Here is a 288358-nt window from a genome sequence, read left to right as displayed (position 1 = left end):
TTCAATAGCCATAGAGTCTAACCCCACCCCCATTTTATAAATGAGAGAAATGAGGCCCTGAGAGCCTAAGAGACCTGCCTGGCATCAAATAGTACCATATTTCCCCATGTATAAGAGGCACCCTTTTTCAAAAAATTTAGGGTCTAAAAACTGGGTGCGTCTTATACAGTGGTTATAGATTTTTTTTAACTTGCATTTCCTGCTTTTTTGCGCTTGTTTTTGCACTCATTGTTGTAGATTTTATTACTTGCATTTCCCACTGTTTCACACTTGTTGTCTTTGCACTCTTTGTTTCGCATTTGTTACTGATATATTAGGTTATGTTTTGCCACATTCTGCCCAGAAATAGCTCAGAAAAGATTTTTGTACAGTGCTGAATTCAAGTTAAAAGTGATCCAGTTTGCAAAAGTGAGTGGAAATCGTGCTGCTGAATGTAAGGTTTGGTCCTCCTCCAACCGAGAAAACAATCCAAGACTGGCTACGGGAAGAAGAAACCCTATTGAAAATGCCACGGCAGAAGAAGGCCATGAGAGGCAAGTCAGCAAGATGGCCTGATTTAGAGAGTGAATTGAAGATATGGATTGAAGAGCAAAGGGCAATTGGAATTCCTGTGTCCACAAAGATGGCTCAGCATGAGGCAAGAAGAATTGTTGATGAAAAAGAAGTTACCGATTTCAAAGGAAGACACAATTGGTGCTTCAGGTTCATGAAACGGAATGGACTAAGCATGCGTACATGCACCAGACTTCCCCAAAAGATGACTGAAAGCTATGAGCAGATGAATAAAACTTGAGTTCAATAACTTATGCAATACATTTCAAAACTTGAGTTCAATAACTTTATGCAATACATTTCAGACCCCAAAATTAAAGTACGTCTTATACATGGGGAAATACGGTAAGTGTCTAAGGTAGTAAGTGCCTCCAAGTCCAGTACTCTGACCATTATACTATTCTGCCTCTGCGGTAACTACTTGGAAGATGAGTGACTGAGAGTAAAGACAGGAGTCAGAGAGAACAACTAAGATACTATTGTAACTGTTCAAGTGATAAGGGCCAGGACTACATCCACCCATAGCATGAATGAAGGGAAGGGGGTAAATGGGAGAGACATTGAGATAGTAGAATATACAAGATTTTGCAACTAGTTGGATCGGTGGGATGAATGAGAATGAAGAGTTTCTGAAGCTTCTGAATAATACATGAAGCAACTACTTCATAGTTATTCTAAGTATCAAAAGACATAATGGATGTAAAAAAATTTTAATGACTTTAAACAGTAATGGAAAATTCCAGGTATTGTTATCACACTGTCTAGCATATAGTAGACACATAGTAAATACTTGCTGAATTGAAATACTGTATTTGACACTTAATTTTAGGGAATGATTCTTAGTTTTACAGATTTCTGTCTATATTCTTTAGATTTCAGGTGTCATAATTTTGTGTCCTAAATGTGTAGCATGGGGTAGTGTCTTGTGTGGCTCAAGGGAGGCAAAAATAGATATCTCTAGAATTTCCTCCCCATCCCCTTCTCCAAGGGAAACTTTGATTCTTACCAGGAGGGGAAGGAAATGGTTGACACCAGAGGCTCCCCATTCTACACTCCTCAGAAAAGGGGTTACCAAGTTAGAACTATACCTATATGTTCCCTTAAATATTGTTGGTCTAGGAGATGTGATTTTTAGGTTCAAGCTGAAGTCTTAATCACATTTCTTAATGGGGAAAGGGATCTCCAAGATTTATATCCAAGGCTTGACTCCCCACCAAATTCAAATTGCACAATGCATACACATGACAAAAAGCAAAGAAATTCATTTATCCAACTTGACAACAAAACAGAAATTAGAGAAAGTATACATAGATGAATTTCTACCAGACAATAGAGAATGAAGAAGCTCTCCCATGAGAGCAAGGTAATTCTGCTCAACTAAATGGGAGAGTCCCAGATCTTACCCAAGGGGAAAATTCCTCAGTCTCTAGTGTAGCAAACTGTGGCTAATGGAGACTGCCAGCTCTTCTCGTTTTTGGCTTCTTCCCAGAATCTTTTTCTCCCTTCAGCAGCCTAAAGAGAAGGTGGCATTATGCTTCTGTCTCAAAGCGGAAACCAGAAGAGACTGAAGAAACTCAATGTCTCTTCTTTCCCATGTGTTAACTCCATTCTTTCCCTTACCAAGTAAAAGGTATTGATCTTCACCAATGAAGATAGAGTCCCATACCAATGGGTTTTATGGCTCAGGTTAAACTTTTATCAGAGATGTTTGATGAAAATTTTTCCTAGTGAGTAACTTTTGTTATTTTTATATTTTATTGTCCCCCATTACATATTAAAAACAATTTTTAACATTTTTTAAAGTTCTGAGTTCCAAATTCTATTCCTCCTTCCTTCTCGCCTTCCTTCTCCCTCCACCCCCCCCCCCGACAGTAAGCAATGTGATATGTGAAGCAATGCAAAGCATTTTCATATTAGTCATTAGCCAAGGGAGAAAAAGAAAGAAAGAAAGAAAGAAAGAAAGAAAGAAAGAAAGAAAGAAAGAAAGAAAGAAAGAAAGAAAGAAAGAAAGAAAGAAAGAAGGAAGGAAGGAAGGAAGGAAGGAAGGAAGGCAGGAAGGAAGGAAAGAAAGAAAGAAAGAAAGAAAGAAAGAAAGAAAGAAAGAAAGAAAGAAAGAAAGAAAGAAAGAAAAAAGGAAGGAAGGAAGGAAGGAAGGAAAGAAAGAAAGAAAGAAAGAAAGAAAGAAAGAAAGAAAGAAAGAAAGAAAGAAAGAAAGAAAGAAAGAAAGAAAGGAGGGAGGGAGGAAGGAAGGAAGAAAGAAAGAAAGGAGGAAAGAAGGAAGGAAGGAAGGAAGGAAAGAAGGAAGGAAGGAAAAGAAAAATAGCATGCTGTATTCAGATAATACCAGTTCTTTCTCTGGAGGTGAATGTGGGAATCTGTACAAAAGTTTGAAATCACACGTACAGAACAAAAAAATTGTATTACATGTGAATCTAAACCTATTTTTGACCAAATACTTTCCAATTTTCTGAATAGCACTTGTTGAATGTGGCAGTTTGTGTTCTCAGGTTTACCAAGCACTGGGCTCTATAGTTTCTTCCCCTTACTTCCCTTTCTGTTTTTTCAGACAGTAACAAATAGTTTCGATAGTTACCGCTTTATAACACTGTTTGAACCCTAGCCCCTTTATTTTTTATTGCTGTTTCTCTTGCTGCTGCTGCTGCTGCCACCGTTGTTCTTCATTTTTACTTTGGAATTCTTGACCTTTCATTTTTCCATATGCTTTTTGTTCTTCCACAGAGTTCTGATATGACTCCTTATTATGATCTAGAGATAACCCTGGGGTCTTGCCAATTGAGCATGAGCTCTGGCAGATTCTACCACATTGGAAAGACTACACATTAGAAAGGTTGCAGGCTCTTGCAAACAGACTGACTTACTTTTCCAGGACCATCTTAGCTAAATACCAGGAGGATGAGTAGCTGGCGATGAATTCTTTGGCTGTGTCAACCTAATTTTTAAAAAATGCAAAATGACTCTTAGTCCCATGTATCCACGTTGTGCTTCTACTGTGGCAGTGGCAGAAAAGGGAGCAAAGTATGCTAACAATCACACACTTTCAGACTATCTATAAACATTAACATGTCTTCTCACATACTCTATATGTGAGATTCTTATCTGCTGATGAATAGGAATACAATGCTAGAGGAACTAAATCATGTCCAGCGCAACATTTTTGCTATAAATGAAACCATAAGGAAGTTACACCTAAGTGGAGGGAGGACTCTGAAGTCCTCTCTAGAGAGGCAAATAAAGGAACTGACAGAAGTGGTTTTGTTTCTACTCAAAGGTAACAAGGAATATCATTTCATTTGACCATATCACATTGCAGTGCTCAGGATAAGCACTTTCCAAAATACCACATGAAAATAATTGGAGCTTACCAACCCAGGTCTGTTGCAGAAGATGAAGATGCAGAGAAATTCTATAGAGAATACAAGATAACTCTCCGAATTAAGCCATGTGTTTTGATACTCAGTAGCATCAATGAAAAGTTAGGAATAGCTGAGAAGAATTTTGGAAAACATGGGATGGAAATATGGAGTGAGATGGGAATAGTGAATGGGAGAGGTCAAAGACCTGCAGAATACACACAAGCTTCATGTCTTTACCCCATGAATACTATCTTTGAGAAGAGAATCATTAAGCACTGGACATTGTTTTGAAGAAAAAAAAAATCAATGTCACACTGTACATTTTAGAAACAGGTGTGCCAGAAGCAATTTTTATTAATTTGATATTATTTCAAATCTAAGCTTTTCTAGGTTGGAGAGAAATGCCAAACTGACATGGAGGCTCCCCTTCCCTCTCCCCATGCCTTTGGACAGTGCTTCACCTCAAGACAATTTGAGATAATATTTACAGGAAGAGACAATAAGTAGTGCAGCGGATGGAGCACTGGGTCTGAGGTCAGGAACACCTGAGTTCAAATCCAACTTCAGATACTAACTAGCAGTAACAACCACTGGCTCATTACTTTCTTTATCTGTGAAATGGGGATAATAGCAGCACTTACCTCACAGGGTTGATTTGGGGATAAAAAAAATATTTGTAAAGCAGAGATAATCTTGTTTGGCAATTCCCTGATCCATAGGCATTAGGTGAGGCATAAAACAGGGAGATGGATGTTCACCAAAGGTTTCCACTGCTGTGATGAAGATTAAGCACACAGCTCAATGTGAAGAAAGATGTTGTATGGATAATGAGGGACTCCAGGTGCTCCTCTTTGTGGGTGTCAACCTGCTGGTTTCATCGAGACTTGGAACATTGCAGCGCCCCCAGCATATTTGGAGGAGAAAACCATTTCCTTTCATTATAATTACTAGCCTAAACTCATTCTGGGCTTTAGTGTTACTGTCAAAATTCTTAGAGGACTCTTCTGATCATTAACCATAAGATACTTCTCTGTACATCTTTTAAAAATCTAAGTTGATGGAGGAATTTTTGGTACATTTATTTCATTCACATATGATAACTCCCCTTTTTTCTACTCAGTTCTGTTTGAGCCTTCAGAATTTCAATCTTAAGAGTTTTGTATCATTCTAAAGCTGATTTTTCTTTGAAAATAATGGATCCTACTTATCCTTTCTCTGAATTCTTTGAAATGTTCTCAGTTGAATTCTAGGGTACATGTTAAACTATGATAGCCCTTCCCTCAACTAAGCCACTTGCCCTACTCACATTGAACCAGTAAATTGAATCCTCAGAAAGCAGATGAGTACTACTCCCCTCAAGGTGCTAGGGGTAGCCCTGAGAGGTTCTAGCTTCTTGAGCCCATATCTAGTGTGCTCCCTAATATCAGTCAATTGGGTGATATCAATAAAGGACATTTACTGAAATAAAAGGATATTCATTGAAAAGATATAGCAAGGACAGAAGCTTCAAAAATATTTCTCCCAACCTACAGGCACATTTCTCCCATATCCCACAATCCTACCCCACTCCCACACAGAATTCACTGCAAGGGAAGGATGACCGTGAACTTAATATCATGAAGCCACTCTCTTCAAAGTTGTGAATAATTTCTTAATTGCCAATCCTGAAGGTCTTTTCTCATTTTTAATCCTTTGTGATCTATCTACTCCCCGGTACACTATGGACTACCTTTTCCTTCTGTTTACCCTTTCCCCTCTGGGTTTTCATGATACTACTCCCTCCTGGTTTGCTTCTTACCTCTCTGACCACTCCTCAGACTCTTTTAATAACTCATTATCCATGTCAGAGGTATCAAACTCAGCCCATGGGTTGCATACCATCTTGCAAATCTCCAGAGTTTAACAAAACAAATAAAAATACAACATAGATAAAATTAATTTACAGTCTTCCAAGCCAATATGCTGCCAGCAGGAATTTGTTTCTATTTGAATTTGACACCAAAGATGCATATCATGCCCCCTAATTGTGATTATTCCCCAAAGCTCCATCCTACTCCTGCTTTGTTTCTTGATTGGTTCTATCAGTTCCTATGGATTTAGCTATCAGCTTTATGTAACCACGTCTTAACTTTACAAATCTAGACCTAATCTTCCCCCTGAGTTCCAGTCCTGTATCATCAATTTTTATTAGACATTCCATACCGGGTGTCCAGAGTAATCTTAAATTCAACATCTCTAAAACTGAACTGAGTATCTTTCCCCACTTTCTTCTTCCAAACTTTCCAATTTTTCTCAAAGGCACTACCATCCTTCCAGTGTCTTATGTTCCTAACCTCACCATTACCCTCTATTCTTCACCGTTCTTTACTCCACACATGCCAGTTGTCAAATCTTGAAGATTTACCACAAACATCTCTCTTGCTTTGTACTTTTTCTCTCCACCAACATAGCTCCAACCCAAATTCAGGTCCTCATCACTTCTTGCTTAGAGTATTGCAATAGCCCCTAATTCAAGGGTGGGAAACCTGCAGCCTCAAGGCCACATGTGGCCCTTTAAGTCCTCAAGTGTGAACTGAATCCAAACTTCATAGAACACTTGAATTGGTCTCCCTTCCTCAAGTTTCTCACAAGTCCAGTCCAGTTTACACACTGCTGCCAAAATCATTTTTCTTAAGTACACATTTACCATGTAGTTTTCCTACCCAATTTACTCAGGTGGCTTCTTTTTCCTCTGAAATAAAATACAAAACTTCTCTATTTAACTTTTAAACCTAGTCTCAATCTACTTTTCTAGGCTCATTGAAAACTGGCCTTCTCTCTGTTCCTTACTCATGGCACTCTATGTCCCATTTCTGTACTTTTGCTTTGGCCTTTCCCAATAACTAGAAAACACTGTTTCTTACCTTTGCCTCATGGAGTCCTTCTTTTCCACTAATATCTAGCACAGGAGCCATATTCCATCCAAAGCTGTTGCTGAACTCTTCAATTATTGGTGCCTTCCATCCCAGACTACCTGGTATTTAACTACTTTGTGTGTAGGTGTGGGTATACATGTGTGTAAATACCTATGTTTACATTGCATACATATATACATATATTTATATGTATAAATATCTCTGCATATATAATTTCAATTCACTTGCAAGTCATGGCATCACCTTCCTGACTTCATGGTTCTCATTGGGAATGAAAGACAAACAACAAATGATATAAGTACAAAAGTACATACCATATATACATATATATGTGTGTGTGTGTTCCATCCACTACCTTCTTTCCACTCACACTACCACCACTCTAATGCAAACTCTCGTCACTTCTTACTTCTCATCTGGACTACTGCAATATCTCTCTTATTGGTTTCCCTGACTATCATCTCTCCCCATTCTGATCAATCATCCACAAAGGCACCATGTTGCTGTTTCTAAAATACAAATCTGGCCATGTCACAACCCTGCTCAAGAAGCATAAGTGATTCCCTATTGTTTTCAGGATAAAATACTATGAGGACTGGCCTATTGCCAGGCCCTCACTTACATATTTAAACAGTTTGATCTGGCTATGTATCCAGAAGTTCCTATATGTGCAATTAACTATCTTGGTCAGCTAATTTAGCATTGAGAATTCAATGTTAGTAAACTATCAACTTAGAAAACTTCATCTAACATAGGTATGAAAGGTTAGCAAACTTTCCTAATCATAACGTCCTTGTGGTTAATAAGGAAAGTTGCAGTCCATTTAACCCATTGAAGACTACTCCTAAGGTCACTCTCACATTTAATCCCTGTGAATCTGTCTACTAATAACAATCAGATATAAGGACAAAGATCCAGGAGATCTGAGCTTTCCACTGGGGCACACATCTCACTGTATACCCAAGCCATCATCGTGTGCCCTCAGAGTCATAGGACAAGAGAGTTACGCGATGCCTGCGAGTAATAAGCTGCCTGATCTGTGATCCTTTGCTTTACTTCTCAGTACCTCCTCACCCATGATCTCCTTACAAATTCCAACTCCTTTTTTAACAGATCAAATATTACTCCCCTTCATAAACACTATGTTACACATGCAAAAATATTCATGCTTAGCATGTGGCTTCACGTGTTCATCAGTTCTTTTTATCCCTCTTTATATCACATTCTTCCACAACACAGGTAAGAATTTCTCTCTGCTTCTTTAGATCCTTTTTCTTTGTTTCCTTCTTGAAGTACTTTTTTCCTAGCGTGTGGGTGTTTACTGGCACCATGCAGTCATCTGCATCCTAGGAATAATAGCCAGAGGCTGATGGGATGTGCTTAAGATCCATTTGACAAAAAATTTACTGTGCATGACCATTGCATACTATCCATGATGTGCTACCTGATACTGTATTTTTTATGAATGTTCTCTATGGTGAGAGACATTGTGTAACAGTCTATAGAGGGCTGACCTTGGAATCAGGAATCAGTAAGACATGGGCCCAAGTCCAGCCTCAAACACAAAATAACTATGTGGCTATTGACAAGTCACTTAAGCTGTCAATGCCTTTAAGCAACTCACCAAGTCTATTAGTTACAGGTGAGTTTTGGAGGGGAAAGTTCCTAAACTAGGAGTTCCTATACTAATGGAATGACAGATCCAGTCCCCAAAATAGATAACGACATCTAATGTAATTTGCAGGGACTGCAAATGTTTTAACTGGGAGAACAATATAATTGGTGCCTGCAACTTTTCTCTACATTTTTCTCCCAGAGGCTAATGAGAATGGATGGTGTCCAGTCTGAGGAAGTGAATGAAGTCAAGACTTGTAACTGGTAGAGACTGGAGAATAAAAAGTGGGGAAAGAAGTCTTAACAAGCTCTTGTGTGACCAGAAAATGATAGAAGTGGCTGCAAAGCCTCAATATTAGAAAGACATATTTACAGTCATAAAATGTTAGACCTGGAAGGGACCTTGGAGATCATCTGGTCCAGGCTCTACATTAAGAAAAGGAAAGAAAACTGATGACCACAGAATCAAGTCAGTTTCCCAATGTCACAAATTGAATCAATGGCAGAACTAGAACTAGAACCCAAGTATCCTGACTCTTCAAAGTGCTCTTTCTACTACACCATGAGGTTAACTATCCCAATAACTACTTAAGAAAAAAGTATCTCATATGTATATGAGACAGCTCAAAAAAAGATTGATCTAAAAATCCAGACAACAAAAAAACAAATAGATGAAGAATACTTGTTGTCAACAAGCATTTAATAAACACTTACTATGTGCCAGACACTAATATGCAGTTAGATGGGCGACTCACTGGGCTAGTCCATCAGCGCACTTATCGTGGACTAGTGTCAAATATAAACAATGAACTGGGTTGAGTTCATCTGATCCTATCACTCTACTGAAACTGCTTTCTTAAAGTTTACTGAAAATAACCGCTAAATCCAATGATCTTATACAATAATAGTAATTAAAAATAGCATTTATATGTGCTCTGTTTTCAGAATGCTTTGTAAACATTATCTAATTTGGTCCTCAAAACAATCCCTGGAGGTGGGTGCTATTATTATTCCCGTTTTATAGATAAGTGAACTGAGGCAAATAAGTAAACTGAGGAATAAATGACTTGCCCAGGGTCACAAAGCTAATAGGGTGAATTTGAACTAAGGTCTCATTGACTCCAAGTATCATAGTCTATCCATTGAGCCACCTGGGTTCTTTTTCTTGGTCTTCATCTTCCTTAATCTCAGTTCTGCTTTCGATGCTGATCAATTTCCTTTGATGGATCATCATTCATTTGGATATCCCTCAAGTTTTGGACCCTCCTCTCACTCTACTTTCTCTCTCAGGAATCTCATTAGCTTCCATTTCTTTGATGACAATTTCCTAATCTTTATAGCCACTCCAACCCTTCTCCTAAACTCTAGTCTCCTATTACCTATGGCTTGCTGGACATCTCTATTTGCCTAAACCATCAGCATGGCAAATTTAGCATGTGCAAAATGAAATTCATTATCTTCTCTTATAAACTTTCCCCTCCTCTCAGCTTTCCTACTTCTATCAAAGGTACCATTATCCTTCCAGTCTTCAAAGTTCAGCACTACAGAGTCATCCCTGATTCTTCCTCTCCCACAGCACTTGCATCACCATCTTTAGGTTTTCCTCTGTGATGATGAAGATCTTACCTAAAACAGGCCAGGTTATAACCTTCTGAGCTTTGAAAGCTCAAAAGAGTCACCAGAAGTCCAGTGACTGGAAACCCATTGTAGAGTCGGCCTATAGCAGCCACTGCCAAACTAGGTGTGGGGTCAGCCTTGAGGAGTGAACTGTTTCACTGAGGCCAGAAGAGGCTCAACCTGACAACCTAGACACCGTGTCTCAAAAGCAAGAGAGCAACTGGTCCTTCCACTCTTCCATGCCTGGAAGTGTTAGAGGGAGGCAGGAGAAAGAAGGGGACAGTGTTGGTTGAGATCACTTTAAGTTCACTCTCTCCAAGGACTGAGGTGGGTAGAGGAGCATGGGATTCTTGTGGCAAAAGGTTTTGTACTTTGGGTCTTGCTATATCTTCTCAGTAAATATCCATTTGTAAAAGGTAGTTGATATTAATTGGTTCATTGATATGGAGGCAATATTGATGGGTTAACTAATATTGGGAGATATTAATCAGCCATTGATATGGGGGCATATTACATGGAGGGCTCATAAGAGATAAGTTTAAAGAAGACTAGCCCCCAAAACTCTGAACTATTCCAGAGCCCTGAGGGGAGATGTAGCCTTATTCTGGAGACAAGGCTTGTTAATGCTAGTGATGATTGACAGAGTAACTCTAGAGCTTATATAGCCTCTACCTATGACATATATACACACACACAAACACACACACACACATAAACATACACACACAGAGATATGTATATGTGTATATGTGATATATACTTCTATCTCCTCTATTAGAATGTAAACTCATAGATAACAGGGACTGCTTCATTTTTTGCCTTTCCATGCCTGGTATTTAACGCAGTGCCTGGTATATAGTGTGGCTTTAATAAATACACACACACACACACACACACAGAGAGATATGTATATGTGTGTATGTGATATATACTTCTATCTCCTCTATTAGAATGTAAACTCCTTGATAACAGGGACTGCTTCATTTTTTGCCTTTCCATGCCCGGTATTTAATGCAGTGCCTGGCACATAGCGTGGCTTTAATAAATGCTTTTTGATTGATCCACTGATTGAAAATAATAAGATAAAGATACATTTGAATAATAAACCCAAAAGTCTTACTCAGAGACCATGATAATTCTTTTTTTTTTTAATCGTTGTGGACCAAAGACAATAGTTTAGACAAGTGAGAAAGAGCCATGCTAGATTCTTTCCCTGGCTGGGAGCAGCAAAAGAAGCCTAAACAGAAGAGATATTATAACAACACCTGGGGACACCACCTGGATTTTGAGAAACTCCAGGAGCCATAGCGTAGAGCCATCTGCTGACACCTGCTGGGAATCCCTAGGAACTGCTGAAGGAGCTAAAAAACAGGACAATCTCTAGCAAACTTGCAGCAACAGGGAACTACAAAAAGAGGGAAAATAAGTGCCTGGGAATTCACGAACAACTTTCAGGGTGGTTGCTGATTGAAACTTTGAAGAGAAAGAAAGAGAAGAGAAAGAAAGAGAAGAGAAATGAGAACAGAGTCTACACTAATGAAGCTGGAGAAGGTGACGGACTAACAGAGAATCCCTGGAAAAGGAGGTGAGACAATTAAAACAAAAACAAGAAGATAGCAGTGTCCAGAAAACTAAGGGAGGAGAGAGTATCCAAGAGAAGAGAGTAGCCAATGATGTCAAAGGATGTTAAGGAGTCAAAGGAAGATGAAGACTGAGACTGAGAACAGACCGTTGAATCCATTAGGTCCTTGGTGGCCCAGATTTTCAGTATGGGGGCCTATAAGCCAAAAAATGAGAAATCCCCCCAGAGTGTAGGATCATAAGATTTAGAGGGGGGAGGGATTTCATGTCATCTAGTTCAATCTCCTCATAATGGAGGCCCACACAGGCTAAATGATTTGCCCAAGGTCCCGTGGGCAGAACCAGACTCAAATCAGCATCTAGGCCCTTTGTAGTATGAATTACATGGCAACCATTCATTTTGTGCCCCATACTATGCCAGGCACTCATGAAGCTAATCTGGTTTAGGACTCTCAAGGAACAGGAACACAGCTCCATACTCTATTACTATCAAGTTCATTATCATTATTATTAATAATAACAACTGCTGCCATTTATATGGCACTTTTTGTTTGCAAAGAGCTTTACGTACATGAGTTCGCTGAAGCCTCACAACAACCCTATGTGGTGTCCCAAAATGAAGCAGTGCATTTGGTAGTTCCAGGAAAACAGCCTAGCCCCAAAGTGCCAGCTGGTTCTAAGTAATCACAGAGACTGGGGGCAGCACTTTTATACTCAAGAACTAAAGGGAGCTGGAGCCTTTTTCAAGTTCATTAACCTAGGGTAAGCAAACACCATTTTGAATTAACCAATCATGAATGAGTGAGATAATTATGCAGGGGTGCAGGGAGAGCAGGGATAGAATTCCTTTGGTATTGGAAGCTGCACTTAGTCCTTCTAGATGTTTCTGTCTAAATAAAAGATCTAATTGGTCAGGACTGCATCGCTCATACCCATACCTTCCACACAGAAGTGGACTTATATGTGTGCAGTTCAATTAGATTCAATTGCTCCTTACATGGTCCTGAAAATACAGAAGGATATAATCTAGACCTAAAGGATTTTATAACCTAATAGGAAGGAACTGACTAGTATAGGACAGAATAGGATAAGGGCACATCCAAGGCAGAATGTGATAAGAGCAAAGGGGAAGTTGAGAAAATGTATTATATGAAAATTTAAGAAGGAAAATGTCAGCTATTATTTTCAGGGATCGGGCTTCTTAGAAGAAGTAGTAGTACCTGAGCTGGACTTGAAGGAAGAGGATATTTTAATAGGCAGAGATGAGGAAGAAGTAGATTCCAGGCATTAAGGCTGACCTGTGAAAATCCATAAAGGAGTAGTTCTATGAGAATAAAGGATGGCTAATTCACCTGGGTCTGACTAGTGTATAGAGTATAGAAGGAGAGGAGTGTGAAATGAGGCTGGAAAGGTAGCCTGGAGGTAGATTTGGCAGTTGTTCCACTAAATGATAAAGCCTTTGTATGGCATTTAAGCAAAAACTCAAGTGAAAGGGAACCATTTAGGGTTCTTGGGCAGGGGAGTGACATGGACAGATTTATAAACTAGAAAGGTTGTATTGGCAATTGTATGAAAAATGGAATGGGGGTGGAGTATGGATCAGATATCAGGAAGTGGAGACCAATTAGGAGGCCATTATGATCATACAGACAAGAGGTGGTGAGGGTCTGGACCAGGATTGTAGCTGTGTGGATATGGAGAAAAGAATCGCTGTGAGAGATGTTATAATGGTAGAATTTATTTGTTGTTGTTCAGTTGTTTCAGTCATGGTCGACTCTTCGTGATCCCATTTGGGATTTTCTTGGCAAAAATACTGGAGTGGTTTGTCATTCCCCTCTCAAGCTCATTTTACAGATGAGGAAACTGAGGCAAATAGGGTGAAGTGACTTGCCTAGGGTCACACAGCTAGTAAATGACTAGGGCTGGATTTGAACTCAGGCCTTCCAGACTCCCAGCCCAGCTTTCTATCCACTGCACCACCTAGTTGCCGCTATTGATAAGGCATTGATAGGATAGAATTAATAGGACTTGGCAACTAATTAAAGATGTGGAGTGAGATTAAGGGAAGAATCAAAAATGATTCCAAGGTTTTAAGTCTAAGACAAAGACGGTATTACCCTTGACAGAAATAGGAAGGTTGAGAAAAAGTTCAGGTTTATGTGAGAAGAAAAGTTTTAAGATATTTAAGTTTGAGATGACAAATGGACAACTAAGATGATATATCCAGGAAGCAGTTAGAAATGAACATTGGCCAGGAGAAAGATAAGAGATGAGAGAGAGAGAGAGACAGAGACAGAGACAGAGACAGAGACAGAGAGACAGAAAGAAAGAGAGAGATGCATATATATATATATCATACATACATACACACATAGATACATAGTTGTGTAGATACATAAATACATACAGAGACAAATACTTAGAGATATAGATATACAGAGAGATACTTAGAGGTATAGAAACATGGAGTCATAAATACACACATGCATAGGTGGATAGATACATAAGTACATTGGTGTATGGATACTTAGATACATAAATAGACACAGTCTGTCAGTCAATAAGGATTTACCAGATATGTCAGGCACTGTGCTAAGTGCTAAAGATATAAAATGAAGAAAAGACATTCCCTGCCCTCAAGGAGCTCACAGTCTAATAAGGGAGAAAACAAGCAAACACATATGTACAAACAAGCTATATACAAGATAAATAGGAAATAATTAAAAGAGGAAAGACACTAGAATTTAGAGGGTTTTGGAGATGGAGATGTCAGGAGGTGGAGTGTCATGTGCAGGGAACAGGAAGGAGGCCAGCGTCTCTGGGTCACAGAGTTTGTGAAGGAGAGTAAGGGTTAAAAAGACTGAAAAGGTAAGGAAGAGTCCAGGTTATGAAGGGCTTTGAAAGCCAAATAGAAGATTTTACATTTTGTCTTAGAGACAATAGGGAACAACAAGAGTTTATTGAATAGGAGGGTTATATTGTCATACCTGCCCTTTAGTAAGATAAGTTTTGACAGCTGGAGGATTGACTGCAGTGGGGAGAGGCTTGTGGCAAGGAGACCAACCAGCAGGCTATTATGATAGTGCTAGAAGTGTCAGAGATGAGAAGGAGTATACAAGAGATGTTATGAAGAGAAAACAGAAACAGTAAGACTTGAAAACTGATTGGATATGGAAGAGAGGGCAAGAGAGAATGAGACATCAAGGATGACACCTGGATTTTGAGCTTGGGTGGCTAGGAGGACGGTGATACCTTTAACAACAACAGGGGAGCTAGGAAGAGGAAAGGGATTGGTGAGGGGTAGATAATTAATATAATTTTTTGGACAGGGGAAGGCAGGACAATTGGGGTTAAGTGACTTGCCCAAGGTCACACAGTTAGTAAATGTGTCAAGTGTCTGAGGCCAGATTTGAACTGAGGTCCTTCCAACTCCAGGGCCAGTGCTCTACTCACTGCGCCACCTAGTACTACCAACCAATGAGTGTAATTTTTGAAATACTGACCTTAAGAAGTCTATAGGACATCCAGTTGGAGATGTCTAATAGGTGGCTGGAGATGCCAGACTGGAGGTTGGGAAAGAGGTTAGGACTGGACAAGTAGATCGGAAAGTTATCAGCATAGAGATGATAACTGAGCCATGGGAGCTGATGAAATCACCAATTGAAATAGTATAGAAGGAGAAGTAAAAAGGGACCAAAACAGAAACTTGGGGGATACCTGTGGTTATTGAAAGTGACTTGGAGAAATATCCAACAAAGGAGACAGAAAGACTGGTCAAAGAAGTAAGAGAACCAAGAGAGTACTGCACTAAAAACCTAGGAAGAAGAAAACATCAAGGAGAAGATGACTGGCGATGTCAAAGCCTGCAAAGAGGTCAAGAAGGATGAGGATTAAGAAAAAGTCATTAGATTTGGCAAGTAAGAGACCATTAGTGACTTTGAAGAAAGCAGCTTCAGCTGAATGATGAGGACAGAAGATAGACTTCACAGACTTGTTTTTGTTCATTTTTTGCTCTCAAAGAGAACCAATGACATCAGGAGGGTGATGTCCTGACTTGCAAGTGAACTGGATTTAAGTGAGGCAGGGCTGGGCAAAGTCATCAGCCTCGCTCTCTCCTCCAGGGTCATTCAGAGTCCAGTGGCAAGACATAGGTCAGGACGACTGGTGATGGCCCCAGATGTAATGGAAGACCGTGACCTTTTTCACTGCAAAGACTCAATCACAGAGTGAAAGGAACAGGAAAGGTGGAGGCACCTATTGTAGAAAGCCTTCTCAAGAAGTTTAGTCACAAAAAAGTAGGAGAAATTTAAGATGGCAGCTAGCAGGGATGGGCAGATCAAATAAGGGTTGGGTTTGTTGTTGCGGTGGGGGTGTTGGAATGGAGACTTGGGCATGTTTGTAGGCCGTAGAAAAGCACTAAGTTGATAAGAAATGATTGAAGATTGCTTTGAGAATAGAGATAACAGAGGAGACAATCTGCTGGAGAGGGTGTGATGGAATGGGATGCTATGGGCATGTAGAGGTGTTTGCTTTGGCAGGAAGGGCCACTTACTCATGTAAAACAGTGGTAAAGGAGGAAATAATGGCAGAAGGTATCTGAGTGATGTAAGATAAGGAACAGAGGACAAAAGGAACCTCTCAGCAAATAGCCTCCATTTTTTCAACAAAATGTGAGGCAAGGTTTTCAGTTGAGACAGCGTGTAGAGGGGGAACTATGGAAGGTTTGAAGAGGGATGGAAAAGCCACTGTGGTGAGTGGGATAGTGAATAGATTAAGGAGGTATAAAAGCTTTGCCCTGCCACACTGAGGGTCCAGTCGAGATTACACAACATAAGCTTGTAGTGGACCCAGTTGGCATGGTATCATGATTTTCCCCATGATTTTCATTAAGCAGCATGTGAGTAGAAGTGAAGGTAGTGGTTGGTAGGAGTAATACGAGGCTGGGGTTTAGCAGGGCAAGATCTTTGAAAAAATAAAGGTACGGGGCAGCTAGGTGGCACAGTGAGTAGAGTACTGATCCTGGAGTCAGCCAGATTTGAGTTCAAATTTGACCTCAGACACTTGACATTCTTATTAGCTGTGTGACCTGGGGCAAGTCACATAACCTCAATTGCCCTGCCTTCTCCCCTCCCCCCAAAAAAAGAAAAGAAAGAGACAAGGGACTTAAAAGAAAGAGAATAGTTTAGGATTTAACTGGTTCACCAAGGAGTCAAGATAAAGAAGGGAGGAGAGTGTAGCCAGTGCAGAATTGGTTGATGTTCCAGAGGCCTGACACTTTTATTCTATAAGTCATGTATTCTTAACCTGGGGTGCATGAACTTATACACACACACATACATCTGGATAACTATTTCAATATAATTATCTTCCCTTGTATTACTACGTATTTATTTCATGCATTTAAAAGCTAATCTGAGAAGGGGCCCATGGCCTTTGCCAGATTGCCAAAGGAATCCATGACACAACAGAGGTTAAAAACCTCTGCTCTAAGATTCGGAGGCTTCCTGAGTAAATCTCAGGCTCATTCTTAATTTGCACAATCAACAAGCTTTTATTAAGCACTTGCTGTATGCCAGACACTATACTTGTATCCTGGGGATACAAAGACAAAAATGAAACCGCCTCTACCCTCAAGGAGTGTACATCCCATAGAAGCCACAAGAGACAGACTTGAAATCTCTTTATCAAAGCAGTTATGCTGTGCAAGCTAGGACCACAGTGTGGGTAGAAAGAGATGATGATCCACCAAGTTCCACCCTGCCCCCTTTCTCTTCCCTCTCTTTGCCTTGGATTGAGAGAATGCTTTCAGTGAACCGTGAAATAAGGTAGGTGGCTTTTCAAGCAGGGTTATAAAAAGGTCTTCCACCAAAAAGATTTTCTTCTAAGTATTGGCTTTTTTTTCATCTCTCTGGGAGACCCACAAGGGATGTAGAAAAAGAAACAAAGGCAGAGAAAAACACAGGATAAACTAGGTATCAGAATGATTTTAAGAAAGAGGCAGGATTTACTATCCTACAAAAGAGCCACTCTCCCATCCAAGCAATTCTAATGAAGCCCTGATCCCCCCCAGGGCATACTGTTGGGACCTGTCTGCTGCCAGACACATGAAAGAGAACAATGCAATTGTCTTCTACCATGCTAAATACATTACCAAGAGAAACAAAACATCCTTTTTCTTTTCCTTCTTTTTTTTTGTCTTTTCCTTTTGGTTGAAGCAACCTCAGAAGCCCAGGCCTCCAAAGCCAAGGTAGTCCTCAAGCATAAAGAAGATCTCTCCTTCTTCAGGACTCCTCTACATCTTTTTTGAACATTATCTTCTATTGTTTTCCTAAGTCCTTATTTAACCCTTATAGTACTACTCACCTATTTCAAATGATGCAAGGAAGTTCTGCATTGTGAATAGGGTGGTTGCCTTGGAGTCAGGTAGACCTGACTTCAGATGTGCTTTCAGACACTTATTAACTCTATGGCTCTGGGCAGGTCACTTAATCTCTATCTACCTCAGATAGAGGGGCGATAATGGGGAGAAGAGATTGGCAAGGACATATTGAGAAGAAAAGGGGAGCCAATCACATGGGAAGAGTGAGGTGATGGATGGTTAGCTCAAAAGGTGCACTCATTCATATACATGACATATTCAAACAATGGAAGGCCTCCAGTCTATAGAAGATTTACACGAAGACAAGCAGGGGAATTTCATGGGACAAGAAGGCATGGAATGGTTGTGATCACCAGTGGAAGAAGGAAGACCCTGCCAATGAGATCAGCAATCCACTAAAGTTTTATTATTTAAATCTTCACATGGGGATCTTGTCTCCCAACCAACGCTTCAAAATCCTTGAGGGTAGGAACTCAGCCTTAGGTCTCTGTATCCTCCCCAATGCCTTGCATATAGTAGAGTAGGGTTAGAGACTAGACTATAGATTTCATTGGTACAAGGAACTTCTAGATGAAAAAAACAAATTCCTTCTACCAATGCATGTTGGCACTTTCTCTGCATCTCACACTCTTAGTGAATTGGCTAAAGCTTTGAGGAGTTAAGTGACTTACCCAAGGTCACATAGCCAGTGTAGGACAGGTATTATTGTCAGGTCTTCCTGGCTTGGAGGTGGGTTCTCTATCTATTCTACCGCACTGCCTTAGAATATAATAGGAGCCCCACAAATGTTTGCTGGATTCATCAATGATGCACAGTTTCAGACAGCTTCTTTTCTATGAGATTTTTTGATAGCTTTTGTTTTTGCATCACCTAGATTTCTCCAACCCTCTCTACCTCCTCTTTCCCTAAGAGCCATCCTTCTCACAGAAAAATTTTAAGAAGAGAGAGAGATTGCAACAAAACTTGTCAACATATTTAAACATATTATATACAATGTTCCATACCCATGGGACCCCACACACACACACACACACACACACACACACTTCAGCAAAAGAGGGTGGGGAAATGTCTTCTCAGGGGACTTAAACTCCAATAGGAAGTGAACAGGCAGGCCCAGATGCCAAAGAGCAACCCTAGAAAACAGATGAAAATGGGTTACTGTTGTTGGTGGTGGTCCTTGGTGTGGAGAGAGTGAAGGAGTTCAGTGAGGAGCACTATCTGCCTTTCTGGAAGGTGATACCTGCCACACCTTTCTCATCTGTCAACCCACAGCAAGTGCTAGAAGATACATTCATCCACTTCTGCTCTTTCCCCACCGCATTGTGAGGCAAGCCAGGGATTGAGATTGTTGCTGAGAGTAGAAGAGAGCAGGGCAGGGAGTAACAAACAGGTCAAGCCATTTGGCCTCATTCTCCATTGTCAAAAACATTTGTTTGGTTTTAAGTTTGGTGAAGCTCCAGAATACTAGAGATCAGAGTACATTATATGTACTGCCCTCAATTACTGGCAGATCCTTCCCAGAAGGCTTTAATGAGACCAGAGGAAAGGTGGGGGCGAGGGGTACAGTTGCTTAACAATGGTCCCCTGGGTGGCTTATGGGTTCAGACATATGGATCTCAGAAATGGCCCCTGCAGGTCCTCTTCACTCTGGAAAAAAGACTAAGACCACCTGGGGGAAGCAAGGAAGAGGTAGGATGAGCCCTCCATGCTGGTTTAGTGCCCTGAGGTTATTTTCCAGGTCTCCCCAGCCCCCCAGAAAGGGGGCATTCTGATACTTTCTCCATCACCGCCTCCCTTCCCCATCACTACCCCACCCCACCAGCCCCATCTCACAACCCTGTTTTCAATTTTCTTCCTTTTTATTCCTCTCATGTGTGTGAAGAACCAGGCCTGAGGCACTGTTGTTTTAAATAGGACTTCTGTACTCAGAGCTCTGGGCTGCATTTTGGACAATTATGTGGCTTTTGGAGAGGGTTTTCTTCTTCTTTTTAGTCTTAATATTATTTTTATTATTTTTAAAGAGGGAACATGAAACCCCTTAATGAACTGTGGGAAGAGGCTCAGCAGCGGTACAAGGAAGAGACAGCAGATTCCTTGGGGCCCTCCCTCCACTTTACAAGGGTGTCTTGGACCTTTGATTACAATATGTCCCTCTTAAGAACATCAGGGCATGAAAGGGAGGATATTTTCAATTACCCTACCTCTCACCCCCACCCCAGTGGTCACCAAGATGATGGCAACCAAAGCTTAGGGAACAAGTACTCCTTTTCTCTCAACCTCCATCTCTCACCCACAATGACAGCAAAATCTAGAAAGGTGGTGTCTTGTGCACAGGTATACCCTTACTCTCACTGTGTGCAGAACCCCAGACTTCATTCCCAAGGCAGTGTGTGTGCTAGAGGGGCCCCGCAGGAGGCATAAGGACCGTATGGGATCCTCCCTCATTAGAGAACAATTAAGTGTTTCAATGATGATCTGCTGATTAAAACTGCAATCATCATTCAGAGAAGAGAGAGACCAGTGGAGGCCAAAGTAATCAGGCAAGGTTTCTTGGAAAATGTAGACACTTAAGGAACATTGGGATTTGGAGAGGAAGAAAACTGAAGAGTAGCATTCCAGTGGGGAAACAGCATGAGTAAGGATGCAAATATAGAAAAAATCCTGGTGTTGGAGAGGCCATTCTTGTGGGAGAGGAGAAGGAGAAGATGTTGGGTGCTCTGGGTGCACCCTTGTCAGAGGCATATCACCTCTGCTACTACCTCGACCACCACCACCCAGGGCACACTGTTCACTTGCTAGGTGCCAGGTACTGGAGGACAGGAAATAGGGCTCTCCAATGTCCCCATGACAGCTCCATCGCCCCTCTCTCAGGTGAGTCTCTTCATCTGTAAGATGGGCCCATTACAACAGAATTCTATATGCTGGATGAATAGATGTTAATGAAAAGGAGGAAACAAGTGCCAGCTTGGAAGGTCAAGGGCATGCTGGACAGACCCAATGGCTGAATCTCCCTTGGGAACAGGATCTGAGATATTTGGAACAGAAGGGTAAGATACCAAATTACCATGGTGACAGAGGAGGGGAGAGGTGGGGTGGGAAGACAGATAAATAGAAAATAGAGCTCTTTTTCACTTCTTTGGCCATCATGCACAGAGCACCAGGCCTGGAGTCAGGAAGACTTGAATTCAAATATGATCTCAGTCACTTACTAGCTGTGTGACCGTGAGCAAGTCATTTAACCTCTGTTTGCCTCAGTTTCTCCATCTATAAAATGGGGATAAGAACACTTCCTGGGGTTGTTGTAAGGATCAAGTGAGATAAAAAATTGTGCACTTAGCATAGTGCCTGGCACATAGTAAGCACTATATACATGTTAGTTATTATCACTATAGTACATATTAGTTTATTAAATTTATGTTGAATTGAAAGAAATTGAACTGAGTTATCTAGAGGCATAGCTAGGACAAGAAATAAAAGAAAAAGCTGCTACTGGCCCTACTGAACCATCCCACATTTATTTACTTATTTTTACTTCCCCTAAAGTGGGAAGTAAACTCTCTCACACTTAAACCCTCTCAATACCTTCTTAGTGGACAGTTGGGTGGCACAGTGGAAAGGAGTATCAGGCGTGGAGTCAGGAAGACCTGAGTTCAAATCTGGCCTCAGATACTTACTAGCTGTGTGACCCTGAGCAAGTCACTTAACCCTGTTTGCCTCAGTTTCCTCATCTGTAAAATGAGCTGGAGAAAGAAATGGCAAACCGCCCCAGTATCTTTGCCAAGAAAATTCCAAATAGGATCACGAAGAGTCAGACACAACTGAACAACAGCAACCTCCTTAGCTCTCCCCTTATGAACTTTCATACTGTACCTTATATTAGAATTATTGATATGTTATGGGAAAATGCCCAATGAGAGAATGCAGCGTGCTCTGCCTGATGCTATCTCCCATGTTATTTTTAGAAAATGTGCAGGTTCCCTGTGATTGTTTCCTGTTTGTTTGTTGCCTGGCAAAGAAAAGGTCCTTTTTGATTAGCCTCTAGGTCAGAACAGGGAGTACATGCAAAAGACTCCCACAGGGACGACTTGAACTCTTTCTTTGCTGGTGGTGATTGAGCCAGTGACTTCTGTAAGCCTCTAGGAGGGAAAGAGAGGTAATGAGTGACAGCAGTGACTCCTGCCAGCTACCTACTTCCTAACCCATCCGACAGATTGCTATGGATTTGGTACCTTTGCTTCTTTGCCTCTTTGCGTTGGTTCTTTCCTGCTCTTAGGTTGAGTATGAGAAAAAAGCAGAGACCTTGTAAGCTTTGTTGACAAGAACTGACATTTATATAAGCACCTACTATGTGCCAGGCACTATGCTAAGTGCTTTATAAGTGTTATCTTATTTGATCCCCACAACAACCCTGGGAGGTAGGTGCTATTGGGATCCCATCGGGTCTTCCTGGATCTAGGCCTAGTGCTCCATCTACTACACCACCTAGCTGCTTGAAAGGTCGCAATTATGAGCTGCCATGAAAGAGAAGGACCAAGGTACCCCAGTAGGAGTCTTTTGTGTGTTTACTCAGTTCTAGCTCAGTAGCCAATCAGAAAGATCTTTTTCCTTCACTATGTGGTGAGCAGACAGGAAATAATCACAGAACACTTGCACACATTCCCAAATTATCAGTCAGAACATGCTGTACACGTTCATAAGGACTGGGCTCTCATTAGACAGTTTCCCATTACAAATAGAGAGAACTTCTCTCTTCTACTGGCCTGTGAACTCTGTGAGGGTCAAGATTATGTCTTACTTATCTTTGGATTCTCCTGAGGGCCTAGTAAAGGGCCTCATACATAGTAGGAGCTCATTAATGAGAAAGGGGAGAAAAAAAGAAAGGGTGGAGAGGTGAAGGAAGAACTGAGAAGGGAGGGCTGATTGTGATTCCTTTTTCCAACTCTTTTTTTTTTTATTCTCTCTCCTCTTCTCCAGTGCTTGCATGCTGCCTCTGGCTGCCCAGCCTCCTTTATTCCAGCTACCCCATGTTCTAGACCTTTCTAGAACCCATAAATATTTATGGGCCCAGGGTCCCAGTCTCTTGTGTCTCTCTTTTTTTTCCTAACATGATAAAAAGTTAAACCGATCCATGCTGACCTTCTAGTGAGCGTCAATGCTATAAAGTAGCCTTTGCCAGGGATCATTTGCATTTCATCTTTAAAAATAAATTTTGTTGATCTGTTAAGTTTTCACATCAAGTGATATTAAAACTCAATGTGTCCCCTCCCCTCTCCTCCCAAACAGCAATCCTTTATAACACGATAAAAAAGAGAAAATAGTTCAACAGAACTAAACTAACTGAAATATTTTCATTTTAGCAAGAGCCTTCTTAAGGTACCACATATAACCTCAAAGAGAAACCAATGGAGAGATATTTCAGGACAAGGTTCGGTTGTTCCAGGTAGGCTCCCATATTGTTCAGAACCAACATTGCACTCCAGGGATATTGTTTGCCTAGGGCCTTCCACTCCCAACCCCCTGAAATGAGTATGTGCTTATGAGATTTCCTACCTAAAGCCAATGTCTTAAGCAACAAATTTACCAAAAGCCAATGATTCAATGGGGCCTTAGGCTTTCTGTATTTAGAACAGCATTCATTTGTAAGTTCCTCATTCTGAAATGGAACTCAACCATTCTTTCTAATAACTTTTAGGAATCTTTCTTTTCTCTCCTCTTTTTTTTGGAGGGGTGAAGGCAGGGCAATTGGGGTTAAGTGACTCGCCCAAGGTCACACAGCTAGTACATGTGTCAAGTGTCTGAGGCCAGATTTTAACTCAGGTCCTCCTGACTCCAGAGCCAGCGCTCTACTCACTGCACCACCTACTGCCCCTAGGAAGCTTTGTCTTCAGTGAAATGAGGGGTGGGCTCATGGATTTAACCCCGTAGATTAGAGCTGACAGGAAACTTGGAGGTTGCCTACTCTAACTCCCTCATTTAACAGATAAGGAAACTGAGGCCCAGGGCATTTGGGTGACTTACCTGTGCTCCAACAGGTAGTAAGTGGGCACTACTATGATTCAAACCTTGGACTCCTGACTCCAAATCCATCCCCCCACCTTTTTTTAAACCACATTGCTATGTCACCTCTAGAATGAGGTGAACTCTAGGTTCCCTTTCAGCTTGATTACCCCATGCTTCTGTGATAATGAATATTCCAGCCTTCCAGGATTATTAGGGATTAGAGTTCCTGGCATAAAATGCTTTGAGCTTTTAGCTAAAAAGGTTTAGTGTATATCAAGGTAGTTTATTTTACCCACAACACCTCACACTCTTGCTCTAGAGATCAAGAAAATTTTTTTTTTAATTTGGTACCTATTAAGCTTTAGTATATATCAAGGTAGTTCACATCTGAAGCACCATCATGATGACTCTTCCCCATAGAGAATTATGGAAAAAAAGGGTCATAGGGAGGTGTGCTTCTTGAGGAATGTAATTTAAGAAAGGGAAAAATTGCCTTCTTTCTCTCCTTCAGATTCCACTAGAATCTTTAGAATAGCAGAGAATTATCGGTGTCCTAGCAAGGAACATGATTCTAGTCTTTAACTAAGAAAAATGAGGAAAATTGCCAGGAGGCAAAAGACCAGAGTTTCATTAATTTACAAACGGTGTGACCTTAACCCAATCACTTTCCTTTTCTGAGTCTTAATCTCCCAATCTGTAAAATGAGTGAACTAGATTACGTGATCTTTAAAGTTGCTTCCCACTCTAAATTACATGATCCTAAGATAATTGACCATATGCATATAGAGTCTCCAGATGACCAATCCGAATGCCTACAGGGAACTTGAAAAGGTTCATAACCCAGGTTTGCTCCTTTCCTTTAACCCTTACCACAGTGCCTGTCACATAGTATGCTTATTAAATGCTGGATTTCTGCCTGCATCATCTTGAGTAATTAATTTAATTCCTCTGGGCCTTGACTTCCTCACCTGCAAAATGAGGGGGTAAACTAGCTGGCCTTTCCGGTCCCTTCCAGCTCTAAACCTACGACTCTTTATAACAAATCTACGCTTCAAAACTCACCGAGGACCAAAACATTCAAAAGGCCTGGTACATGCATTGGCCACTCACAATTCCAAAGGACTCATGACAAAATGTGTTACTTCCCTTCTGACAGCTAATGGGTTCAGGGTACAGACTGAGATATATTTTTTGGACATGGCCAGTGCAGGAATACGTTTTTCATAACTATGCGTATTTGTAGCAAGCGTTTTTTTTTCTTTCTTTTTCAGTAATGGGGAGGAGGAGGGAAGAAGAGAGAAGATGTTGCTTTTCCTTCAGTGAAAAAAATTAATTTAGCTTTAAAAATAAATAAATTTGAGGTCCTAAAAACACAAATGGACTTGTACATGGATTGTAAATTGTTATCTCACAAAATTAGATAATCTAACATTTGTTCTTGTGAATTTTCTGAAAGACAAAGTCTTTGGAAGTGAGGGCTGTGAAATGTAGTAAAATTCTCTTTTCTGGGTAGCTTCAGAAACCAGGGAACATCGCATTCCTCCAGGGAGGTTTGTATTTATATATAGGCCTGCATAGAGACAAAGGTCAGGACAAAAAGACTACTAAAGCTGTTTTTGCAGTTCCTGTGAATTTGGGGGCGTTGCTTTACATAGTAAAAGCTTCTAAGGGGCTAGATCTCCTCTCTACCAGCAGAGGTCAGCAAGTACATCTCCAATGGAACAAAGCTTTGTGCCAAGCCGAGAAGGAATAGGGAAGGCTGCTTTAGGTGAAGGAAGGGTAGAAGAATTAGCTCCAATTGCCTACCCAAAGCACAATCTTAAATTCTCTCTCCCCATAGAAAACAGATTCTGTTCACCATGGAGGGCAACACTGTTCCAGCTCCTAAAGCCTTCCAGGAGGCCAGAAGGCCTGCCTGAATTGGAGAAAAGATGAGCCCACTTGACATGCTAAAATATAGCAGGACTTTCCCATTGTTACTAGTAACACATCCCCTAAAGTCCTCTAAGGCTTCATTGCGGTATGGAGGTGATTCTGGAAGATCCAAGGCTTTGCTCATGAAGCCCAAGTCCAGGGCTTGGGAAAGGCTTTTAATACAGAACCAGTGACTATCTGAGGAGTACTCAATGCAGAGGGGCTCATTGCCAAAAGGCTGCCTAAATTATGTTGGCCACAGCCACTCACGAAGATCATCTACAAAAGTGTGGAGGAGCTGCCGTATTCTTTGATGGAAGGATCATCCACAATGGTGAAACGGGAATCTGGAGTGTATGGAATTATTAATAACAATCACTGCAACAATAGACTTATGAAAGCAATGAACACCATTATCTGTAGTTAAGTCAAGTCGGGTCAAGTCAACAAGTGTTTATTTAAGCACCTGTGATGGGGCCAGCACTGCCTTAAGTGCTAATCGCCTAACCTGGCTTCAAATCCTGGCTCTAGTCAGTGTCCGAGGCCAGATCTGAACTCGGTAAGATGAGTCTTCCCGACTCAGGCCTGCTGCTCTATCCACAGTGCCACCTATCAGCCCCAAAGAGTATTGGATTAGAAAGCTAATGCTTAAGATTCAAATGCCAGGTCTACCACCTGTGCGACCTTGGGCATGTTAGTTTGCTTCTCTGGGTTTTGTTTTCCTCTCCAGTAAACTGAAGGGACTGAAGTGGGTGATTTCTAAGAGCCCTTCTCATTCTAAGTCCTATGATCCCTGAGCTGGATTCTAGCCCCAACTCTACCTTTAACTACCTTGCATGAGTCATGACTTCTTTCTGGGCCTGAGTTTCTCGAGGTGTTCCCAGCTCAGACTGGCCTGCAGATTGTTAAATTTTCAGTGTGAGCATTTGTACCTAGGACATCAGCAAACATTGCAAACCAGTGCTTGATATATTGCTTTGTTGATTGTTACTCTCGACTTAAGGGAATGATAGAGAAAATTGTAATAATGTAAATTACTTTTTTGGGGGGGTGGGAGAGTCAGTCGTTACACATTTACCACTAAGGTCCCTTTTGGTTTTGAAACTCTGAGTCTGTGAACTATATTCCACTCTTCAATGGAGGGAACAGATAGAAAGGCTCCAGGGATAGTGAACAGACATTTAATGGATTCATTCCCTGTTAATCCTCCTGGGAAAGCAAGGCCCCTCCTTTCTAGTGACCTTAACCAAGGGAAGAGAAGAACAGAAAGGATTCAGGCAAACATCTCAGACCAATTTTCTTTCTCTTTAAATTTCCTCCAAAATGGTCATTTGAGTAGAAACATAACAGGCTGTCTCTCCTCCAGGATCCCACAGGTCACTGGCAATGGGGGTGAGATTCTCAACCTTTCCCTCCTGCATCTTTCCCTGAAGGAACAGCCTCTGCATGGTGGGAATGCAACTTGGACATTTAGCCTGGAATTCTTCCCGATTAGGGCACTCTGGGTTCCCTTAGCTAGGCTTGTAACACAGCCTCCCTCCCTCTCACCCCCAGCCCCCAAGGCAGACAGTGTCTGGTTCCCATGAGGGCCAACCCAGGACTGGGGAAGTCTGAAGGTTACATTGTGACTTGCTGCCAACTTCCCCCCACCCCCTCTCCCACCCCATGCACAAGGAAGACTCTGGAAATGTTTGCCTCTCCCAGAGGCTCTGAAGCAGCCAGGGTCTGCCCAGGGACATCGTGATGAAACGTCTGGAGAAACAGAAAACATACATTATTATAAACACCCAGGCCACTGAGCCAGAGCCCTTCCCTTCCCATACTGCACACGAGAGGGAGTGGAGAAACATCTACGATGTCCTAAGGGATAGATACCAGGGAAATGCCAGGCAGAGTCACCCCTTGGGTTTTCTGCACCCTCACAAAGGCACCTTTGGCTCCCTCTTTTTCCTTTTCACTCTCTTCTGAGAGTACCAGGTATAGAACGAGGTCTGGCCTGGAAATCAAGAAACTCAGCATAGAACAGAAGCACAAAGGGGAGAGGAAAGAAAAGGGGAAAGGGAAGGAGATGAGGTAGATCTCACAGGAACACAGAACAGGAGCTGGATTTTGCAACAGAGGACCCAGGTTTGAGACCCAACAGAGACACTAACTCACTCCAGGACCCCAGGCAAGTTTCGTCCTGTCTCCAGGCCTCATTTCCTCTTCTTTAAAATGCAGAGTGGTGATGATCTCTAAGGGCTCCCCTAGCTTAGCAGCTATTTATGTTTTGAATTGTTAATAAAATTTAGAACTAAAAGGGGTCTTGTTGCCCAAGCCCCTCATTTGGTCTGAGAGGCCAGACCTGTAAGGAGGAAACAGGCCCAGGGAAGGGGCACAACTTGCCTAAGATCCTACGGTTAATGAAAATAAGATGACTAGAGCTAGGTTCAAATCCAAGGCCTCTGATGCCAAATCCAGCACTCAATGCCATGACGTCCTGCTTTCTTGCGACAGACCTCTTCCCTTCTCTCACTCTCTGCTCCTTGTGCCCATTTCCTTCCTGCTCTATGCTTTTGGCCTGTTAGAAGCCCAAGATCCCCAATCTCCGGGGTGATTTAGTCCCAGAGCCATGCTGGAGCCAATTCAAGCCAATTATTAAATTTCCAGTGTGAGCATTTACACCTAAAAATGAGCAAAAGCTAAAAATCAGGGCTTGATTTATGTTTTGTTGACTGTTTAATCTTAAGAAAGTGATGGGAAAAGTGATAATAATGCAGATTAAACTTAGTTTTGTGGGGAGGAGAGCCAGTTGCTAAACTTTTACCAACACACCCCTCTCCAGGCATTCAGGCCTACAAGGTGCTGCTGACCCCTGACCCACCTATTGCTTGAAGGAGAAAGGAAAGATCAAGATGTTGTCCTCCTGGGGGTCAGACTTCCAGGGTCTTAGAAACCTGCCTTACAAGTCTGGCCTCTCAAAACAAAAGGGAGGTCTCAGAGCACCATGCACAGTTTTCAAGCCCTGCTATTAAAGGACACAGGCTATTTATTGAACCAATCGATTTCCTGCATAGGCAAGATCCCTGCTCATATTCAACAAACATCCATGCAGCACGGCATAGCAGAGAAAGATTCAATTTCTGAATCAGAAAGACCTAGCTTAAAGCCCTGCATCTGACACATATGGGCTATTTGACCCTGCGCAAGTCAGGTAACTGACTTGATTAAATGAACTCTGATGTTCCTGCTATCATGATGTTAAGAATTAGGAACTATAGGACTATAAGGCTTAGGTCCTTGCCTGCCGGAGACTCAATGTCTAGTCAAGAAATCTAACATACATTTAATAAATGGTTATCCACTCATTCACTCATTCAAAGAAACTTTTATCAATTCCTAGGCCTTCTGGTAGCTCTGATATTCTATTGTATAATCCTTGTGTCAGAAGAACAAAATGGTGTGGGTACATTTTGGGGACTTCTCATTTCTTTAGTTTGTTTCCTGCACTTAAATATCTGGGTATTTGAGCATTTGGCATTCCCACCCCCACTCCCACAAAGTTCCCCTTATAAGCACACCAGCTCACAAGGCTCAAAACATGAACAGTTTTATTTACAACTTAATGGAAAACAAGAGAACTCAGATCCAAGACCATAAAAATAGTGATAATGACCAGTGAATAATCACTCCCGCCCCCTCAAAAACCTGCACATTCCTAGTTACTTACCTACCTTTCATCTGGGACCAGTCGGAGTTTGCTCCATCTACCACATCAATGCTCCCTTCAGTCATCTCTCTGTCTCAGCAGTATTTAATTTTCCCTGTTCCCTGCATCCTAGGGCTCCTGCTCCTTCGAGCATGTATTCATAGCATTACTCCCTGTCATTATCCTCCCCTAAAGATCTCAAGCAATTGCAAGCCCCTTCTGCTATTCTATGTAGTTTGTAATTCATATAACTCTCCTTAGCTCCTAGCAGGTGGCCATTTAATCACCCCACCCCCTCACCCAGTTGCTGTAATCTGCCACTTTGCCATACTCCTATGTCTCCAGCAGATGGTGGTCATTCATTGTACTCCCAGAAGTCCAACTCATTCAAAAGAGAAGAACCTCCAGGTATGTTAATGGACCCCAAACTCACCTCTTTTGCACATGGTCTCCATAGCCCCAGGTTTCACACACACAGGGAACTTCTTAGAACCCTATGAACACTCACTTTTAATCTTACCAAGGAAGTCTCTAGCACGATGTCATCTGCAAATAGAAACATCTAGAGGATCTCACCATCTCTAGCCACACAGCTCTGCCTTACTCAAATCCATTTCACTAGCAGGTCAAGACATCACTCTTGTGATGTCATTGGTCCTCTTTGAGAATGAAAGACCAATCACCACAACAACAACCATCTATAGGGAATCCCTCTTCTATCTGGACCCCAGTGGTGGTTGATTAATCTCATCATTCTTGAAAGATGATATCTAGGCTCTTTTTTTTGATCATGGCTTTCAGGTAGTCCAATAATTTTTAAATTATCTCTCCTGGATCTATTTTCCAGGTCAGTGGTTTTTCCAAGGAGATATTTGACATTGTCTTCCATTTTTTCATTCCTTTGGTTCTGTTTTATAATATCTTGATTTCTCATCAAGTCACTAGCTTCCACTTGCTCCAATCTAATTTTTAAAGTAGTATTTTCTTCAGTGGTCTTTTGGACCTCCTTTTCCATTTGGGTAATTCTGCCTTTCAAGGCATTCTTCTCCTCATTGGCTTTTTGGAGCTCTTTTGCCATTTGAGTTGGTCTGTTTTTTAAGGTGTTGTTTTCTTCAGTGTATTTTTCAGTATTTTTTTGGGTCTCCTTTAGCAAGTCATTGACTTGTTTCTCATGGTTTTCTCGCATCCTTCTCATTTCTCTTCCCAATTTTTCCTCTACTTCTCTAACTTGCTTTTCCAACTCCTTTTTGAGCTCTTCCATGGCCTGGGACCAGTTCATGTTTTTCTTGGAGGCTTTTGGTGTAGGCTCTTGCACTTTATTGACTTCTTTAGGTTGTACGTTTTGGTCTTCTTTGTCAGCAAAGAAAGAATGCAAAGTCTGAGACTGAATCTCGGTGCGTTTTCGCTGCCTGGCCATATTCCCAGCCAACTAACTTGACCTTTGAGTTTTTCAGTGGGGTATGACTGCTTGTAGACTAGAGAGTTCTATGTTCCACGTTTGGGGGGGAGGTGCCAGCTCTGCCACACCAGCACTGCTCCTTCCCCAAGAACCCCCAACCCGAACTGGGCTTAGATCTTTAGCAGGCTGTGCTCTCCTGCTCTGATCCGCCACTTAATTCCTCCCACCAGGTGGGCCTGGAGCCAGAAGTGACAACAGCCGTAGCTGCCCCACCTCCGCTGCCCCTGGGGCTGGAAGCTGAACCGCGAACTCCTTCCACTCCCGCAGCTTTTCCCACTAACCTTCTCCGCAGTCTTTGGTGTTTGTGGGTTGAGAAGTCTCGTAACTGACGCAGCTCACTGATTCAGGGCACTAGGGCATGCTCTGCCCGGTTGCTGGTCTTGTTGGTCCACGTCGCTCAGGCTGAGCTCTGCTCCACTCTGTTCCCAGCTCCCAGCTCCCAGCTCCCAGCTCCGTGTGGGATAGACCTCACCCAGAGACCATCCAGGCTGTCCTGGGCTGGAGCCCTGCTTCCCTCTGCTGTTTTGTGGGTTCTGCCGTTCTAGAATTGGTTCAGAGCCATTTTTATAGGTTTTTGGAGGGACTCAGTACGGAGCTCAAGCTAGTCCCTGCTTACCAGCCGCCATCTTGGCTCCGCCCCTAATCTCATCATTCTTGACCTCTCTGCAACACTAGATGCTGTTGACCTCCCTCTCCTCCTTGATATTCACTCCTCTTTAGGTTTAGTTAAACTATTCCCTCTTAGTTCTATGCCTACCTATATTTCTGCTCCTCAGCTTCTTTTCTGGATCATCCTTCAGGTCACGTCCTTCTGTGTGGGGCCCCTAAGATTCTGCACTGAGATCTCCTTTCATTCCACACAAACTTTCTCTGTGATATAATCAGTCCCCATGAGTTCTGTTTTACACCTATGTAGACAGCTCCCATGTGTATATATGAAGTTCTTGTCTTTCTCCAGAGCTCTAGTCCATGATTCCCTACCAACTGACTGCCAATCAGCCATTTCCAAGTGCACATCCCATAGGCATGTCAAACTCAGTATGTCCAAAACAGAACTTATATATTTTTTTCTAATAGCCACCCTTCATCCAGATTTCTCTTTCTGTCATGCTTATAGTCACCCAAGTTCAAAACCTTAGAGTCTCTCTTGACTTTTCACTCTCCCTCACTCCCATGCCCAGTCAGTTGCCAAGTCTTATTCATTTATACTCTTAACTATATCTTTGAAGTCCATCCCCTTCTCTCTACTCACACCACAACTACCATAGATCAAGCCTACATCACCTCTCACCAGGACTACTTCAACAACTTCCTAATTGGTCTGTCTGCATTCAGTGTCTCGCCTCACTAATCCATCCTCTATACAGATGCCACAGTTATATTTCTAATGAAAATCTGATTATATTACTCTTTTACTCAACAAGATCCTGTGGCTCCCTATTGCTTCCAGGACAAAGTGAAACTCATCTGTTTGGCATTTAAAGCCCTCTTCAATCTGATTCCAGCCCGCCTTCCTAGAATTATTGTACATCTTAACCCTTTAGACACTCTAGGATTCAGCCAAATGGGCCTGCTCACTGTTCTCCAGACAGGACATTACATCTCTCACATGTACACCTTTATAGGAGCTAGAGAACACCCCAAACCTAGAAAATACCTCTTAGAAACCCTACCTTTCTTTAAGGCTCAGCTCAAGTATCACTTCCTACATGAGGCCTTTCTTGATTTCCAACCTCACCCCTATAGTTGTTAGAGCCCCTAATAGCATGCAGAATGTCCCGAAAGTCTTAGTGCGGTTTTAATGTCTTAAGGCTTAAAACTGCACTAAGACTTTTGGGATATCCCAAATTTCCATAGTAGTCACTCTGGCATTACTCTTCCAGAACTAGGCCAGCTACATCTCCCTTTCAGAATTCTAGGGGCCCTGTGGGGCAACAGAGTCATTTTTCTCTAATGCTATCTGCTTGAATTCCCTTTCTAGTGCGTTGTCCCAAAGATCTGTGACACTCCCCAACAAATACATGTGGACTCCAGGGGAAAGTGGGTTCAAACTTAGAGAGCATATGTGGCAAAGGGGTACCACACATTTTCTGGTTGTGGGAAGTCCTATTCTCTTGTTTGTGAAGAGCTCAAAAAGTTCCCCTTAAGCATGGTAAACCTGCATCAGTCTTTGGCCTGGTGGTTGCTACCATCAGCTGACCCAGGAACAACATGTATTAGAGAACTGGGAAGTCCAACAGCCTCCAGAACCTTGGGAGCTCGAAGGTCCTCTTCAGATGGAGGAGCGGGGGAGAGTTTGGAGGAGGAGCTGGAGACTTGGCCAAAGCTTTTCCTTCCTCCTGAGGGAATTCCTCCTCAGGAATGCACTGGAAAGCCACACGCTCCAATTTCTGGAAATACCTCTCCCTTCTCAATTTGCTTGATATTTATAAGTGATCCCAGGAGGCATAAGTTTCCCAGACTATTGGAACACACTGCCTGTCTGACACCATTTCATTTAATCTAATGGTTTTCAGATTCTTCTTGAACTTAGTCTAAGGATTTCTTATAAATTGGTTGAGACATCTTCTCACCTAATTAAGATATGAGGCTGAAATTGGGAGGGGGGTGGTTTCACCCTTATGCTCTCCCCTCCCCCCAGGCTTAATATTTTCTCAGTTGAGTGACTTTATGTGTTGAATGCCCAGGAATGTATTGAATACCCAGGGAATACCCAGGATGGTTTGGTTTCTGACCCAAAGAGTGAAGCTGACTTTCACTCAGTCTCAGGCTCCTAATCTCTGTGGAAAGAGCTCCATGTGATCTGGGAAACTCTATAGAGCAGGGGTGGAGAACTTGCAGCCTTCAGGCCACATATGGCCTTCTAGGTCCACAGGTGTGGCCTTTTGACTGAGTCCAAGTTTTACAGAACAAATCCTTTTATTCCTTTTTAATTTTAATTTTTATTCCTTTTTTAATCCTTTTATTTATTAAATAGCACATTTACTGGTGTATATTTGGCAAAGTATAACCTGAATAACTCATTAGTGATTTGGGGAGGGTCTTCATTTCTGTTTTGACTGTCATCTCTAGTGTTTTCTACTACAGAGTTTCAGGAAAAGTCTACATGGCACAGGTCATAATCAGACTCAGTAATTCACACTTTCAAATACTGGTGGTACAATTTAAGAAACAAATATAATTTTCACAAAATTCTAATAGGTTATCACCAGTCTTGTTGCTTGTAAAAATGGCCTTTCTCAACCTCAAAACAATAAAGAACAAGAAGAGAAAAAGAAAAAAAAATCAGGCCTCTCTTCTGGGAAGGAATGCCTTTTCACTTAAAGAATTCTCTGAGCACATGGATTTGGGACCTGGGGTGAGTTAGAAGTCAGCCCCTCACCCTTCAGACAAAAAACCAAGTCAATTTGGATTGGTGTTCAAGTAACAACACTGGTCCACTGGCTCTATGGAGCTAGGGTCTTTGCTCTCTCCCTGTATTCTGGGCCCAGTTGAGTACCAAGTACTACAATACAACTGGCCCTGGGTTCAGAGGGGAGTGGGGTACTTCACCATCTCCTTTTCCTCTTAAAGAGATCCCTCTATTCTGGACACACATTTATGATGATTAGGTCAATCACTGAATAACCTAAAAAGGAAAAGGATGTCAAGCTTCCTATCTCAAAAGGAAAGCTCTATAGCAGAGGAGGGGAACCTGCTGCCTCAAGGCCACATGTGGCCTTCTAGGTTCTCAAGTGCAGCCCTTCCACTGAAGACAAACTTCACAAAACAAATCCCCTCAATAAAAGGATTTGTTTTGTAAAACTTGGACTTAGTCAAAAGGCCACACCCGAGGACCTGGAAGGCCACATGTAGCCTTAAGGCTACAGGTTCCCCACCCCTGCTCTGTAGAGTTTCCCAGGTCACATGGAACTCTTTCCACAGAGATCAGAGGCCTGAGGTTGAATGAAAATCAGCTTCACTCTTCAGGTCAAAAACCAAACCATCCTGGGTATTCCCTGGGTATTCAATACATTCCTGGGTATTCAACGCATAAAGTCACTCAACGAGGTCTGGACAAAATTTTGTGTGTCCCTTTCTACATAAGGCACATGAAAATTTTCTCTAAGAGTCCCTGCAAATTTCATTCATACTTTCCCCCACTGCATCCCTGCCACTACAAGGTCACTCCTACTGCCTGAGTTAAAGATAATGGAGAACAAGATCACATATGTCCAGAACGAGGGCAAGTCTCCAAAGAAAAGAAATTAAATTCTTAGGGTTGATTGAATTCTGAAGGTTTTAGGACAACAGGCAAACCTCATCCCATCAATTTATAACCCAAAATAATCTCAGACAAGCTATCTGCCCTCTTGTCACAAATAAAATAAGTATTCTGTCTGTTTGAAAGAAAAAAAATGAACATTTATGAATTATAATATACCCTAGCATTCTTAGAAGTATCAGTATCTTAATGATGTAAACTCCATTTGCATATTAGCTTTAATACCCATACCTGCAATGGATTTAGTAACACAGCAAATACCAGTATTTAAACATTCTATGAATCAACAAATGTAAAGGTCTGCAAAAATCATCACAGAAAAAATTGGTTTAACTTTTAGGGAAATATACCGGAAAACCTGACTTGCTGGACAACTGCATTTTAAAGTAAGACAGAGGGAGAGAGAAATTGCCAATTTTTTTTTAATGGAACTAGGGTATTCAATAATGAAAGTCCCAGGTGGAGAATCTGTCTAATGGGTCCCTGCCAAGTTTAATAGCCCAATGTTTATTCTGGATGAACCCTCACAAGTAACCAACCTAGCTCTGGGAACCTGATTTGTGGCTGAGAGTGGGAGGTGGAATAAGGATCTTCAGAACTTCCATGGGCTACTGTTCTTGATATTATCTGGCTTAACTAAATCTCAGGCCAAGCTATCTGCAAACTTGTCCATTCTCCCCACCCCAACACCCCCACTCACCCTTTCTTACTCTGCTAGCAAGTGATTCTACTCATAATCTTCCACTGTGCCCCTCTATAAAGTTTGGCAACTTCATTTTAATTCCAAACAAGTGTTGTCTTTGGTTGCCATATCCCCATGCTGATAAGGAGATCAAGTATCTCTTCTGATAACTAAATAAAAATTCCTTACTCTAGCTCCAATCTCTTTTTTTCTAGCCTTAGAGCATGCTACTCAGTTTTGCATCATGCCCCCATTCTAGCCAAACTAGACTATTCACCATTTCTTGAGCTCATCCTACTCTACATTTCTCTGCTTTTTCATATGCTGGTCAAAAAGTTTGGAATGCTTACCCCAGTGGTATTCCAGCAAATATTTTACAACTGGCTCTTCTAAAAAAAAAAGTACATAAAACATACTTTTAAATTTAACCCATATTATTCACATTTTCTTCACTGCTTTCTTAAATCTAGACAATCAAGAAAACAATAAATGAAGCCTTAATTTGTAGTGTTTGCCAAATTCTGAGGCATAAATGCTCACACTGAAAATTTAACGATCTTCTCTCAAGAGCTGGTACAAGCTGGCTTCAACACACTGCTAGGTCACCTCCAAACTTCTGCCTGCAGAAATCCTTTCTTTCCTTTAAAGCACAACACAAGCATAATTTCTTCAAAAGAGTATTCCCTAAAATCCCTCTGATAAATGATCTGCTTCCTCTTGAATCTCTTCTAGCATCTTATTTGGACCTGTCCACGTGCTTAGCATATTAAGTTATTTGAATATTTGTCTTATTCCAATGACTCTAATATAAACTCTTTGAGGGCAGAAACCACATATTGTTCCTTCTTTATGTCCTTGACACCTTTATAAGTGATTTATTCCCTCCCAACCTGCCAAATCCTCCCCTCTCCTTGCAGAAAGGGTAGATGAGAACAATGGCCATGAAGAAGGCTAAAGCAGGCAACTGTGGAGCACTTAGAGCCTGTTTAGACATTTAAGACACCAAGGTCACCCACTGCATCCCATGCCACTGGACTTCAATGACTGGAATAGAGAGTGAGGCTGAAGACTTTCTGCAAATCTGCCTTACTTAAATCTAATTCTCATATGAGTCATCACCCCACGATGTCATTGGTCCTTTTCAGAAATGAAGGCCAAAACATTTCCTTAACATTCTCATAGAATGTAAGCCCCTTAATAGCAGGGACTCTAATCTTTTTATGTTTTTGTTCCCCCCCCCCCCCCCGCCCTGCCGCGTGTTGGTAAGCAAAATGGGCTCTTAGCACTCAGTTCAACCAAGTGCCCTTGAAGAGTTTGGCCTTTGTTTCCTTGATTAGATTTGGGTGTCCTTGGTGCCTCCTTGCCTCAGGGGAGGGCCTAGTTTACACATGTGTTTGAGTGATATGTCTGGGACAGCAGAGGTTTTTAGACCACGTGGGTTTAAGTCGCCTCTTTGTGACGATTCTAGGTCATGTGGGTAAGTGTGTGACTCACCCCTGACCCTGAAAAAGATATAAAACCAGGGTTTGGCTTTTTCTTCTTTGCAGCTTTTACCCACAGCAGTGGTGGCGAGAGTGACTCTGGGCCAGCCCACGTTATGAGCTCCTGGGCTGAACCTAGATGTTGGTAACTATGAATCTGTATTTGGTCTGTCTATTGATGTTTGTAATTTGTTTAGGGCTCTCACTCGCAGTGGTGCTGATGCAGAGACTCCTGGAAGCTGTAGTTAAGAGCCCTCCAGCTTGTAACCTGGATGCTGGGACTTTGTTAAACTCTGGGATTTGAATCAGACAAGGTCTGTCTGTTGATGTGTGTACTTCATTTGTATTTTGCTCTGAAATTCAGGGTGCTGGTTTTTTCTCCTGAACTAAGTGAATGATATTTGTATGCTGAATTAAAGTAAGCTTGTCAACCCCTTAATGTTGCTTTCCTTAGAAAAGCAGATCAAAAGAACCTGTGCTTTTGCAGTGTGTTGGCAGCTTTCTGGGTGCTGGTTGTTGGTGGATCTTACACCCCCACAGAAGCTGCTAGCTGGATTGTTGAAACACCCTGTCCTATCAGTGCTATTATTTAACAAATGTTTATTAATTGAATTAGTGTGAAGTTGTGATGAAAGTGCTGGATTTAGGATTAGATACCTCAAACCCGGGTTCTGATACATACAACTTTGCTTTTGGGCAAAACCAATCAGCATTCCAGTGGAATGTAAATTTCTTGAAAACAAGGCTTCTCTTTTTTCTTTATATATACAAAGCTTAGTATGATACCTTGTAGATGTTGGGGGCTTAATAAGAAATTAGATATCTGGGATTCATTTCCTCATTCAAAAAATGGGAAGGTTGGACCAGAAGTCCTCTGAGATTTCTTCCAGTTCTAATCCACAATCTATGAACTGAATACACAGTTCATAATTCATACACTTCAGGAAAATAGGGACATAGTAGATAGTCAAGGATAATCACCATAATCGTTATATTTTTATTATTTATGCTAAGCTGGCATTAACACTTAGCAATCAATGCAAGTCTGATTAACCAAAAAGAGCAAATTATAATAATCTATTGCTAGAAAAGAAGTATTTTGATGATAGGACAGGTATCTAGAAATATCCCTTTCAGAACTTACAGCAGGTCATGAGATGCCTCAATATTTAAGATTGTCATATTAATAAATATGAAACCACCTCAGATACTGAGATAATTCTTGGCTTTCTTTTGATGTTTCTAAGACCCTTCCATTATTTAAGCAGGTATTTCAGAGCCACATGCACACTATGCTTTCTAGCATAAGCTTTGGTGATTAAATCTATCGTTTGTTGTTATTATTGGTAAGTTCTCATTGATGTCTTCTGTTTCTTACATTATCATAGATAGCCCATGTATTCCACCTGCTCCCCTTCCCAGAGAACCATCCCAGATGACAAATAGCATTTTTAGAGAAGAAAAAAATCAGCACAACTGATCGATATATTGAAAAAGTCTGAAAACATGCAATGCGTAACACTTGCGGACCTCCTACCTCCAAGAAGGAGTGAGTTGGGGTGTCCTCTCTATCTCATTTGAGTCCTGCTTGATATTTGTAATTTTGTTACATTCACTTTTGATTTTTGGTATGATATGTTTTTCTTAGCTATGCTTACTTCACTTTGCATCAGTTCATAGAGATCTTTCTACACTTCTCTGTATTCATTACATATATCACTTGTTACCACTCAGTAATATTATACTGCATTCATACACCAAAATTTGTTAATGTCTAGGTCAGAAGTATCAAATAGAAGTGTCCTCATTGCTGCCCACAATGTTCCAGAGTGTCACCGGGAACCAGATCAAAATATAATTGGGAAAAAACTTAACAAAAGAAATAAAAATACAATAGAGCATAGATAATGTTGATATGTGATTTTTCTAAGTCAATATGCAGCCTGCAGAGATCTTTATGTATAGTTGAATGGCCCCATTCCTATTTAAGTTTGACACCACTGGTCTACTTCATAGAATCCCTATTAAATGTCTATATCTGGGTTTCCAAGAAGCAACCTAATCAGTCCCCAAACTATCTTCTCCAGTTCCTTTCAAGGCTGCCCATAATTATATCCCTACTTTTCTCTTACCCAACTGTCCTTTACCATCCTAGGCCAGAGGGTTTTCTCAGTAAAGAGAAGTTAATTATTTCTCATAAATAAAAATGCATAACATATCTGAGGATCAAAGCACCTTAAAAAAAACCTTATATAGATTCAATTACAAAGTGCTCCTTAAAGAAATAAGGAACAACTTAAATAGCTGGAGGAATATTCAGTCTTTATAGCTGGGCTGTGCCGATATATTTAAAAATGATAATACTGCCAAAATTAACTCATACTTTTAATGCTATACCAATTAAATTACAAAGGGGATATTTTCTAGAACTCGATAAAATGATAACATAATTCATTTGGAACAACAGAAGTTCTAGCATATCAAGGGAAATGCTAAAAAGACGTAGGGATGAAGATGGAAAAAGCACTTCCAGACCTTAAAATATATCATACCTTCTGGTATTGTTTAAGGAATAGAGGGATACATCAATGGAACAAGTTAGACAAGAAAGATTCAGAAACAAAACACAATAACCCAGTGTTTGATAAAGTGGAAAATTACTTTGGTCAGTAATCTTCTTAATAAGACCTTCTCTACCATATTTTCTTGCCTCAGAGGCTTCTGTTTAGACATCCCATATGGCATGGGGGATAGGGGAGAGAATCCAATAGTCCATAAACAAGCATTTATTAAACACCTACTATGTTCCAGCCACCATGCTAGACATTCAGGATACAAACGGGCAGAGAAGTCCCTGCAGGTGGCCAGCCTTTACCATCCCAGTAAAACTGGCATCTTCTCTGCCTGTTTCCCTTTTCTAGCTGCGATAGGGACACAGTGGGCTGCCCTAATACGATCCTCAAACATGACTTCAAGTATCCACAATCATGAAGCAAAGGAGCTGTTATTATTGATAACTGTTCATTGACTAAGAAAACCCCAGAGTACCACCTTCTACAAGAAGTCTTTCCTAATCCTCCTTAATTCTAGTGCATTGTCTCTGTTGATTATTTCTAATTTAAATATGTTTGTGTGTGTGTGTGTGTGTGTGTGTGTGTTTTGTCCATAGTTGTTTGCACATTCTTTTGCCCTTTAAGACTATGAGCTCCTTGAGAGCAAGAACTATCTTTTGCCTTTCTTTGTATCTCCAGTGCCTAGCACAGTGCCTGGTAATTCATAAATTTTTATCAACTAACTGACTGACCCAAAGGGTTGCAATAGATCTCTCTTCTGACTATTGAGAGAGGGAAACATTGGACAGGTTCCTCCCACCATCAGCCAACACCAATGGAAAGATAATTTTTAACCTTATTTGAATACAAAGAGGAACAGGGTGGAAAAGAATGATTCTACTATTTAATTCTCCCTTGTCATTTACAATTTAGGTTGCATTAAGAGAGGCAGAGTGTGTTAAGATTAGAGGTAACAGTCCCACTGAACTCTGCCTGGGCCAGGTCACAACCAAAAGATCATGTTCTGCAAAGTACTGCAGCGGTGAATGCTAGGGCCATGATTCGCAAAATTGACTAGTCAAAAAAAACCCCAATATACCTGGAAAAATAGCCAAGGATTCCAGAATCAGAGTTGTGGCAGCTTTTAAGGACCCAGTGTTACATAACAAAAAATATGGCCCCTTTCTCCCTCATGAGGATCCATGGGAAGTTGCTTGAGATAAGCAAATAATTCAAAAATATTTAGCCAGTATAGAGTATGTACTCAACTCTGTGATAGACGAAAAAAAAAAAAAAGAAAATACAAGATAGTGTCTACTAGATAGAGAAGACTAACACATATGAAAAGATGACCATACAGGAAGTGATTAATAAGTGCCAAAGTTATAGAATTTCAGAGAAGGAAAGATCATTTCATACTGCAAGCATGTGTATGTGTGGTGTGTGTGTGTGTGTGTGTGTGTGTGTGTGTGTGTATAGGGGGAGGGGGAGGAATCTCATAGCACTAGACTGGGATCTAGAAGGCCTGGGTTATATTCTTATATTTGCCAATAAATAAACTATGGGACCTTGGGTAAATCAATGGATGATAGGATCATAGATAGAGAGCTGGAAGGGACCTTAGAGGACATTTAGTCCAAACTTCTCATTTTACAGATGAGGAAACCGAGGCCCAGTAAGGTTACATGACTTGCCTAAGATCACACATGAATTATGTATGAAAGACACTCAAACCATTTGCCCCTGAAAAAGATGGGGAGAACAAGATGGTAATGATAACGAGCATTTATATGGTGTTTTATATACATTTTCTCAAGCGGCAGCAAGGTGGCTCAGGGCAATATTCTATCCAAGGGCTGGGTCTGGAGTCAGGAAAACCTGAGTTCAAACCCATCCTCAGATACTTGCTAGCTGTGTGACCCTGGACAAGTCCCTTAACCTCTGTTTGCCTCAGTTTCCCCATCTGTAAAATGGGAGTGATAATAGTACTATCTCCCAGGGTAGTGGCGAGGATCAAATGAGATAATTATAAAGAACTTAGCACAGTTCCTGGCACACAGTAAATGCTATATAAATATTCTTAGTGTTAAAGTTTCTCAAGAACTCTGTGAAATAAGTAGTATGAATATAATTATCCCCATTTTTCAAGATGAAGAAGCTATGGTTCAGAGAGCTGATTGATCCATCCACACGGTCACACAGCTAGTAAATGCCTGAAGTGACATTGAAAGCCAGCTCTTCCTAACTTCAAACCCAGTGCTCCATCCACTATGACAGGCTGCCTCTCTGGGATACCACTTGAAAAGGAAAAGCAATTCATCTTCTGACTTAGTCTAAAAACATTTAAGTCACTGACCTAGACTTTATGGAAAAGGTCTATAGATAATAGATAATTATTAAATGAATGATTGCCAAAATCAGTCCAAAGACAACCACTAGTCACTTATTGTTTGGTGTGTTATAGAAGAAATGGTGTTCTTGAATTTTTTACCTCTCAATAAGCAAAGCTTCTGGGTCCTATGTTCTATGCGCTTGGAAGAGTATTTGACATGGTCCCTCTCATCTGAGGGCAAGGATAGTTCACTTTCTGTCTTTTTACCCTCAGAGCCTAGCACAGTGTTTTGCCTACAATAAGTTTGTCAAATTGAAGTGATCTGGATATCAGAGCTGGAAGGAACTTTAGAATTTAGAATATTTAAACTGAAAAGGACCTCAGAGGTTACCTCATTCAACTCTTCCCTCCCCTCCCCCCATTTTACAGGGGAAGAAACTGAGGCCCAGATGACATGTCCTTCCACAAACATATAAAAACTGACTCAAGTTGGGCAAATGAAGGGAGGTGGGGGAGGTCAGGAGGGGGAGGAGTTGGAATCAGGGGATTGTAAAAGAACACACTAGAGTTTGTTGGAAGTAGAAATGCTGCCAGTAAAAGCCTATGATTCCCTCATATTCCGTTTCATGAGCCACTGGGCAGGGCTCAAGCAGACTGCAGGCCCCAGCATCAAAGGCGACGGCACTAGCTATGCCATGGCCCCCTCTACTTCTCCCAAGCTCAAGTCCAGGAGGGTGGTCAGGAAGAGAGAGACACTGGGGGCTGGGAGCTGGCTTCCCAGGCACTGTTCAAGGGTATACATTTCCTCACGGCTAACAAACCTAATCTGCAGAAGGCGGTGAGTGACAACTTGATAGGACAAACTCTTAGCATCCAACAAACTCCAGTGCATGGTTTTACAATCTCCTGATTCCATTAGTATAAAGACCAAGTCTTCCAGTTCCCTCCTTCTTTTATCTGGGGAAATCAGAGGAAGCAAACAAGTCAGGCTGAAACACCAGGAGAGCTGCTAACCTTTAACATATTCAAACAGTCCCAAACTCTATCTATTGACCTTTGTCAACACACTGCAGGCATCTCTGTAGTCATTTCCTCACTGCCCCTTCCCTCCCCTTTTCACTTTAACTATTAGCCCATTTTATAAGTTGGAGTTAGGCTCAGCTTAGATTTCCACCCTCTCTGTAGAATGGACTCTGGATTCTCCACAGTCTACAGAGCAGCAGAATTTACTGAGATATACCCACAATGCCCAAACATTCATTTCACATGATAGTTTCAGCCTCTCTCCCCTACTACCACCTTCTATTCCCAGACTACTAATGTGGCGAGATCAACATACTGAACCACTTGGGTTTTCTCTCCTATTCCCGTCCTTTCAGCCTCCAGCAGAGGTACCAACAAGCTGGATCCTAGCCCAAAGATCACAGGGGAAGCAAGGGGCCTGTATAATTTACCAAGTGAAGCATCAGCCTCTGGATTAAGAAGTATCGGGCCAAAGTCTGAGACATACATATATTATACACACACACACACACACACACATATACACATACATATATGTATATTTATATATGCATGTGTATATGTATGTATGTGTATATGTATTATTGGTATATATATGTGTGTATATACATATATATGTATATGTATGTATATATATGTGTGTGTGTATATATATGTGTATATATATATATGTATATGTATAGACTGTCTAGGCTCTGAGGGTAAAAAGACAGAAATTGAACTATCCCTGCCCTCAAATGAGAGGGGCCATGTCAAATACTCATACGAGTGCACAGAATACAGGACCCAGAAGCTGTTTATTTTGAGGTAAAAAATTCAATAAGCTGACTATTTCTTCTATAACACACCAAACAATAAGTGACTGGTGGTTGTTTTTGGACCGATTTGGCAATCATTCATTTAATACTTATCTATTATCCATAGACCTCTTCCATAAAGTCTAGGTCAGTGATTTAAACGTTTTTAGACTAAGTCAGAAGATAATTGCTTTTCCTTTTCAAGTGGTATCCTAGAGAGGCAGCCTGTCATGGTGGATGGAGCTTTGGGATTGAAGTTAGGAAGATCTGGCTTTAAATGTCACTTCAGGCATTTACTAGCTATATGACCACACGGATGGGTCACGTAGCTCTTTGAACCATAGCTTCTTCATCTTGAAAATTTGGGATAATTCTGTATATAGATATAGATACACACATACATATACATATATATTATATATAATTAGCAATTCTAGTAATAATAGAGACAAGCTGGAGATAACAATGTGCCCAATGATTAAGGAACGTCTAAACACACTGCTGTGTTACATTTATTACATTTCTATTTCATTTTGTATTTTTCATAGGTGTGCTTGCTGTGTCCCTCATTTGAACATATAATGTTTATTGAATGTATAATGGCTTATAGATATAATGGAATTTTGTTAAACTGTGAGGGATGACCAGTACAAAGAATCAGAGAAACTGGAAGGCTTGCAGGAGATACTAAACAGTAAAAGAAGTAGACCTACGTCGGCTGACACACAGAAATCACTTCAGGGTTTGTTAAGAATGCATTATCTCTCTCATTTGTTCCTCACAACAACCCTGTGAAATAAGTGCTATTATTACACACACTTTATATATGAGAAGTTAAGTGACTTGCTCAGGGTCATACAGCCTGTGTCTGAGGCAGGATCCGAACTCGGGTCATCTTGGCTCAAGGTCCAGGCTCCATCCTATCCGCCGTGCCACCAACTGCTTCTGTCTAAATTCTAGAGCAATATTCACAACACCTGTAACAAAGTAAATGAAAACAACATTTTAAGGCAACAAAAAATATCTGAATCCGATACAATGGACTAGGTGGTGTAGGAGATAGAATACTGGTCTTGGAGTCAGGAAGAACCAAGTTCAAATCCAGGTTCAGACACTTAGTATCTGTGTGACTCTGGGCAAGTCACTTAACCTCTCTTTGCCTCAGTTTCTGAAACTCTAAAACGGGAGTAATGTTAGCACCCACTTCACAGGGTTGTCACAAAGATGAAATGAGATCATTGTGAAGCACCTGGCAGACAGTTAACAAGTGCTTGTTCCCTTTCTTTTTATTCAATAATAATTACGAAAGTAGAAAATAGTATCAGTTATGCTATTAAATTAAATAAGCTTATTTAACTATTTTTAGGGAATGTACTTGGGGGGAATGTGTTTGATATTTGTTGAGAAATTTTTGCCATGTTGAAAGAAAATATATAATTGATGAGTCAAAGGTTAGCTGATACTTCTATAGCACTTTTCTGAACTGGAAATAAAATGGATGCCCATTGAGTGGGAGGCCATGTGATAGAGTGAAAAGAATGCTGGATTTGGAGTTAAGGAAGCCATCTGTCACTTACTCCCTGTATGTCCCCAGGGTAAGTCTCATGGCCTTTCTGAGCCTCGGTATCCTCATCTGGAAAATGAGGAGCTGGCCTACATGACCTTCCAGATATAAATCTATGATGTGTTTTGATTCTCCAGCTGAAGAGTGACAGAACAAACTGCAGCATATGAATGGAATGAAATGTTATTTTGTGGTAAGAAATGAGGAATTTTTAAAATAGGAAGATTTGTATGAACTGATGCAGAATGAAAAAGCAAAACTAGGACTTTACATCAATCCATCAATCAAGAAACATTAATTAAGCTCCTACTATGTGCCGGACGTTGTTCTAAGTGCTAGGTATACAAAAAGAGGCAGAAGAGAATTCCTGCCCCCAAGGAGCTTACAATCTAATGGGGGAAACCACATGTAAGCAAGTACAGACTAAGCAAGCTCTATACAGGATGAATAAGAATAATTAACAGAGGAAAGGCACTGGAATTAAGAAGGGTTGGGATAGGCTTCCTGTAGAAGATGTGATTTTAATCAGGACTTAAAGGAAGCCAGGGAAGTAAGTGGTTGAAACATAGCATGAAAAAATAGCTAAAAGGAAGCCCAATTCTGAGTAAGTGAAAAAGCAGTCTTGGAAAAATAGATAATTAAAAGCAAGACATGGTGGTGCACACTGTAATCCCATAATCCCTGCTACTGGGAAGGCTGAGACTGGCTAGACCTCTTGAGCCCAGGAGTTCTGAGTGACAGGGGGATAAGCCAATGAGGGATCCTCTCTAAGTCTGCCATCAATATGGTGAGCCTCTGGAAGCAGAAGGCCACCTGGCTACCCAATGAGGAGGAAAACTGCCCCAGGTCTGAAATGGGGCAGATCAAAGCTCTGGAGCTAATCAGTAACGGAATCCAGCTCCCTGCATTTCCAGCCTGTCAAGATAGGGAAACCCAGTTTAAAAAAAGAAAGATAATAGATAATGAAACATATCTCTATGCCCCACCCTCTAGAAAGAAAAGTAGAGGACTATTGCAGGCAAAAACGTGCCTTCTTACAATGTCAGATGCAATCATTATGTTGGTCATTTTTTTCCTTAACTGTTTTTCTTTGTTATAAGAGACAGTTTGATTAGGGATAGGAACAGAAATCAATGTAATACAACAAATTAAAAGCAACAATAAAACTTTTTTCTTTTTCTTTTGATGCTTCTTCATCGTAGAATATTAGTATGACAAATGACGAATGGAAAACACAAGGATTTTTAGTTGTACCTATTTCAACTGAGATCCCCAATATATACTTTTAAGCCTAGTTCCCCACCCCCTTCCTTCTTTGTATTCATATCCTTGTGATTGAGTACACAAATACTTAACTGGATTTCCAGTGGGGGGTTGAGGGGAGTGGCAAAAAAAACTAAGAAAATAGATAGCAAGTGAATATGCTTGTTCCTAATCAAACAGTATCAGAATACTTATTCCCTCTCACCCTTGGAAACTGTTTTAAAGCTATGCCAAATCAGGCTGACAGAATTTTATACCCTGGTATGAAATAATTGAAATCACTACACAGTCCTGCCCTAAATTTAGGCCTTTACTCACTGATAAGTTCTTTTCTTCAGGCCTGGTTGATCTACTAAACCTGAAACAAGTGGAAACTTTATGACTTCCAATCTTACTTTCATATTTCATGGGATCAATCCCAAAGATCGCCAATTAATAAGAACAATTAGATTTTTTCAAAAATCCCTTCAAAGTGCTAACATTCACTTGCCAACTTTTTTTTTTTTTAATCACCACCACTGGGAGTAGTTTGAAGGCCTTGAATAGTGAGATGCAATAGTCATCTCATTTCAAACAAACGAAATTCGTTACTAAGACTCAAGGGACGTGGAATTTAATCCTAGCTCTTCTACAAACTATCCATGAGAACTCTCCTCTGGGCCACGGTTCCCCCATCTGTAAAATGAAGGACATGGACAAGCTTCCATAGCTAGCATCCTATGAATAGAAGTCCTTATCAATTGGTAGTTTCTTCTATTGTTTTTAAGGGCAAATGTGATAAACATGATGACATTTCTGCTTGTTCCAACTTCAGGGTTCACCCAGTTTTTGGTAGGATAAGGCCCAGTCACTGTGCATGTAGCTGAAGGTAACAGAAGGGCAGAAAACCAGATTTAAGGCATGATCCCAAACTACCAGATTGTCCTGGCATCAGAAAACTGGCTTAATAGAATTTTTTAAAAAAATTTTAACTGAAATTTTACTTTTTTTAAATAAAGTTCCATCTCCCACCATCACTGAGAAAGCAAGGAATACAAATTTCTTGTTACAAGCATATATACTAAAGCAAAACAAATTCCTGCATCAGCCATATCCAAAAAATAGGCTTCAATTTGCACTCTATAACCATCACCTCACTTTCAGGAGGTGGATAAACTGTTTCACCATAAGTCCTAGTGGTGGGTCATTGTATTGATCAAATTAACAGAGCTCAGAGCTGGAAGGTACCTTACAAATAGGCCTTTTTGTTTTTCAGATGAAAAAACTGGGGTTAAGTGACTTTCCCAAATTCATGTGGAGAGTAGGTAGCAGCATCAGAATTCGAATGCAGATTTTCTAAGTCCAAATTTGCTATACTACATTGCCTCTCCGGTCCAGATCCTAGCTCTATCAATAACTAAAATGACCTTGGCCAAGTCATTAACACTTTCTAGTGTTTAATTTCTTCACTTATAACATGAAGGGAGAGGCATCAAATTTGCTGGCTGGGACACCCACAAATCTCCTGAACCAGATTAACATGTGATGGTGAAATGTTTAACAAAATAGATAAAAATACAATTTGTTCAGCCATTTTTCAATCATTTCCAAATCTTCATGACCCCATTTGGGGTTTTCTTGGCAAAGATACCAGAATGGTTTGCCATTTCCTTCTTTAGTTCATTTTACAGATGAGGAAACTGAGGCAAACAGGGTCAAGTGATTGCCCAGGGTTGCACAACTAGTAAGTGTCTGAGATGAGTCTTCTTGACTCCAAGCCCTGTACTCTATTTAATGCACCACTTAGTTGCTCCAAAATATAATGCAACATAGGTAGTATCGATCTGAGGTTTTCTAAGTCAATATGTTGCCCATAGGGTTCTGTTTTTATTTGAATTTGTCACCACTGCCTTAGGGTCTCTTCCAGAATGCCAAGAGCCAGTTGGGAGAACTTTTCAGCACTAGGGTTTTTGGATACCAGATTTCCTTCTGTCTAATAAAAGGATTCGTAAACATAGTGGAGGCATTAGGAGATTGGAAGCAGCTGATTTGGAACCTGTCTATGGAACCTCTCCAAAGGAAGATTAAGTCCTGCCATCTGGTTTAAACTGGATTGGGAGGTGGGGTGGGTGTGGGGGGGGGGGCAGTCCATGACTTCTGAACATTCTTTCCAAGCTGAAATTCCATAGCACTTGTTCTTGATCCACATTTTGGTCTTTAGGAGTTCTCTTCTTAATCTTACAGCAGGGATTGCAATCTGCTGACATGTTATTAATGGGGGAAAAAATGATTATGTCGAATGCCAAGGGGGAAGGCACTCCGATGGCCCAGCTTGAGCTTTACAAAGGATCATCTTCCTCCTGGATAAAATGATAGGGGTGGATTTGTAGGTGATTTGTAAGGCCCCTTCTAACTCTTCATCCTATGATCCACATAGTAATTCCATTGTTGGAAATCTACCCCGAGACTATTGTCAAAATAGGGAAAAGAAGGCATATTAGTTGTGTGTCCATGGGCTTCACCTTTCACAACACACACACACACACACACACACACGCATGCACATGCACACGGGCACGCTCTCCAGACTATAAATTATAGAGAGCTGCTAATCTCAATCAAGCAGGGATCCCCTACTACCATTAACTCAGATTGAGACAAAAAAGAAAGGATATAAAGCAAGTTTAACAGGATTTATGAATAGTTAATACTAATTGTATAATAAATCATTAAAAATTGTATGAGCAGATGTAATTTTTTATCCCATAATCTACTCTAGCTCTCTATTCTCCTCAGCCTGTCTTCTCCCCCTGCACCTGGCTTCAGGAATGGATGCAAATAGGGAGCTGGCTTTCCTTTCTACTCACCCTACACCCCCCCCCTTCTAATTCCCCAATTGTTCCTTTGAATACTTGCCCAACAAATGTGCCATATGACAAAGGACTTCCCTTGCATGGGGTAAGGGTGGGGGAGGAAACTCAGCTTTTAGCACAGACCCTTAATGAGCGCTGGAAATACCAGTCAAAATTGGCAAAGAGCATTCTAGTTTCCTGCCAATGTTGTTCAATGAAGTTTTTTAGTTTCAAACAAAGCTCAGCCTTTCAGGATTAGCTGCCAACAGGCAGCTCTTTGTTTTCAGTAAAATTTAAGATTATTGCTGAACTATAAAAGGGAAGAAAGGTGATACTGCTCTGATTGGGCCGTGGTAAATCCAGGATTATACAGGGCATTACTTTTTTCCCCCTCTCTCTTTAAGTTGTTGGCAAATATTGAAGGCCTATCTCACTGACACCTCAGAAAGCCGTGCTTAATGATTTCTGGAAAACCCCTCATGTTTCAGGGTTATCCTTTTAAAGATAACTATCCATCTATATATGGATGTATAGGTGGATATCTATACATGTGTAGACGCACACATATAGAACCCACAGGAATACAAGCTTGTTTCCCATTGTCCTGTCTAGGATGGAGGGAACCAAATCCCCAAGACTCTGCCCTTGTTTTATTTCCAGGGTTGGAGAGTTGCCGACTAGTGAAGGAAATACAGAGCCCGACAACATCGTGATAAAGCCCCTGCTCACAAACAAGGCCCTGTGGTGATCTCCCTTGGGCCACTTATCACACTCTTTCAAGCTTCTTAAATTCTCCAAACATCATTTCCCAGCCTCTGTAATCTCCTGTTCTGCCAGGAAGGGGGCTGGGGTGGGGGTGGGGAGGGAGGCCTGATAGGAGGGGAGATAGGCTTGGATGGACTCCCACTTGTTTGAAGGTCTTGGGCACCAGTGTGTGAGAAGTGTGCCTGCAAGTTTCCTATATAGCAAAAAGGAATTCACCTCTTTTCCTAGGTTCCTGGTAGTTTTTATGCAAAAATAGAGTTGTGTGTAGTTTCAGTGGTTATAGTTCTAAATTTCTTACCCTTAAGTTTAATTCAACTTTATTCAAGAAGTTACTTATTTAGCCCCTACCCCAAGAGAGGCAAAGTGATATGGTAGATGACACACTGAATCTGGAGTCAGAAAGATCTGAGTTCAAATCCCAATTTGGCTGGTTATAGATGAGCTTGAGCGGATCACTAATCCTCCTTGGGCCTCAATTTCCTCATCTGTCAAATGATACAGGCTGAGTAGATGTTTTCTATGATCCTTTCTAGATCTTAGCAGTCACTCGGGTCAGCCTCGATCGTTCAACACTAATAAATGGGAGACGGGATGCAAACAATCCAAAGCCTAGAATATTTGAGAATGCTGGGGAAGGTGGACAGAGTATGGTGGATATACCCTCCTTATCAAGGTTTACTAGAAAAGCATTGGATTGATTGGCAGGAGTCCTAGGACTAAATTATCTCTGAAATCCCTTCCAACTCTGACGCTCTGTGATTGTGAATGGAAGAGGAAGAGGAAGGAGAAGAAAGGAAGAGGAGGAAGAAGGGAAGAAGAGAGAGGAAGAAGATAAGGGAGAGGAGGAGAAGGAAAAGGAGGAGGAGGGAGAGGAAAAGGAGGAGGAGGGAGAGGAAAAGGAGGAGGAAGGAGAGAAAGAGATCTAATCCAATCATTCCAGTTCCTATTTTTCCCCCTAACTCCATTCCTATCACCTCCCTCATCTACCCATTTTAAATGTTTGACAACACTGGAAAATTCTTCCATGGAAGGAATATAAGTTATTTCATTCTTCAGCCTTTTCCTCTGACACTTTTTTAGGTGGTGAAGGCCTAAGCCTATGATTTTATTGGTGTGGGGAACTTCACTGATGCAGCTCAGCAACTCAAGAGTAACTTATATCCGGAATTGCCTGGGGCACTGAAAGTTTACCTTCCCACAGGGTGCATGCTCAGTGCTGAGACCTCAGCTCAGGAATCAGAGGCAGGACTCCAACCCACCTTCCCAACTCCAAGGCCAGTTGCCTCTTCGCTGTCACTCAGGACCTAAGGATCTCCATCTCATCAACAATTCCCACTCTAGGGAGCCGAGTCAGAAGCTCATGGCCATGGACGGCCATGCTTCATTCTAAGGGCAGGAAGCTTTCCAACCCGCTGGTGCCAACGAGTCACCAACTTCAAAGGCAGAACTGGAAACTCATCAGCTTGATCTGTTCAGTTTTATTTTTTTCAACCACTCAGTAATAAAAGATCCTATGGAAACAGTCGGTCAAGCCTAATGTGCCATTTCATAGGTTTGGTTTCTGGGTTGATTTGTCCAGAGAAGATCTTTAAAGATTTGCAGTAAAACCTGACCTTGAGTTCAACCCCAGCTTAATGACTACACGGACTAACAAAGACCCTAGCTAGCTTCCCCCAGCTGCTTTAGGGTACCTACCCTCTAACCACGTGTCCAAGCTTCCCAGCAAGAAAACCTCCCTACCCTGCATAAAATGACTGGACCTCCCTACCTAGAAAGCAAATCCTTCCCTCCAAAGAGACAAGCTCCACTTGGGAATACTTGCAAGGTTTAATGAAGACCTTTAATTGAGCTGCGATGAGGGCAGGGGAGAGAGAGTGAAATAAACTCAATTACATGCAAATGAGTTACACAAGAATGGTGTACTAGTGGCTGGAGCACCAATCTTAAAAATTGAGAGAGTTGGTTTCTGCTATTACCTCTGTCACTAACTGGCTGTGGGACTTTGGGCAAGCTGCTTTACTTCCTCAGGATCTGTGTCCTCGAGACAAAGTCAGGGAAGGCAGGGGAAGTGCATGAACTAAACTACATGGTCACTAAGGGTCACTCCAGCTGAAATACTCAATGAGAAGTATGAAAAGCAAAGGCTTTGGATTCAAATCCCACCTCCCGATACCTGTGGGATCTTGACCAAGTCTATTAACCTCAGTTTCCCCATCTGTAAAACCAGGGCAAGGGAGGTTAGCCAATACGGCCTTTGTGGTCCCTTCCAGATTTGGATCTATGATACTATGAACTGGGAAGCCGAGTTTTTTTAGAAAACCAAAGGACCAAGATGTGTTGACCTCTGGCCTTTGGGGCTCCTAATAGAAACCTATTTCCTAGAAGATCGTTTGGAAGACAAACTGCTGTGGTAGTGGGTAGAAGCACTCCTCCTAGACAAAGACAATCGTGAGGGGAAAGGAGGTTCCTCTTAATACTGAAATGGCCTCCAACTGACAAAAAATTGAATTTTCCTAAAGCTGTCTGTGAGAAGTCCATATATCCTGTTGTTAGAAACACATTTAGTCTAGGAATAAACAATACTCATCGGAAAGCCAGGAAAGCTATCATTATATTTTACATTTATTCATTCTGAATAAATGGGCCTGTGCCCTGAAGAAAGTACAGGAGAGTACAAGGATTCAGACAACTGCCAGTCCTTTTGTTGGCTCCTAATTCGAATCTCCCACCTAGCTCTCTACTGGCCAGATGTAACCCCCTGAACTGTACACGTCATGTCCCCCTCAAATAGCTCATTAAGCATGTGTACAAGCTTCTAACCCCTCACCAATCAGAAGCCAGGTTCTGCTAGATCACAGCTCTGATTGGAACCAGTCACCTCAGGCTTACAATCTGCTATCACAGTCTTGTGGAAACAAAACTCCTCTCACCATTTCTCACAATGTCATCTCTAGATCTTTTCTCTTCTTTCTCATTGAGTGCATCCATCTTTTAAAGTCTAACTAAAGTGCTTCCTCCCCCAGGAAGCCTTCCCTGACTCCCAAGGACTTTCCCTCTCAGACCTCATGGTGCAATTTGTATCTCTGGGAATGCACTTATCTTGTAATAGTGTGTATTATAGTTATCTAGGCTCATTTCCTTTCCTCCTACCGGGTATAAATGCTACAAGCGCAAGGACCGTGCTTTATCTCAACTGTGCATTTCTTCCAGTACTAAGTGTAGTGTTCTGTGCAGTGGGTACTTCATTAACATTAGTTGTACTGAATTATGTGGCATTTTCCAATTAGGATGTTTCCTTAGAGACTACTAATTATACAAAAGACTGAGCTGTTCGACCCAACCCAGTGTGGGAGCATTCTTCTGTGAGGGACACATCCTAACAGAAAGGTACACTTTTTCTTGATGTGTCTGGATATGCAAAGGAGAAACAAGCAAGGAGACTATGTGGGGACTCACAATGGGGAGGCCGTCTACAACATTTATGTGCTGAAGTCATAGCTACTACTTCTAATAAATCAAGGACAGGACATAAATTGGACCAAAAATAGGGTTCATCAGGAATCAAGAAATGGGCTCTTGTTCTGACTCTAACGTCGTCTTGCTATGTGGCATAAGTAAGTCATTTAAACTCTCTAGGTTTCAATTTATCCTTTGTAATAGGGACAAAATACCTCCTCTACAATGTGGTATTGTGGAAAGAACACTCATCTTAAAGTCAGAAGACATGGGTTCTAGGCCTAAGTCTGGCACTTCCTAGCTGTGTGACATTAGGCAAATTACAACCTCTCTGAGCCTGTTTCCTCTTTTATAAATGGACTTAGACTAATTCTTTCTAATTCCAATTTTCTATGAATTCCTCAAATAAGATACTACATGTGAAAAGTACATTTTGAAAAGTATAAAATGTTAGGGAAATGTAAAGATATTTTTAAAGCATCCTGTGTTCCAGTATGACACCCCTGTAAGACGAGGCTGTGTTCTTTGGCTTGTTCAAGATTTTTTGAATGAACTTCTTGTTTCTGCAACAAGGGGGAAGTTTTCATTTCTTGACCCTTTGTCCATCAGCTCATATATCACAGCATGACCAGTCTCAGCCTTCCACTGACAGTGTCATCCATGTTGGCTCTCAGTAGCCCATACTTCATTATGTAGCTGATGGAGAACTTTACCAAGTGTGAAGAGAAGGGCAGTTCCTCCGAGCTGTGAAGGTTAAATGCAGAGTCTCCTGAGTTTATGGGGTAATTTGTCCTCTCCTCCAGGCCTTTGGTTGCTGCTATATAAATATGTCGGGGTGGGGGAGGCCCTATGGGAAGCTGCCCATGCAGAACCTTCTATGTGTCTTCACTAGTTTTCCTCCCTCCACCTTCAAGTTTTCTCCCTTTCACCCCAGGTTCAGGGGATCATCATTTATTGTTTTCAGGCCCTGGGACAAAAATGGGATGTGAGAATGAAGTTATAGGAGGTGAATGTGGAAGGAGGGGCTGTCCTGGCTCCCAGATTCCCTCGGCTACAGCTGGTATCTCTCTGTTCTCCTCCCCGGGCTAGGGGTGATCATAGCTTGAAATGGAGAGTGAACAACCAGGAATGTTTCCCACACTCCCTCCCCACAAAATCCCTGACCCGGTTCTGTCCTACTAATTTTTCACAAGAATAGGGAGGGGAAGATAAGGGAAAGAAGAAGATAGAAGACCTTTTAGCAAATCACTTAGTATATCTGAGCCTGTTTCCTTATCTGTAAAACAAGGTGGACCATTTTTACCTCACCTTCCCATTGTAGGCTGTCTGGAAGACCTGAATTCAAATTCTGCTTTAAACACTTATTAGTTGTGTAACCCTGGGCAACTGATTTAACCTGTCAGCCTTAGGTTTTTCATCTGTAAAATGGGGATAATAATACCTCCTGGGGCTATTGTAAGGATAAAGTGAAATAATATATGTAAAATGTTTTACAAGCGCTATAGAAATATTTTGTTGTTCAGTCATATCTGACTCTTCATGACCCCATTTGGGGTTTTCTTGGCAAAGATACTGGAGCAGCTTGCCCTTTCCCTCTCCAGCTCACTTTACAGATGAGGAAACTGAGGCCAACGGAGGTTAAGTGACTTGCCCAGGGTCACACAGCTAACAAGTGTCTGGGGCCAGATTTGAACTCAGGAAGATGAATCTTCCTGACTCCAGGCCCAGCGCTCCATCCACTGTTCCACCTGGCTGGCCCTTATAGTCAGCATTTATTTTTGTTGTTATTTCAGTTGTATCTGGCTCTTTGTGACCCCATTTGGGATTTCCTTGGCAAATCTACTGAAGCGGTTTGTCATTTCCTTCTCCAGATAATTTTATAGATGAGGAAACTGAGGCAAACAGGGTTAAGTGACTTGCCCAGGGCCACATAGCTAAGAAGTGACTGAGGCTGGATTTGAACCCAGGTCCTCAGACTCCAAGGCTAGTACTCTATCTGCTGTGCCACCCAGCTGCTCTATGTAAATATTAGCTATTATTATTTTCTACCTAATACAGTCTGGCCAGACTATATTCCTTCTCTAAAAGAGTAGAGAGGGAACCAATGAAATGATCTATGTAAAGTACTTCACAAATTTTAAAGACAGTTTATAAATGTTTGTGATTATTGTCAATATTATATAGATTCAGTTAGAATCAGTGATATCTCCTTAAATACAACCCCGAAAACTAAATAAATTCTTTTTTTTTTTTTGCAGAGGGGAAGGCAGGGCAATTGGGGTTAAGTGACTTGCCCGAGGTCACACAGCTAGTGCGACAAGTGTCTGAGGTCAGATTTGAACTCAGGTCTTCCTGACTCCAGGGCCAGTGCTCTACTCACTGTGCCACCTAACTGCCCCAACACTAAATAAATTCTACCATCCCCAATGTGCACTCCTATTGAGCTAACTCCTAAAGATGCTTGGCGTCTGTTTCCCCTAGATGGGTGCATTTAAAGATAGCTCCCATTCCCTCTGCCCTACTGATCACGTGATTATACTATCTACCCCCAAGCCCTGTGCACACTCTGGCTGGGCCTGTAGTTCTGGATGAGGCCAGTTTTCCTGGAACTTTCAAGAAGGCCCAGAAGCTGATTGGCAAATGAATCCTTCTATCTGTTTTTGTATGTATCCCAGGGGTTCTGTATGTCACCAATAAACCCTGTAGTTAGACAATGAGTGCAGAAGAAGTATTTGTATTCCTTGAGATCTGGAACTGGATCAAACCACTTGGTCAAGTGGTTGTAAGGATCAAATGAGATAATGAACATAAAGCCTTCTGTAAATAGTCAAGCACTCCATGTGTCCGATATTACTTTTTTTGTAGTATTTTAAAATTTTTAGTGGAAACTCTTTGTTTTAGGTCATCTTCATTTCTAAATATATACTTCCTTTTCCTTTCCCCATCAAGTCAAACCTGGTAACAAAATATAAGCAAGAGAATTAGTGGGAGTGGGAAATAATTCATCCAAATTAACCAAAACATCATCTAAGTCTGTGTGTAGGCAGTACTGTATAACCATAGCCCCCACTTCACTAAAGCACATTTTCTCATTTCTTCTGAGGACAAGCTTGGTCATTATAACTATGGAGTGTTCAGTTTCAGCTATCATTATTGTTATTATTGGTGGTAGTGGTGGTAGTGGTGGTGGTATTAGTGGAAAGAACTGGCCCAAGCTTGGGCATCTTCACTTAGAGAGAAGCAGGAAACTCCTGCTTTTAGGGACAAGTAGGGGAATCTTGCCAGAGAATCCTGACAGGAATTTCGGGTGGGAAATTTGGAGTCTCTGGTCTATATCCAGCACAAAGAGGGAATCAGAGGCTCTTGTAGACATTTAATACTCTCTTCCCTCATGAGAATCATGTAACTCGCCTTAATGTTTTGGATGTATTTCTTAGGCAAATCATTTCCTTCTTGGTTCCAGCAGATTGGCCCACAAGGATCTCTCTCTATCTGGTCTGTCCAAACAGCCTAGAAGTTACTTGGAGAGGAGGATAAGCATTCATAGACCACTGGGCAAGCTGGCGCAACAGGAGGGAGGAGGAGCATTCCCTTTGGCCTTTTCCCTCCCAGCCACTCTCTATACATAGCTATGGGCAGAATAGAGAAGGTCTTAAGAGTGAGAGTAGAAAGGGAATGAAGAGATCAATTCTTCCAACTCCCTTGTTTTCCACTGAAATCCAGAGAGGAGAAGTCTTTCCTAACACAGTATCTTCTCTTTGGACCTAGCATTCAGTAGATTCCTTAGTGTGTTGACTTTTTAAAAATATACCTTTTATCCCATTGTTAAAGCCAAAAACCAAAGAGTAAGAACCTACTTACCACCTACTAGTGGTGATTTGGAAATAGCCTTAGTAAGTTACCAACAGGAAGAGATAAAAGGCTGAGAGGAAAAAGATAAGAAATAACCAACAGGTTAGAGGAGACCCCTCCAGGAGAGTAACTTTCTTTCTTTTTTTTTTTTTTGAGGTCTTGTTCAGTGTAGCCTCAAGGCCACCCTTCACAGAACCAGAAAAAAAAAAGAAAAAGAAAATTCGGACCCACAAACCTTGAACTATCAGAGTTGGAAAGTACCTTAAGAACAATCCAGTTTGGCCCTCTAACTTTACAGTTGAGGAAAGTGAGGCCCAGAGAAAAGAGAGGTCTGGCCCACTGTCATAGCTAGTTAGTAAGAGAGTTAGAAACCAAATCTTCTAAGTGATCAATCTGAACAAACTTGTTATTTTAGAGGGTAGGGTAGTGGTGGTGGAAGGCTGAGGAGAGTGGAAAGACAAAAAAGCTCTGAGAAATTTGGGGGTCTTTTTAGGACCTTGTGAAATGATTAAGCATGTACAATATATTTCATGCTCTTTCACTTGTGTATTGGTTTCTGAAATTTTCAACAACTTCACCCCAAAGTCTCCCAGGACTCCTAAAGGGGAGCCAGGGTTTGTACTCTGTGGATTTGTAGAAGAAAGTAAAGAATCACAAGATGTGAAAACAGGGTCTGCACCAGTGGTGAAAGTAATAGCAGTATCATATTGGTGAGATCACAGTTCCAGTGAGGAGAAGGGGGGGGGGGAGGGAGAGAAAGAGAGAGACAGACAGACACAGAGACACAGAGAGACAGGAAAGAGAATGAATGAATGAGGCAAAAAGAAAGGAAGGGAAAGAAAGAGAAAGGAAGAAGGAGGAAGAAAGAGAAAGGATGATAGAAAGAAAGGGAGAGAGAGGAGAAAGGGAAAAGGGAAAGGGGGAGAGGAAGAGAAAATGAGAGAGAGAGAGAGAGATAGAGAGAGAGAGAGAGAGAGAAAGCTCTACCGTTTCCAGACATTTATTGCTAGCCCAAGATGGTCATTAGAGTGATTATAAGGGCTTGAGGAGGTGGATGATTCCTTCCCAGCCCTCCTCCACCCCCACCTCAACCACCCCAAAGACTTCAAGGTAAGAGAGAAAACCCAGTAGGACTTTGCCCAGTTTAAGTGGAGAAGCTGCCAGGGAGCAAGCCAGGGCAGGTCTCAGTGGGAAGGGAGGGAACGTTCTTGTTGCAACTTCACCAGATAAAACTTACATTCAGAGCACATCCTCCTCTGTAAAATTGTTAAGTAAGCCAACTCCTGGACCTGGCCTCATCTTTCTGCACCCGCCCCAAAGTCTCTCTACCCCCACATTAGCTGCTCCTTTTCTTCCTTATCCCTTTTCCCCTCTCAGGAGAGGATCCTTATCAGTTATTTACACCTCTTTGTGAATGAGTCTGAGGCTCCCCACATGACCCCTAAGGCTATGGATGTTTTAACCTGAGACAGAAGCCTTAAAACAAATCTCTAATTACAGAATATCTGGCGGGGGAAAGCTAAGTGGAAGAGATATTTGGGAAGGAGGGAAGAAACAAGGAATTTTGAACCAGAGGGAAATCTTAGAAATCATTTCATTCAACTACCCCCATCCCAACCCCAGCCCCAATTTTAGAGATGAGGCAACTGAAGCTAAGTGAGAAAGCCAGGTCACATAGGTAACTAGATCACCAATTTGAACCCAGTTTCTCTGACTCCAAAACCAGGGCTTTTTCCACTATATACTCCTTTTAGCAATGCCCCTGGAATCTTAGCTCCCTAGGTTCCACCCCCATTACAGGCCTAGGTCTAAAATGGCTAGAACCTTCCCGGGTGTGACAGGCAGATTTGGCCCTATAAATCTTGTTTGATGATGTTCGTTCTGCCACTGGAATTGTCTTGCCCACATCTGTTTTCACTTCCCTGCCAGGTTCTGGAACCCTGTACTGGCTGCCTCTCTGGGGGTGGGTAACAAGTTCTCCTCAGAAAGATTGAGAAGGGAGCCCCTGGTCCTATTAGAACCAGACCAGTGGCTTGGGGTTTCTCTCGTTGTTAGGTAAACTAGAGCTGCAAATATTCTCAAGCAAAGAAATGTGGTTTTCTGAGATGCTAAGATAGTCTTTGGTGCCTATCACCTGTCCTGGTGTCCCTCTTTCTAAGGAAGTAGCCTGTAATTTCACCCTTGAGAATTTCCTCTCTTGATAAGAGGGGGTGGAGGTGGGGATGGGGGTTGGGGGTTGGGGGTTGGGGAAGCAACTGAGACTGAATGAAAGAATTTATCCAAAGACTCTCTTGTACTCCCACCAAGCTAGAAAATAGTCCTCTTGGGATCCACTCGACATGATACTCTTTTGTTTATTGACAGTCTAATAAAATCTAGATGACTAAGGAAAGTCTCCAGATCAAAGGAATAAACATCTCTCAAAAGGATATAAGGAGGTTGGCAGCTTTTCTAAGGCAATACAGTGTAATGGAAAGGACACAGGTTTGGAGTCTGAGGACCTTGGTTTAAATCACAGCTCTGCTATGTACGGCTTGTGTGATCTTGAGAAAAGTAAAGTATTTTCTGGGCCATAATTTCCCAAAGTGGGAAATGAGAGAGTTAGAAATCTTTTTTGCCGCCCCCCCTCCCCAATTCTAAATCCTGTAAATCCTTATATGTGTGATGTGGTTGAGTAAAGACCAGATGGGAAGTGTGAAAAAAAAAAAAAGAAAACCCAATTCAATCCAACGCAACTCCATTAAGTACCTTCTATGTGCCAGGAGCTATGCTTGCCACTCCTGCACCTCCTACCCGAAGGGCAGTAAAGTTTGGTAAGCCTGGAAAGGTATACTGTAGCCATCCTGTTAAGGGCCCAGCAGAAGGGTTTATATCTCATTCTAGGGTTATTGAACAGGAGAATGACTTGGTCAGATTTGTGCTTTTGTAAGATTATTTTGGCAACTGTTTGGAGGATGAATTGCAGAAGGGGAAAAAATGAAAGCCAGAAGACCAGTCAGAAGGCCATTGGAATAGTCCATATGAGAGCCTGAACTAGGGTGATGGCCATGTTAATGGAGAGAAGAGCATGGATGCAAGAGAAGTTGGAGAGGGGACATTGACACAACATGGCAACCTCTCACTATAAAAAAGGAAGAGTCAAGGATATCTCTGAGATTGCCTCTCCCGGGCACCTGAAAGGAAGGTGGTGTCCTTAACAGACTGAGGGGAATTTGGAGGGGGAAGGGTGGTCCAGGGGAAAGATAATGAGTTCCATTTCCATGTAGAGTTCGTGATTCCCAAGGGACTTCCATCAGATATCCAGCCAGCTGTTGACGATGGACCTCCGGAATAGGATTTACTTTCTAGATCTGAGAGTCATTTGCACAGAGATGTCAATTGAACCCTTGGGAACTGATTAGATCACAGATAGAAGGTGGCATAAAGAAAGAAAAAGAGAGAACTCAAAGCATAGCCTTGAGGGATACAGACACAGAGGGGTCAGGAAATGGATAATCATTCAGCAAAAAAGCCTGAAAGGTAATGGGCAAACAGGTAGAAGGAGAACCAGGTGAGAACTGAATCCTGAAGATCCAAGGAAAAGGAAATCTTCAGAAGGGGTCAAGTATAAAATTTTGTAAAGAGGTCAAGAAGAATAAGGATTGAGAAAAGGGTTGGTAAAGAAAAAATGAACTCACAGATCTGTGACCTGTTTCTGAATGAATAAAAGAAAATGCATTTATTAAGTCCTTTCTGTGTACAAAGCATTATTCTAAGTCCTGGGGATATAAATAGAAAATCATTCAATTCCTACTTTCAAGGAACTCACATTCTAATGAAGACCACATATATGGGGGTTTCAGCTACAAGCAGATGGTAATGTATCTTCTTTACTGGCATTTCCATTTATGAAACCATATTTGTTTCTGATGTTGAACCATTTGACAGTACCAAGGATTTGGGTAGCTAGAACATTTTTTTCTCTTTTTTAAATTAACTAATTAATATTTTAATTTATGGAATAAAACAAGCATTTTTTTCTGGGCCTTCAGTAACTGCTGCTGAGAAGATGGGGCTGCAGAGCCTCAAGGGGCACATCCTCAAAAGGGTGGCTTGCCCGAAGGATGATGACAGAGGCTGGGACATGCTGCTATTCCCAGAACTCTTGTGCATGGGGTCCTGGGCTGGCTCCAGGGGTGTCTGAAGAGAGATGAAGGGAGAGCTGGTATTAGTGGTTTGGCCCTGGCAGTAAGCTGGGCCTACTTCTGCAGAGACATTTGTGGTTCTCTTATGAAGGAATTTCTATTGTAATATTTTTATTATGTTATTTTATTATGTTAGCTTCAGTAAAACCATAGTATCATAGATTTAGACTTGAAGGAGTGCTTATAGGCCATCAGCTCCAACACCCTCACTTCATGGTTGAGGAAACTGAGGCAGACATAGGTTAGGTGACTTATTCAAGGTCACAGCTAATGCATCTGAGGCACAAATTAAGCTCAAAATTTTTCTGACTCTCAGATCTGCCTCTGATCCTATACCTTGATAATCCTTTGCATGGAGGAATCGCCTTGAAACAATGGGGGCAGGGGGAAGTCAGATGGATGGTTTTCCAAGTAGCTGCTGGAGAAGAGTGATCTTTATAGAGATGATTATTGAAACTATGGGAGGGTATGAGATCACTAAGTGAGAATGTATAGAGAGAAAAGAGAAGAGGTCCCAAGAGAGAACATCAGGGTAAACTCGCAGTTAATAGGTATGATTTGAATGAACATCCAAGAAATTAGATTGAGAAGAAGGACAAGTGGGAAGAAAATCAAGAAAGATCAATCAACATCCCAGGAACCCAAAGAGAAGAGAGTATGCAGGGGAGAACATGTTGGTCAATATTAAATGCTGCAGAGAAGTAAAGAAGGATGAGAACTAGGAAAAGACTATTCCATTTGGCAATTAAGGGATCACTAATAACTTTAGAGAAAGAAATTTCAGTTGAGTGATGTGGTCAAAGCCAGTTTGTAAAGATCATAGAAGACTGGAGGCTGCTGATGTAGACTTTGTTTTCAAACAGGTTAGTTGAGAAGGGGAGATTTTTTTTATCTTGCTACTTAAAAAAAAATTTAATAGTATTTCATTTTTTCCCCAATTACATGTTCAAGACAATTTTTAGCATGCATTTTTGCAAGATTTTTAATTTCAAATTTTCTCTTTCTCTCCCTTCCTCCCTTCCCTCCCCTCTTCCTAAAATTGTAGGCAATTTGATATAGGTTATATATGTGCAATTATGTAAAACATTTCCATATTAATGACCATTGTGAAAGAAAAAAACATCAAAAGGGGAGGAAATATTTAGAAGATATTTAGAATCTAAATATTTAGATATTTAGAGAGCTATCAGGGATGGTAAGATCTAGTGAGGACAGATGGGTATATTTACAGGCAGCAAGAAAGGAACCAGTAGATAGGGTGAGACTGAAGATAAGAGAAAGAAATGTATAATGGGGACAATCTACCGGATAAGAGGAGAGTTAGATCAAAGTTTCTTGCTTTATCAAGAATGCCCATCCCTACATCAGAGATGGAAAGAAAGGAGTAAGATCCGATTCAAGTCAACAAACATTCATTAAGGTCCCAGTGCTAGGTGCTGGTTATTCAAAGATATGTGACATTGTTCCTGCAAAAGGTGGGGGGTGATGTGGAGAGTAAGAAAATAATAATACATAATACAAGGAAAAATGTGATAAGTATAAAGTGAGACATCTAAAGCAGAGTATTTTGAGAAATTTGAGGAAAGGGAAATCAAGTTGCTAGGTAACTGTCTATTTTATATATGCATAAAGTTGTCCTGGGCAGCTAGGTGGTGCAGTGGATAGAATTCTAGATCTGGGATCAAGAAAACTTGAGTTCAAATGTGGCCTTAGAAATTTACTAGCTGGGTGGCCCCGAGCAAGTCACTTAACCCTGTTTGCCTCAGTTTCCTCACCTAAAAAATGAGTTGGAGAAGGAAATGGCAAACCATTCCAGTATCTTTGCCCAGAAAAACCCAAACAGGGTCATGAGGAATTAGATATGACTGAGATAACTGAACAATACGCTACCTACCTTAACAATGTTGTCAGTCAGTTAATACACATTTATTAAGCATCTACTTGTATGTGTCAGGCACAATGCTAAGTGCCGATGTTAAAACTAAAAGTAAAACATAGTTCCTGCCTTTGAGGAGCCCACAGTGTAATGGAGTATGCAAACAATTGTACACAAACAAGATATATACAGGATAAATTGGAGATTATCAATAGAGGGAAAACACTAGCATTAAGGGGGATCAGGAAAGGCTTCTCATAGAAAATGAGGTTTTAGCTGGGACTTGAAGGAAGCCAGGAGACAGAGATGAGTAAAGAGTATTCTAGGCGTGAGGAAGAGTGGGTGTGAATGTCCAGAGTCTGGAGATGGAGTGTCTTCTGCAGGGAATAATAATAAGGTAGTCAATGTCTTTGGATTTCTGAGTGACATTGGGGGAGGGAATAAAGTAGAAGACTAGTATGTACTTTCTAGTGTATGGAAACCATAAAGCCCAATCAAAGTGTCAGCTCCTGTCATTATTTTCAACTATTATTAATAAATGTTTGTTGAGTGAATGAATGTGAAAATGTAAGTTAATATCATTATTATCTAGGGGGCAGCTAGGTGGCCCTGGAGTCAGGAAGGACCTGAGTTAAAATCCGGCCTCAGACACTTGACACATGTACTAGCTGTGTGACCTTGGGCAAGTCACTTAACCCCAACTGCCCTGCCAAAAAGCAAAAAAAAAAAAATATATATATATATATATACACATATATATATACATATATATATATATATATACATATATATATATATACATATATATATATATATAATTATTATCAATCAATGGATGGATGAAAGAATAAAAAAGCAAATTTACCTCCTTGACTCTACTGGTACTGAGGACCAATCAGAAAATCCACACTCAAGGTTTTTGAGGGTTAATAAGAGAAAGAAGGGGTAAACTCAGAAAAGTACTCTATCAAATTTGTGTCTTTATTTTTTTAAGTTAAATTTTATTTTCTTTTCAGTTCTGATTCTTCCTTCTTCGCTCCCTCTCCTCTCCCCTTCCCTCACCCATTGAGAAGGTAAGGAAAACAAAATCCATTACAGATATGTACAGTCATGCAAAACAAATTCCCACATTAGCCAGGTCAAAGAGGAAGGAAGGAAGGAAGGAAGGAAGGAAGGAAGGAAGAAAGGAAGGAAGGAAGGAAGGAAGGAAGGAAGGGAAAGAAAATCTGCTTCGGTCTGTATTCTGAGCCCATCAGCTTTCCATCTGGAAATGGATAACATGTTTCATCATGAGTCCTTTGGAATTGTGGTTGGTCATTGTGTTGATCAGTTACTAAGTCTTTCAAAGTTGATTATCTTTACAATATTGCTGTTATCATATAAATTTTTCTCCTGGTTCTGCCCATTTCACTTTGCATCAGGTCATACAAGTCCAGGTACTTTCTGAAACCATCCCTTTCATCATTTCTTATAGCATAATAGTATTTTATTACCTTTACATCCCATAACTTGTTCAGCCATTCCCTAATTGATAGACATCCTCTTAGTTTCCAATTTTTTGCCACTACAAAAAAAAGCTGCTATAAATATTTTTGTACTTATGGTTCCCTTTCCTTTTTCTTTGATCTCTTTGTGTCATAGAACTTAGTAGAAGGATCTCTAGATCAAAGACTATATGCAGTTTAAGAGCTTTTTGGGCATAGTTCCAAATTGTTTTCCACAACGGTTGGACTAGTTCCTAGCTCTACTTGTTTTCCCATATCCCCTCCAGCATTTGTCATTTTCCCTTTTTGTCATCTTAGCTGATTTGATGAATGTGAGGTGGTAACTCAACATTACTAAAATTTCCATTTTTCTGATTATTAGTGATTTAAAGAATTTTTTCATATGACTATTGATAGCTTAGATTTCTTCTTCTGAAAACTGTATATTCATATCCTTTGACCATTTATTAATGGGTGAATGGCTCTTGTTCTTGTAAATTTGACTCAATTCTCTATATATCTTAAAAATGAGATCTTTACCAGAGAAACTTACTACAAAGATTCCCCCCTCCCCCAGTTTCCTGCTTTTCTCCTATTTTTAGCAGCCTTGGTCTTGTTTGCACAAAAACTTTTTAATTCTATGTAATCAAAATTATCTATTTTATCTCCTGTGACTCTATTTGGTCCTGTGACCACATTTGGTCATGAAATTCTTTCCGTCTCCCTAGATCTGACAGGCAATTTCTTCCACACTCCATTCATTTGATCATGATGTCGCCCTTTATGTCTAAGTCACGTATCCATTCTGGGCTTATCTTGGCATATGGTGTGAGATGTTGGTCTATACCTAGTTTCTGTCTGACTACTTCCTCATTTTTCCAACAATTTTTGTTAACAGTGAGCTCTTGCACCAATAGCTGGAAATAGCTGGAATCTTTCGATTCAATTCAACAAGCATTCATTAAGTACCTACTCTGTGCCAGACACTATGGTGGATGCTAGGGATACAAAGACAAAAATGAAATAATTTATTTCCTCAAGAAATGACATATTACTAGGAGGATAAAATACATATTCATTAATTCATTTCTGGTAACAAGGGTTTTGTTTCCAAGGAGCTCATAGCTTTCCATCTATATTCCATGAGGAAAGCAAATTTTTTTTAGGGTATGTGAAGGAAAAAGGGAAGAAAAGAGGGAGTGGGAGGGCAGGTGGTAATGAGGCCTGGGATTCTTTACTGAGAGGAGTCAAGTCAGAGTAAATATGTCATTATTTTCAGAGTGATATGTTAGCTACACTCCCCTAGGCTGATGGGCTTTTAATTACTTTGTCAAAAGCAAGGATCTTTGCTAACTGTGACCTAAAAGGTGTTTATATTTCCCTCCAAAGTTATCTTTTAATCATCTTTGTAGAGTTAGTGTGTTCCAATTCCTGCAGATAATCTGTTAGTTTTATAGAGCAGATTTTACTCCTACCAGAAAATAAAACAAATGCGTTAAATTACATGGGGCAGGGGGAGGGGGAAGAATCTGTTTTTGTTTCATACTCCTCTTTTTTGTTGTTTTTAGAAGTGCCTGTGGGATAATTTCATTCTTTTATTGAACTGCTGATCTTCCTGGCAAGAAAAAAAAAAAGGTCTTTTTTTTTTTAAAGTGCCTAGCAAATAGTCCCTCTTGACATTCATACCTCATCTCTGCCTCCTTCCTTGTTTCCCTGGCTTCCTTCAAGTCCAGCTTTTCAGCTTTTCCCACTTCCTAATGTTAGTAATTTCTGTCTGAGATTATGTCCAATTTTTCCTGTCTGTATCTTATTTGTACATAGTTCTTTGCATATTCCTTCCCCCATTAGACTGAGTTCTTTGAAGACAGCTACTGTTTTTTGCTCTTTTCTGCATCTCCAGAGATTAGCATAGTGCCTGACACATAGTAGGCACTTAATAAATGCTTGTTGACTTGACTGTTTTAGTGTAAAAAACTAGACATTTGATTCAGAGTTTTTAGAAGGAAAAAAAAACCTTAAGCTATGCATTTGAATGTTTTTGTGTCTTTTTTAAAACTGTGAATTCTTCAGAAGATGGGAAGATTATTCTCCCTCAAAAACCAACTTGTCAGTCAGATGACAATCTGATAATGGAAAGAATCCTAGGGAGACTTTGTAGCGCTAATGTGATGCCTATGGCGGCTATGAATACGCTGACATAGTTCTGAATCACAAAATATAACAGATTCTCCAATGGAAGACAGAACCAAAACATTTATTCAAACACCAGAAAGCCAAATCCATCACAGCAACAAAGAAATCTATACACATTAGCAATTCAGGGGGTGCCAACATCCCCAAGCCTGCCCTCTGTTAGGGCCTTCCCACAACAAAGGCGAAATCACTACCCCTCTCTCTCTCTCCCAGCTCTTTGCTTTGTCTCACTTCCTCTCAGCTCTGCTCCACCCCTTCCTTCTCCACCCATTCAGCAAGCTCCTCCCACCACAGGCTTCCTGTGACACAAATTCATGTGACTTAGGCTTCCATGTGACTTAAGCAGGTCACATGGGCCTATTAATGGATGGGAAAGATCTTCCCATTTACATTACCATTACAGACTTGCAGTTTGAATCTTGATTCTTGCTGCACGATCTTGGACAAGCCTTCTTCTCTCTGTGTGTCTCTGTAAAATGAGGGAGAGTAGTAGTTCTCAGGGTAGGCCCCTCCCCCTTCCTCCTTCCCCTCGGAGGCAGTGGTGGCGTGTGTGATCGGCGATCATGGCAAAAATCAAGGCCAGGGATCTTCGTGGGAAGAAGAAGGAGGAGCTCCTCAAACAGTTGAATGATTTAAAGGTGGAACTTTCCCAGCTGAGAGTGGCCAAAGTCACTGGAGGAGCTGCATCCAAGCTATCTAAGATCCGAGTTGTCCGAAAATCTATTGCCCGAGTCCTAACTGTCATCAACCAGACACAGAAAGAGAACCTCAGGAAATTCTATAAGGGCAAGAAATACAAGCCTCTGGACCTTAGGCCCAAGAAGACCCGTGCCATGTGCCGCAGGCTTAATAAGCACAAGGAAAGCCTGAAGACCAAAAAACAGCAGAGGAAGGAACGCCTGTACCCCCTTCGAAAATTTGCTGTTAAGGCATGATTTGTGAAGGTGCTCAATAAAAAGACAAATTATTATAAAAAAAATGAGAGAGAGTGCCTTAAATGATCCCTAACATCCATTCTAGCTCTAAGTCCTATGACTTTATAACATATACATGTAATGGGGTACCTAGCCAATGAGGACTCAGTCTTTAGAGCAGGTGTAAAGACTGAGCCCATGAAGGAAGAGGCTTATCCACTCTCAGAGAAACAGAGGACAAATAAATATAGTATGGTCTTACACAGATGCATATGAATGTATATGTCTATATATGAGTATGATTAGAGATATCTAAGTATATGTACGTGTAAGTGTATGTATGTACATGTATGTATGAATATATATGTATCTATATCTTTATGTGTATATGTGTTTATATATATATGTGTGTACTATATATATTAAGCACAGATATAGATATATATGTATATAGATACATATATATCTATTGCATCCAACAATCAGTATATATATACACACATATATATGTGTGTGTGTATATGTATATATGTGTATATGTGTGTGTGTGTGTGTGTGTGTGTATATATATATATATATATATATATATATATATATAGCCACACTTAATTGTAGTCTTGGGAGGGGGGACAGGGGAGGAAGGGGGAAAAAGAATAAAGTAAAAAGTGCACAGCAGAGAACAAAAGAAAACTTACAAGGAAATAAAGAAAAGATGGACAGCTCTCAGTACAATGCATAGTATTTAGTATATAGTCTTTCTTGAAATGGAAATTTATTGCTGTATATTTTGAATCCTTTCACATTCTGCTGTGCACACGGAAATGCATTTTTTCTTTTATAATTTTGTATTGTTTTAGTATTTAAATGTTTTTTTCTTTTCTTATTTTGTATTTAAGTTTAAAATTTTAAAATTCACAAAAAAAAGAGTGAGTCCCAAAGGATTGCTACATACTTCTATGCAGGAATTGTCAAGGAATATGAAAGAAAAAAGCATGTAGTTATTAGAGGTGTGTTTTGAGGATTTTCTCCTTTAGTTTTCCTATTTTCCCTCAAAAGGATAAAATTGGATTCATCAGGAACATTTATTGAGGTCTTATGATTCAGGACTCAAAGGGAGAAAATGATTAGAGGAAGGAAAGCTCTCTATTGCATCCAACAATCAGTAAGCATTTTATTAAGCACTTACTATGTGCTAAGTACTGGTGTTTCAAAGGGAAATTTGAAATAATCCCTGCCTTCAGGGGGCTCACATTCAACATGTGCATGTACAGGTAACTATACATATGAAGGAGACCCAAGGTAACCTTTGATGGGAAGCACTAGCAGCTGGCAGGGCATCTGTGCATTTATACACCACTTGTCTCTGTCAGCTTTTATCATCGAGTTGACCTAATCTTTGTTTTTCTGACTGATTGGGAGCCCTCACTGCCTGTGCCAAGTATGAAATGTAGAAAGGTAAGCTCCAACAAGAGGTGGCTCCATTTTTTGAGAGTCAGTTAGCTTCCTTAGAATCTTAGGATTTTAGGCCTGGAAAAAACTTGAAACATTATGTTGCATAACCTCATTATCGTGCAGAGGAAGGAACTGAGGATCTGAGAGGAGAGGTCATTTCATAGGATCATAGATTTATGGTTGAGTCCATCAAGTCCACCCCCCCATTTTACAGATGAGGAAATTGAGGCACGGAGAGGTTAAGTTGCCCAAAGTTATGAGTATTATGGCAGGGCTAGGACTACAATCTGGGCTTTCTGACATTGTTCTTTCCACTGCAGCAAATCATTGCCTCATTCATTCATTCATCGGCCTCTCCCCTCTCTAATCTAATCTTCATACAGCTTCCAAAATAATCTTCCTAATATACATGTCTGACTATGTCATTTCCTCTGCAGAAATGGCCAGTCTATTCTTATTGCCCACACAAACTCCTTTAGCTTCACATTTAGAGCCTTTCATTGTCTAGTTCCAATCTATCTTTCCAGCCTTTTCCCCTACTTTATTCCCCCTCGTACACTCTATGTTCCAGTCAAATGGAACTACTGGCTATTCCCTGATTCATTCTGCATTTCCATGGGCTGTTGACCTTGCCTGGAAAGCACATCTTTCTCCTTTCTCCCTCTTTGACTCCTCTTCCTTCAAGGACCAGCTCCAAATGCCTCCACGAAGCCTTCCCTGTCACCCTCTGATGAGAGCAATCTCTCCTCAAGTTTTCCCAGAGCATTTTATCTAGATATTTTTTTTTGGCCCCCATTACAATAAATTATCTCTGAGAGCTGGGATGATGCCATTTTTTTATTTTACCTTGCCTCAGGGCCTCTTTTTACCTCTCTAAGGTAGGTTGGGTGAGGTAATATGAATTGTCTAGGGATCTTGACTTCTCCTTTCTCTTCTTCCTCCTGCTCTTTCTTTAGAAGTTTTGTTGCTTTTATGTTCACCAGCACACAGTCAACAAGGGTGAACAGTGGTGTGGGGATAGACTGAGTTAACCTGTGTTGTTTTCACATAATGGTCACTTGCTAAATGTTTGTTGTCTCACACTGAATTCATGAATATTTTTAACAAATATTTATGGAGTACCTACTGTGTGTAAGGCACTATGCTAGGTGAGGTCAAATGCTCCTATCTAGCAAATCCTACTCTAATGGCTCCAGCTTGGTGTAGTGGCCAGGATACTACATCAAAGGATAAAAAGCTTAGATTCTAATCCCAGCTCAACCACTTACTATCCACTTGAATTCCAGAAAGTCTCTTCCTTCTCTGGACCTATAGATATGGAAAAATCAAAACTGACCAAGTTTAACTCTGGGGGAAAAAAAAGTAAAGAAAATGTACCTCTTACCTTCATTGCAAAGGAAGACCTCCATTGTTGGTCGATTCTAAGTTTAAATCTGGCCTCAAATACTTACTAGCTGTGGGACCCTGGACAAGTCACTTAACTCTGTTTGCCTCAGTTTCCTCATTTGTAAAATGAGCTGGAGAAGGAAATGACAAACCACTTCTGTATCTTTGCCAGGAAAACTCCAAATAAGGTCACAAAGATTCGGTCACAGAGAATCAGACACAACTGAAACGACTGAACAACAGCTCTGGGGGAAAAAAGTAAATGCATCCCTTACCTTCATTGCAAAGGTGAGAGACTTTGGGTGTGGAATACTGTATATCCTCAGTGATGTGTTAGAGCCAGGGCTCTTGAGCAGATTGTTAAATTTTCGGTATGAGTATTTACATTCTAAAAATTGGCAAATGCTACAAATTAAGGCTTGATTTATTGTTCTGTAGATTGTCTAGATTAAGACACTGATGGAAAAAATGTTAATAAAGTAAATCGAACTTAAAAGTAGATTGTGTGTACATGCTTTTTCCTTCCAGACAGCCGGTTACTCATCATTTCCTAGGACATCACTGCATATCCTGTCAGAAAAGGTCAATGTATTCGTTTGTTTGGCTGATTTTTTTTTCCTTTTTAAAATCCCCTTAAAGATTTATTTTTACAAGGAATGATTTCCTAGCTAGAATTGAGAAGAGAATACTTAGAAGTGAATATACTGTAAAGAAAAAAAGATATCCATAAAAATAAATACAATGGTTAGATTGTGATGGTGCCTCCTCACTAAAAGTTTACTTGGGGTTCCATGTGAAAGATTTTTCATAATATTCTGGAGGCAAAATTGATTTCTCTTGAGCAGCGATCTATCTCTGAGACCAATTTAAAAGGCAAAGTGAATCAATTCAGTGATTGTCGCCCTATTTTTGAGGGAAATGGATGAAACCTTTAAAAAATGAGATTTATGCCCTGTGGAATCAAAAAGCAACTGGAAGCTACCCAGCTTATTAACTTGGGCTGATGTGAGCACCCACAAGATAATCTTCAACCTTAAAGTGTCATTAAAAATATGGACTTCATCATTTCCACCATGATTATTTGATGAATTTCCCTGAGGTTTATTTGTAATTTTTAATCTTTCTGAGCTCAGATTTCTCTGGGTCAAGGAGGTAAACTTGGGCTCTTCTAGGTTGTGCTGTGGAGAGTGAGAGGGCTAAGTTCCTATAAAGCCAAAAAGCCTTCATAGATAGACCAGCAGCAGGTCATGTGTCTGTCATCATGGCAAAAGACTTCTTCAAAGTGGTAAACACCAGGACCCTTTCTTCTCTAGTCTCTCAGTAATTTTGTTGTTGTTTAATCATTTTTTAGTCATGTCTGACTCTTTGTGACCCCATTTGGGGTTTTCTTGGCAAAGATCCTGGAGTAGTTTGCCACTTCCTTCTCCAGCTCATTTTAAAGACGAGGAAACTGAAGCAAACAGGGTTGAGTGACTTGCCCAGGGCCACATAGCTAGTAAATGTCTGAGGTCAAACTTGAACTCAGGTCTTCCTGACTCCAGGCCCAATGCTCTAATCACTGTGCCACCTATCTACCCTTCAGGAATTTTACAAACCAGCAAATGCCTATTTCTTTTATTTTTATTTTTATTTTTTGGTTAATTGCCAGATTGTGATTGAATTTGTATAGGCCTAGAATACCCAATGAAAAAATGCCCTCTACCAATACAGATCTGTATCTGCTGTGCAATTTGTAGTCTTTGAGAGTCGTCTGGGCCCTGAATGTTTAAGTGACTTGCTCAGGGTAACAGCTAGTAAGTGTCAGAAGAAGGACTTGAACCTGGGTCTTCCTGAGACCAGATATCTATCCACTATAACACTATCATTCATTAACTTTCACAATGGCTCTTTAAACCTGAGAACAAATGAGGAGACATGCTCCTGAGGAGTACAGTTGTTTACCTTTAGACTGGATGTTATCCTTAACCCGTTCACATCATTAGTAGATTAGTTCATCATAGACTCCATCTAATATCATGATGAAAAAACAATGACCAGGAGCCTACTAGGCAGCAAAGGGTCAAGATGAAGTTACTGGGCTATGACTGTAATGTCCCTGTGCATCTGTATAGACTATAGTTTTCAAAGCACTTTTACATTCATCATCTCATCTGCAACACAAAACAACCCTGGAAGCACCCTGAACAGGTCCAGCCTCCTAAAAGGATCCCATGATCGAATAGTTAGAAAGAACCTTCAAGGCCATCTAGTTCATACCTGTCCAAGAATCCTCTCTACCACATCACTCACAAATGGTTATACTGAGGCAGCCCATTTCTCTAGGGGAAAGCTCTAGCTGTTAGGAAGTTTTTCTTAAGGACCCGACAAAATTTGCTTTTCAGCAACTTCCCCTTGCTACCATCTGGGTCCAAGTCAAACAAATCTAAATCTTTTCCTGCATTATAGAACCCCAAATACTTGGAGACAGCTTTTATGTTACCTTGTCCCCAATCCCAAGACAACATCCCTTGTATATTCAGAGAATCCTCTTCTGGCACATTCTCCAGTCATATCTGCTTCCTTTCCTCTAGATGTTTTCAAGCTTGCCTAAGTCTTCCCTAAAATCTGGTGCTAAGAATTAAATACAGTACTCAAGCCGTGGCCTGACTAGGAGAGAATGGAACTATTCCTTTCCTTGTTTTGAACCCTAACCTCTTCTTAAAGCAACCCAGGAGAGACTGAGCCATTTCTGGCTGCTCTGTCACACTGCGGACACATACTTAGCTCGTAATCCCTAAAAGAACCTCTCTTATTTTTCATATGAATTGTCACCATCCATCCTCATAAATCAACATAGTTGATTTATTGAACCCAAATGAATAATCTTATATTTTCCCTAATCAATTTCAACTTGCTAAATTTAGTCCAACCATTTGGTCTTTTGAGATCTTTCCAGATCCTGAGGCTGTCATTTAACATGTTAACTCTCCTTCCCAACTTTACATCACCTGAAAATCTTATCAGACTGCTCTTTACATCTTTATTCCAGCCATTCATATAAATAGTGAATAGCATAGAGCAAAAGACGGTCCCTGAAGCCCTCCACTAAAGAATTTACTTCCAAGTTGGCATCCACCCCTGAATAACTATTCTTTGAGTCAAGTCACACGAATTCCAAATTCACCTAATTGTACTATCAACTAACCCATATATTTTCTTTTTTTCTTTTTTATTCTTTCTTATTGTATAGAAAGAAGTAGATTGTCATAGTGATCAGAGAGCCGGCTCCAGATCTAGGAAGACCTTAGTTTAAGCCCAATCTCTAACATACACTGGCTGTATCTTGAGCAAGTCACTAAATCTCTCAGTGTGCTAGTCAAATCCATAAAACAATAAATTCCTCATCTAGAAATTCCCTATGCCAGTGAAATAACAGGTCCACTCATCCCTATAGTAATGCTCCCTTACATCCACACACCACAACTCGCTTAGCCATTCCCCAATCAATGGGGATCTCTTTGTTTTCAGTTTGTTTCTACAAAATCAATGCTATGGATATTTTAGTGCACATAGGATATTTCTTTCTGTTTTTGCCATTCTTAAGGCACATTCCTAGTAGTGGAATCTCTGGTTCAAAAGATATGGATTTCTGCTCACTTTCTTAGCAAAATTCCAAATTGCTTCCCAGAATGGACCAGTTCACAGCTCTACTAACAGCATGTTATTGTGCCCATCATTCTATAGTCCCTCCAATATTGATTATTCCAATCTTTCCTCAAAATTTGACAAATACTTGCGCACACGGGGCAATTTCAGGATTATTTTGATTTGCATTTTTCTAATTTTGAGTGACCTAGATAATTTTCATAAATTTTTTAGCAGTTGCAATTCTTTTGAGAACTATTCACTCATATTGTCTGATCTATTTCTGTTATAAATGATTCTTACTCTTACATGTTTGTGTCAATCTATTTTGCTGATTTTATTTTATTTTTTTTAATTTTTAGTTTACAATGCTCGGTTCTACATAATTTTGAGTTCCAGATTTTCTTCCCTCCCTCCCCAACTCCCTCCCCAAGACAGCATGGAATCCATAACCCATATATTTTCATTCTGCCTACAAAAATGATATGAAAAGCTATCAAAGTTTTCATGAAATCTTCTCTGATCTTCCTAGCTAGAATTGTCTTGACTTAATATTTTGCTTTTTAACATAGCTATGTACATTCCCCTTATTAGATTGTAAATTATTTGAGGGCAGAGATTCTGCCTTCTTTCTTTATGTCTTCATTGACCTTAAAGACAGCTAGTTGGTTGGTTGGTTGTTGTCTTTCATTCTCACCGACGACCAAAATGACATCACTGTTTTAGAGTCAAGTTACAGTGTGTCTGACTGAGGCTGATCATACCAATATGAGCTCAGAATGCTCTACCACAGGTTGGGCACAAATAGTCCATGTGAACATTTGGGGTGGATTCTCTAAATTTGTACATCTTTTATTTCTTTTGAGCTACTTTAATTCTGCTTTGTTTATATAGCCCAGTGCCGTCCTTGATGTGGGTATACCATGCTAGGCGGTTCTTTGTCAGTATCTCCCAATGTCACCCAATCAATTTCAAAGTTCTTCAGAGACACCTTGAGAGCGTCCTTGAATCACTTCTTCTGACCACCATGTGAATGCTTGCCCTGTGTGAGTTCTCCATAAAATAGTCTTTTTTGGCAAGCACTGGCAAGCCCATCAGAGTTGCACTCTCTGCAGTAGAGTTTGAATGCTTGGCAGTTTAGCTCAAGAAAGAATCTCAGTGTCTGATACCCTGTCCTATGAGGTGATCTTCATAATCTTCCTAAGACAATGCAAATGGAAGCAACTCCTGCCATGGCACTAGTACACTGTCCAGGTTTCACTGGCATACAACAATGAGGTCAGCACAATGGCTCTGTAGACCTTCAGTTTGGTAATCAGTCTAATACCTCTTCTCTCCTACACTTTCCTTTGGACCAAGCTTCTCAAACATCCATGAGTCAACTTCATTATCAATGTGTACATCCCTGGAAAGAATACTGACAAGGTAAGTGAACTTATCCACAGTATTCAAAACTTCTCCATTTGGTGTATCCAATGGTTCCATGTATGGATGGTGTGGTGCTGGCTGGTGGAGTACCTATGTTTTCTTGGTGTTAATTGTTAGGCCAAAATTAGCACAAACTGCAGAGATTTGATCTATATTTTGTTGCATCTTAGCATCAGAAGCTGCATTGAATGAACAATCATCTGCAAACAAAAAATCATGCACCAAGTTTCCTTCCACCTTAGTCTTAGCTTGTAGCGTTTTCAAATTAAATAATTTACCATCAATGTGGTAGCTGACCTTGATGCCATGTTCATCCTCATTGAAGGTGTCTGACAACATTGCTGAAAATATCAGGCTAAAAAGCATGGGAGCAAACACACAGCCTTGCTTCACTACATTGGTGACTGGAAAGTGCAAGAGGATTGTCCATCATCCAGAACCCAGGCAAGCATGCTGTCATGAAACTGTCATACAATACTGATGAACTTCTCCAGGCAACCAAATTTTGACATAATTTTCCATAAGCCTTCACAACTGACAGTCTCAAAGGCCTTGGCCAAAGTGATGAATGTTGTGTACAGACTTCTGGCATTTCTCCTGGAGTTGTGAAGCAAGAAACACCATATCAACCATTCCTCAGCTCTTTCTGAAGCCATGTTGGCTCTCACATAGATGACTATCTTCCAGGTGAAGGATCAGCTTAATAAGAACTTGGCAAAAATCTTGCTAGCAATGGCTAAGAGAAATATCCCACCCTGTGATTGTCACAGGACAATTTACTTCCTTTACCTTTATAGAGATGGATAATGGAGGCATCCTTAAACTCCTGGGGGGATAATCTCCTCTTGCCACATAACCCAGAAAACTTCAATTAGCTTTTGTATGAGCAATGGACCCCCTATCTTGCAAATCTCAGCTGGAATAGAATCAGCACCAGGTGCTTTGCCACAGGAAAGGAGCCTAATGTCATTCAAAAGCTCTTCTTCAGTTGGAAATTAGGCTAGAGAGGGACACTTCAACATGAGGTAGATAGTCAATGGCTTCAGCATTGAGGGTGGCCTGTTGAGAACACTATGGAAGCGTTTAGCCCACCTCTCCAGTATCATATCCCTATCACTAATCAATGTGGCTGCATCAGTATTGAGTAGTTGAGATGCACCATAGTTCTTTGGCCCATAAATAGCCTTCAGGGCATCATAAAAGCAATTTGGATTTTTACTATCTGAGTAAAACTGAATTTTATCTGCCTTCTTACTGAGGCAAGAATCCTGCATCTCTCTAAGCTTTACTTGTACTTTACTTTTGATGGAATTAAATGCTGCCTTCTTAGAGATGAATGAACTATCCTCCTGATAAACCTTGTGGAGTCCTCATTTTTCATTTAGCAGCTTCTGAATTTCCCCATCATTTTCATCAATCAGTCTTGATGTTGGAAAGTGTTCTGACCCAGATGACTAACACCATATCTCTGAAAGCTGGTCACTCCTTTTCTGCTCCACTGTTGCCAACTGTGTATTTGCTCAGCTTTCCCTCCAAGTTAGCAAAGAACTGTTGCAACTCAGATAAGTGCTCTCATCTATTGACATTAAGTCTTCTGGTAGTCATCTTGCCTGGGAGCCACTGTTTTTCTTGAATACAAATATTTAGCTTGGAGAGGATAAGTCTGTGATCAGTCCAGCACTCTGCATCACTCTCACATCCTGTCTGTCCCTTCTCTTTACAATGACACAGTCTATTAAATGCCAATGTTTTCTGCAAGGGTGCATCTACAAAGTTTTATTGCATTTAGGTAAATGGAAAGCAGTGCTGGTGATGAGAAGGTTATGAGATGCACAAGTCTTCAGTAGTAAGTGATCATTGCTGTTACTGTTTCCAACTCTATTCCTCCCAAGGACTCCCTGCCATGTCTGGTAGTCTATGCCTACTCTAGCATTAAAGTCACCCAGAATTATAAGCTTGTCATCTTTTGGCACATCGATGATGTGGAGTAGTAGCTAGTAGTCAGAGTCCATAAACATTTATTAAGTACCTAATATATACCAGGCACTGTGCTAAATGCTGGGTATACAAAGAAAGACAAGGCAATCACTGACCTTAGGGAGCTCACAATCTAATGGGAGAAGACAACACATGAAAAGAAGCTGAAAAGGGAAGGCGTTAATTCTATGCCTGATAAAGTCCTGCAGCCAGACTGGGAAATGGTCAGGCCTCATTAGGGTTCACCATGGTGGGAGTATTGAAACCAATAATGGTGATATGGTACTTTCTTGCAAGTGGCAATCACATTGTCATGAGCCTGTCATTCACTCCTTTTGGTAGGCATACAAGCTTGTTGACTAGATTAGTTTTGTTTACAAAACCTACACCAGCTTCACAGCACTCCCCTTCACTGTGGCCACTCCAGGAAAACATGTATCCAGCTCTAACTCAGTAAGCCGGTGTTCATTTGCCAGTCTTGTTTCACTCAGGGCTGCTATACTTGTTGAGTTCTCTTGCAACAAGAGCCACTCTTCTTTCAGAGCTACTGGATTTCATGTTGTCCATTAGTGTGCACACATTCCATGTACTGATGATGAGTAGAATCATCTTTGCAGAAGTTTTTGTACTTTTTTTGTTTCGACCACAGAATGAGATCCCTGTCTGCTGTGGTAAATGAGGCAGGGTTGAGTAAAGCAGACAATTTTTAGGGTACCTTTTGTAGCCCCTTTCTCACTGCAGGAGGTGAGCAATGCAGTCCTTAAAAGGCTACTCAGACACCCAGGAGGCTGCTCAGATAACCACTGCTGCTTCCAATAAAAAGACAACCCTATGGCCTGGGCCACCTGCACACAGGGTTGTGATTACAGCTTCCAGTGTATCCATACCTGCTGCTTCCTCACTTGCCTGCTGCCACAGGACTTTGAGATAGATAAAAAAAATGTAAAACAGTTTGGGTGATGTCTTTTGATTTGTGTATAAATTGGATTTGAGTGAGGCAGAGTTGCATAAAGTCATTGGCCTCACTCTCTCTTCCAGAGTTGTCACAGTCCAGTGGCAAGACAGAGTCAAGATGACTGGTGATGGCTCAGTGTGCAGTGAATGACCATGGTGTCTTCAATGTCCAAGCTCTAAGTGTTCCACAGCTCCTGCTTCAGCTGCCTTCATGACCATTGGAACAAATTGTTCTCATCTGTCCATTCCACTAGCGGAAGTCTTCACATGCTTGAGGTAGAAACCCCCTAAATCACCAAAGGGCTTAAGACCCCTTGGTGGGAACTAACAAAGCTAACAGAAGCAGCTCACAAAATAGATAGCATCCTGGGCTTGGTGTCTGGAAGACCTAGGTTCAAATCCCTCCTAAGACAAATACTAGCTGGCAAGTCACTTAACATTTATGTGCCTTAAGAAACTTCCTAGCACTTCCCAACTGCTTGTTATTCTAAGGGCCCTCCTAGCCTCATTGGTGACCCCCTCCACCCTGCTTTTCAGGCCCCATATATGTACTGTTTTAACCCATAGGAATGCAAGCTCCTTGAAGTAGGGACTGTCTTGAGGCAGCTAGATGACATAATGCATAGAGTGCTGGACTTGGAGTCTGGAAGACCCAAGTTTGACTCTTGTTCCATATACTTAGATCATTTCCCACTTGACTTCGTGATCTCATCATCGTATAAGATGAAATCAACTCTGAAACCCATACCTCCTCAGTATCCCCTGCACCAGGGTCCCCCTCCCTCCCTCTGACTGGAGGTGGTGGAAGGTAGATATTAAAGAACTTTCTCCCAGATCCTCTACCATTGAAAGAGGATGCCTAGGACATTCACCTCATCATTTCACACCCAGCTGATTTCCTGGGATTCATGATCTCCAGAAACTCATCATCCTACGAGATGAAATCAACCCTATAACTCACACCTCCTCAGATCATTTCCCAGTCTGGCTAAAGAATTTTATCATGCACAGAATACCTCCCCTCTTTTTTCAGCTTCTTTTCATGTATTGTCTTCCCCCATTAGATTATAAGCTCCCTGAGGCCAGGGATGCTTATATATTTCTTTGTATACCTAGCATTTAGCGCAGTGCCTGATATATATTACAGGGTGTTCCTAAAGTTTGGACACATAGGCAAAAATGTATATTTTTAAGAAATGAAATGAATGAAATTTTGAACATTTTATTTAATTGGAATATTAACAAATAATATCTTCAACATGATTTCCATCATTTGTGATGCAAAGGTTGATGTACTTTGCAAGATTCATGTGAACTCAATACAATAACTCCACTTTTCCTATGTGTCCAGACATTAGGAACATCCTGTAGGTACTTAATAAATGTTTACTGATTCTGACTGACTACTAACTATATGACTATAGGCAAGTTACTTAACATCCCTCAGCCTCATTTTCTTCATTTGTAAAGTGGAGATAATAGTAGCATCTACCATACAGGATACATGTTAAGCACTTTGCAAAATGTAAAGTACAATATAAATGCTAACTCTTATCTTCATCATTAATATTGCTTGTATTTTTATCTTCAGTGCTTCTCACAGTGCCTGGCACATAGTAAGTGTTTAATAAATGCTATTACTGTATCTACCAAGTCATAAATGGATTGTAATTTGTGCTGGTGAAGGGTGTTATCACACCAATAGATCTCCATGTGGATAAAGTCATACACCTTTCATATATTGCCTACTTTTATTCCTTAGGAAAGCATCCTGCACATAGTAGATATTCAGATTCTTAAATGGACAAGAAGGCCTCTAAGATATCTTACAACTCTTAGAATCTGTGATTCTAGATTTCATCAATGTGGGTTCTGCCTCCAATGGCAACAAGGAACAATTTCACATGACACTTAGTCATTTTATATTACAATGCTCATGTTGATAAACATTAGCCAAAAAAAAGAGACCACCTTGAAAATAATTGCTGCTGGTACAGCACAGCAATGTCTGTGGCAGAGGATGAAAAGGTTGAGAAATTTCCTGAATAACTCAATAAGTAAATATAAAACATATAACTTAATACACGATAACTTCAATATAAAAAGTAAGACTAGGAAAGACAGTGAAAAATATGTTGGGAAATATGGCTCAGGGGTAAGAAACAAAAGATTCTGACTCTTTGTAGACCCTAAAGAAACCTCAAACCTATGTACTACACATACATATTTTCAAGAAAAGAGTTGGAAGATGCTAAAGATGATAGACACCCAACAAAATCATAAAAAAGATGAAATCTGTTGTTTTCTAATAGAAAAAAAATTACTACTTGCAGATGTGGGAATCATTTCTGAATCAACTATCTGTAGAGTCAGATCATCAATTTATGAGACTAAAAATCAGAGTCAATATCAAGTTAGAAGAAAGAATAAGATGATAAGATGTAGTATACAATTAAAAAATCTAATATTTTCTATTTAAATAAGTGATTGATGGCAAAAAAGGAGAAATAGATAAAAGAACAGATATCTACATAGACTAACACTATTTCCTAAGGAACTTTCATTAACTTAAATCAATTGCCCCATAAGGAGATCAAAGTAACCTAAAAATTACTTCCACAAACAAATATCTCCTTGTGGTGTGTGTGTGGGTGTGCGTGTGTGTGTGTGATCTTGTTAAACACAGAAATATGGTAGGCAAGGGCAATAATGGTTTTGAATTTAATGTTTCATAAGCATCATGTAATCTTTTGTAAAAGAATGATAGAAGATTATGAGCAATATTACGTAATAAGAAAGTGAGAAGCATTGAAGGGAAAAACAAGAAATTTGAGACATACAATTATGCAATGTCTAACACATTGTTCAATAAAATTAAGAACTAGACTAGAACAAAAAAACATGAAAAGCAGCAAAACCCTGTCAATATTTCTCTAGCAATTTTTTTTTCTCCATTGATAATAGTAGAGCCATCATACTGGAGCTGTAACATCACTGTCCTTTATGTGATTCACAAGGAAGTAGAAATAACAACAGAAAACAAAGATAAGAAGAGCAGGTACACTAGACCAAGTAAATACGCAAGTGGTCCATGTTGGAGGCAACATGATTTTTGAGGGCATTGAGGGATCAATTCTTAAGATATCTCAAGATTTATAAGGAAAAGATATTAAATGCTTGGCAAAGAAAAAAAATCACAGACTTCATTATTACTAAAAAGACAATAGAGAAAATATCAGTAACTATTGACCCATATTCTTATTTTTCCATCTTTATAAAATCCTCATAAGAACAAGTTCCACTCATACTTGGATGAAGGCACGACAAGCGTATAAGCAGACTTTTGTAGATAATATTTTATAGCAGATCATATCTTTATACAATTGACTAAAAGGCATAGAAAATACAACATCACACTGCACTCATTGTTGATGGTTTGAAAAAAAAAAAAAAGAAAAGCATTCTGGGAGCCAAGATGGTGGAGTAAGGAGTAAATCACTGTAGCTCTCCCATATTTACCTCCAAAAAAACCATTAAATAGCTCCCCAGAAAAAGCCTTGGAACAGTGGAGCCAGCAGAAAGTTGGGGTGGAGCAGTCTTTTAGCCTGGGAGACTTGGAGGATCAACAAGAAAGGTCTAACTTGGGTAAAAGGGGAGTGCATTCCAGGACAGGAAGCATCCCAACAAGCCAGCAGCAAGCCCCTCCTTAGCAAACCAGCCAGAGATCCTGAGCCCCTGTGTGGTGGAGTAGGCAAATGCCAGCACCAGGACCTCCATGTGCCTCAGCTTGGCCAGGGGAACTGGCAGACTCCAGCTCCAAGAACTACCACAAGCTTCAGCTCAGCCCAGGGCAAACAGGCAGCCCCCAGCAGCCAGACTTCCATGTGCTTCAGTACAGCCCTGGGCAGGCAAACATTTTCCAGTAGCTGGACCTCTACATGCTTCAGTATAGCCCTGGGGAACTGCAGAAAAATCTCACCTGGCCTCAGCACATGCCAGAAATCACTAGGACCCCAGTTCAGCACCAGATAAGCCGCTAGACCCCTACAGCCTCCATCAGTGCCAGATACTTTCCACCACACATCCTCAACACAGCACTAGACACGAGGGTCCCCCATGGATCCTAAGACAATATCATCACAGCACCAGGTGAACAGTCAGGGCCTGCAGCCACTGGCTCAAGAAGCCTGAGCTAGAGATCTTGCCACCCTCTCTTTAAAAGAAAGAGAAAAGGCAAAAAAAGACGGGCAAAAAACAACAAAAAGAATCTGACCATAGAAAGTTATTATGGTGACAGGGAAGACCAAGATACAAACTCAGAAGTGGATAACAATGTAAAAACACCTATGGGCAAAACCCCAAAGAAAAACAGGAAGTAGTCTCAAGCCCAAAAAGAACTAATGGAAGAGGTCAAAAAGGAGCTTAAAAATCATATAAGAGAGGGAGAAGAGAAAGAAATGAGAGTGATGCAAGAGACTTATGAAAAGAGACTTAAGAAGTAGAATTGGCCAAATGGAAAAGAAAGTTCAAAGGCTAATTGAGGAAAAAACACCTTAAAAGTCAGACTTGGGCAAGCAGAAGCTGATACCTCTATGAGATATCATGAATCAAACAAATTCGAAAGAATGAAAAAAATGGAAGAAAATGTGAAAATAACTCATGAGAAAACAATTGACATAGAAAATAGATCCAGGAAAGACAGTATCAGAATCATTGGACTGCCTGAAAGCCATAATCAAAAGGAGGACCTGTACAGCATTTTTCAAGAAATTATCAAGGAAAACCACCCTCATGTCCTGGAACCAGATGGCAAAACAGGCATTGAAAAAAATCTATCAATCACCTCAGGGAAGAGATGCTAAAAAAAAACCCCGAAGACCATTATAGCCAAATTTCAGAACTATCAGGTCAAGGTAAAAATGCAAGTTGCCAGAAAGAAATAATTCAAATATTGGGGAGTCACAATCAGGATCACACAGGACTTGGCACCTGCAATGTTAAAGGACCGGAGTTCATGGAACATGATATTCCAGAGGGCAAAGGAGCTAGGACTACAACCAAGAGCCACTTTCCTGGCAAAATTAGGCATAATACATCAAGGGAAAAAAATGGTCACTTGACAAAATAGGATTTCAAGACTTCATAAGCAGAAGGCCAGAACTAAACCAAAAATTTGATCCCCAATATCAAGACCCAAGAAAAGCATAAATAGGTAAAAAGGGAAAAGAAAACATAAGGGATTCAATAGAGCTAAACTATTTACATCCCTACATGGGAAGATGATATTTGTAACCCTTAAAAATTGTATCACTAACAGTACAGATAGAAGGAATATAGATAGAGGGTATGGGCATAAGGTGAATTTGAGGGAATGACGTAAAAAAGTTAAGGAATGAGAAAGAGGAGTTGTTGTTGTGTTGTCATGTTTGTCCTTCATTTTCAAAGAGGACCATGACATCAGGGAAATGATGACATACTTGCAGTTGACTTTGATTTGAGTGAGGGAGAGCATGCGAGGTCACGAGCCTCACTTTCTCCTCCAGAGCCATCTGGGTTCAGTGACCTGATATTTGTGAGGATGACTGGAGATGACCCAAGATGCAACGGGAGACCCTGGCCCTTTTAGGCTCAGGCCTTTTCATGTACTCACTTAGAATGAGGTAAATGCCCATTCAGTGAATAGGCCTCTTTAAGAAGTGAGTCAAGGGATGGCCCCTTAAATTAGAAAAAGAAAAAAAAATCAAGCTGGGAGGGAAAGATCCTCCGGGTTGCTATTCCAAAGAGAAACAGTTACCATAGACATTCACTCTAAGCCAGGAGGGCCCAAAATACAGCCATTAAGTGGAGCTTGGGCGGGGATGAGAGGTAGAATGGAGTAAATTATTTCACATTGAAAGGAGAGAAAGACCTATTGCACTAGAAGGGAAGATGGGAGGGGGTGTGATGGGGTTTCCTTGAACCTTACTCTCATCAATATTGGCTCAAAAAGGCAATAATATACACAATCAGTTGAACATAGAAATCTATCTTACCTGACAGGGAAGCAGGAGGGGAGAATATTAAATAAAGTGGGAGTTGGGGGCTGACATAAGGGAGGGTAGATTAGGGGAGGTGATGGAGAGAAGCAGAACACTGGTGAGGTGGAAAAGGGTAAAAGGAGAGGACAAACAGGAGGAAAAATAGAATGTAGGAAAATACACAGGTAGTAATCATAACTGTGAATGTGAATGGGATGAACTCTCCCATAAAACAGAAGTAGGTAGCAGAGTGGATCAAAAACCAGAATCCTACAATATGTTGCTTACAAGAAAAGCACTTGAAGCAGAGAGACACACACAGAGTAAAGGTAAGGGGTTGGAGCAGAATCTATTATTCTTCAGTGGCAGTAAAAACAAAATCAGGGATAGCAGTCATGATCTTAGACAAAGTAAAACAAAAATAGACTTAACTAAAAGAGATAAGGAAGGAAACTACATCTTCCTAAAAGATACCATAGACAATGAAGCAATCATATTAGAAGAGCAAGGAAGAGTCTACCTGTCAGATTTATGGGGAGAGGAAGAATTCATGACCAAACAAGAGATAGAGAGCTTTATGAAATGTAGAATAAATAATTTTGATCATATTAAATTGAAACGTCTTTATACAAACAAAACCAAGGAAACCAAGATTAGAAAGAAAACAGAAAGATGAGAAACAATCTTTGCAGCAAGTGTCTCTGATAAAGGCCTCATTTCTCAAATATATAGAGAACTGAGTCAAATTTATGAGAATACAAGCCATTCCTCAAGTGATAAATGGTCAAAGGATATGGACAGGCAGTTTTCAGAAAAAGAAATCAAAGCTATCTATAGGGATATTAAGAGCTGCTCTAAATCACTTTTGATTAGAGAAATGCAAATTAAAACAACTCTGAAATACCATCTCACACCAATCGCTTTGGCTAAATGACAGAAAAGAAAAATGAAAAATGTTAAAGATGTGGGGAAAATTGGGACACTAATGTACTGTTGGTGGAGCTGAGAACTGATCCAACCATTCTAGAGAGCAATTTGGAACTATGCCCAAAGGGGAACCCAACTGGGTATACCCTTTGATCCAGCAATACCATTACTAGATCTGAATCCCAAAGAGATCACAAAAAGGGAAAAGATATGTGCAAAAATATTTGTAGCAGCCCTATTCATGGGGGTAAAATCTTGGAAAGTGTGGGGTTGCCCAAACAATTGGGGAATGGCTGAACAAGCTGTAGTATATGAATGTAATGGAATACTATTGTGTAATAAAAAAACGAATAGGCACATTTCAGAGAAACCTGGAAAGACTTGTACAAACTGATACAAAGTGAAATGAGCTGAACCAGGAAAACACTGTACACAGTATCAGCAACATCATGTGATGATCAACTATGAATGACTCAGCTTTTTGCAGCAACACAATGATCCAAGACAAGTACAAAGAGTTCATGAAGGAAAATGCTATCCATATCCAGATAAAGAACAGGCTCTGAATGCAAATCAAAGCGTATCTTTTCACTTTATTCTTTCTCGGGTTATTTTCCCCTTTTGATCTGTTTCTTCTTCCACAACTGTGGTGACTATGAAGATATGTTTTACATGATGGCATACATATAAACTATATCACACTGCCTACCATTTTCAGAAGAAGGGAGAGGCTGGGAGAGAGGGAGAAAAATTTGGAACTCCAATTTTACAAAAATGAAGGCTAAAAATCTTCTTGATATGTAACTGTGGGAAAAAATAAAATACTATTTAAGGCAAAAATAAATTTTAAAAAGCATTTGATTTCACCAAGCAAAACATTAATTTAAAGTCTCTCCTCCAACAAGAATCTCCCACGCATATGTTAAAATTATTAAAGATTATTTGAAAAATGCCACTGATTTGGAGGATGTCCATAGCAGACTGAGTAGAGTCTTCAGAATCTCCTATTTGTGGGTGATGACATTGTATAAATTACATAAAGCCCCAGCACATTAGTCGTTCAGCCATTTTTCAATTGTGTCTGACTCTTCATCACTCCATTTGGGGTTTTCTTGGCAAAGATTTTACAGATGGGGAAACTGAGGCAAACGGGGTTAAGTAGGTTGCCCAGGGTCACACAACTAGTACTCTGAAGCCAGATTTTAACTCGGGAAGATAATTCTTCCTGACTTTAAGCCTGGCACTCTATCTACTGTGCCAGCTAGCTGAATATTAGAGTCACCTGAACAGTGCTTCTTAAACTGCTTAAGAAGCCCTGACCTAAACAACAAAATCCACAATCGCTCACAAGAGTTTGGCCTCTCTACACAGGAATAAGCAGATGGATGAAGAATGCTCATAGTTCATACTGTGATATGAAGTTAGATGGAAAACTCTAGAGAATTACATACATCTTGGACAGATGCTGTACATGGATGATGAGCTGGGTCCAGGATAGGAGAATAGAATAGAAGATGATATTTGGGAAATTGTGCAGTGATTTTAATGATTTTTTTAAATGATTCCTTGAAACAAAGATTCATCCTTTTTTATGTCAATAATCTTCTAGGGATGCTGTAAAAAGTTGTGACTCATGGAATACCATAGTTTTTGAAGCATCAAAGATGAGGATTCCTCAAAGGGCAATGAAGAATGGCCAGGAGTCTACTGCAGGAACTCACCCAGGAGAATTTCCCAGGAGAAGTGGTATAAAATGTCTCATCAGAGACATGTACACCTGGAAAAAAGAGATGGGCCAGTCATGTAGGAAGATCAAGGGATAAGGGGTGAACTGCCCACATGCCCTATGAGAAGCCTCTCCATCTCAAGAGATCTAGAGGAGGGTCTCTAAAATATTAGTTAGATACACAGAGGAGGATTTAAAGGAGTATATAGATAAGATTAGCATGATATGAGAAGGCACACATGGGCTATGTTCTCTACCACTGCAAAGAGAACCTACATTAGTGAGACCACACATAGGTTCATCAATGCTTCAAAGAACTTGGCGGATTTTCATTTAGCGCTTGATGATCCTTTGATCTCTGAGGTCCCTAATAACTCTGAGATTCTAGAATCCTGACTTTTAAACTTCTTCTCCAGCAAAAGCCATAATTAATCAGCTGTTGAACTCTGCTTTATAAGTGTCATACAGTGTGCCACTGCCAATATTTGTGAAACTGAATTGACTCTCTGATAGAAGATAGGAATTTCTCTGGTGGGGATAGGAATTTTTTTAATTGCAGTGATATATATATATATATATACACACACACACATATATATATACACACACACATATATATATATATTTGTATCTTATCCTCATATATATCTAAATTTCATAACAGCAGGAAATATATCAAATTTCAATTTTGCACCACATCTAAATTTTTGTTTGTAATGACCTAGAGCAGCTAAGTAGTTCAGTGGCCTGGAATCAGGAAGACCTCAGTTCAAATCCAGCCTCTAACCCTAGCTGTGTAAACCTGAGCAAGTCACTTAACTACTGTTTGCCTCAATTTCCTCATCTGTAAAATGGAGATAAGCTACTTCCTTGTGAGAATCAAATGAAGTAATAATTGTGAAGCACTTACTACAGTAAGTGCTTGTAATGTTAATGGGATATGAAGATCTTCCCCACCCATTAATAAGCCTCACGTGGAACCCATTAAGGGAAGCTTGCTTAGGGGAGGCTTGCTTGTAGGGAGGCTTTCACACCTTTTGCTAATTTCTAATTAGGCACTGAGTCACAAGGGTTGTGATGCCTTCTGAGGATCTGAGGTTCTGAGAAGTGTGTATATATACTCTGAGTGGGTATTTTGCTTCGGGGCTTTGCTTATGAGAAGGACTGCTCAGATGTAAAGGCTCTCTTGATCAGGTGGTATATATAAAGTGTATAGCAATATTGCTTTGATTCAGGCAGTCAGAGCCCTGTCTGTTGTTCTTTGTCCCAATTTCTCTGCTTGTATTTTCTCTGATGTTCAGGGTGCTGACTTTTCCCCTGAACTAGTGAATGGAATTAAAGAAGATGTTGACCCTTTTAAAGTTGCTTCCCTTTAAAAGCAGATCAAAAAACCTGTGCCAGCGGCCATCCTGGGTCTGGTAGGGTGCTTGCTGCTACAGTGCTATATAAATGTTTATTTATTAATTATTATTATTATTGCTATTGTTTGTTATTAATATTATTATTTCTATCAGTCAATAATGTAGGTGCTCTCCACATTTGGGTGGGGAACATGAGAGGGAAGAGTGAGTGGAGAAGAGGTTGGACTACTATAGAGAACTAAATTCATCTTGCCAACCAAGACTGACAACCACTGTGATATGTATAGTCACCAAGAATCGTATAGAGGCACTAAGGGGTTAAGCGATGTGAGAAATGGACATTTCTCTCTTATATTTAATAACTAATTATTGAGTCAAGACCAGGCTTTTCCCCTTTTCTGCTTCCTCATCCAGAAACCAACCAGTGTGGGAAATCTCTCAGAGATTTGCCCAGGCCAAGATATAATCAGCCAGTAAAAGAAATTCTAAGTTTGGGCTAATAGATATATTCCTGCTCATTGTGTTTGCTCAGACAGATGGGGGAAAGGTTGATTCTCCCTTTATCAAGACAGGTGATATGGAAATTGATGTCTCTTTGACCAAGATTTGAGTGACCTAAGTCAAGAACTCCAACACCTTCACTTTAATATAGCCCATACCTCCCATTGTGTTAACCAATGTGAATTAATCACCATCCCTCAGGAACACCTAGTCTTCAAAGGGCATATAAACTGTGACCCTACCACCATTAAGGGTCTTTGGTCTAAGAGAGTCAGCCAAATGACCATTGTTTTATTAATAACTTGCCGTACTTATTAATAAATGATTATATTACCCAGAAATGTCTCTCAAAACTTTTTAATCATCACAGTGATTTGCCCAGGGACATACAGCCATTATGTGTCTGAGGCTGGTCTTGAACTCAACTCTTCCTAAAGCCAAGGCCCACTCTCCCTCCACTGTATGAACTTGCTTTTCACTGGAGAGTATGGATCTTTTTTGAAGGGGAGAAATGAATAGGAATGGCAAATATAGTGACGGGGATGACAACAGATATGAAATAGGGATGGAGATTGAAGGAAAGTATAGAACTGAGAGATCATAGACTTTACCAATGGTCACTTAGGCAACTAAGTGGTACAGTGGATAGAGTGCTGGGTCTGGAATTAGGAAAGCCTGAATTCAAATCCAGCCTCAGACACCTTTGCAGCCCTGGGCAAGTCACTTAATCCTGTTTATTTCAGTTTCCTTATCTGTAAAGTGAACTGGAGAAGAAAATGGCAAACCACTCCAGTATCTTTGCCAAGAAAATCCCAAATGGGATCACGAAGAGACAGACACAACTGAACAACAGCAACATGATTACTTAGCTGGTTAGGGTAGAAAAAAACCTAGAACTCAGTTCTCTTTACCCATATCCCAGGTTTTTTTTTTTTTAATGAGGACCACTTTTTATTAGGGATTCTCTAAAAAAAAGACACATCTGGTTCTGTATTCTCCCAGTAACATTTGGGGATTTCACCAGTTAATCTCCTACAGCTACAACAGACCTTGTGAAGGAAGCCTACCTCTGCCTCATAAATAAAAAGCCCATCTGATTGATGGTACAATTTCTCATCTTTGAATTACATATGATTTAAAGAATTCTCAACTTGTTTCCTCGTGAATTCTATGCTTGTAGACATGGATGGTGGGGGAACAGGGGCGGGTGACATTCATCAAACATCTTTTCAAGTCCTTTGGAATAGAGCCCAGGTTCTGATGGTTAAAATGAAAGGAACAGATGCCTTTCCAGCCTAAGCCAGATCTTTCTCTCTTTACTTGTCCAGAAAAGGCCCCAAGATCCATTGTTTTGTGAAATCTTATCTAATTCGGAATCATGGAATATTGGAATTGTCAAGGACTTGAAAGGATCATCAAAGTCCAACTTCCTCATTTTAGAGATGGAAAAATAGAGGTCCAGAGAAGGGGAAGTGGCTTGCCAGGGTCATATAGCTAGATGAGTGACAAAGCCAGACTAGAACCCAGGTCTCCTAATTCTCTGACCAGTATTTCACTTGTCAGAGTCCCACCTTGGTCCTTCTTTAGCGTGTTAATTCAACAAAAATCCTAAAGGGAACCAATTATGTGCAAGGACTTTTGGCAGAGCTCAGAATACAAAGATAAAAAATAATACAATCCTTATTCTCAAGGAATCTAATCTCCTCTTTAGAATCCTTTAAGAGTGCAAAGAAAAACCTTTGGAATTAGAAATGCTAACATGGTCATCTTCTTCAAAATGCTTACTTAAGAACCTTCCATGGCTCCCAAGTGCCTAGGAAAACCAAACTCTTCTGCAGAGTTTAACTTTATTCATTATCCTTTTTCCTTGTTTTCGTCAGGACCAGATTTACAAGCTCCTCTCTTGTTACTCATCCACCACGCCTTCTGCTCCAGGCAAGCCAATCTCCATGCCAATGCCCCACACTCCACTTCCTGCCCACTTCTCCCTCTGCTAGGGCTGATCCATTCTCTTTGCCAGGAATGCCTTCCATTTGATCATCACCAATCCACCTTCATCAGACTTAGACCCAAATTCTACTTGTCCAAGGATCTTTTCTTGACTCTGGCCTAGTTTTTCTGCTCTCTGTACACAGACATTCCATCTTCCATCTGTGTACCTTTACCAACACTGTGCCCATGCTTTCAATGCATCTCCCTCCCCACCTCTGGCTCTTGGAGCTCCCTAGTTCCCTTCAAGGCTCAGCTTGCTGCCAGCGCATCTCTCCTCAAAATAACTTTGTATTTACCTAGCAGCTTGGAGTGAATCAATCCAATCCGATTTAGCAAATGATTATTAAATGCTTACTATATGCCGGAAACTGTACAAGGTGCTAGGGATACAACAGTAAAAACAAAACAATCCCGGCCCTCCAAAAGCTTACAGTTTATGTGGGAAACAATGTGTACAGAGGTAGGTAGATTGCATATACAATGTATGTGTGTATGCATACATCCATGTATATGTATACATATATGCTTGTGTACATGCATACAATACAAACCAATGTATTTATACACACTACATGCATGTGCATGCACAATATACATTTATGAGTATATTTATATTACAATCTGTGTACATACATACACATATGTGTATATAAGCATATTATATGTGCAATCTGCTTATACATATTACTTCCCACTTAAAATGTAAGGTTCCAGAAGACAGGGATTATTTTGTTTTTACTTTCGTATCCCTAGTAGTTTCTGGAATTTGGTAGGCCTTTAGCAAACACTTGTTGGATTGATTCCCTCCAATCAGCTCTTATCAGTCTATTTTGCAGCATCCTCTCAGGCTTTCTGTTATGCCTTTTTTTTTTTGAAGATGAATGACAATGCACACATGGTATTCAAATGAATAGATCAGGTTTGACTTAGGGGAGGCAAATGCTTTTACAGGAGCAGGAAGCAGTTTCATATGCACCACAAAATTCTTCCGATTTCACCCACAAATTAATGAGGTGACTTTACTCAATGTATTCCCTATGTCACGTGACACGTCCCTCCTGGAGAAAAGTGGCCTGCTTTCTGCCTGGCCTTAACCCCACCCACAAGCTCTTCTTTCAAGCCCTCCAAGCCTAGAGGTTCTACAGGATGAGGTTGTCCTGAAAAGACAAGGTATGGGATTGGATTTCCACATGGAAATCAGCTCTGGCCTCCTCCAGCCCCACCCATGTATGGGTGGATGCCAGCAGAAACCTGATGTTTTTCTGTATTAATCACAGGCAGAATCTGCAACTTGAGCCTCATGCACCCAAAATGAATGGAAAAGTGCAACCTGACCACAAAAGTATTATTTTATAAATAAGGCCCTTCAGTAGTGGTTAATTGGATACACATTTTGCAAGATTCGTGGAACATTAAAACTATCATATCCAAATTGACTGACTAAGCTCAAGTTACATTTCCCAAATCGCCAATGACCATTCACCGTGCCCAGTGGACTCTTCGTTGAACATTTTAGTTAGAGGGGACCTCCCCAGCCCCCAACTCCTAATCTAAAGGAGGTTGCTTCTTTCTACTTTTCTTTCTTTCTTTTTTTGGTTTAATAGAGATTTATTTAGTGTATCTTTAATAGCCCCATAAATCACTCAACATGCCCAGCTCACATACAAACGCTGCCAGAAAAGATTTTCACTGAAGCAGATGGCTTGTTTAGGGAACCAGTCTGGCTTGCTGCTATTTCAATCAATAAGTATTTATTGAGAGCCTACCACGCACATCCTCTGCACTGTAGGGGATTCCAAAATTTAAGATATAGAGTCTGCCTGAAGAGACGGAAGAGACAGGGATGAGAAGGTAGCTCAAATTCAGAGAAGACAATATATCGGAAGGAAGTAGATAATTAATTGCTGAAGGACTGGCACATGAAAAGGCTAAATCCAGACAAGTGAGTGACCCCTGGTAGCTACAGGGCTCCAGAAAGAGTTCATGAGGAAGTATAAGATTAGAGCCATTCCTTGAGCAACAACCACAAGCATTTATTATGCCCCAACTATGTGCAGGGAACAACTGTGAGCTGAACAATAAAGGAGTTGCATCATTTAGGAGATGCTCAGTCCTTATCCTCCTGGAACTAGGCTGAACCTTTAGTGGATGGGAACCTCCCTCACCCCTGATCTTTAACCTCAGAAATCTTCCTTCTTTTTTGTTTGTTTATTTGTTTAGTGGACCAGTAAGGGCTGGAAATCTGGATAGAAATGGAGATAGATGGAAAGTTAGGGGGTGGACTGATGAGCCTTTGTTTCCAGACACTCCTAAGGAAGATTGCTCTTTCCCTCCCCAATCCATGCCATCAGTCAAGGGGAATGAAATATCTGTCTTGAGTAGAAGGAGCATACACACATACACACACACACACACACACACATATTCCCCATCCCCTACAGCGACTGGGGACTGGCATACAAAGTGCTGAAATGCCAGCAAGTCAACAAGTCAGAAAAGGAGGAGCCCATTGACACACAACCATTTTAAGGCCACATGAGGCCAAACGATATGCAATAGGATAAGGTGTGGGGGGCGGGGCACAGTTCACTACACTATTGAGGATGGGCTCAAAGTGATGGATTATAGGACCTCATTTCCTTTGGTTGGAAAACAAAAAAGTTTGTATTCAGTAAAAGCCGGAGGCATGACGCAATCCGGCCCTCGAACACTCAGAGTGTAGCTGTTAATAGCTTCCTTCCCCAGGACACTGGTTTACCCTCTCACTTAGTGACTTTGATGCATTAGTAAAAGAAAGTATCAGCCCCTCATAACTCTCAGAAATGATACAATACATCACTTGAAAGTAAGCTAGGATCAACACATTGTTAACTGTTTGATCTCTCAAGTCAGAATTAATGATAGGTATTTTGCACAAAAAAAAAATGAATGTTAAAAGCCTATTTAAGTTAACTAAAGACATCCCTATAACATCAGGGTTGAATTGGAGGTGATTTCCTGCGGCACAGCTGTTGTAAGTTTGTTAGTCTGCGGGTGGCAGAAACCAGTAATCATAACCAGATTGCATGGGGGTGGGAAGGGGAGGGCGAGGAGGAGAGGATTGGAAGATTGGGGGGAGACATGGGGCAGGGACGGGTGGTGGTGAGGAAAGAGAATCATCTTTAAAACAAAAATCTAAGTCACTTGCTAGTAGAAGTGGGATATGTACTCAGGGTTTGGAGTCAACTCTGTTACATCTTTGGAAAGAGCTGATGCTCTTCTTGGCACATTGTGCCTGGAAGCTGGCAGTATAATAGCTAACTGTTGGCTACCGGAGAAGCCAAAGGCAAAATGATTTAGAATAACCTTTCCTCTCTCCTACCATTTCCGTACCAACAGTGAGATGAGGAATGACGCATGACATGGAGTTCCATTTTCCTCACTGGGCCAGAGCCACGGTTGCCAATGGACTTTCAGAGCATACTCCACTGCCATGAAGGTGTTGAAGTTGAAATCAGGCAAGGATTTAAGATGGAAAATAGGTCGGGAGGCTTAGAATGTACCAAATTTAAGGAGAAACATGTTAAATTGCCCTACTGGTTCCCCAGAGAGTTACAGTCCATGAAAATCAAACACACTTCTCAAATTGCTTCATTCCTCAGTTAATCTGACTGTGAGGAACACTCACTTGGAGGACCCTTTAATTTCTCTGATACATCAAATTTGCAATATCCGCCAGAGCAAATAACATGTTTTCTGGATGGAATTAGAGAACGCCAGAGAGGGCTTCAAAGCTGGGTCAGCTTTCTTGTGTTAGGGGTAATTTTCTAGTCCAGCAGAAAGCCATGGAATTCATTTAGGGTCATCCAATTCAGTCAGCTCTAAAGACTGGTAGAACAACAGCTAAAAGACCCATTGAGTCACCTGAAATAAACCTTACAAAGGCAGTCATTGAGGGCAGAACCAAGGCAAGCCTCGTGCCAGAATCCTTCAAATTTCATCTCAAACTCATTTTAAACTTTCTAAATTCTAGGAATTCATGAGATCATAGATTTAGAGCCAAAGGATGTGTTAAGAACAGAGATACCTGACTCTCTCATTTTATAAAAGAGCAAAATGAGACCCAGAGAAGTTTAGTAACTTGTCCAAAGACACACAGATAGAAAAATGGCAGAATTATGATCCAGCTCCTCTGGTGCCAAGTTCAGTGAACCATGCTGCTTCTGCCACTAGGTGCACTGTTTATTGTGATTATTATATTATATTATATCATATATCATGTCATACTTATTATCTAATATTCTATTTATAGGTCCTTCAATATAGCTAAGCAATAAAGAAGATACCTGGTTTAGATAAAACTCAGTCCTTATCTAGCAGAGCATGTGAATAGGCCATAGCATGTTATCAATAAAGAAATGTGCAAGAGAAGCAGCATAGACTATATCATCAAAGAAATGTATGAAAAAAAAAAAAAAGAAATGTATGAGACCACACAGGGAGGTGGGTTGGTCATGTGGCAAAAGGGAAGGCTGACTGGAGTGTTCCATTGGTACACATGCAATGGCAGGAAATCTAGAGGAAGGTCCCCAATGACATGGGTTAGACATTTGCTTCCCAAGAGGATTTATGGGAGGCCATGGACAAAGTCACACAAGTTGAGTTGGCATGGATGAATTGTCAACTGTAGCACTGAAGGGAGTATCTGTATCAATGAGCTAACAGAGCTGTCAAAGTATGGAACCACAATGATGGAGTGGAGTGGAGTAGAATACAATACCGTATTATGTTGCATTCGGTAACACTGTATTTGCATTTTATTTCTATTGTCATATTTTCATATACCTTATCTCATTTTCTCAATAAGGTCCTAATGCCTTAGATGCCTTATCTGATGGACAAGATAACAGGCCAAAAGCTCTGATGAGACTTTCGAAACAGAAAAGGCTCTGATGAGACTTTTGAAATAGGAAAGCCAAGGCTGGGCAACGTGTTAGCCGTTCAAGGACCAGCCTGGTTAAGTTTGGAATGGCTTACCCCTAGAGGGTTGGCCATGAAAGGATCATTTGGGGGGGGGGGCACACCAACTCATGAAATTGTTGATAAAGGCAAAGAGGTTCTGTGTTCTGTGTCAGTAGAAGGAGTGTCTACGCTGTTGAAATAATGGATCTTTCTGAAGTATTGAAGAAGTTGTTCCCCACAACAATCCTGTGAGGTACTGAATATGAGTAGTATTATCTCTGTTTGACAGATGAGGAAACCCAGACACAGAGGGATTAAAGTAACAGGGCACATTGCTAGCTAGTAGCAAAGCTGGCACTAGAAATCAGATTTAACTTCCAGGCCAAGTCTCTTTTCCCCCCACACCATTTTGAGAGATATACACCTAGGGGTGTGCTGGTAAATTTTTACCAACCTGCTCCCTCAGGGAAAAAAAATATATGATCCATACTGCTTCATTGACATTTTCTTCATCACTTTTTAATGCCTAGACCAGGGCTGTCCAACCTTAAGTTTTTATTGAAACGATAGACAATATATTTTGATGTTCCATTTTAGTGAGAGCTCTGTAGTAGCTCGGCTTTGTTTACTAAAGCATTTATGTAAATTTCTATGCATGTAGGTGGGCCGCATAAATCATACTGCGGGTGCCTGCAGACCCCATTTTGGACAGCCCTGGTCTAGAAAATCAACAAAACAGAAAAGCAAGTACTAATTTGTAGCCTTTGTTGATTTACCAGATATAAATGCTCACACTAATAATAATAATCAGTTTTCCCAAGCTGATTTCCACCTCTGTATCCAACTTGAAATTTGCCATCTTAGACTTGTGATGTTTCTCCTCTTTTAGACTTAGAAGATATAGAAACTAAACTCCTTGAGGCCTGTCTGTATGGTCAAAGGACCTGGGTTTAAATCCCACCTCTGACATTTTCTACCTGTGTGACCTTGGAGAAGTCATGTAACTTTTCTGGGTCAGAGGTCCCTCAGATCTAAAATGAGGGAGTTGGACTAGATAACCTTTAGGGTCCCTTCTGCCTCTCAAATCTGTGATCCTATGATCATATGGCCATACTTCTGTTTTGTCTTTGTAGTCTGGTGATTAGCTCAGCACTTGCACAGAAGAGACTTGAAATGAATGAGAGGAACTTGACGAATAGCAACAGGACTTAGGAGCAGGAGGAGACCTTACAAATGATGAAGTCCAACTCTCTTGTTTCACAGAAAAGAGAACTCAAGCCCAGGAAGATGAAATTGTCCTTTCTGGTGTCTCCTATAGAATCCAAATGCTGAAGGACCAGCCAGGGCCCATTCAGCTCTCTGTCCCCAAGTCAGCATTTGCCTATTTGACCCCAATTTTGTCAGTCCTCTCTCTTGTTCTGTGGAGAACCATGTGGCTAAATTTGTGCGTTCAAAGGAATTCAAGTTATAAAGGACTTGAAAGATCCCCTAGGCCTGCCTCTTCCCTGCACAAATAAGGACATTGAAGCTTAGGGAGATGATGTAGCTTGCCCAAGATCATGTTGTTAACCAGTTTAGAAAAAAAGAAAATAGCAGAATTCAAACCTGAGTCCTCTAACTCCATATTCCATGCTCTTGTTATTTTGTTGATTAACCATGTCCAATTCTCTGCAACCCCATTTGGGGTTATCCTGGCAAAGATACTAGAATGGTTTGTCATTTCCTTCTCCAGCACATTTTACAGATGAGGCAACTGAGGCAAACAGGGTTAAGTGACTTGCTTAGGGTCACATAGCTAGTAAGTATTTGAGGCTGAGTTTGAGCTCAGGAAGATAAGGCTTCTTGACTCCAGGCCAGGTGCTCTACCAATGTACCACCTACCTGCCTAGTTGGCAGTGCTCTTGGCACCAAACTTCTGTAATAGTAGAGGTTCCTCACTATTGCTTTTGTTTAGCCTTCTGGACCCAAAGCAGATTATTTTTTGTTTAAGCAAAGTTTTCTTGATTATTGTAAACAAAAGTGTGTTTGAATTGTACAAGTCTTGCATTTCATCATGGAGTAAATACATTTTCCCATGGTAACAGCTTTGATCAAGCCAGGAAACCTTATTTACACAATTAGTCTGTAGGATAAATGTTTAAAAAGTTAATAAATTTCTAGTTATTCTTCCCTCTGTTTAAACTCAAGCCAGTATCAGGAACTAAAGGCAGCTCATCATTCTGATCTTAGACCCCACTACTTAAAAATATTCTGTGCATTCCTCTTTCACCTTCAGAAAAGACTGCTCAAGAAGTGAGCAGGTTTCAAACTCCAACCTCTCTGGATAACCAGATTCCCAACTGGTGATTACAGGACAAGAACCACATAAATTGGAATACTGAACCTCACTCTTTCCTTTTGGAAAGCCAATTAGACACTCTAAGTAGATCAGTGCCCTTCAGGAAGTAAAATTCCCAGGAGATAACCACACATCTTAGAAGTTGGACATCTAGCCTAGGGTCTCATTCTAAGTCCCAGGAATGTGGTTATCTTATACCAACCTCACAAGCCAGAGTGTGTTATTGCTCCCTGGGAGCTCTGATGTTATTGGCTCATGACCTCTGTTACTCTTGGCAAATCTAAATGGCTACCAAGGGCACCAGAGCCACATTTGCTGGGCTCAGTAGTACTCCTGCCCTGCCTCGGCCATACATGTGGATTCTGAGTTAGAATTGCAAGCAGTCCTTTCTTACAACTTTTTAAAAGATGATTAAAGTTGTTCAACTCCAGGTATTGATATTCTGGGTGATTTATAATCATGGTACCCTATTGTATATAGTATCATTTTTAATATCCTTTGAAATAGTTAAGAAAACATCTCCTTCTTTAATTGATCCAAATCACTTGAGCAAAAGTTTCATAAGGAACCTTTTTCTTAGCATCTCTGAGTTAGAAGGGACCTTAGTGGTACTCCCATATCCATGGGCAGCTAGGTAGGTCAATGGATAGAGTGCCAGGTCTAGAGTCAGAAAGACCCAAGTTCAAATCTGACTTTAGATACTTACTAGCTGGGTGACCTTGGGCGAGTCACTTAACCCTATTTGCCTCGGTTTCATCATCTATAAAATGAGCTGGAGAAAGAAATGGGAAACCATTCCAGTATCCTTGCCAAGAAAACCTCAAGTGGGGTTATGAAGAGTCAAACACAGCTGAACAACAACCACAAAGTGCCTCATCTCAACTAATTTGGGAATCCTTTTTACAGTTCCCTTTACAGATGGTCATCTAATTCCTCTTTAAACACTTCCAGTGATAAGAGGCTACCTTCTAATGCAGCCATTCCTGTTACTGGAGTATTCTAATTATTAAAATTTAGGTGTTTGTGTTTTTGTGTTTTTTAATGTTGAGCTGATGTGTGTATGTCTCTCTTTTTTCCTTGTATTCTCTCTGGGAGTAGGAAAAAGGAGAAAAGGAGATGTCAAAGGCCCCAGTCAAGCCCTGAATCCTTCATAAATGCATCCATCTTTGGCTAATTCGGCTCAGAATGATTGTTCCCTTGTCTGAAGTCCTGTTACACATTGGGAAAAATTTCACAAGGTATAGCCTTGATTGTTTTCTCCTCCACTAGATTTTGTCTCCTCACCTCAGGAGGATGTTGGAGTGAGTTCAAACCTACTTTCAAGAGCTGATTGTTAAATTTTTAGTGTGAGCATTCATACCTTAGAAATCAGTAAATGCTACAAATCAAGGCTTAACGTATTGTGTTGTTAACTGTCTAAAAAGTGATGGAAAAAATGTCAATGTAGAGTAAAATTAAGTGTCAAGCATTCATTTTTGCTATCTAAGAGTAGGTTGTTAAAAATTTACCAGCACACTACTTCTTCACCTAGACCATAAGTCCTTTGTAGACTTAAACCATGTCCAATACTCGATAGCCCCCACAGAGCTAAGGCAAGTTACTGGCTTCTTGACTGGTTACTTGAATTACTGGAACCATTCAGTCAAATTCCCTGTGGCTGCATCTCTAGAGGCTCAACAAGATAAAGAAAGGTCCCATTTCCTGCTGAATATGATGTACTGAGATAGCCAGTTGAGATCATTCAGCCCCTTCCCTGTCTTTTCCTACTATCTTCCCAGCACCACTTTTTATGTAGCAGCAGGCCTAAGTTTCCAAAATAATTACCTAAACTCCTCCTTTCCCATCCATAAGTCACACACAGCAGGAGAGGTGATATGATGAAGTAGAAAGATAACTAGGCTTGGAGTCTGAGATGTAGGTTTGAGTTTTAGTTCTGTCAACAAGTCCTTTAAGTTCTTTAAGTCTCAGTTTCCCCTGAAACGGAAATATCACTTGCATTACCTACCACACAGTTTTGTTAAGAAAAAGGTATTTTATAGACCTGAAGGCACTGTAAAAATGTGAGTAATTGAGTTACTGTTGCTATAAGACATGCCATCATCAGAGTCACAGATCCAAACTGGTAGAGCCAAAACCAGTGTCAACAGGCTAGAAAATATTTGAATCGGGAGGAAAATTTAGGGAAATATCAGATGAAGCTTCACGGAGATCAGGAGGAACCTGGTGCACAGTTGCCGAAGGCATCCACAATCCAAGCAAGCAGCCCACACACTCTCAGGGCTCCCACCACCAACTTCCTCAATATGGAGTCCAGATGCAAGCATAACGGAGCCCACATCAAAGTGGCCAGAATCACACATGCTCAGAGCTGGAGGAAAAAAACTAGAAAGTACAGAGGCCAATGGTTTCTTTTTAAACTCGTGAAAACAGGGAGGCTAAGAAGGAAGGAAAAGAAAAGATGGCTTGTGCGCTGTCACATTTTTCCTGGCCTTGCAAGATTATACTCAAGGAAAAAAATAGTCCAGACTTCAGATCAGTCTTTAGAGTTGTGTAAATTCATAGAAAACTAGAATGTCTGAGCTAGAAAGGGACCTTAGAACATAAGATATGATATAAAATATCAGAATTGAAAAGAAACTTTTACATAGTCTAGACATTGTTGGAGATTGGACTTTAAAAATAGAACACAAAATACTAAAGAGACCTTGAAGAGACCTTAGGACATAGAATATTAGAACTAGAAGATACCTCAGAACATAGAACAAGCAGTGTCAGAGCTAGAAAAAATCTGGACATGAAATGTCAAAGATGGGAAGGATTTTAAAACATAGAGCATCACATATCAGATCTAGAAGAGACTTAAAAGATCATCTAATTCAGGGGTCTGTGAATTTTTTTCTTTAATATTATGTTAAGTGAGATCCAATATAATAAGTTTCCTTTGTAATCCTGTGTATTTTATACATTCAAAAGCATTATTCTGAGAGGGGTGCACAGGTTTCGCCAGATTGGCAAAGGGGTTCATGACACACCAAAAAAGGTTAAGAACTCCCAGACATTGTCTCTGAGGTCTCATGGAGGGAGGGAGGGAGGGAGGAAGGGAGGGAGGGAGAGAGGGAGAGAGAGAGAAAGATTGTTATTCTATTTATCATACCTAAAATCATATTACCTGGCTGCAATTCATAGATTTAAAACTGGAAATAAGGACCCTTAGGAGCTTTCTACTGTAAACCCTTCATTTTAAAGCTCAGAAAATAAACACTGTGACCTGATAGAAGTTTGGAATTAGTATAATCTAGAATGCAAGGTGTTTATCTCTTGCCCATTCTAACTTTGGAGTCAGGGTACCTGGGTTCTCACCCCATTTCTGTCACTACTTAACTCTGTGATCTTGTGCAATTCACTTAAACTCTATAGGCCCCAGTTTCTCTATCTATAAAACAAACAGGCTGTACCAAAGGTCCCTTACAATTGCTTCCCAATCTAAGATTTTATGAACTTGAGACCAAGGAGGAGAAGATTACTTGCCAAAGGACATGCAGGGAGGTCATGAATGCAAAGCCAGGCTCCTAGCACCATGGACTGTTTGCAGAACTATCTATGAAACAAATGTTTTTGATGGTTTTAGAATGGGTGAGTCAGATGGTAAGGATGTGTGACAGAGGACATCTTTCATTCCCAAATCCCCTACAAGTTTTCACCCCAGTTCTCCTGTTTCCCCCAATCTCTGCAATTCAGTACCTGTGAGGGCCAAACCTGGAGGCTACGTAAGAAAACCCCATGTCCTGGATTCCCTGTGTTGATTTGTTGTACTTAGGAAAACATATCCACTGCCAAGACCTCTGGGCACAGGCACAGAATCAACATATCAACAAGTAGGAAGCCAAAAACTAGCACTTGGAATAAGCTTTTCTTCACCCAGGCCGCTCCTCTCTGTCACTCAGAGAAGGAAACAGAGATAAAAAATAATAATAAACAAAGTTTCCTCAAGGTTCTTATCCACAATATCTTCTGTATCTGGTCCCACCTCTCCAAACCCCCTGCAACCATTCTAGCTCAATCCCTTACCACCTTTCCCTCGGAGTAGGAATCAGAGGATTTCATGGACCTTCATGAATCAAGTTGTAGGATCATAGATGTACAGCTGGAAGGGAGCTCAGAGGACATCTAATCCAACTGCACTTATTTTACAGAGGAGGAAATTGAGGTAGAGAAAGCAGAAGTGAGTTGTGCAAAATCTCTCAGAGAAGATGGCAGTCAGCATTTGAACCCTAGCCTTCTGGCTCCAGCACTGTGGTTCTTTCCTAATATACCACACTGGCTCTTATACCAGCCTCCTCGATGGTCTCCCTGCTCCCCTTCTCTGATCCATCCTTTGTTCTCAGTCTAATGTACTGATCCTGACACTTCTCTCCCCAAAAGTCCATTACCTACTTGGTGAAGTATGCAATATTGACTAGCAATTAAGAACCTCCACAATCTGGCTCAAATTTATCTCTCAATAGTGCTTCTCTTCACATTCTTTGTGTGCCAGACAAATTGAATACATCTTTATCCCCCTGTTCTTATCCTCTCCTCTCCCAGTTCTGTGCCATGCTTATGACTAAAATGTATTCCTTTCTGTAGTCATTTCAGTTGTATCTGACTCTTTGTGACTCCATTTGGGGTTTTCTTGGCAAGGATATTGCAGTGGTCTGCCATTTTCTTCTCCTGCTCATTTTTCAGATGAGGAAACTAAGGCACACAGGGTTAAGTGACTTGCCCAGGGTTGCACAGCCATTAAGTGTCTGAGATCAAATTTTAACTCAGGTCTTTCTGACTCCAGGCTAGTCATCACCTAGCCATTCAGAGCCAGGAAGACCAGAATTCCTTTCTACTTCATCTTCATGTTTTGAAGTCCCTCCTTCTCTCCAAGGCACAACTTTGGTGTCACTTTCTCTTGGAAACCTTCCTTGACCCTTGAGCTGAAAGTGATCTCTCCCTTCTAAAATTTCTCATATCACTTAACCTGGACTTCTCTTTTGCAGAGGTAGGACTAGGTTATCCCTATAAACTAGATCCTAGCTTCAAATCCTACAACCTGATAATGGTCTATGATTTTAAGATTCTATAATTCTATGAATTTTTTAGAGTATCTTTAGTGGTTGTGAAAAGTAAAATCAAGCAAAGTTAACCCAATTTCAGTAGTCTGAATCAACAGTGATATACACAGTGTAATTTAATGGTGACAAAAAAACCCTCTTATAGACCTTTAGTAGATGCCTAAAATTTCTCCCTTAAAGATCGATTCCTTTTAGATTAAGGTATTAACTTCTGTTGGCATTCAAATATCTTTCAATTGGAGTCTTGACCATTAACCAGTCCTTTTCCCTTCAATGTAAATGAGTTTATCAGATCCTTTCCAGAGTGAAAGCTTAGCTGAAGCAGATTCAATGGAGGGGAAAGGACTCTGGTGCTCAGGCCTGGCTAGAGGAACCTGGGGAGGTATGATGGGACAAATAGATACTGAAGGGGAGATGGAAGGGTGTCACAGCCTGCCACAAATTGTCCCATCTCTGGGCAATCTTCCTCAGCGATGGTAGATTGAACTCAACCTTGAAGGATCAGATAGAGAGCTTAAGCCAAATTTTGTGGATACATCATTGGCACTCACATCCCCTCTTATAGGTCCTTTCTGTAGTGGCTCTGGAGGCACAAGGGGCCTGACCACGCAAAACATCAAGACTTTGTCTTTTAGTGTCCCTTAATTTTCAAACATAACAGTTGTCCTAAGATGTCCTTGAACAACAAATTTTGGCTGGCTGTCATCTGCAGAGCTCTGTGTTATAAAACTGTGGGACCCACAATGATGAATGATACTAGTAGGGGAGAAGAGAACATATAAATAAATAACTAGGATACAAGGAAATAGCTGCCTATTAAGGAAATAAATGATAGCTTGGGAATTTATAAAAGGGAGACATCACTTCTAGTAGAAAAAAAAAGGGAGGCATCAGCAATGTTATTTGAGAATATTTCATGAAGAAGGTGATATTTGAGTTGCGTTTTGAAGCATTTTCCACTGTCAGAGATAGGAAGGGAGGGAGTGTCAGTATCATAGAAGGGACCTTAGAATTCATCTGGCCCAAACTCCTCCTTTCCCAGAGAAGCAAACCTAGGCCCAGAGAGGTTAAGTGTTGTGTCTGATGTACCAGCAGCGCTAGGGCTTGAACCCAGGCTCTTCAACTCCACACTCAAGTCCCTCCTGTACCATACTACAGATCAAGGTTCTTAATTTTTTTGTGTGACATGGGTCCCTTCGGAAATCTTACGGATCCCTTCTCAGAATAATGTTCTTTGATGCACAAAACTGAAAAACACAGGATTACAAAGGAAACCAACGATATTGACTTATGGTTATCAAAATATTTTTTAAGAGTCCATGGATCCCAGTTTGAGGGCTCCTGCTATAGAATGAGCAAAGAGGTACATAAGCAAGAAAGGGCAGAGAAGACTCAGAGAATGGCAAGTAAGTCCTTCAAGTATTTTCTTTTGGTGCTCCTAAGAGTGAGGTAACACTCACTCAGTGAATAGGCCTCTTTAAGCAGGGAAACAAGGGATGGTCCCTCTAATTAGAAAAAAATAGATTAAAAAAATTGAGCTGGGAGGGGAAGATCCTCAGGGAGAGAAACAGTTACCATTGATATTAGCTCTAAGCCGGGAGGGCCCAAAATACAGCCATTAAGTGGAGCTTGGACAGGGACCTATTGTGGTCCAATCTATCAGCTTCAGAGTGAACTAGGAAGGAAGGAAGGAAGGAAAGAAGGAAGGAAAGAAGGAAGGAAGGAAGAACATGAGTACATGAAAAGGCCTTAACCTAAAAGGGTCAGGGTTTCCCATGGCATCCTGGGTCATCTCCAGTCATCCTGTTGAATATCAGGCCACTGGACCCAGATGGTTTTGGAGGAGAAAATGAGGCCAATGACCTTGCACAGCCCTCCCTCACTCAAATCAAAGTCAACCACAAGTCACGTCATCATTTCCCTGATGTCATGGTCCTCTTAGAGAACGAAGGACAAACACAACCAAAGTGAGACCACAGGATCTAGAGGTTGTCTAAATGAAATTCTTCGTTTTAGAGATGAGAAAACTGAGAGCCAGAGTGGGGAAGGCCTTGTCCTAAGTAATACAGTTACTTAGTAAAAGAGTCATGACTTTACACCCCCATATGCTCTTCCCAGCCCACAGACTCCTAAGACCGTGCGATTCTAAGAGCCTAAGATTCCATGACTCCCAGATTCTAGCCCATTGTGAGTGTCTAAGATTTCTCACTGAAGCTATCCTCTCTCTTTTCCCATTTCTAGACACAGAAACAAGCAACAGCTGTCCTGTCAGGCGGATTACAGATAAGGATAAGTATCATCTAGTCTGACAATGTTTGGAGATTAGCTTTCATAACATGGTGGGAGGACAGCTGAGCATTCAAACCAATAAAGCAAATCTTGCTCTCCATGCCTGCGCCTGTCACGCTCGCTGCCTGCAAAGCGAACTCCACCGTGTTGGGAGAAGTTACTGAGGATTGAATGTGAGCACAGGCTTAGAAGGGGAGGAGGAGAAAGGGACGGGTGGGAGAAGTGGGGAATTGTGCTCTTAGTAAGAAGTGCTTCTAGTTTCTTCTTTCTCTGATATGGGATATGTTTTTCTCCCTAGCAGGTTCTGCTTTTCCCTCCAGAGAAAGCATAGGGACAAATGACAGCATCTTTATACATCCTCCCACTTCCATTCCTTTACTATTTCCAGTGCCTTCTACCCTACCTGCCCCAAGCACATACCTATGAAATTACTACTTAACTGGCAAAGTTCAACTCCTCCTCCAAGAAGACTTCCCTGATTCCTGATACATGGGTAGAATGAAAATAATAGTGGGTTTGGATTCAAATCCTGAAATCTTGTCTCTACCATTTAATACTTGTATGACTTTGCGCAATTCATTTAACATCTCAGCAACTCATTTCTTCATTTGTAAAATGAAAGGGTCAGACTACGTATCCACTGAGGTCCCTTCTGTCTCTAGATTTATGAGCCCTTGACTTTACAGAGCAACTTGTTCTAAAAGTCTCCAAATGCATTTAACAAGTATTATTGGGTGTTATTATGATGTATGCTTGTGTTTATCCCCTTCATGATCATTCATAGTGTATGGGGCAGGTGCACTGGCATACTTCATACAGGTGGGGGGAAGGGAAATTCCCATCAGGCCCTCTCTTGTAGGAAGCCCCTAAACCATGCTGGCACACCCCAAACCCCACCAATGCTCTGTGTGTGCTTATTATCCCCTCTTAGATGACAATACTCCACACTGGCCAAGAATGTGTCTTATCTAAATTCTGTACCTCTCCTCGGTGCCCAGCCCAGAGCTCTGCCCAAGTTAAGTACTTTATAAATGTGTGTTGAATGAACGAATGATTACATGGATGAAATAGAATGCTAGAGGCTGGAGACAGTGAGCCATCACCATTCCAAGGAGGTCTTGCATATTGGATGAGAGTTGAAAGAACCACCTCCTCTGGAGCCAAAGTCTAAGCTCAATTTTCCATTTAAAGGTGCCAAAGAGACAACTAAAGTCAGGCCAGTTGACCAACCCTTGGACTGGAAGAATAGTGGATCCTTTTTCCTTGACTCACTTAGGTAACCCAGAACAAGAAGGAAAGCAGGAGGGATGAGGAAGACCTGCCATTCCAATCTTTCATCTTCAGTGCCAGGTGGTCAGTGGAGGGGGTGGGTGAGACGTCATCCTCTAGCTCCACCGCTCAGTAGTGAGTAACTAGTTCCGTGTACTTCCACGTCTGTCATTAATCTCCAGCCCTAATGACCATCCTAGTTCTTTCCATTTCCAGATCTTGTTTGAACTGGCACTGTTTAAGATGCTGGTTGTAATTACAGTGGTTTCTGCAGGCTGGGATTGAAACAGCTCAGATTCGATCGTGAGTGGGTTTTTCTTCTTTGCTTAGCGATTTCAGTAATGATAGTCATTCACATCATTTATCATTGGGGTTTTCAGAAACACAAGGACTTTTTCAGACACTTGACCCCACATGTGTGCCATGAGGGAGAACAAAGAGAAGCAAGATAATAATAATAGCTGACATTTATATACTACTTTGAGGTTTAAAAAGTACTTCATATCCATTATTTCATTTGATCCTCAAAAAACTCATGAGATCAGAACCGTAGGCACTATTAGTCCCAGTTTACAGGTGAGGAAACTGCGGCTCAGAGAGGTCAAGTGCCTTATCCATGGTTACATGGCTAGAAGTGTTGGGGTCTGGGCTGGCCTGATTCTAAGTCTAACACTTTCCATTATATTATATGCCAGATATTATATGGCAAAACCATCTAGGAAGTGTAGAACATATACTGTGTATACTGACTCTCTCCGTTCCCAATATCATGCCTCAAAAATGTCGTACATCATTGCCAAGTCAAGCTCTAACACAAAGAAATCCTGTCATAAGTAACATGGTTCAGCAATCCCAGAGACATGTCATAACTGGGCCTGCCACTGAACATCAGTTTTTGTGACACCTACTAATGATATTAGGTGGGATGTCTCAGAATTATGGAAAGTTGGCAATTATCCAGATAGTCTAAGACAGCCAAGTCAAAGTGAATATTTTTGGCCCCAATTATCAGGTTTGGGCAAATGAGGGGATCAGATGAAGTATATAATTGCCAGATCTCCACTCTACTTCATGTTTCAGAGATGGTTTCAATATGCCCCTTACAAAGCAGTTCTCCCAAAGACCTTGTACTGTGCATTTCACATACACATCAGCAGAACAAGGAAATAAGCATGAGATGTTGCCTGCTAGCATTGACTTCAAAGTCCTGGTATTATGATTTCCAAGTGCCTGACAACTCCCCCTCCCCACAAAAGTGTCATTGACCCTGGCCATCAGTGTACTGCAATAGCACAGGGGAAGAAAAGGTCCAAGGGTCAAAAGACCCAGGTTCTCATCCCAGTTCTATCTCTGTGTCCCCTTGGGAAGCCATTTGCCTTCTCTACACCTTAGTTCTCATCTCTATAAAGTGAGGAGGTTGAACCAGATGATCTCAAAAATCCTTCTGATCTATGACAAGCCTGTGTAGACATAATTAATCCATAGAGCTTGCAACAGTCACTTCAGGGCAGATTCATGCTTCTGACTCACTAACTAACCTACGGAGAGCAGGGGCAAATGTGGCCAGGTGGAACTCAAGGGGAGAAGGTGAGGGCCAGGTTTAGTTACGGGAAGGGAGATTTTGCATTCTCCCAGAGCCCACGGAGCTCACCCTTCATCAGCAGGAGAGCCCAGAGGACAGCCATTCCTGATTTATAGGCTAATCCTTCATCCCATATGCTACATCCCATGCAGAGACTTTCAAAAGCAGCATTGTGTATCTTCCTCCAAACGTAGTATGCAGAAGATGTATTATTTTCTTTGATTAAAAGCCAAGGGAGGCAGGAAAAGGAGATTTAGAAGCACACTAGACACATGGTTTTACAACAGGGGCCCAAGGAAAATGGTGATGATCAGTTGCAAATGCAAAAGAAGAGAGAAGGGGTGGAGGACAAGTCAAGTAAAAGAAAACCTTCTTAGACTAATGGGTGGAGAGGAACTTGGGGGTAGGAGGTTTCAATTTCTCTTCATTGTATTGATTTAGAAATAACCCTTTGTCTCCCAAGTGTCACTCTTACCCATGTCAAAGTGGAGTAGGGCCTGAAGACAGAGAAGATAGGAAAACGGGCCTTGTTATTTCTTTGCTCCCAGACAAAAAGGTTTTAACAAAGTCTGTGAGTGATTAGCTGAGAAGCCCACACCTGGTTCCCAAGAGCTATGGGTTTGGATCTTAGAAGTCTGCAATAGAACTAAGAGACCTTAGAATGTAGAACGTCACAACTGGAATGAATATTAGAACCGAAAACACAGAACATCAAAGGAAAAAAATGGCTTTAGATCAAAGAACGTAAAACGTTAGAGCTAGAAGGGACTCAGACTATGGCATGTCAGAGGTGGAGGAACCTTAAAACATACAACATAGAACTAGGAGAATTGAACCTTAGCGATTATCTAGATCTACTTCCTCACTTTACAGATCAAGAAATTAAGGCTCAGAATAGTGATTTATCCTATGGTAGAGCTAGAATTCAATCCCCATCACTCTGTTCCCACTCTTTATAGCACCACCACTAGATGAAATGTATAGTAAACAAAGAACTTGACTTTGTACATGGGGGTTGGAGGGTGGAATAGGGGATGTTATCATATTAAACATCATATTCTATGCACTCCCCAGGAACACTAATCCACATAGGACCTTTGTTGTTTAGTTGTTTCAGCTGTCATTTCAATCATGTCTGATTCTCTGTGACCCCATTTGGGGTTTTCTTGGCAAGGATACCTGGAATGGTTTCCCATTTCCTTCTCCAGCTCATTTTATAGATGAGGAAACTGAGGCAAACAGGGTGAAGTGACTTGCCCAGGGTCACCTAGCTAGTATCTGAGGCCAGATTTGAACTCAGGAAGACTCATCTTCCTGACTCTAAGCCCAGTACTCTATCCATTGCAGAAGAAGATTCTAAATTCTAAATAAGCAGATTCATATTCCCTAGATATCCCTTTTACCACCACCCACTTTAGGGTTTGGCAAACTACTATGACCCAGGGGCCAAATCCTGCCAGGTTACAGAAGTTTTTTGTACAGTCCCAGAGATAAGTGGCTTTTTTTTTTTACAGTTTTAAATAAAATTTTATTGTATATTTAAAAAATATAAAAAACCATTCTTAGTTCTTGGGCTATAACAAAAACAATAGCAACTCCTGCACTATATCCAGGGGTATGTTTTTAAATGTGAAAATCATTCTTAGCTGACAGGCCATATGAAAACGGGCAGTGGGCCACGTTCGTCCCTCAGGAATCAGTTTGCTGACCTCTAATCTAGTCCAATCTATCTTGCTTGAAAAAAATCCCTCCTATAACATGCCTGTTAAGTGGTCATCTAATATTCGCTTGAAGACCTGCAATGAGGAGAAACTCGTTATATTTGGAGACAGCCTGTTCCCCTTCTGCATGGCTCGGATCATAACAATGTTTTTTCTGACATCAAGCCTAACTTTATCTTTTGGGAACTTTCATCCAGTGCTCTCAGTTCTTCTTTCTGGGCCTGTAGAGGGAAGGTTTAATTTCTTTTCTGGGTGAAAGTGCTTCACATACTTGACTTCTTTTATGTCCTCTCCTACCCCTCACCCCAAGTTTTCTCTTCTTCAGGCTAAACATTCCTAGTTCCTTCAATCGTTACTCATGGAGATCGGATTCAACTCTTAGGCCATACATAGTTTTCTGACCCGTGACCTAAATGACCACTGAGGTCCCTTCCAATTCTAAAATTTTGCATGTATGACTGTAGAAGCCCTAAGGGTTCTTCCATCTCTAAATCTCATGAACCTGTGAACAAGAGGCCTTAATAGGAACGAGGGAGATGGAACGAATGGGTTGCCATAGGAGCTACATAGTACATTATTGGTGGGCTGTCCAAATTGGAATTATGTAAAAAAAATTACTGAACTGTTCGTACCATTTGACATGCAACGTCACTTTTCCTAGGCATGTCCCGAGAAAGTCAAATGCAAAAATCAAAGTCTTGCACATGCCAAAACATCCAAAGTAACACTTTTTAAGGTAACAAAAAATTGGAAACAAAGTAGGTGCACATTAACTGGGGAACAATTAAACAAATTGTGGCATATGAATGTAATAAACACCATTGTCCTAGAAGAAACAATGGGAAAACTTTTATGAACAGATGCAGATTAAAGAAAGGACTAGAAGAATAACATAAACAAAGATTACAATTATGTAAACTAAAACAATGGAATCTGAACTCAGATTCAATTTAATGATCAATATTGATTTAAGAAGATAACTGAAGAAACACACCCTCTTCTTTAGGCAGAAACACCAAATCCATCACTTGTGGTTACTGTATTGGTTAGTCTTACTTGACAGTTTATTAGCACAAGAGAGAGTTGGCAGGTAATACTGAAGAAGGTATAGAAATGATTATGATGTAAAAAATAAGACACCCACCAGAAAAAAAAATTGAAAAGGAAAGGAAAGAGAAGAGAAAGAGAAAGATAGGGAAGAGGAAGAGGGAAATCAAGGAAGAGAGAAAGGAAGAAAAGGTGAGGGAGAAAGTGAGAAAGGAAAGAAAGAAGAAAAGAAAGGCAAGGGAGAAAGAGAGGAATGAAGAAAGGAAGGGAGGAAGGGAAGGAGAGGGGGAGGGGGAAGGGAGGGAGGAACCTACATTTAAGAAGAACCCAGGCAAGACCCCTTCTGTTCAACTGCTGCCTTCCTATTCTCCACAAAGAGAGGTGGTTAAGCGGTTTTCAGAAGGGATCTGAGAATTGGATCCTCTTGGCTTCTGGCTAAGTGGTCAAGTTACCACATTTTTAAATGCAGCAGGCCTCCAAGTGTGCCCACACCACACGGGTGGTTAGGACTGGCCACAGTATCCAGCACTCCAGAAAATCCTCTGGCAGCAGAACAAGAAGATGATGAGTAGAGGGAGAGAATCATACAGGCATAGGACATTTGAGGTAGGAGGGCCCTTACACATCATCTTGTCCAGTGCACACTCCCCTTCCCGTATTTACAGAACTGGAAACTGAGGCTCGGAGATGGGAGTAATTTATCCAAGGTCACAGAGCAACTCAATGACAGAGTCCAAGCTGGAACTCATGGCTCTTGATTCCCAGTTTGGATAAATAGCAAAAAGCAGAGAGTTTTAGCTCTCTTTTTTCCTTCTTTGGCGTTACTAGTCCTCTTTCCTACCTCTGAAATTCCTAAGATCTTCCTTCAAGAAGAAATTTTTCTAAGACCTTGCCATCCACCCACATGTCACTCCTTTGCACAAAAATTCTATAGCACATTAAATAAAATTTGAATACCTTTGCTTGGAGTTCAAGGTCTTCCACATCTAGGCACCACCTAACCTTTCCAGTCATCTCATATTACTTTCCTCTGTGCCCTCTGTGCTCCAGCCAAACTCGACTACATGCACTGCCTTCCCTGGTCTCCTTGTCTTCACTTCTGCTGTTCCCAGGCCTGAAGTCTCTTCCCTTCCACACCCATGCCCACCCCTTCACTTCCTATCCATACACCCCAACTAAATACTGCCTTCTCCAGGAAGTCTTCTCTATTCTGTAATAGCCGGTAAAGCTCTTCTCTCAAACATCACAAAACACTTTGTTTTACTACTTTCTGATGCACTGATCAGGCACTTTTGTGTGTCTTTAATCAAAGAAAATATATCCATCTGTGTTAATTATTGCCTCACTCCTTTCCTGTGCTACAGATTCCTAGAGGGGGGGGGCACTATATCTTTTATACTTGTTTTATCTCCACTAACATAGTATTCTGTACACAGTAGACATCTGCTGGATGATGGGGTTGGAGAAAGAGGGGGATTTCTCTGTTTTGAGGAATAGGAACAACTGGCTCTGGGATGTTTCGATTCCCTACCTTCAGAGGCCCATAGGCAGGATCTGCCCACATGCTCCCCAAAGATGGGTGCAACCACTTAGCTGGGTAAGTCTTGTATTGGCCTTCACCACAATGGTTTCCAGCTGGCAAATGAGTTTGCCTCAGAATTGTGTTTCCTTCATAGAGCCTTACATCTGTTCTCCTACTCACCATGTCCTTTGGCATCTAGGTCCTCCTTACTATTGCCTGGTTTTCACTTACCTACTATATCTGTATGCACTCCACCTCTGAACCCCTCCAGAAAAACCTGACTCTTTAATCACAGGATCCCTGAATTCAGTCCCCTATCCTTCCCTACTTCACTCTTCAAGGTCTCAGTTCCTTTCTTCAGGAAGGAAAATCTAAGAGCTGAAGCCTGTCAAAGAAGGATCATCTTCTCGAACAAACCTCTGGGAACCAGATGCCAATGCCATTTAGAAGAAAAAAGTAAAACTGTACAAAGGGACATTTCAAATGCCATCTAGAATATTAATTTCATGTCCTGAGACTTAAGTACCAGTAGTTCTGTCAGATAATAACATTTATTAAGCATACAATATGTGCCAGCCACTGTGCTATGCGCTAAAGATACAAAAAGACACAAAAGACAGTTCCTGCTCTCAAGGACCTCTCGATAGAATGGAGGAGACAACAAGCAAACAAATATGTACAAACAAGCTATATCCAGGAAAAATAGGAAATGATTAAAAAGAAGGGAAGGCACTAAAATTGAGAGGGGCTGAGAAAGGCTTCTTATAGAAGATGGGATTTCAGGTGGGACTTGAAGGTACTTAGGGAAGGTGGTAGGTAGAAATGAGGAAGAAGAACATTCCAGAACTAGGGGACAGCCTGAGAAAATGCCCAGAGCAGAGAGATGGAGTGTCTTGTTCATGGAACAGCTAGGAGGTCAGTGTAACTGGATTACAGAGTACATGGGAACGCATAAGGTATAAGAAGCCTGGAAAAGTAGAGAGAGGGAGGGTAGGTTATGAAAGGTTTTGAATGCCAGAGGGTTTTTAATTTGATCCTTGAGGCAGTAGCAAGGCATAGAAGTTTATAAAATAGAAGGGTGAGATGATTGGACCCATGCTTTAGGAAAATCAGTTAGGCAGTTGAGTGAAGGATGCATTGGAATATAGAGAGACTTGAGGCAGGCAGACCAATCAGTAGGCTATTGCTGTGATGATGGCAGTACCAGAGGAGAGGAAGGATTGGTTCAAGAGATGTTTCAAATGTGAAATCAACAGGCCTTGGCAACCAATTGGATATGGGAGGTGAGAGACACTGAGGAGCTGGGGATGACACCTAAGTCATAATAAGCCTAAGGGACTGGGAGGATAGTGTTGCCCTCATGATTAACAGGGACATTTGGAAAGGAGGAATAGTTAGGGGGAAAGACAATGACTTCAGTTTTCTGATGTACTGCTTTTAAGATATTTACTGAACATTCAGTTTGAGATGTCTGAAAGGCATCTTGCCAAAGGCAATAGGAGATATAAGACCGGAAGTCAGCAGAGAGGTTGGGTCAGGATAAGTACATTTGAGAATCATCAGCATTGAGTTGATAATTAAATCCATTGGAATTGATGATTAGCCCAGAGGAAGAAGAGAAGAGGGCTTAGGACAGAACCCTAACCTACAGTTAGAGAGTATGACCTGTATGAGGATCTAGCAAAGGAGACTAAGGAGGAATCTGACAGGTAGAAGGAGAACTAGGAAAGAGTGGTTTCCCAAAGAGAGTATCAAGGAGAAAAAGGGGATCAACGGTGTTAAAGGCTGCAGAGAGGTCAACAAGAATGAAGATCGAGAAAAGATCACTGGAGTGGCTACCAAGAGATCAATTTTATTAATTAGTACAATCACATCTCTCTGCAGTCTCTATCCAGGTACCAAAGTTAATTGGAAACAAATTTTTTTTAAATTATTAATGATAAACCCATTGCAAAAGTTTTACTGGCTGCCATTTTTTTCTACCATAAATCATAGTAAAGTGTTACTTGAAACCATTAATAGTGCACCAAATTATATAAAAATCAGTTCGGTCCTTTGAAAGTTAGCACTAAATCCAACAGATAGAAGGAAAACTAAGGAATATTAAGCTTTGGATTGTAAAGGAGAGACCTCACTTCCTTGAGTCAATAATTGGTCATCTATTTCAGTCCCTCCCTTTGTGAAAACAGATTTAGGGTTCAATTGATGGCAAGGCCCTACTGCCACAGTCAGGTGCACTGTCTGTATGTTTTTTTTTAAAATACAGTCATACTCTGCTTTAAACAAACATACATGAAAATATGGAGTTACCAAACAGACAAACCAAAGGGTGTGATTATTCACTCTACTAAGGGATTCTTCTCTTTTTAAAGGACTTCTGTTTTATACAGGGTACCTCTTTTGGGCCTTTTAAATGGAATTCCATTTGGAAAAATAATATAGAGACATGCCTTTTCAGAACTATATTTATCTTATAAAGTAAAATTTGTCAATATTCTTCCTCCTAGTTGGGGGAAGCTACCATGAGCAAAACCCCACAGGAGGGAAGGAAAAAGAGACAATGAGACAGGCGGAAGGGAGAGGAAGAATACAAAAAGTAGCTGATGAGGCATTCCATCCTAACCCAAGAGGGAAGCCTGTAGGCCAACAACTCTCAGCCTCTCTATAGTTCAGAAAGGAAGAGAGGTGGAAGGTTATCTCCCTTTTATGAACCCTGTTGATTTAAGTGGGTGTTCAGTCTGCACAAAGACCGACAGGCTGGGCTCCATCCACTATGTACAGTATTGAGCAATTGATATATACAAAAAGTTAGCCTATTTATATACCCTGGAATGTAACCACTAGAACTGGGCTTGGGCCAAGGCATGTGTATGGGGGTAGAATTAGATCAGAAATGGAACTGTTTGCCCCCGATTACTGGCTCAGTCAAGTGCTTCTACAGGAATCTGGTCTGTGTTAACAGAAGCCTCATTCCTTAGATTAAAAACAAAAACCTGCAAAGCTAGACTAATGGTATTATTTTAGGGACAGCTTAAGGAGTGATGGAGGCATTAACTCATCCATCATCAGTTCCTTTGTCAACGCTCAAAATAAGTTAAACTGGGCTGAGTTCCCCATCAATTTAAAGCTATTCAACTAGGCCAGAAAATACACCCTTTTGGAAAGCACCTAAGAGATCATAGGATCTAGGGATGGAAGGGACCTTAGTAATCATACATCAGCAGAGGCCAAGCTATGGTAGATCCTACCATAGTCATAGAAAGATCATAGTCACAGGATGTTAGGATCAGATTTAGACCCTGAAGGAACCTTAAAGGTAATCTAGTCCACAACCTCACCATTTTACAATAAGGAAACTGAAGCCCAGAGAGTTGGTCACATAAGTAGTATTAGACCTCAGCCTATTATTTGTTCTTCATTTTCAAAGAGGACCAATGACATTACAGAATGATGTCTTGACTTGCTCATGAATTGGGTTTAAGTGGAGCAGAGTCATTAGCTTCCCTCTCTCTTCCTGAGTCATCAGAAGTCCAGTGGAAGGACAAATATCAAGATGACTGGCACTGGCTCAGGTTACAGTAGATGAGCTTGGCTTCTTTAATGTCTGACCAAGCTCTAAACATTCCACAGTGCCTGCTTCAGCCACCATCATGGCCGTTGGAACAAATTGTTCTCACCCACCCATTCCACCCAGGAAGTCTTCACATGCTTGGGGGAGACACTTCCCTAACTCTCCTATGGGTATGAGGCCTGTTGGTTACTCTCAATCTGGTTTAGCCCCTCTGTTGAGACTGTTTTACCAGCAGGTAGCCACTACACATGCTACAGCTTCTCAGAGCCACAGGTGAGAGTTGGGTGAATCGGAAAGACACCAAAGGTGGATGAGCAGCCCCGAAAAATGCTCAGCAAACCCTCACACCAGAGGTGCTAGTTCTTCTGAACACCCCATACACCCAAAGGAGAGGATCAGGCAATGGGAAAGGGACATTTGCTGGGCTTTAAAGAGAGACCACAGTCTCTAGAAGGAGTGTTAGAGACAAGCCACAAAGCCACCTGACCTCTGGCCTGACTAATGAAGGCTAATTGCTCAGAGTCGGATAAGTTACCACCTTACTTGCCACAGATATGTCAGGTTGGAAGGGGGAGGGGAGGATGATTTCAAATAAAATATCTTGAAATGGAAAGACCCAGAATCTGGATTCGGTTAGAAAGGGTCAAAGCTCAAATATGTAATTTCTCTGTTCTCTTCAGCAATTGAAACCATTTTATGAAGCCTTTATATAACTTAATTAAATATGATATGCACAGGCAAGGGTAAAATACAAAGATGGTGACCTCTGGGCTTTGTAAATCGTGGTCAAAGTCATTTTCCCCTGCCTGAGCATTGGAAGTATTTAGTCTGTTCCTTTGTGAATTGCTTGTGGCATTAAACAATCAGAGTATTCTAGTGTAACAAGGATCTAAGCTCAAATTCATCTTTCTTAACTTCCCAAATCCACTTGTTTTCTTGGAGCAATGAAATAGGAGGAAGCCATTATAAGATTTGGATGACAGGTCATCATTTGCTTCAATGCGTTAAAGGTCTCTGTTTCGGTTAGAGTGTGTACTCTCTCCAGTGACAAAGAGAGCAACTCCCCTCTGCTCTCCCCCAAGAAAAGCATCTTAGTGGGTGGGCTATGAAATCACTGTGGCTGAAAAATTCCTAGGCATGGCTCCAACCCAGGACTGGGAATACAAAGACAAAAATTACATGATCCCTGCCCTCAAGGAGCTGCCATTCTACGGTGAGAGAGAATATGTACATAATAAGCATACTGCTTATATACAAAACAGATCCTGTCTTTGTAGAATCTCCCATAGCTTGCCCTCTGCTGACATATGTTGACATGCTTGAGAATTCAGGGTCACCGCTGTACCAAAAGAAGGGGTTGGGAAGAAGACTTTGGGGGAAACCTTCAAAGTAGGCCTTTAGAGGTAGAACATCTGCATAAATATACCCAAGGAAGCTTTCAGATCATGATCTCTAAACACTGTTCAAAAGTGAAATCAAAATTTTGGGAAGTAGGAAAGGACCTTTGAGGTTAACCTAAGGGGAGCCAGGCACCAAGGGGTAGAGAAAACAGCCAGAAGAGTCAGAAAAGGGATGAATTTTTATTGAAGAATTTAAAGATTGCAGAGATCCTAGAGGTTAGTTAGTCCAACCCACCAAACCCCCATTTTAAGAATAGAGAAACTAAAGTCAAGAGAGGTGATTTACCCAAGGTCACAAAGAGCACTGGCAATAGACAAATCATTTAACCTCCCTGGGTCTCAATTCCCTCTCTTATAAAATGAAGAAGTCTGGACCCAGATGGCCTCAGAGGTCCCTTCTGCCTCTAGATATAGAATTCTATGATTCCATGATTTGCCCAAGGAAGCCAAGGGATTCATCAGGAGATAAAGAGAGCAGGCTTGGATTGAACAATAAGGTTTCTCAGGAAACAGAGCCCAAATTTTGGGCTTTAGAAAGGACATATTTATTCTGACTAAAGAGACAAGTAGGAAAGCTTTGTAAAGGTCTCTGCTCTCAAGCAGAATTTTATATCCTCTCCAGGTACTGACTCATAAATCCTTTTTACCTGTCTCTTCTTCCAGGACTTTAGCAATGTTAAAAAATAAGGATAACAATAGTTAGCATTTATATATCATTTTATTTAATCCCCACAGCAATCCTGGCAGATAAAAGCTATTAATATATTCTTGAACTATTTTAGGTACTGCAGAAGACTATCCCGAGACTACCTTGCAGTAGATACGGAGAGATATGTTCCCAAGGCATAGGGATAGGGGATGTGCAGGGAAGGCAGAACCTGAAGGATCAGTCTCAAACTCCTGAAGAATACAGACTCACCTAGAATATCCCAAAGGAAGATGGAGATTCCATTCCCTTCCCTTGAAAGCTCTGGATCCCAAGCTGCCAAGAAGCTAGGCTAGCCTTGCCTCCTTGGACTGGGAGGATTACTACTCAGGTTAATTGGCTACATAATTGCCCTTGTGATTGCAATTACTATTGTTTGCTGGATTAGAAAAAAATCTCCTGTAATGAGCTGGTAGCAAAAGGGATCGAGTAGGGTTCCAGGAAATTCTAGATTTCCTTGTCCTTAGCCCTGAAATGCTGAAACCCAGCCCAACCTGAAGGGAAGAAAAAAAGAGATGAGAGGTTGTAGGGCTTGACAAGGAAATAATTTTTAAAAGCTTTGTTTGTTCTAGATGGAATGCAGAACTGTGGGCACCTTGGTCCACTTTATTAGCTGGAGGAAAAGTGAACTGGAGTTTATAATGATGGTCTACAATTATCCAGCAGTAACTTAAGCTCCTCCCCCCTCCCTCAAGAGGCCCTTAGTTGGAGAACAGGTGGAATTCACGTTAAAGCAAGCCCAGTAAATGAAAATTCAGGTGCTCATGAGAGATAAATTAGGAGGTGATTTTCCAATATAAAAGGACCCATTGCAAAGCAACCTTTGAAGAGCCAATTCCTTAAGTGAATTGAAAATAACATTCGGTGACCCTGAACGTGTCACTTAGCCTCTGTTAGTTTCCTTATCTGTAAAATAGGGATAATAATAGCACAAGTGAGATAATAACTGTACAGCGCTTAGCTGCACTATATAAATGTTAGCTATTTTTATAACTATTAAGCACAGAATTTGCATCCAACGCATCTGATACATAAAGCAAGGCTCACGCTTACTGAGGGAATTGCACAAGTGGGTTGGAACCTCAAAACTCACCACCACCACCCAGAGCCTGTTGTTAAATTTTCAGCATGATCATTTAACCCACACAGATTAATTCAATTTGACCATGGATCAAGAACCTACCCTGGGCAAATCACTCTATTAGATGCTAGGGATATAAGACAACAAAATGAATCACTCTCTGTCCTCAAGAACAATTCTACAAGGAGGGGGTGAGGGGTCCATTCAGATATGTCTAGTAAAAGGCAATCTGAGAAGAGGGCGTGGTGCAGAGGGAATCAGGGAACACTCCATAGAGGAGGTAGCATCTGAGCTGAGCCTTGAAGGATTCAGAGAGATGGAGGGAAGGAGGGAGTGCATTTTAGGTATACAGGACAGCTGGTACGAATGCAGGAACATAGGGCGACGCGATGTTGAGTTCAAGGGCTAGCTCAGTTGGATTGGAACACATAAGACGTGAAGTACAATAATGTGAAATGAGCCTAGAAATGGACGTAGGAGCTAGAGAATGGAGGGTGGTCAGTACCAACTTGAGCAGTTTGTGTTTTATGCTTAAACAAGGAGGAAACCACTGAAGGTTCTGACCACGGGAATACTTGCTCACATTTTGTCTCAGAAAAAGAAATCACACCCATACCTTATTTGGCAGCTGTGTTGAGAATATTTTGGAAAAGGGAGAGCTTGGAAGCAGAGATACCAGCTGGGAGATGTTACAATAATCCAGGAAGCAACTGGGCCCAAGTTAGGATGTTGATGGTCAGAAGGAGGAGTAAAGGAGAGGAAATAGTCCAAGATGATTCAGTTTATGAACCTGAAAGGATGATGGAGTCTCCAACAGAAACTAGGTAATTTGGAGAAGGGACAGGTTTCGAGGGGACTATTATAAGTTGTGCTTTGTACAGACTGAGCTTGAGATGCCTGTAGCAAGCAGTTTAGATATATGTAACTGAATGGAGGGAACAGGAATTTATTAAAGTGCCTACTATGGGACAAGCACTTTTACAAATCTCACTACAAACCTGGGAGGTAGGTGCTATTATTATCCCTATTTTATAGATGAGGAAACTGAGGCTGAGAGAGGTTAAGTGACCTGCCCTGTCCCCCCCACAAAGGGACACCCAATGGTCACAGACCAAAAGCTAAAAACTGAAGAGCTGTGGACTTTTACTTATCCTCCCACTCTGTATCAAAGAGGCAGCTTCCTACCTTTCCAAACTTCTCACACTTGACTCCCCTACTCTTCAACCCAGCCACACTGCCCTATTTCAGTTCCTCGAAAATGACACCCCATCTCCTATTTCATGCCTTCACACTGGTTGTGCCCCATGCCTACAATGCCTTCTCCTCTTACCTCTGATTCTTGGCTTCCCTGACATCTTTCAAGACTCAGCTCAAAGTCTACATTCTAATAGGGGCCTTTCCTGCTCCTCCCTACCTGCTAATGCCATCTTTTAGACCGCTATCCATCCACTACATATCTTGTATGTAGATAGTTATTTGCATGTTTTCTCCCCCATTAGGATATAAGATCTTTGGCAGTAAGAATTGGGTTTTGTTTGTTGGGATTTTTTTTTATGAGGGGACTAGAATTTAGTATTTTTCTTTGTTATCTCCACACAGTACTAAGCCTGGCCTTTGGTAAGGGCCTAATACATGCTTGTCCTCTGACTAGATAGAGTCAGGAGACCTTAGTATTAGTCCTGACCTTATGGTTCTCTATGTAACCCTGAATAAGTATAGCCTCTCTGGGCCTATTTCTTCATTTGTAAAAAAGAAAAAAGAAAAAAAAGTTATCAGACCCAATGATTTGAGATCCTTTCAGCACTATGATTCTATGGAGAAACCAGCTACATACATTAAACTGTCAAGTCTGTTAAATAAAAGCTTGAACTAGATGGATGATCTCTAAGGTCTCTTTCAGACCTAAATCTATAAACCCAGGTCTTTGGATGCTTCGTATTCCAGGCCTAGTGCTTTGTACCCAAGAAACCCACAATCCAGAGCAGAGGTATTAAACACCAGGCCATATGAGGTCTGCAATGCTCTCTAGTGTGCCAGAACCAGATTAAAATATAATTGGGAAATATTCAACAAAATGAATAAAAATGCAATAAAACATAGATAACACTACATTTAAAACTAAGTCAACATACAGGTTCAGGGATCCTTACGTACAACTTAGTGACCCTGCTGTACATTTGGCACCTCTCATAGAGGAAACAAAACTTACAGGCAAAAATAAGTGGAGAATAATTGAATGTAAACTAGGCAATACTCAAAAGGAAGAGATTAGTATATATCAGAGGAGTTGGGGAAGAAGTTGAATAGAGGGAAGGGAAATGTGAGATCATTCCAAGTTGAGGAGGAAGGGAGGGGAGAGAAGAGAGAATATGAACAAAGGGCAAAGCAGTTAAAGGAGTATATGTGGGGAAGCCAGGCCAGAGAGGCCTGTTCTTCAGGAAAAACGACAAACAAGGCCTCGTTGATTGTATGGATAAACAAATGGGGGAAATTAATCCTGAATCTTAATGGCTGAAACTTGTCGGGGGAGGATGGTCGGTTCATTTTCGCCAGAGAGAGTCCTTCAACCCAATAACCATTACCTACCTCTTTGGGTCAGGGATTTTGTTAACATCGATCAGGAGACTTCAACTTACCCTTCAAAGCCTCTGGAAACCCCAAATATTATTCTATGCCTTGAGTTATGGTGTTGTCTTAATTCCGTATTTAGACAAAGATTTTTCAGTTGCCTCCATGAAAATGCCTGTTGTATCCCCCGCACAGAGGGAAAGCTTTCCACCAGTAGCATCTCTAAAATATATTCCAATGATCCCACATTAAAAAATGTCAGCTCTCTGGCAATGGTTACTTCAGAATTGTTGTTTGTTGTTGTTTGTTGTTTCCTTTCTTGTGCCTCTATAATTTTATTGGGATGACTAAATCTCTGGACTATGTTAGCCATAAACAGAACTAATTTACCCCCTGCTTCTTTGAAACAGCTGCTGACAGCTGCACTGTAATTCAATCAAGGATCTTTGTAGTTGAACCTACCAAACATTCAGAATTTTTTGTTGTTTCATTTTATGTTGTTCAATCTCTCCTGTACCAAGACCTAAAACAGCTGCATCAGAAACTGACAGTGCCCATTCACCTTTAGGCACAGTGAAAGAGCCTATTGGCAGAAGCAAGCATGGACAGGGATTAGCAGTGCATTGATAGCATTTTATAGGAAGAGTTCAAATATTGGAGCCTCAAAAATTCATCAGGCAAGTACTTGCAAATGCCATGATTCCCATTTTACAAATGAGAAAACTGAGGTTAAATGACTTGCCCAAATGGGAAACCCATGAATTGAGTTTTCTGAGTCAGTCTAGTGCTCCTGACACCACACCTTAATTTTGGGTACAGATTTTTACAAAAATAGTTTGATAACTATTTTGTTTTATGGTTTCCTTTGTAATCCAATGCAGCTTATGAAAAGTATTTAAAAACATTCTGGGAAGGGTCTGTGGGCTTCTTCAGACTGCCAAAAGGGTATATCACACAAAAAAAGGTTAAGGACCCCATATTATTTGGTGAACGATACCACTCTCCTCCATATCACCTACCTCCTAAGCCCAAAGGCCAGGTTTAGGGGGAAAATGACCACAAACCAAGCTTCTTTGCAGTAAAATGTCAAAATGCTTTATTTTTCTATTTTTGTACAAAATTTCTCTAAGGACTGCTCTATTGGAAGGAGAAAAAAACAGAAGTGTACATATCTGTCCAACTGTTAAAATAAATATTTTCTTAAATAAGGAAACAAAAAGTGTTTAAAGAGATGAAAATCATTTTCCTGAACAAGTGATTAAAGAGGAAACTGGGATGGAAATAAATAATTTTTCTGTTGTGACAACTATTTACACTTAAAATGTACAAACAAACAAGTAAGCTAACCCAGAGCCACAGGAGCCTGGTCTGGGTAAAGGATTGAGACAGTACTTATTATGAGACTGCTTATGCCTAGAACCAACACACTATGACCCTAAAGTCCTCAGCCCAGCCTAAACAGAATATTCCGCCCCCAGCTGATGAGGCATCACAGTCTGACCTACTGGGAAGCAGCAGGTGACCGGAAGCCCAATATTCCTGGAAGCCAATTTAGCTGAGAGGTGAACAAAAGTTTTTTCACCCTTGAAATAAGTATTTATTTTTCAGTGTCCCCACATGACTCAATCTGAGATAAACTTGTCCTTTGTTCTCACTACTTGGGATATAGGAACCACTGGATAAAGTCTTAATATCTTACAAGTTGGCTCAAAACAGTTTTAATAAGGCGCATGGTACAGATTTGAACTGTTATTTTGAAGGTTAAAAAGGCACCGAGTCACCCCCTTTGGTCCCATAGCATCGAGAAACTAATCAGAAGAGGCAGCCAAAGACCAATGAGAGCATGGCTTTGAGTTTCTGACTTCAGGATAGCATACCATGCTCACAAAGCTGTTTGATGGGCATGCCACTCCACCCTCAAATGCAAAGGAGAGCCTGGCAGGTTAATCTGGAACCTAGTTTAGAGGTTGGAGATTGTTTTAAGCATAAACTAACTATATTCAAATATCTGAGATATTTTCAAATCAAATCCTTTGCAGAGATGGGTTCCTAATGTCTGTCGGTGGAACCTCATGCTTGGGTAATTTGCATATAGCACATAACGGAGGTTGCCTCTCTGAGGTCTGAGATGCACGACACAAGGGCCTTTACTGGACCCCAAATTCTGAAACAATTTTCTAAATCTCAAAAACTTGATAACTCAAAAAGGCAGCTCAGAGGCCACTGCTTTGGGGACCTGATAGTGGCTTCTCAGAAAGCCTGATTTCTTTTTAAGTTCAGACCTTACATAGCCAGTGTAACACCCAAAGTTCAGAATCACTAAAGTGATTTGCCACTTGTCTCCCTGCCCCTCCCCCCCGCCTTGATTTCAGACTGTGACAGTTTTCTCCCACTATAGCAAATCAGATTTCTGCTGGTATTTAACATGCCCATTTAATCTCTGGCACACACAACACAAATACAGAGAGTGAACACGTCCTTTGGAGTTTATTTACTTTGGATTTTTCCTTCTCCAATCAATGTCAACACATCCCCCAGAGTGGAAATTTATTTTCCCCTCTACCTCCTTGTGTTTTGTGTGAGTAAACCCATACATGCTTTCTGTTCTTGTGAGTCAAATGCCGAGAACTTTCTGGGATTTCAGGGCCCTCTGATACCCAGCCACAGCTTCTGTTTATGAAGTTAGGGTAAATAAAGGAATTGGGATAAATTGTTTAGGAAATGTATCTAACATCCTAACCATTTTTCATTCATTCGTTTTATTGTGAGTTTTATTACAGGAACTTCCAAGTCATTCTTACTAAGCACATATAGACGTGCACACACTCACACACACAGATATTCACATCCCTACCCTGCTGGGTGGCCTCGATGAAGGGGTGTTCATAATTACCCTCAGAGAGTGAGTAATCTTTGGGTTGAGACTTAGAAGCCAATCACCGTGGCCAGGTTTTCGGTAAGAATGTTTCTGCTTTGTTTTTCTTGTGCCAACTTGTAGCATCTCGCTCTTGAGATTTTGCTCAATCATCCCTGTACCTTTTACACACATGCACACACGCACGTGTGCACGCACGCGCGCACACACACACACACACACACACCACACCCTTGAAAATGGCAGCACAGTGTGGCTCCTTTCAAAAGGACATGTTGTGGAAGGCCCCGGCTCTTTGCCAAATGATCCAGAACGGAGCTCCTTCTGCAGCACAAGAAGATCTGAAACCTGAGGCTAAACTGATACAAGCCTAATGGCAACCACAGGCCCGGACAACCATGTTCCTGTATTTTTTTAGAATGACATTGGAACTATCATCAAAGTAGAGAACGGAGATGGCGTTGAGTTGGGTTGGAGCACAGCAAGGCTTCGGCACGGTCTCTGGGTTTATAAAATGTACCTAGAAAGGAAAAGAAAGAAAAAGTAGAATAGTCTCTTCTTAGATGTGCTCTCGATTCTTCTCTCCTACAGGCATCATTTACGTGTAAAACAGGAAAGTGTGTTTTGTTTATCCTAGATCTCTGTGGTGAAAAATATGGGATACCCATCTTTGGAGAACATCCAGAGCAAGAAAGGCTGTATTCCTTTCTGCTCCAACCACATCTAGAGTACTGAGATTAAAATTCTGGGTCCCACAATTAAAGAGGGAAATTTACAAATGGGAACATAGGAAGGCAAGTGGGACAACTAAAGTTAGTCTAGAAGTCATGTCATGTAAGAAACCAAAGCTATTCAGGGCTTCTTCAGGAGAAGACTAAGGGGCAGGGGAAAAGTAATAAGAGCTGCTCAATATATCTGGAAGGCTAACATTGCCAAAACTCTTCTGCATGGCTCCAAAAGTCAGAACTAGAACCAGTAGGTAGAAATTTTTTTGCAAATTTTGCAAAAAGGCAGATTTCAGTTCATTGGGAGGAGGAACATCCTTTTCAAGTTGTAGAACAAAGGAATAGGCTGACTTGTAAGGTAGTAACCTCCTAGTCACTGGAAATATTCAAGCCCAGACTGGTTGACTGTCAAGACTGTTGTAATAGATGACTGCACTTGGATGAGGGGTTGTATTAGATGACCTACCAGGTCCCTTCCAACTATATCCCTTTGAGAATGATGTCCTAAAGAAGTGGAACATAAGTAAGCCACAAATAGTTGTATTTGTTGTTGCTGCCAAAGCCCTGCACATAAGCTTTGGACTACTAATGCTGGGTTTTTTCCCTACCTGATGAGATACTACTCCTCCATCTTCCATAGACATAAATAGATTTTTTTTTTTTGCAGTATGGGTAGATTTATACTAATTTACTATCCTATAGTATACTATACAAACTATACTAATACACTAATTTACCCACTCTCCCTGATTTGGGTTCCCTTGACAAGGTCAGGCTTAGAAGGGAGAAGGGAGAAGAAAGCAGGAAAGCTGGCAATGCAAGAAGTTTATTAGTAAGGTATTAAAAGAAAAACTTGGCCCACATAGCAATTTTGGCAACAGGTGGTCATTCAGAGAAGTCGTTTCAGTCTTGCAAACCTTTACTAAGCACTTTAATATGTGCAAGGGGCTATATTAGATGCTAGAGAGGTCTCAAGTGCTGAATATATACCACTACCAGACAGATTTTATCTAAACACCACTTTTATCATATCGTTCTCATGCTCAACAACATTCAATGGCTCCCATTTTCCTACTCCCTCAAGACTGAATTCCTCAGACTCACTTTGAAGACCCTTTGCAATCTCATCTCATCCTAATTATCCAAACAACTCCCATTGCCATCAAATAAGGACCACCAACTGGTCTTCCAAGAACATGAGATACTTTGTCCTGCTTCCATGCTTTCACTATGGAACTCACTTCTTCGTAGCAGATTAAATATTAGAATCAGAAAGACCCAAGTTCAGTTCCTGCCTCAGACGCTTACTAGCTGCGCGACCCTAGATAAAACATTTAACCTCTTTCAACTTCAGTTTCCACGTATGTAAAATAAGGAAAACAACCTCACTTACCTCCCAGGGTTATTGTAAGGATCAAATGAGATACTATATGTAAAGCATTTTGCAAACCTTAAAACGCTACATAAAACCTAGCTCCTATCATTATTCAAGACCCAGCCCAAGTCCATCTTGTCTATAAAGTCACCGCCATAGTCCTCTGTGTTGAAACCTTCATGTTGTCTTTGACTCACCCTTCTCCCTTACCTTTCATCCAGTCAGTTACCAAATCATTCATCTCCCACCTCAGAAATCTTTTTCACATGTTCGCCCATCTTCTCTACTTCCATTGCCAAAATTCTATTAAAGGCCCTATTTCAACCAGTCGGGACTGTTTCATCAACTTCCTAACAGTTCTTCCTTCATCTACTTTCTCCCCGTTCGAATTCTTTCTCTACATCTTACTAATGTACAGATCTGGCCAAAGCTTGACTCTGTAAATAACAGGCACTCATTGGAGGCCATTAAGCAGGACAGAATTCAAGTTCCTTGGTTTGGCGATTGGACTCCCACAAATGTTTCCAACCTTAGTTCAAATTATTCCCTTCCACATACTCTGTGCTCTAACCACATTAGACTACTCACTGTCCCCTAAACACAACCTAAGCTTTCTTGCCTTTGTTGATACTGTTCCCTTTATAGAGAAATCCTTCTCTTTCAATCCTTACACCTATTAAATTCCTATATATCCTTTCAGGTCCATCCCAGCTACCACCTCCCCCATGATGTCTTCTCTGGTTACCCTCACCACCACTTTGAAATGATCATTGTTCTCTCACACCTCACGGAGTTAATTTGTCTCTCTCATGCACTTTAACTAAAATGCAAAATAATACATGAAATTTATATATGTATCATATACCCTTACTGGACTATTAGCTCAACAAGCATAGGGACCATACCTTAACTTTGTATCCCTCCCTGTGCTACCGTGATATTTTGCATACCAGAGGTGCTTAATAAATGTCTATTGGGTTGAATCATCCTCTTCACTGAGCCTCCATATTCAATACTTAAATCGTGTAACATTTTTTTGTATTCCTTGCTAATGGTTTCGTGTATCTGTGATAACTCTCCAGTTAAAGTGAGCTCCTAGAGATGTTCTTTGACCTCCCATGCTCCTAGTATGAGGTTAAGTATGAAATAAACAACCAACATAAGCATCATTTTTGTTTCTTAAGTATCAGTGACTCTTGACAACTACAATTGAGCAAATCAGCTTGGACTAGAGCTAGATACAAGCCTGGGCACGCTGTCTGTATCTATCTCCTGGTGAGAGCTGGGAATGCCACTCAGAGCCCAAGTCTCCCAGCAGATGCTGTCTGTTGGCACAATCTCTGTAGTTGAACTTGAAGCCTTTGCCCCCTCACCCCCAGCTCTAACCCACCCACTCACTTGGAACAATGCATTCTCTCTTCCCCTAACTTGAAAATCGCCCTCTAAAAGTATTGCATTAGTCTGCTAAAGAGTCTTCCCATATTCACTCTCTATTCTTCCAATACATCCCTCAAATAGAGACAGAATATTTCGTAGACACGATGCTGTAGCTCTTCAGCAGCTCCTTACTGCTTGCTGAATAAGGTGACAACTCCTTTGCCTGGGATTCAAGGCTTTCCAAAATCTAATACCACTATACCTTTCTGAACTTATCTCAAATTACTCCCCTCTGTGAACTCTAGGTTCGAAGCTGAACTACTCTCCACCCCTCTCCCTTAGAATGTCTGTGTTTTTATCTCTCTCTGCTTTTCTTTCTCTCCTTTCTTGAGGCTTATGATACCCAAATTTATCACCTAATCCGGATCCTGATCACCATAACCTACCAATCCCTAAGACATTTTCCTTCTTTTCTCAGTGAGTTCATAGACTGATTCACCACCTCCTTCTATATCCTAACTCTTGTCCTCGTGCTAGGGAGATATATTCTCTCCAACATTTTAACTCAGCTCCTCAATCTGTTTAGTTCTGATGACCTACTTCTTTACTCCACCTCAGTCACACACAAAGCACTTTGTTTTGCTGGGAGCCATCTTGAGTCATCCTGATCTATATCTTGCCACTGGACCCAGATGGCTCTGGAGGAGAAAGTGAGGCTGGTGACTTTGCACAGCCCTCTCTCACTCAGATACAGTTCACTTGCAAATCATGGCATCACCTTCAAGAACAAAGGACAAACAACAACTTTGTTTTTCCCTTTCTAATGTGCTTATTGTAGAATATGTTTATCATTCATGACATAAGGTATGATAGAACTAAATCTAAGGCTGCAAAGAACCTTAGAGATACTCAAGTCCAAATCTCTGATTTTACAGATGAGGAAGTGAAGGCTGACAGAGGCTTAAATGAATAAGTCAAAACGGGTAATAAATTGCAAAGCCAGAATACAAACCCCGGTCCCCTGACTTAAAATCCAAGGCACTTCCTATTATACTATGCTGTCTGTCGCATGTAATATTACATACTATGATATTTCTTATTGGTGTTTTACTATTTAAGTTTGGGTCTTATCTTTTTTCCTAAACTGTAATTCCAAGAGTCTGAGAACTCATGATATTACTAAAACTCTGTCTCTCTCCCAGTAGTTCACGTAGTAGTCTGAACCCAGTAGATACTTAATGGAATGAATACTGTCCTGACATCACTCCACGGACTTAGTCAAAACAAAGACCCCAGTCTCTAGAAGCAGAGATGGAGTGTGGCTATTTATCACTTCCTTTCGAACCTTCAAGGACAAGAGCTCCAAGGCTAGGGCAGCAGACATAAGACACTGTCTACACAGGCACAGCATTGGGAGTGGAGTCACTGAAGTACTTGACAAGGACATGACCATCAATTCAATCCTTCCCTGAAAATTGAGACCAGCAAAGGGTCACCTTCCAAGACTCTACCTAAATTTAACTCCTTCTTAACTCTAACCCTTCATTTACTCAAAGTAGAGCAGGCTATTATTTCCAATACTTCAAAACAAGAGACAAGACAATTCATCTTCCTAGTGCAAAACCGAAGGCTGATTTTTAGCCAGGTGGGCTCACTAAGTCATAAAGTCCCAAAAGTTCCAAGTAAGCTTATATGAAGACAGAAGGAACCTACCAGTGTCTGAACAATAGCATGGTTTGTGGCATTCATGTAAGAATTCAAGGGAAAAGCACACTCTCCTTCGCAATAGTAGGCTGCATAACCTTCAGGGGCAATTATCCAGTCCTGGAAAAAATAGAGACAGATTATGAGTTACTTGTTTAATAACTCACAAGGAAGATGAAGACAGAGGGAAACATTGCAATGATATGTATCTTACAGTTGCTAATCATAAGGGGGATACACAGGAAGCAGGAGAGACTGTCCTTTGTCTTTCTTATGATCTAATTGGGAAGATCAATTCCAAGGGCATCATACTGGGGCATTCTGTATCAGTGAAGAAGAGATGCTGAATATAGGGGAAATCACAGAAGATTGGGGCTGGACACAGAATAGGATTCAAGTTGTTTCATCCATCAGAACAATGTATTTATCCTTGTGTGGCTTCTACCATTCTAGGAACCTCTTCCCAGCACTAACTCACAAGTGGGAGTGCTAGGTGGTAGAATAAAGCACTGGACTTGCAGACAGAAAGACTTGGGTTCAAATGCTGCCTTATCTATTTCACAGCCTGTAATGCTGGGTAAGTTGCAACTTTGGTCAGCTTCAGGTTCCTCATGTGTAAAATGAGGATGATAATAAATGCTAACATTCATGTAGAGCTTTAAGGTTTGCAAAGCACTTCTGCATATGTTATTGTATAATGCCGCTAGCACATGCCTTCCTGGGTTGTCTCAAGGATCAAATGAAATTATGTTCTTGTTAAGTCATTTCAGTGGCATTCAACTCTTCATGACCCCATTTGGGGTTTTCTTGGCAAAGATACTGGAGTGGTTTGCCATTTCCTTCTCTAGCTCATTTGACAGATGAGGAAACTGAGGCAAACAGAGTTAAGTGACTTGCCCAGGGTCACACAGCTGGTAAGTGACTGAAGCCAGATTTAACTTAGGAAGATGAGTCTTCCTGACTCCAGGCCTGGCACTCTATCCACTGTATCACCTAGCATTACACAATTCTACACAAATGAAATCCTATAAATCACTTGACAAAGAGCGACCCTCTGCCCCTCTTACTTCCATTTAAGAAGGGAGCGCAGCTCTGAACATCGCATTTCTCACCTGGCTGCACTACTCTGGGACATCTCTGATTTCTCTGCCATGTCCCCTACACTTTGGGTTCCTCCCTCCTATCACCCCCACTTTTTATTCCATTTTACATGTAGTTTTCTCTATATTGTAAGGTCCTTGAGGAAGGACTATGAAGGTCTATGAAAGACATAGAATGTCTTTCTTTTTCATATTTGTATCCACAGTACTTAGAACGTTACCTGACACATAGTACGTGTTTAATAAATATTTTTACTAACTGAAAAAAAAAATAAATCACTTGCCAAATTTAAAGCACAGTTGACAAATTCTAGATATTATTATTAATATCATCCTCATCATTGTTATTACTATAAGGTACCATCAACCTGCAAATCCACTGGCATTTCACTATAACATGGCATTCGATAACGTCTTGGTTCTTTCTCAAGGGAGCAAATTTCCAAATATTTCTCATCACTACCTTCTTTTACATCTTGTTACATTAGGTAATAGGACCCTGAGGCATAGAACGTCAAGACAGCTCTAGGGAGGCCTAAGTGCTATGATGTGGTTACATATTTCTATTGACTAGTTTTGTATATATCTCACATGTACTTGTTCTGCCTCCCCCCATTAGATTAGAAGTTCCAGGAGGGCAGGAATCACAACCTATTTTTTCCTTGATACCTTTAACAGCCCCTCATAAACAGCGAGTATTTAATGTTTGTTAACTCAGGATTGTTTCTACATCAGCAGCCAGCAACCCACATGGTCCAGAAGGACCTCCTTTTGCAAAAGATAACACTTCCCACGCCAGTGAACAGAAGCCACTTCTCTCAAGTGGAGCACAGACTCACTATTTTTTTCTTGTGACCACATTCATATCAGTCAGAATCATGGCTCACCCACAGTACAAGCTGAAGCCAGAGGACACAGGCCATACAACTCCACTGTAGAATGATATGATTCCCTTCTATGGATGTCACAAAAATGCTACCTGTGGCCCCATGATCACTCAGCATTGGGGCTGATGGACTTACCTGCCAGCCCAGATCTCGGAAGCTGACATAGAGTTCATGTTTCTTGCAGGCTTGCCTCTGGTCACTGCTACTGTTTTCTGAATCAGGAAAGGAGGCAAAAATAAAATACATGTCTCATACATACTGCCACTAACCATGACACAAGCACATAGTCACATGAACATCTTTAAAAACTGGATAGTGGAGTACACATTTCCCCACAATGAAAGTTCAGTTTTTAGGGACCCATTAACTAAAAGTCTCTAGCTCCCGTTGCTGACACAGTCTGGCAAGAAGGTTCCAGGAAAGGAGGCACTTACACACCATTACCATCCCTTTCACATACATTCTTTAAAACACCTGTCAAATGCTCACGTGAATTTCAATTCATTCATTCATTTCACCATATACATATGTATGTATGTATTTATGTATGTACATATATATGTATATGTATATATGTATGTATGTGGTGAAATCGGGAATGGATTCAATAAAAATAATCAAACCCCCATCTGGCTTCCAGCAGCAGGCCGCAGAAGCCTCTCTCAGTATAATCTCTTTCAGAAGGATCTTGCTTTGTGTGGCCAGCCAACTCATGGAGAAACTAGTTCCATCCCATGGAGGGAGTGAGGGGGAATGGAATTGCTGTTCTTGTTCCCCCCAGAATGAATCCCCTTCAGAATCTGCTGGCAGAATTCTGAAGGGGCTATGGAGTCAATTACTCTAACATTCCAGAGAGAGAAAAACCAAGGAGGACAGAGAGCTAACTTGATATGGGAGGTTGGGTGAAAGGCCTTGAGGCTTCCCTTGGCCATGTGATTCAAGCCTTCTGGGTTGCCAGGAATTTGGCTAATAGGTTACAAGGACTTGAGACAAACACTGCTGAAACTCAGAATAATGACCCTCCCCAAATCATTCAAATGAGACATTTAAACCAACACTGATAATTAATAATCCATCTAAGGGATGATTTAAAGAAGGAAAGAGTATTGCATATACACTTCTAATGAGAAATGGATTGGGGATCCTTTTGAATACGGAAGAGAAGGTAGGAAGGAAGGAGGAAAGAAAGAAAGGCATTAAGTGATAAAAATGCAATAATAATTAGAAATCTAATCCTATAAATGAGCTCTTCCTTGGTCACCAGGTGCTCCTATATCCCCAGGATCATAGGGTTTAGGGCTGGAAGGGACCTTAAATGTTGTCTAGTCCAAACCCCTCATTTTATAGATGAGGTAACTAAAGCCCAGGGGATGAGTGACTTGCACATGTAGTACGAAGCTTCACAAGGTTTCAACAACAGGCATCTTGAATCAAAACCCAGGGTTCTTTCTACTATTCCTAAATGCTTCTAGGCCACTCCATTATCCCAGACCTACTTAAGCTCTGTCTGTAAAACTCAGATACTGGGCAAGGGTAGGATGTGAGCTCTCTGAGGGCACAGACTAAACAACACCTTATCATTGCATCTTCAATATATAATGCCTTGTGCTTCCTCCTCCTCCCTCTTCTCTGTTCAGACGTGTGACTTCTTTGGTAGGGGAAACTCTTAGGTACAGGAATGACTGGCCACAGAAACTCCAACCACCAATGTAGATTAGCAATTACTGTAACTTAAGATCTTATTTGTAGCAAAGAGATAGTTTGTATCAGAGGCACAACTTGAACCCAAGCCTTCTTGACTGCAACAGAGGCAAAACATACACAACACGAATATGCCTCTCACACAGCAGGCACTTCATGACTGAATTGAATCTGCCCCCACCTAGCTAAACCACTGGGAATCAAATGTACTGTATCCTCTTCCCCAGCACAGACTTCACTGACCCCATGGAACCATCCTAGGCTGTGTAGAGAGACTTTCTTTCATCCCAGGACTACTAGTTCTTAAACAATCAGCCGCAAACTTAGCAAAGTTCTAAGGATCAGATTCATAGCAAAAAAAAACCAAAAAAACAAACAAAAAAATATTGCTTGTAGGCAGGTTGGTGGTGGTAGCTTTAGCTTAAACCAAATTGATTATTTCAGCTTAGGGTACAGCCCTGTGACACATCCTAGTTGGGCTTAGGACAGCTTAGGGTAATGGCTGGCTATGTGATGCAACACTGCTTAAGATACCAGGCCTATACTATCAGGACTACAGCATTTCATCAGGGACCTTTACCTATGAAAAGCAACAGGGATGCACCAAGGACTTTCCAACTAAAAGTCATCACCTATGGCCCTCCCTGAGGAAGGGAAAGAAGTTATTCATTTGTTCAGGCCAACTGAAGATACTGGCCATAAGTTACCAGGACATGCAATTAGCTAGGTATTGTGTAAATCTGGGGGGTGGGGCACATGTGGGACTTTGATGATCTAGGAAAATGAAAATTCCAAATTCTCTACCAGTAACCAAGGATACTTGGAAGAAGAAAATCCAAAGACCTTTAGATTTACTCATTTTATCTTTTCCCTCAAACTCCTGGTCCAAGCAGATAAAAAGGCATGATGACTAGTTCAAGATTCGTGTTATTCTCCTGGTGGAGATGCCTAGTTGACAGCTGAGAGGAGGAAGGAGGAAACAAAAAGCCCGGCTAATCTGAAACCTGTGTAATCAGCCCTTCGTTAAATTTACAATGGCTAACTGTAATCATTATCCTTGAACAAGATTGCATGAAAAAGGTTTAGCTTCCCAGTGTTAAATGATGAATGTTATTTATATTTAAATTCAGCCAAAATGAAGGAAGAGAAATAGCAACTGAGGCACCCATAAGTATGTAAAAGGCAAAATTCAAGAAACTAGGAGTGAAATCCATGGTCTCTAATATCTATATGCAAAAATCCAAAATTTAAGCAAGCAGGACATACATACTAATGTCAAGAGACTAATTTGAACACAAAGGTCTCAGGATGAAGGAGAGATAAAAGTGGGATGGAGTGCCATCGTATATTAAGAAGGAATACTTAAGTGAAGAAATCCAGGAACCAAAGGGGAGAAGCATCGTGGAGAGAATTTAGGTAAAAATCAACAGAGGAGAGAAGCAGAAATGAGTTTTCTATTAGAGCCCACCTAGACAGAAAGAGAAAACAGATGCACTCAGGAAAATGATTCCAAGCCTGGCACATAAGCACAAAAATGTAATATTGTAGTCATGGGGGAAGAGGGGAGAGAGGACTTTAATTATCTAGGCCTGTCCTGACATCCTCTCTGCTAAAAACAGAGCAGCAAATAACTTCATGATTTGCCTTTAAGAAAGAATTTCATTCTTTTAAAAAAGCGGAGGAACCAACAAGAGGAAATTCTGTTCTAGACCTGATTCTCACTAGCAGGGAGGAACACGTAAGGGGGCTACAACTGGTGTAAAACTTTGAGGGTTTTTGAGGAAGGATCGATAGAAACTCCTGGACTAAAATTCTACAGAGAAAGTCAGCTTGAGAGGAATGGGAAATTCTAAAGAAAGAAATTCTGAAGACATAAAGAGAAACAATCCCCATGAGGAGGAAAAAAAATGGGAATTATATGAAAAGACTACTGTGGATTCACAGAGAACTTACCAACCAACTTAGATTACGAAAAAGAGATGTACAAAAGGTAGAAGCTAACAATCACTCAAACAACAAGCATCTAGAAATGCCCCCTGTGTGTCTGGTACTATAGTTACTTAATGAACAAGCAAGGACAGATAACAAAAAATAAGTCTAAGTCTGTAAAATTGACATCAGAAGTGCTAAAGTTCAGGATAAGCTGAAGCTAGATAAAGACAACAAAAAGGGGAAGAATATTTTTTTAAGTTGTGTTGGGAGAAAAAGGAGGTTCCAAGGGTGGACTTGATTGCTGCTGGAGGTGGACAGGACAAGGGTAGATAACAACAGAGAGAAAGAAAAGCTGCTCAATTCTTATGTTCTCTGCCAAGGGGAATGATTTTTGTACTGGAAATGACACCAAAAAAGGCTAACAGATGCTTAAGATAAATAAGGAGACGATAAGAGAGAACGCAGATATCACTGATGAATTCAAGTTACTTCACCCAACCGTTCTGAAAACCGATTTGGAATTAGGAGAAAAGTCACTAAACTCTTCATAACCTTTGACCCAGAGATCTCACTACTGTGCATATAGATTAAGGAGGTCGAAGAGAAAAGGAAATTCCCTATAATAGATAAACCAAAATATTGATAGCAGCACTTTTTGTGGTGGCAAACCTGGAAACAAAGTAGGTACCCATCAACTCAGAAGTGGCTGAATGATTGTCATATCTGAATGTAATTGCACCCTAATAAATGATCAATATGAGGAATCCAGAAAAGCATGGGAAGATTTGCTTGACCTGATGTAGAAGGAAGTAAACTAAACTAGGAGAACAATATGTACAATGATGACTATAATGTAAATGAAAATAACACTGAAACATACTTTAACTGATTAATTCTAATGACCAGGGAGGGCCCAGGAGAACAGATAATGAAACTCATTTCCCTCTGTTCTGTTGAGGATATGGAGGGTTGCATATCCTGTCAGATATCTTAGTCACTGCTATGTTTGTCAGTTGCTTTTGGTTAACTACTCTTTTTTTCTATGTTAAAAGGGAGGATTCAATGAATGGGCATGAGGGGCAGGGGAAGAAGGGAGGTACACCAGAAAAGAAATGGGACATAAAAACAAAAGACAATATATTTTTAAATAAATGCCATAACTTTAAAAATCAAAGCATTAAATAATTGACCAAAGGATGTCACTAACAGGATTTGGTTAATTTCAGCTCAAATTCAGTTGTTACTTCCTTTCCATGGTCTCACAGTCTCCTAGACCATGGGTTTATAAGAAGCACATGTGTCCTCTTCCTTCTCGAGCCCTGCCTTATATTTTCCACAAGGCCTGATACTCAGCCAGAGAGGGCTCTTGGGGAATGTTTTTGGTCAATTCAGCTCAGACCTCCAGCACAAGCAGATGTTAATTACAGCCTCAGTTGCTTCCCTACCTTATCACCAGATAAACATTTAAATCAAGTTAAATAGAATTGACTTCTGGGAGGGAAGCAGCCAGGGTATAAAGGAAAGATCCTTAGGATAAGAGTCTGAAGATCTGAGTTCTAGTCCCAGCCCAGCCACGATACCTGTGTGATCTTGGGCAAGTTACCTCCCAATTCTGCATTTCAGTTTCTTCATTTAAAAAATGAGGAGATTGGATGAGATTGAGCAATCAACAAGAATTTAAGGGCTTATTCTATGCCAGACACTAGGCTAAGCATGCGGAGGGTATAAAAAGAAAGACTAAAACAAGGTCCCTTGTTCTTAATGAGCTCATGTTCTATTGAGGAAGGGAAAATTAAAATAACTCTGTATACACAAGATATATACAGTATAAATGCAAACTAATCTCAGAAGGGAGGGACTAGCAGCAGCTGGGAGGGAGGGGGGTTGGAAAAGACTACTGAAGAAAGTAGCTTTTGAGCTAAATCTTTTAAGAAACTACTAGGCAGAGGTAAGGAAAGAGTACATTCCAGTCATGGGGCACGCAGTACAAAAGCATGGGACCAGGATATGGAGCATCATGTATGAGGAATAGCAAGTGGGATAAGATGTCTGAATTGTAGAGTATGTATAGAAGAGAAAAGTGTTAGATGACTGGAAAGGTAGGAAGGGGCCAGGCTACAAAGGGCTTTAAATACCAGAGGATTTTATATTTGATCCGGAAGAGGGCCAATGGAGTTTATTGAGTTGGGGGGAGGGGGAGTGGTTTGGAGACATGGTCAGAATTGTGCTTCAGGAAAATCACTTTGGCAGAAGAGTGGAGGATGGACTGGATGGGGAGCGATTTGAGGCAAGGAAACCAATTAGAAGGCTATTTCAATACTCCAAATGAGAGTTGCTGAGGGCCTGTACAAGAGTGCTGGCTATGTGAATAGTTAGATGATCTCCAGGGTCATTAACAATTCTAAATCCTATGATCATATTATGAAGGCAATTGGACTAACTGATCTATGAGGTCCCTTTGGGAAAGCAGTTTCAACTCTTTTCATTCTATTTTTGTATTTCTACAAATTTATACTATTTTTAACTGATGAGATGGATCATGGCCCATTATTAACAAAGATGAAGAATTTTTTTTAATGGTTTCCTAAGGACCTGGGAAAATTTTTCAAAGTAACTTAGCAGAGGAATCACACAATTACCACTGAAAAAAGAGGGAAGGATATTACATTTACAGCATCCCATCTGTGGGAGGTCATTTGGCCCAAATGCTAGAGTCCTGACCCCACAATGACATATATGCAAGCCAGCATTCAAAAACAGAGACTCCATCTTATTTTTTAAAGACATGGCGCTGCATCCTAATATTCTTAAGTCTCTTGTCAACACATATAGTGTATCAACCTACCCTCATAAAAGTCTTTTTTAACCCTAAGCCTACGCTGAATCCCTCTCAACACAGAATAGTTTAAGCCTGCTTCCCTCCTCTATCTGCAACATTGTTCCCTTAGCTTCTTCTCAAGTACCTTAGAGAAGTTTGTTTATTTTGGGGGGGGGGGAAGAAGGGGAGATAATGACAATTTCTTTAACTATTACTAGTGCCCTCTCCCCATCTGTATACCTGCAATATTGGACATCCTCAAAGCTTCCTGGTTCTTAGGTGTCTTTGATCTGTTTTGGCTGCGTTGTTTGCTTCCTGTAGACCGGATACTACGAAGATGTACTTCTGTGGCCTTAAAGAATGCTACCATGAATGGTTGTTTGTTCTGGGGACCATGTCTTCCAACCAGACCTGCCATCTTGGGGTTGATGCTTTGTCCTGAAGGGATATCAAACATACACAGAGAAGGATCACCAGGGGAAAACAGACTCAAGATCCACAGCCATGCCAACACAATAAGAAGTTGCCAAATAACCAGGCCTGGTTACAACAGTAAAAAGACTTTATAAAGAAAATGCAGTGATTATTGTATATATGTAATTAACTTCACTTGGAATCTAATACATCAGACTTAGAAACTGGACAAATCTTATCCCCTAAAATAACAGATCAGCACAAGAGACTTCTTTAAAACCTGTGTTTAAAATAAAACTACCCCATCCATAATTATTTTACCTTAAATCCACTCAACATTAGATTTTTCTGCATTCTTTAGAGGGGTTTCTTTAAGTTCACCAACCTATAATTTGAAGTGATTCTATAAAAGAAACCATAAAATGTAGCCCCTAGGAACTGTAAATTCCCCCTGGAAGGTTATTAAGTCAAAATAAAAATGCCTTGCATGAAACCTTGACACTGTTCCAGATATATTAAATTTGAAATTTGCAAACAGTTTCCATCTACAGGTCTGATCTGGAGGTAGTTTGGTCATTGTGTAGCTGTCAAGAATAGTCCTCGTGTCTGGAAAAACCCCATGCCTCTAGGTTGTGGAAGTGCCATAGCCAATGAGAGCTCAATTCCTTCCCACTGCCACATTTGAAGACAATAGAGATCTCAGGACTTCTGAGGCAAAGCAGATGAAGCACTAAGAGTCATCACTTGCACATCACATTCAGTCTGTTGAGGACAGAATCTTCCCCTAATCCTAGAGGCAGGAAGTGTTTCTGAGTCCTGAAAAAACTAACCGTGCCTTTGGACAATAGATCTTTCTTCTTGGATCAAACAATGGCAACCAAGATAAGAAATCACTGTTGGCCGTGTCCATCTAGGAGGGAGCAATGTATTGTCAGTTAGCAAACAGTTGCTAGAGGGAAAAAGTCAACCAGAGGGCTAAAAAACCAGTTGGAGAATAACCCCTTGGGGCCCAGAGACACATCTGACAGTAAGGTAGATGTGTCTTGTATAGTTCTGCCCCTGTTGTTTCCTATACAATTTGTGTCACTCAACACAGCCAATGCTCTTCCCCTCTTTTCTTCTATTGAACAAATTGTAGCAAGTCATGAGGTCTGTCAGCATGGGCTCCAGGGATCTCCTTTCTCAAACACCTACTACATTCAAGAGAACTGTGAGAAGCGCTGTGGGGAGCTACAAATTTACATATGACCTACACAGTGGTATTCAAAACCATCTTCAATCTAACGGGATAGCTAAGAAAAGCAAGTGTTATTTACTACCTTTAGGTGTATAGAATGGATTGACTTGAACACAACAGATAGAGTGCTGTACTTGGGATCAAGAAGACCTGAATTCGAATCCTGCCTCTGATACTTAACTAGTATTGTGACCCTTGGCAATTCATTGAACTTCTCTAAGCCTCGGTTTTCTTATCTGTAAAGTAGGGATAATAACAGCACCAAATTCAGAGGGTTTTTGTGAGTATCAAATCAAATGCAGCATGTAAAACTCTTTCCAATCCTAAAAGCACTGACTAAATGCTAGCAATTAGCTATTATTATTAACTTTTTGTAAGTGCCCAAAGCATAATATACATATAATAGTGTACATGTAGGGAGACAAGTACACAAGACAGTGACTATCTCTCTCAGAGAACATGAATGTCATTTATGAAAACAGGATGCGTGGTGTACAAGAAAGAGATCTTAAGGAGAAGGTACTCATTAATAAGCACTGAAGGAAGATAAAGTTCCTTAGGAAAGAAGAGGATGGGTTCAACCACAGGAGAGTGGCTTTTCTCAGGACACCACTTTCTTGCTCCATATGGGCAGTACCTCAAACAACCCCCACTCCCACAAGGATATTCCCCATGAACATAACAATGGAAATTATTCATTACAATCATTTGTCTCAATTTCTTCACTCAAGCATGGACTAAAGGTCAAACCAGAAAGTAGTTCCATTTTCAAGACATTTTCCCTACCACTAATTCACCAACAGAATTTTTGGTCACCTATGTACATTGAGCTCTTGGATCACGAGGCACTCTATCTTTAATAAAGACCCATTTCATTTTCTCCCCTGTCTTAACAAGAGAGACAAACAGGATATGAAGCAATAAGAAATGGACTAAGGAGACTTGAGTAGTCAGCGGCTGCTCATAGGTACTGTCAGTAGGGCATATTACTGGGCTTAGTTTGGGAGAATGCCTCCAGCTAATGAATCACTCCACTGTTTCTCTACTCAGTTGCTTCAGCTTAACCAAACTTAAGAATAACAAATTCTTCTTTAAGTGCCTTAATTCCTATTTTTGAATTCCAAGCTGGGGTGATTATGAGGAAGCAGAGTTAATGCTATCTCACAGCAAAGAAGATACGTACAAGGCTCTTTACTGGAAATAACCTTCCGGAAGCAGGTCAAATGTTTGGTCTACAGAGAGATTTTGCACAACAAATGTAGCAGACAGGAGTGTAGAGGGCAAAGCTATAGCTAGCTGCCAAGATGATTTTTGACAGGAATCAACACTGACTGAGGGGCTGCTGATTAAGAAAGAGGCCAGGTCGGAAGACAAAAGGAACTGAAGAATGAAGGTGGAAAAGAACTGTTCTTCACAGATGGGTTATCTGACTTCAAATTGCTCCTCCGTTCCTTTTTTTTTTCTTTTTAACAACAGACTTCCAAGCAAGGACATGGAATGATGGTTTTGATTCATCTATGCAAAAACAGGCAGGATATTGACTATGTCCCACTTGTTTGGGAGGCGGGTGTCCCAAGGGGTCCCTTGTCTCCCAGCTAACGATAGATGTTGTGGCTACAGATAGGTGTCCCCAGCTTGACCCAGGTCCTTCTAGGCTTGGGATCCATGAACTAGTTATTGTGGTTGTTTTTAATTTTGAAAACTGCATTTCAGTTCCATTAGAATCTTATGTATCTTATTTTATGCATTTAAAAACTGTATTCTGAGTAGGAGCCTGTAGGCTTCACCCAAAATGTCAGAGGAGTAAACAGAAACATAAAAAGATTAAGAAGCTCTGCTCCAGGTGAAGTCTAGAGCTTTAAAATATAAACTAAACATCTGCATATAATAATTCAGAAATATATGACTATTTTGGTCCAATAGACCCCCACCTGGAATACACTGGAGGAAAATCTCCAGCTACAACTTGGTGTTCATATCTGATTCCTAATTTTCTACCATGACTTCCATCATCTTCCTTACTTTGCATAACCGCAAAAAAATGCATTCCTATTAGAGTTTCAAATCCATTTACTACATGAAATAGAAAAATAATAAACCATAGTACCAAGACTCAAACAGCTGGCTACCTGTTGTGTCTACCATTCCCACTTCGGTTTACCACTTTATCCTCCTAAAGGAAATGAAAACAGAGGAGAGCTAATATTCATTTTTTTCCACACCAATGTCACAGTCATATGTGGGAGGAAAGACAAAATCTGGAGGCCAAAGATTACCAGCAGTCTTTCAGAGATCTCTGACATCGTGAAGGACTGTCCCAGGACCCAGAGTCCAGCAGGCTCATTGATTATGCTGGGTTTCTGGGAGAATTTCCTGTACATTCTGGCATAGCCACCTCTCCCAAGGAGCACTCACATTGCTAATCCTAAATTCCAGACACAAGAGTTGTGGGGAGGGTCATCTATTCCAGTGTCATAAGCAAAGTGACCCCCCCCCCGAAATCTCTGTCCAATCAAGCTCCCTCCCTCTCTGTCTCTATCTCTCCTTTTTGCCTCCACCCAGTGTGTCTCTCTGGCATAGTTGTCAGGTGGTCTAGTCATAGTGGCCTTGTTCTGATCTCAAGTCCAATCCATTTTTTAAGAGATCCACTCAGGGCAACTATTCACAACATTCTCATCATTTTTGGAGCTAGGTACCTCCTTTCAGACTTCGGATCCTTCTCCACAGAATTCAGGTCCAGGTTAGCATTGTGGTGGGATGAAAAACAGAAGAATGAAAAGGGAAATTCTGACTGTATAAATGAAGGGGTCACTTATCAAGTGCTTAAAAATTGTGTAAACGAAAGTCAATATATAAAGACTCCATTCTAGAATTCTCTTCATCTCTAGATCAAAACAATAACCCTGGACCATAGGAGTTAGAAGCAGAAGGGACCCTGAAAGTTATATAGTCCAACCTCTTTCTTTTTAGTAGGACCATAGAGAGGAAGTGACTCACCCAAGATCATACAGGTAGCAATTAGAAGAGGTAGGATTCAAATCCCAGTCCTCTACCTCCAAATTTAATGCTATTTCCACTGGACTCTCATTCTGCAAGACAAATATCCATAACCAATCTGTCTTTGGGAAATAGGAGTTTGCTTTCAATAAATTTATGAAGGTTTTAATTTGAATCAAGAACTTTGGTTCACAGACCACGCTGACTTCACTGTCTCAGGACACAGCATGACTACTTATCAACAGCCAGCTTCCTCACAGATGAAAATGAACCAAGCCCTGTCATTGTTCTTGTCTCAGAAAGTTAGAAGGAGACTTATTGTCTAGGTACTGCCATTCCAGGAAAGATACATCCCAGAACTACTATTTTTGTGTTGTTTTGGTGGAACAGAAATTAGCTTCTTGGTCATTTTCCTCATATAAGACCTAAACGAGGGCAGCAAAGAGAAAATGCCCCAATTATACCTAATAAACTCCTAGATCACAGGACCATATATTTGGAACTGAAAGAAATCTTAGCTGTCATCCAATCCTACCCACCCTGACATTTTACAAATAGGGAAACTAAGGCCCTTAAATGTGAAATAACTTATCTGTGGTCACAATAGGGAATAAGAAGCAGTCAGGAGTTTAAACTAGATCCTCCCATTCCAAACCCAGCACTTTTCCGACCATACTACAAAACTAGTCCAGAGAACTAAAGAAGGATCAAGGAAGGATGAGCTCTATGTGCTGAATGGTTGATCCATGCCAAATTTAAACCAAGGAGCTGCTTGCCACTTCTTCTCTTGGATTATGCCTTGGCAACCAGCACCAGACCCAAACAAACAGATGTTTGCTGCTCCTTTCTGCCATTTTGGCCAGGCAGGGCTGCCCACAATAGTCTGGTTACTGGTGATTTGATTTCAAGATCTGGGTGGTTATAAATCCCCAGGGAGGTTTCAGGTGTAAGTATTCCCACCCCAACAGGGAAGGGAATATTGCCTTATTCCCTAAGCTCTGTGCTAAAAGATTTCTAGATTTTCATGCCAACCTAGATAGGAACCTCTTTTCTTGATCATAAGAAGCAGTAACTTGAATTAATTTTATGGCTATACACAAGGCTGCTGCTATTTGGGTGCTCTGTGTATCTAGCCAAAGCAACCCATTGCACAAGAAGGAAAAAATGTCACTGGCCCAAGAATAAGATTATACAGTTTTCATTACTTAATCATTAATGCTTGTTAGTGTATTAATTAATGCATAATCAATAAATGCTTAGTAAAGACTTATTGACTGATTTGATTTGTTCATCCCATTATTCTAATTATTGAGGGGGAGGAAAGGGAGAACTAGGTTCATTCTGCATTCTCTCAGCAATACCAGGGTACATGGTAGTACCACCAAACAATACCATGCCGGCATATAGATCCTTTCAGATATCAACATCACACTTCATGATAAAATTGACAGTGGTCTCATGAATGCTGTAGGATTCCATACCCAGGAACCTGAACCTCTCATTGCCAATGGTGATCACCTGGCCATCAGGAAACTCACAGCTCTTCTCCAGAGAAGAGGAGGAAGCAGCAGCGGCCATCTCCAGCTCAAAGTCCAGGGCCACATAGCACGGCTTCTCCTTGATGCTATGAACAATTTCCCTTTCAGCTGGGGTAATGAAGCTGTTCCCTCTTTCTGTCAGTATCTTCATGAGATAGTCTGCCAGGTCACAGACAGCCAAATCTAGATGAAGGCTGGCATGGGGAAGGGTATAACCCTTGTAGGTGGGCACAGTGTGGGTGATGCCCTCCCCAGAGTCCATAACAATACTAGTGGTATTACCAGAGGCCTACAGGGACAGCACAGCCTGAATAGTAACATACATGGCTGGGGTGTTGAAGGTCTCAAACATGATCTTTGTCATCTTCTCTCTGTTGGCCTTAGAGTTTAAGGGAGCTTCCGTAAGCAAAACAGGGTGTTCCTCTGGAGCTACACAAAGCTTGTTGTAGAAGGTATAATGCCAGATTTTCTCTATGTTATCCCAGTTGGTAACAATGCCACATTCAATGGGATATTTCAGAGTCAGGGATGCCTCTCTTGCTCTAGGCCTCATCACCAAAATAACCATCCTTCTGCCCCATTCCCACCAGGACAACTTGGTGTCTTGGGAGTCTAACAATGGAGGGGACACAGCCAGAGGGGCATCATCCCCAGCGAAGCCAACTTTGTACATGCCAGAGCCATTGTCAATGACAAGACCAGCAATTTCTTCTTCCATTTTTGTTTACTCGGAGGCTGTGCACCGTTCTAGTCTAGAATTTAGAGCCGGGGGGAGGGAGGGAGCAAATAAAGGGGGCCAAAGGAGCCTACAAATGCTATCAGCTACCACTGAGGGAGTGAACTAGTCTCTTATGGTTGGATTTTCTTCTAAAAGGAAAGAAAGTCATATCTTTAATAATAGTATCACTCAGGAAATGAAACAGTATTCCAACCACCCACTTCCTCTGGACACATAACACACGGACTGTGCTTCCCCTCTAATATGTGTTGGTCATTCAGATTTCCTAATTTTACAGTGTAAGATAGAAGAGATGTGCCTGGGCATTATGAACATAGAAGCCAGCACATCTGATAGGTTGGGCAGGTGGATTGGCAATCGGGAAATCCGTGTCCTATACCCAACTTTCCATACCAAGGGGTATGTGGACTTGCAATGTCACGGAATCATAGCATCATAGATGGGGAGCTGGAAGGAACCTCAGAGGCCATCTAGTCTAACTTTCCATTTTATAGATAAGAAAACAGAGGCCAAGGGGGGTCAAATGATTTGCCTAGAATCACATAGATAACATGTATCAGAGTGGCATTCATACCCAGGTTCTCTGACTCCAGACACAGTCTTGGAAAAAGTAGCTGATCTTTCTGACTTCTTTCTCTTTTCACAAAAAAAATGAGCTGAATGCTTTAAGCTATGTCAGTTCTAGTTTTCTCATTTTGTACTTTTGGGTAAACCAAGGCTTCCTAGAGCTAGCATCTACAAAATGAGCATACGATACATCCTCTCTCTCTCTCTTTACCCTTTTTCTTCTTTTTACCCCAGTGCAAGCTTTGGGATCAGGGTGTCCCCTGGCCAACCAAACCTGTATCCTTACATAGCTGGTAGCATATCTGCTGTTCCTTTAGCCAGAGAGTAGGGCAAGGATCCACCCAGAATGGCAGAAGCCCAGGAAGGAGCAAGAGCCATTTGGATCAGGTCCATTTGGGTGGCATCTCATTCAGGCTCTCTGCCCAGTCCACAGGAGAAGGCAGGAAAACCCCAACGCCTGTCAGTTTGAGAAGTTCCAAGTGGCCTAATTCAGGAAGGCACTGGGCCCACCAGTCTTTTATCAAATCATTTTTTTTAATTAAAAAAAAAAACAGAATTTATAGCAGATGCGAGGATGATGAGACATTTCTTTCTTTATCCTTACCCCCACCTTGGTGGCTTGGCAGAGAACAAAACCTCTAGGACCTGAGTGGGTTGCCTGTCTCTGATCTAACCAGCTCTGCCCTGGCTCTCCTGAGTTTGAGCCCTAAGCAGCTCAAGCAGGAGCTGAATTGAGCCAGATCTCTGTGTACAAGCATTCAAAGGGCCTATTGCTGATCTCAAGAGCATCAAAGGAGTAAGTCCTCTGATAAGGAAAGTATGTGGGTTTATCTCTCACAAATCACTTGAACTGATGAAACGTAAGAGCTAATCTAGGCCAAGAAAGGAACTTATTTCTTCCTAAGGGTCCAGGTCCCAGCCTAAAAGGGGATTATACATGACCACAGAGAAGAGATCTCAGCGGGGCATCCAGGAAGCTGATGAGTAAACCCCTGTGGTATGTCCTCTTCCAGAAATGTAGCAGGAGTGGAGACACCCTCCAACAGAATATGCCTCGGATGACAAGGCTTTCTTCCCAGTTGGGCTGTTTGATTCTTGAATGATAACCTGTCTGTGCTTCAGATTCATCTCCCAAGAGTCAGACAACCAACTGCCTATAGTTTACACTCAGAGGGACAAACACTGGCTTTTGCATTTTGTTGTGGGTGGGTTTGGAGGTTTGTTTTTTTTTGTTTTTTGGCGAAAAAATGCCATATATTTGAGATGCTATTACCTACACACAAAGATTTTTCTTGATCCTCCTCAGCTAGGCGAACTTACTCAAAATGGTCTGCTGGAGAATAATCCCAGAACTTTGAAGAGGCTCCCTTCTGTCTAATGCATGACTGGGTTGGATGACTTTACATTTATGGAGAACTAGGTACTTTCCAAACCACACACATATCCCTCCTTCAGAGCTAAGACTTGATGGAGGAGAAAAGTGGAATATCCAAAATGCTATTGGCCCAATTAAAACATTCAGCATTAAACATTAAGTAGCTGCAGTTACAAGAACCAAGCCCAACATTCCTCTTCTCCCCTGCCCCCCAGGTAAATTCCCTTCAGTTGCCTCTTGTATGAACCAAAATGCCATGTTATCCTTTCACTGGGTTCCCAAATGGGAGGGGCCCAGGCAGGAAGAAGCAGTGAACTTGAAAAGCTACTCAGAAGTAGTATCTGGCAGCAAAGTGGGCCTGCTTCCTAATCCCTGCAAAGTCGCCGGTCTCCCCTATTACCCTGACCACCATCATCCTGGAGACCTCCTCATTCAGGATAACCACAGCTGAGCAGCACCACAGTATCAAGCCTGTAGCACCTCAGAACAGAAAGGGAGAAAACATACACATTCACAAGCAAGCCTGGGAACCATCCCAGCTTAATTAGAAATACATTTTCTTGGGAGGAGTGACTGATGCAACCAGCCCCACCTACATCCTACTCACAACTGGTTTGCCTCATCAGCTCACGGCAAAGTGTTTACAGGGATTCTACTAGAGGGACTTCCCTCTCTACTTTTTCCAAAAGAGGTGAAGAGAACATTGATTCCTTAAGACTAAGTGCTAGTACTTTTAGGGTGGGGGGCGGGGCTTAGGAGAGAGGAGGAGATGAATACTGCAGAAAGCTGTTCACTGATAGATTTGTGGCGGGGTTGGGGGCAAACAGTCAATAAATCCTTGTGAGCTAGATTTTGGATTGCTTGGGTCAGTATTTGTATTTTGGCAAATACTCGGCCTTTTTTGTCCCTTTAAAAATCAGAGATATTTAAATAAATAAATAAAGATCAGGGGTTTTAAACATATTTTGTGCCATGGTCCTCTCTGGCCTTCTAATGAAGCCCACGGACCCCTTCTCAGAATAATGTTTTTAAGTGCGTAAAATAAAATCTGTAGTATTACAAAGGAAACCAATTATGTTGAAATACGGTTATAAAAAACATTTTTTAAGAAGTTTATAGACCCCAGGTTAAGAACCCCTGCAAATGGAATGCCTTTAGCTAAGACTGCTATGTTATGAGAAAGAGGTGGATGGAAGGGCATGTGCCTTCTAGATGTCCTTCCCATGGCTTTTCCCTGGTCCTCTCTTCTCCATCCTCTGATTCCACTACTCTGTCTCCCTAACTCATCCCTCTATTTTTTCCTTCAATCATTCTCCACCCAAGTTAAAAAATCAAGGGTCAAAAGCAAGGCTCTTCTTCCATAAACCAGTGATCATTTAAATCTAGTCTAAAAAAAAAAGAGGGAAAACTGCTTTCTATTCTTACTCAAAATGCTGGAGCTGTTGGGGGGGAAAAATCTTGCCCCTTAATGAAACTCAAGCATAAAGCATTCAAAAGATCCCACTTAAGTAGATGATTATTGGCTGTGCTAAAACTAGTCTGGGCTCGAGCTCTTTCGGCGCACACTCAGGCTCTTGCTGCTGACAATAGGTCTTGGAACTCACCATCTAGACTCTCCACTGACAGCTGCAGGCCAAGGTTGTGCTGCGGGTTCACCACCCAGTGATTACTCGTGGCTGTAATGTCAAATACCAGCCAACCCTCCTCCGTAGCCCAGATAGTTCGACTGTCAAGCAGAAACAAATCTGAATCCCTAAAAGAAAAAGAAGACAGGGCTATGAGTCACCTGGGGGGAGAGGTTATTCAACAGTTTGATCGCTGAGCAAGAAGTGTACAATTATGCCATAGAAAGGGTCTATAAGGGAGTGTAGAAGAAAAGAGGGAAAGAAATTTCTCCAAAAAGGGACAGGTAAGATGGTCAGTAACTGGCACTTCAATGAAAACTATAACAAGAGAAGAGGAAGTGTTGAAAGGAATGGAATATGCGTTTATTAAGTACCTACTATGTGCCAGGCACTGTGATAAACTTAGCTTTACAAATATTATCTCATTTGATAATGAAAGGAAAGAGAAACAGATATAGAAACAGGCACCCAAGAAAATATTTTGTTAAAAAAAAAACACCCCTTGGTATTATTATGTTCCACTGAATAAAGGCCATGCAACAATTAACTGCTTACTGTGTGCAATAATAAAAATAACAGCTCACATTTATGTAGGCCTTGCTGAAGCTCCTTCCTCATAAACTACTGAAAATATGTATTGGAAGTATAACCATTTCCATTATGCAGAAAGAATTAGGAATCAGAGCAGTAAATGGATTTGCCCGTGGCACAGAGCCTAGGAAGTATCAAAGCTAGGGTTTGGAGCCAGTCTTGTGACTCCAAATCCAGTGATCCCTTCACCATGCCAGACTGCCTCTGAAGACACTCTGATCAATGTAGTAGATACAAAAATGAAATATGACAGCCTCTGCTAATAAAATAAGGGCTGGGAGTCCAGGTTACCAAGCTCTCATCTCATTACTCTTAGCTCTTCTTCAAATGTCATTTCATCTCTTCTAGCTTTGTTTTGCCTATAGTAAAAATGGGCGTGACCACAATGTCTTTGTCTGCTAAATCCACTGTGGAAAATAAAACATTTTAAAGTGCTTTGAGATCCACACACAGTCAATATTAATATACAGGGTGTGAAGAAATGTCTGAGTGAAATTTCTACCAGTTTTATTGCCAAAGCTGGCTCCCACCAGGGCCTCTTCCTTATGTTTCCAGTTGATGTCAGTTTTCACCAGATACTCAAGATACTTTGAATTTCTCCCCCTTGTTCTCTCAGGAAAAAAATTCCTTTTAATTCAACCAATCTTTCAGGATGAAAAAGCTTTATTCTGAAATTCAGGGGAAAGGTAAAATAAAACTAAATTGTGTCCAGAAGCATAAGGATACAAAGATCTAAAAACCTCTATGTCCTCTCTGTGGCATTTGACTTAGACATCTAAATGGTAATTCTGGTATTTAATCCTTACCTTTTCTTCCTGTCACTGTACCCTCCAGCAGGTGGTTACATGTGGGGCAATTAAGTATAATAACTATCCCTCACAATGTGCTTGAATCAATTTAAGTTTCCATGACCATGAATTTCTATTTCTGACTTTACTTACACGACATTTTTGGGAAGGAAAGTAATGGAATATATGAAGCCCTGAAAGAGATAGACCATCCAGTAGCTCAAATAATTAACTATTCTTTTTTTGTTTTGGAGCGGGGATGGCAAGGCAATTGGGGTTAAGTGACTCGCCCAAGGTCACAGAGCTAGTAAGTGTGTCAAGTGTCTGAAGCCAGATTTGAACTCAGATCCTCCTGACTTCAGGGCCGGTGCTCTACTCACTGTGTCACCTGGATGCCCCAAATAATTAACTGTTGTAAGAGAAATTTTCATCCCCCTTCTTTGACCAAATTAGCTTACCTTGGGCACAAATCTGATTATCACTTTAGTGCTCAAGATCTTACACTGGCTCCCTATTGCCTAAATGCCGAGCTTGTTTCATGCTACTTCCCCAAATATGTATTCTATGTTCTACACAAACTGGATTATTCCTTATCTACTATACATACCCTGTATTTTCCACCTCTGTGCCTGTACTCATACTTTTCCTTATGCCTAGAATGTAGCCCCGTCCCTGCTCTCCATCTACTGAATTCCTATCTAACCTTTAAAGCCCAACTCAGATGAAATCTCTTCCACGAAACTTTCTGTGGTCTCTCTCCCTTCACATCCCCCACAGTTCTCAGGATCAGCTGGCCAATCAATAAACATTTATTAAGCACCTACTACATGCCAGGCACTATGCTAAGTGCTAGGAATACAAAGAAAGGCAAAACACAGCTCCTGCTCTCAAGGAGTCCACAGTCTGATGGGAGAGGCGGCATGCAAACAACTATGTACAAACATGCTGTATTCCAGATAAGCTGGAAGTATTCCATAAGAGGGAAGGTACTACCATTAAGAAGGATCAGGAAAGGTTTCTTCTGGAAGATGGGATTTTATGTGAGACCTGAAGGAAACCAGGAAATAAAAAGGTGGAAATAAAGAGGGAGAGCATCCCATGCATGAGGGACAGCCAGTGAAAATGCCTGGGATCGGGAGATGGAATTTCTTGTTGAAGAACAGCCAAGAGGCCAGTTAAGTGGAGAGGGGGAACAGACAGGAATAGGGGTGAGAGTGTAGTGTAAGAAGACTGGAAAGGGAGGAGGGGTAGGTTATGAAGGGCTTTAGATGACAAACAGAGGATTTTATATCTGATCCTGGAGGTGACAGGGAACCACTGGAGTTTATGGAGTGGGGGTGGGGAGGTGGTAATATGGTCTTATCTTTGCTTCAGGAAGATCATTCTGATAGTTAAGTGGAGGATGGACTGGAGTGAGAGACTCCTGGCAGGGAAACCAACCAGCAAACTATTGAAATAATACAGGAGTAAGGTAATGAGAAGTTGTACCAGGAAGGTAGCAGTGTCAGAGGAGAGAAGGGGTCATATGCAACAGAGGTTATAAAGGTATATTCAATAGGCCTTGGCAACAGACTGGATATGAGGAGGGGAGGAGGTGGTGGGAGTAAGGAGTAGAGGATGACGCCTAGGTTGTAAGCTTGAGTGATTGGAAGGATGGTGGTACCCTCAACAGTAATGTGGAAGTCAAGAAGAAGGGAGAGTCTGGGGGAAAAGGGGAATAATGAGTTTAGTTTGGGACCTGTAAGTCTAAGATATCCATACAACATCCAGTTCAAGGCACTTGGAGATGGGATTTCCTAATCTGAAGGCTAGAAAAGAGGTTATGCTTAAATAAGTAGATTTGAGAATCATCAGCTTAAAGACAGTAATTAAACCCATGAAAGCTGATGAGATCACCAAGTGAAATAGTATAGAGGGAGAAAGAGAGAGAGGGCCCAAGAGAGAACACTGGAGTATATCCATGGTTAGTGGGTGTAATCTGAATGAAGATCCAGCAAAAGGAGACTGAGAAGCAGTCAGACAGGTTGGGGCAGAACCAGGAAAACCTAGAGAGAAGACAGTATCAAAGAGAAGAGGGTGATGGAGAGGTCAACAAGGATGAGGACTGAGAAAAGACCAGACCATTGGTAACTTTGGAGAGAGCTGTGTTCATTGAATGATAAGGTTAGAAGCCATATTGCAGAGAGGACAGATTGATCAAGTGAGAATTTCTGAGGATGGGTGAGACATGGGCACATCTGTGGGCAGTAAGTAGGGAAGCACCCAGTAGATAGGGAGAGACCATAGATAAGTGAGTGAGTGGGGATGACAGGGCAATCTATTGGAGAACATAGATCATAGATTTAGTGGTAAAAGGGACCTCAGAGGTCATCAAATCCACTCTCCTCATTTTACAGATGAAGAATCTGAGTCCCAGAAAGGTTGAGGGACTTGTCTAGTATCACAGAGTAAATGTCTTGTGGTGGGATTTGAACTCAGGTCTTCCTGACCCTTAGTCAAGTGCTCTATCCAATATACCACATGGCCTACTGGTGATTACCTCTCTCCCCTGTGGGTTATCAGATATTAATGTGTATACATGCCATATCTTCCACTGGACTAAAAGCTCCATGAGGTGAAGGACCGTGTGTTTTGAAACTTTGCATCATTCCCCACCTCCCTTCCACCCCAGCCCCTACTACCTTGCACAGCATCCTGTACATAGTAGGCCTGTAACAAGTGCTTGTCATACTAAAATGGTAACTGAATGAAGTTCTGAAAAATATCAATGGACATGCTGTAGTTTTCTATGGGGACAGTATCTTTTGCCAGAACGCAGGAGTTACACTTGGGTGATGACTTTGCTGGAAACTTTTACAGGAAAATGGGAAAATGTGAGATCCACGGACAAGCCCATTTGGACCATAGAACAATGACAACTTGGGGAGCAGAGCTATGTCTTTTAAACAATGAACGCCTTGCCAAAATGGTGTTAAACATTCTTTTATTACAAACCATGAAAGTGAGGGCCAGATTTGTTGACTCATCTGTGAATCAATGAGAGTTTGGGGACTAGGAAGTTTTTTAGATTTTTTTTTCTTCTTTCAGTTTTCTCTGGCCTTCAAAGGAAGGGAAGTGTGCACAATTTTTTAAAAATGCGTTTGAGAGGGCCAGGGCAGTTAGAAGATTGGCAATGAGCACAGAGTTTAGGAGAGAGAGGCAGAATCTCTCATGCTGAGATTAAGCCCCCGAAAGGGTGGGAGTCTTCACATTCTTGGGGTAGACATCCCCCTAACTCACTGACAGGTTGGAGGCCTGTAGTTACCCTCAACTTGGTTTAGTCCATCTACAGAGATGGTTTACATGGGTGTGGCCACTGCACATGCTACAATTTCTTGGAGTCACAAGAGAGAGTTGAGTGCCAGGTGGACACCAAAGGTGGATGAACAGTCCTGAAAAGGGCTCAGCAGTCCTCACACCAAAGGGCTTGTCCTCCTTGAACATGCCATATGCCCCTCTTCTGGCAGAATGGGTGGATGAGAGCAATTTGTTCCAATGGCCATGAAGGCAGCTGCAGTGCTTAGAGTTTGGTCAAACATTGAAGAAGCCAAGGTCACCCACTGCATCCTGGACCACTGCTAGTTGTCCTGACTTATGGACTTATGGAAGAAAGAGTGAGGCTGACAACTTTGTGAAACTCTGCCTTAAATCCAATTCATGCACAAGTCAAGACATCACCCCGTGATTTCGTTGGTCCTCTTCGAAAACAAAGGATAAACGATAACAAGTCCCCAACCTCTAGCACCATCAGCTAAATAAAAAGTATCAAAGAGCTGCGTGGAGAAACAAGTCAGCAGGCCACTCCATACTGTACACTACAAAACCTATTTTCCAATGATTACCATGCCAAATCCTCTTATCAACGTAAACTTCAACCTCCTTCCTTCCTCACTATGCCCATCCCCATGACCTTTTTCTCCAGACCTCATATGTATATAGAACAGCTCTAATGCTACATCAGAAACTAGGGCAAGTTAACTCAGGCTTTGCCCCAGAAAACTGACATAGAGAAGGGAAATACTTCCAGGGCAATTCGTTAGTGTGATCACTTCCTTCACTTGGTCCTGGGCCTCCCTCAATTTTACCTCCTTCTTTTTTTTCCTCCCACTCTGCTACAGGGAAGCAGGCTGCCCCCATTCCTGGCACAACTATACCTGACTGGGACAGAAAGGGATGAGGCACTATTGGCTCTGGCATGGCAGCATAGACCAGACCCCCTGGGGGAATAAATCGTTTCTTCCTAACACCTTGCTGAACCTAGGGAGGACAATCCTTTGGACTATACTCCCCATCTTGAACCGTCCTGACCCAGATGGCTCTGGAGGAGAAAGTGAGGCTGGTGACTTTGCAGAGCCCTCCCTCACTTAAATCCCATTCACTTGCATGTCATGGTATCACCTCCCTGACGTCATGGTCCTCTTTGAGAAGGAAGGACAATCAGCAAGCAAGTAAACTATCCCCACCCCCAATTAAATATGACCCACATACCAGAATTCCTAGTTCTGGCTTTGCCAAGAGTCAGGAAGGCCTGAGAACAAGTCAGGCCTCAGATAAGTTACTAGCCATGTGACTCTGGGCAAGTCACATAACCTCTGTTTGCCTCAGTTTCCTTATCTGTAAAATAGGGATAATAACAGCACCTCCCTCCCAGGGTGGTTGTGAGGATCAAATGAGATGACAAGTGTAAAGCACACAGCACAGTGCTATATGAATGTTCTCTACCACCACCATCACCATCATCATCGAGCTAACTGTGGTAGTGTCTTAACCCCTAATTAGAGTGCAAGCATAATGAGGGCAGGGACTTCTCTAGACTTTATATCTTCTTCAGTATCTAGAACCAGTTCTCTGTACACCACAGACATGATTAAAGAGCTTTATTAAGGAACTACCAAAGAAATAAATCCAAGTCTCTCGACCATCTTTTTTCCCCCCACCTTCCCTGTGCTCACATGCTGAAAGACAACTGCGTTCCAATCTCAGCTCTGCCACTTACTACCTGTGGGACCATGGAAAATCACTCAACCTCTCTGGTCCTCAGTTTCCTCACATGTCCTTTCCAGCTTTAAATACATGATCCTTCTATGGAAATATACAATTAACTTTCATCAAGCATTGACTAACTATAGAGCAAGCATGGGTGTGTAAAAGGAATGGGATCGAATGTGGTGGTTCCTAAAGAGCTTGTGTGTTATTTCTCATTCAGGGGTGGGTGGGCTGGTAAGTATAGCACAACTGGCTCTCTGGAAAACAACAATAACAACAAAACAAAAACGCGCCTATCACACACTTAAAAGTTGAATTTGCATTATTAACATTTTCTCCATCACAGTCAAAAAACAATCAATTAAGTCCTGATTTGTAGCATGTGCTACACATTTCCAAAGTGTCCACGCTCACGCTGAGAATATAGCAATCAAGTTTTATCTGGCTCCAGCACACCCCTGACTGTATTCCACAGTAGCTGAGTGCCTTTCTTTGTGTAAGGTTCTATGCTAGGCACATGGAAAAGTCCCGCAGGAGTATAAGATTGTATCCTGAGTTTGCAATCTATTTGAGGAAACTAGGCATTTGGACAAGTCAGGAGGGAACCAAGGGCCAAAATGAGAAGTGAGGGTTTTAAGAGCACTAATAGTTTAGGGAATGGGAGAGACTGGGGGAGCAGGAATCTTCAGAGGTGTGGGAGAGCTGAGCTGGAGCTGGGCTTGCAACGATGAACAGGATTTAGACAGAGAATGGTGAAGAAGGGGCAGGTGGGAGTTGGGTAGGTTTCCTGGCAAGAAGATCGGCAAGAGACAAGGTACAAAAATCGAGATAAGCACAGCCCATTGCAGAGTTTAAAAGGCTGGAAAGCTTCTGCTGTCTTCTCTTTCGCTCTTGGGAGAGCAAGAGCAAAAGGGAAAGAGGTAGATTGAGACAGTGCCCAGGACCTGAGAGAAAACTAGCCAGGCTGAAATGATAGAGCAGCAGTGTGGTACAGTGGAAAGAGAGCTAGACTGAAATCCGAGGACCTGGGCTTGAATTCCCAAATGGGCTATTAACTATCAAAGATATTTTGAGCAAGTTAGTTAACTTCTCTGGTTTCTTAATCAGGAAAATGAGGGTGTTGGCAAGAATAAAATTAAGTTGACCCACTGTAACTGTAATGTTCAATCTTGCCTCTGGTGAACAGATGAGGAAATATACCTCTCTCCATTCACTAGAGAAACAGATGCAGAGTGTCACATACATCGTCAGAGGTGGTTACTTCTCTGTTTTTCTTTTTCTTTTCTTTTCTAACAATGTAAGACTCACTAGGGAGGTATGTGTTTGTGTGACTATATCTGGAAATGATATGTGAAAACAAAAAGTATCAATAAAATTGAAATATATGTATGCATATATATCTATATATAGATAAATGCACATATGTGTGTGAGAGTACTTTGGTTCTAAATCTATGATCCTATGATTAGGAAGCATGTTTGATAAAAGAGTAGGAGTGAATGTTGGAAGAACCATGTTCTGGAGTGCCTTGAAGGCCAGACTAATGATTTTAGCCTTAAACCCAATAGGGCTTTTGAACAAGAAAATGGCACAGTGAAAACTGTCTATAGTTTCAATGGTCACAAAATTATTTTCCATTCATCTTGTTGGGGAGGCCAGGGAGAAACAGAGACAGAGATCCATGGACCATAGTTAATTAAATATAACAATCAACAAGCGTTATTAAGTTCTTACTATAATTTATGCCAGGCATTAAGAATACAAAGACAAAAATGAGATCGTCTCTCGCCTTGAGGAGCTTCCACTTAATTAGGGAGAGGTGTACATACATACATATATTAAAAAATAAGCATAAGATAATTTGGGGGGCAGGTAAGGAAATTCAGCTAGCAGACAGAGGGATCAAGAAAGGCAACATGTAGAAAATGACCTGAGTTGCCCTTGGAGAGAAACTAGGGATTCCAAGCAGCAGAGTTGAGGAGGGAGCTCATTCTGGGTATCAGGAACATCCAGTACAAAGGCCAGAGAGAGTGTCATGTATGAGAGACAGCAAGGAGGCCAGTTCAGCTCGATCATCAAGAAAGGCTAAAGGGAATCAAATATAATGAAGTTGAAAAGATTAAGTTTGTTTTATATGATCGTACATATATAACATTTAAAATTCTTACCTTTCTAAGGAGGGGGAGGGGAGGGAAGGAAAAAATTTGGAACTTAATTTTTTTTTTAAAAAAAGAATGCTTTACAAGTAACTGGAAAAAGTAAAATACTATTTTAAAAAAAGAAAAGGACAAGCTTGGGCAAGATTATAAAGGGTTTTAAATGCCAAAGAGAGGAGTTTATAGTGATCCTAGAAGAACCAGGGAGCCACTGGAGTTTATGGATTAGGTAAAATCATTTTGGTATCTGTGTGGAAAATAGATTGTAGTGGGGAAAAAAGACTTGAAAGAGGGAGACCAATTAGGAGGCTATTGCAATAGGCCCGGCAAGAAGTGATGAGGGCCTAAACATCCAGCAGTGGCCACACGAGCTGAAAGGAGACAGATGTGAGAGATGTTGGAGATGGAAGCAGCAAGATTTAGAAACTGAATAGAGATAGAGGGCAAGTAAGAGAAAGGGGCCGAGTTCAAATCCAAGGCTATAAATCTGAGGGACTGGAAGGATGGTGGCACCCTTAAAAGAAATAAGGAAGTTAGGATAAAGGGATAGATTTGAGGGGGGAAATGATGGGTTCTATTTTGGCACATCTGGAGCTTGAGATGCTTATGAGACACTCAGATGAAAATGTTCAGTAGGCAGTTGGTGATACAGCTATGGAGCTTGGAAAGGAGAGTAGGCATGGATATGTGGATCTGGGAATCAGAGGAATAGAGAAGATAAATGAATCTGCAGAAGCTGATGAGATCACCAAAAAAGAGTAAAGAGAGAGAAAAGAAGGCCCAGGACTGAGCCTTGTGGGCCGCTCACAGTTAAAGGGCAGGACGTGAATGATAAGCAAAAAATGACTCTTCAAAGGAACGATCAGACCATGGGAGCAGAACCAAGGAAGCATAGTGTTACAAAAACCCAGATAGGAGAGAGAGTACCAGAAAGATTGGACATCCGTATAAGTTGCTACAAAAGAGTCAAGAAGGATGAAGACTGAGAAAAGACCATTAAATACAGCAGTTAAGACATCATTGGTAACTTTGAAGAGAGCACTTTCAGCTGAGTGATATGTTTGGAAGCCAGATTGTAGAGGGTTGAGAAGAGAGAAGAAAGGAAATAGAGCCAAAGAGCTTAGACAGCTTTTTTTTCCTAGGAGTTCTGTCACAAAAAAAGAAAGAGATAAAGACAATAGCTTGAAGATGATGGGGTCAAGTGAAGGGTTTTTGTTTGATGGTTTGTTTATAGTTGCTAAACCAAATTTTCCTGTTGTCACCTGGAAAAGGTCCCCTTTATTCCTGCTGAGGATTGTGCAATGAAGGGGATCCTCTCAGATACTCTGCAATTAAAGAGGCAAGGAGTTCCTGAGAACCCAAATTACAAAACATTCTACTGCTAGGACTTGCTGTCTCCCAAGGGCCAAACTTCCCAAAAGCCTGACTCTGATGAATCTCAAGTGACCCCTAACTGCCCTTCATTGGAGGACAATCAAATACTACCACATTTAGCATCAAGTCCCACTTTTTGAGGCCCTGGACTACTCAAGGCTATGACAATCAATCAACACACATTAATTAAAATGTACTAGGCAACAGGAACTGTGAAAGGCACTGGGGGCCCAACAACAAAAGTAAAACAGTCCCTGCCCTCCAGGATCTGAGACAACATGAATAAAGGCACATTCAAAATATTGAGGAAAAAGCACAAGCAGCTGGTAAAAGTCAAAGAACAGAATCAAGAAAGGCCTCCTGTAGAAAGCAGGATGGGAACTGAGCCTTGAGGAAAGCTAGAGAATCTAAGAGACAGAGAGGAGGAAGGAATATATTTCATATATGGGAGACAGCCAGTGAGATGGTACAGAGATCAGACACAGAGGATCACGTTTGGGAGACACTTGTCATAGTATGCGTGAAGGGGAGCAAAGTGAGGACTACACAAATTTAGAGTTGAAAGGGACCACAGAGGGGATCTAATCCAACTCCCTCGTTTTATGGCTGAGGAAACTGAGTCTCAGAGAAGAGAGGTAACTTGCCTGTGGTCATACAACTACAAAGTAGCAGAGTTGAGATTAGAACCCAGATTTCTTGGTCCAGGGCTTTTCGTACTTAGACTAAAATGTCTCTCATATACAATATGCAAGTAAAGCTATATCCAGGATCATGGACCATTTAGAGGCGGAAGGGATTTCAGAAGTCATCCAGTCCCATCTTTTGATACCACCCATCAGGAAGCTGAGACCCAGAGAGACTTAGTGAGTTAGTCGTCCAAGTGATAGAAATGAGATTCAAAGTGGGACCTCTGGTTCTAAATCCAGTGTCTTTCCCACTGGTAGTATCTTAGCTTAGTACACTCATAGGTCCAAGGTCAATCCCCGTATCTATATAGCCATAGATGTTTGTTCATATAATCAGAAGGGCAGAAATTCATGAATGTCACCATCCCCAAAATACCACTTTAGTGCATTGTATGTATGTATGTGATCAGAGAACAGTGTCAGTAGCAAGGCAACACCACTAGATTGAGACAATCTAGTGTTGCTGATGACAACTTTGATCTTGAGGCCAGAGCTAGCATCCCTAAGAGCAAATGGGATGTGCTTGAGGGACTCTAAGGTCCCCAGAGACTCTGGGATTCTAAATGGAGACTCAATAGCATACTATTCAATTGCTTAAAAAAAAAAGAGAGAGCCTGGGACTACTAGTTTTCCCCATTCTGAACCAAGGTAAAGTCTCCAGGTTCTAGCTGCTAGACTATAGCAGCCTCCTTCTCTCACCTTAGCCCTGAGCCACTTTTTCCTTCTCTGCCATTTTGCTTCTTGGTGAGCTGGCTGCAGACGGAAAATAAACATTTTTAAAGCTCTACATGTTGCTACAGTAACAATGCTTTCAATTCCCTAAGCTAACATGATGCAATCTGGGGAACCCAACCAGACAACAGGATACATAGGTGCTGGGGTTGAGCCAGTCTGGGAAACTGCGGAATCCACTGGACAGCCTGTAGTTATAGCAAACCTGCAAACAATAGGCCTAGAGGGGAAACCCTCAGTGAAAGATCAAAGACAAGTTCAGAAGGTGTTCATTGTCCCACCCACACTGACTAAGATACTTACTCAGATCTACTGTCAGCTCCAGTCAGCTTTTCAATGCCATAGACTGATGGCAGGAAAGCCGAGTCAACCTCCCTGACACCCCCATCCATTCTCCACTTCCCAAGTAGCCCAGCTCAGAATCTGAGAATGTCAGGTCTGGGCAGGACCTTTGATTTCAAATCCTAGGCTCTGCTACTACCACCTGCATTGCGTGGCCTTGGACAATTCACTTAATTTCTTTGGGCCTCATTTTGTCATCTGCAAAATGAGGGAGGTGAAGTAGATGGTCTCTAAGACCCTTTCCAGTGCTAAAATCTGTGATCCTTTTACAAGAACTGAATCCAGCCTCCTTATTTGACAAATGGGAAAACTGAAGCCCAGGGAAAGAGCAGGGAGTGATTTGAAGTCCTGCTGTCTGCGTTGGTAGCAGAGCCTAGGCTAGAACTTGGGCCTCCTGACTCCTAGCTCATTGCTTTTTCCATGCCTCCTCCATGACACCACCGGACAAGCTAAATGAGTGGTTTTTGCTAGATCTAGGTTTCCCCAGAGATTTCAGGGAATGCCTTGCTCTACCCCCCCCCTCCCTTTTCTCCTCCCCCACCCTCTCACACTCACCAGGATACCAAAATAGTGCCCACCTTCCTGGAGACATAAGGAAAAAGAGAGTCATACAGGTCTGAGGCTTTTAAAGCATATCCCCTTTAAAGCAGCAAGAAGCCAGGAAAACTAAAATTAAGTCATTTAGAGGAAGGTGGAAAAGCCAGCATGAACAGCAATGTTCCATCCACAAAATAGCCAGGGTTCCTTCCTCCTCCTCCTTCTCCTCCCTCCCCCAGTCCAGATGCTCTTCAGGTGTTTTCCTACACAACAACCTCCTCCGTGAAGCTAAGGGACAAATTAGCTGCAGGAGGGCCTTCCCTAAGCCAAGTTATGAAACTAGGAGAGACCTTCCATATCATCGTATACCCTCTCATTTTACCAATGAGAAAATCAAGGCCCAAAGAGATTGACTTGCCTAGAATCACATAAATAGGATGTGGGATTCATCTCCACATCCTCTGACTCCAACACGTCAAAAAGAACCCTCAGCTATAAATCAAGGGAGTTGGATTGGGTCCCCTCTGTGGCCCCTTTCAACTCTAAATTTGTGTGGTCCTCACTTTGCTCCCCTTCACGCATACTATGACAAGTGTCTCCCAAACGGGATCCTCTGTGTCCCATCTCTGCATTTTTATAGCTCAGCCCATTTTTTATTCCAAAGACCTTTGCTTGTCAGTTCAGGCACTATCTACACAAGCAATGAATAACTGAATGGTTTCTGTTGACCCCAGTAACACAATTACATCAGGTAACTTAAGCAAACCCATAAACCTGGTCCTCAATTGAATTTTGATTAAGCCCAAGTTTCTTAGGTATCCAGAAAATTAAAATACCTTAAAGATTTCCAATTAGTAAATCTATTCCAAAGAAACAAAAAATGTCTAGATCACTGTTAGCTGAGACATATACACACTTAACCATGTGAACTAGCCCTGATTCCTATGATCGCACTCTGGCAAGCAATGTACTTAATAGCTAAAATTATGACCCAGTATGCCAGTATTATTGCTTTACCCTAAGGGAACACAGGAGCAGGAAAAACACCACGGGAGTGGGGAGGTGTACAAACAAAATGGTCCATTCTCCCTGAAAGAGGCATGCATCAAGACATTTTTGCACAGAAGCAGATGTGCCCATCCTTCCTAAACTCTTATATAGTAACTTATAGCCTAAGCAGGGGTGGGAAACCTGCGGCCTCAAGGCCTCTAGGTCCTCGGGTGCAGTCCTTTGACTAAAACCAAACTTCACAGAACAAATTCTCTTAATAAAAGGATTTGTTTTGTAAAACTTGGACTCAGTAAAAAGGCTGCACCCGAGGACCTAGAAGGTCACATGTGGCCTTGAGGCCGCAGGTTCCCCACCCCTTGTAAGCTGACAAAAACTGAGGGAGTTAAAAAAGAACAGAGGGAAAAGCACAGAAGTAAGCCTTTTAAAAAGTATACATTTGACTGTAACAACTGAGACCAAATAAAAGGGAGGAAAGGGGATGGAATCCATCAATATTCGTGACTTGATAAAGGGTAGGTACAGTGGAAAGAAGTCTGAGTGTTCCCATAAGTACCAGAAGGCTAAACACTCTGGAAATCTGAGGTGACCTTCAGCTGGCTTCTGGTGGAGGGAGAGATTGACAGGAGTGGTCCTGGCTCCAGTCTGTGTGGGGTGAAGAGGTGGAGGAGCAGGAGCCAGAGTCATGGGGAAAGCCCCATTTGCTGCCCATTCCAGTGGGGCCTTCAAAAGGCACTCATGTGTACTAACATGCTAAGCTGGTCAACTCTGCCCTAAACCACACACAGAAAACATCTCCTGGAATCCTTGGCAGCTCTCCCTCAGAATGTGTCATACAGTCCCATCCTGCAATCATGCAGCAGACTGCCATGGGACTTGGTAACAGCCAAATAAGTTGGAGCTGGCCCTGAAGTGTCCAAGGATTTCCTAGTTTTTTAACTGTCCTTCTCAGACTCTCCATCTTTCCTCTTTTCTCTTCCCTTCCTTTCAACAGGGCCACGATGCTGCCCAACACATGTGGCCACAGAGAAAGGCTGGAGAAGCTAGAGAAAAACAGGAGAGGGAGCTGAGCAGGCGGCAGGATCAGGCAGCTGGAGAAAAGATAGCAGACTTGAATATGGTTTTCAAATCTGACCTCTTTGCCTGATTTAAGATTCCAGAGTTCAGGCCATAGAATTTCTGTAAAACCAGAGGCCCTTCTTACTCCACTCAACCTAAGCCTCAATCCATACAAGAAATCTGATAACAAGAGGTGAGCCAAGCTGCTGATTTCTGCACTCTGGGACATATTTGTGGTGAAATTTAAAGATCTGTGGGATTCCCCCCCAAAAAACACTTGGCTCTGCGGGTGGAACCAGGAAGCCTCTGAAATGCCACAGAAGAAAATTACTAGCTGATCAGCTGTCCACTTTGGGCATTTGTAGAGGTGGGTGGATAGGGAAATGTGGACTTCGAGACTGTTCCCTCCTCACATTTTTTTCCTCATCGCCCCCTTTCCTCCAGTGACTCCAATTCTTGACCAAAATAGAAGTGAAGTAAGTTTAGGATCTTTCAAATATCCTCTAAGGGAATAAACACACTGAGACAGATGCACAGACAATTTCAAGCATCATTTTCTGACTTTTTTTTTTAATGCCACACCAAATTTCAGAATTATGTAACTTGAAGGAAATAAGTACAAGTCAAGTGAGATCCTCAGATGCAAACACACAAAAGGACAAAAAAAAAATGGGGGGAAGGGGCAGTGCTTAATTCCAAGTTGTTACAACAATGATGCAAGCCAGAGAATGGGACTCAGATAAGGAAAAGGAAGGGATGGAGCCCAACATAATGTTACCCATATACTGATACTAATAAATGTCTGAACTGAGAATGGCCAACAAGGTCTGAAAATAGCTGAGGAAAGGGGGAGGGGAGGGAAAGAATAATTATTTATATAGTGCCTACTATGTGCTACGCACTTTACAAATATTAACTCATTTGATCTTCATAATAACTAACCCTTGGAGGTAGGTTCTGATATAGAAACAGGAAGAGCAGAGAATAGATTTTGGCCATTTATTTGTGGCTTAGGAAGTGGGCTAGGGTCTGGCAGAACAGCGGAAGGTAAAAGGATTAGGAAGAAATAAAGGATATTCTTACCCACTGAGGACCATTCATTTATACATCATTCATTTATTCAGTACCCGTGACCTGGCAGGCACTGGGCCAGATGCTAAGGACACAGAGATAAAAATGGATGAGTCTCTGCCCTCAAGCAGCTTCCATTAGGTAGTCTAAGAAGACTAACATTGAAAAGAGTCAACAGGTGAGAATGTGAGCTAGTTTACTCCTAAGGTGCAGGAAGACATGGAAAAGAAAGTTCAGGATATAGTCAGTGAAAACACCATGGAATCCTACTAGAACAGTAGTGTCAACAGAAAGGTTTAACATGTTTTTTTTTTAATTTTTTAAATTCGATTTTATTTTCAGCTCTAAATTCTCTTCCTCTCACCTCTCTTTCTCCCCACCCCACCTCATCTCCCATTAAGAAAGCAAGAAAACTAAACCTGTGGCAGACATATATGGTTAAGCAAAACACATTCCTGAACTGGCCATTTCCAAAAAGACAGTCTCAATCTGCACTGTGAGTCCATCAACCTTTCTTTCTGGAGGTGGGAGATGAGTAACATGTTTCATCATGACTCTACTAACATCTGTTTTACAAGCTGTTAGGAGTAAAGAAGGAAGGAATAAGCATTTATTAAGTGTCTACTATCTGTCAAGCACTGTGACTCTTAGAAGAGCTTTACAATATCACCTCATTTAATCCTCACAACAACCCTGAGAGGTAGGTGTTATCATTAGACCCGTTTTACAGTTGAGGAAACTGATGCAGGCAGAAGTTAAGTGACTTGACCAGAGTCACACAGTTGGTAAGTGTCTAAGGCTGAACTCGAATTCAAGTCTGCCTGACTCCAGGCCCAGCACTCCATACACTGGATACCACCTAGTTGCCTCAATCTGTTAACAGATGTGGGGTTCTTAGCTTGGAGTCCACAGAGTCCTAAATGAGTCCATGAATAGATGACAGGAGGTCCATGAACTTGGATGAGGAAAAAATTACATCTTTATTTTCACTAACCTTTGATTTCCTTTACAATCCTGTATTTTATTGTATGTATTTGAAAACTTTAAGAAGGGGGTCTGTCGGCTTCACCAAACTGCCAAAGGGATCCGTGACACAAACAAAAGTTAAGAATCCCTCAACTCGATGAGGTTATGTCCACGGGGACATAACTCAGCCCAAGGTATTTCTGAAATCATGTACCAAGCTGTGCTACAACGATTCCAACCACATTAAACGTACTAAAGAATTTTTTTTGCCACCTGTTCTTTTTTGCATGATTTAATAAATTGAGAATTTTGTAGTTGGAAGGGACTATATTTCCACCCCCTTATTTTAACCTGAATCCCAGAGAAGTGAAGTAATCTGCCCAAGATCAAACAGCTAATTAGTGGGAAAGTCATAGCTAGAACCTATGTCTCCTGTTTCCTAGTCTCTTTCTTTTCCCATTATACCAGGACACCCCTCCCCATTACCATGTGAGAGTTCCCCACTTCTTCCTTCATCTGTATGCAACATCCAGGTCACAATCAGTGCTACAGACATTCAAAGAGATATCACTGTAGGTAAAGGTGATCAGGGAGGTTAGGGTCAGGCCATGGAGAGCCTCATCTGAACCTAAACTCTATCCTACAGGCAATGGGGAACCATTGAAGGCTTTGCTCAAAAGAGCAAAGAAGGGACATGATCAAAGCAATAGTTTAAAGTAATTAGTCTGGCAGCATGGAAAAGGGAGTGACTGGAGGTGGGGGAAACCAGTGAGGATACTATTGTAATAGTCCAGGCATGAGGTAATAAGGGCCTGGACTAGGGTGTTGACTGAGGGAATGGAAAGGGACTTTTTTTTTAAGGTCCTTTGCCCCTCATCAAGCCTCAAGAACCCTATTCCCGACCTTAATTTGAAATATCAGCACAACTCTGCTAAGTGAGTCAAACACTTAAACGCTCTTGGTCAGTCTAGATTTAATGATAATCTTTATTGATAGCCCTTGCACATAACTGGTATGTAAGATTTGCATAGTACTCTGCTACAGATGACTGCTTATGAGGGAACTGAAAAATATTAATTCTCTTTGCCTCCTGCCAAAAAGTTGAACCAATTACAGGGCTCTGATATGAAATGCAGATGTTAATGCAATTGGAAAAATAGCCTTCTATAGACAAGTTGAATTCTAAGTTCGAAATGCTTTCAGAATTAAATTCTTGATCAAGATGTATAGACCACAAGCATTTAACATAAAAGTAAATTGTACCAACATTTGTTAGAAAATAAATAAAGGGGACACTCTGATTGCAAATATCAAGTAAGTACGGGATAATTCTCCCCCAGTGTGCATGAGAGCCCAGTCCGCTATTGTGTGTCCTGTTGGCACTCAAACAGCAAATATAATTATAACAATCAGAGGAAAACCTCCATGGAATTGAAAAGTATTATAATTATGGGTAATTTTCACTTTTTGGAAATTGGGCTCAGTTAGACATTGAATAAAGCTTTTTAAGCCTAGTCTCCAGTTTCAGTTCTGAAAGAGCCAGCTACATATTAGAAGACCTGCTACACCAGACGGCTGAAAGTCCCGAGGGCTATGCCACCATCAATGAATGACACAGAAGATGGGACAAGGCCCTCAGACTTGAACAATTTTTCTTCCTGAATGAGACATCGGAAAATAAAATACCATGCAAGAGTCAGGGGACCTTAAGTTCATAGATCTACCTCTGCCTCTAGTCCTAATTTACAGCTGTGTGACACAGGATAAGAATACCTCAGTTTCCTCATCTGAAAAACGGAGCACCTGAGCTGCCCTCACTTAGCTCATCTACCTCATAGGTCTGCAGTTCTGACGCTCATGCTCTGTGTGACCTTGGGAAAGCCACTGTTCCCTCCTATTTAAAATGAATAAGTTGGACTAGAATCTTTAGAAGGTCTTTCAGCTTGGATATTTTGATATTTTGTGATCAAATAAGAGAATCTGAGGGGAATAGACTTAGGTAAGGAAATGTTAAATGTGGTATATATTGCAAAGAATTCCGCAGATCCAAATGTCACGTTTCTGACTAATATTTCCAGAGATCAACATCCCTGTTTTCTCACAAGTGTTTCAATGCTAAATAAAGGACTTTTCTGAAGCTTGAATTCTTAAGAGAGACTTTAAAGCTTCCATTTTCCTCTTTTTTCTGCAAGAAACTCTTTAAATCAGCTACTCTGCACAGACACAAATGAATTCCTGGGAAGAAAGGCACACCAAGACAGGCGTATCTCTGCAAAAACACTCTGAAAATGAATCCTAAATGAGAAACAAAAGGGTGGCACTATCATCAAAATTCACAACCAAAACTGACATGAAATCATAGAGTTAGAGCCAAAAGGAGGTCTAGACTAGATCTAGAGGTCATCTAATCCAAACCCCTCCTTTTCAGATGAGTAACTGAGGTCCAGAGAGTTTAGATCCCTTCCTACAGGACACAGAGCCCTATAACTGCATGGCAACATCAAGACCAAGTTTCAAAAGATATTAGAACTGAGAGGGAGCTGAGCAATCATCACTTGACAGATGAGGAAGCTGAGGCCCAGGAGAGGGGGGAGGGGCTTTCCCCCTCTCCTCTACATGCCTGACTAGACACGTGTACCTCTCTAGCATGCCTATCCATCAGGGCCCAGTTAGATGGAGCAGAATATGAGTCTGCTGAATTACAGAACACAAGTGCCCCTCCATCCCACTCCCCAGTGCCAGTGATGAGCAAGATTTCTCAAGTGACACAAAGATGCTTTCAGTTCAGCTTGAGTTCTAATGAGGCGCTCCCCAGATTGTCCTTCCCCACCCCACCCCCACCCCCCAAGAAGAGGAGTTACTGAAGCTTGGAGCCTTCAAGGAAAGTAAGTAAGCCTGCCCTTTTGATGGGGTCCTCTTGAGCCCTCCAAATGTCACATTAGCTCCTCTGTGATAGCTGGCTGGTTACTTTGAAATGTGTTCTCTTCTTGGTCTTTTAAAAGGTCCTAATGCTAATGGGAAGGGTAGGGAAAGTCTAAGAGTAGAACTGAAAACTAGAGGCCCCAGGGGAGAAGGCAAATAGTATGGGGGTCAAAGGTTGGTAAATTGATTCCCACAAACCCACCAGGAAAGCCAAGGCACTAGGAGAATAGAATGTCAGAGCTGGAAAGGACGCCATGAGAGTTCACCTCATTGAACCGCCACCTTCATTTTACAGAAGAAGCCATCGAGGCCCAGAAAGGGGAAGTCGCTTTCATGCAGCAGGTGAGTAGAGGAGCCAAAGCTAGATCCAACGCGTCTGGAATTCTAGATTAGCCCAGGCTTTTTGTGGGAGTTAGATGGGAACTCTGAACCATCATTCTCACAGATACCCTCCGGAAGTCACAGCCAGTGGGGAATCACTGGGGCAGAGGAGACAGACGCACCCTTCAGTAAATTGAAGAGATGTCTCTCCCCTTTACAATTTCTTTTTTCCCCCAAATCTTTATATCCCCAACACAGCAGTTCCTTGTTCATAGTCGGCACTTGAAGTGAATTAACAGAATTTTTTTTTCCATTAGCAGATATGAAAAATAGCTAAAATACCACCTCCAGGTGGACTAAGCCAATTTGTATCCACAGGAACTGTCCTAATTCATTTGGATCCATATTATTTCTTGGCCTCAGTGCATTCTACATGGAAGGATAAAAGTCCTCAAAGGGTTCTTTTTCACATTTGCCACCACATGTGTGTTCTGTACTCATTCTCCCCACCTTCTCTTCGCCTCCTCCCAGTCCCCTGGGTGCCATTGTACTAAGGGAAGAGACAGCACCATACAAACATACGGAGTGATCTCACCCAGACAGCTCAGCTTTTCTCCCCCACTACACTTACCCCAAAATGGGGTCAATGGTGGCCATTGACGGGGCAGCAAAACCAGCTCAAAATAAATCACTTGGGGCAGTCAGCCTGTTCTCCTTCACCAATACCCCATGCCCCTTCCTGTCTCTGATAATCCACCTAGAACCCTCCCCCCCACCCAACCCTCCCCCCACCTGCTCTAAGCCTTGAGTCATTCATTCTTCAAGGCTCAGCTCAGTTGCTACCTTCCCTGTGAGGTCTTCCTTGACCTTTTCAGCTGAAAACTGCCTTCCCTTCCACTGAACTCACAGAGCCCTTATCCTAAGAGTGACTCATTTAGCACCTGTGAGCCTCACCGTGCAAGTTCTTCTCCTAGAGGCACCATGGTGCAAAGAAAAGAGTGTTGCATTTAGGGGTCAGGAGAGACAGGTTCAAATTCCAGCTCCGACCCTTTCTAGCTCGGTGTCCTCGGGCGGCCATCCCTTGTCTTTTCTGTGCTTCACTTTCTTCTTCTATAAAATTAAAGGAATAATACTTACACTACCTGCCCTTTAGGGCTTATTGGAAGAAAAGCACTTTGTAAACTTTAAAATTCTACAGATATGTGACTTGTTCTGTAAGTTTCTGCTCTCCCACTAAACTAAATGTCTAAAGGGCAGGGCTGCATTTTACTTCATTGTTATCACCAGCCTCCACTGGTCTGATTGCCTCACACACAGCAAGTACTCACTAACTTATTATTAAGAAGTCTGAGATTCAAGCCCCTTCTCTCCCCCCAAAAGGGTAATGGAACATGTACCGGAAAGCCTAGGGTTGGGAGGACCTGCACTGTTTTCTCTTCTGTAAAATGAGGTAGCTGGCTGAGATAATCTCTAAAGTCCCTTCCAAATCTGAAGTCCTACAATTCTATGTTTGTACTTTTCCAGCTGGGGAGGGAGGAACAGCATTGGCCTGGCTTCCTGGAGAATTCCTGGTTTATTGATCAACAAACATTTATTAAGAGTTTCCTATGGGCCAGGCATTCTGCAATGAAAAAAGCAAAAACACTCCCCACACCTGTCCCCAAGGAGCTTCTGTTCTAATAAGGAGACAAAATGTACATATACAGGTAGGAGCAAGTAAAAACAAAATAGATACAGGGTAACCTTCAAAGGGAAGGCCCTACCTAGGAGCTGGGAGATGGAAAAGGTCACCTGCAGAAGGTGCCAGGTAACCTGGGGCTTGAAGGAAGCCAGGAGTTCTGAGAGGAGAAGGTGAAGAAGAAGAGAACTTTAGCCACAAGGGACAGCATGTACAAAAAGAATACAGATGGGAGATGGAGCACCCTGTGTGTGCAACAGCAAGGAGACCAGTGTGGCTGGACTATATAGTGCATAGAGACAAATAATGTATTAGAATACAAGAAAGATAAAAAAGGGGGACCAGATTGTGAAGAGCTTTAAATGCCAAAGTAGTTCATATTTAATCCTAGGGACCATAAGAAAGCCATGAGAATTTATTTAGTAGGTAGTTGAGACAGTCAGACTAGTCCTTTAGGAAAATCATTTTGGAGGTTGTGTGGAGGGTGGATCAGATCAATGAGAAAACTCCATAGTCTCAGAGAAAGGTAATGAGATCCTGAATTAGGGTGCTGGCCCTGTGAGTAGAAAGAAGAGAATATACACAAGATATATTTGGAAATGGAAATCAATAAGATTTAGCAACCAATCAGCTATGTAGGGTGAATGAGAGTGAGGAGCTGGGGATCCAAACCTGGATGAAGAGGAGAATGGTAGTGCTCTCAACAAAAATATGGAAGTTTAGAAGAGGGGTAGGTTTGGTGGGAAAGAAAACGAATTCTGTTTTGGACATGGGGAGTTTGAGAGGCCTTGAAGGCATTAGTTTCAAAATATCCAGTAGTTGATAATGTAAGACTGTAGCTCAGAAGAGAGACTACAGCTAGATATATAGAACTGGGACTCATCTATAGAAAGATGATCATGGAACTCAAGGGATGGGATAAGATCCCCGAGCGAGAGAACACAGAGAAAAGAAAAGAGGGCCCAGAAAAAAAAGCCTTTGGGAGTAAACCCATTGTTAATGGACATAACAGAGAAAGATTCAACAAGGGAACCCCAGAAGGGTCTGTCTTTCAGGTAGGAAGAGAACCAATAGCACAATGTTACAAAAATCCAGAGAGGAGAAAGTATACAGGAGGAGGCAGTCAACTATGTGGAAAGCTGCTGAGGTCAAGAAGGAGGAGACCTGAGAAAAGGCCATTAGATTTGGCAATTAAGCATTTTTTATGCTATAGACTAGGGTTCTTAACCCCTTTTGTGTCATGGATCCTTTTGGCAATCTGATGAAGTCTATGGACCTCTTCTCAGAAAAATATTTTTAAATGCATAATAAAATCGAATACCTAGGATTACAAAGAAAACCAATTACACTGAAATACAGTTATAAAAATACATATTTTAAAACAAGTTCAGGTTAAAATCCTCTGCTGTAGAAGATGATTCTTCCTAGAATGTTATCATAGCTGAGGGCCATATACAGTCTAATTTAGAGCTTCAAGATAGACATTATATTGTCTTCTCCCTCACCCTATTCTATTCGGAAGTGTGGGTGAGGGACTGGTTCAACTGAGCTCTCTAACCTGGTTAGAGCCTACAGGTTTAACAAATATATATCCTACAGGTTTAATGAACATGTTATATATTTACTTGCAATAAATAGATTTATTTTCAAGCTAAAAAGGAGATCTTGTATTCATTTGCAGCTAAACAAAGAAGGTTGTTAGCTGCTTCCTGCCTCCATGGAAGAGTCCCTTGGTTTGCCCATCTCATTTACCTGGGGGTAGGGGTGGGGGAGGTAAAACGCTGGCACCTTGGGTAGATCGGTACAAGGAATAAAATAAATCAATCTGGCCCAACTCCTCTACTTCCCAGGCCAGTAGCTCAGTGCCTCTGGGGAAGGCAGCTGTCTGTATTGTTAGTTACGCCCTGGGTGGTGTAAGCTTCTCTGTCATTATCTCCTGAGACAGAGGACTTTTGTTTCATCTCTAATCCTGCGTTCCTATTACTTACTGTTAGGCCGAAGGGAGAGGTCAGCCAATTTTAGTTTCTATTCTTTCCCTCCCCTATTCATGGTGTATATTGGAGACATGCTAGTTTGTTAGAATGTCAGAAAAAAAAATCATTTTCTAGATTTGCCTTGTGTTCTGAATGCCAAGACCAGGAGCGGTCCTGCACTCCTTATGACTTTACTCTGAACTTACCCTGATTTTGGTGGGAGTCTAAGGGAAAGGACTTGGTTCTTTGAAACAAACATGGCAACTTTTTCATCCAACTGCCAAGGATCATTTGGCCTTCAGCTGTCGCACGACTTCATCCTTGGACCAAGGGAAACCCTTACTGGTGGACTCTGCAGTGTCACCAGGGTCGTATCTGCTGCCCAGATGTCCTTCTGCCCTTTCAGCTGGATCAAATATCCTGCCCCTATGAGGCTTTTGGAGCACGGCTATGAAGGAAATGCCACATTCTACCCAGATGGAGCTACAGACAAGTGAAGGGGAGCATGTAAAATGCTTAAGAAGCTTCCAGCAGTTCCCAATACAGGGAATTAAAAGGTTAATAGCATCTGACTGGTTTTGTGTTTCTCCTCTTTTCTTATAACATTTATACTGTCTCCCCACCCCAGTTCTGCCTCTAAAATAGTCACCTTGATCTAGAAAAATCAAGACTCGGCAGAGGAATAAACCCCCAGACTCCTGAGAGTCCAGAGAGCCCAGAGTCCAAACACTTTCCTACAACCTATGTGCTCTTTGACCTCTCTGGACCTCAGTTTTCTCATATGCAAGAAAGGTAAAGGTAGCCAGGTGGCAAGAGCATTGGGCCTGGACCTCAGACACACGCTAGCTGTGTGACTCTGGAAAAGTCTCAGTCTTTTTAAGCCTCAGTTTTCTTACCCATAAAATAAAAATGGTCTCTAAGGTCTCTTTCTACCTTCAATTCTGTCATCCTATGAAAGGGATGGACTCCATGTTCTCTAAGGTCCCCACCAGCTTTGAGTCTACGATCCCACTTGACTTTTTCTCAATCTGTAGTCTCTGGATTTAGAACAACAATGTTCAGTGTATGGTCCAGTCTCCCCCCTCCCTCCACGCTCCCCACTTTCCATTCTTCACCCATTCTGCAGTTTGCTTCCTGGTTGAACCTCTGCCTCCCTTCTTTCCCCTACCCCCATCATAGAGCCAGGACTGCTGCCAAAGGCCCAGAGTTCTCATTCCTAATTTACGCTAGGGTTTCACCAAGACCCTCCTCCCTCCCCACTCTAGCCTGGTCTTGTCTGGTCCAGCCTGTCTGAGTCTGTGTCCTCACCTTAATGAGCAGCACAAAAGCTCTAGGCCTGGAACGCATCCACAAGGACTTATTATCGGAATTTTATCTGGATAGAAGATCAAGAGGAGTCAAAGGAAAGTGACCCCCATGAGGGAAGAGACAATGCAGCCAGATTCAAAGCCGGCTAATCCCAAAGCATCCCCAAGGCTTTCGTGGAGCGTATACAAAGGTTAGCCAGAGAGCCAGATGCTCCAGCTCTTCTACAGCTGTGCAGCCCAGTCATGAAACCTCAGTAAGCACACTGCGTGCCTTCTGCAGCTAATGAGCAAGACTGCTCCCCTGGCTAAGGCAGAAAGGCACAAGCAAGCAGGAACAAGCAGACAAGGGGAGCAATGGAGAAAAACGGCCGAGGTTTTCATGCTCATGGACTCTATTGCTAGGAGTCACCTTCACAGCATGACCTAAGCTTCACAGATGACAAAATGGTTGGGTTCCTAGCATGTTCTGGGGCCAAATGCTGGGGGTGGGAAAAAAGAAAATCCTTTTACACAAAAGTTAGGACTTTGGGAAGCTGCGGTGATTTAAAGGTCTCTTTTTGTTAGCTGTTCAATCAGGTCCTGATTAGTGCAAACAATTAATTCCTCCTCAAGTGATCATATGTATTTGAATTCATACTATTTGAAGTTGTAATTATGTAAATTATGGTCACTGGCTCCAGTCCAAAGCAAATATGCATAAGAAGGTGAATAAATAAGATGATCCTGTCACAAGATTCATTATCCACACTAATTGAGACTCAGTTATAACTGAAAAGTGTAGGGTTATAGCCCAATTGGGTAGGAGCAGAAGAGAGGGCCAGAGCAGCAGGGAGATAGGCTGGCAGTCCCTCATTAGCCTCACTCAGAGATGTAGCATCTAGTGAGGTATTGAAAAAGAGTATTATTTGGCTTCAGAAAAAGATCACTCCTGGAAAATTACTTGCAAGTCATTCCTTTCTCCAAGACCCAGGCAGATTTACCTTTGAAGGCCTTATGCTTGTAAAGTTCAGAGGCAGGAATCCCAGGCAAAGGAATGGGTCCCAAAGGAGCACTTCTCATACCCAAGTAATCTTGGAACAGAACTGCACATCAATGTGCAGCATGTTATGCCTGGCTTCTGCCTCCTCTTGCCAAGGAATGCCACGCATGACACCAAATTCATCTTCTAACAATAGTGACTCAGGGCCTCAGTGTCCTAGGCTATAAATTCAGCCTGCTGATGACTCCTAAGTAGGATCAAATAGGTAGACGAAGTGATCTGGGATGGAACTAAAACCCCCAGAGCTTTGATAATTAGCACAAACAGTAAAAGAAATCACAGGAAGCCAACATGAAGTTGAAAGGAAGTACAGGGAGAGGGTGAGGGTGAAGGAAGAAAAAGGATCATGAAGATCTGTTGCATTATTTAAAAAAGAAGACAAAAAGAAGGAAGCAGGAGAAGGAGGAGAAGGAGACCAGCAACAACAGGAGCAAGAAGAAGAGAGGAAAGAAGGAAAGAAGGGAAGAAAGGAGAAGAAGAATGGAAAGAGAGAGAAAGGAATGATGGAAGGATGGAAAGAAGAAAGAAAGAAAGAAAGAAAGAAAGAAAGAAAGAAAGAAAGAAAGAAAGAAAAAAGAAAGAAAGGAAGGAACGGAGAAAGAAAGAAAGAGAAAGAAAAAAGAAAGAAAAAGAAAGAAAGAAAGAAAGAAAGAAAGAAAGAAAGAAAGAAAGAAAGAAAGGAAGGAAGGAAGAAAGAAGAACAAAGAAAAAGGAAGAAGAGAAAGAAAGAAAGGAAAGGAAGAAAGAAAGAAAGAAAGAAAGAAGAAAGAAAGAAAGAAAGAAAGAAAGAAAGAAAGAAAGAAAGAAAGAAAGAAAGAAAGAAGAAAGAAAGAAGAAAGAAGAAAGAAAGAAAGAGGAAAAAAGAAAGAACCCAAATCCCACCAAAACAAAATCCCACCAAAGGCAAAGACTTGGGCCTGTCCCCTGAAAATACAGAGAAAGACTGAGTGCTGTCTATCACATAGTGACTGGATATGCAGAACAGCTGAGTTGAGCCTGACCCAGTGTTCACACAGGCCAGTCAAATTGCTGAGATTAACTTCTTGACCAATATTTTTGAAGCAGGTTTTGTGAACATAATGACAACAAGCTTTTATGACTTCCAGTGGGCTAACGGTGTGAGCAAGGCATCATGCAACAGAACTGATTGAGTGTTATTGATAAATGATCTTTGAGGTTCTCGTAGTCCCAATTAATCAGCCTAGATGAGAAAAATCAAACATATGGTCTTGTTCAAGGACTCTGAAAGATTTGTCAGAGAGTAGAGAATACATTAATAATTTCTTGGAATGGGTTTAATGGCTCATCTTGTAATTTTGCACACGCAAAACAATAAATCCATGGGAGGACTGAGATATGGTCTGTATGGGTTAATTAGGGTGCCTAAATGCTTTTGCTAATAAAGTGCTGCAGTTAAGATATTCTGTAAGTGGGAGAGAGAGCAAGGGCTCCAGCCTGCATCAGAGAGTACCATAGTTCTAGAAATCATACCTCCAAAGAAATGTCTGAAGTCTCTTTCTGATGATATCAATCTGGTCATTTCTATGGTACTTTTCCACTCTAGCCTTGAATCAATTTTCCCAAAAGGATCAAAAAGTTTGGCCATGGAGAAGATAACTCTTCCTTCTTAAATCAGGAAGAGTTTTTAGGATCAGACACTTCTGTCCTCCTGTAGAGATGCTTATGGTGGGAATGGCTCCTTTTTAACATATCCCGCCCCCCTCCAAGTGTCTGAAGCCAATTATCATGTTATACCGTAAGATCTTGTTAATTCAAACTCTACTCATTTGAAATTTACAAATAATACCAGTATATTTCTGTAACTTTATGAGTAAAGCTAAAAATGACATCCTTTTATGGCTTTTTAGGATCCTGTCTACAATTTCAAGAGAATCTGGTCTCAAAACTACTATCTTTTCAAGGTAAGTTTGTAAGAAATTGAGTTTTTGAATGAGACACGTTGGATCAAATGACCACGAAGACCACTTCCAATTTTGAGACTTGTGATTATGTCTTTAATTTCTGGCAATTTCAGCTCTTGAAATGCAAAAGAATTTTTGTATTTTGTGGTGAATGACAAATGCTTTTTGTTAATTCATCTAACTCTGTTCTGTATCTTTAACTCTGCTCTTTATGTACTCCACAACACATTCCCAGTAATACTTAGAATAATACTGGCTACAGAGTAGACAAAGTAAACCGTCTGAATGCAATCTGAGAATTTAATGAATGTCAACATGGTCTTCTTCCCAATAGTTCTAAATAAATAAGTTTCTGCTGCAAATTTTGTCCAATAACACTGGCATTTATGGTTGAAACTCAGCAACCACACACAATACTCCACCTGTCACCATCCTCTTCACCCAGCCCCCATGAATGTCTGCCAAAGGGCAAACCTTCTCCCATTCAGAACCTCACCTCCCTGTGTGCTCCTGAAGCACCTGGTAGACACTGATCCGGAAAGTTTCATTATCAAAGCGCTCTCGGATGTAATCCTTGTATATCCTAAATTCAGCAGCAGTCACAGCTTCTCCCTCTGGGATCTTGGAGAGATCAAACCTGAACTCCCGATGATGATAGCGTTGGTGGAAAAACTCTTTGTCATGCTCCACTGGAAAAAAAAGGGGGGTGGGGAAAGAAAGGGTAACTGACTTTCCATTTGTAAATCTTCTAGCAGGTACTTTCTACGTTGTCCCTATCATTTCACTTTAGATAAATAGGAAGTAAGCAATTTGTTGTATTTCTCCCACTTTTTTACTACGTTTGGAATTGAAGAGCTAGACTTAACTCCTGTTTCCTCTCCTGCCTGTACCAATGACAGTACTTTGGATTCTACAGTATAATGTAGTTAGGGAAGAATACTGGATTTGGGGCCAGAGGCTCTAGTCTTGTTCCAGCTCTCCTACATTTTGCCTGTGTAACCTTGGACAAATCATTTCTCTAAGTCTCAGTTTCTTCATCTTTAGAATGAGAGGTTTGGATACAATGATCTCTAAGGTCTCTAGCTCTGAACACTAGGATCCTATGAATACTATAGGCCCACATTCATAACTATTCATTCAACACCTTGAATATCTGGTCAGTGGACCCAGATGGCTCTGGAGGAGAAAGTGAGGCTGGTGACCTTGCACAGCCCTCCCTCACTCAAATCAAAGTCAACTCCAAGTCATGTCATCATCTCCCTGATGCCATGGTCCTCTTCAAAAACGAAGGACAAACACAACAACCTGCAAACACTTAGACTGACCACAAAGAGAGGACAGATACATAGTAAGAATGCTTCTGAAAAAAAAAAGGCAGGGGGGAGGCTGGCTGGCTGAAGAAGGCCCCATCACAAGACAAACACTACTGTTTAAAATCATACTCTGCCAGATGCGCCAAACTTTCAAAGAAATGAGGCGGTCATCAAGAGAGAGAGAGACAGAGAGACAGAGACAAAGAGATAGTGACAGAGAGACAGAGAGAGAGAGACAGAGGGAGAATTAGAGAGAATCCTTTCTACAGAAAGCAGAATGTTCAGGTGTTCCAAGTTCATTCTGGATAATTGAATTGAAAGATGTGCCAGAGCTGGGTGAACTACACACAAAGGGGGTGTGTGTTCAGCAAGAGTGAACAAGTTAACTTTGAAAGAGGGGCAGAGGGAATAGCAGTACTCATTTGGCTAGTCAGAGTTTATGCAGGGGAATAGTGGAGAATAAGGCTAAAAGGAAGGCATTTGTGACAGACCTCCGAGACCTTAAGAATAATAGAACATTAGAACTGGCAGGGACCTTACACCATCTAGCCCAATTCTCTCATTTTACAACTGAGGAAACTAAGGCCCAGAGAGATCAATTAAGACACACTTAGGGTGGAGGGGTGAAGGAAATTAAGAATGGGATGAAAGGGAAGTGGACGTTTTTCAGGCCAATGAATTTTGAAAACTTTAGGATTAGGTTAAACTTTGCTCTAGGACCAGAATCATCAGGTTGTATGATAAGAGATAGGCTGGTCCCCAAGAAAAGAGAATTCCTAAGGTTTCTGAAAACATTTAGAACTATAGTTTGAAAGGGTTTCTTTAAAAAAAAAAAAGTCCAGCCAAACCAGGCCGCTCATTTGTGCATGCAGCACAGATAAACCAATTGCTCATTTAATTACCCTGAGTCTATGTAAGTGGATATACCCATGAATTCTGAGAGGCCCTTTGGAAATGTGATCTTTGATATTAACACACATGCTTCTCTGAATGTACTGCAGCTGTTGAAATCCTGGTAACATGTGGGAGAACGGAACTCAAAAGAATCTCAAGGAACCATTCTTCTCCCTGTTTACAGTTCCTCCCCTTTCCCTTTACACTCTGGCTGTATCTCTTGACCCAGAAGTAACAAATCTTTTCAGACCTAATTTATGAGAAATACTGACCCAGAATCCACATATTAGATCAAGATAGTAAAATGTATCATTTATAATTAGAGACAAAGAGAAATGGGATGGGGGGGATGGAGGCGGGGCCCCAGAAAAGGGCAGCAAATAGTTTCAAAGCAAAACTGTAGCACATGTGGTGAGTTAAGATCATGCACTGTTTGGTGACCCTAGCAATACCTTAAACACAACAGCATGAGGTAAGCACGCCATGGAGCTTGAGCCCCTAGGTCTGAATTTCCCCAGCTTCTGTGGGTGTAAGCTAGCCTTTTGACAACGTGCCACAGAGTCTGATTAACTGCCTGGGGTGGGGGTGGGGGGGTGAGTTGGCTTTTTAAAGAAGGAAAGAAAGGGGGAGGGGGAAATCTGTTCCATGTGGGGGATAGACACATGAAACCAGATCAGGTTTCAGGAATCAAATAGACCCAGCCTGCATTGGTTCTTTCTGGGCCTCAATGACCTAACATGGGTGGGGCGGCTGCTGATACAGAGAGCCATGATGACAATTTTGGACCTATTCTAGCTGGTCATGTCAACATCTGCTGCTATTTCCCTATACCTGGGGGAAGAGGAAGGATAGGGCTTTGAGCTAGTTTCTGAGCTAGAGGAGTCTCAGTCCCTCCAGTCTCTCCTTAGGCTCCAGCCACAGAGATGCTCAGGACCTGTCCATAACTGTCTCTCTCAGTGTGCTAGGGAGATAAACACAGAAACCTCCCATGCATAAGTTGTGCTCCTCAGGACGCTAGGGTAGGGTGGCAACCACCCCTTAAGTATTCAAATCTAGTCACCATTCGGAGGATGCCAAATGTTCTTTTTTTTTTTATTTATTAGTTAACAAGATTTCTGAGTTTCTACAAAGCACAGGGCAGGAGGAATATAAGAAATATTCTTTATCTTAATAGTAGTTTTTATAGCCCAGAAGGTAAAATAACAGACAAGTGAAAGACAAAGAACAAAGATGCCCATGGGAAAAAGGCATATAAAGCGTGGGCAAGGGAATAAGCATTTATATCATGCCTACTATGTGCCAGGCACTGTGTTAAGTACTTTAAACAATACTATCTCAGTATGATGGGATTGATTTTAAAAAATGTTTCTGCAAACATTTCCATTGATTCTTCAAATTGAAACATACACTAGGGTCTAAGCTGTGTTTGCCAAATCATTAAAGTTCTAATGGTACAACATGTTTTACTAGTAAGCCTCCCAGCTAATCTGTATTTAACTCTTGGCTGCTCTCTTAATTAGGTTTCACAAACATATCCAAACAGTATTGGTCCTGACAAACTATACTTACTCTTATGTCATAAAAAGAGGTGATGCTTTATTTTGTTGGGTGGGGGAATGGGGCATGCGTAAGTGGCTACCAAGAGACAGCATGACTAATAGCATTTATATTAGCACTTTAAGGTTTGCAAAGTACTTTACAAATATTATTTTATTTGATCCTGGGGAAAAGGTGCTATTATTATCCTTGTCTTACAGATGAGGAAAGTAAGGCAAGCAAATGACTTGCCCAGGGTTATACGGCTAGCTAGCATCTGGGACACAGTGTGAACCCAGATCTTCCTCAGTCCAGATCTAGCACTCTATCCACTATCTAAAACCAGGTCATAACAAACTAACTTTGTTTCCCTTTTTGTGCACAGTGGCTTACAAACAATTGACACGGAACGAATGAGGGTTGAATTGTCCATTCAATTGACAGGGTTACTAGTAGTTACTAGTAGGAATGCCATATAGTAAGTATACCTGGATTTCAGCAAAAGCTTTTAATAAAGTCTCGCACTTTTCTTGTCAACCAGATAGAGAGAGGTAGACTGAATTAGTGTTGGCTGTTGTCTTTTTTTAAATATAAAAACATTTCATAGACACCCCCATTCCCAAATGATAGGGTTATATGTACTATTACTATGCTCAGAGTGAAAAAATGCATAATAACTAAAAAGTACTGGGAATTCAGCTCCACTTTTAAGTGAATTTGTATCTTATTAACCCCAATGATATTACATATATTTTAAGAACAGTTATACATGTATGTTCAAGGCATTCTATACTAAGTTATAAAGCTGCCTATTTTGTTGGAACCAAGCACAGATCAAAGTGACAATGCTTGATATGAATATGGATTCAAGGACCCCTTTTAAGTAACTCTATGCCCCACACCCCCTGCAAGGTCCATAGCACACACATGGGAAACTTGACACTAGATGAGGGTATAATTAGGGACTTTCAGAACTGGCTGAGTGAAGAGACCCCCAAAACAGATAAGTCATCAATGGCTAGATGTCAAGTTAGATGAAGGTTGCTAATGGTGTACACCAGGAATCTGTCCTTGGTCCTGGGCTAATCAACATTTTTAGCAATAATTTGGATGAAGGCATAGATAGCAAACTTGTAAGATTTACAGATAGCATGAAGCTGGGTGAGATGACAAGCATGTCAAATGTCAGACTCAATCCAATAGACTAGACTGGCAATTTAATAAGATGAAATTAAATAGTGGAATGGAAAAGTCCTATATTTGAGTGAGTGTGTGAATGTGTGTGTGTGAGAGTGTGTGTGAGTGTGTGTGAATGTGTGTGTGTGAATGTGTGTGAGTGTGTGTGAATGTGTGTGTGTGAATGTGTGTGAGTGTGTGTGAGTGTGTGTGTGAATGTGTGTGAGAATGTGTATGTGTGTGAATGCGTGTGAGTATGTGTGTGACTGTGTGTGAGTGTGTGTGTGTGTGTGTGTGCTTGTTTTAAATCCACTGCACAGGTGCAGGGTAGGACAAGCTGCCTGTACAACAGTTCCTATGAAAAAGATCTTGGGGTATTAGTATGCTGTAAGCACTGCAAGCCAATAGTGTAATATGGTAGCAAAAAAAAAAGTAATGCAATCTTAGACTACATTAGGAAAGATATAGCATCCAGAAGAAGAAAGGTAATAGTTCCATTGTGCTCTCCTCTGGTCAATCAATCAATCAATATTTATGAAGCACCTACTATGTGCCAGATATATGCTAAGCACTAGGTGATATAAAAGGAGGCAAAACACAGTCTCTTCCCTCAATCTAATGGGGGAGACTACATGCAAACATATACAAAGCAAGTTATATCTAAGAAAAATAAGAAATAATTAGCAGAGAGAAGGGGCTAGATTAAGAGGGGTTGGGGAAGGCTTCCTGTAAAAGGTGGGATTTTAGTTGGGACTCAAAGGAAGCCAGGGAGGTCAGTAGGTGGAGCTGAGGACAGTCAGAGGAAATGCCTGGAGCTGAGAGATGGAGTGTCTGGTTTGTGGAATATTCTGGAGGCTCCAGTATCATTGGATTGAAGAGTATATGATAGGGAGTAAGGTGTAAGAAGATTGGAAAGGTGGAAGGGGGCTAGCTTTTGCAAGGCTTTGAATGCCAAGCAGAGCATTTTGAATTTGATCCTGGAAGCAACTAGAGAGCTACTGGAATTTCTGTCTAGTGATGGGGCTGACATGATCAGACCTATGCTTTGGGAGGATCACTTTGGTAGCTGAATGGAGGATGGACTGGAGTTGAGAAACTTGAGGCAGGCAGACTCACCAGCAGGCTATTGCAATAGCCCAGGTGTGAGGGGATGGGGGTCTGCACCAGAGTGGTAGCAGTGTGAGAGGAGAGAAGCGGGCATATTTGAGAAGTGCTGCAAAGGTGACATCCACAGGCCTTGGGAACAGACTGGATATGGACTTGAGGATCATGTAAACATAGATTAAAGTTGCAAGGAGCCTTGGAAGTCATCTGGTCTAAATCCCTAATTTTACAAAAGAGAAAATGCAAGCCTGTTAACTTGCCTAAAGTCACTAAAACGGTAAAGGGGAATCACTGAGATTTAATCCGGGTCTTGTGACTCCAGATCCAGCACCCTTTCTTCTGTACCCTACTTCGGCAGGATTGTTCTGTTGTAGTCACTGATTGGGAAAACATCCAGGGGAAGACAAAGAGGACACTGAGAGGACTGTGGAACCTGATAGAAAAGGATTGGTTGAAAGTACTATGGATACTGAGGAAGAAAAAGAAAAGACCTGGAGGAGGGAGTACATAGCTTCGCATATGGAGTCATTGGATGAGAAATTTAGAGCTCAAGGGGACCTTAAACACCTCCTCAACCTCCTCATTTTCGAGTAACACAGCTTATGCCCTAAGAATCTGCGACCTACCTGAAGCCATGTAGGTAATAAATGACAGGGCAAAGATTTGAACCCAGTTCTTTTGACTCCAAAGCCTGAGTGCTCTTTCTGTCATAACATGCTGCTTCTCAGGCAAAAACTACTCTTGTTCTTCTTCTTAGCCCCAGAGGGAAAAAACAGAACTAAGGAGTTTAAGTAGCAGAGATGCTGACTTTAGCTGAATGCAAAGAAAACCCTCTTAATAACTAACAGTGTCAAAGAGAAGAGTGAGTTACCTCAAGAGGTAGTAGGTTTCCCTTCGTTTAAGGTCTTCACTTTTTAGGGATTGTATAGAGAATCTTTTCAGGTAAAGGTTGAAATAGGAGACTTATGAGGTCTCTTTCACTTCAAATCCTGTGAGTCTATCTATGTTACATATAAAATAAATAGCAATTCACATTTGCACATTTTACAAGTATGAATTACTCCTCCAATAACTCCATTTTTACAGACAAGGAAGCTCATCGTCAACTTTAAAATGAGAAGCAGCATGGCATGGTAGATTGAACACTGGCTTTGAAAACAGGAGGATCTGGGGTTTAAATCCCATCTTGGATGCATACTGGTCATGTGACCCTGGGCGAGTCATTTAATGTCTCAGTGTACTAAGTAATATACTCTAACACTACAAGTTCCAGAGAAGGTGGTTTATGAACCTGCTTTTGTAAGCAGAGTCTCCTCACTTGGAAATTCTCTTTATCAGTGAAACCACAGGTCCAGTTCCTATCCCTACTGTACAACTGAGAAGTAAGAAGAACCAGGTGAATATTATACACAATGGCTTGCAATAATGTGAAAGAAAACAATACTGAAAAGCAACTGAACTATGATAAATGGTACCTAGCTTGGCTCTAGAGAACAGAGGAGCAAATACATTTCACTCCTCTCAGTAAAGAAGTTGTGGGGGAAGGTATGGATGCAGAATATAATATACAGAGTTTTCTTTATTACAAGGCAGGTTCAAATGATGGTTATATAAAAACAAAGGTCATCCACAAAGCTTTAAAATAAAGTGTAACTGAACAATCGAATCCCTTTGAAGATGAAAAAAAGTCAGGATGCTTATAAATATCAACAAAGGACTAGAAAAGCTATCCCAATTGAATTGGGGTGGGGTAGGATTCTGGAGAAATGATTTATAATTATATAACAACATTCAATATTAAGTTATTGTTGTTCAGTTGTATCCGATTCTTTGTGACCCTGTGGACTATAGCACATCAATACAATCCATGGGGTTTTCTTAGCAAAGATATTGGAGTGGTTTGCCATTTCCCTTTCCAGTGGATTAAAGCAAACAGAGGTTAAGTGATTTGCCCAGGGTCACACAGCTACTAAGTGTCTGAGGCTGGATTTGAACTCAGATCTTCCTGACTCCAGGCTCAGCACTCTATCCACTGAAACTACCTAGCTGCCTCTACAATATTAAGTACATGTGGTATATAAAGCACTGAGCTACACATAAAGTTTATATAAAGACATAGTCTCTGCCCTCATGGAACTTATAGTCTCATAGGAGCATAACACAAAAAACCCAGATAACTAGTATACTAAATAAATGGATTAGAGAGTTACAAAGCAAGGCACCATACAGAGTCCAAGAGTGTGGAGTAGAAATCAGGAAAACCTATTTGGAGAAGATGTCATTTGATTTTTGAGAATATACATTTAACTGATATACTTTGTTTTCAAATTAAACAGAAAACAAACATTCATCAAGTGTCAACAATATGCCAAGCACTGTGCTAGGCTATGGGGATAGAAATACAAAGAATAAAATAATTCTTACTTTATTTTATTTCTTACTATATCCCTCACCAGCAAATCACCTCTTTCTTTTGAGAGACAGACAGAGACACAGAGAAACAAAACCAACCAACACTTTGATTTTGACTGGCAGCATATGCACTATTCCATATCCATCGTCCTCCCACAAGATGGCATTTGAATTATGTTTTGAGGATCAATGGGAATTCACAGAATTATAGAATTTATAGTTGGAAGGGACCTCAGCAGCAATATAATCCAAACAATACCCAAAAAGATTTTCCTCTCCTACCTCTTTGACAAGTGGTCATCTAGTCTCTGCATAAAGACCTCCAGTGAGGGAAAACCCACCAAATCTCAAGGCATCTCATTCCACCTACAGATACTTCTAATTGTTCAGAAGTTTTTCTTCATGTCCAGCCCAAGCACCTTCTACCATTACTCCTGGTTCTTCTCTCTCTAGTTAAATGGAACAAGACTAATTATGAAGAGTCGGACACAACTGAAAAATGATGAATAATAAAAAGCCCTCTTCTTCCTGACAAACCTTCAAATGCCTGTGTAGCACCCACTCTGGAGTTACTCCCCAATTTGGCACTCACGAATCACAAGTTGGGCCCCTTGGGGGTGACTTCTTACCCCAGGTTCAAAATACTTTGTCAGTCTATATTCTAAATCCATATCTCAGGAGCCTCACTGGTGCACTTAACTGTTAATGGTCAGTAAGTAGACACAATCAACTCAATGCAAAAGTATTTCCTGAATTGCCGATAATGAGAACAATAGCTATGAAACATTATCCCCATAAGCCTGGGGCACATTACTCCACAAATACACAATCAGTAGGAGGAGTGGGCACACAGGAAGAGAAGCATACCTGTAGGGAATGCATGATCAAGGCAACTCCTGCTTCCTATACTGCAGGACCCTGAGGCCCTTTCTCTTCTCATGGTATTCTCATACTGCTATCCCCTGAGCTTAGCCTCTCGGCTAGACATGGTTGTGAGCTGGGTTCCCTGGGCCTGTTCCTCTCAGCAGAGGGACTGCTGCCTGACAGAATTATTCTGTCTCAAATCCATAGCTGGCTCTCTTCTCTGCTGCCAGGGATCACACACCTCAAGGCTGTCTCCTGCCTCCACGCTTATTTTTCTCTTTTCTCTGCTGGATTTTGTGTCTCCTACTAGGAAAATAACCATGACTGGGGGGGGGGGGCGCGGTGGGGAGAGGAAAGAGGAAATCTCTGCCTCCCCACCCTCAGGACTAAGGAATAATTCCCTCAAAAGAGCTGGGTTCTTCTGTATGGGTGGCTTTCTTTTTTACTACTGGAGTTCATATTCCTCAGCACTACTTCTTGCCTCTACTCACGCTTGGAGTGCATATCACCATTTTTTTTTAAAGGGCCACAAGGGGCCTGGGTCTGAACATCTTTCAGAACCAACGGCTCTTTGCCCATCAAGAAGGATTTCTTCACACCTCATTAAAGGGTGACAAAGTAAAAACCTTCCTTTGTACTTTTGAGACAGTAATACCTTGTCGCCTCTGTTGTCTGTTCTTTCTGTGATTTCATCAACTGAGGGTGGAGTGGGGTGGTTAGAAAATCAGCTGATCAGAGGTGTCCAATCAACTCCCAAAACATTTGATTACAGCTATTATGCCCCACCCATTCCCCCCATCCAAAGTCTTCTCTTTACATCCTCAGTTCCTTCAATCAATCCTTATAAGGTACAACTTCAATGTCCTTCACCATCCTGGTCACTGTCTTCTGAATGCTCTACAGCTTAACAATAGCCTTATTCAACTGTGTTATACATAAGTGAACACATTACCACAGATATGTTCTGCCAGAGATTATTATAAAGAGATTATCACCTCCCTATGGTGGAAACCGTACCCATAGCATCCCTGGCCATCATCAGTCATCTTCACATTTGTCTTGCCACTGGACTTCGATGACTTTGGAGGACAGAGTAAGGCTCTGCCTCATTTAAATTGAATTCACATGCAAGATGAGACATCACCCCGGGATATCATTGGTCCTCTTTGAGAAGGAAGGATAAACAACAACTAATCATTGCAGCCCAAGATCAGAGTAGCTTCTCTGGCTACGCCATCACACTCCTTACTTACGTTGAGCATACAGTTCATTAGACCTTTTGGATCTTTTTCAGGCGAACTATAGTATTGTCTAACTATCCTATACTTAGGAAGTTGATTTTTGGAGCCTTTGTAATAGTTTCCATTTATGCCTATTGAATTTCATCTCACTACATGAATCAGCCTGATATTCTAACCTGGAGTGGGGGAACCTGCCCCATACCCATCAAGATCCTTTTGGATTCTAACTCTGTTATCCAGTATATCAACTACCCATTCCAACTTGGAATCATGTTTAACTTTCATGAATATAGCATCTATGCCTTTATTCAAGTCATCAATAGAAATAATCAACAGCACAGAGTCAAGTGGGGCACTATACTGGAGACCTCCTGCCAAGTCATCATTGAACGATGAGGACTACTCTATGCAATCTAGCCATTCATTGATAATGCAATTGTTTTTATCATCAAACCCACTACTCTCTATCTTTTCCACAAGAACAGTATGAAAGGCTTTGTCAAATGTTTTTCTAAAATCTAAATAATCAATAGCTATAGTGCTTCACTGACCTATGAGATAAGTAACCATGCCCAAAAAAAGGACAGTCTGGCATGACCTAGTCTTAAGGAAATCATGCTGGCTCCTCATAATCCTTGCTTCCCTTTCTAGAGCTTCAGCTGCCATCACTTTAATGATCCATTTCATAATTTTCCCAGGAAGAGAAGTCAAACTCACTGGCCTATAGTTCACATACCATATTCTCTTCCCTTCTGTGAAAATTCTGTGAAAATTAAGACACCCGCCTTCTCCAATTTTGTGATATTTCTCCCATTATCCATTATCCTTCAAACATCACTGATAGTGGCTCATCAGTCATATTTGAGGATCCTTTTCAGTAGCTGAGGATGTGCAGATGGGTCTGATGATTCAAATTTATCACAGGCAAGTTGGTTTTCTTTCATTTTCTCTGTACTTATCTTGGCTTCCTGTTTGGCTTGTTGCTGTTGTTATTGTGTGTGTGTGTGTGTGTGTGTGTGTTCTGCTCGTGTTCTCCCTCCCAAACCTACCTTATATTTATTTTGTATGTATTCTGCACATGCCCATATCTAATCTGTTGTCAAGTCTTGTCAATTCTACCTTTGCAACATCTCTCCTATAACTTTCCTTCTCTTCTTTGACACTGCCACCATGCTGGTGAAAGCCTCTCGCCCAGATTACTTCAACAGCCTTCTGTTTGGTCTTCCTGCCTCAAGTCTTTCTTCTCTGAACCCCCTGCCCAGCTATCAAAGAGAAACACTTCCTAAAGTGTAAGTCCAACAATGTCACAACTCTCCCTAACCCCACCCCATTCAATAAACTCCATTTATCTCTAGGATCAGCTATAAAATCCTCTGTTGCTTCTAAGCCCTTCATAATCTGTCCTGTTCCTATTACATCTTATTCCTTTCCACATACTCTGTGATCCAGTGATACTGGCCTCCTGGCTAGTCATCAAACACAACACTCTACCTCTCACCTTGGTGCATCCTGACTTGCCATCTCTCATGCCTGGAATGCTCTCCTTCCTTGCTTCTCCTAAATTCCCTGGCTTCTTTCAAGTCTTTCCCAGTCTTCCTTAATGCTAGTGACTTCCCTCTGAGATTAACTCCAATTTATCTTGTTTGTACACAGTTATATACATATACACACACATATATATATAGTTATATAATACATAATATATATACATATATCCCATAATATATATATACATATATCCCATATACAGGATTGTCTGTTATCCTATATATATATCTTGTTTGTACATGTCATCTCCCTCATTTGATTATAAGCTCTTTGAAGGCAGGAACTGCTTTTGCCTGTCTTTGTATATCTTGGAAAATGTTTAGCACAGGACCTAGCATATAGTAAGTATTTAATAAATGCCTGTCGACTTAAGTTATTTACTGCATACTTATATATATTGTCTCCCTGATTGAATTCAAACCCTTTAAGGGCACAGTGTCTGGCACATAGGAGGTATTTATTTTACTTGCAAGAGAAACAAAATGAGAAAAGAGTAGCACTACCTGCTTTTGGTTGTCAGTTATCATTGTCCATCCATCTCAAGTGATTATTCCATCTCTTCTTTCGTTTTCCCTTCTCAATATAGTTTTTTTAAATACATTCTGTTATCTTGAGGTACCGTCTCCAGTTTCAATTCCTTCTGAGCTTTATTCTGACTTTCCTAGAGCAACGTCATAGTCTTATTTTGTCCGTGCGTACCTGCCTCTTCTTCCATCATCTGAGGTCTCTTCAAACAAATTTCTATATTTCTTCCTTTTTGGAACTGTTTCCATTTGTCTTTGGAATTCCATTCTTGAGGGTTTGCCTCCTCTCCTTGACTGAGTTCCTCTGCAGAATTTTAGTCCATGGGAGCATTCTTATTCTTCCTCTGAACTCTCTGAAAACTGTTCTTCCCAAATTTAGGCTACATGCCAGACTATGTCCAGTACCATTTTCTTCTCTGTCTCAAACTCTAATAGGGAGCGGTCACTTGCCCACACACTTTCCATTATTTTCATCCCAGTAACAAGTTCCTGTCCATTTAAAAGAATCAGATCCAGAATAGAATTTCCCCTTGTTGATTCCTCCGCCTTTTGAGGGATCAAATTATCATGAAGGCAAGTAAAGAGGGGTTAGGAAGGACATTTCAGTTAGAAAACCTGGGTTCAAATCCAAGCTCTGCCATTTACTTCCTATGTGACCTTGGGTAACTTATTTCTTTATTCTGGGTCTTGGTTTCCTCTGTTTTAAAATTAAGGGATAGAGGTAGGTGACCCATAGGTCCTTTTCATCTATAATATGTGAGAAGATGTTTCAGCCCCAAGGGCTAAATAATACATTCAGACCACCACATTTTGATTTTAATTCATAAGTCACTCCCATTCAATGATTTTAAAAGGTGTGCAACATGCTTGTTCACTCGACACTTCTAAAATCTGTGAGGTAGATGCTAGTATTATTCCCACTTTACAGATGTGGAAACTGAGGCTGAGAGAGGTTAAGTCACTTACGGTCACACGCAAAGCTAGTAAGTATCCAAGGTAATAATGAACTCAGGTCTTCCCGATTCCAATTCTAGTACTTCATCCCTTGCATCAACTAGACCCTCTTCATCCTTATGCTCTTAAAAAACAACACCGACAACAAAATGGATAGCCTTGGGTCTCTAACATAAAAGTCAGCCTTTCATCATTTAATCCAAAGCAGTCACCAGTATTCTGTCATTTCACAGAACTCTAGAGCAGAGTTCCTGAGAACTTCAGAAAGTGCTTTTGGGAAATGAGAGGATGACAAAAACAGGCCAACTGATGATTTTTTAATGAAATAGCTATGTGCTTGAAATACATTTCAAATACCTGATTTAAGACCAAAAGTTACCTTGGAAAAAGGTTCTATTTTGATGTGCCCCCAGAATATGTGTAAATTCCATGCTGAGGGTTATTTTGTTTATTTAAATATTGTTGCACAGAATATGCATAAATTCCATGCTAAGGGTTATTTTATTTCCATTATCAGGAAGATAATTTGATAATCACTACCTAAACTGAATGCACATCTCTCTATAAATTATTAGGACAAAATCTCTTCTTATTTTCCTTAACTTTTGTTTCTCGACTTCAAAAATGTTCTTCTTCCCAATAATGGCTTTTTATGCACAAGTTCATGAAACATTTTTGTATTCCATACCACCTGATAAAGAAATGCATAAATAAATGAAAGTTCTCTTATGAAGGACACAGAGTCAGAATTCTATAAGCTTTGTTTCCCTCTCAACATTCCTGCCCCAACCCCCCAGAAGGGCTGGCAGGGATTTGCAAAGGACTTTAATCTTTAATCTTTTTAAGGACCCAGATTCCTGAGACCAAAAGATAAGTCAGAGGATAATGCATTCCATAAGAAAACCGTGTTCTGACAGTCTATGGCCTTGTGACTGACTGTCACCGAGGTCAATTCCAGGCACACAAAACAGTATCAAACTCAAAAATTCCAATATTGGTTAGGTGAGAACAAAAAAGCAGATTCTATGTTCTATGACCCCCAGCAATTCAAATTCCTATCATTTTACAGATGGGGAAACTGAGGCACAGAGCAATTAAATGACTTGCCCAGGATCAAACAGCTAGTAAGCAACTGAAGTGAGAGATGAACCCAGATTTTACTGATTCTAAGTTCAATGCCCTAACCACTACACCACTGCTTCTCAGTAGTCTTCGCTCCACCTTCCCTCGTAAAGTGAACACTGAAATGGGAACAGGCAAAAATACTTTTTTTCACTCCATGACCACAACTGCATTTAAAAAAAAACTGATATAAGCCAATAGTAATTTTTTAAGCAAAACTTTTATAGGAGCACCAATAAAGGGGATCTTTCCTATAGTATCTTCTATTTTCACTATAGACATTTTTCTATAGGAATTTTAAACATCTAGAAATATAACCCATCAACTTAGATTTCTCTGTAGTGAGTATAAAGTGGATTACAATAATTACACATCAAAGTCTTTCTACCTCACTGTTACTGTCATTATATACCTATGGTAGATGAGTTACCATGGTACCTAAGCCCACATCAATCATTGTTAGAAACGGGCTGTAGTCTCCATCAGGAACAGAGCCCGAATCATATTTGTTCCATTATTATGACCACCAGTGGTCTAGGGGCCGAAGAGCTGATGGAGAGAGGTCATCACTAATCAGTTTTCAAACGGGATGGTTGGCTTCTAGCAGAGGTTCTTAACTCTGTGTGTGTGTGTGTGGTGTATGTGTGTGTGTGTGTTGTATGTGTGTGTTATATGTGTGTATGTGTGTGTATGTGTTGTATGTGTGTGTTATATGTGTGTATGTGTGTGTGTGTGTTGTGAAGCCCTTTGACCACCTGGTGAAAACTCTAGACCCCTTCTAAGAATAGTGGGTTGTTGTCGAATATTTGAAAGAAACGTTAAATTTCAATTAGTGGTTAGTTTAAATAAAGATGAAATTGTTTTCCCACCCAAGTTCACAGAAGTCCTGAAATCTAGATCCCGGGTTAAGAATTCCTGTTCTAGAGACTATTTCTGATCTTTAAAAAAAAAAACCATTATTAATTGGACTCACTATATTGAATGATGTCAGATATCACCTATGTTTGTCATTAGCATAACAGCAGTCTTTGAAAGAATTTTTCCACATATTCTTCCAGTAGGTAAACCATATACAGTCCTTCAGAAGGTGACTCTGAGTTGTCAAAGAAGCATGTCATAGACTCTTACGGGGTCCATCAAGCTGAAAAGGCTTCCAGTACTCCCAGAGACTGACGACTAGCTAGCCCATCCAAGTACAAAGAGGCTCACATGGGAAGACTGGCTGCTAGGTGCTGAGTATCATGGCCCTCACCACTCACAAAGCAGCTAAAAATACAAAATGGCCTTCAGATCCATGCAGACCCTCAGCTCCTCCTCCTCTTTTTCTAAAGCAATAGTTGTAGAGTCCAAAAAGGGAATAAAGGGTGTCAAAAATTATTCAACTTTAATGCCAGCTGTAAACACTGAGTTAAATGCTGGTAGCCTAAATGTGTGTGTGTGTGTGTGTGTGTGTGTGTGTGTGTGTGAACTCTTTTAAAGAACTGAACCACATGCATGGTGACATTTTCACTTTAAATGACACGGTGACTTGTATCTTCTCTGATCTTCATGATATCCATGTGGGGTAGTTAGGGCAAGCATAGCAGCTTATAACCTAAGAAATTTCAGTGACTGGTCCAAAGTAAACATGCGAGTTAGTGGCAGAAGCACAGACTAGGGCCCAGGTCTGATCCCCATCTATTTCCTTTCTTCTACTTCTAGCAGGCTCCTTCCTCTCTGCCTGTCAGGGGCAGCCAGTCAGCAGTTGTTACTGGTGGTGATGAGGAAATAGGGCTCTCTCTCTCTCTCTCTCTCTCTCTCCAATGATTTATCCTATTAATGAGGACTGTGGGGGCTGGGTTAGAAGTTGATCTGGTGTCTTGGAGAGTGCTGCTATTCCCAAAGTATAGTGCTGTGCACATAGTAGTGTTTAATTCGCGTTTCATTCATTCATTCATTCATTCATTCATTTGCCAAATGTTGCTGTTTGCCATGAGAAGGGGTAAAATGAGACAGTATCAATGGTTCACCTCAGGCCTGTCCCCACTACTGGAAAATTGACTATTGAATACATATCTTACTTTTAGTGAAGGAGTAGTGTTCTCACCTATGAAGGAGCTTACATTTATTCCTGCCTCAGTATCATAAATATCTGTAAAGACTGAACTCACAAGAATTCCACTAATGGAACGAATTCTGTTGGTTCACAACTTCCATGAAATAAATAAAAAGGCAAGTGAATGTGCCTTAAGGTACCGATTGATTGTGAAGAAGGCAAAATCCATGGCCTTCATTCACTATTCGAAAGTGCCCTGCCTGGCTAAGATTCTGAAGAGCTGATGGGTGAAAAATAAACAATTTTATTTCCCTAAATGTGCTCCTTTCAGACTTGTGGGTTCTTAAACGTCTTTATTCCAACACAATAGGACACTTGAAATAAAGCCTCCTCACTTTTTTCAATAGTATCGACTTATGCTGGGGCAAGTGTTATTTTAAACCTCATTTTGCAGAAAGAGAAACTACTGTAAAAAAGGACAGTGATTTTCCCCAAGATAATAACCACAAATTAGGAATGCCAGCATTAAAAAGTCAAGTCTCTTTGCTCTCAAACCCAGCTATACCCCCGCCATCTCCCTTTGTCTTAGGTGCATCAGAAACAGTTTCTCACCACTTGTTACAGAAATTGAACAAACATTTCCATTTTCCCTTGGTATTGATGAGGCTATGTGAACTGGAAATTCAGCCCAGTGGGCCATAAAGGTCCTTAGGCCATCTATCTGGAAGACTGCACATAGCATCTTTGAGAACTTTGACTGTTTAACTGTGAAAATTCTTAGGACACAGATACCCTATTCCCTTGCCCCACCCCCACCCCTTCCCCAGTTCTCTTTCCCCCAGGGCTCCCATTCCACATGGATGCACTCAACTGGGAATAGGGTGTTCTCAGGCATATACTTCCTTGTTGGATTTGACAGAAAGAGTTACTGGGACTGCTCTTGGGGTGAATTTATTGCTGCAAGACTTTGGGAATGTGAAATTCAATGATTGGTTTTCATTCATTCGACCCCCTTGACCAAAAGATTTACATGGTGAGATTAGGGAGCTCGGAAAAAAGCAGTCGAAGGCATGCAATAAATTGGGAGTTCTGGAAACACAGCAAATGTACTACTTTAGGGGAGTAACAGACATGAAAATGGTCTTTTAATAACACCACTAATACAGAACTTGGACGAAACTGCAGTATCTGATTGACTTTTATTATCCAGTTATTCTGAAAAATGGCTGTTCAAGTCATTTAGAGAAACCCTTGACCCTTTGCCCCACCCCAGAACAGAGCTAGGAGAAAGTCTACACTGGATGGAAGACTTTGGGGTTCAAGAACTCCCACCAGAAATACTCCCCAACTATCATGTTATATCTGTAGGAACTTGGCAAATTCCCCAAGTGGCCAAGAAAGAAGCCCTCAGTTGCTGCCTGGCCCCTAGAAGCACCAGAATCATCTCCTTTAATAAAGGCCAATAACTTAAGGTTCCCTTAATCTAACTCTATTTCTATCCATGCCTACCTCCTAATGGGAAACTGGGCATAGAACTTTGGCAGTTTGGGGGTGGGGAGCACATGGAATAAGGCAAGCCCTTCCACTGATAATATTTCCTCCTTAATTATTGCTTCACCTTTTCATCTTTCTACCAAATGTCTCAGCTGCCAAAAGGACCACCTGGAGCACCACCAAACTGAGGGCTCTCTGGGGAGTCTTCTGAAACACTGATTCCTTGTTAGGCATTCCACCGTGCTAATAGCAATGGTGCATAGCACATCTGTGCCAGGCTCCAGGAACGAGAAAGACCGCCTCAATGGAGCCCGGAGAGCTCTATTGGTCCAGCTCATCAGCCATCAGAGTTAGCCATTCCTTTGTCACCCCTATTCTCTATCCCGCACAGATGGAAGGGGGAAGAAGGGGGAGAAGAAAGAATGGAATACTGTACCACAAGATTAAACATTTCAGCGTCAACACGCGTGCTCCCCTGTTCTGAACAATGTTATCATTGTGAACTGAATGAACCAGAGGGATGGGGGAAATGTGTGGGGTGGGGGGAGGAGTGGTTAGAAAGATGGGTTTAATTATCTCTAGAGCTCAGGCAAATTGTTTGTAGGAAAAATTCGAATGCTGGCAAATAAGGGTTCTTAGTCTCAAAAAGATGCTGGAATATATAAGTGCAAGACATGGCAACTGGGGGAGCTCTTATGATTATAGACTCATTGGACCACAGAATGTCAGAGCTATAAGAGAAGTGAGAGATCATCTCGTAACCCAACCTTGTCAGCCCCTGGTAGAGTTTTAATTTCAAGCTAGCTTCTTTTGCCACCTTGTATGTTTCTAGCGGACCTCGACCCAATTCTAGGTGAATTCAAATAGTACAACCTGACTAGTATAAGTCACTTAGCACAGCTGTGCTTTAGTGGGAAGGACACTAGTACAGGAGCTAAGAAACTCAATCTTAGTCCTGGCTCTGTGTGGCCTTGGTTAAATCATTTCACTTCTCTTGCCTTAGTGTCCTTACCTGTAAAATGAAAAGATTGCATCACATACCATAAAAGGCCCCCTTCAAAGCCAATATCTTATGATCATTAGAAATGCAAATCTACCCTAGTTACAATGTTTTAAATACAGAAATGACTTTTGGATTATATGTGGCTTTAGATTATTCAGCCTAGAGATTCCTACCATTGGTATAACTTTTTTTTTAAATGGCATGCTTATGGAGCCATCATGGCATAGTGGATACAGAGCTAGCCTCATGGCCAGGAAGACCTGAGTTCAACTCCTGTTCCTGACACATAAAGGCTGTGTGACCATGTACAAGTCACTTAACCTGTCAGTGTTCCAGGCTTCTCTCTAAGATTATAAGTTACAGAGAAGATGGCAATCTGAATTGGCGAAGGGAGTTTCCTTGTTGGGGAGTTCCCTATGATCAGTGAAATCACAGGTTTTGTTCCTATCACTGTTTAAGAATTGAGTCTTTTTGGGGGGCAGAGCCAAGATGGTGGCAGGAAAGCAGGGACTTGCTTAAGCTCCCCTCCAAATCCCTCCAAACACCTGTAAAAAATGGCTCTGAACAAATTCTAGAGCTGCAGAACCCATGGAATAGCAGAGGGAAACAGATCTCCAGCCCAGAAGACCCTGGATGGTTGCCAGGAAGCGTCTATCACATGGCGCTGAGAGCAGAGGGCAGCCCAGCATGTGCTGCATGGGACAAACCCAGAGTCAGCCAGCCAGAAGAGGCCTTGGGGCCATGAAACAGTGAGCTGCGGCAGTTACCAGACTTCTCAACCCACAAATGCCAAAGTGCAGGTTAGGGGGAAACTGTGGGATCAAGTTCAGGGTCCCACCACCAGCTCTGGGGGTGGAGGAGGTCATGCAGCAGTGGCCATAGCAGTAGCAGAAAGCTCCTGAGGCTGCCTCCAGAGCACCAGCATCAGTGGCTTCCCAAGTTCCTGGCTCACAAGGTGGGAGGAATCTAGCAGCAGGTCAGAGCGGGAATGCAAGGAGCACTTTGTGGGCACAAAGGCAGATTCTCTTGCTGTGACCTGCTTGGATCTGAATTGCGATCCTGGTTGGCAGTTCTTGGTGGAGGGAGGAACACTGCTGTGACAGAGCCTGGGATGACAGTGGAGTAGAAGTAGCTCTGAAAACAGCAGTGCTTGGACCCTAAAGCTTGGGACAAAGTACTCTCTACTCTACAAGTAGTCATATCCTGACAACAAGCTCAAGGGTCAAGTAGTTGCCTGGGAACATGAACAGGCAGCGAAAACAAATTCAGACTCAAACTCAAACTCTAGATGCCTTTTTTGGTGACAAAGAAGATTAAATCATACAGCCAAAAGAAGTCAAAAAAGTCAAAGAGACTACATCAAAAGCTTCCAAGAAAGATATGAATTGGGCTCAGGCCATGGAAGAGCTCAAAAAGTATATGGAAAAACAAGTAAGAGAAGTAGAGGGAAAATTGGGAAGAGAAATGAAAGTGATGCAAGAAAACCATGAAAAACAAGTCAATGACTTGCTAAAGGAGATCCCCCCAAAATACTGAAGAAAATAACACCTTAAAGAACAGACTAACCCAAATGGCAAAAGAGCTCCAAAAAGCCAATGATGGGGAAGAATGCCTTGAAAGGCAGAATTAGCCAAATGGAAAAGGAGGTCCAAAAGACCACTGAAGAAAATACTACCTTAAAATTAGATTGGAGCAAGTGGAAGGTAATGACTTTATGAGAAATCAAGATATTATAAAACAGAACCAAAGGAATGAATGAAAAAAATGGAAGACAATGTGAAATATCTCATTGTAAAAACCACTGACCTGGAGAATAGATCTAGGAGAGATAATTTAAAAATTATTGGACTACCTGAAAGCCATGATCAGAAAAAGAGAGCCTAGATATCATCTTTCAAGAAATTATCAAGGAGAACTGCCCTGATATTCTAGAGCCAGAGGGTAAAATAGAAATTGAAAGAATCCACCGATCACCTCCTCAAAAAGATCCCAAAAAGAAAACTCCTAGGAATATTGTCACCAAATTCCAGAGCTCCCAGATCAAGGAGAAAATACTGAAAGCAGCCAGAAAGAAACAATTTGAGTATCATGGAAACACAATCAGAATAACACAAGATCTAGCAGCTTCTACATTAAGGGATCGTAAGGCTTGGAATATGATATTCCAGAGGTCAAAGGAGCTAGGATTAAAACCAAGAATCACCTACCCAGCAAAACTGAGTATAATGCTCCAAGGCAAAATATGGATTTTCAATAAAATAGAGGACTTTCAAGCTTTCTCAATGAAAAGACCAGAGCTGAATAGAAAATTTGACTTTCAAATGCAAGAATCAAGAAAAGCATGAGAAGGTAAACAAGAAAGAGAATTCATACAGAACTTACTAAACTTGAACTGTTATGTTTACATTCCTACATGGAAAGATGATGTGTGTAATTCAGGAGACCTTTCTCAGTATTAGGCGAGTTGAAGGGAATATAGACAGAGAGCACAGGATGAGTTGAATATGAAGGGGTGATATCTAAAAAAATGAAATAAATTTAAGGGGTGAGAGAGGAATACATTGAGAGAGGGAGAAAGGAAGAGATAGAATGGGGTAAATTATCTTACATAAAAGTGGCAAGAAAAAGCAGTTCTGTTGGAAGGGAATGGGGGCAGGTGAGGGGGAATGAGCGAATCTTACTCTCATCAGATTCAACTTGAGGAGGAAATAACATACACACTCAATTGGGTAAGTAAGAGGAAGGGGATTTTAAAAAGGGGGGATGATAGAAGATGGCAGATAGGGGGAGGAGGTAATCAAAAGCAAACACATTTGAAAAGGGACAGGGTCAAGGGAGAAAACTGAATAAAGGGCGACAGGATAGGATGGAAGGAAATATAGTTAGCCTTTCACAACATGAGCACTGTGGAAGTGTTTTGCATAATGATACATGTGTGATCTATGTTGAATTGCTTGCCTTCCTAGGGAGGGTGGGTGGGAAGGGAAGAGGGGAAAGAATTTGTAACTCAAGGTTTTAAAAGCAGATGCTTAAAAAAATTAAATTTTTTTGCATGCAGCTGGGAAACAAGATTTATAGGGAGTGGGGCATAGAAATCTATTCTACTCTACAAGAAAGTGGGGTGAAAGAGGGGAGGGCTGACTGGGGAATGAGGCAATCAGAATATATGCCATCTTGGAATGGGGGGGGAGGGTAGAAATGGGGAGAAAATTTGTAACTCAAAATCTTGTGGAAATCAATGTTGAAAACTAAAATATTAAATAAAATATATACAGAGGGAAAAAAAAGAATTGAGTCTTTTTTAGCAAATAAATGGAACTTCCCTATCTTTTTTTTAGTTCTAGTCATTTTATTTTTAATTTATGGAATAAAACAAACATTTCCATAGCATAGTATGATAAAAAAAAAGATGATTACACAAGAAACTGCAAGTCTATTATGGGCCACTTGCTATTCCTCTCCAACAGTAATAGCACTTTTTCACACCTGGTCATCATAAGGACACAAGAGAGAATTCATTTTTCAAAACATAAGGTGGCAGGCGAGATATAGTTACTAAGAACAGCACAATATTCTTCTTCTCTAATGACAAGAAGCCATGGTTACCAAACTTTTAAAGGAATGTCCTAAATTCATGTTCCAATACTCTTCTCCTGCACCCAGTGGTGGAACACAGACTCACACCTTGGCATCATCCCACTATGATGTTCCTTTGCTCTACCAAGCCATCTTTTGATCAGTCTCCCTCTCCTATGCTGCATCTCTGTAATTCACTAAGGTTGTGGTAGAGCGTAGCTCACACTTTTATAGCAACAAACAACTCTTTGAGACAAGCTGTATGAATATTATCTTCTCAATTATATGGAGGAGGAAACTGAAGCTCAGAAATGTTAAAAAACTTGCCCCACACCACCCAGCTAGCAAATGCCAGTCAGAACTTGAACGCAGATCCCCTAACTCCCAGTCTTGCATTCCTTATCCAAATAACATGAAATGGAATTGCAGTTTATATAATCAGGTATTAAGATTTCCCGCCCACATGATATAGACTAAAACATCTTCTTCCCATTGTTACACCTCCACCTCCCCCCCCACCACAGGAGTTACCTTTTTGCTTTAACTCTATATGTGAATTATGAAAGAACCCACTGCAATACTCACTTTTTCTCACTCTGTTATGCCATCACATTCTACTTCCTCGGGTTTGTTTTTGTTTTGTTTTGGTTTGGTATTTTTTTTTTTGGACAGCCAGGAGGAAACTTTGCTTTAGCATTATTCTTTTTTTTTTTAATTTTTCGGTTCCAAATTCTCTCCCTCCCTCCAACTCCTCCCCAGCCCACCGAGAAGGAAAGCAATAAGGGCAGGTAGATAGTGCAGTGGATAGATCACCGGCCCTGGAGTCAGGAGGACCTGAGTTCAAATCTGGCCTCAGACACTTGACACTTGCTAGCTGTGTGACCCTGGGCAAGTCACTTAACCCTGATTGCTTTCCCTCCCCCCAATGAAATAAAATAAAAATGGAAGGCAAGCAATACATGTGTACATGTGAAGTTGTAGCAGGATCCTTAAGGTCAATGTTTGAGGCTTCCTCATAGAAGAGGCAGCCTCCTATATAATAGTAAAGAACTTTTGGCATTTCATTGGTGGTACCTTTTAGGAGGGGGTCCAAGATCAACAAATATTTGAATGCCTACCCATGAGTCCTAAACTGTGGGCCTGCTGAAAATAGAACTCTTGCATAAATATAAAAATAACTTTTCTGAAAGCACTCATCTATCTAGCCTGATATGATCTTCAACGTCCCTGTAGAATACATATGATTCCTGTTTCACAGATGAGGAAACTAAAGCATGGAAGTTACATGAATTATCTAGAGGTAGTGATGAGTTATCAGCAAAGCTAGGCCCAAAATTCTGCTGTCCTTATTCCCGGTGTTCTTCATATTAGCAAAACTTCAGTGGCTCTCTTAAAAGTTACTTCTTCAGGGAAAGCTTTCTAAATTAGCTCTAGGGGGAAAAAAAGAAAATATTTAAGAACAGGGGTAGGGCAGTGGAAAGCTGCCTGGAGTTAACCACCTTCTCATCTGGTTCTGCCTGTCTGAATTGTGCTGTCTATCTCTCTCAGGTTGTAGGCCCTCAAGGGAGAAAACCAAGTTTTGGCATGTGTTGAAAGGCTGAAACATATCACCAGCGCTCAGAGAATAAATAAAAACAGCAACAAAGACTTGCTCTGTGATACCTCACAACCCAAGCTGCTGGTTTTCCCTAACAGTATTCCACGGATCTATTGCTTCAGAGCTTCAAAAAGTCAGGTAGAAAGCTGGGAGAAATAGTGGGTACACAGGGGTGGGGAACCTGCGGCCTCGAGGCCACATGTGGCCCTCTAGGTCCTCAAGTGTGGCCCTCTGACTGAATCCAAACTTCAGAGAACAAATCCTCTTAATAATAGGATAAGACACAGAGGGGGAATTATGGTGGGGAGGAAGAAGGAAGTTTAAATATTCTGGTGGAAAGTGCTCGGGTCCTGGAGTTAGGAGCTATGGGCCATAGTCTCAACTCTACTACTAACTACCCTATAGTTAAGTCTATAGCCTTAGATAAGTCACTTACCTACCTTATATCTCAACTTCATCCTTTATAAAATTAGAACACCAATTAATTAATATGTATTTATTAATACCTGCTACGTGCCAGACGTGTGAAGGATTTGTTGTTATTGTTTCATGACCCCATCTGGGGTTTTCTTGGCAGAGATACTGGAGTAGTTTGCCATTGCCTTCTCCAGCTCATTTGACAGATGAGGATACTGAGGCAAACTGGGTTAAGTGACTTGCCCAGGGTCACATAGCTAGTAAGTATCCGAGGCTGGACTTGAACTCTGGAAGAGAAGTCTTCTTGGCTCTGGGCCAGGAAGTTTAGGTTCTTTGGGAATACCTACTATCATTGACCTTACCTAGTTCGTAAAGTTGTAGGGAGGCTTCAAATGAGATGATCTATGTAAAGTTCTTTACAAACTTGTCACTGTACAAAACTCAAGGAACTGTTATTATTATAAACCAGTGATGCTGCCAGGCACTGTCTGTGGTGCATAGTTCAGTCTGATTTCAGTGAAGGAATCTTGCCTGAGTTCCCTAGAAAACCCATGCTGACACTATAAAGAAGACTGCTCCTTTTTTAGCTCTGGTCTCAGGTGGGGGCTTAAAGGAGGAATAAGTTACTTTCCTTCTCACACATTCTTCATCATCATGGCTAGCATTTACATAGCACTTTAAGGTTTGTGAGGTCCTTTGATCCTCACAACAACTCTGAGAGATCACTGTGATTATTATCCCCGTTTTACAAATGAGGAAACTGAGGCAGAGGATAAATGACTTGCCCAAGGTCACACAGCTAGTTAGTATCTGAGGCAGGATTTGAACTCAGGTCTTCCTGACTCCAGGTCCAGTACTCTATCCACTGTGCCACCTAGCTGCTTCTTTTTCTCACAGATTTCAGATCACAGCTATTACTCCGAGAGGGGCACACCATCCAAAGGCTTTTGTAAGCCCCTAATATTTTGAGAGACCCAGGAAAACTTGATTCCTTAACACAGAAGCTTCTTCTAACTTTTCTTCTTGTCCTCATGCTCGGGTGAAGGTCAGTCTGCTGTATACCAGAAAATGCACATTGTTGCAAGGAGTGGTATGAATTGAGGTTCGGTTCTGGCCTCTCTCAAGAGCTTAAGGCCCAAGGACTTGGGCCACTGCAAGAGAGATTCAAAATCATTTACCAAATCGGCCAGGGAGAACTGGATTCTAGAATGGCACAGCTGGTTTAAGGCATTTTAGAAGTAAATGAGAATTTATAATCCTTCCTGAGGTCTGGATTCCATCAGCCTAAACTCATTAGGCAGAAGGGTACAGGTGCAGTTAAATAAAGGATTGTTCTGCTTTTCCTTAATGCCACAGATTTGCATCTCTCATTCAAAATAAAAGTCTTTTAAAAGCATATGCGGACATTGTTCATCTATTGGCAGCACTTAAAACGGGAGAGATCACTTGATAGAATCTCTAAATGCTTTGTTTCTGTAAATGGAATGTGCACACATTTGCACTAATGTGGAATAGACACTTCAGCGGTAGGTTTGGCTGAAACAGTATCTTTGTTGCGAAGTTCTGAATTCCTTCTGTTTTCCAAACTACGAGGGATCATAACTACACTAAACTTCGATGTCTTCTTTTGCATTTTGTTTTTGTTGTTGAGGAAATCTCAGTTAAGAAAAACAAACAAAAAAGCTACCCTAAATTCACAAGCCATAAAGTGGATTCTTTTAAAATAGGTGCATGATATTACAAGCTTCAGTTCTAAGATACAAACTAAGCTTTTAAAGGCTTCTCAATTTTGTTTCAAAAAAGGCAATTCGACCTTGATCCTAATGAGTTAGTTAATTATTTTAAATCTCCATCTATTAGATGGAGTCTAAGTCATTATTACTAGGATTGTTAGGAGAAAATCATGTCTTTGTGATCCTTGTACATCTCCATCATGGGTGCACTGAACATGGAAACTTCATTAAAGAAAAATGTTAGCACAAGAAGGGTCCCCATTGAATTGAATGTAAGAGTAAATTAATTTTAATTGGGCAAGTCACTTAACTTCTACAAAACAAACCCATCTAATTCGCATAACAATTAACCCTTTCAATTTATATAAGAGAGAAAGTTCACCATTAATTAATCTAACAAATCTTTAGCGAACACCTACTATGTACAATATTATGCTAGGCACTTCTGTTTGTAGCGGAAGAGGTAGGTTCATAGAAGATAGATCTCCAATTCATAAATCAGAAAAATCAGACTTAATAATTCCACCTCTTACTGGTTTTTCAGTCACAAACCCTAATTTTGGCATATTAAAAGACCTAGGCTTAAGATTTTTACTCACCAAACTCCAAAGAGAAGCAGATGACCACTTATTGGAAATGATATAAGGGTGGGTGGGAGGAGATTCTATTTTCTGTTCAGCTATAAACTGGGGTAAATGACCTCTAAGGACCCTCCCACTTCTGGGAATTTAATTGCTTAAGGCAGTAGTGTCAAACTGAAATAGAAATGGATCCTCTGGGATACATATTGATTTAGAATACCACAAATGAACATTATCTATGTTTTATTGTATTTTTATTTCTTTTGTTAAACATTTCACAATTACATACCAATCTTCAGACCAGACTGGAAGTTTTCCTGAGAGTCTGACACCTCTGGCTTAAGGTCTTTAATGCTATGTCAAGTCTAGAAGCATTTATTAAGCTCCTACTATGTGCCAGGTACTGTGATACCAAAAAAAAAATTGGCAAAAGACATTTGCTTTCAAGCAGCTCATAGCTCAATGATGGACACAACATGAAAACAACTTTGTACCAATGAGATATAGACATGAAAAACAGAAATGAAACAATTTCTTCCCTCATTTGAGATATTTTGAATTTACAAAGTCTCTTTCCTCCAAAAAACAAACAAACCAACAAAAACTTGAATCTTTTTACCAATATAATGACTGTGGTTTCTTTTAATATCCTTGTATTATACTCAGCATCGATAGACCAACAAATAAGGAAATACTCATTGCTTTGCTTGTGAGGATACAGTGAAACTAGAAAAGGAGACCAGGTTTCCTGCTTCGTGCAAAGAAAGGAACACTGGATCCTTAGCCAAGGTCTTGGATTTAAATTCCAGCCCTGATACGAAACAACCTAAGTTGGGACCTTAGAAACCTCAGTTTCCTCATATGTAAAATGAGAGAGTTGACTACATGAATTCTAAGATTCCTTCTCACTCCAAATCTATGATTCTAGGACACTGAAATAGTGGTACTCATTTTTTTCCGATTGGTTAACCCCTTATCTATTTGCTTTCAAGAAATCAACCATCCAGTCTTTGAATGTTGTATGCCATATGTTTAAGTTAGGGTGAGTTAAAATTAGTGTTATTTTGAGAATTTCACAACCATACTCCCTCCCAATTTTTTATAAATGTGTATGTCAACCAACAAGCATTTATCAGGCACCCAACATGTGCCAGGTACTGTACTTGGTCTTGGGAATACACAGATAAAGAATGAAATTATCACAGCTCTCAAGGAACTGACATTCTAGGTGGTGTAATGGTTACAGTGCTAGATTTGGAGTTTGAATCCTGACTCAGATACTGACTAGCTGTGTGACCCTGGAAGTCATAGAACTTCTCTCAATGCCCTCATCTGTAAAACAGGGACAGTAGGAGCGCCTACTTCACAAGGTTGTTGTGAGGTTCCAATAAGAATGTAGGATCATATAGAAAAGAACTGGAAGGGACCTCAAAGACCATCCAATCCAACTCTTTTATTTTACAGGGAAGGAAACTGAGTCCCAGGGAAGTTAAGTGACCTGCTTAAGGTTTCAGAAGCAAAATTTACTCACCTCCATTCTGCTGTACCATGCTATTTTTCTTATAAACAAAGTGGAAACTGCTTAGCAAACCTTGCTATATACATTTGTTAGTTATTGTTAATTTTTTATCATCCTAGGATAATACCTGCGCAGCTAGATGGTGTAGTGGATAGAGCTCTAGGCCTGGAATCAGAAAGATGTATCTTCCTGAGTTCAAATCTGACCTCAGACACTTACTAGCTGTGTGGCCCCAGACAAGTCATTTAACCCTGTTTGCCTCAGTTTCCCCATCTGGAAAATGAGTCAGAGACGGAAACAGCAAACCACTGAAATATCTTTGCCAAGAAAATGGGGTCATGAACAGTCAGACCCAATTCAATACCAACACCACCAACAACAAGGGATGTTACCCTTCCTCTCCAAAAAAAGGTTTAGAATCAGTTCATCAGCATCAACCCCACTTTTGAGAAAGACTTTGGAAAGATGCTACAAGGTCCTAAATGTCCCAAATTTCTTTCCTTTACCCTACCTCTAACTGGAATGAAATTCTCAAAATTAATACCAGTCCTTGGGATAATATTACCAGAGGACCCATTAAGATGCATTCGAGGGGTATTGTAAATGTCGGTGCATTATAACAACCCATTATTATATTATCCACAATCAAAGTCTGATTAGGCAAAAATGGGGTGGTGGTTTGGAGGTTGGGTTTGGAGGGGGGGGTGATGGTATAAATACCAAAGTCGGGGAAGAATACCAGAGGTCTGAACCAGGAAACTGAGGAGACATAGTAGAAGGCCTTAACTGGTCAGGAGGTCACAAAGAAAATGAAAAAGTTGAAGTAAAGCCTCCCAAGACAAACTTATCCCAGGTGAGAAGAATTCCATCTTCTTATTTGAGTTTCCCTGTGTTGTAAGACATGCTTCATAACACCTTCCGTCTCAAAAGTTCTCCAAGGAAAAGACCAAGAATCAAGGAATCTTTCTCTCCACTCTTTAGCAAAGGGTTCTCCTGCCCCATTCTACATGCTAGCATCCTGTTGATAGTTGAGCTGTCAGAATAAATAGAATACAATATCCAATAACTTCCACCTGGGCTTGATGATCAGCCCTGAACAGAAGAATTCAAATAATGGTCATTGGAGAGTCCTGCCATGTCTCAGCCAAGCTGTTGAGTAATGACTCAGGGAAGCATTTGGTGGGGAGTGGAAATGATGGGGTTCCCGATGGATGCTAAAAGAAAAGAAAAAACTCATCTAGTGAAAAGAATGATAGACTTGCAGTCAGGGGACCTGCATTAAGTCCCAACTCTTCTTAACTACTCCTTAACTACTAGCTGTGTGACTTTGGGAAAGTCACTCTCCCCTTCAATGACTCTGATTCCTCATTTATAAAATAAGGAAACTGGACTGTATTTCTGTGAAAGAACAGTCACATAACATGATCCGTGCTCATGAACATGATAGCGAAGCAGATAGGGACTGCTCTTTCTACAAACTGCCCTCAGGTTACATGTTTTGTGATTTTTCCCCCTTAAAGGTTACCCTTGATGGTCCTCCTAACCTAATTTCATGAGGAGATGAGTGTTGGAAAAGAGGGGCCACCCAGTGTGATTTGCCCTGGGTCTTGCACTTCCTAGGGATAGCCGTGAGCACAGTGACTGCAAACCAGATGTTTCATCGAGAGCTGATTAAGCACCAAAGAGTAACTTTGGTGGCCTGGGGAAGGGGACCCACAGCTGGCTCATCTTTATACTCAGTGGTATTTAGGATAAGCCCCCATGAGTGGCCAGGGCTGAAAGTCTCACAATTTTCTTTCATCCAGATCTTCACGTTTTCAATATGCCTTTGCCTAAAATGTGAAAAGTGATAGAATCATCGCTCTAGAGCTAGAAGGAACTTCAGAGGCCATCTGGTCCACAAACTATTCATTTTACAGATAAAGACATTGAGGCCCAGGAAAATTAAGTGATTTCTTGCTCAAAGACAAACTTATAGCAATAGTCAGAAGTGATATTTGATCCCAAGTCTTCTTACCTATAAAATTTTGCAAGTTCTTCTCTCTGTACCACTCTGGTTTGGGGGGAGAACATTAGGAAAGAAGAAAAAAATATATACGCTATACAGAGAAGTTGAAAATACTATATAGTGAAACTGAAGACATGAAGACATGATCCCTGACTTCATGGATCTCTCACTATTGTTGGAGAGAGAACACAATAGAAAAAAAATACACACACAAGGGCAGCTATGGGTTCAAATCCAGTCTCAGACACTTGCTACCTATGTGATCCTGGGCAAGTCATTTAAACCTGCTTGCCTCAGTTTCCTCATCTGTAAAATGAACTGGAGAAGGAAATGACAAACCACTTCAGTATCCTTGAAAACTCTCAATAGGGTCATGAAGAGTTGGAAACAACTGACCACTAACAACATACACATTTATGTGAAACGTTAAAGACATGATTCCTGCCTTCATGAATCTCCCTATTCTTCTATTGTGTTCTTTCTCCACAATACTGGGAGATCCTGGGATATTATGTCTTCAACTTCTCTATACAGTATCCCTCACAGATTCTAGAATATTGCAGTGGATACCCAACTGTTTACAGAATCACAGTCATCTAGCCCAACCCATGCCTGAAAAAAAGAATTCCTGATACAAGATATCCAATAATTGGTCCTCAGTTTCTACTGGGAAGACTTCCAGTGATGATGGACCTACTACATTCTGAGGCAGCTCAATTTTGTATAACTCTAGTTGTTAGGGTTTTTCCCTGAAATCAAGTCTAATTTTTTTTTTGTCCCTCAGCAATGCCACCTTTTGTTCCTGGTTAGAACCGATTCTATTCTTTTTGAAGTTTCACTCTCATTCAGTATGTTAGCCATCCATCCAGGTTTTATATCATCTACAAATTTGATAAACATGCCATCTAGGTTTTTATCCAAGCCACTGGTAAAAATATTAAATAATACAGTCAGTCAGTCAATGAATATAAGTGCCTGCTATGTGCCAGATGCTATGCTAAGCACTGGGAATACAAAACAGGGAATATAAAAAGAGGCAAAAGATACTCCCTGTTCTCAAGGAGATCCCAGTCACAAGCCCCGGCAGAGTTACACAAAGTTGTCAGCCTCGCCTCCTTCTTCCAGAGTCATCTATGTCCAGTGGCCTGGGATGTAGTGGATAGATGACCTTGATGTCTTCAACATCTGACCAAGCTCTACGCACTCCACAGCAACTACTTCCTTCGACCACTTTCATGGCCATTGGAACAAATTGTTCTCATGCATTCATTCTGCCAGGGAAAGTCTTCACATGCTTGGGGTAGACATCCCCCTAACTCCTGACAGGTTTGAGGCTATCAGTTACCCTCAACTTGGTTCAGCCCATCTGCCAAGACGGTTTTACCGGGGGGTGCCTGCCACATGTGCACAAGCCACAGCTTCTTGGAGCCACAGGTGAGAGTTGGGTGGACATTAAACGTGGATGAGGAGCCTTGTAAAGGACTTGGCAAGTCTTCACACCAGAGGTGCTAGTTCTCCTGAACTCCCCATCATCACTCACTTATCCAGATGTTTACTACTGCTTTAATAATCCATTCTAGATTTTATCAGAGTTGTTGGAGGCTGTTGATTATTCTCTTCCCTTTAATTGAAAACTGAGACCTTTGCCCTTCCCTAGTCCTTATGGTACCTCTATTATTTGACAGAATCTTCAAATATCATCAACGATGATATTTGATCGACGATCAAATCCATTAGCACTAGTTCTTTCTGTATCCAAGGAAGCAGTTCATCTGGGGCAGGTGACTCATCTTGTCAACTCATTCATTCCATCAGTATATGTGGTTAGTCTCCTGTCATGATACAACTGTAAGTTCTCTTCATTCTACTATTTGTAGATGTGTCTTAGGCTGCTAGATGGGCAACAGAGGGAGTACTGGGCCTGGAGTAATAAACACTCATCTTAGGGAGCTCAAATCTGGCCTCGGACACTTGCTAGCTGTGTGACCCTGGGCGAGTCCCTTAACCCTGTTTGGCTCAGAAGGAAATGGCAAACTACTCCAGTATCTTTGCCAAGAAAACCCCAAATGGGGCCATGAAGAGTTAAATACAATTGAAACAATTCAACAACAACAAAAATATGTCTTCCCATCAGCTGCTGCTGATCATATGACTGTAGAGGGTGTCCCTAAAGTCTGGACACATAGGCAAAAATTAAATTTTCAACAACATTTTATTTAATTGTAATATTAACAAATAACATCTTCGATATTATTTCCATCATTTGTGATGCAAAGGCTGATGCACATTGCAAGATTCACGCGAACTCAGCGCAATAACTCCGCATTGCCGTCAATTTTATGCGTTCAATCAAGTGTGTTGCATCTGTGATTTTCATTGAGTACACCTTCTCCTTTAGCACACCCCAAAAAAAGCAGTCAAGGGGGCTAAGGTCTGTTAATATTCCAATTAAATAAAATGTTGTTGCAAATTTAATTTTTGCCTATGTGTCCAGACTTTAGGGACACCCTGTATATCTTTCAAGACTAAACAAATTGCCTTGTTTAACAATAATAGCTCGAATTTATTATATGGCTTTCAAGTTTGTAAAATGCTTTACAAATACTAACTGATTTTATTCCCACAACAACCCTGCGAAGTAGATGCTATCTCATTTTACAGATGAGAAATCTGAGGCAAACAGAGGTTAAGTGACTTGCCCAGGGTCACACAGCTAGAAAGTGTCTGAAGTCAGATTTGAACTTGAATCTTCCAGCCTTTCATTTGTGCCTTTATTTAAGCTGTATCCCCTAGCCCCTGAAAGACTTTCGTCTCCCTCTTCAATTCCTTCCTATGTTTTAAAACCCAGCTCAAATGCCACTCCTTTGATGAAACCTTCCTTGATTCCCTACTTGGTAATAATGTTCTCTTTTTGGGACCTCTAGTAACACTTTGTTTTACACCTTTTGTGTGGTACCTCAGGCTGGGAACTTCTCTGTAACTTGTCAAGCAACAAACTTGATCAAACCCCCACTATGTGTCAGGCATTGTGCTAGGCCCCCAGGAATACAAAGACAAAAATAGATTACCCTAACCTCAAGGAATCTTAATTCTATTTGGGAAGAGTTGTTAAAGAAACTGAGAGGTTCAGTAATTTTTCCATGGTCAAAGAGATAGTACATGTCAGGAACATAGACCTAGGTCTTCCTGCCACCTCTACCCAACCCATAATGCTGCTTCAGTCATCACATACATAATATTGTATATTATAGTGAGACGTGCTATTGTCTTACCACTCTTCACTACCACCCCCAACCAGACTCTAATCTTCCTACAGCGCAATGACTATTGTCTTATCTTTTTTTAAAGTCTCTTCCAGTACCTAAAATACTTCTTTACACGCAGTAGTTAATTAACAAATGTTTGTTGATATATTGAATGAGTGAATGCTCTCTTTTTAGAACTTTTCTTTATTTTTTCAATTAACAAGTATTTATTTTCTCTCCCTCCCACCTTCCCTCTCTCTACTGGAAAAAAATAAAAATAAGAACAAAAACAAAACTCTTATAATATTCATAGTTAAGCAAAATAAATTCCCACATAGGCCATGCCCACAAATGCATATCTCATTCTGCATCTCAAGTCCATCACCTACCTGTCTATCAGGAGGTGGGTAGCAAGCTTCATCATTAATACTGGTTGGTCATTATTCAGAATTATTGATCAGGGTTTTTAAATATTTAAATATGATTGGTCCCTACAATACTGTTGTTACTGGCTTGTCTTCCTGGTTCCGTTCACTTCACATTGTATCAGTTCATACAAGTCTTCCCAAACTTCTCTGAAACCATACATTTCATCATTTCTAATAGCATAATAGTATCACTGAGTCAAAGGTTAGGTATGAGGTTACTATCTTCTGAAGCATTGTTCCAAATTGTTTTCCAGAACGCCTAACCAATTCACAATGCCATCAAGAGTCTCTTAATTAATGGGCCTGTTTCCCCATAGCTCTTCCAACATTTGCTATTTTCCCTTTCTTTACTGATTAGTAAATGTCCATGTTCAGTCACACAGATTTGGTCAGAGACTATACCTATAGTCAAGAGAAGAAATTCCTCTTCAGTAAATTCCTAAAAACGAACACTGAAATCAAGTTACTCTTACAGAATTCCTAATACAGTTTTATTCATAATCTATATGCAAAATAATTTAGGAAAACAACTCATAAAATTCAGCCAAAAAGCTGATTATCATCCCCACTAACCATCAACATGTTTATGCCCTCCCCTCCCCCCCATTTTTTTAAAACAGCTTGCATGTGTAGACACAACCTCATTTAGGCTGCCTTACATTCTTTAGGCTAATAGAGACAAAAGAAAGTTTTGAATCACAAGAGCCAACTTTTTAGTAGAACAAGATCTCAGAGAATGAACCTAGTTTGCCTTGTGTCTAACTTCCAACACATGTAAACTTTCACTTTTATCTTGGGTAATCATATTGAAGAAAATTATCTCAAGATACAAATACATTGGGAGGCAGCAAGGTGAATGTGAAGAACAGTTGTCTTAGAGTCAGAAGACCTGGGTTCAATTCCTGACTCTGATACAATGGAATTTAGATATACTAGTTCTGAGATATGTTGCCTTACCTCTTTGAGCCTCGGTTTCCCTGTCTGTAAAACAGGTATAATATCTATGCCACATGACCTTTCAGGGTATTTGTGAATAAAACATTTGAATATGAGTTATTATTAGATATCATAATTCAATAAATATACTTATGACCTATACCCTGGGAGTTATAGAATATTTCCCATTTGGATTTCCTGATAAAGTCTTTAAAAGTAGGCAGCTTAGGGTGGGAAATCTAGTGGCTATAACATGAGACTGGGCTTCTCGGTCTTTCAGTGGGCCCTACAAGGATGATGGTGATGGTGGTGGTAATGGTGATGATGATGGTGATGGTGGTGGTGGTGGTGATGACGTGATGATGATGATGATAATGATGATGATGACGACTGGCATTTACATGTGCTTTGATGCTTGCAAAATATTTTATATATTTATTCTTTAAAACAACCATGGGAAGAAAGTACTATTATATCCATTTTACCGGTGAAGAAACTGAGGCTGAGAGGTTAAATAATTTATCCAGAGTCATATGGGAAGTGTCTGAGGCCAGGGTTTGAATTCATGACTTCCTGACTCCAACTACAGCATTCTATCCACTGCATCGCCCACTAAGATCACTTGTTGTTGTTCAGTCAATTCAGTCATGTCCAATTTTTCACGATCTCATTTGGGTTTTTCTTGGCAAAGACATTGGAGTGGTTGGCTGTTTCCTTCTCCAGTTCATTTTGTAGATGAGGAAACTGAGGCAAACGGGGTTAAGTGACTTGCCCAGGGTCAAACAGCTAGTGTCTGAGGCTGGACTTGAATTCAGATGTTGCTGACTACAGACAGGCCTGGCTTTCTATACACTACACTCATTTTAGCACGGAAGGGACCTCAGAGAATTGTCTAGTCCAACACTCATGATACAGATGAAGAAACTGAAGCCCAGAAAATGTAAGTGTTTTGTTCACAGTCATACAGTGAGTGAGAAAGTCAGGATTTGAACCCGAGTCCTCTGACTCCAAAACCACAATCTTGCTACACTTCAGACGATGCTGTTGGGAAGAAACTACTTGTTCCAACTGTCTCAGCCCAAAACACTGATACTTCACTTCAGCGTTAACCATGCAAATACTCCAGCCAGGGACGTTGTTTTTGCCCACAAATGTTTCAAGGACTGAAAAATTGCCATCATTTCCATGAAACAAAACATTCGTTCTGGTGCAGCTAGGTCAACCCAATGAAGTCTGGCGCAAATGGGCTTGTCATTACCCCCTGCAAACTTTCTTATTGGGCCAGGAAATCTGGAGGCACTTCAGAGGTTTCCTGGCGGAAAAGTTAACAAAACCAGTCGTGCAGATAGGCTGGCCTTAGAGTTGACAGAAATGTTTGCTTGGCAAAAACTCACAAGCATTGCCTATTACGCTATTTAAATGACTGGGGGTGGGATGGAGGCATTGGGGTTTTCTATTTTCTTTTTAAGATACGTGTATTTCTGCTCCATTTTGCTTGCCAAAGAAGAGGCCTCATCCTGGCTACCTTAGAATTGGATAGTCCCTTTCCACACCTGAGGCAACTCAGAGCTTCCTTCTCTCTCTAACATAGGAACCTTCTACACCAGGTTACCCTGGCACCCTTCCATGCCAAGACATTTGCAGAGGTGAGTTAGAAAAAAACAAAGGTTGTGTGACCATCTAGGTAACAGAATACACTGGAAAAATAGTATTTGTTGATAAAATGAGGAAAAACTCAACTTTCTGAGTTCAAATCTTGCCTTAGAAACTTACTATTTGTATGATGCTGGACAAGTCACTTAACCCTATGTGCCTCAGTTTCCTCATCTGTAAAATGAGCTGGGGAAGAAAATGGCAAACTACTCCAATATCTTCGCCAAGAAAACCCCAAATGGGGTCACAAAGAGTCAGATGTGACTGAAATGAATGAACAACAACATAGATTTAGAGGATAAAAAAGGTCTTGAAGGTCATCTAACTCAATACTTTGATTTGACAAAAAAGGAAACCAAGCTTCAGAAAGTTTAAGTGAACTTCCCAAGGTCACACAGATAGTAAGTGGCAAGCTATGATTTAAACCAAGGTCTTCTGGGTCCAGATCCAAATGTTTTTCCACTGCACAGTGCTACCTCATTTTCAGGTGAAAACCCTGTAAAAACAATTTTGGTTCAGTACAGAGATTCTGATGGGCTAATAGGTCTGCCATGAAGGCAGGCTCATATTTATTTCTGTCTCCATTTCTTAGTCACCAAAATGTCTCAGTCCCAAGCAGTACTAAGCTCCCAAGAGAGGGCTCACATTTTGATTACAATCTGTGTTCTCTTCAACTGGAAAATAAAGCAGAGACCATCAGCCTTGAAATGCCACTTTTTCTACTGACTTCCATGTGAAAGGGAGGGTGGGGGAAGGAGAGAGAGAGAGGAGGGAGTGTGTGGTTCGTATTAAAGCCTTCACCTCAATTTCCCAGTGTCCCATTTGAGAAATAACCCAGCACCCAATTGGGGGGAATTTCCAAGACACAAACTATCCAGAGCCACAGCAAGAAAACAGAGATGATTTTTGGTTCTTCTCCCCTTCAATTTATTAAGTGGATATAAGGCAATTAAGAGCCCAGTGGTAAAGTAGTTAAAATGCAAGTAGGTGCCTTTATTGTTTCCTCCAAAAGGAAACAGTCAACCAGCAACCTATATCATATAAACATTTATTACTCAATGTAGATTATGAGACCCACAGCCATTTAAAAGTCTTTTTCTCAATGAATGTTCAATTTCAAGTCAGAAAAAAAAAAAGGATTTTTGTGGGAAGGAGTGGGGAACAGAGTGACTTCATAAGGTTCAGGCAAAAAAAATGGTGAAAAAACCCTTACTGACTCCCTAAAGCAGCAGTTATCATTGAACAGTATTGGTACCTACTATTTGCCTTCTCTCTCTACTAGAAGAAGCTAGGGTGCCTTATCTAAACCTGTAACCTCTCTGAGACCGAATTCAACACTTTGCACACAGTTGTTGTTTAATAAATAGACTTTCCCTCCAATAAAAGTAGCACTTTAAGTTTTACAAAGCACTATCTCCATATAACACTACCTACCTCATTGTATAATTCCCATTTTACAGATAAGGAAGATGAGGTTCAGATAAACTTCTGCTTGAGAGGAGATCCTCATGGACATTTAGCTATTAAGTGACACAAGCCAGAATCTGATCCTACTCTCTTGACTTCAAATACAACACTTTATACTAAACAATGCTACTTTTCCTAAATATATATATTTTTTTCCTTTCAAACTATGGCTGCTGTCATTCAAAAATCTCTAAATTGTTGCTTTAGCAAGATTTCAGTTTAGTGGAACACAAAGGCTACCTACTAGAAAGATGGGGGGTTTTCAGTCTTTCCATGTTGATTTCTTCGACCCAGTGGCCACCTTAACTACCAAGATAAAATCTCGGGGAGGGGGTGTGGAAGAATGCTATAGTTTTCAAATCATTCCAGTATTTATTCAGTCTAATCCATAGTCTTTAAGGGACCAGAATGAACAATGAGCATGTTTGGCTTTTTAAATCACAATGCTAGTAATTTTGAGGGTTCCAGTATAAAGGACCTTGTGCAAATTCACTATTTCTCTTCCAAAGGGAAATTCCCATCTTCTGACCTTCCTATGTGACTGTGGGCAAGTCTCCTGACCTACCTTAGCTTCAGTTTCCTGATCTGTATAGTAGGAATATTATACCAATAGCAACTACCTCATGGTATAATATGGGGCTCAAATGACATAATGTGTGAAAAGTTTGTTGTTAACCTTAAAGCACAATATAAAAGTTAGTAATTTTTTTTAGAATCATTTTCACAGGTTGTTTTATCAGGGCATCTGAGTACATCACACTGGGAAGAGGTCAGCTCAAATAATCTCCTAGTTATCTTGTCACTGACCTTGAGCTTGATGCACTGGACACAAATTAAGGTGGAAGGACCTGAAAACAAATGTTGAATAAGAAGACAAAATGGAAGGATTGTGAAAATAAAATTGTACAGAAATAAGGGACTATTGTACAACTACACATTAGCTCAGTTGATTAGCACGTGAGGACCAAGGTCATGGTTCAATCCCTACAGGAATTGAATACAATATTATCAGATCAAGTAATAAAAAGCCGTAATTTTAAAATTACCAACAAAGTGGCAAATTAGAAATTAAGCCTTGTTCTGCCCAATGACCAGAACATCCCCTAATACCAGGCAGCCTTCTTCCAAATATGTGCCCTCTGTCATAAAGGGCATTGATTGAGAAAATACAGATGGATTGATACAAATTCATGCCTACTACCTGCAAAACCCAAAGCTCATGTTCAATTGATACTAAGTTAATAACATCTCTATGTCCCACATGAAGGACATATGTGATGGGGGATGTCGATATCCGGAAAGGAAGAAAAGACAACCTTCCCGGGTGCGCACTGGCAAACGCCCAAGTGTATCATGAACTAAAAAAAAAATCAGGAAACAGTTAACATCGCCTAAAACTTCTGGTGCCAAAAGTGCTTTAGAGGGATGAAGTGTGCTAGACAGCATGTATCTGGCATGAGAAACAACTGAAATGCAAAAACTTCAGTCAGTACAAACAACACAAAACTGAAAGGGCCACTTACAGTCCTATTAGAAAAGTGTGGGTGTTTCATTCATTCTATACCCTCAAAACCAAGGTCAATGCTAACATGTTTCTTTCACTGGGTACAAAGTAAAACTGTATGGAATCATTGCTGTTTTTTAAATATCAAGAGTGAGATGATCACTTTAATTGGTGAAAATAGGGTTCTGCTTACCCACAGGAAAAAAAATTCTAAATAAAGACATATGAGTTGTCCAAAACAGAATGGAGGTGAGTAAATTTTGCTTGTGAAACCTTTTGCTGTATCATTTCCCCTTATTGGAGTGACCGATATTTTCCTGAACCAAGAGGATCCTATTTTGCTGTGTGTCCCGTTCCCAAATGTCTGTAATTGTAATTCAGACACATGGACCAACAAAGGCCTTATTTTTTCCCCCAGCCATAAGTCAAGCACCCATGAGTCGAGTATGACCCTTCTTCATTAAAAGACCTTTCTCTCCTAAGTATAAGGTGACAAAATAAAATGACAAAAGGCCTTTGGCTCTCTAAATCTGAGAATCATCATGGTAAGTTCCACCTTACAAGATTCTAAAATCCTTTTATCAAACCAATATTGAATTTAAAGTGCCATCAAAATCCAAATCAAATTGTGAAAAATGAGAATATGTAGGCCCTAGTTTCTGGAAACAGTGAAAGTTCTCATTCCCAGCCAAATTTAATTAAACCAGACAACAAAAGGTTCTAACTTGAAAGCCACTCCAGGAAGATAAAGATGTTAAAGGCTACCACGTGAGCCCAGAGATGGATGGAAACTTAATACTCAGTGGGCTGAATTTTTCAAACAGTTTAGAAATAGCTGAAGGTAATTTATGGGAAGACTTGAGTGACAAAGCACATGATTTGAAGTGCCTTTCCTTAGCTAGGCGCTTTTTACCTTCTCTCTATACTCTCAGAAGACCTCTAAATTCAGTGAACCAAAACAACACTTTGTTTGTTGTTACAGCATCACATCGGTACAGAGGGTAGATCCCACACCTGTTGCAATAAAGTGGCAAAATTGTGAGAGGCAAACTAGAAACATTCATTAACAGAACTTCAGTTGAAGGTAGGACAATTTGTACTTTGATTGTCTTCCAGAAAGGAAAACTTCTCTCCCCTTACCCCCCACTACAGTCAAATTAAAATATAATAAGACTGTCTGCTTTCCAAAGGTCAGGATGACAATATATCCTGGACAAGGCACTTCATTCACTTCTCACCAGATACCCTTCAGGCATTAATTTGGCTCTCAAAAACAAACAAAAAGCCTAGCTTTACTTTATCACAGTATTATCAGATCAAGGAATAAAAAAGCTGTAACTTTTGAATTACCAATAAGGCAGAAAATTAGAAATAACTACAGCTACCAAATGGCGCTCAGAGCCTAAAGAACACATCATGTGTGACAGGAAGAAAATAAAGAGGCTGCACAGCCCATCTACGGTGGTCAAGGAAATTCACTGATAAAAATTCGTAGATTAACTATGGAAGACTAAACAAAACAACAACAAACAATTTGCATTTATCTAGTGTTTCGTCCAGGTTTACAAAGCACTCTCTTCACAGCCAGGAAGTAGCCATTGCAAGTATTATGATCCCTATTTTACAAATTAAGAAATCGAGGCCCTGGGAAGTAAAGTGACTGGCCTATGGTCATACCAGCTCTACGAGACTTGAAACCTAGATCCTCCAGAATGAGAACTTCAGTGTTGTTTCCACTCTCCCACTCCGCTGCACCAGCAACATCCCTCTTCCGCACAGAGCATTAGGTACAAAAGTGTCATGAGACATCTAGGACATTCCTAAGCGTCATTGAACACTGGGAGCTGTGCACTGTAAAGCCATTTATATAAAACTGTGGTTGGCAGCCCTCACTCTTCCACGGGAACAAATTAACATTGGCATTCCAAACACAGGAAAGTAAGGAAATTGGAAACACAGTTTATATTTGGCCAGCTCTTTGAAATACTGTACCATGCTACCGATGTCAATTAATGAAAAGCAGAATTTTGCTGAGAGGGTCTGGTTTGGAAACACATTAACACACGTTAAACATGTTTGCACAGGAACCAGATTATAAGCATCTTGGTTCCAAAACAATGAAGCAATTACACTAAAACTTGTACTCTCTGAGTTGCCATTAATTCAATCCACGCAATCTGGATCAGGGAAGGCTTTCCACTGCATTCAACATGTAGCTTGACACAAACGTTGAAAGAACAGAATCGACTGGGCTAGTCTGAATTTTACATAAGTATGTGTCAAACTTCATGTACTTGGAATATTCCTCAAAATCATAAACACTCCTATTTTTTTTCTATTGGGAGAAAGGGAACCCAATGTTTATTTGCATTGCTAGTCCACTTTTGATGCTGGCAATTTTTCATCAGTGAAGGTTAACGATACCAAATATCTGTTTTGTATTAAGAAATATCAAGTCACATTTTTGTCAAATATTATTTGTCAAATACTATTTGCTCCATGAACCAGAATTCAACTGCAGCTGAACACCATGGATTCAACTGCTAATAATCAGCAGCCAGTATGGTGATGGCAGTGGTTTTGCATTGGGGGATCACTTGCAGCAAAAGAAAACCTCTTCCTCTATAAACAGTCTCAAGATTAGGAAAGAAAACTATTTGAAGCCTAGTAATAAAATACTGTGCCCTTGATTTACTCAGTGTAAGGATCCAGTCTACTGTTGGAGCTGAAACTCGTGTTCCAACTCAAAACAGCTGCACACTAATTTTTTAGTGATTCTTAAAAGAAATGATTATTTTTTAAAATGAAAGACAGAACAATGAATTGTGAACCTCAATTAATATTTTGATACTGGATCAGTGCACAGAGGTTAAGGGTCACTCTACTATTGCCTAAAATAGATGATTTGACCTGGGAAGGTAGCACAGCCTTGAGACTCAAATGTACCTTCTTTCTCTGGGTGCTGAGCATCTTCTAATCTTCCCTCTAGATTGCCATCATTAATATATGTCCTCTCCCTGTGCCTTTGCACAAATGACTTCATGTGTCAACTCAGCATTGCTCTGGTATTTATCAAGTTAGAGCTATTTGGATGTGTAAAGCTAAATGTGTTATCATTTTCACCGCAAATTAACAGTTTCTATGTAAATATTGGCATTTCCTCACTCACTGGGAGAAGAGGAAGGCATAATGGTACTACCAACATATTTGATTTAAACTAATTAAAAACAGAGGGTCTTGCAATTTAATATATTGATTTTACCAGTGGGACTTAAATCTTTTATAATAAGTGTACACAGCTGCACCACTCACCCACCACCACTTTTAAGCCTAATCCCTGCATTCCTTCTGACAATAACATGACAGGATCCACGCATCCCTGTGTCAGCCTTAACCCCAGTGACACTGCCAGAATGTATTAAGGTAAAACACAGCAGTGTCCTGCCAAAAAGGAGCCTGTCAACAATCCTGACTAGGCCTTACTAGCTATCTTTAAGAAATTAATGAGTCCAGCTTCTTGTGGTAACGGCTCCCTCTTTCTTGTGAGAGAATAACCCTAGCTGACTGTCCAGCCTGGCTGAGACAAGAAAGGTCCAAGACATGTAGTGGAACAAACATAGACTAAGAGAATGATATTCACACTAAGCGGTAATCAACTGAGACAGTGGTTTCCCCAGAATTCAATCCTCAAGTGTCTCTCCGGCAATTTAATTTCTTGGCTATACGATGGTTTCCTTTCAGACAAGAGGAATTCTGATAGGGCTATAAACTGTATGCAAATATAATATGAACAATGTTTATCAAGATGAATTTGGGTGTCTATGTGCAAAGAATACACTTTGTCTTTAAAAACTCTGCTTTTCTTCATATCTTTTCGACTCTCTTCTTGTTTGTATTTGCTGTTGTTGTTCTCCATCTCATTTTTTACTAAAAAAAAAATCTGACCATTGGACCTAAAGTGTGGACTGAATCATGAGATCCTAAACTGGCATTGAGGGCCAAGATTTAATCTGCTTTGTTTCAAGTGGGAAGTACAGGGAAGATCAAATAAGTTCAAATCCAGGTCAAATATTCTCCAAAAAAAAATCTTTGATTTATAGAAGAGGAAAATGAGGTTTAAAAGAAGTGATTATGAAAGGGTTACTAAAAACACAGCTGTATGTGCACTCTTATATCTAAGGCTCTCCACAGAAAAACTGTGTGACATCTATATTAACCTTTGGCTACACACCAATGAAGGCCTGTAGTGTGCTGGAATGCAGAGCAGCCCCTTCCAAATTTTAACACAAGCCAGGTTACAGCTGCAGATGCCTGTAGCCCATGCTCACTTTATAAAGTATTCCCTGAAGGAAATTTTTAAACTGTTACAGAATCTTTTTCTAATACCCTACAGTGGTAGGGCCTGTTATTAAAGGGCAAAAGGATAGTTCCTTATGCCAAACACTTGTCAACAAAAAGGATAGCCAGATGGTATAAAATAAAATAATAATAATAAAAAAAACTTAGAGACTCTTCAAGTTTCTTGATTTATATTAACAAAAGCCGCTCTTATGTGTAGATTCCAAGGAGGACTAATTTTCAACTTTCTCCTTTCACTTCAAAGATGAAACTATTTACTTCCTTTATAACCTGCACCCGGGAATAAACACTATTCGCACATCCCTGACGCCTGGGGTTCTTCAGAAGAATTATGAAGTGCCCTGACTTTCCATATGAGAAGTGGGATGGATTTCCAATTGGATTCAGTTAAGAAACCATGCATTGCCCAGGGACTGTTTTCTAGTGAGTAGCCTGTTTTGAATTCCAAAATTAATCTACACAGAGAAGTCAGGGGCTTGTTAATCCAAACCAGTTTACAAATCTTGCCATTGAACTCAAATATCCAGGCCCATTAAAATCTGAACGTGAATTAACTGTCTAACATTACATTCTGCTTTATTGTAGAGGCTGCTCTTTGTTGGAAGGCTACTTCTGAAACCTGCATTCCCATCACTGCTGGCTTTCTGTTAAATTTGCCCCTTCTATTAAGTACCATATTCTGTCCCTCTCACACAAGCTTCTTAATTCCAAGAGTGGCAACTTGTAGAAAAGGTTAAGATGCAGCCAGCACACAACAGGACAGAGATGCACTCACTGCCCACCCCTCCCCAACACACACACTACAGAGAGATGGACATTTTCTTTAGACTTACGATATTTGCATCTTTTTCTGGTTCTGAGCAGAAACAAAATCTTACCTTTGAAATACAACAATCTGTGGGAATTGTCCCTCTTGGCAAACTGGGATAAGGTTTAATACAGACTACATCTAGCCATTCATTCATCTTTAAAAAAAAAAACAATAAAAAAACTCCACCCCCACAATATCTCTTCTAATTTGCCCTTGAAGTACCAGAAAACTACACACATTGGAGCCAGGAGCATTTGAATGTGTATTCTAGCTGGTAGCTGGTCTAATTCATTAGGACGTCCACAAACAAGTCAGTCTTTGTCCTTTAAAGATGAAAGCAGCATGAGTATAACGGGTTGAAAGGTGTGCACACAGTGATGAGGAAAGCCACTGGGATCTGTGTCCTTTTTAAGCTTGTCCCGGCATGCACCCATGACAAGGGAACAAAACAGCACAGATAAACCTCTCAAAAGTGCCTTGTTAGCAATCATTCCACCTGTCTATAAGAGACGATTGGAGCTGGCCTGCCCACTAACTAATGACTGACCACACTGACAGTAATTCAATATAATGGAGCCTTCTCCATGGAGGACACTTTCATGCTTTCAGAGTTGACTACAAAAGCCAGTCAGGGTTGAACAAATGTCTCCTTAATGGACCAAGTCAGGATTTTAATATAGAGCTTCGACTTCTCTGCATTACTTGGCGCACTCTTTGAAGAGACTTCCACACTGTACTCCTTTTTCCCTTTCTCTACCCCCCTCCCCATCCCACCAAAGGCACTAGTTAATACAGCATATTATACAACAAAATGAAGGGGAATAGACAGGCATTCATATTCCCAGAGAAAGTTTAGAGAAAAAAAATGTATTCTGGGAGTCTAATTTAAGAAGGTCAGTTGATTGGGGTGGGGAGGAGGAATGAGAATGAATTTTTAAAGACAAATTGTTCCCTGGGAACTAAACTTTTAACAAAAGCTCACATAGAAAGTCCATAGAACTTAAGAACTATTTTCTCACAACCCTGTGCATTAAATATTACTTTCTCATTTTACAGATGAGTAAACTGAGGCTGAGAGAGGTTAAATGACTAGCCCAGGGTGACATAGTAAATGTAAGAGCTGGGGATGTGAACCCAAGTGTCTTAACTACAAATCACATGCTCTTTCCATTAAACCTGGCTGCCTCCCTAAAATCTAAGAACTTATCTGGAGTAGGAAATAACATTTGCCCTCCCTCCACTTTTGGCTTAGTAAGGTTTGTATTGATATAGTATTATTATTTCGATGTTTGAACATACACACAAATCTGTTAGCTTAAGTCTCTTGTTTCAGGTGTCTCTGTGCTTTGGCAGTAGCTTACACATGTAAAATGAAAGTCACAGAAAACAGAAACTCTGATAATAGTGTTATCTCAGAAACCAAATATTTGAACACCAGCTCTACACTTTGCATCTTAAATGTCTGGTTTGAGAGAACAGTCTGGCTGAATATGATGAAATGGGAGGGGGAGGGGAGAGAGAAAGAGCCACAGGTGGAAGAGGAGGGGGGAAAAAAAGAACCCAATGGGAAAATACAGAGGCCAGAGCCCTGAACTTGGGCATAGGAAGCCTCTGTATTCACATACCGGCTCTGACCTTTAGTGACTGTGTGACCCTGGACGAGAAACTTTGTATTTCCTACTTCATAGGATTATGTGAATTGTGTGAGAGGAAGTGAGGAAAGCACTTGTGTAAACCTTAACTTCAATATTTCGAGTATTATGTTCACTTGATCTATAAGTATTATTATTTCTGCCAAAGATCAGAAACCCAGAGCTGTGGGTTTTGAGAGATAGAGGTTCTAAGTGGACTGCAGATCACACCTTTCCAAGGTCCTCCCAGCAGGTGGCCTCCACCTCTGAGGCCAGGGGAAGAGGATGGACAAGCATCTGTTCTCCCTCTCTCTCTCTCTCTCTCTCTCTCTCTCTCTCTCTCTCACACACACACACACACACACACACACACACACACACACTCCATGGCATCTCTCCAAGCCCCCAAACTTTCCTGCCATTGTGGATGCCTGGTGGAGTCTGAGCATGGGGCCCATTCCCTAAACTACCCTCCAGATTCAGTTCCGAGATTTGGAGACACCCAATCTCTATGTTTGGTGGTTTTCGAGCCACACGTGATAAATGCTTAAAATGGATTCAGTAAGCCAGGGACCTATCATTATATATTTTAAATAGAATGCTTGCAATGGCAATGTTTTCACTCAAACTTGGCTGACTCAAGAAGGGGCACTGCTGTCAGAAAGCAAACAAAATCCATCTGTCCTAGGGAGCCCAGTTAAAGGGGTGCAAGGAAGGCAAATGAAAGGGCAGGTACAACTTTATGAGACAGTAGAGAACTTCCTTCATAGAAGCCAGGCCAGAAAGGTATGTGAAATGGCCACCACTATATCACAGATGGGGGGGGGGGAGGGGGGAAGAATGAGAGAAAGAAATGGGGGAGGGGGGGAGAGGGGAGAGACAGACAGAGAGAGAGAGAGAGAGAGAGAGAGAGAGAGAGAGAGAGAGAGAGAAGGAGCCATTAGGAAAGCAGGTTAACAGAAGCTTGGCCCTTTAAATCTGGCTAAGGCAGCTTCCCCCAGTCCACTGGGATCTGTCCATTTGCCTTAGCTGGGAGCATTCACATGACTCAAAGCCTGATGCTTTGAACTGTGCCGAATCTCACTTGCTCTTTGCCTCTCCCGGTTTTACATCTTCCCCAAGAGGTACAGCAGCCAGGAAAGAAAGACTTCAGAAGACCTTACACACACACACACACACACACACACACACACACGCTGGGTTTCCCTACCTGGGAACGTTCCCAGTCCACGTTCGCCTTAGACCCGGCAAAGAAAAACATCCGCTTTCTGTTTTGGGAAGGACGAGGAATTCAGGTGGGAAGAAAGGTGTCTGGTGAGAGGGTGTGGGGAAGGGGGGAACTCAAGACAGTTAAAGGGGTATGAGTCCTCATTACAGGAAAGCGAAATTGAGCCACTTCAAAGCGATCTCGGGAAGACAGTCGGCTTTCCTCCGATCTGATAGAATAAAATTATGAGCCCTTTCTATCGCCAATCCTTGCTATTTCCATCAAAAACCCAAATCCCCTTTTCAGTTCACCCTCTTGACTCCACAGAGGAGATTGGGGGGTCTCCTTTGCCCATTAAACAGCCATCTCCCTATTTTCCCATAGAGGTACCTTGGAGCACCCCTACCCTCTGTCCCACCTTGTGGGAAAAAGCAAATTCCATTGACCCCACTCACCCAGATTGACGAAGCTCATGACCATATCCGCATCAGTTAGAAAGTTACTGTCCTGCAAACTGGCAAGCGGAGGACCCTGGGTGCTGAAGATGGGCTTGTAAGGGTAAGAGAAACCCTGACTCTCCTCTCCGCCGACCTCCTCTTCCACTGACATGGCATTGTAGAGATCCAGCATGAACATGGGGGCTGAGTTCTGTTTGCCATGGAGGTGGGGCCTGGGCCGGTGGGGCAAACCCAGGATGGAGAGGATTTCTCGTTGCATCTCCCGGCGCTCTTGGCTGCGGAGCCTCCTGTGGATGAAGCTGGAGTGCACCTCATTATCCAGGGTGAAGTCGGCCAGGATGGAGTGCAGCAGTAGGAAGAGTGGAGTCCAAAGGACCAGGAAGCTGGGGGGTCCCGGCTTGAGCCACACCACATGCATCTCTCCTGCTTCACAGGGCTCTCCAGGCAGGGGAGAAAAAGAGCAACTGGGCTAGCCTGGGGATCCAAATAAATACTTGACCATTAAATACAGCTAAAGTTTGGAGGGAAGAGGGAAGAAGAGGCTGCTCCAGAGCCCTGGTCACTTGCTACACAACTTCCCCAGATAGCCACTGCAAGGCATTTCTCATGGCTAACTTTTTCAATATTGCTTTTGTTCCCCCTCAGATTGTAAAATCCACATAAAGAAGACAGACGACAGAGATGAATCTCCCCAGCGGACTGGTTTTTGCTCTCAACTCTTGGGGGTGGGGGGGTATCCTCAGCTCTGCTCTCCTCTCTTCACTTCTCACACACACCAAGTCTCAAAGTGGTGTTTGAATGTTGCTTTGCAGACAGAGGCAGCGGGAGGTTGTATCTAGTGGGAGGAGCAGCCAGTAAAACTCAGAGCTCTCTCTCTCTCTCTCTCTCTCTCTCTCTCTCTCTCTCTCTCACACACACACACACACACACACACACGCACACACACACGCACACACACGCTCACTCACACAGAGAGACAGATTCTAAACTGCTTAGAGAAGAAAATCATGTTATGACCCAGAGCTCACCGGGTTTCATTTCAAGATGTTTTGGAGGCTTCGGACTCAAAGCAGGGTGGGCTCTTCACAAGCAGTTAAATTAACCGAAGTGGTTTTAGAAGCAGGTTTCAAACTGCACCCAGAGCCTTTCAGAACTCAGTAACAATAGTTGTAAAGAAAGGAAAAGGGGCAGAAATATGACGGTGCCCCCACTACCCTCCCACCTGAGCCTACTATCTTCTTCTTACCACCCTCCCCCCTCAAACTGCTATCCATAGAAGGAGCTCCATTCGCCTCCCACCGCCACTAGCACCACTACTACCACCACCACACACACTTTCCACTCCCGCCCAAGGGAAGAAACATTCTGGGCCGGAAAGCTGCCAGCAACGACACCCTTCTGCCCCACCCACCCACCAGCTGCTGCCATTAGTGCCAGGGGAGGATCCCAGGGAAGCACTTCAAGAAGGATAGCTGCCTTTTGTTTTTTGTTTTTTTGGGGTTTTTTTGCTTATAGTCTGCCCTGACCTACATAGATAGTTAGCCCAAGGTCAGGAGAGCTAGAAGATAAAGGACCTAACAAAGCAAATTAATTACCACCTCTCCTTCCTGCAAGGGGATGGGAGCTTCAAAGGTTCAACAGGTGGTCTGGGAGTCGAGGTGATTTCCCTTTGTGGTTCTTCTCTGCCCGCCCCCCCCCACTTCGGGGCAGGGAGAACCCAGATGAGACCCTTCTTTCTAGTTAGTACTCTAGCCATGGGTTATTATCCCAAATGAGTAGATGCACACATGGGAAGCAGAAGAGGGGGAAAAGCAGGTTGAAGCTGACATTTCTCTGGTCTTTCCTTTCCTGGGTAGGTGGCTCCACCCTGTAGGCCTCTCTTTGGGAAGGCCAAATATGACTACTGTGACTGATCTCCAGCTGAAGCAGGGGCCTGGACAATTGGAACAATACATTACAAGATTTACCGAATGCCTACAGTGTACTCACTATATATATACTGGTCACTGGTAGCCATAAGGAAGTTGAGAGAATATATAGGGTCCCTGAAAAAGAGGTCTAGCTGGGGAGGATAAAACACCACTACAGATAGATAAATCCAAAATATTACTTGAGTTAGAGAGATACAGAAAAAAAAAATTATGTAAGGTCTAAGGGAAGGAAGGTCATTACCAACTGGGGGCAATTAATTGGCATTTAAACAAGACTTTAAAGGTGAGGTAAGTAGGTGGCTATGGTATAATTTTAGATTCTACTGCCTTTTATGTATTCACATAATACGTTTCTGAGTGGCCTGAAATGCTAAATAAAGAGGAAAATATTATCCCCAAAGTAATAGGACCCCCCTATTTGTATAGACCTTTGTACTTTTCAAAGTAATTTCACATGCATCAATTGTGTCACATGACTCACACCAATCCAGTGAGGTAGGAAGGGTAGGTATTATTGGTCCCATCTAACAGAAGAGAAACTGAGAGGTTAAGTAACTTGCTCAGAGTAGCAGAATGAGGAAAAACAGAGTGCACTTTCCACTGTAAGCAAACTAGTTCTACTATATTTATGATGAATACACTTTGTCTCTCCCAACTGTTTCCCAGGAAAGCAGCTGGTCACCTATTTTCTTAGGCATGCCATCCGTTCTAATGCAAGCTTCAGAGTCGATGAACTCATGGTTATTATCTAAGACCTTTGTATAGATAAGATCCCCTTCCTAAACACCACAACCCTCAATTTGACTTATCTCTCCGGTCCATCAGGACTGAGGTGGTAGTTGTCTTCTATGCATCATTCCCCAAACATTTCATAGCAGTCACAGTAGGCCCTCAATAAATGCTTTTTGGATGAATGATTGTGGTTGTATTGCTTAAGGTAGCAAATCTAATAATAGCTCACATTTATATAGCACTAGAGTTTTCCTCAACAATAACTCTGTAAGTAAGGTAGTATGGGTACTATTGTCCTCAGTTTACAAATGAGGAAACTGAGGCTCAGTGGAGTTAAATGACTTGCCCAAGGTCACACAACCAGTGACTGTCAGAGTTGGAATGAATCCAGGTCTCTTGACTCCCAATTCAATAGAAAGGAACAGGCTGACAAGATTGCGCTGAATGCAGTGAATCACAGAATCTCAGAGTTTGAAGAGACCTTAAAAGAGTCCCAGGAGCCCCTACAAGTGCAGAGCATCTGGGTGAAAAGAAAACAAACATGTGTTAAAATGTACTTCAAAAGATCTGTGATTTCATCTGTGTGGGTAATCCCTCCTCTGATACAGAGCACAAACTCTCCATACTTAAAATGCAGCTAGGTCCTAATCGGTACAAATAAATGAAATCATGTGAAATGAATGATCCTATGGATTTAAATTTGCACAATTTAGAGTTAATAATTAAGTAAAATATGGTAATGGATTCCAGCCCAATAGAAACATGCAATGTGAATTCAGATAATGAGACCACTTCCCTAGATTCATTATTTGCACTAATAGGGACCTCAATGCAGATTAAATTACCATGGTGGGGGCGGGCGGGGGGGGGGGGGTAGTTAGACAAAATCATCACTTAATGACCAGACTTCTGGTAATGAGTTTCTCTGTACTTAGATCCTTCAAAGATGGTCTGTTATAAGAAGACTTTACAACTTAGAAGGATCATAGAATTATAGAAATTAGAACTGGAAGGAGCCCTCATACGATTCAGCTTCCTTACTTTACAGATAAGGAACTGAGGCCCTAAGAAGTGAATTGAGTTTCAGTTCAATAAACATGAATTGATTATCCACTTAAATATGTACAGTGTTATAGATAATAAAACATATGTCTATATATGTCTATGTGTGTGTGTGTGTGTGTGTGCGCGCGCGCGCGAGCGCACGCGTGTGCTACACACCCTGTTTTCAAGGAGCTTGCAATCTAACTGGGTAGGGAAGGGGAAGGAGACAAGTGTGCAAATCAGGATAACAGGAGAAAAGGATGTGAACATAAAGGAGAAAACCAAGCCAAATTCTATGAGAGATTTGAGGAGGGAGAGGTCACTTCACTTGGGGAAAGGGGTACTAAAGGAAGGCTGCACAGAGTAGGGAGCATCTGAGTTTGGGCCCTGAAACAGGGGACCAAAAACAGAGCTGAAAGTCATCTCTATGCAGAGAAGAGGCAGAAATGAAACACTAGAAGGATCAGGATAAATTTGCTTGGTCCTTCGGGGTATTCTTAAATTATTGTCCATGTAGTTTGGTAAACTCCTTTAAAGAAAAAGAATCATTAATTTCTCTAACTACTTCTTTTTATGCCATGCCAAAGAGTAATTTATTAGTAACTGACTGACCGCAGTAAGCTAGAACACATTTCTAGAGGGCTTTAGGGTTTCCTTAAAACACTTCCCTCACAAAAATTAAAAAACAAACAAACAAACCTTGGGATGCAAGGTTTCCGAGAGGAGGAAAATTTGAGGCACATGGAGGTTAACTGACTGGCCCAAGGTCACAGAGCTCTTAAGTGTTAGAACTAGACCCAAACTCAGGTCTTCTGACTCCCAAACCAGGGCTGTTTTCACTATGTGAAACTTACCGCCTTTCTCATGAAAAGAAAAAAGAATCTTCAGGGTGTGAGGCTGGGGAACGTTTTCTTAGAGTCCATTTCAGTCTCTCCTCTGTCCTCCACACTTCCTCCAACCCCCATTCCAGGCAGCAACCCCAGTCACTTTCCTGGGGCCTATCCAGTTTCCCCTCAAGTTTTTTCTCTCTTGGTGGCTACTTCTGGAGCCGGGATGGTGAAAGCACCCTGTGCTTCATCCCAGAGGGGTGCAATCTGATATGCATATTAATCTACTCTGCACCTGGGGGTTAGGTTCTCCTGGATGAAAGACAGATTGCAATGGAAGGTACTGTTAGGTTGTGTCTCCTCAGTCCCCTACAAAGCAGAGAGTCTTCACAGCCTGCTCACTGTTCTCCAAGTGCTGGACAAGGATTTTTCATTTCATACATCATCCGTCACAGCTTACTGGAGGGATCTTGCCTAAGTCAGCATATGTCTCTAAGGCAATAAAAAGAAGAAAAGAATGCTGCCGATGTGTGCATTACTCAGGCTAGGTACGGGGCTTCATTTTCATCCTCAATGATAGAAAATCACATAGAAGCAAAAAATGAAGTGTTCATCCTTGGCACAGGAAAGGCTGTCTCCAAAGTGAGAGGCGCTTCCTTGGGATCACTTAGCCCGTGTGTACCTCAGTATCCCCATATGTAAAATGGAGACGAGGCTCTGCATTTGTTTTGGACCTGGAGACCCGTGGATGAAAGGAGATCTGCCCTGGAAAGTCAAATTATTTTAGCATATATGAAATTCAATATTATTTTCCATGGAAATCTTTCCTTTCATCGAAGAACAATCTACATAAGCTACTTCGCCCTGGTGTTTTTTTTCACCCAAAACGAGTTTTTTTAAAGCTAATGTGTGTAGCGGGGAGGTTAAGAGTATAAATGTCTTTTGTCAGGTTAAGGTACACGTGGCACGGACCACAATTCCAAATGGAAATAAAACACACACATTTATCCAAAGAAATTCAATGACGGAGCCATGATTTCAAGTTCTGGTCTCACTAACAGCTGCCCAGGGCCACAATGTTGTTTATTATCATCACCACCATTATTCTTGTGCATTATTTACATTAGCTTTTGATTTGGGTTTTGAGTATTTCACATCACTAGTTTCGTGTACGGAGCAAGCACAAGTGAAGTACGCTGATGAGGCACTGATCACCTCTCTGCCTTGTGTGATAATTACGTGTTTTCTTTGTCTTAGCAAGAGGCACCTGGAGAGGTGGTATGGTGCTGCACCTGGATTGAGGAAGACCAGAGTTCAAATCCAGCCTCAGACACCTCCTGGCTACGTGAACCTGGACAAGTCACTTAACTCTGTCTACCTCAGTTTCTTCATGTATAAAAAGGAGATAATGATGGCATCTATCTTCCAGGGTTGTTATGAAGTTAAAAATAAACATTTAAGTTCTTACTATGTGTCAGACAGGGCAGCTAGGTGGCACAGGGGATATGAGTATCAGGCTTGGCGTCAGGAAAACTCATCTTCCTGAGTTGCAATCCAGCCTCAGACACTTACTATCTGTGTGACCCTGGGTAAGTCACTTAACCCTGTTTGCCTCAGTTCCTCTTCTGTAAAACGAGCTAGAGAAGGAAATGGCAAACCACTCCAGTACCTTTACCAAGAGAACCCCAAATGGACATGATTGAAATGACTGAACCACAACAATTACTATGTGTCAGGCCACTGTGCTAAGTGTTAGAGGCACACAAAGAGGCAAAAGACAGGCTCTGCCTTCGAGGAGTTTGCAATCTAATAGGGGAGACAATGTGCAAACCAATATATAGAAAGCAAGCTATACACAGGATAAATAGGAAATAACTAACAGAGGGAAGGCTTCCAGTGAAAACAAGTGATTTAGTTGGAAGCTTTGCAAACCTTAAGGCAGTACATAGATGCTAGCTATTATTATTATTAATTCTCCTTCCTGTACTCCCAGCTCCTTGAAGACACAGACTGGGCCATTCACATGATTGAGAGCTGGAAAAGACCTTGGAGATCATTTGGTACAACCTCATAATTTTATAAATCTCTGTGCCCTTTCCCCTAAGCCTCAACCAGCACCTCACACAGGATGCTACATACCCTGAGGCCCACAAACATATCTGTTGAATGAATGTGAGTACCTGCACACCATAGGTGAGCTACATGTATAAAAAATGAAAACTCCCCTTTGTTGTTGACTCTCCTTTATATTTTACACAATAAGACCTAGAAACATTTCAGTCATTCCAAGGACTTGTGACCTGGAATGTTCTGATCTTTAAACCAGGCAATGAGGAAATCAAGTGGCAGTGGAGAGGGGCCCAAACATTTTCCACAAATGGATTCAGGCAGCACCATTGTATCATGGAAAGGGCACTGGACCAGTAATCTAGGGACCTGAGTTGATGACAATCATTTCACTTTCTGGAGCTTTAACTTGCTTCTTGGCCACAGCCAGACCACTCCATCTCTCCAATACCTCCATTTCCTGGTCTAAAAATGGGGATTATAATGCCTGACCTCCTCTTAAAGGACTGATAATTTCCTTTGTGCAGGCTCTCCCTTCACCAACACAGACAGCAACCTCTCAATAACTTAGGAGAGTGACTATAGTCAAAACACTGATTGACCTATAAACAACCAGCCAACTTGGAGGGGTGAGCCTCTCCAAAATGAGCTAGAGTGATCCTCAGAGTTCAGGTATACATCGCCAGGCTCATCCTCAAAGCATTTCAATTTTTGTAGCTTTTTCCAGAGATTGGCATAGCCTTGGAAAACCCAGAATAGCTAGAATGTAATGATAAGGTATTGGAGAAGGACTTTAGTAGCTATTGTGGGCATCGAGCTAGAAAATGGATATGAAGGTGCTTAGATGGCTATAAAAGGCAATACAATTATAAAGTAGTACTTTTTTTTAATAAGGCTTGTCTAATTCTAATTGTGTCAAACAAATGTTTGTGGTCAGCCTGAAACCTTTTCTAGCACATTTTCAATCTAAGGCCCACCAGCAAGAGGCCAGTGGTTGCAACACCAAGAAAAAATTGAAATGGTCGCTAAGAGCATCAATGAACCCTTCCAAGTTTGCAAAATACCATTCTAGAGATGCAATCAACCTGCACATTCTCCTTGATTGTTTTGTAGGTTGTATGCACCCTGGTGCTTTTTCTCTGAGGGCAATATGTAAAACAGGCCCCAAATGATGCTACTGTAATCAAGGATTTCATTGACCATTTCTCCTACACGGACATGGTCAATGATAGTTATTATAAGGAAATGCTCATTTGAATGATTTGTGGGTGTTTTGGGAAAGGAGTGGGTCTTGAGAACTGAAAGGATGATTTATGATGGGTTCAAAAGACTCATTTGCAACCAGAAAATGTAATTTACGGACATTTGGTTCTTTGATATTCATGAAGAAAAAAAAAAGAGCAATGAGTTTAGCCATATTATATTCCCTCTTGGCTTACCAGTTCCCAGTCATCTCTCACTTCAGAAACTCTTTTTTGGCATTAGGCAGTAAACAGAACAAATCCCACACTGATTTTAAAAAGCATTACTATCTCTGAGACAGCATTTTTATAGAACAACAGAACATTACTCACGGAAGTCATGCTGTTGACCCAGTGCAGACTCAATTCTTTTTATCCAGAAGCCTGTTAATACACAGCTTTGGGCTTTGGGAATTTGGTGATCTTATAACTTGCTCGGAATCACAAAGCTGTCAGAGACCTCAGAGGTCATCCAGTCCAACCCATGCCTGAAGCAGGAATCCCTTCTGTGACTCTCCAAAATGCTCTCTAGTTTATCAGTGCCTTTCCTAAAATGTGTCATTCAGCAGGCAAATACAGTGCTACAGAAATGGTCCGACCCAATAACATCTCAGCATCCCTTTGCCTTTCTTCATTCAGCCAGAGATCACATTGGTTTTCGTGGCTGCCATGTCATACTGCTGATTCCTTTGAGCATGTAGCCCACCAGAACCCCAAGATGACCCAATAAATGGCAAAGTCAGGAATGAAATGAGGTATCCTCACTCCCAGGCTCTGCTTGAAAATCTCCAGGGATGGGAAACTTACAGCATCACAAGAGGCAGCTCACGATACCATTGGAGAGAAGGAATTATTAAGAAGCTATTTGTTGACTTTTCCGTAAATGCCACCTATTCTGCTTTAGTTCTTCATCCTAATGCTTCACTCCTGGGACAGGCAGAGCAATGATCACCTCTTGTTCACAGAATGGCCCTTCAGATATCTGAAGATAGCTATCGAGTCTCTTTCCCTATGTTTTAGTTGCTTTCACCTATCTGTGGATGGCATAGTTTTGGAGTCTCCTGGCAATCCTGGTTGCCTTCCTTTGTACATGTGCTGGTTTGTCAGTGACCTTCCTAAAATGAGGTGGCAAGAAATAAAAACAATACCAAGAATGGGTTCTGAGCAGGGCAGAGGACAATGGGATCATCACCTCCCTCGTTGTTGGATGTTCTACTTCTATTAATTCAGCTAGAGACTGCCCATTCAGTGGAAGCAACAGGAATGGAATGAGGTGTTCTATCCGTGCTTTTCTTATGACCTCATATGTTTGGTTCTGTAACTGTGAGGCCAAGCAGAGGTATACTACTCATCCCTCCAGTAACAGCCCTTCAAATATTTGAATACAGTTTTTATGTCTCCTTTAGTCTTTTCTTCACTGTACTAGACATCATAGACATTCCTTCCTGTTTGTCTCTTCTGGACATTCTCCTGCTTAACAGTGTCTTTCCTAAAATGCAATGCCCAGAACTGACGATGGTACTACAAGTATAATCTGACCAGGACATAATACGTTAGAACCACCCCCTCCATATTCCTATGCCTAAGATTTCATCAGCTTCCTTGGCTGCTTTGGCCAACTCCTGGCTCCTATCGAACTTGCAGGCCACCAGAACCCCCAGATCTTTTTCAAATGAACAGCAGCCCACTCTACAATCCCTCTGTGCTTTGGATGACTCTTTCCATATTTTCCCATATGTCCTCCACTACAGATCTACCCAATTCTCTGAAGAATATGAATTTCTTTAGGGTTTTAGGGATGACAATGTAATTTTCGGGCTATCTGTTGTCTTTCATTCTTGCTCCAAGATAAGCCAGGCCTATTCGCCAGTCATAAATGTTATCAATAATGTCTTACGCAGCATTTCTTACATGCATTTTATCTTTGGTAACACCATATGATGTTTGTGTGCAACACCCACTATGCATTTATATTGACTTTTATAGCTTTATTTCTTCTAAGCTTCCACCACAGGGTTTTTTTGTAGAAAGTCATTCTTGCCACTGGGGCATATTTCCCCAGTAGCCAGTTAATAATAACCAGGAAAAAACCCACTCTGAAATAATACTTAGGTTAACCAATTTACTGCCTTCCTTCCAGCTTTCTGGTTTAAATTCCATATTTTGAAATGAATATAAATAAATTCAATAAACATGAATGATTTTGGATTTTCTTGCAGCAAAAAAAAAGATTTAAAAAGCCCTAAATAAATAGAACAGTTTATCAATCAGTTCAAACTATTCATCTTCTCTTAAATGTCTTAAAATATAAACATAAATGTTTTCCATGTTGTATGTCTAGTAATCTACTTTCCTTGATAATTATATGTATGTGTGTGTGCATATACACACATATATATGCACATATATATTTCACCTCAAATTCAAAATTATCACTACATATTTGCCACATCAATTAAAAAATATTTCTATAATAATCTAAAGTTTGTTACCAATGTATTATAATAGAAAATGTTCCAAAATCAAAATATACAAAGCACTATTAAAATTTGAGCCACCTGAGTACTATGAATGTAAATTAATAGCTATTCTTCTTAGTAAATGAAATGAAGTTACAAAATTTAAAATCTTGCACTGGTACTTTATCATGGCATAAAAGTGACTCTGCTTCTTAAAGGTGATACCAATGGTCGATAAACTGAAAATTTCTACCAAGCTGGAAACAACCTGTGACAATCTCTGTGCTGATACTAGTGGACCAGGCTAGCTAAGTTTGGAGAGGCTAGAAGGTCGGCAACTAGGTGATGAACTTTGGGGTGACAGGAGCTCCTGAAACCACCTACCTACCAAAGCATGGAGGAGTCACTATCTACTTTGGTTGAGGGAGCAGGCACATCGATGAAATCATGGATCTTTGGAAGGATAAAAATAATCAATTCTTCTTAAAATGTAACATTCCAAGATTTGTAGCCATAAAGCTTTGAAGGGAGAACATGATCACGAAAGATGGGCGTTACCAAGATTTAGTCAGAATTTCTTTCTTGGTTGCAGAGATTTACAAGACTCAGTCAACAACAACGACGACAAAAGCAAATTAAGTATCTACTATATCCTAGGCATTGGGTTAGGTTACTGAGATAGGAACACAAAGAATAAAACAATCCCTACTCTCAAGGAGCTTATAGTCTAATGGAGGAGACAAGCACATGCGTGAATATAGATGAAGTAAATGTAAAGAGAATAAAGGCAAAATAGATCAATGCAAGGTAGGTATTGAGAGACAGAGCTAGTGGTTGGAGGGATCAGGACAGGCTTCATGTAGAAGAAGTTACTACTTGAGCTATGTTTTGAAGGCAGAGAGGGATTCGATGAGGTAAAGGGGAAGAAGGAGTGCATTACAGGCATAGCTGAGAGACAGCCAGAGCCAAGGCATGGAGTTAAAGAAGCAGAGTATAATGGAGAGAAGGCCAGTTTTATTGGATCACAGAGTAAGAGAGAGGAAGTAATGTATAATGAACCTGAAAAGACAGGTTGGGGCCAGGTTATGAAGGTCTTTAAAAGCTAAATAGAAAAGTTTATATCTTAGAGGCCCAGGAGAGCCGCGAAGTTTATTGAGTAGAGGAATGACATGATCAAATCTGTGCCCTTAAGGAAAATCACTGCGGCAGCTGGGTGAAGAAGAAAGGATGGGAGTGCAGAGATGCTCGAGACAAGGAGACCAAATAGGAAGTCATTACAATAATCTAAGTGAGAGGTGATGAGGGTCTCAAATAAGGTGGATAGAGAGAAAAGGTTGGATTTCAGAGATGCTACGGAGGTAGAAACAAGATTTAGCAACTGATTGGATATGTGGGATGAGAGTGAGGAATCAAGGGGATAATATGAAGGTCACAAACCTGGGAGACTGGATTGATTATCTTGCAGAGTCTCTAGGCCCACATTTCTGGCTATATCTGCCAGTCTTCTTTCCAACACTCTTTGATATATTATCTTCCCCAAGTAAAAGTTAAACTCCTTTGAGAGCACAGACTGTTTGGCTTGCTCATATGTGCATCCCCAGCACTTAATACATGCTCTATCTATCTGTCTGTCTATCTATTTCTCTATCTACCCATTTAGCTGGAAGAAAGGTGCTATCTTTGACAGAAATTTGGAAATTTGAAAGAGGAGTATGTTTGGGGAGGGGGATCAACAACGAATTCCCCAGAGGACCCGTGATAAGCTATTCTATTCACGTCAGAATGGGGCATATATTTTTGGACAGGTGGCTGGTGCAGGAATTTGTTTTGTATACATACCTGTTATAAGGGTTTTATCTTTTTTTTAATTAAAGGAGAGAGGTGGGAGAGAGATAAAATAAGCTTTTGTAATTGGAAAAACAATAAAATTTTAAACTTTAAAATGAGTTTTGTTTTGAAACATCCAAATCAAAAATCTAAAAGGCCACTGGTGATTTGAGACTGGAGCTCAGAAGAAGGACAGTGGTTGGATAAACATATCTGTAAGTCTCTGGATGGAGAGGATAGTTAAACCCAGGGAAGCTTCAAAGATCACCAAGAGAGGATGGTCCAGAACAGAACCTGGAAGGGCAGCTAGGTGGCACAGTGAGTAGAGCACTGGCCCTGGAGTCAGGAGGACCTGAGTTCAAATGTGACCTCAGACACTTGACACACTTACTAGCTGTGTGACCTTGGGCAAGTCGCTTAACCCCAGTTTCCCTGCCTTCCCCCCATGCAAAAAAAGAGAGAGACAGAACCCGGGAGAACATCCACAGTTAGGGTGCATGATATGGAGCAGAGAAGACTTACAAAGATTGTCAATTCAGAGCTAGAATAGGATTTCACTGAGGCTGAGAAAAGTTGAGTGCCAGTCACATAACTAACATTTGAGGGAAGATTTGAACTCAGGTTTTCCTGACTCCATGGCCAGGACTATCCACTGTGCCAGCTAGCTGACAACAACAGGTGCGAGCCAGGAGTGGGCAATGTGGTAAGAGGGTGGCCAACAGTGTCAAATGAAGCAGTGAGATCAAGAAAGATGGATTTCTTTCTTGGATGGATTTCTGGACTGAGAAAAGGCTATCAGATGTGATGATTAAGAAATCACTGGTAACTTTGGAGGGACTGGTTTCAATTGAGTGATGAAGTCAGAAACCAGATTGCAAAGAGTTGAAGTATGAGTGAGAGGAAAGGAAGTGCAGTCAACCAGTGAAGATGACTTTTTCAAAAGGGCAGCTAGGTGGTTCAGTAGATAAGGCACCAGGCCTGGAGTCAGGAAGACTCATCTTCCTGAGTTCAAATTCAGCCTTAGACAGTTACTACTGTGTGACCCTGGGCAAGTCACTTTGTCCTGTTGCCTCAGTTCCTCATCTATAAAATAAGCTGGAGAAGGAAAAGGCAAACCACTCCAAGAAAATTCCAGTGGGGTCCCAGAGAGCTAGATACAACTAAAAAATTACATAACAATGACAACATGGATGAAAAAGGGAGGCAAGATATAGAGATAACTCAAGGGTCTAGTGAGGATTTTTTTTAAAGATGGAGCATGGCATGCTTGAAGGCAGTAGGGAAGGAATCAGTAGATAAGGACAAGTTGAAAATTTGAGTGGGGGTAGCTAGGTGGCGTAGTGAGTAGAGCACCAGCCCTGGAGTCAGGAGGACCCGAGTTCAAATATAGCCTCAGACACTTGACACACTTACTAGCTGTGTGACCTTGGGTAAGTCACTTAATCCTAATTGCCCTGCCTTCCCCCCTCCAAAAAAAAATTTAGTGGAAAATCTGTTGGAGAAGATGGAGGGGATTAAGGGCACATGTAAAAGGTTTCACCTTGGTAAGGAGAAGGCTGCTTCATTATCAAATAAGACAGAGGGGAGAACGATGTCAAGGAATTTTGAGGAGAGAAGAAAGAGCTCAGCGGAAATGGCCTCAATTTCTCCAGTAAAAATGAGGTCATCAGCTGAGAAAGTGGGGAGAGGGATAGTGTAGGAGGCTGGAAGAGAGGAGCTTTGGAATAGCTTCTGTGGGGAGTTAAATAGGGGATCAATCAGGGAAGAATAAAAGAACTGTGTTGCCGCAACGAGAGTCCAGTTATAGCTGGATAATGTGAATTTCTAGTGTCTCTAGTCATTACAGCTGTGTGATTTCTCCGGCTCCATTCTGCATTATGTGAGCAGGAGTGAAAAAGGTAGATGGGAGGAGTAAACAAGGCTGGGTTTTGGCAAGGGATGTGCAGCTATAAGACAAGGGGCCAGGGAGCCAAGAATGGACAACAACGTAGAGTTGGAATGGTTAGCTATATGGAAGGAAAAGGAAGAAAATGAAGTTAGAGCAAGGTTAACAACCTGAGAAAGTTCAAAGGGGTAAAAGAATAGGAAGTGTAAAGAAGCTGAAGAATAGGTTTAGGATGGGTGAGGCACAGGGAAAGATGTAATGATCAAGATTATGGTCAGATAGAGGAACATAAGAGATTTTGATAAAAGAAGTAGAACATTTGTAGATAATGGTTTGATCCAGAGTGTAACCATTCCTGTAAATGACTGAGGTGGAGTGAAATGATTTGAAGAAGTTTGATTGGCTCTGGAGGTTTTTCCAGTAGGCAAGTACCTGGGGCAATCAGGAAGATCCACTCGTGGGAAAATCAGATGGAGATGTTGTCTTTAGCTCACTAAAAATAATGCCCAAGAAAGGGTCAAGGAACTCTCCTTTAAACATTGTATATTTCCTGGGGAATTAGTGAAATCTATTCTTTAAGAACTTTAAGTCTGAGAAGAAACTACATATAACTGGAAGTCAGACTGCTTAGTATCATCCTTAACTAGTCATTCTCACTCATCCCTCATATCCAATCAGTTATCAAATCTCATCATTTCTACCTTCACATTGTATCTAGTATATGTCCCCTTCTTTCCACTCATACAGCCCTCCCTGAGCTCTTGACCACCCACCCAGTTAAGGCTCTCATTACTTCTTGCCTGAACTATTACAATAAATTTTTAATCGTTCTCCTTGCCTCAAGTCTCTTCCCACTCCAGTCTACCTTCCACATAGATATGATTTTCCTGAAATGCCCCTCAACATACACATACTCAATGTGCTCCAGAGGCCTGCCATTGCCTCTAGGATCAAATACTAAATCTTTTGTTTTGCATTTTAAAAGTTCTTTGCAATATGGCCTCTGTCTTTCTTCCTAGTCTTCTTTTACTTTACTCATGTCCATGAACTCTAAGATTAAGCAATACTGGCTTAATTGCTATTCCCTGCATAGGATGCCTATGTGGCTCAGTAGATACAGCACGAGGACTACAGTCAGAAAGACTCATCTTCCTGAGTTGAAATCTGGCCTCAGATTCTTACTAGCTGCATGACCTTGGGCAAGTCACTTAACCCTATTTGCCTCAGTTTCCTCATCTGTAAAATGAGCTGGAGAAGGATCTTTGCCAAGAGAATCCCCAATGGGGTCACAAAGACTCGAAATGACTAAATGGCACACAGAACACTCCCTTTCTTTGCACTGACTGTCCTCCGCACCTGGATTGATCTCTCTCCTCGCTTTTGCCTCTTGGCATCCCTGGCTTCCCCAAGACTCATTTCAAATGTCATCTTCTGCTGGGGGCCTTTCTGGGTCCCAGTTCTTTGAGCCCTCCCCTCAAGATCACCATCCTTCTACTTTATATGTGCTTGTACAAAGCTATTTATTTGGATGTTGTCTCTTCCATTAGAATGTAACCTCCTTGAGGGAAAGGATTGTTTTTGCCTTTTTCCCCCAGTGCTACCACAGTGCCTGACATATAGTAAATGCTTAATAAGTTCATTTTTATTGATTAGGGTGAAATAGTGGAAATCGATGTGCTCAGGAAATAGATCAACAATCCCTGTTTCTGTCGAGGTATCACTATCCTCTCCATCTCCCAAGTTCACAGCCTTGCCAGCATCCTTGACTCTTTGCTCTGCCTCACCTTTTACATAGTTGCCAGATCTTGTCATTTTTACCTCCATAAAATCTTTCTCATCAGTTTTCTTCTCTCTACTCACATGGCCATCACCCTAGTCCAATCTATCATCGCCTCTCCGGAGCCTAGACTATTGCAATAGCTCCTGACTGATTTCCCTGATTCAATTGCTTCTCTTCCCCAAACCAGCTTCCAAAGTGTCATCACAGGGATTTTCCCAAAGTACAACATATCTAACCGTGTCACTCCTCTTCTCAGAAAGCTCCAATAGCTCCTGATTATCTTTAGGATCAAAGACAAACATTTCTATTTGGCTTCTAAAGCCTTTCATACTTCGCCTCATGTTATACTTGCAACCTTGTTATACATTGTTCCCCTTCTCACATTCAATGGTTCAGCCATGCCAGCCTTCTTCTCTGTTTCTCACACAGGATACTTTCTCCAATATCATACCTTGGTACTAGCCATTCCTCCTGCTTGAAATGCCTTCCTCTGCTTCCCAGAATCCCCTGTTTCTTTCAAAACTCAACTCAGGTGACACTTTCTAAATGTAACCTTTCTAGATTCCTCCCAACTCTCACTGTCCTCCATCCTCCCCAAAATTTGCCTCTCATTTTTTACATATATTTATATATACACACTGTCTCCCCTCATAGAATATAAGTTCCCTTTGTATTGAATTTTTTTTAATGTTCAAAAGAAAACAGAGGAAGTTCAGAAAGAAGTACAGACAAACAAAACAGTTTTGAAAGCAATGTATAGATTTCATTATATACTTTTTTTAGCAAGTGGGACAAAATGGAGATTCATAGTTTCATAAATAATCCTCTTTTTGTGTTCTGCTATGTGTATGGAAATGCTCTTTTGGGGGTGTTTAAGTTCAGAATAAAACAAAAACAAAATAATAATACTAAGCAAATGTTAACCTAAATGGTTCTCTCCAAGCCTTCACAGCCTGACCTTATCCTGCCTTTCTAGTCTTATTATACATGGTGTTCCTAAAGTCTGGACACATAGGAAATGTGTTGTTATTGCATCAAGTTCACATGAATCTTGCAAAGTGCATCAACCTTTGCTTCACAAATGATGGAAATCATATTGAAGATGTTATTTGTTAATATTCCAAGTAAATAAAATGTTGTTGAAAATTTCATTCATTTTATTTCTTGAAAATATGTATTTTTGCCTGTGTGTCCAGACTTTAGGAACACCCTGTACCTTACTCCCCTTCATGCACTCTAAAGTCCAACCAAACTGACAATCTTATCATCGATTACATAAGATACTCCATTTCCCCCTCCATGTCTTTGTACCATCTGTCTTCCACACCTGGAATGCCCTCCCTCCTCACTTTTACCTCTTAGAACTGTTTCATTATCTCTCCCGTATCTAGCACAGATTAGGCCCTTCATAAATGTTTGTTAGCAGTGCTGAGGGGGCTTCAATTATTTGCTGAAGATTACTCTCAGATTATCTAATAGTTCCTTGACTTGCCTTGATGATAATTCCATCTTTCACATAGTGAAGGAAATGACAGGGGGCAACTCTACTTTCATTTGATTCTCACTAACAAGGAGGAATTTGCTGTTGAAGTGGAAATAATGGGGACTCCAAGGGAACTGACCAGTCACTCCAAGAGTTGGTAATAGAGACTAGACAAGGTCTGACACGCAACCTAGATTTGGGGAGAGATTTCAAAGAGTTCAGAGGATGGACAGGTAGAATCCTCTGGATGAAAATTCAACAGAGGAAGTCTACTCTGGAAGGACTAGAAATCCTCAAAAATGAAATTCTAAAGTCACAAAGGAAAAAAAATCTTGATATGAAGGAAAAAAAGGAGCCATTTGAAGAGACTAAGCAGATGCATAGGAATCTCACAAACCAATTTAGATTTTGTTAAAAGTACAAAAGACAGGAGGGAAGTCCAGGGAGCGGAGCCAAGATGGCAGCTGGAAAGCAGGGATTTGTGTGATCTCCCCTCCAGGTCCCTCCAAAAACCTATAAAAATGGCTCCAAACAAATTCTAGAACTGCAGAACCCACAAAATAGCAGAGGGAAGCAGGACTTCTGCCCAGGACAGCTTGGATGCTCACTAGGTAAGGTCTATCCTGCACAGAGCTAGGAGAGGAGTGGAGCAGAGCCCAGCACGAGCCATGCCTGGACCAACCAGACGGGGAGCCAGGCGGAACAGGCCCTAGTGTCCTGAATCAGTGAGCTGTGGCAGTTACCAGACTTCTCAACCCACAAACACCAAAGACAACAGAGAAGAACTGCAGAACCCATGAAATAGCAGAGGGAAGCAGGGCTCCAGCCCAGGACAGCCTGGATGTTCTCTGGGTAAGGTCTATAGCCTAGAGCTAGGAGCTGGAGGAGCAGAGCCCAGCGTGGGCTGCGCCAGGACCGGCCAGACCAGGGACAGGGTGAAGCGGCCCTGGCGCCCTGAATCAGTGAGCTGTGGCAGTTACCAGACTTCTCAACCCACAAACACCAAAGACAACAGAGAAGGTTAGGGGGGATAGAGTGAAGGAGTTCCTGTTCTGCCACCTCCCCCGGGGCAGCAGGGGAGGTGCAGCAACAGAACTACAGCAACCTTCTGGCCCCAGGCTCACCTGATGGGAGGAATTAAGTGGCAGATCAGATCAGGAGTGCAGAGCCTGCTTAAGATCTGAGTCCAGTCTGGGTTGGGGGTTCTTGGGGGAGGAGGAGCACTGGTGAGACAGAGCTGCCTGTATAGAATAGCTCTGAAAACAACAGCTCATCCCCTCAAGCCTGGAACAAAGAACTCTCTACTTTACAAGCAGTCATACCCTGACAAAAAACTCAAGGGTCAAGCAGTTGGCTGGGAACGTGGCCAGGCAATGAAAACAGACTCAGATTCAGACTCAGAGTTTGGAATCTTTCTTTGGTGACAAAGAAGATCAAAACATACAGCCAGAAGAAGTCAACAAAGTCAAAGAGCCTACATCAAAAGCCTCCAAGAAAAACATGAACTGGTCTCAGGCCATGGAAGAGCTCAAAAAGGATTTAGAAAAGCAAGTTAGAGAAGTAGAGGAAAAATTGGGAAGAGAAATGAGAGTGATGCAAGAAAACCATGAAAAACAAGTCAATGACTTGCTAAAGGAGACCCAAAAAAATACTGAAGAAAACAACACCTTAAAAAATAGACTAATCCAAATGGCAAAAGAGCTCCAAAAAGCCAATGAGGAGAAGAATGCCTTGAAAGGCAGAATTAGCCAAATGGAAAAGGAGGTCCAAAAGACCACTGAAGAAAATACTACCTTAAAAATTAATTGAGCAAGTGGAAGCTAGTGACTTTATGAGAAATCAAGATATTATAAAACAGAACCAAAGGAATAAAAAAAATGGAAGACAATGTGAAATATCTCATAGGAAAAACCACTGACTTGGAAAATAGATCCAGGAGAGATAATTTAAAAATTATTGGACTACCTGAAAGCCATGATCAAAAAAAGAGCCTCGATATCATCTTTTAAGAAATTATCAAGGACGACTGCCCTGATATTCTAGAGCCAGAGGGGAAAATAGAAATTGAAAGAATCCACTGATCACCTCGTCATAAAGATCCCCCCCCAAAAAAAACTCCTAGGAATACTGTCACCAAATTCCAGAGCTCCCAGATCAAGGAGAAAATACTGCAAGCAGCCAGAAAAAAAACAATTTGAGTATTGTGGAAAAACAATCAGGATAACACAGGATCTAGCAGCTTCCACATTAAGGGATCGAAGGGCTTGGAATACAATATTCCAGAGGTCGATGGAGCTAGGATTAAAACCAAGAATCACCTACCCAGCAAAACTGAGCATCTTGCTCCAAGGCAAAATATGGACTTTCAAGAAAATAGAGGACTTTCAAGCTTTCTCAGTGAAAAGACCAGAGCTGAATAGAAAATTTGACTTTCAAACACAAGAATCAAGAGAACATGAAAAGGTAAACAAGAAAGAGAAATCATAAGGGACTTACTAAAGTTGAACTGTTTTGTTTACATTCCTACATAGAAAGATGATGTATATGATTCATGAGACCTCAGTATCATAGCAGCTGAAAGGAATATGCATATATATGTGTGTATATATAGATATAAATATGTGTGTGTCTATGTATGTACATATGTAGGTGTGTGTGTGTATATATATATATATATATATATATATATATATATATATATATATATATATGCACAGAGGGCACAGGGTGAGTTGAATATGAAGAGATGATATCTAAAAATATAAAATCAAATTAAGGGATAAGAGAGGAATATATTGAGAAAGGGAGAAAGGGAGAGATAGAATGGGGTAAATTATCTCATATAAAAGTGACAAGAAAAAGCAGTTCTGTAGGAAGGGAAGAGGGGGAAGGTGAGGAAGAATAAGTAAATCTTTCTCTCATCAGATTTGACCTGAGGAGGGAATACCATACACACTCAATTGGGTATCTTACTCCACAGGAAAGAAGGAGGAAAAGATAAAAAAGGGGGGATGATAGAAGGGAGGGCAGATAGGGGGAGGAGGTACTCAAAAACAAACACTTTCAAATAGGGACAGGGTCAAGGGAGAATAGGTTAGGAAGGAGCAAAATATAGTTAGTCTTTCACAACATGAGTATTGTGGAAGGGTTTTACATAATGATATGCATGTGTCCTGTGTTGAATTGATTGTGGAAGGGTTTTACATAATGATATGCATGTGTCCTGTGTTGAATTGATTGCCTTCTCAGGGAGGGTGGGTGGAGAGGGAAGAGGGGAGAGAATTTGGAACTCAAAGTTTTAAAAACAGATGGTCAAAAATAAAAGTTTTTGCACACAACTAGGAAATAAGATACACAGGCAATGGGGCATAGAAATTCATCTTGCCCTACAAGAAAGTAAGGGAAAAGGGGATGGGAAGGGAGTGGAGTGACAGAAGGCAGGGCTGACTGGGGAACAGGGCAACCTGAATATATACCATCTTGGAGTGGGCGGGAGGGTAGAAATGGGGAGAAAATTTGTAATTCAAACTCTTGTGAAAATCAATGCTGAAAACTTAATATATTAAATAAAATTTTTTTTAAAAAGTACAAAAGACGGAAGCAAAAGCAAGTAACAAATGATGAATATACGAGCATGGCACAGTGTAGCAAAAGTAGTATCAGGAGAGCTAAAGCTCATGGTGAGCTAGTAAGGAATGAGAAGGAGGAGGAGGAGAAGAAGGAGGAGAAGAAGAAATCTAATTGTTCATGATTAACTGAAGTCACCTAGCCTAGATGGACTACATCCTTGAGTATGAAAAGAATTTACAGATGGGATTACCAAGCCACTCAGCAATATCTTAGAGACCTTAGACAATGGGAGAGTTTACCACAGGAATAGAGAAAATCAATTTTCCACTTTTTTTTAATGAGGGCAGGGGAAAAGAACAGATTCTGCAAACCCTAGGCCTTCATTTCTCTATGTTTATATTGTACCATATACTATAAAATATAAGCCTTGCAATAATAGCTTAAATTTGGTTTCTAGGAAATTTTTAGACTATGGATTTCTAAAGTGATTGCTAATTAACATATAGAAAAGGAAATGTTGTTTACAAAAAGATAGACTAGCTCTGTCAAGAACAGTTCATGCCAAACTAACAAATCCTATTTTCTTTTCTGACAGAGTCACTAGCTTGCCAGGTTAGGGAAATGTATAATAGTATACATATAATATATAAATACATGTTGTATATGGATTTTAATGGAGCACTTGATAAATTATTTCATACTACTCTAATAGAAAAGATGGCATGATTTTGACTAGACAATAATACAATTAAACAGATTCAGAACTTGCTGAATGACTGGACTCAAAGGCTAGTCATTAATGGTTCAATGTCAACTTGGAAGGAGGGCTCCAACGGAATATCCCAGGAATCTGTGCTTATCTTTGTGTCATATAACATTTTAATCAAGACTTACATAATGATACAGAAAACATGCTCTTCAAATTTGCAGATGACACAAAGCTCTATATAACAAAATCATGAGCTGAAAAAGACGTTGACTGGCTACAGTACTGGGCAAAATCCAAGAAGATTAAATCCAATAGTGATTAGCATCTTACGCTTGGGTTCAAAAAATCATTGTCACAGGTGCAGGAAAAGGAAGGCCTGGTTAGAACAGAAGATTGTCTGAAAAAGATTTGGATATTTTAATGGATTGCAATCTCAATACATCAGCAGTGTAAGGTGGGAATTTAAAAAAAAACTAATATGATTTGAACTTAATTGAGAGGCGTAACTTATTCCAGGAATAAGAAAATGACAGTGTGTATTCTACTCTGGTCAGGAATTTGGAGTGTCCTGTTTTGTTCTTAGTACCATGATTTAGGAAGGATATTCATAAGCTAGAAAACATACAAAGAAGGGTAATGTGGATGCTAAAGGGCTTTGAGTCCATGTCATTGAAGAATTGGTTAAAGGAATAGAGAATATTTAGCCTGGAAGAGAGAAAATTCAAAGGGAATATGATGGCTGTGTTCAAGTATTTAAAGAGCTGTCATATGAAGGAGAAATTAGATTTATTCTGTTTGGCCCAAGAGGACAGAAAAAGAAGCAAAACGTGGAATTTGCAAAGATTCAAATTTTGGCTTATTGTCAGGAAAGAGGACTATCCAAAAGTATATTTGCCTGCTTTGGGGGGTAGTCGGCCTTCCTTCACCGGAGGTCTTCAGGCAGAATTGGATGTCCATTTATCAGATACGTTGAGGGACGGGAATTCGCTGAGCTTCCTTACATTTCTAAAATTCTATTATTCTGATTCCTTGCATTTAAATCCCATATACTTTGAAGCCAACTGTTCCTAGTAAATTGAATTTCCTGTTTAATTTCTCAGTTGTTTGCATTAGTGCCAGTTCTTACTAAGTGCCCAGAAGAACACATTTTCCCAAACACAGGGACCATCAAAGTCAATGAGAATTGAGCCTTTAGTTCAGTTTCAGAGAGAAATTACGCTTTAAATGAAATGATTCAGTAGTAATACATTCTGTACAAACAGAGAAAATGTTAGCTACTCGCTCTATGGAAATCTGGATGAAAAGCAAAGGGAGAAAGTGATAGGCATTTAAAAAAAAAAGTTAGCATTTCTAAAAATAGTATCTTTGCTAAATATCAGAGTTTTATACAGATGTCAATGGCCCAATCCCAGAGAGCAGAGAAGCCAAAATCATTTAAGATTCCAAAGAGTTGGCCACAAAAGGTCCCCTTCCACAATGATATATAAACAACTAGACTCTGGCCCAATTCTGCATGGTTTAAAAAAGGTTCCAGAGGTTCACCACAATGCCACTGCTTGCAGGAAGCAATATTCTTGTATCTCGGCAGCAGAAAATCACTAACCACAAGTGTAACATGGAAGGCATTTTTAATCACTCCTAAAGAGTCTCCTCTCCAGTAGCCAGGTGGCACAGTGGATGGAGCACCAGACCTGGAATCAGGAAAACCTGAGTTCAAATTTTGCCTCAGACACTTGCTGGCTATGTGACGCTGGGCGAGTCATTGAACCTCTCTGCCTCAGTTTCCTCATCTGTAAAATGGGAATGACAGCATCTACCTCCCAAGGTTATTATGACCTCCTATGACCTGTTGGGATAATAACCATAAAGCACCATATTAAAGTGCTGTATTAATGATAACTATATCATCACCACCACCATCATCATCGTTGTCACTACCATTGTCACTATTTTTGTATTTCTGTATGTCTTCCTCTTGATCTCTAGATCACTTCCCAGAGCAAGAAGTTTTTTTTTTCCCAGGGACATAGATGAATAAAAATAATTACCTTAAGGTTGTTGCAGGGGAGGGTTAGAGCTCCCTTTACTGCAAAGCATCCTATGGTCTTTAATAGGAAACATTTGTGACACAAGAAACGGCCTCACTGAGGCCCCCTTCAAGCTGTAAATTATCTGTTCTGAATCATCATCCAAAATCTCTTTCATGACCAACTATACAATTTGAGCAAGTACTGGTGTGTTAGTTGGGTTTAACAGAGTTTTTCCAGCTACCACGTCGAAACTGCAACTGGGACAATAGGAACAGAATTCCTTTTGTTCAGACCAAACTGTTCCTAATGAGTCTCTCTCTAAACAGTGCCACTAGTGGAGGTCTCAACAAGGCTTCTCATTGAGATGCCTTTGAAAAGGACAAACAGAGCAGAACACAGAGGGTAAAAACTCTCAGGAGTAAGGGACTGACTACACTTTCCTCTGCTTTGGTGGTCCGACTACAATGGAGAATTAGTTGTATTTTGTTTCTTGCTTAAAAAGGAAAAAAGGGGGGAGAGGAAAATACTGTTAAAATTTCCATAATTAGTGTCTGCAAAGTGTTATGAATTAAATAATAATAATGGAAAATCTGCATAATATCAATCTTCATACCAAAGTGACAAGAGTTCCCCCAAATATGGGGAGAAATGAGATGCAGCAGAAGCAAGTGTACAAAATGAAAAAAGATGCCCTCCCCCCCACTGCCCATGAGAACCACTGCAGATTTAATCAGAGTAGAGCTAATAAAAAGGCTGTAGGGCACAATGCTATAGCCCAAATCAGGCAGCGCCATTATGAGGCCCTAGAAGAAGACTTTAAGGGTAGAGTTACTAATTAAGTATGGGAATACTGTTTTGTGTGTGTGGTGTTGTCATTGTTTTGTTTTGTTTTTACCAAAAGACTGTTTTGGCAAAACCTACCCCGTACTTTGTCCTGAAACTTCCAGCGGATTCAATGCCGTCTTTCTCTTTTCTCAAAGTACCAAATCCTTCTCTGTTGTTCAGATCAATCACAATTTCTAAATTGTGTTGAATCCTATCCAAAAGTGATTCCTAATCAGAAGAGATTTAATTACAATCATGTGAATATTCTCTGTTTGTAGAACTGTTTTGTTTTTTTTTTTTTAAGATTCTGCCAGCTCAACTTCAAGGACAGGCCCGTCATGCTGTCATCTGAGGACAACCGGAAGTTCAGAGTGGCTCACCCCCAAGTCAGCTACCAGATCACAAGGATGTTTTTAGCCACAGAAAATGATGAACCCCCATTCACTAAGGGATGGAGGAGGTACAATCTTCATCAGTGGAGGGAGTGTCCACATGAACGAAATCATGGATCTCTGGATATAAGTTTTGAAGTAATTCATAAGGAAGGGTTACGCAAACCATGATCTGGATAATTATTCACTGAATCAAATTTCCTTTCAACTGCTTTCATCAGAGAAGAATGGTCTTTGGACAAGGTTATGATTAAACGTATTAGTTGGCTCTCTTGCCTCTCAATGCATAGCAGTAAGAAACAGCCTGTTATATGTGGGTAATTTTGTATGCTAAAATGTCAACGACAAGCAGAGTAATCTTTAGTGTATCAAAGATGTGTTCATCTAACAGCTTTGTCCTTCATATCCCAACCCCCTTACTAGGTAGAAGGTGGCAGAGAAGAATTCATGGGGGCAGGAAGGATTGCCCCTCCCCCAACAAGACATAAGGGGGACATGCACATACACATGCGTACATATGTGTGTACATGCATGTGTGTATAAGTCACTTTTCTCTTCTATTTACCCACTCAGATTGTGTTACCCTTTAATGATTGGTTTCCTATGCTAGGCTGCCCAAGGTAGGGGGCAACATGAGACAACAGAAAGAATACCAGATTGGGAGGATATGTGGTTTCTACTCCTATCTTCACCACAATCAGACTGGCATTGTGACTTCCCCTCTCTGGTCCTCAGTTTACCCATCTGTAAAATGAGAACAATACTTGTCCTGCCTTGCCTCCCTCAAATGACTGTCATGAGGATTTTCATCTCTATATCCCCAGTTGTCTAGCACAGACCACTGTGCCTAATAAGTATTTAATACATTTTTCTCGAATTGAAATGAATCATTTATGGGAGATGATGAATAATCAAACACAGCTGACATTTATATAGCATTTTATATTTACATAGTGCTTTTTCCCATCCATTTCACCTGATCTATACAAAAGTCCTGTGAGGTCAGTAGGGCTTTTTTTTTTGCTCTTGGGTATTCTAAGTTTCTGTGATATTTTAAGACCTTAGGATTTTGTGAAGGAGCTGGCATCTGACCACAAGAAAAATCTAAGACTACTACACTCTCCACCAGCATGAGAAATTAGATTGAGTTTTCTGCCAAAACAGATGTGGCAGAGCCAGATGTTGTGCCAGCCCCAAGTGTTGTAGCAACAGGGGGAATGTGATGACAAGGCGTTTCCAGCCAAGCATGAAATTAATAAATTAACTTAATGAGAATGAATATTCATTGCGAGTGAGATTCCCAAACTTCTAAGCATTTGAGTTCTCTTTTTAATAATGACAGCATTCCTTTCTATCATTTTCACAAGGAGAGAAATCACTTAGCAACCTTAATTATTTTAAACTTAATCATTTCCATGGCCTCTAGAAGGAACCAGGCCCTACTAGGTAAGGTGCCTAGGAGGTTAAGAGCTCCAGAATCAGGTTCAATAACAAATGTGGTGTCTGACCAAATACCTCTCATATTTTCTGTCTGCCCACTTTTTTTGTAGTGAGGCTCTTCTGATAACATGAGTGACTACAGTTGACTGAAATTCCCCTGATGTCTACGGCTTCAAAGTTCAAAGGTTTTCTGGTTTTGAATTCCAGACAGTTAAATCACCTTGTTGTTCCTGGACACACCTATAGGAATACAAATTTAACTTTTAAATAAAATGAAAATAGAAAATTGGGTTGTCAGAGAGTGTTTAAGGTAAACTTAAGTGTCTGACATCAGGGTCACAAGGGTGTGAACAGTTTCTATTGGTAGTGATCCATAGATCACAGTTAGCACATGCAGAAAGTGCAGAACAATTCATAAGATGGAATCCTTCCAATGGGAGGGCTAACCTAACCAGCTATAGGACCTCAGAGCCTCTTTCCCTCCCTAGACTTTTTTCCTTTGCAGTTATGTTCTACTTTTTATTAGAGTAAAAGGCCTGGACTCAAATCCTAACTCTTCTATTTACTAGCTATGTGACAATGGGTAAAAGTCATTTCATGGCTCTGAGTCTCAGTTTCCTCAACTGTCAAATGGATTCTTGCACAGCTTCACTCACCTGTGTTGTGACAACAAACCTGCGGGATAAGCTATTATTCTTTAGTGTAGCTTTGGTGTAGTAAGGTCCCAATTTTAATCATCTCCCTATCCTCTGAGCCTAGAATAATTAATCATTTCACTGTGATAAATTCAGGGAATACAAAGAAAAAGCAAAACTAATCCCTGCCCTGGAGGAACTTATATTCTGAGAGAAACTACATATATAAATGCTCTGACCCACCAGGGCACCTTACTAGATGTTCACTGAATTTAATCAGAATTGTTGTTGGGTCATTTTTCAGTCAGGTCTGACTCTTCGTCATCCCATTTGGGGTTTCTTTGGTAAAGATATCGGAGTGATTTGCTCATTTTATAAATGAGGGACTAAGGCAAACAGCATTAAGTGACTCGCCCAGGGTCACACGTCTAGTAAGTATCTGAAGCCAGATTTGAATTCAGGCAGATGAGTCCTCCTGACTCCAGGCTGGGCACTCTATCTATTATGAATAAATAGCTCCTTTTCCCGAGGAGCAGGAATCACTTTGAGTTAGTTGCAGTATATAAGGAGGTAGCAGGGAGGGGCAAGATGTTAATTATCTTCCTAGGGCAGAGGACAGTGAGAGATTAAGTTACTAATTGTTAATGGCTGCTCTGGAAGTGTACGTGTACAAGTGAGCCTTCCTGTCTCATATCTTTGCCACTCCAGTCCACCCTTCACTCAGCTAACAAAATGTTCTTCCTAGAGCATAGGTCTGATCATATCATCCTTCTGTCTTCCCATTCAATAAACTCCAGTGGTTCCCTATCACTTTCAGATTCAAATACAAAATCCTTTATTTGGCTTTTATAGACTTTCAAAATAACCTAGTCCCTTCCTATCTTTCCTGTCTTCTCATATTTGACCCTTCACCATGAACTCTGTAATCCAGTGACACCAACTAGGACACTCTGATCTCCCGACTGGGTTCATTTTCTTAACCCTGTTTGCCTCAGTTTCTTATCTGTAAAATGAACTGGAGAAGGAAATGGCAAACCACTCCAGTATCTTTGTCAAGAAAATCCCAAATGGGATCATGAAGAGTCAGATACAACTGAAAAAATGACTGAACATGTATACATATTTGTATACAGTAAACATTTATTTGCAAGTTGTCTCTCCCATTGCACTGCAAGCACCTTGAGAATAAGGACCATCTTTTGCATTTTTGGGTTGTGTCCCCTGGCTCAAAGGCCATTTGCTGAAGATTCTGCTCATTGGTAGGGACTGATTACTCAGTGCTCTGACAGGTAGAGTTGGTGAGAGCTTGAGAAAGAAGAGACGCTAGTCTTCTGGCTTCCAGCTTTGAGAAAGAAGATGTGGTTCCAGACTCTCTTCAGGTCCCTGGTGAGAAGCCAAGACATAGAGCAGCCGACGATCTCAATCATATCCCTATCCCCAGCTTATGATACTAGGGACTTTGGGGGCTTTCCCTTCGGATAAGATCTGAGACTCTCATTTGGTTGAGCTGAGTTCTCTCTCTCCTAATGGGAGAAGTCATTCTCTCTGTGTATTGTCTATTCTCATATGTATACTTTCTCTAATCTCTGTTTACTATCATTTTGGATGGGTTATAATAATAGAATTAATGGGTTTATTCACTATTTGCTATGAGTGTTCATGTTCGTACTGGCATTTGATGGGAAGAGAGTCAAATCTTGGACATATAACTTGAGGCACATCTTTTCCATTAAGGGATAGTGATCGGGAGCACAGTTTGAACCTAAAAATTACTTCCCCTAGACTAACAATATTTAAAAGAGCAGATAAATATAATTCTAGCCCCGTACCTCCTCTCTCTGAGGAGAACAAAGTGGCCAGCCTCTGGCTCTAATCTCCCGCTTCCCTTCCTGGCAGGAATCAAAGTTTCCCTTGGAGAAGGGTCAAGATAGTAGACTCTAGAGATTCATGCCTCCTTGTGAGCTATATCTAGACAAAGCCATATGAACACACATAACCTACATGGGAAAAACATGACAGACCACCCCTACACACACACATCTTAAATTTGTATTTCCAGTGCTTAAGCACAGTGCCTGGTACACAGTAGGTATTTCATAAATGCCTTTTGATTTGACGACTTGAAACTGAGGTCTCTAGACCCCTTATCACAACATTATATCCACGAGGAAGCTCAATGTGGATTTGTTTTTTGTTTAGTCATCTTCAGTTGTGTTTGATCCCTTTTGGGGTTTTCGTGGCAAAGATACTGGAGTGGTTTGCCATTTTCTTCTCTAGCTCATTTTACAGATGAGGAATGGAGGCAAACTGGGTTTAAGTGACTTGCCCAGGGTCACACAGTCTGAGGTCATATTTGAACTCAGGAAGATGAATCTTCTTGACTCCGGCCCTGTACCACCTGACTGCCCCTCAGTGTGGATAGACTGATCAAAAAAAAGAGGGCCTAGGAGTTTAGATGGAAAGCTGAAAAGAGGAGCATAGCTTTCCTAATATTTTATTGCTTTGTTTGTTTTACGGAAACAAGGTGCTTGCAATTATGTGCATGAGCTTTTTGAACTAAACAGAAAACCCTCTTTTCCCCCCAGCATCCTTGAGTTAGCCACAATTTTCTTTGCAAATTAGGAAGAAAGTATAACTACTGGGTCACCTAAGCAAAGGACAAGGAGTACACTGTAAAATAATAGGATTTGGAGCTAGAAGGCTCCTTAAAGGACATCTAATCCAATCCCTTCATTTTTTTCAGGAGGGAATGAAGTGACTTGCCCAGGGGCATACAAGTTCTTCCAAGTAGAACAGAGATTTGAACTCAAATTCTCTCACTCCCATGCTGTGTGTTTTTTTCTACTATGCCACACTGCCTCTCAATTTTTCCCCATCTTTTCAATTGTAAACTATCATAATAACTAGTATTTATATAGCACTTTAAGGTTTGCAAACCACTTTACAAATATTATTTCACTTGACACTCACAAAATCCTTGGGAAGTTGGTCCTATTATTTTCACATTTTACAGATAAGTAAAACAAGGCACAGAGAGATTAAATGACTTGGCCTGGGTCACACACATATACTAGTAAGCATCTGTGTTGGTAACCAAAAATGGGCTCCTTAGCACTTAGTTCAACAAGTGCCCTTGAATAGTTTGGCTTTTGTTCCCTTTGAATAATTCATTGAGCCTTACTAGGTGCTAAGCCCCAGACCCAAACTCCTATTAGGTGTAAAACCTTAGTGGGTGTGGATTGGCAACTAAGGTGGGGCCCAAGGTGGGGCTAACTCCAGGGAGGGCCTAGTTTACATGTCTGGGAGAGCAGAGGCTTTTAGACCCCGTGGGTTTAAGTCCACCTCTTTGTGAAGATTCTAGGTCACGTGGTTGAGTCACATGTGTGATATAAAAACCAGGGGTTGGCTGTCTGTTTTTTGGAGCTCTTTGCCAAAGCAGTGGTGGCTTGTGTGACTCTGGGCCAGCCCTTGTTCTGAGCTCCCGGGCTGAACCTAGATGTTGGTAACTTTGAATCTGTATTTGGTCTGTCTGTTAATGTTTGTAATTTGTTTGTAATTTGCTCTGAAGTTCAGTGTACTGGCTTTTTTCCATGAACTAAAGGAATGATATTTGTATGCTGAATTAAAGTAAGCTTGTCAACCCCTTCACCTTGCTTTCCTTAGTTAAGCAGATCAAAAGAACCTGTGCTGTTGGCAGCTTTCTGGGTGCTGGTTGTGGGTGGATCTTACACCCCCACAGAAGCTGCTAGACGGATTGTTGAAACATCATCTGAGGCAAGATTTGAACTCAGGTCTTCCTGACTCTTAGTCCAATTTTGTTTTCATTGTACCCTTAGCTAGAGGCAAGGTGGTTGGTTGCTGTCCTTCATTCTAGAAGAGGACCAAAATGACATCACTACGCTTGAGTCAAGACTCGATGCGTCAGTCGGATTGTGGCTGATCAGGCTCAGAATGCTCTACCACAGGTCAGGCACAAATAGTCTGTGTGAACATTTGGGGTGGATACTCCAAACTTGCGCATCCTGTGTTTTCTTTGAGCTGTTTCAATTCTGCTTTGCTCATAGAGCGCAGCACCTTCTCTGATGTGGGAACGTCATGCTGAGCGATGCTGTGCCAGTGTTTCCTGTGTCACACAATCAATTCCAAAGTTCTTGAGAGTGTCCTTGTATCACTTCTTCTGACCACCATGTGAACGCTTGCCCTGTGTGAGTTCTCCATAAAATAGTCTTTTTGGCAAGCATATATTTTGCATTCAAAAGAGGCAAGATAGGTAGGAATTAAGGATGGACAGGAAAGGACTGTAGGATTTAGCAGTGTTAGAAACCCTGTGATCCAGTCCCTTCACTTGGCAGATGAGAAAACTATGGATTCTGCAACTTCTTCATATCAACCAATATGGAGGCATTTTGGAGTTAGGTGGGACCTAAAATATCTCATCTAAAACCCTCATTTTATAGATGAGTCAGAGGTATGGAGTGACTTGCCTGGTGACCCAGGTGGACTGCAGCAGATCCAAAATGAAAAGCCAGGACTCTATTTCCACCAAACCAGCTGCTTCTTATGTTCATCAAACAATAAATTAATATTTACTGAGCACCTTCTATGAGCCAGTTACCATGCCTTGTATGCTGCGATCAGATTAGTTCAATGACACTATAGAAACACTATTTGAGAGGAATAAATATCAGTTGATAAGCATGTGTTAAACACTTAATTGTGTTCCGGGCACTGGGCTAAGCTTCCAGGATACCAAGAGGCAAAAGACAGTTCCTGCTCTAAAGAAGCTCCCATTCTAATGAGGAGGGCAACAAGGAAGCAACATGTCCAAACAAACTACATCCAGGATGAATTGGAAATAATCAACAGAGGGAAGGCACTAGAATTAAGAAAGATCAGGAAGGTAGGATTTTAGCTCGGACCTGAAGGAAGCCAGAGAAGATAAGGAAGCAGACCGTTCCAGGAATGGGGCACAGCCAATGAAAATGCCCAGAGTTGGTAGATGGTGTGTCTTGTTCTGAGGAACAGCAAGGAAAAAAAGAGTGAAATAATTTGATTCTAAGAAGTAGAATATTTCAAAATCTTGTGGATTCTTTTAAAGAGAGCAGTTATATGTTCTAATTTGAACTTGATAAAGAGTTCATGTCTCAAGTGAGCAAAGATCTGGATATGTGGGGGAAGGAGAGGATTGCGGAGAAAGAGAAAGCAGCCTGTGGAGAAACAGAGAAAACGATTTGAAGCATCCATGCCAATTCCATCTAGCACAAAACAGCATTTCCTAAGGTAATATCTCTCAGTCTCCCAGACTGTTCCAGGCCTTAAGTGGGACAAAGGCCATGCACTTTTTTGTCATGTTAATGAATCATCTTAATGGAGTGTTTTAACAGAAACATTCATCACCTTTTGTGCCACTAGGATTTTTTTTGTTATACTTAAATGGTTAAGTAGGTAATAAATGCCTATCAGACCCACCACAATAGTCTAGTAATCCCTCCAAACCATAAATCATGGGTGGATTATTACTGTCTCGATAAATTAACACTTCTAGGAATCTGTCATTAGGTCGAGTTTAACCTTCTGCTAAGGAGGTCTGAATGTAGCAAAGAAGAAAATATGTGTTTACTTTAAAAAGTGTTCATCTGCTGACCTGGGGGCTGGTCCTGGCTAGTGTGGGAGTCATTTGGCCTATTCATCACACAGTTACTTGTCCATTAGAGGAGGTCAATGCCATCTCCCTAATTGGGTTTGGGGGAGGGGGACCAGAGAGATGTTAGGTTTTCTTGCTTTTTTAGTTCTCTCTCCACCTTTTATATTTCCAGGGCACACTGGCAGGGACCTGTTCTTTCTGCCTACACATTTGAAAGCCAGACAGAAGTCCCACATCTTCCAAGAAGATTCCCAGACCTCTAGTAGAAAGATCTGGACTCAAATCCAGGCTCTCTGTCTCTAATCGCATGACCTTGGACAAATCACTTAACTTCTGTAGGCCTCAGTTTCCTCATCTGGTAAATGATGGATTTTGGATTAGGTCATTTCTAAAGTCCTTTTCAATTATTAAGTCCTTTAACCTTCTTACTTGGGATGCAGCCTGTTGTGATGCAAATAAAGAGCCCTAGAATATGGTTCAACACATTCGGGTTTGAATCAGTCTTGTAACTTGGGACATGGTACCAGCCAATTAACCTCTCTTTCAGCCCCACTTTTCTTATGTGTCAAATAAGGGAGTTGAATAAGGTGCCCTTTAAGATCCCTCCCAACACTAAAAGTCCATGATGCTCCAGTCTACAATATGCTCTCATTTCTCTGTGGATTTATTTACAATAAAATAATTCCTAACAATTGCATAGTGCTTTACATTTGTGAAACAATTTACATATTATCTTATTTGATCCAACAACCCACTGAGGAAGTTGTGCTATTACTATCCCCATTCTACAGATGAAGAAACTGAGGCTAAGACAACTTAAATGACCACCCCAGTCACACAGCTAATAAGTATCTCAGTGAGATTTGTACACAAATCTTCCTGACTCTCAAGTCCAGGATCCAATGTACTTACTACACCTCTCTGCCTCTAGTACATGAATTAGCACTTGAGAGCACAGTCTTGTTCGCTGATGTTTTCTTTTGTGTAAATGTTGTGTCTTCAACTCTTTAAGGCCAGTGGCACTTCTTAACTGAAAGGCCCTGAGTATTCATCAGGGATGGGTTCTGGAAGTGCCCAGTAGTAGGAGAATTGTTCATTAATTAAAGTAGAATTGTTCAATAATTAAAATGAGAATGAAAAAGTGGGAAGGAGGGTTACAGAAAGATAAAGACCCATGCTACTCTCCCCGCACTGCCCCTCCATCACCTAAAAGCAAGTAGCTGTATCTCCTTCCTGGATTCTTTCTGAATTGGATAAAGTGCAACATAGGAGAAAACAAATTGGATTTGGAGTCCAGAAACCTGGATTCAGGTTCTACTTTATTAACTGTGTGATTCCATGTGTTGATTTCTCTGAGCTTCAGTTCTATTCAGTTCTGTGTCTTCAGAGGCAGCTAGGCAATCTAGGGGATAGAGCGCTAGACCAGCAGCTCTATCAGCTGGACCTGAGTTCAAATTCAGTCTCAGAAGTAGTAGCTGTGTGACCCTGAGCAAGTCATTTAATCCTCTGTCTGCCTCAGTTTCTTCTATTATAAAAAAGGGATAATAGCACCTATCTCTCAGGGTTGTGAGAATCAAATGAGATTATATTAGCAAAGTGTTAGGCACAGAGCCTGGCATATAGTAGGTATTACATAAATGTTTATTCCCTTCCATACTTCAGTTACCTGTCTGTAAAATGGAGATAACACTTCCTACCTCACAGAAAGGAAAGCACTTTGAGAATCTTGAAGTAAATCTCACTTTATATAAATCGTACAACTAAATGACAGCAATTATTATTTCTCTTTCTAATTCTCATTCCCTCCTCCCCTTGTTCCTAGGATATAGCAATGGGAAAGGAAGACAAGCCTGGATGGAGAAACATGAGCTGGACTGGAAAATATGGGCCTAGCCTGGATTGTGAAGAATGAGCTACACTATAAGACTGTACATTGTAACACAGTGAAGTTCATGGCCTTGCAAAATACTCCTGCCATCCCAACTCAAACACTGGCAACCCAGGTGGGCACAGACCACTGAAGATGACAGTGCCACCGTACTCTGATCTGATCACATGATGCATGGGGAATCCTGTTCTGGGAAAGCACAGAAGGAGAGACACAGAGAAACTGGAGTTCCAACACTAGGGCCGCCATGATGGTGAGGGCACTGCAGACCAGGACAGACCACACAAGGAACTGGAAGAAGAGTTAAAGGAAATAGATATGTTTAAGCTGGCTCTGTTCCCAGGAACCTCTTCATTGGAATATATCATCTCATAAGATCCAATTAGCCTTGGAACTCACTACTCTGGCCGCCCCCCCCCTCCCCCCCGCTCCGATTGGAGGGTGGTGCCAGCCATGAGCTCCTCAGCCTCCATTTCAGGAGGAGGCCAATCTCATCTTCCTTTCTGTGTGTCGTCTTCCCCTAGTAGACTGTAAACTCCTTTGAAGACAGTGACTTTTTTTTTTCATGTTTATATCCCCGGTGTTTAGCACAGTGCCTGGCACACAGTAGATGCTTAGTAAATGTTTGTTAGACTGGGAAGAGAGAACTTGAGAAAAGAGAACAGAGATGTGCTAAAAACTCAAGTTTATATTGTACTTTCCTTATAAGAATTCTGTGAGAGAAAAATAGCATTATCTCCATTTTGCAGATGGGGAGGCAGGATGTGTGCTTATTGGTCACATAGCACCAGGTCTTCACGTCTCCAAGTGTAGACCTTCATCCATTACTCCATGCTGTTACTATGGAGTAATAGCATTTGAAATCTACCCTTACAGAAGTCACTCTCTATCTAACTTTTGTTTTCCACTAAACCTCTATAGGAACCCTCATCTCCAGTCAAACCAGCTTCCCAGACTCTCCAGGCAAATCCCCTTTTGTTGCTGTTCAATTGTTTTCAGTTGTGTTTGACCTTTCATGACCCCACTTGGGGTTTTGTTGGCAGAGACCGAGTGGTTTGCCATTTCCTTCTTCAACTCATTTTACAGATGAGGAAACTAAGGCAAACAGGATTAAGTGACTTGCCCAGGGTCATACAGCTAATAAGGCCAGATTTGAACTCAAGAAGAGGAGTCTTCCTGACTCCAGGATCAGCACTGTATCCACTTCACCTACCCCACAACTTGACTCAAATCTTTCTGCCCTTCCCCGCCCCCACTCATTTAAATCTTACACTTCAGTTAAAGTCAGTTTGATCACTACCTCCTCCCTCGAAGTTATTAAGCACTTACTCTCTCTAATCTCAGTTGGTACTGAGCAAATACCAGAATCACCTAATCATTTATGTTTTTATATGCAGCTATCCTTCTCCCAGTAAGAATGGAAACCTCTTGAGGGCAAGCAGTTTGCTATAGCCCCAGGAATAGAGGATAAACTATTATCTTTGTCTCAAAGCAAGTGACGCTAAGGGTGTGAATTCCTGATACTTTTAATCCCCCCAGGGAGGTACTGCAGCCCCCCAAGGGAGGTAGAGCACTCTCTAAACAATGGAATGTGTAAAGTAGGGAGTTTTGACTTGAGAGCCTTTCCTGGTCCTTTCTCTCTACTCTAGGTTCCAATCCACATCCATCCACAGGGAACAAAATACAGGTAACCCACCCTATTTAGTCCTTTGCAGCTGCACTCAGCCCACCTGTCCTTGCTCACATTTTCAAGAGCCCCTGTGTCCCACCTAGCTCAGGAAAATCAAAGGTCATAGGTTCAAATCCCAGTTCTGCCTATTAATGGCTACAACTAGGGAATTGGATTAGAAAGAAAACCTCTAAAGTTTCTTTCAGTTCTAAATCTCATTCACTGCCTGGGGAGAGAGTGTTGCCTATACTAGGACACCTATACTTACAGCTAAAGCTGCTCGCTCAAACTAGTAATTTATTTGCAAAATTTTCTACCAATCAAATAATTCAAACCAATGTAATTCAGTTCAATAAATATGCAAGTCATTGGGCACTAATTGATTGAATGTTCCTTCCAAATATTCAGAGTGTAATCAATCCATCCATGTCCATCCATCCTTTAGGACTTGCTTTTGTCATTGGCCACAGGAGGCAAACAGCAATTAAGTGACTTGTCTAGAGTCACACAGCTAGTAAGCATCTAGGATTGGATTTGAACTTGGGTTTCCCTGACTCCAAGTCCAGCACTCTATCCACTGTAGCAACCTACCTACTATATATGTCTATATCTATCTATGTCTATCTGTATTCATGTATGTATACATACATACACACACACACATATATATACATATATTTGACCTGTGCTATAACTATATCAATCTAGAGAGAATATGTATAGCTATATATACTACATTTAACTATATATAGTTTCTATATATGTTCTAGATAGAGCTATATAGCCATATAGATGAAGAGAGAGAGAGATTGAGAGAGAGAGAGAGAGAGAGAGAGAGAGAGAGAGAGAAAGGAGTTCAATATATTGCCAATATACTGTCTAACAACAATGAATACTCTTTATTTACTTGATATCTCATCTGTGACTAGTCAGGCAAAACTTCCGGGGGACTCTAAAATGTTTCTGGCAGATATCTGCAAACAGGAGGAACTAGAAGACCTCATCCTCATCATACACAGCAAATACTTCCTCAGATTGGACTCTCCTCAATCTATTCCAAGACAGTGGCAAACACTTTGGCCATCTCTCTTGTTTATATCTCTCTTATGTTTACAAGAAGGTCATGGAACAAGGTCATTTCCTTTGTTTTATCTTTCAAGAAAGAAAGAATAGCTTTGATAAGCTAGAGAATGTCCAGAGGAGGGCAACCAGAGGGACCATGAGTTTATGATATATGACAATCAGTCAATGAAAGTAGGCATGTTTAGCCTAGAGAAAAGGTCAGGAGGGACATGATAGTTGTCTTCAATTATTTGAAGGGCTGTCATGGGGAGCAAGGATTAGACTTGTATGTTTGGCCCCAGAGGGCAGAACCAAGAGCAATAGGCAGAAATCATAAAGAAACCAATTTAGGCTCAATGTCAGGAAAAACTTCCAAATGATTAGACTCATCCAAAAGTGAAACGACTTACCTGGAAAGGTAGTGGATTCCCCTTTCTTGGAAGGCTTCAAGCAAAGGCTAGACAACTACTTTCAGGTATGTTATAGTTAGAATTCCTTTGTGTAAGAGTTAGATTATATGGCTGCTGAGGCTCCTTCTAACTCTCAAATTCTGTGTACCTGTGAAATATTGAGTAGTTTTGATTTATGGCTGGAAGGAGGCACCCCGTTAAAAGAGAGTCTTTAAGGATGGCATTGTGCTTTACCAAATAAAGATGTTCTTTTGTAATCAGCAAACAAAAAGTATAATGGGTTCTTTTATCCTCCTCATATTTGTCAATTATGTGATAGTAAAAATGTAGCCCAATGTGGAATATTGTTTTTGAAAGCTTTCTGTTCCCTATTAACACAGTTATCGAGCAAATCCTTGATGAATAAATAGATTAATCTATTTAAGATTTTATATAGATGGGAGGGTATTCATATAAGTCAGTAATTGCTGATATCCCCTGTTTAGAAAAGCATTAATAATGTTTGAGGACTTTTTCCATGCCTTTGGTAGCTTCCCCTCCTTCAGATATTTTATAAATCAATGCCTCAACATCTTCTCTATTATCTCCACCCATCTCCTTTACGTAAAATTGATCTAATCCAGCTGCTTTTTTCTGTCTTTGTTCTTTTTGTGGCCATTTTCCTTGTCTGTGAGCAAACTTGGAACTATGATATTAGAGCCTAAGTATCTTGGCTCTAATATCCTTGATGGTGAAAACAGTTTACTTTTAAAATCTTTGCAGATCTGTTCCATTTTTCTTCTGTTTGTTATCACCTTAATTGCTTCATGATGACTTTGAGGAATCACTAAGCTTTCTTGAAAATGATTTTACTTTCTACTACTTCTCTGTTTATGAAGCACTACCCAATAATATGTCATCATTTTTTAAAATTATTTTTATTGATGTTTCCTGTTTCTTATATCACGATAGTATTTCATGTATCCTCTCCCATTCCCCGACCCAAGAGCCATCCAATATGATAAATATAATAAGGTTTTCAAAATGAATTTATATTTTAAAACAATGTTGCCTTTGGCTATCATCTCTCTTCACTTGGCAAGTAAGTCAAGTGTTTGCTTGAATTTACACTTTTTACATTATTTTAGTCTCCTTGATTTGTATTAGCTAAACTTTTTTATGAAATTATTTTAGTCTGTGTCGGCGTCTTCTTTAATCAAGCTTTTACTATGTGCCAAGTGCTGTGCTATGCTCTGGGCATTCAAAAGCAAAAAGGGAAACAATCCTTGTTCTCAAAGAGTTTACATCTTGAGACTTGAGTCAAGGATACCAATTAGGAGGCATTTTCAATAGATGCGCGAGGTGAAAAAGAGCCTAAATTAAATTGGTGTTTGTGTGACTTGAGAGCAGGAGTCAGATCTGAGGTGTAATTGGGGTAAAAATGGCAAGATTGGCAACTGATTGGATATGTGGAATGAAGGAAAATAAGTAATTAAGGACAACGTTGAAGTTAAGTACCTGGAAGACTGACCATGCCTTTGACAGAAATAGAGAAGTTTGATAGAGCTAAGGGTTTTGGAGGAAAGATGAAGTCTGATTGAGATGCCTGCGGGTGAGTCTGCCCGCCTCAAGTCTCTTCCCACTCCAATATATCCTCCACGCAGACACCAAAGTAGTTTTCCTGAAGAGCATGTCTAACCATGTCACTCCCCTACTCAGTAAACTTCAGTGGCTCCCTATAACCTCTGGGATCAAATGCAAAATGCACTGCTGGGCATTGAAAGCCTTTCATAATCTAGCCTCCAGCCCCCTAACTATCCAGGCTTCTTACAACTTTCTCCTTTCCATGAACTCTTCAATCCAGTAAAAATGGCCACCTGACTACTCCACCAACAAGATGCTCTATCTCTCAGCTACTGGCATTTTTTCAAGCTGTCCCCATACGCCTAGAATGCTCTTCCTCCTCAACTCCACTTACAGATTTTTCTGGCTTCCTTTAAGTCCCAAATAAAATCTCATCTTTTGCTGGGAGTCTTTTCTAACTCCTCTAAATTCTAGTGTGTTCCCTCTATTAATTGTTCCCTATTTATCCTGTATATAACTTGCTTTGGATATATGTGTATATTTGTTGTTTCTCTCGTTAAATAGTAAGCTTCTTGTGAGCACGGACTACCTTTTATCTCTTTCTATCCCCAGCATTTAGCACAGTGCCTGGAACATAGTAACTATTTTTGATTGGTTTGATTGATGTCTTTTAAACATCCAGTTTGAAATGTCTAATAAACAACTACCAACATAAGACTGAAACTCAGGAGAAAAACTAGTGCATACAGATTTTTCTTCACTCAATATCCATTTTTCATCATCAAGAATTTGAATAAAAAGGTCATGATAGAAGGTTTTTTTTTAAACTATCAGGTCTTTTTCCCATTTTTATGCTTTCTTTTTGCTTTGAATGAATTTTTGTCTTCATTCTAGAGAGTGGTCTGATTGTACAGAAGCAGAAGGGAGCAACATAGAATGAAGGATTATTTTGCATTTTCCTTTCTTTCCTAGATTGCCTGGCCAAACTATTCATTAGCAAGTGGCCAATCTCCCAATGTTTGATCTCTCCATACTGAGGATAGTCTTCAGAACTCAGTCTGTTTCCAGAACTACTCTTAAAACTTTTCAGCGTGGTAGAGCTTGTTGGAGATTATACTCCAAGGGCAAAACCTTCAAGAACTCAGGATCATCTTCATTTGACAGTATGGCATAGTAATAGGACTTGTGGAAGATACAATTCAGCATTCATTAAATGTTTAAGATGTGTATGCTGAGACAAGATTTAACAATATACAAACCTACCTCCAAGGAGGCAGTTACAATCTAGCAGGGGAGCTAGGATAGGGACATAAATACCCATACTGCATTGTGGCTGGAGAATTTGAGAAGAACTGCTGGAAAAGGTACCACCACCTGAACTGAGCCTTGAAAGAAGTGAGGAAGTAAAGAGGACAGAACAAAGGCCAAAGGAAAATTCTCATCAAATCAGAGACACAAAGTTGAAAGGGGGCTAATTTGGTCACTGTCTCTATTCCCTTCTCTTCTTATTCCATGCCATTATCACTTCTTAATGGGCTGGTACAGGAATGTATGGATACATGTTTAACAACTGGCTCTCAAAAAAACAAACTTTTAAGTTTAAATCTGCATTATTAATGTATGCTCTTTGTGCAAAACTTTTTTGATTTAATGTAATCAAAATTATCCATTTTGCACAATTTTGATTACATTAAATTAAAAAGTTTCTGCACAAAGCCAATGCAACCAAGATTAGAAGGAAAGCAGAAATCTGGGAAACTATTTTTACCACCAGTGTTTCTGATAAAGGCCTCATTTCTAAAACATATAGAGAATTGAGTCAAATTTATAAGAATTCAAGTTATTCCCTAATTGATAAATGGTCAAAGAATATGAACAGGCAATTTTCAGACAAAGAAATCAAAGCTATCTACAGTCATATAAAAATGCTCTCAACCACTGATTAGAGAAATGCAAATTAAAACAACTCTGAGAGGTGCCACCTCACACCTCTCCAATTGACTAATATGACAAAAAAGAAAAATGATAAATGTTGGAGAAGATGTGAGAAAATTGGAACACTAATACATTGTTGCTGGAGTTGTAAACTGATCCAAACATTCTGGAGAGCAATTTGGAACTATGCCCAAAAAGCTATAAAACTGTGCATACCCTTTGATCCAGCAAAACCACTACTAGGTCTGTATCTCAAAGAGATCATAAAAAATGGAAAAGGACCCACATGTACAGTTCTTTTTGTGATGTCAAAGAATTGGAAATTGAGGGGATGCACATCAATCAGGGAATGGTTGAACAAGTTGTGGTATATGAATGTAATAGAATACTATTGTTCTAAAAGAAATGATGAGCAGGCACATTTCAGAAAAACCTAGAAAGATTTACATGAACAGATGCTGAGTGAAGTGAGCAAAACCAGGAGAACATTGTACACAGTTACAGCCTCATTGAAACATTGTGCAATGATCAACTTTGATAGACTTACTTCTTCTCAGCAATACAATGATCTAAGACAATTCTAAAAGACTCATGATGGAAAATACTATCCACATCCAAAGAAAGAACTGTGGAGTCTGAATGTAAATCAAAGCATATTACTTTCTCTTTTTTATTGCTTTTTCTTTCTCGTAGTTTTCCCCTTTTGTTCTGATTCTTCTTTCACAACATGACTAATGTGAAAATATGTTTAATATGATTGTACATGTATAGCCTCTATCAGATTGCTTGCCATCTTGGGGAGGGCAGAAGGGAAGGAGAAAAAAATTTGGAATTCAAAATCTTATAAAAGTGAATGTTGAAAACTGTCTTTACATGTAATTGGAAAAAACAAAATACTATTAAGTGGGGAAAAGCATATTCTCCATTTTTCTTACATCTAAACAATCATCGAAATATTCATGCCCTCGTCTGTAGCATTTGCCAATAAGAGCGGTATAAATGCTCACACTGGAAATTTAACAGTCAGCTCTCCTGAGTCCATGTAAGCTGGCTCTATCACGTCCCAGGGCTGGTGAATAAATTTTAGTGCTAAGTCATATTTAAAAAAAAAAACTCCATAAGCTTTTCTTTTTCATTGAGATCCACTCACTTCATAAAGGCCAATGGTGTCAGTTTTAGTCTGAGGCACTTATGAGCCAAAAAAATTAAAGCAAAAGTTACTAAACCAACAGGCTAAACTGAAGAAACAAAAAAAAATCCTTCATAGATCCCATAAAGGAAGACAGAACTTTAGTTAGGTAGAGAAACAGAAACTGAGGATCACAGAAGGGACTTTTGGAGAACATCTAGGGAAGTCCACTCCCTTTCATTTTATAGCTGGAGAAACTGAGACCCAGAAAGAAGTGATATGTCCACGGTTATGTGACAATTTAGTGGCAGACCTGTAACTGGAATCTATGTCTGCTGACTCAGTTCAGTACTCTCTCTCTCCATGACGTTAATTTTTATCCAATTATAGTAATAGGGAAAGAATTATGACAAGAGAAGAGTTCTGGATTTGGAAGAAGAGGACCTGAATTTGAACCCTAACTTTTCTATTTATTACTCGTGTGACCTTGGATAAAGTGATTTAACCTCTCTTGGCCTCAATTCCCTCATCTGTAAAAATAAGGGAATTGATTTCTTATAAGGTCCATTCCAGTTCTTAATGATTTTTCAAAGTTATATAATATTATAAAAGCACTTTGAAAACTATAAAAAACATTTTTAAATTATATGTTTATATTGCAACACTAAATGCCCTCATTTTTCAATAGCCAGGGTATCTCTAGCTATCCCAAAGTTTGTTATAAGGTTCTCAAAAAATCCAGAAACACTGTTTGATTCTCTTTAGCTTAAAAATCAAATAGATGCTATGAAACAGTTTTTGAAGGCGGTAGAGGGGAAAGAGGAAGGTCCTAAAATTAAACAAACAATAGTAGTGTATAACAGCTCCAAGAAGGTTGGCAGTCACTATTTTACAGGTCAAATTCCAGGACAATTAACTGTTAGGGGATTTCACAAGTCTCCTTTTGAAATGAAATCCCCTTGTATGTAATATTACTTTAGACTTTGGGGCCAGAGTTTAGGAATCTTTTTTATCATATAGAGACCTCAGTGGTAGAGGAATTTGACATGTAGGGTCCTACTTAAGCCTATACTGGTTACTTAAGGAAAATCCTCCACTCACCTAAACTAGAGAGGTGTTTGATGATCTAACTGACAAAGGAGTACTTTACCATTGGAATGTGGCCACTTCAGCATGTAGAAGCACAGACAGCTTCTGGAAATGTGGTCCAAGGACTTAATCCTCTAATTTCTCCCACACACCTTCTAGCTCTATTGGTTTAGAATTTTTGAACATTTACCCAGGTAATGAATTGCTTCATCTCTCTCCTATGTGTAGCAAAGGATTTGCTAAATAAATAAGCAAGGGAAGAAGGGAAGGGGACTGAGGCAGGGATGCCATATGCTACAATAAATCTAAAATATGCAACCTGAATATAAAAGCTCATACCATTTCTTTAAAAATTAGAAAAGGATGAGATCAGGTATCTTTTATAACTATAGCTAAGAAGAGAATTATTAGCCATCAAAGAGTAGAGGAAATCAGAAAAGATTAAATAGACAATTTTGACTACATAAAATTAAAAAGTTTTTGTAGAAATTAAATAAATGAAGATAAAATTAAAAGAGAAACAGTAGAGAAGGAAAAATATTTCTATCAAATATTATTGACAAAAGCCTCACATCCAAAATATCCAGGGAACTGACATTAATAAATAACACCAAGAGCCATTCCACAATGGATAAAAGGATATAAACATATAGCTTTCAAGAAAAGATTAGCAAGCTATAAGTGACCATATGAAAATATGCTCAAATAACTATTGCTGAGAGAAATGGAAATGAAAATAACTCCAAGGTTTAATTCTATTCCATTCAAATTGACAAATATGAAAAAAGATGGGAACAGTCTATGTTGGGGAGGGGGCAGACATGGGAAGACAGGCAGACTGATGAACTGTTGGTAGAGCTGTAAAGTGGTCTAACTGTGCTGGATTTCAATTTGGAAGCATGGAAAAAATAAGACAAGGATCCCTATCCTAGTTTCCACAAAACCCTTAAACCTACTCCTGGGTTTGAATAAGAAAGTCAAACACAGAAATAAAGGTCTAATCAATGCCAAAAGATTCATGACAGCACTTTTCACTGTAGAAAAGAATTGCAAACTAAAGTAAGTATCCATTGATTGAGGAAAAGCTTTTAAAAATGGAATGCTATTGTTCAGTAAGAAATTATGAATATGGGAAGATTTGTATGAACAGGTAGAAGGCAAAACCAGCAGAACCAAGAGAATAATTTACATAATAACTATAAAAATATAAATGATACGCTCACTAGAATCAAGCTGAATTTTAGTAATGGAAAAACTAATGAATGCCCCAGAGAAAATGAAACATACTGGAAGAGGTAAGGGACTACCAAGACAGAACAACATCTACAGCATTGATACGGTCTTTGTCTCAGATGCTTTTGCTTACTTATTTCAGTTTGTCACAAATAACAGTATATAACAGTTCCAAGAAGGTTGGCAGTCACTGCTCTGCAGGTCAAATTCCAGGACAATTAACTCTAAGGGGCTTTCACAAGTCTCCTTTTGAAAGAAAATCTTTTGGTACACAAATATTACTTTTGAGATTTTGGTCAGAGCTTAGGAATCTTTTTAGTCATATTGAGACTTGGGTGGTAGAGGAATTTGACATGTAGGGACCTATTTAAGTCTATACTGGTTACTTAAGGAAAATCCCCTAGTCACCTAAACTAAAGAAGTGTTTGTGATATAACTGACCAAGAAAATACTGTACCATTGGACTCTGGAGCAAAAAACTGAAAAATGACTGTTACACAAAAGCAAAAGGCACCAATAAAATATATTTTAAAAAACAGGGGGGTGCTGGACAGTGGTTGAAAGAACACTGGACTAAAAGACCTGAGTTTTTAAAAGTTTTTACTTCTCATTTTTAAAATAGGCATAATAATACTTGTACTTCTATGATGATCAAACACAATAACAGCTTATATAGTTGATGCTTTAAAACGTACAAAGTATTTTCCTAAATTTAATTTAACAAGCATTTATTTGCCTTTTAACAGCTGTGTGAGAGAGCATCAGTACTATCATTAACATTTTTCAGATGAACAAATGATGTCTGAGAGTCACATGACTAGTAGAGTAGAAATGGCATCAAATGGAAGAATTCTGACTTCAAGTCCAATACTTTCCACTACATCATTAAAATGATTGTGGAGACACTTTGTGATCATAAAGTTCTATGAACACATAAAATATAATCATTATAAAAAACAAACTGTGGTTTCATCAGTAGTTCAGGGAATTCCCAGTGAGGAAGCTCCCTCTAAAGCAACTGTTTTGCAATTGATAACCTTACAGAGTTGCCTGGGGCACTAAGAGATTGAGTGACTTCCCCAATTCTTACAGCCAAACTGTGTTCCAAGGCTGTCTCTTTATCCTCTCCGGGTGAGGAGAAAGGGCAGATGAAGGGAAGAGGCATTTATATAGCACCTAATAGGTGTCAGGGACTGTCCTAAGTAATTTTTACAATTATTATTCCATTTGATGAAATAATGAAATATCCACCGTACCACAGTTTCGCTCAGGTCTGGACCAACAGTAAAGTAGTTAAGAAAACAATCGCTTCAACAAAGTAGCAGGCTACAAAATCAACAGCATTCTTATATAGTAATAACAAAACAAAAGAAGCAACGATGGAAAGAGAATTTTGTGGTTGTTCAGTCACTTCATTTGTGTGTGTCTGATTCTTCATGACTCCATTTGGAGTTTTCTTAGCAAAGATACAGGGGTGATTTGCCATTTCCTTCTCTAGGTCGTTTTACAGATGAGGAAATTGAGCAAACAGGGTTAAGTGACTTGCCCAAGGGCATGCAGCTAGTGTCTGAGGTCAAATTTGAACTCAAGTCTCCCTGACCACAGCAGGCCTGAGCTCCACTGCACCACCTAGCGGTCCATAGGAAAAGAAATGTCATTCCAAATAACTACAAAATGAATAAAATATGTGAGGTCAACTTCCCAAAGCACAGACAAGACTTGCATATATCCAATTACAAAATGCCCCTTAAAGAAATAAAGAATGACTTAAATAGCTTGAAGTATATTTGATGCTCAAGGCTAGGACATGCCAAGAGAATAAAAAATGACAATACATCAAAGTTTATTTACACTTTTAAAACTATACCAATCAAATTATTAAGGGAAGATTTTATAGAACTTGATAAAATAATAGCATTCATTTGGAAAAAAAAACAAAAGATCTAGACTATCAAGGGAAAATATTAAAAGAAGTAAGGATGAAGAAGAAATAATACTTCCTGGCCTTAAACTATTTTATAATTAGAGTAGTAATCATTCAAACCATCTGGTATTGGTTAAAAAAATAGAAGAATAAAACAGATTAGACAAAGGGGAAACAATGGAACTCAGTAACCCAATATTTGATGAAGCGGAAAATATAAATTACCTAGGAAAATTTCCTTATTTTGGCAAAAAACTGCTGGGAAAACTGGAACTCAGTCTAGAAGAAATTTGGCTTGGACCAACATCTTATACCATACTCCACAATACATTCTAAATAGTACCTAACTATAAAAAATATTAGACGAGAAGATCATATAGCTCTTACAGTTATGGGTAGGAGATGTATTCTTAATCAAACAAGAGATAGGGGCAGTTATAGAAGAAAAAATAGATAACTTTGATTATATGAAATAGAAATGCTTCTGTACAAGCAAAATTAATGCACCAAAGATAAAAAGGGAAGCAAAAGGGGGAAAAGATCTTTGTATTAAATTTCTATGATAAGAGTTTGGGATCCAAAATACATAAATTTTATATTTCTATGTAGATAAAGAAATCTTATCTATTTTTCTATTACACACAACTAATAGCCATTTTTAATAGTAACTATTGTTGTTTGGTAGTGGTTGACCCCTCCTGATCCCATTTAGGATTTTCTTGGCAAAGATACTGGAGTGGTCTGCCATTTCCTTCTCCGGATCATTTTATAAATGACCAACTGAGGCAAGTCAAGTGAAGTGACTTGTCCAGGGTCACACAGCTAGGACATATCTGAGGCCAGATTTGAACTCAGGAAGTTAAGTTTTCCTGACTACAGCCCCAATACTCTATACACTGAACCACCTAGCTGCCCTCAAAAAGTATGAACGATTCTCAAAAGAACTACAAAGTATCCACAGCCATACGAAAGTGGTACAAATTGCTGGTAATAAAAGAAATGAAAACCAAAACAATCCTGAGGTTTTACCTCACATCCTAGATATTGGCAAAGATGACTAAAATAAATGGGAATGGTCAATATTGGAGGAATTTTTGAATGATGGACACACTAATATGTTGTTGTTGGAGCTCTGAAATGGTGTAACCAGTTTGGAAAGCAATTTGGAATTATGCAAATAAAGTGACTAAAATATCCATAACCTTTGAACCAGAGACTCCATTAGTGGACTTACACCCCAAGGCTATCACCCACACAATACCAAAATATTTATGGCAGCACATTTTTTCTGGTAGCAAAGAATTGGAAACAAAGTAGATGCCCATTGATCAGGGAACTGTTAAATTGGGGTACATGAATATAATGGAATACCACTGTAATCAAAGACATGATGTGTGTGATGAATATAGAGAAGCATAGAAAGATCTACATGAACTGATGCAGAGTAAAGTAAGCAGAACCAACAAAACAATATATACAATAACTATTGCAGTGTAAATGGGAATTAAAAACACCACAAACCAAAAAAAATAAAAATGAATGTCAAAATTTTTAAAAATAAGCATGACTCAAATGAAGATATATAAAAAGACACCCCTAATTCATTTCTTAACAAAGATGGGAAGTCCATAGATGCTATACATTGTTTTTGAGATATGCACATTCAATTTGTTTAAAACCCACACAATCCCCTTCTGTACAGAATCATAAAATAAGGGCAGTATTGGGCAGGTTTATTCTTTAAAAGTGAATTTTTAAAACACAATGAGAAGTTCACCAGGGCAAGCTTAGATAATGCCAGCTTTCTGAAGTTTGGATCCATCATTGTGAGGCTTACAAACTTGACTGGCATTAACTGCCCTGTAGCCGTCTCCTTGGTAATATCTCAGGATGCAGATAGCCTAATATCTCCATGGCAAAGAAGGTGGCAAACTACAGAGCTCAAAGTCAAGATGGGCAAGGAGACCTAGTTCCAAGATTCAACCTCTTGTTTCAAAAAGGGGTTATGCCCTTCTCTCTCCAGTGTCTGGTGGAGTTCTGCAGTCCAATAGGTGGGGCCAAAAACCCTAGGAAACATTCTCACAGCACCTTTTCTTTTGTGTTCCAGAGGTGGGACAGGGACGTCAGGCTCAGGTGAATTCTTTGGACCTAGTTTCCTAGGCACTTGGCAGGACCATGGGAAGTGACTTGTACCATGACCAAAAACAGGATACAATGAGACATAATGGAGATATATTTTTTCAATGTATTGATCCAATGTACTTTATTTTTTTCCTCTTCTTTTTTATCTTTAAAAAATTCTATTTGTTACATAAGATGTCTCTCTAAGAGGGGAAATGAGAGCAATGCTGGGGATAACTGATGAATCAGAAAACATCAATAAAAACTTATTTTTTGAAAAAAAGAAATAACTAGTTTCACCCCTTCTTTTTCCCTTTCTTACTATTGTCTTCCTTTTATTCTTTCTTCTTTTTCTCTTCTTAAAGCCCTCAGAAGATAACCTATCCACCCCTAGTTCCTCAATTTTTCCTTATAATGGGCAGTCTTTCTGTGTGGACAATTATGCTAAACTGTTTGAAGTGATGAGAGAATTCATTTTGGAGGCTCTAAAATGTTTCCAATGGGATGCCAACATACCCTAGGGGATTTATGGCCCACTTAGACTTTAGAAGTCCCATTCTGGAACTTGTGCTGTCCTGAATGGGGAGTGCAAGAGTGGAAACTCATGTAGCCCACTTTATCTAACTGGTTCCATTAATGTTTCACATTCCACCTTGGCCAACTTCTTATCGTATGCCAATATGTGTACCCCTTATTTCTATTTCTTCCTCTAGGAACTACACTAATATCAATATGGCTCTTACTGTTTGGAAGGGTCTGTCCATCTACTCCCTCCCCCATGTCTCCATTTATTATGCTTGTAACCTTCTAAACCAAAACATCCTTCCCTGGCCACCACTGGCCCTTATATGTCATCTCCCTCACTTCACTATAAGCTCCCTGATGGCAGGAACTGTGGAGTTTTTTTTCCTTGTGCCTTTCTTTGCATCCCCAGCACTTAGCACAGTGCCCAATACATAGTAGGCACTCAATAAATGTTCACTGACTGACACTATCATTCATGATAGTGGCAAGCATCTATGATGAGCTTATTCCCCTCTGCGTTGATATTAATGATCAGTTGTTACATCCTTCAAAGAACGAATTTGGGAATTATGTTGCACTTGAAATCACTACAAGTTTCTCCCTGAAACAAAGGGCCATCTTTTATCTCTAACACCAATATTCTTCCATTGATGCGATATGGCTTCAAATCGTGAAATATCATATTGTTTGAAAAATTAAAAATTGGAGCTAATCCAGTGGGCAATAAAAAGGCACATGATGGATGTAAATAAGCTGCAAAATATTACCAATGCAGAATCTGCTCAACAAAAGTAATGTAAAGATATCATTTATACTTTTTATTTGTCCTTTATTCTCAAAGAGTGCCATGACATCAGGGAGTTGATGCCATGACAAGCAAGTAAATTGAATTTAAGTGAGGGAGAGCTGGGCAAAGCCACCAGCCTCACTTTTTCCTCTGGAGCCATCTGGGTCCAGTGGCCAGATCAGGACAACTGGAAATGGTCCAGAATGCAGTGGGGGACCTTGGCCTTTTCAAGCTAAGGTCTTTAACAGGTCTCAGTTTGACTGAGGCAGCGCTCATTCAGCGATTAAGCCTTAATTTAAAAAAAAACGAGGCAAAGAACGGTCTCTTTAAAAAAAAAATAGATCTGGGAAGAGAAGACCCTCACGGTTTCTGGCCAAAACAGAAACAATTGTTAGTTACATTCATCCAATATGCATATATACATACAACAAGTAAAATGTTATATGTGTGTGTGCCAGTATTATTTATGAGCAACAGTGTGGTATAGTGCATAGGTTCCCAAAGTGGGTGATATTGCCCCCTGGGGGGGGTGCTGTAATGATGGGAGGAGGGCAGTGGTGGAGTCGGGTGCAAATGGGGGGCATCGAATAAAAATAAGGGGATAATGGAAACATAATGAAAGAGAAGATGAGAAAATTTTGAAACACCATTTGTACATGCTTCATCTGTTGTGTAACAGAGTTAAAGTCGTAGCGATTACATTATTTTCCCAATAAATACACACAATGCAAGTCATAACTGATCAGTGGTCAAGTCCGAGGAGAGTCTTAACAAGCAAGTGCTGGCAGGCAAGTGTGTTGTGCATTGTCAGGAAGTCCAGCATGCATGGGCAAGAATATATGCATGTAATGGCTTGCTTGCAATACGATACTATATGGTTTCAACGCAGGGGGAAAAATCACAAATTTACAATAAATCATTAAATTTAAGATGCACCATTTTTAAAATATATATTTTTTGAAATGATGCAAATTTTTAAAAAACACGTTAAAGGATTACAGAAAGTAGATTTCCAGTGGGGCACTGAGTAATTTTTTTTTTAAAAGGGCATGGTAGGTCAAATAAGTTTGGGAACCTCTAGTATAGTGGAATCCATCAGCAGAATTGGGCTAAACACTGGCTATGTGACAATATGCAAGGTTCTTCACCTTTCAGGACCTCAATTTTCTCTTTGAGAAAATGGAAATAATAAATGTATTATCATCTACTCCATAGGGTTATGAAGAAAGTACCCCATAAACCTTAAAATGCTATTTTAAAGGCAAGGTATTATTGTAATACAATCTCTGCCTTATGTGAGCCATCCTGCAGCATTTGGTTACCTATCTACTTCTGCATAATGTCTAGCCATATTACACCCTGTCAATAAACTCTCAACATAATGATAAAACTAAGAAATTACCTCTGGGGCAAAACATTCATGCCATTCAACCCTCTCTAACACGTATTCCTGTGGATAATACCCATAGTACCTTGTTCTAACTATAGTTGAGAGAATCATGTGAAATTAAATGTGCAAAATGCTTTGCAAATCCTAAAGAGCCACAAAAAAAATGTCATCTATAACTAGCACATCAAGGATTCCTGGATATGGGACCTATGTCCAATAACATAGATCAAAAGCAGTCTATAACTTAACAAATAATCTTGGGGAATTGCCTGAGTCTCAGAGAGGTTGTGACTTGCTTTGGTCACACAGCTCTAGAGTATTATAGGCTAGATTCAAAGTCAGGTCGTCCTGACTCTACCACCCTATCTAAAATCTTCCAAACCACATTGCCTATCTTTGTCGTCATCATCGTCGTCGTCATCATCATCGTCGTCGTCATCATCATCACCATCAATATCATCATCATCTCCTTGGGCTAGCATTCAAGGTCATTCCTTGCAGTTTGGTGCTAAACTACGTTTTCTGCCATGGTCCATATTGCTTTCCTTTATACTTGATATTCCAGACAAATTAGACTACTTTTCAATTTCCATCCTGTCCAGTGAATTGCCTAGAATGATCTTCCTTTCTCTTGTGCGTTCCTTTCTACCTATTGAAATTCTCCCTTTCCTTTAAGGTCCAATTGAGGTGCCCCCTATTCAACAATCAATTGCCAATAAAGATTAAATGCCTACTGTATGCCAGGCACTGTGCTAAGTGCCTAAGTGTGCTAAGATAGTCTCACTTTCAAGGAGCTTACTTACAATCTAATAGTGGGAAACAATCCATGAAAGGAAACTGCAAAATAGAGTGGCAGTCACCAGAAGGTACTTTGGGGAGTGGGCTGGCACAGCTTGATGGATGAGGAGTCAATACTGTGCAGAGTAGCTGATAAAAAATGAAGAGAGGGCTGGAAAATTCTGAACCTTCTACAAAAGGAGGTTTGGGGAGGACTTTATTGCTTTACCCTCCAGCCCCCCCCCCCCAATCATAATGGAGAGGCAACTGAGGGAGCTAAGGAGGTGTTGATTTTCAAAGCTGAATTCGTCTCCATTATGTTGTGATTTTAGGTGATGAACTTATCCTGCAGGAGGTATGATGATCGTGGGGTCCAAATCAAGCAGAAGAGCTGATGAGAAATGAACTTTCTCTGATTTCCTCAGAAAGAGGTCTTCATCTCCTCAAATTTCAGTGGCCCTTTGCCTAAACCTTGGCTTTGTAGTTAACCTATTCTCATTTATCTGACAATTATTTACATGCAGATCTCTCTCTTCCACTTTCTCTCCTACTCCTTCAAAAGACTGTAAGTAAACTCCTTAAGGGTAGGAACTATGTCTTATCATAGATTCGTATCCCCAGGGCCTAGCACCGGGTATTGAACATAGTACTCATTTTAAGAAATGTTTTTTGAATTAAATTGAGCTCTTCTCGCTTCCTCTTTTTCACTCTATGACTGCTTTTCCTTTTTCTTTATTCTAAGCTTGTGACTTAGGTCTCTCAGTGGTACCCAGAGGCATTGCTTAGCAGCCTCAGTGATTAGCCCTGTGGGTTTAGGAAATGATTCTATTTTAACCATGTTTCGGCAAGAACATTTTTCCCTTGGCATGATATCTCTGTAGTCATCTCTACACACAATCAGTTGATGACTTAACTCGTCAAATTAAGCCCACCCTGATGAAATACCTGTCTACTTAGCAAACCATTAAGAACTTAAATACCACTGTCCAAAAGCCAATGTCATGTAATGACTATCCCTAATGGTTCCTCTTTCTGAAGGCAGGTTTCAACATGCTACTTAAGGAAATAGAGCTTTCTTTGGACTGAGGCTGGATGAAACAGCTCATGTTGCAGTATGGATTCTGACTCTCTTTAAGAAGAGAAACATACTTCCCATACTTTGTGGGTTTTTTCTTTTAGTATTCTTCTTCCATTACTAATTTCTGGTGTGATTCCTATACTTATTTGAGAAAGTTTTGAGTACTATTATTTAATTCTTAAAATTATTGCAATAGAACCTCAAATCCTAATTATAATTTGATTTTATTTTGTCTTATTCCACATGCAGCATTTTACATTTATGAAATATTTTTCAATAACCCTTTGTATATAAAATTGTTTATATCACATTATCATGAAGTCATAACTAGAGACCTTATCCATCCATAATGAGTAATTTCCTTGGAATGACATAGAATAGCTTTTGACACTAATAGCATGGGAAGAAATAAAGACAGCAAATGCAGATAGTCCTAATCTCCAAACTACATTGTCACAAACTACATGTGTATATGTTGGCAAGCCAATGCATTTATTCTGTGAGGAATGAGATCTGAAGAGAAGTGGAAAACAACTATAATGTCTGCATTGTATCAAAATTCCAAGTTGACATAATCATTTATATATTTGTCTTGTTCTTTGTCCTAGATTTTAAGAGCCTTAAAGTCAGGAACTCTGGCTTTCAAATTCATAAGGTCATAGAGTTTTGTTTTGTTTTTTTTAAAAAGGATGTTAGAGATTAGTAAACTGAACCTTTTCATTTTACAGAAGAAGAAAATTGAGGCCCAGAGAAATAAAAATTATTTATCCACAGTCCTCCAAAGTAAAAAGTAGCCTCCTGTATGAAAATATTACGTTATGTCATGGGAAGGAAAGGAGAGAGCTAAAAGATTGAGATAAAATATGATCCCCGTCTTCATTGAATTTGTAGTCTAATAGGAAGTGATGACAAATAGACAAGTAACTATGATACAAAATAACACATAAGTAGATAAAAGAGGTAAAAATAAAGTGTTATATGAGGCCTGGGGCTATTAAGATGGTTTTTAAGGTTATTATCCACTAGAGATATCAGGGAAAACTGCATGGAGAAAGTCATAGTAAAGAGGTCTCTAAACACTAGTGGAGGATTGGGGGGTAGAGTTCCAGGGACTGAAATAACAAGATAAAAAGAAGGAATATAGGAAAATTCAAGGTGAATTAGCTGAATTAATTACAGATTTATCATTATGTAAACCAACCTACCAAGGAGTTATTTTATAGAACTAGACAAAATAATAACAAAATTTAATTAGAAGAAAAAAAGATCTAGAATCTCTAAGGAAAATGACGTGGGGGAGAGAGTAGAAATTAAGGGTACTTAGAATGAACAAACCATCTCTGACTATATTATAAATCAGACCCGCCTTGGAAGAAAATTCTGAACCCAGCATTTTAGCCACAAGGCTGCCAGAAACAATTTTTATTAATTTAGATTAGTCTAATCTAAGTATTTCTGCTTAGCAGTTATCCCATGGCTCTTAAAATTTCTCTCTCTTTCAAAAAAAAATGTCATTTCAGAGTTAGAGATGTAGCATTCTCAGACAACAGACAAAATTCCACAATGAGACAAAAGATAGTGACAGCACTCAGGGTAAATTTAAAAGTTTGTTTCATCAAATAGTACAATATTCACAACTTTCCTCATGCCCTTGAAAAATCATTTTCCTAAAACATTCAATCCCTCTTTGACTCTTCCCATCAAGATTTCTCCTCTATAGCTGATCAAAGGTGAACTCAGGAAACTGAAGTTGTCAAAGGCTTCTTCTTTCCCTTAGTCCGATCATTACCTTAATCTAGTCAGTAAGTCCAGTCACCTCTGCTTTAGGGATGAGTCCTTCCTAGACTTAGAAGAGGGGGGAGGAGGACATTGCTTTGGAATTATAGTTTGCTTTAAGGTTTACAAAGTGCTTTACACCTGTTAGCTCATCTTATTTTCACAACAACCCTGTGGGAAAAGTGTTATTGTTAACCTCGTTTTCCAGATGGGGAAACTGAGGCTAAGTGAGGTGAAATGACCTATCCAGGGTTACATACCTAGCAAGTGTTTGAAACAGAATGCAAATTCAGGTCTTCCCGACTCCAGGCAGTAACACTCTATCCTAGCCACATACATAATCCAGCTACTTGAAAGGTATCAAATTAGTTCAAAGGCTTCAAAATGTGATCATTTTAAATGTTTCTTAATGCCTAAAAGAGGAAGTAGGAGAGCAGTTTAGTATGTTTCTACATCCTGAAAATATTATGTACTAATTCAAAAATAGGAAAGCAGATAAGTGGACAGACTATAAAGCAAGATGCAGAACCAATTGAATTCAGCGATCTAGTATTCAATAAACCCAAGAAAACAAACTGAAAGGGGAGGTAAGGGCCTTTCTATTGGATAAGAACCGAGAAAACTGAAAAGCAAACTGTCAGACTATAGGTTTAGACCAACATCTTACACTATATATCACAATAAGCTCTAGATAGATACTCAATCTAAATATAAAAGATCTCATCAATTTAAAAATTAGAAGTGAACAAAATGAGATATATTTCATAGCTATCACTGCAAGGAAAATTCTCAACCAAGCAAAACATAGAGTAGATTTTAATACATAAAAATAGATCATTTTGGTTAGATAAATTTTAAAAGTTTTTATTAGTTTTTCCCTTTCAAAAGTGATATTTTTGGTTTCACATCATTTTCATTTCAAATATAACCTTTTCCCTTTCTCTACTCAAGAGGTATCTTTTATAATAAAAAATTATTAAAAGAGAAAAAAAAGCAGTTCAGCAAAACTAACCAATGCCCAGTGGTATCATACTCAGATAGAAACAAGGGCTACTAAACCATACGTAAGGATCCCTATGGGCCATATGTTGTTTACTTGGCATCTTTAATGTCTGACTGACCTCTACATATTGATTTAATTTGAAAATGTAATATTATCTATGTTTTATTGTATTTTTATTTTGTTAAATATTTCCTTAAATATATTTTAATCTTTTTCAGGCCACACTCAGGAGTGTTGTGGACAGCATGCGGCCTTTTGGCCCTCGCTTTTGACACCTCTGCTATGTATCAATTGAATAGGACAATATATGCAGTGTTCTACACCCATAGTCCCTTACTTCTGCACAGAAGAGAAGGAAAAATATATTCTTCTCTATTCTTGGTGAACAAGTTTGATTACTATAATTATTCAGGATTCAGTTTGACTTTTCATTGTTTTTCTTTCCATTTATATTATTCTAGTCAATGTGTATATTATTTTCTTGCTTCTGCTTACTTCATTTTATATATTTTCATGTAAGTCTTCCCAACTTTCACTTTATACATCATATTTATTGTTTTTTATACCACAGTAATATTCCCTTTCATTCATGTACCACGACTTATTTATTCATACCTTAATCAATTAGCAACTACTTTGTTTCTATTTCTTTGCTATTACAAAAAGTGCTGCTATAAATATTTTGGGGTATGTGGGGCATTTCTTTTTAATCACTGACTTTGGGGGGGGGTATATGTCTAGGAGTAGGCTGAGTAAAAAAAAAAATTGACATTTTAATCATTCTTAGCATAATCCAAATTGCTTTCTAGAAAAAAATGGACCAATTTACAGCTGCACCAGCAGTGTACAGGTGCCTTTCTTTTCACAAAGCCTCCAAAATTGATTTTTTTTTACAATTTTCTGTCATAGTTGCCAATTTCTGGGTGTATAGTGAAACCTCAAAGTGATGTTGACTTGTATTTCTCTAATTATTAGTGATTTGAAGTAATCTATCATATGGTTATGAGTAGTTTACAATTCTTGTACACATCCATTGACACCTTTATCTACTGAAGAATGGTACTTGGTCTCACATATTTATGTTTGTTCAGGTATATCTTGGGTATCAAACTCTTCTCAGAAATGTTTAATGCAAAAATTTTCCACCAAATTATAGCTTCCCTTCTTATTCTAGTTGTTCTGATTTTATTTATACAAATGCTTTTTAATTTTATGCTGTTGAAATTAACTCATATCTTTAGTAATCACTTCTGTCCTTTGTTTGGTTAAGAATTTTCCCTCTGGCCATAGCTGTGAAAGGTATTTAGTCTGGATCTTTTCTAAAAACTGTACAAACAAGATCAATGTAAATAGAAGAGATACTATCTCCTAGGAGGAAAAAAAAGCTTTCATTAAATATTCTTGATAAAAATCTGAAATTCAAGATATATAGGGAACTGACACGAATAAATAAGAAGAGCTGTTCCATAATAGACAAATGGTTAAGGGATATGAACAATTTTCAAAAAAATGCAATGAAAATTATCAGCAACCATATGATTTGTAATGGGTTTTATATTTCTTGTCTTGTCAATGAATATGGGAGTGGTAGGGGGGAGGGAAAGACGCTGAAACTGAAAATAAAATAAAATTGAATAAAAAAAACAGCAAAGTGAAAAAATAGTCCAAATACTACTGTTAAGTGGTGTGCAAGTGATTCTAACTCATGCCTATCAAACAAGTGATAATGAAAGATAAAAATAATTAGTGCTAGAAGGATTATGGAAAGACAGGAACATTAATACACTATTTTAAAAATTTATTTTATTCTGCACATGAGAAATAAAACAAGCATTTCTTTTTTTAAGTTTCTTTTTTTGAGAGGGGAAGGCAGGGCAATTGGGGTTAAGTGACTTGCCCAAGGTCACACAGCTAGTAAGTGTGTCAAGTGTCTGAGGCCAGATTTGAACTCAGATCCTCCTGACTCCAGGGCTGGTGCTCTATTCACTGAGCTACCTAGCTGCCCCAAAACAAGCATTTCAATAAAAGCAGAATAGGGAAAAAAGATGATTGCACATTTTAAAGAGTTGTTTTGCCCAATTAAATGCCAATAAATTTAATAATTTAAGTGAAATAGAAGAATATTTACAAAAATATTAACTGCCTAGTTTAGCAGAAGAAGAAATAGAATATCTAAATGGACCTATTTTAGAAAAAGAAATTGAATAAAACATAAAGGAACTTCCTAAGAAAAAAGCGCCATGACCAGACAGCTTTACAAGTGAATTCTATCAAACATTTAAAGACCAACTAATTCCAATATTAAATAAATTATCTGGAATAATAGGCAAAGAAAGGGTCCTACCAAGGTCCTTTTATGAAACAGATACGACACTGATACCTAAACTTGGAAGGGTAAAAATAGAGAAAGAAAATTATAGATCAATTTCATTAATGAATATGGATGTAGAAATCCTAAATAAAATACTAGCTGAAAGATTACAACAATATATTACAAAGATTATATATTATGACCAAGCAGGATTTATACTAGGAATGCAGGGATGGTTTAACATAAGAAAAACTATTAACATAATTGATTATATCAATAATAAACATAACAAAAATCATATGATTATATCAATAGTTGCAGAAAAAAACTTTTGATAAAGTTAAACACTCATCTCTATTTAAAAAAAACTTGAAAGCATAGGCATAAATGGATCTTCCCTCAAACTGATAAAAAGCATTTACCTAAAACCATGGGTAAGCATTATTTGTAATGAGGGTAAGCTAGAAGCCTTCTGTAGCAACAAGTCATAGACTTACTAGTGGAAGGAGTAATGGTGTTTAGACTGAAAGAAGAGATGAGTTGTGGGGCCTGAGGTTGAGGGGATGCTGTAGGGAGTGCTGTTCCATAAGCAGGGTAGGCGGGATTGCTTTATTATTGTCCTCAGATATTTCTACAGATATCAAGAGAAAGGATTAGGCTTAATCACTTGTCCCTACAGAGATGAAACATGCAGGATTAAGTTGTAGATTTACAACTAAAAGTGACCTTAGAAATTATCTAGCCTTCCCATTTTACAGATGAGGAAACTGAGAACCAGGGAAATTAAGTGATGACCAAGTATGCACAAGTGATAAGAAAAATTTAAGATTTGAATGAAGGTCTTCTGTCTCCAAATCCAAGATTTTCCCACTGTATCATATTGCATAGGTGTATGCTACAGATAAGTAGATTTCCATTTCATTTATGAGTAAAGACCTATAGCCCAAGAGATGAGGGCATTTTCTCACACCCAGGGGCCCAAGTTCTCAGCTCACCCACACAATGCTAATCTACCAAAGCAAAGTGGGATCAGATCAGGCATTTCTCACACTCTCTGAATCATTATGCCTCCATCTCCAGAGCCTTAGAGATCAAATACAGCTTAGTTTTGGCTTGTTCCCAAAAGGGAAGGTCCCTTCTAGATACTCTAGTACTCAATATACAAAATAGATCAGGTATAGGACTACTATTTATTTCCTTCATCACAAAATAAATGCTTAAAACACAAAAGAACCATACATGCACATTGACAAACACTTAAAATATGCTATAGTTGTCTATCAGACATTTTACTCTCGCCAGGTTATGTTTAAAACATTAAAATATGAAACACTTTCTGGTAATGCTAAAGAAACATTGAACCTCCACTTCTGTTCTCCTCTGCTCAAGTAACTCACTCAAGGTCCATATATTTTGGCAAGCCAGGGCACGCATTACTCATTCTTCTCTTGGTGTTCATCTTTTCCTCTAAGAAGTTGTTTCAGAAATCACCTGCAGCTGGGCAAACAATACCAAGACCCAGGAGCATGAATTATTGAACTTCTTTAGAGGTTTTCTGGAATATAAGATTGAGCCCTAGACTTGGAGTCAAGTAGAATTGGATTTAAATCCTGTTTCAGACACTTACTAGCTGTGTGACCCAGGGCAAGGCATGTAATCTATCTGTGCCTCAGTTCCCTGATCTGTAAACAAAGGATAGCCTCTAAGGTCCTTTGCATCTCAGGACTGCTATCCAATCACCTATGCTTAGGGAAGGAAACACAAAGCAGGATAAGCAGCCGAAGACTAGAAGTTCAGTCTCAGGCTCGTCTAGGCTAGCACATGTGCTTGCTGTCATAAGTAGGTGGTTGCCAATGCTGCAGGAGGTGGGTAGTAAGGTCTCTTCATGCCTCCATCCAATAGAATTCTGAGTTTTAGCTTAAGAGATGGAATGAGAGGGGGGAAAATTCGGTGGGGGTGGGGAGGAAAGGAAGAGAAAAAGGGAAGAGAAAGAGAAATGGAAGAGGGGAGAGAGAGACACACAGGGAAAAACTGACGATCACGTGCTCGGAGAAAGAGACAGAGAGCATGTTCAGAAGTTGTGCCATTCTCAGTGGGGAACTCTTCTTGATCAGCCACTGATCAACACTCACCCCCACTGCGATGTTGGGAGAGAAAGGGGAACATGAGAATCAACGAGAAGCCTCTGGTTGAGTGTGGACTGCTGAAAGGACTTGTGCCAATGTGTCACCAGAAGAAACTAAGCTCCAGACACAGCATGTGAATGACAGGAAGGAACCCTGGACATATGTGTGCCCAGAAGGGGCCCAGCTACAGGAATATTCCTCAGAAAAGACGGTCATTATTATATAAGGAAAAACTTCCTCACAATGAGAGCTGCCCAAAAAATGAAATGGGCTGCCTTAAAGGTTAATGATTTTCCCATAACTAGACATCTTCAATCAGAAGCTGGATAATGATGTAATCTGGTCAGACGAGGTTTCTTCCCCCAGAGGGAGGAGGAGGAACACATACAAGCAGTTAGAATGACTGATGAGTCCGTAAGTGTAGCCCCTGAACACCAAAGGAATTTTACCAAACCTGTGTTCTTCCTTATCTAGCTTTCTCATGATTGATATATTCAAAAGTGCCTGAGGTCTGGCTCAGTACATTTGTTGTAGCTTGATAGGTTTGTAAAGGGCTCAATCTCCCTTTGTCCTATTGGTCATAAAACAATGCTATCACCCACTACCACCAGTCACTCAGGATTAGCTTATTTTCTGGGCAAAGCTAGTGTCCTGAAACTGTTACATTGCCTGCTTCATATCTCAGGACCCCAGAACAAAGGGTGAAACCTGGGATGGCAGGGAAGTATAACTGCCTTTGTCTGTATGTATCCTGTGTCTGTGTGCACAGGAGGTCTGTATATTATTAACAAAATCTACAGATAGATCAGACCCAAGGTAGAAGAACATTTCTGTTCCTTGAAATTCTGGACTGGAATAACAAAGATGACCATTTGTTTGGGATACTGCAGAAAGGATTTTACTTTCTGTTAAGACTGGATGCTGAACAAGGTCCATTCCAGCTCTGAGATTCTACGAATATGATTGAATTTGGTTTTCAGAAGCCCAAATAAGTCCAGGATCCATGGACCAAGACCACAGAAGCAGTAGTTGCTTTTGTGCTTCCCACATGCCCGTTTCTCTGACCCTGGAAATGAAGCCCATGAATCTTTCATTCTGACCACATTTTACAGAGGGAGTACATAGCAAAACAGAACAGCACAACACACAAAAGCCATCCATCTGTGAGCAAGCAAGTAAGAACTTGTAAACACTGTAATGGAATGTTCAAAGGGATTGAAACTTAGATGCTTAACACGCACTAATGGCTGGACACATGGGAGGCTATAAAACAGTGGAGGAATTTAAAAGCACAGAAAGGAAAACTCCATGGGAAAGGGAGGGAATTTCCTTGTGTTCCCATTCTTATGAGTGGATGTTGTAATTCTAAATATTCAAACTTGTGCTTGGCTATTTTGAACCAAATGAAAATGGGTGAGGAAAATTCAGATCCGTGTGCTGCTACTGAGTCACATGGAAACAAGGCCACAAGTCGAGAAACAGGTTTTGGCTGTCTGTAGGCTGCTGACCTGTTAGAATGATATTTGGCTGGACTGTTGAGGGCCCATGAGAGTGGGGTGGTGACTTCATTAAGGTTCAACTCTAGCTCCTGGGGGATTTGTACTATGAGATTCAAACTAATACTGGCTAAGGACATCATCCAAAAATGGTCCCAGAGGCAATTTTAAAAGAAGCAAACAAAAACAACAACAAAACCATTTCTTGGATGGTCTCAGCCCAGCTGAGAGTTGCATTGGAAATATTCATCCAATTCCCCAAAGCAGGTGAGACTAAAATGGACAGGTGCAAAGCTCTGCTGAGATTAAAGAAAAAACCATCAAAGGCTCACATAACACTCCTTTCCCTTGTACTAGATAGATAATATTAGGTGGAAAATTATTTAATCAGAAAATTTACTCAAATAACTGCATAATGAATTATATAAATTTTTAATATTTGCATTTTTCACTTTGACCATAAGAATTGCTAGCTAATGTAATAAATATTAGCAGAGTCAGTAAGGAACAGCAGAAAGAATATTGGCTGTGTAATCAGAAAATCTAGGTATAAGTCTCACCTTGGCCACTTATTTACTTAACTGCATGACCTTGAGTAAGTACTTTGGGTAACACCTCTGA

At 40.7% G+C, this 288358-nt stretch overlaps 2 protein-coding genes across 3 annotated transcripts; one reads left to right on the top strand and one right to left on the bottom strand.

Annotated features, from left to right (window-relative positions):
* The first annotated feature begins 68252 nt into the window (after positions 1 to 68252).
* On the top strand, positions 68253 to 68630 carry LOC118844325 (60S ribosomal protein L35-like). Its single transcript, XM_036752196.1, has one exon. The coding sequence runs from the start codon at positions 68259 to 68261 to the stop codon at positions 68628 to 68630; it is 372 nt and encodes a 123-aa protein (XP_036608091.1). The 5' UTR covers positions 68253 to 68258.
* A 57595-nt stretch (positions 68631 to 126225) lies between these two features.
* On the bottom strand, positions 126226 to 226342 carry BMP7 (bone morphogenetic protein 7). Of its 2 annotated transcripts, XM_036751580.1 has the most exons (7): positions 225922 to 226342; positions 178071 to 178263; positions 150057 to 150205; positions 139826 to 140023; positions 133270 to 133346; positions 131157 to 131267; positions 126226 to 126486 (listed from the first exon to the last, which is right to left on the bottom strand). In XM_036751580.1, exons 1-7 carry the CDS (start codon positions 226340 to 226342, stop codon positions 126337 to 126339), a joined length of 1299 nt encoding a protein of 432 aa, XP_036607475.1. In that variant the 3' UTR covers positions 126226 to 126336. The 2 variants fall into 2 exon arrangements, with proteins under 2 accessions (XP_036607475.1, XP_036607476.1); XM_036751581.1 differs by lacking the exon at positions 131157 to 131267.
* Between the last annotated feature and the right edge of the window lie 62016 nt (positions 226343 to 288358).

This window comes from Trichosurus vulpecula, chromosome 3 (assembly GCF_011100635.1).
Source record: "Trichosurus vulpecula isolate mTriVul1 chromosome 3, mTriVul1.pri, whole genome shotgun sequence".
Taxonomy (NCBI): Eukaryota; Metazoa; Chordata; class Mammalia; order Diprotodontia; family Phalangeridae; genus Trichosurus; species Trichosurus vulpecula.
Note: the sequence above shows the minus strand (reverse complement) of the source record. Positions and strands in the feature narration are given on the sequence as shown.

Bases quoted from the DNA above. Each gene is read 5' to 3' on its own strand.
- BMP7 (XM_036751580.1), bottom strand. From the start codon at position 226,342: ATGCATGTGGTGTGGCTCAAGCCGGGACCCCCCAGCTTCCTGGTCCTT. The intron at 150,206-178,070 runs GTGAGGTTCTGA...TTTTTCTTTTAG, and splicing joins CTTCAGGAGCACACAGGGAG to GGATTCAGATTTGTTTCTGC. The intron at 131,268-133,269 runs GTAAGTCCATCA...TATTTTTTCCAG, and splicing joins TCCGAGATCTGGGCTGGCAG to GACTGGATAATTGCCCCTGA.
- LOC118844325 (XM_036752196.1), top strand. From the start codon at position 68,259: ATGGCAAAAATCAAGGCCAGGGATCTTCGTGGGAAGAAGAAGGAGGAG.